This window comes from Gymnogyps californianus, chromosome 11 (assembly GCF_018139145.2).
Source record: "Gymnogyps californianus isolate 813 chromosome 11, ASM1813914v2, whole genome shotgun sequence".
NCBI classification, from domain to species: domain Eukaryota; kingdom Metazoa; phylum Chordata; class Aves; order Accipitriformes; family Cathartidae; genus Gymnogyps; species Gymnogyps californianus.
The window spans coordinates 8832760-9121117 of record NC_059481.1 but is presented as its reverse complement, the minus strand read 5'-3'; the positions used below and the strand labels follow the sequence as shown (position 1 = coordinate 9121117).

General features: G+C 37.3%; 2 protein-coding genes across 10 annotated transcripts; one reads left to right on the top strand and one right to left on the bottom strand.

The window, feature by feature from the left end:
• Positions 1–4247: 4247 nt before the first annotated feature.
• On the bottom strand, positions 4248–56695 carry ZNF280D (zinc finger protein 280D). 7 transcript variants are annotated; one of them, XM_050903140.1, is made up of 20 exons: positions 56574–56695; positions 51152–51297; positions 47256–47321; positions 46778–47148; positions 40621–40738; positions 35932–36099; positions 33241–33350; positions 31257–31486; positions 28625–28782; positions 28081–28181; positions 27838–27984; positions 27105–27239; positions 25620–25864; positions 24275–24415; positions 22512–22574; positions 21803–21921; positions 21575–21611; positions 12937–12982; positions 10279–10334; positions 4248–4982 (listed from the first exon to the last, which is right to left on the bottom strand). In XM_050903140.1, the coding sequence occupies exons 2-20, from the start codon at positions 51288–51290 to the stop codon at positions 4346–4348; spliced, it is 3087 nt and encodes a 1028-aa protein (XP_050759097.1). In that variant the 5' UTR covers positions 51291–51297; positions 56574–56695; the 3' UTR covers positions 4248–4345. The 7 variants fall into 7 exon arrangements, 5 of the variants coding, with proteins under 5 accessions (XP_050759097.1, XP_050759095.1, XP_050759092.1 ...); XM_050903138.1 differs by lacking the exon at positions 35932–36099 and having other exon boundaries at positions 56574–56633; XM_050903135.1 differs by lacking the exon at positions 47256–47321 and having other exon boundaries at positions 56574–56633.
• A 40612-nt stretch (positions 56696–97307) lies between these two features.
• Positions 97308–271776, top strand: TCF12 (transcription factor 12). 3 transcript variants are annotated; one of them, XM_050903709.1, is made up of 22 exons: positions 97308–97384; positions 98609–98708; positions 99512–99584; positions 144433–144506; positions 148223–148291; positions 160124–160226; positions 197282–197346; positions 215069–215204; positions 218332–218384; positions 240320–240425; positions 241376–241515; positions 241836–241980; positions 243515–243579; positions 247770–247848; positions 252498–252571; positions 253496–253567; positions 254292–254498; positions 261740–261854; positions 262682–262853; positions 264173–264405; positions 267647–267800; positions 269480–271776. In XM_050903709.1, the coding sequence occupies exons 2-21, from the start codon at positions 98634–98636 to the stop codon at positions 267787–267789; spliced, it is 2199 nt and encodes a 732-aa protein (XP_050759666.1). In that variant the 5' UTR covers positions 97308–97384; positions 98609–98633; the 3' UTR covers positions 267790–267800; positions 269480–271776. The 3 variants fall into 3 exon arrangements, with proteins under 3 accessions (XP_050759666.1, XP_050759668.1, XP_050759667.1); XM_050903711.1 differs by lacking the exon at positions 253496–253567 and having other exon boundaries at positions 254295–254498; XM_050903710.1 differs by lacking the exon at positions 253496–253567.
• The last annotated feature ends 16582 nt before the right edge of the window (positions 271777–288358 follow it).

Sequence of the window (288358 nt, the reverse complement as noted above, 5' to 3'; positions counted from 1 at the left end):
ACAAAAACCTCAGCCTCTCTGAAGTAACAGTTTGAACAGTAAAAACACCTCAACAAAACCAGCATATTTTTACATCAATGAACACATTAGCTTTATAGCACCTTGCAGGCATAACAACTACATTAATCTCGCTCAAAATGAAGTGTTTCACAGCTGAACATTTTCCACATTTTCTTTTTTTTAAATCTGGTGCAATACAGGAAGCATCAACTTAACATGGTTAATGTGGGTCAATGAAATGACTGAATACAAAATTTTAATTAAGTGTCTTAGAGCTAGAACAGTGATCCAAAACTCAAAGGAACATAGCAAAGAACTTTCTGCATAGTGTCTGTAAACTAGCATGAAATACCAGTCAACATACTTTCCCTTTTAGCACTGAATTAATTGGGAAAAATTAGAGAGTCAAAATTATGTGTAATGTAATATTCAAAGGAGATAACATGGTGGGCTTCATCTAAGAACTAAGAACTGTCCTTCTGAGCTACATTAAGACTGGAGTGAAGGTTTTATTAAAAGCAAAAATCATTCAAGTAATCATAAAACATACTTACCAATTTTTTTTATTAGAGGCATATTAAGCATACATCAAAAAAATACAGGATGCAACTAAACAAAATAAGCTCATGAGCCTCAAAAAAATCAAACACTAGTGAAAACAAAGAGAACAATCAGGTATAAAATTTGCCCCACACAAAAATTTCTAAACAGTCTCCAACAAAACTCTACTGTGACAGCCTACGGCCAGTCTTTGGTGGAATATTAATATATCCTACCACATAAAAAAATAACTGCTTTCTACATGCCAGCATATAAATAACAATGCTTAATGCCTGCAGAAAAGCTTCGAGATCTTTAAGGTTTTCCAGAATACCAAGTGTTGCTCAAGATTCTTTACCCTGACCTTCAGTTTCTAATGCCTTCTGGCAGTAAAGCACCACAGAACGTGATTTAACACCCATTGCCCAGGGTTCTTCTCTCTCTCTGCCCATTTCCAGGAAAAGAAAAGTGGACATGGTTTTGTTATAAAAAATTTTCTTGTTTAAAATACATCACCCAATACTTAGAACTCAGTATGTGCTACGATTTGATCTGACTTTTTTTTCCTGGGTTTACTCATCCATTCTGTTAAAGAAAAACTGAACTGCAGTTAAGCCAAAGTTACTTTCCCAAACTGCACAAGGCAAACCGGGATGTCGGCAGCACTTGAGGAAGCTCCACGTAACTGAACGCTCACTGGCCATAAGCTAATAATGACAACAGTTTTCCATTAAATGCAAATAATGAAGACAGCATATGCATGGCATGTGATTTCCTTAAAAATAAATGTTATATAAACAATCTGCAATGGTTATTCAAGCAAATATGGTGAATCTCTTGAGATGAGGGGAAATGGTGATTCTAGTATGGATACCAAGAATTAACTTTAAGTTACTGTTTTTTGGTAAGGCAATGAAACTTGAGGTAAAATATCTTCCCAAATACAAAAAGAGAGGTGGCACAGAAGAATTACTGACAGCTGGATGAAAAAAAAAAAAAACCCAAAACTTTTAAATGACTCAGAAACAAACAAGAAACTGAATTACGTGCAGATACGTTCAAATAACTCAAAAGGCATTCAATGTAACTTGATCCTCCGGAGTGACTTCAGCAGAAAGTACCAATGCAACTTATCTCTAGGAAACCTCCCAAATAACATGATAGAGATTAATCTTCATAATTATGCAGTCTCCTACAGTGTCTAGTCAGCAAATGAATTACTTTATATAGGAAAAATTGTAATGAATTTTAGTTTTCCTCCTTCACAAAAATACCATGTCACCGTTTTCACGATACACCTTACTTGCCTATTCAAAGCTACCTAATGGTCTTGCTAGAACAATCTAGTTCTCTCTCACCCCTTCCTTTGGAAGGGCTACTAGATATTTGGGTGTTTTATACCTAACATTACCTTTTGTGTAAGCATTCTCTACATGGTTTGAAACAAACAATGCTTTCCATATGAAGTATTGGAGAATATATATATACTTCTGCCAAATATGCAGATTTTTCAATATTAGTTTTATTTTCCAACTTCTCTCAACAGTACGTGGCCAAATTCTTCCAAATGCTTACTATTAAAATGATAAATGTTTTAAAAATTTAATTGCATAATAAAAAACAAATGTGAGGAATTTACAAGCAAGTATCATACAACTGGTTCCAGTTGAACTTAATCTTTTCCAACACCACATATCAGAGTGTTATTCAAAATATATCATTTGCATGGAAGATCATCAATCAGATTAAAAATACTACAGATATTTCTCTGGGTTTAAATGCAGATGCATTCAGGAACTCATTCAGTAACATACACATCAAGTTCCATAACTGATTAAGTCCTTTAAACTGTCCTCATTGTGATGCTGTATTTTATAATCTTCCACATGTACATGCATGAAAACATCAGACCGGTTAATCATACCTCAAGTTAACGATTTCACTAAAATCACTAAAAAATACAGCAACTTATTGCTCTCAGCTTTGTCATGTGTCTTGTTATTTGAAGTTCTTAAAGTGCCAGATCTTGAAGAGCTGTGACTATGTTCCACTTTTCTTTTTAAAAGTCTTCTAAACCTGCATGGATGAAAATTAAGATGCAATTCAAAATTTAAGTCATATAACTCTTTAGAGTTTGAAGCAATTTTTGAGATGTTGAGATTGATGCGGTTTATTTAGAGATTCCAACAATAAGCTGGACAGTCTCTAAATTTTAATACTGTTGCTGATTAGACTCATTGAACAGCTGAGCCCAGTTAACTTAGGACAGAGTAGGCTTCAGTTGCATGCTGATGGCCCAGAAAAATATATAATCTGGAAAAGTCAGCACATCTTACAACAATACACAGCTACAAAAATATGTTTACGCATAGGCACTTGCTCATCTAATTCTAAAAAAAAAACAAAAACAAAAAAACAAACAAAAAACCAACCACCGAAACCCCAAACCCAACCAAACAAAAAACCCCACATAAGTCTCAAATTCACATTTTTTAAATGAAATAGTTTTTAGGAACTGTCACTAAATCTTTTTAAAAAATGTGGGAAGACTATGCCTAAAGTTTCAAGCAGAGCATAAAATTATGCACAAAGACAAAATTTTGTTGCAAATATTTACTCAAAAAGTAATAATTTACAGCAGTGCTTTAACAGCTGTTCAAAACATTTAACATTCATTAGAAACAAAACTGTAAGTCAAAAGCACATTCTGAATGTTTCAAATGGAGCAATGAAGTCATAAGAGCAAGCTACCATTAATCATATGCATTCTTACATCTAGCTGCTAACTAGAAGACAAAAAAAACCCAAACAAAAAAACCAAACCAAAACCAGCAGCCATCTTTCTGTACACAATTTAGACTACAAAAAGTCCTGAAATTGAACTGTACAATTCTACTTTATATGCCCTTGTGTCCTTTTTGTAACAGTTAGCCAGTAGCAGCTGCAAAATGGCAGAACACATGACAGTTGGTGTTTCCAGTTTGGGGTTTTCCTTCTTTTTGCTTAAAACAGTTTTTACATTAAACCGTACTTTGGTGTGACTTACAGACCATTCCTACGGGTCTACGGCTAAGAGTAATTAAAACAATGGTAAAAGCCTAACAGCTACAGTATTTTCAGCAGTATGTTCTACTTTATACAATTATGTTCGGTATTTCCGCACAGCCTGCACACTGAAAACCCCACAAATATATATTTTTATTGTAATAATTCCACTTTCACTGAAAGTTTATTAAGGTAAGCTCACAGCCTGGCAGGATTACACCTGTACAGAGGTGCATAGATTCATATAATTCTGTTTACATGCTTTTACAGACAGGAATGTGACACCAAGTTCAAAGGTTTATGTTTACCCAAATTATCAACAGACCAATAACCATCATTACAAGTGTGCTCCATTTCAGCATCAGAAGTGAATTCATTCTAAATTCCACTGTTTAATGATATTCACACTGAAGGATTTAAAAAAATATTTTCTTGGCAAACAAATCACCTTATCCCAGGCTAGTTAACTATAAAAATTAGAATTTATTCCTCCTTTCAAATGTCAATCTAATAAGATATATCACATCCAAGAGACAGGAAGATATATTTGAACATGTTACCTTTTGTAAATCTAGTTAATTCAGTTGTACGTACACATACATGCTATCTTCATATGCAAAAATTCCCTTTAGTGTCTTTCTCTCTCCTCCCTCTCCCCCCCTTTTTTTTTTTAATAATTAGCATCAATGAGCACACTCATCAGGAATGGTCCATGGTGTTCTTACCATTGTTTACAACAAACAATAAAATTAACATAATTTCAGCTTGCTTCATTTTCGTCTGTCTTGTTTACAGTTGTTTCCATTCTGTTGGGACTGCTTTCTTTAGAAGTATCATCTGTTTGTTCAGAGAGTTGTCCAGCTTTCTTTGACGAAGATGCAACATTACCTTTTTGAAGAATTTCAGTAGCTTCATGCTCTAGTACCTCTGATGGAGTCAAAGGCTCCAAATGAATGCTGCCTTGTTCACTAATGTCTGAACTAACGGATTCAGGTTCATCTCTCTTTCTCAAGAACTGCTCAAAACTAACATCTTCACCCAATGTTAGTTTTAAGTCCCTTGCGTTCATTGCTGAAAGGGTAGTTTCATCCAAGCTACGTACTTTAGTCTGCTCATTCAAGATAACATTATCTGAACTTTGGCAAGTTTTCAACTCAATTTCATCATGAAAACATTTTTGTTTCTCATCTACTAATTGTTTGTTATTATCTGAATCACAACATGCTCCTTTCTCATGCAAAGAATTCTTTGAGCTGTTGTCAGGGAGTTCCAAACTAGGAACATTTTCTGTATTTGACAATGATGAGTTTTCTTCATTCTTTTCAACTGATGCAACTTTTTTAGCTTGATTTCTATTGCATTCTTTTGTTTCGTCTGAAGAGTCATGCTCTTGTTTGCTGAAAAAAACAAAACAAGTTATTTTTATATCAAATGAAATAAAGCAACACATGGCTGTGCTCTGCAAAGTGACACTCAAAGTGGTATTGTAGATTTCCTATTTGGTATTTCTCACAAATCTGCATAGCAAGATGGGCTGAATTTAATTAACAGCTGCATTTTTCTTACCTATTTACAAACTCAGCTTTGTATTTAGCAGTCAATTAGTACTCTTTAGTTCTTGCATTTCATCTCCAGAAAGGAAGGTTAAGTTGTCCCCTTTGTGTGACACACGGAATTTTCCAAAATAGAATGTTAAGTTCCTCTACCTGCACAGCCTCTTTGACACAGATGCAGATACAACTACTTGGAAACTTTTGTTGATGATGTGCAAAAAAAAGAAGCCAGTTCATACCTTTATATCGACCAATTGACTCCACAATACTAATGAGAGTAAAGCGAGGAAAAAAGCTAACAGTTGGAAATCTAAATTAACTTAAATCTAAAATTTAGTTGAGCAACTACAAATTTGGATTCACTGAAAAAGTGAACCTGTGAAGTAGCATTTTCATTCACTTTTCAGAGTAAAACTGTATGTTTATAAAAAAGGAAATACAGATCAGTACTGAATTATGCAAGTAAAAATGGGAATCTTACTGTATAATAAAATCTAAAACACAGTGTATGAACTTTGCAGACAAACCGATTGTTTAAACCTTGTATTATTTCAATAAAGCCACATGTATGCAGTGCTTTAGGGTGAGCTGGGGGGGGGGGGGAGGGGATCAATCAGAACGCTCCAAAGAAAGACTGAACTGTATACTTCAAATGCCATCTGTACCCACAAAAATACAAAATAGTCTGGTCTTATTGCTATATACAATTTGCTCATATGTTCATATTCCAACCATCAAAATCCTAAATACCAGTTTCTAATATTTCTCTTCATTTGTTATAAAAACACCAGCTTCTCCCATCCTTTCAATGATGCAGCTCAATTTTTGCTGTAAAGATTTAAATTTGTTAAAAGTTTAGTATAATTTCTAACCCATTCAAAATTTTTCAGAATGATAAGTAGCTCAAATTACCTAAAATGATGATGGTGACAGACAAAAGAAAGCGGGGGGGAAGATGGAAGAACAACGGTTGGTCTGATTTCAGATATAAATTCTATATAGGAAGTGAAATAGGAACAAAGTCTCCCAAATTAACTTTTAAAATTTAAAACTTAAATTGAAAATAGTCTCTGAACAGTGACATGCAGACAAAAAATGCGAGATACACAATATCACCAGATATCTCACTAATCAAAATGCATTTGTACTTTATTTCTTCAAATAATTTAAAAAATGGTTTGAAGTAATTTTTGGCTAAAACCACTTTTAACATTACCTAAGCAACAGACAGTGCCAGGGCTCTTAAAAGGAATAACTAATTTCCTGCTACTATGTTTTTATGAAAGTCTAGACATGTTGTTCTACTAATCCAGGAATTTAAAATAATTCATGTGATTCGCCTATATGCTAAATGATACTGAGTTCTACAGAAAATGGTTATTCTGGAAGAGGTGCTACATACTATAAACATTCAGAAATCTGTTTTCAAGTTTTACTTTCACTTAAATAAACTAATCCAAGAATATTCCATTTCCTACTTCGAATTTAAGTCAGATGAATATTTTGAGCAGGGATAAGAGACTGCTGAGATATCCTTGAGTGTTGAATTCTTACTGGTCACTGAGGTAGTCATGAGAATCTTTTCATCCTGTTACACTGATTTTTTCATTCATAATAAGGAATTAACTCAGGAGACAGGCAAACCTCTATCAAATTACAACCTATATTTGCTACTTGTGTCAAACAAAGTTTTTTTTTCATTTATTGGACTATCTAAACCAGTAAACGACATTCTCAAATATACAAACAATTTTTCTATCCAAAGTTGTTCTCCTCTCTCTCAAACTTGTAGAAAAAAGGGGAAAAATGGTAATAGTCGAGGGAAAACTCAAGACTAAGTTCCAGCACAAAAGCCAACACTCAGAACCACCCATCAGCTATGGCTGACATAACTGGTCTTGCCATCACTGTTCCTAATTACCTCATCTACTCCAGAGAAACACTTAGGCTATACAGAGCCGTATAAATGCTAGTAAATATTTAGAATTGTTTTCATATGAAAATCCAGTCAACTCTTCATGAAACAGTGTATATACACATGACCTTTAGCTACTACTTTTCAACAAGCAGCTTGAGGGTGAGGTGTAGTTGCAGAGTTAACAAGCACAGTATTATGCTTTATGTGGGAAGTTTTGAACACATATATGCAAAAAAAAAAAAAAAGGATTTAAATAAAAGGATGACTAATGCCTCATTAGCACACAGCGAGCAGTGTTTCCACACCGGAAATCCCGGATGGTTTACACGTATGTACACCCCCCCCGCCAAGATTCACACCAAGAAACTCTTCAAAGGACAAATCTGCCCTGAACATATAAAAGGAATCCATCACAATCTCCCTCACCTTCTAGTAACCAAAATCCAAGCTTCATCCAAACCCAGCCTCTCATTCTCACTCATTTTTGGCAAAACACAGGAAGGGAGGGAGAGGAAGTGGGCAGGAAGAAAATAAAAATATATATTCATTTCTCATGCAGAAAAAAGCTGTCTCATCAGCATACCTTCCCATGAGTCATTTATACCAATAAAACAGAGTATAAAAATAAAATTGAACAAGTTTTTGCACAACAATCACCATCACAAAAACAATTATCCACAAAGAACAGTGATCTTTTCGATTGCTAAGCACAACAGTACGTTTGTTGAGATAGAACAGTTCTCAAATGAAATAATTTACCTCTGCTGAGAACTGCAGAAGAATAAGCAAAACCTAGCAACTGTGATGCACTAAAATCCCGCAATAAAAAGAAAAATCATATAGGTTTTCAAGAAATCATTCTGTAAGTCAGTAGCTGAAAAAGAATAGCCTTCCATCCAATATTAGGAATGAAACGTACTCTTACTACTCTATGTGCAAACAATAGTGGTTACAGTGTAAGAAAACTAAAAATTCAGACATCAAAAAAGAGTGCAAAACGCGAGAATGATAATAACTGCATTATATAGAAAGGAGGATTTCAGTGAACAGTTAGAATGTAAAATCTGACTTTTGTTTAATGAAAAAAACGAACCCATTTTCTAAAGCATGATACAAAACACGGCCAGACTATCAAATATGGGCTATACTAATGAACTAGCTGCCGTATTGTCTATATGAAATCAGGTTTTAGAATAAGAGTAGCATAAGACATAATTCTGAATCTAAGAGATGAATCTACCAGGTGCAAAAATACACTCACCCCAAGCTACAGAAGCCTAGAAATTAAAGGTTTTTTTTGTTTTTGTTTTCTCATTGTATAGAAAATATAAGATTTGGGTGCCAAGTGAGGCTGAGGAAAGCTAGGCTCTGAATATTTGTTGTTTTAAAATCCTGCTAGCTCAAGTTTTTTTGCTGCTCTTTGCTATACATATTCACTTAACTTTAAAGAGTATTTTATTATTTTATATTGGTATTTTATATTAAGATTTAAAAAAATAATTCAGGGAAAAATTCTACAGCAAGAAAGAAAAAATCATACAACTTCAGAACAGAACTATAAACAAGTGACATTTACACATCTGCATACAGAGCAGCTGCAAAGTTTGTGCAAACACACCTTCAGTCTGTCGAAAAGTATTTCCAGGTAACAAAACCTGTATTACAGCTGCATTTACATTAACAGCGTGGTGTGAAACAACACTATGGTTTTGAGGCACATTCCTTGATTGTTCCCACATACTGGTTTGGTTTACAGAGCAGTCCTAGGGCATGCAAACTAGATTTCTTTTTGAGGAAAACGAACTGGAAGGTCTGATCCACAAGTGCTCCAACTCCTAACGGAACTGGGTCCTCGAGAGTCCCAACCAACAACGGATGTTCCACACAGCTCTGAATATGTGCACACTATGAGCATTCTGTCCAGCGAACACAAATCTGGTCTAAAAAAACCACCTCCGAACCACAGTCCGGTGAAGATGCAGGATTCTCAGAATCAACTGCTTTCATCTACTGATCTGCTCCTGCAGCACTAATTACTTGCTAATATCAACATGGCTTAATAACAGAGAAAAGTGTTTGAGGATTGAGAATCTCTGGTGCTAGAGCTACAATACTCCAGATGTCTGTCTTAAAGCCCATAAAGTAGTATCAAACAAAGTTTTAACAGAAAACACAGAACAGATTTATGTATTAAAATTATTTTTGTCTACTTAAACACAAGGATAGGAGAAAGTAGTACATCATATTCAATTAGAATTGAATTAGTGACTGTTTACTAATCTGTAGCTTAAAGACAGAGTTAGCTTCTAATACCTGAACCATTTAGTCTCAATTCTTAAGCAAGCATTTTAAGTGAAAGTAAAATTTCAAATTATTTGGCCCACACTGCATATGACTAGAATACAGAAAGATAAAGCAGAACCTTTTCTAAGAAGAAAAGTAACCTACAGAGAGACTCTGAAAGCAGTTTGCTTTTTTTTTTTAAGGCACTATAAATGCACATATAACAAATAACTACAATTATGTTTTGACTAAGCTTTTAAAGGTTAAATTTGTACCAACAATTGTGAAAGATCACTAACTGGAATAAGACGTTTCAGGCTGTGGGATCCGGAGTAATAATTTAGATGATTTATATGAAGTATAAGTCTGCCCACAATATGCACTAAAAGAAGTGTGTAAGACTTCAATTATTTCCCCAGACTGACATAAAAAATTCCACAATTTTGCATATTTTTTTAAGTGTAGAGCTATCATTGTTAGTTACCCAACAATTTCACATATTTGCTCTGCTAAGAATTTGGTTGAGGATGCTTTCCACAAATGATACAGGTTTTTAAAAACTTAAATGCATAGCCAAGAATTAACATTTTATACTGTATTTTAAAATTGTTTCCCGTTTGTCCCAGTAATACTTTTAACTCATGCAATATTATAAAAAAATGCTTCTTCTAGCAATCTGTACAACTTATTTAATGTCTTATGAATCTTGACTAATTCACAGTTTAAGCCTTACTAAGAATGTGTTTTGACACTTGGAACCTAAATTCTACATGTCTTGTTGAGTAAGTACATTATGACCGCCATTAAAAATTTTCTACCATAGAAAACACACATTATGAAAATACTAATTAAATACTTTTGCCCAATTACCTGAGAAATAACACAGCATGTGTTATTTTATGTACCTGATTTCAAGATGCAGCTGATCATTGTATTTACCTTTCAAAAGTTGGTGTTTCTGTTTTTCCTTCAGATAAACTAGGTCTTGAAATTTTCTGTAATAATTAATGATATTTCTTTTATTTTACATTCATGAGCAACTGATTACAATATAAAGTTGTAGAAATAATTTCACAGTGACATTCCCATAAATCTGGTATGTAGCAGAGATTGAGTATGGATCTTAGTACAGATGTTTGCAAACAGTCTTCCAAGTTTAAAAAAACAAAACAAAACAAAACCCAGAAACAAAGCAAAACTTTAAAGCAACTCTTGCAGCCTTTTTCATATACATAATTTCAATGACGCCTTATTGAATAGGATACAAACTAAGTCTGGACAGCTTTTTACTTAGAAGGGGGGAAAAAAAATCTGAACTAAACTTGTGTTTTGCTAGCAAAAAAAGGCAAAAAAAGCAGAGGAAAAGCAAGAAAGACATAGTTGAGGTTAGTGTATTTTTAAAGCATTACACAGTGTTTTAGCCCTACAGATGCTATTATATTAAGTGTAAGTATAGGGAAGATTCTTAACAAAATTCTTGTCACAGAAAAAACTTTTGAGTCTCTATTAAAACTTACCCAATGAAATAAGTTTTTAACTCTAAACAACATGAACAAAAGGCAATTCCCCCCCCTCCCATTTTTAGAACAGTAGAAAAGCAAGTGACTGAAAACAGTCATTTGGAAACAGCCATACCAGTCTTCTAAAAGCATCTCCTATGCTACAGGGCATCTTGCCCATATAATCTTATTCTCATTTAGGAAATTGTAAGTGCCTAAGTGACAAAATTAAGAAATTAAACTTCTTTTTTGTCTGAATACAACTATAAGTTAATTTTGGTTTTAAAATTGAAAAGATCACTGTACATAAAGACAAACATTTTAAATTATTATTTGTATCACAACGTCTTAAATATTTAAAACTGTGTAAACAATGATACATACTCTTAGCATAGTTTCCCCCCCCCCCCCCCCCCGAGGTGGTATATTCTGTTTCAATGAGGCCAAATGATGCAGCAAATATTTTAAAATTGTATGGTAAAATTAAGCTTATTCTATCTTCTAAAATACCCTTTCCTATACTTCTATCATACTTTGTTATATTTCTGTCATACAAAACCCGTACATATATGACCCACGCTAATGAACAGTTTCTGATTTAAAATTACTGCACTCTACTTCCTACTAGCGAACCTCCTTCCCTATCCACCATCCTCCTCTGCCCTGGCTGACCATACTCCCCCCTGGGAACTACCAGGAAAGGAAGATTTCTTGACTTATCTCTGAATTTTAAATACCATGTTTTTAAACAACCTGATTCATCAATTTATATTTTTGGTTCTTCAGCACCCTAGGGGTCTGTCCTTTGACCTCCTGCTGTGTATTTCAACAGCCAGAATGTCAAGCATCTGGCCGCAGTGAAATAACAGGCATTCCATGGCACCTTGAAAAAAACAACCAGAGGTTCCACATGGCCCAGACCACACTGAATGGCAGCTCACTGTTCTGAAAGGTCTTGGTTCAGATGTCCTGTAAGCTCAGACAGCTAACACCAAACCAACCTATTCTGTCTGTATTCTCCATCTTTTCCAACCGTAAGGGCTAGGGTGTGTGAGTTTGTTTTGTTTTGTCTTTGTTTGGGGGGGATGCTGCATTTTTTGTTTTATTTTTAAATGAAAGCCAATATTATTGAACACAATTTCGTGGAGCAAAAAAATGCAAATTTGACATCTTCTGTAATGCTGAAACACAATACAGGATGAAAAAAAAAAAAAAAGAAAAACTAAGAGAAAACACACCTGAAGTGGTAATGGAGTCTATGGAAAGAAAAGGTGTTACTGTTTGAGAATCTTGCTTAATGCTGCTGAATGAAGATGAACAGTCTTCTCGCATTTCTACAAAATCATTGCTTCTGTTATAAAACCCTCACCAACCCCTTTGCATTTTGGTAAGTAGGCAAGTAGTGTTACAAGAAAAATCTTTACTACGTCTGAGGACTCTCCCACTCTCTTACCGGCTGGGATTTCTGTAATAGATTGCCCTTTTTGAAGGGCAACAGAAAGACAACTTCTGACAGAAAAAAATTCTGTAAAATCAGAATCCAAAGATGGTATTTTTGAAAAAATTAAGATGTACTGTGAGATCATTTAGCTTCCTGATAGGCAGAAAGGAGGGGAAAATTTGTACACACGCCTAGGAAAAAAAAAAACAACAATTCAGGCCTGAAGAGGCATTTCCAAAGATTTTCCTCTTTAAAGAAGTACAAATAAAAAAACCTCAAAAAGTTACAGTTCAGAGTCAATATTTACCCAGATCTCAGGTTATATTTCAGGTTAATTTCCAGGTTCCCTGAAGATGAAGATACATAAGGCAACTAAACCATTCCTTCATTGGAGCCTGCCATACAAATCAACCAGAATGGACTGACTGCAAACTGGAAATCTTTGGGTGTGGCAGACATACTAAAGGTGTCCCTCCACCACTGCAATATCTTTCTGTAGTAAAACACAGAAAGCTAGATTTTTGCACTATGCATATCTTCTGAACACCATGACCCAGTAGTATATGTGTAGTTAAAAAAGAATTGTCTTGGATCTTCAAACTAGTTATGAAGTTCAGAGGTATTGTTAGACTGTGTGGAGAAAAGAAAAGACATTACCTCCAACTTAGCTTCTCTCTCTCTAATGGAGATTTCAGTCTTTAACCTAGTGGATAATGAATTAAGATTCAATGTTTTAAAATACTGTATGGTTAACATAGAGATAAGGATGAAGATACTTACAGTAAGAAAGCAACTTGGTAATCTGAAATCAATTTTTAAAGTTGATACTTATTTTGAGCTTAAACATACTTCAGAGTTCCAGAAGAGCATTTCAAAATTTTAAAATGTTTTATTAGGTATACAGAAATTACAAGATAAACTTGTTTCATGTAACCTGTTCCAGTTATCTCACCTCATGAAAACCAGGAAGCAACAGTCTTAAGATGGTCAGCAATACTTTTATTCTAGTGCTTACTGCAATTCTACATGAGGAATCATCTCCTCACCACAAAGGCCTTTTAAACCATGACTGAAGTATTTAAGATCCGAAATGCTAAATTAAGTGCATAAAGTTACATTATGACCCAACAAAAATATTCTGCAAAACAAGCTCAGTTTTCTTTTAATTGTCTACTATAACCCAAATGCCCTAAAGTAAACTACAGCTGTGTTCTGGGCAACTGTACAACATTGCAGCTGACCTCCAACTACTATTTGGAGGAGATACTTCCCTCAAAATACCTTCACAGGCACAGTCCATACATTAGATAAGCTATAAATTATTTAAATTTATTGACTTTTAAAACCACATTAATTAAACAGCTTATCAACATCACTAAAATTGATTTTCTGTGTTTATATAAGAAAATGCTATCACAGAGACAGCAAGTATGTCTCCTACAAAACCTTGTTAAGTCATCATTTCTAATATAAAATCTAACCTTTCAAAGGTTTCCTATAAAAAAAAAAGAAAAACTGGACAAAACGCTCAAAATTGCTTATGCCTGTATCTTCTTTGTTGATGCTGCATTAAAGGCAAATTTAATCTGCTGAAGTATGGTGCTGTCTCTGTTATATTTAAATAATGTTATTAATCATAAATTAAATGATTCATGACCTCAGCGAGTCTTAATGGTTGTCTACAGGTACAAAATACTTGACAGAAGAAACAGCTTTACCAACTTAAATTTTATGAAAAATGTATACTAATATTAGATTGATATCTACCACACGTATTTTCCTAACTTAATCCAAGAAAGCAGTGCTAAACCCAGGCCTTTTAAAGAATTTTAGCACGTACTTTCAGCACACCATAAACACCTTCTAACACTGATGTTCTAGCAGCTAACAACTTGGACTGTAGTATAAAAAACCCCATTTATAACTATTTTAATTATTACATCTTAATTTGCAATAAAAGATGGCAAAAATAACTACAAAAAACGATTGTTTTAAAACAGCATTGCTATAATAGCACTGTAACAATGCTCATCTAATTAACAGTAAGAAAAATGGTCTGGGTAAATCAAATGACAACACATTTTTTGGGTCAGGGACTTGAAATACTCTAAGTATTTAATCACGAGTAGCAACACCAGTAAAAGATGATGCAACAACAGAAATTTAGCTTAGCTTCACAGCTTTAATGATTTCTATGCACGAACTTAAACAAATATGTTGGAAATAGTAATTTGTCTAAAAACAGTCACTCTTGAAAGAGCAGAACAATTCAGACACAAATAAATCAGATATTGTATATCCAAGGAGAAAACATACTGTTCTTTTTATCTGAATAAATGTAAGTTTTGCCACCATAAATGGGTATGAATTGGATCCAGTACCTGTAGATTGTTTTAAATACACTACAAACATTATTTTACATGATTAAATTCTGATAGATTTCTGTGGTCATGTTTTATAGCTTATAAAACAGATTCAAACTGGCTAGTTTATGCTGTTTTGGAAGTGAACAGGATTTATAACATTTCGTGATAACCACACCTTTGTTAATATGGTTTACCTTGGATTCCTGACATATATTCTCAACCTAGGAATAGGTTTTAGAAACTAGTTCCTTCTAAATTGTAACTAGCAGAAGTTTCATAAATGGATACTAAACCATAGAAAGCTATCACCTTGTGATGTTCCCAACACTTATGATATAAGAAATCTTAAATTCCATAGTTCTCGAACAGCAACAAAGGCAATGTATTTTCTTACATCTGTGGAGCTACAGTGTTTCTGGAAAGAACATTATGAAAATAAAACAAAGATTGTGACCATCTCCGGTAAGCACAGCCTGCTGGTCCACAATTTCAAGCAATTTTGAAACCTCTAGAACTCTCTAAAGATTCTTTATTCTACATAAAAGCAAGCTTCTAGTTAAGAACAATGAAAAAATGCCCCTTAATTGTCAATCTCTTAAAAAAAAAATGCCCCCAAAATGTAGCAGCTGAGCACAAAATTTCAGCTTGAGACACTCAATAGAATGGATTGGCCATAAAACCAAAGAGACTCAGAATAAAAGCCAGGTAAGTAAGAACATTAATTTAGACACCTTAAAGTCTGAATTCAGGTTGATCTGAAACTTTATTTGATACATGAGGAGTCACCTAGGACTAATGGAAGAGATTTGGAGTCAGTGAAACAAGTGGACTCTCAAATGCACAGTCCAAGCATGGACGGGAGTATTCTCATTGCTGAAATTCATACAGTCTCATTGCTTCCCCTGCTCTCACGTAATAAAGTTATGTATATTTGCACACACACACAGAGCTCAAATCATGAGCAACTGTCTTCCCAGCGAGCTGTCATGTTTTCTTACAACCAAAGAGTTACGCCCACAGCTTCTTTGGGTAAGCAGTACTGAAACTCAGCTGGAATCTTTTGCGAAACATCCCTTTTTTGTCCACCCCTAACCAAAAGTAACCTTTTCTACGATGACTGTCGCTTCAAGAATTTTTAGAAAACAACTTTATGTTATTTAAGTGGTTCAAGGTACCTTCCAGCCACTCAATTGAACCATACCCAGCATTATAAATATAAATCTATTTTACAACCAAAAGAATAGAAAGGTCTTCGGGTTTTTTTGTTTGTTTGGGGTTTTTTGTTTGTTTGGGTTTTTTTTGTTTGTTTTGTTTTTTTTAAGAACTCCAGCTTTTAGCAGAAAATCCTCATTTTGAAAGTTATAGCTCTAAGCAGAACCCATGAGTCATAAAGCACAATTCTCCCCCAAACATCTGATTGTATGAGCACTTACTGGGAAGGTACATGTGAATACATAGTTAGAAGAAAAAGCTGCCTCTACGCTATGGTGTTTTACACTGTTAACAACTGAATGGGAAAGGAAAGGTGGTGACATTCATGTTACTTGACACTGTCTTCAGTTTCTCACCTGTAAAATGGGGTTAGCAATGAAGACAGCTACATAATACCTTACTATTATTATCATGAGTAGTAAAGTGTTATTACGCACAAAGCTGCACAGTTACAAACATTAAACAGAATAACAGAAACAAACATTTACTTTCTTGTCAGAAAGACTTTCAAAACAAAGGTAATGTAGAATTTGCTAATCAAGCAAGGTTGCTCTGCAACTACACGTCTTTTAAGAACCCATAATGCAGTGACACTCAACATCCTAAAAATAACAAAAAAGATACAGGTTAAGGTACATACAAATGAAATCTTAATTCTTCGACCATAAGCTAAACTGGTTATACCATGCATATTCATGCTCTGCCATTGCAGATGTGGTCCAATATGTTGCATTATTCATGTAACTTTGTAGTTGTTGGGACCATCAGGGATATTTAATATCAAGTCAGGCAGGTTTACTTGCATCCTTTAGTACTGGTTTTATGTTATGAGTTTTCCACATGAGTAACTTTTCTGAGATCCTCACACAAATGGAAACAGGATGCCACGATGCCAATTGTTTCTACATGAACTATTTACACAAAGCTGGCAAATTTGTATGTAGCTTACAAGTGTTTTAACTGCAAGTCTGAAACTTACAAAGTTTCTGTAGCAAAGCTGTAAAAAGAACCAAATGATAATATTCCAAATGAGCATTCAAAAGAGGTATAATTCATATAACTTCAAATCAAAGTGTCAATCTAGTGTAGTTTCTGGGAAATTCTTAGAGAACATTTCTGAAAGCCATGAAAATCTGCAATCATATTCCAGTTTTGTTGTTGCTGGAAACCTGAATGAAAGTGAAATATCACAGATTCAACTTACTCTGAAATGCAACAGCATGTTCACAATGAAAACACAAACCCACTATGCTTTTTTGAATGCTGCTGTGTCAAAACAGAAATAAGTCCTGCAAGAAAAACCTGTAGTAGGTAACTGATGCTTGAAGTTGAACAGCAGCATTCAAGATGGAACATAGCTTCTGTCAGAAGAAAAAAAAGTAGCAAAAAGAACAACGAGACTTTAGGGTACTGAGTAAGCGTGCAGATGCTCAATCACAAAATACGCATAAGAGACAATGGATGACAGGATCCTTGCCATTATTAGCAATACCACAGTGGCTGCAGAAGCTCACTATCACCAAAACTGTTACTGTTTGAATACTAAAAGTGAAGAGGACAAAAATACCGGTAAAAATGGATTAATCTCAGAGAATGTGATTATGCAGAAAAAGAAAGTGCTGCAAATCAAGAACAGCTTGCATTCATCAAAAATAATCTCTTATAACTAGGGGGTTATAACAGTGATTGATCTCAGAGTAAGATTAGCTCTATTAGGTTGCTTGGAATGAGAGATTCAACCAAGACACATATCCACTGTAAGCAGGAGGTTGAGTTTGGAGGAACACTAGATGTTCATCATGACAAAAAGAAAGCTTATCACATATCCAGACAACCTGTTGATGGATAAACTTGCCATAGATAATCTAGAACTAAAGATGAAGTCAGAAGCAGTGAAATCAAAAGCAGCAGATGTCTCAGCAGCTTGAGTAGAGCATCCTTGAAGATGAGAGATGATACCAAAAGAACAAGGTGTGAATGAACTGTAGCTGCTCCACCCTCAGAATCAAGGCTCAATAAATGTATCTGCTTCCATCACATGCTCTCCTCCTACAGTATTTAGGAGCAAAAAGAAGCTTAGCTACCAGAGCAAAGCAGCTAATAAGTTCCTTTGGCCAAGATTCAGTTTATGCAGTTATATGCGACAGAAGTAATTCAAAGCATATTTTGCCACTATATACTGTAAAGTAATTGGCAGACAAAAATGCAACTTACTTGAATATTAAACAGATCAGGACTTGTATGTTTTAGTGAACACCCAAAGAGAATGACAAAGCCCTTTAGTTTCAGAAGCTAGGATCAAGTTCAGAACAAAACGGGCTTTGATGTCAACACATATATGTCATCATTTACACACTACTCTAGCTTGGGATGATATTGATAGACTTGAGCAGCAAAGAAACACTGCAAATGAGCAGCAAAGAAACACTGCATCACATAAGTGAAACTCCTGGTAAGCCTCTCTTCAAAGGAGTATAGCCCCCAAAAAGCTGCAAGTCAATGCTGCAAAGCAGAGAACATTATCACAGAAGAGCCTTTGCCAGACTACAATACTGGGAGAAAAGACCAGACCTGCTGCCTAAAAGATGGAAGAAGAGAATACCACAGCTTCAATGCATGAAGAAAAAGGAAAAGGTCTGGTCAGATCCTTGTTTGCTTACATACCAAAATAATCCCAAGCTGGACTGGGTTCAATTTTCTGGTCCACAATGATGTATCAGTGAGCCAAGGCAGTATAGGATACCTGCTCACTTTCAACTCCCCTGCAACAAAAATGTCTGCTGTCAGTTCATTTAAAAATATGTTAATTGTTGCGCAAAGCAGAGAGTTGAGCATTAGAAGAGTACTGGCATAGTTATTAAGCCTATTCCCTCAGCACAAGGTGGATCACTAAACAAACAAGGCGACTTTATGTAGAGCAACAATTTAAAAAGCAATTCCTGCTGGAACATCTCCAGCTATGTTATCTGTATTACTAGTGGCAGGATTCTGGTCCAAAGACAGTCTCATCAACACTACACAGAGCTCATGGAACATGTCTGGTCATTAGCAATAAAGATGGGTTTTACAACACATATAGACAGTCTGATATATAATAAAAGATACCAAAAGATACCATCTGAGAGATGCAAGAGAAGATCCAAAAGCGTTCAAGATTGTAACTGTGAGTCATTGTTTCCAACGATGAAGTGATTCTGAAGAGCCCCATAAACAAGTCATACCTCACTGAATTATAGGTCAAAGAATGGGAAGAAACATTCATAGATCATTGAGAAACTACACAGCAAGTTATGAATACTGTCTGCAAGTTCCTCTTCTTCCAAAGCAAACCACAGAGTACCATGAAGAACCATCCCGCAAAAAGATGAACATTTTTGTGTGTACTCTGTACTGCAAATAATGAATTAAAAAATCTGCTACACAGGTATGCTCATGCTCTTAGGTTTAGCAATGATATAGAATCATAGAATCGTTTAGGTTGGAAAAGACCTCTAAGATCATCGAGTCCAACCGTTAACCTAGCACTGGCAAGTCCACCACCAAACCATGTCCCTAAGCACCAGATCTACACATCTTTTAAACACCTCCAGGGATGGTGACTCCACCGCTTCCCTGGGCGGCCTGTTCCAATGCTTGACAACCCTTTCGGTGAAGAAATTTTTCCTAATATCCAATCTAAACCTCCCCTGGCGCAACTTGAGGCCATTTCCTCTTGTCCTATCGCTTGTCAGAGAATTAGTATATGGAACAGGACAAGATTTACTGAAATTAGTGAAGTCTATGAGCATGACAGTTTCAAAAAGCACCATCACAAATTATATCACCTCATGTAGTACCAGTAACTAATCTTATGCCAACATCAGAGCTCTCAGAAATAATGGCTATCTGCATCTGTCCTAATCTAACAGCTTGCAGAAACAAACCTGCACATATTCTTGACTCCACTTCAAATCTTTTCAGTGCTCACCCATCTGTTTCTAAGTAATACATACTTTGTACATCCAACATTCTTAAATATTTTCAGATGACATCTCTGTAATATATTCAAGACAGCAAGATCCTTGTGCAGTACTGACAACAGCCTGCCACAACTGTACCTCTTCCCCCACTGTTCAATACATCTACAACCTTTCCTTACATATAGTTCAGCAAGTATTAATTCCCAACACCTAACGCCAGCTCCAAGTAGAAAAGCTAAGGTTTTCACAGGTATCACAGCTCAATGCTTTATTTTTCCATTGTTTGAGTTTCACTGAAATCTAAACTGTTAAAGGACACAAGCCACCCTGGATTAATGAAGGGAATATAGCTCACCCTCCTAGCTGACTCTTTCCAATGTTTTGTCCAATTTCAATATTCTGTGCTCCAAAATCAGAAATTTCATTTTTTAAATGGCTTTTTGGAATGCTTTCCCAAATAAACTTCCTTCCTCAGTTCATTCCTGCCAGAATATCTTCAATTCTTTTTAATAATGTTTATTAGTCATCCCATCAGACCACCAGTTTTATTCAACTGTATCACATGGTAAACAGTTACTAGTAGAGGTTTGAAGTTTATAGCATATATTTTGCTCTACTATTACTCATAGCCAAAGAAAAGTATTTCTATGTTTGGGTCAGATGGCAGATTATTCCAGTACCCCCTCTTACTGGCCACTTTATGGAAACTAAGAAAAAAAAATACTTAATAGTTACAAAATAACCTATTAGGGATATTTCCAACACTCAGTGAAGGCTGATTTATGCTTAGAGGCCTGAAAACTTCTCATTCTGTTGGAGGAGTTCTAATCATGCATGAGAATATCTAATCCTTTTTAGAATCCTGCTATAGGCTAGATGGACTCAATGACACCTTGTTAAATCAGGGTTAAACTATCTTCTTCTATCTTTTAAAATATCTTTCTTTGCAGCCTAATTGACGTTTTTGTTCCTGCGTTCTGAAATGGTTTAGAGAGAACTCAAATGTTTGATTCAACTGACACACCTCTGAACCTTCAACTAAGGCATAAGTAGGCTCATAAGCTACACTGTAAAGCCTCAGATATTGTGCCAGGATAATCAGGGATGGCTTGGCACGTCTGATTCTTCTAAGGTTAAAAAAACCCCAAGCAAACCCTGCAACACAATCTGCAGGTTCTTTTTCAAATCTTTAAAAAACCTGAAAGCCAGAATCCTCATATTAATTTTTCTTTGAAGGTCAGAATTAAAAAGTTAATACAAAACAGTATACCTTTGTCATATAAATAACATCATTTTGAAAAGAATTTCTAAATATTTATAAAATATTAAGACTGAATTTGTCCTACTTCAATAAAGGTCACTTTTTTGTGTATTCATATTAATATTATATAAACAACATAAACCACTCATTTAATAAAGCTAGTATTAAAAGCAAGTTGAAGTAACAGTCTCCCTATGTCTAGACTTAGAATCAGGATTGAGAAGTTCTAATACTGCAAGAATTATTTATGTCTCTTTGGCCAAACTGAACAAAAATCTGGTTTTGATATTGGCTGCAGTAGGTAATAATTTTATCTCCTCATTCTTGTAATTGTGGACGTGGTAAGAGCAAAAAGCACTAGTAAAGTAAGGGTCTATGTTCATCCATACATTTCAAATTCTATGAAATTCAAAAGAAACCCAAGTTCAAAGTCCAAATTTTGGCCATCTGTCACTAAATTAACAGAAATAAACATTGAGCAGTAAAACAAAACTTACTCAGATACTTGTTCAGCAGTTGGGATATCTACAGAAACTGAAAATAAAAATAAAGGATTTAATTAAAAATATTTTAAAATGTGGAAATACATAAGTACTCACTTTCAAATCCAAGTACACAGAAATAATGATAATGCAACTGAAAAAAGGACTGCAATAACACAGAGACATCCACATGTAAGTATTTATATATGTATACTATATAAAAAAGACACTATACATACTCACCTTTCTCTATAATAACTTGACAAGTATGAGTGTGGCTTTCACTCAGATGTGTGGCCATGCTATCTAAGCCAGAAACATCAGTCAGGAAATCACAGTTAAGACACACTACAGTCACACCTCTAGAGAAGAGAAAGTAAAAAGAAAGTATAAATACAACATGGCTGTGAAAACAGTTTTCTTAACTTACAGCAACAGAACTGAACAAAAAAATACATAAAATTTCCTGCAACTTTAGATGAGATGACTCACAAAACCATATTCTTACTTTTTATACTGCAGCTAGCACCTGGAAATCCCTGTCAACGACCAGGGCACCTCCATGCTGGACGTAGTACAAATAACACCACTTTAGACAGAAATTTATCTGTAAAGCATAAGTTTCTCAGTTTTGGTGGGTTTTGTTTGGTTGGTTTTTTGTTTCCCTCACCCCCTCCCCATTTTGCACATTATGAATAATTGAAAAATAAAGAAATGGAAATATTTTTAAAAACTGCTCAGAGTTAAGAAAGAAGTTAATAAATGTGGACAAATAACAAATACTTGTCACTGAACAGAACACTGCTAGTGGAAGAGCTAATGTTTTTATTTCCCTGTTCTTTCTAAATTGTGGAAGCCTAGAAATTCAAGAGGCTCTAATCTCATTTAACTAATCAGTTCACTGTCAGAAAGCAAAAACATAATGATCTGTAACTGAAAAAAGCTGAATTACCGTAGCTCTTCTGAATGCTTCTTATAGATCCAAAATCTTTTACTTGGACGAGCACTGTGAAAACTAAATACAAGAAAACATTACCACTTAGACTGGTTTTCTCAAGTACATTACTCCATGTATCCCCTACACTGTACATGGTACTGCAATTTGCTTATGACAAGGCATGAAAATAGAAGGCTCAATTACTGACCTGTATTATTCTAAAACATTAAGTTGCTGAAAGTTTACAGGCTTGTGAATCTCAGCTCTAGTTTAAAACACTGGCTCTCTTGTAAATAACGAGTTTGGGAGGGGCAAGGCTTAACTTCGTCAGCACAGTCCTGCAAGAACATAGTTACATTGCTTCTATCAGCAGTTTAGCTCTTGAAGCACCATGGCTGTAGCTATACTATACAGTGCTCCACAAAAGAAGTGAAGCTTTGCTGAACTCACGCTTCCTAAAGAGATGGCTTTAAATGAGATAAATCAAATTTTCAGACAACCTGTAAGTTCTCATATGCAGGTTAAGTATGTGCCAACACTGTACTCCCATGTGAAACAAAAAGCGAGCAGCTGAGTACAGGAGCTGCTACTGCAGAAACACCCTCCCTCTAACAGCCTTCCTCCTCACCATCCCTTGTTCCTTACACTCACCAAAAAAGGTGATGATAGGTGCTGCAAGGGGTCAAAGTAGGGGGAGCATTACTGCATCAAGGAGACAAAGGACAAAAGATTGGCTATTTTACTGCATGATTGAATTTGCCAACACGCAGAACATGGGCAACAGTAGGAACAGTTTACCTTAGATTCCCCTCTCCCCTTCTGGAGTAAACTTTCTCTTGTACAATCAGAATTAAGCACATTAATTTTTATTATTTTTTTAAGCGTGCAACCAATAGGTTATATGCATAAAAGCATGTAAACTATTTCAGCCTAGGACTTACATGAGCATTGAAATTAATATGAATAGGTCAACATATAAAATATATATAAAAACTTGTAAAGACTTAGGTCATAAATTCAAGAATTCTAGCATTCAAAAATGCCAAGGCATTTTATACATACATGTATTTAAAAAGACAACTGTATTCTGTATTTTTTCGCAACACATTTGGCTTGTTCAGGGCACAGGATTAACAAGTAGGTTTTCAAAATTTTGTTTTACCGTCACTGCTACGTGATCTGTGTCTAATTATTGCATAGTATAATTCTATTGCTCTGAAAACTAATGCATTTGTTTTCTTAACAGGCTTTTTTACAGCTGTCATCACTAGTACCCTACACTGCCTCACAATCAGTGACACACCTCCTGCAAAATGAGACATTATTTTTACGGATGACCAGAAGTAGTACAAGAAAAAGCATCCACTTGAGTATGCTATTTGAGACATCCTTTACATGGTATTCTGAGCACAGATTTCTTTAGCAATAGCTGTGGCTGTATGCATTCAGCACTTCTAAAATCAGATGAGGTATTCAATCTGAAACCCAGAGAACACGCAACAATTAGTCATTATTTGCTAAGTCTGGCTGAAATGATTATGGAAGATCCCACAGAAACTCTGAAGCAAAGATAGAACACTGCCTGAACCACTGGATTTTTAAGGCAAAACAAGAACATGGGGTTTAGGCCCTCATTACAAAGTAAAAATCCAACCTTACACATTTCCCTGCCAGTCCTATGACCCAGTTCAAAATTCAGCTAATGGAAACACTTAACACACCTTACATGAATTTCGGAAGTATTTGATAACCCAATAAAAATTCTGAAGAGTTCTTACCTCATCATGTGATTCACATAGGCTTTGCTACAGCTAGTGTTGTATCTGCATAAGCTACAGTGGACATAAGCAGGAAAATGGCTTGCAAAGTCTTTTATTTCCGAGTAACACTCGATGCATTTGTGAGCTCCCAAACGATACCTAACAGTAATATGAAAAAGTTAATAGTTAATATCAACACTTTAAGACAAGATAGCTCTCAAATGTTTTGCTTTAAGTCAGTAGCAAGCTTGCCTACATTAGGGAAAAAATCAGGAACTTAAAAATGTATGTTAAATACTTATTATAGGTTATGTTAGCACACATGAAGAAAACTTTGTTTTTTCTTGAATTATACTGTCGTTATGATCGTAATAAAAAAGTGAAAGTTAATGTAAGCATCTGTTATTGGCCACTCCTGGAAACAAGATACTGCAGTAGATGAGAACCTCCAACTCCAGCTGCTGCTGTCGTCTCTATGTACTTGAGAAGGATTTCAAAGAAATTCTTGATCCACCAACAAGGCACAGAAAAAGCCTTTGGTTTTCCTGTCACCCCTGATATTCCCCACAAACTCTGAAATATCTACAAAGCAAGAATGTAATCCTGCTCTTCCCCAATTTTGCTGGCTATTTTTGGATGTCTCAGAGAGCTACACACTGTGAGTGTTAACACCTTATTGGAAGGGACACGTCTACAATCTTTGACAAAGAAAATTGCTAACTCATCTTAGCCAATGAAATTACATTCTAGTCCATAAAACACCCATTAAATTATTAATATAAGGATAGCAAAACCCAGTAAATTGTAAATATAAGGACAGCATTCTCCCAACAGCTTGCTTTTACTTTCTTGCTTTTTCTTTGTTTTTTGGTAGCTCCCCAAATTAAGGTATCTCCTAGGACAGACAAGACTTAACCTTTTAAATAACAGGTTCAAATAAAACCCTTAAAAAAGACTGAAGGAGGAAAATACTTTGCCCTCCATAAGAAAACTTGCAAAGAACACCCAGGTAGATATATTCCCCTCCACAGGTCACTTTTAAACATAAATCTGCCTAATAAGTCAGTACTTCCAGAGTCTGTGGCTCTGTGCAGACAAAAATTTTAAGTTTAGAACAGAAAAGTTTCCAGAACGTCTGTTCTTCCATCATAAAGCAGTCTATCGCCAACAATATTGGTGAATGAAGATTCAGAATTATGAACACAGTACCAGTATGTGGAAAGTTTATGCACCTGCTTTTTCTGCAAAACTGAAGTGTCAAATCTTCTGTACTGCAGTATGAGAAGTTATCAAAAGACAATTAAATGATCAGTTATTTATATTCAAAGTATACTTAAAGATACTTTTAATGCTAATATTTTACCTTAGATTATGCAATGCTGTATTTGTAACTTCTTTTTTTTTTTTGCTGTTGGTCCATGCACTTTGCTTCTTCGATGTAGTTGGTTTTGATTTTGCTTTTGACTTATTCGTATTAGATTTGTTATGATTTTTAGTGGTTGTACTTTTAGCTTTAGGTGATAACTGAAACGTGGAAGTGCTTGTACTAACAGAAGACGTAGCTGATGATCCTGATTGAAGAGATCCCACAGATGCTCGAATAGTCACCTACAAGTATGAAATTAAAAAAATTTTCTATTTAAATTTAAGCTAAGTTCCCATTTCCATTTGTCTCAAAATTTAAGCCACTTTAGGACAAAAATCATAGCATAAGAAACACTCCTCAGTAAAGACTGGTTTGAAAAATACGAAATACTGTTGACTAGAGTAAACCTAACCTCAATAGTCTACTGGATGCTTAAAAAGTTCTTGTTTTGGTGGAAATAGTTAGCCATGACAAAACACGCCGATCTCTTTTCAGACCTGCAACTGGCTACATTCTGCTTTCTTTAAACAAAAAAAATGTAGCTGTGGAAAAGAAACAGAAGGGTCAGGCCAATTACCCCTACTAAGAATATCAAACAATCCCATCAGTACCTGGATTTAACAAAAGCCCTGTGTCTTGTTGCCTCATGATTAGCCAATCTACTTCCTTCAGATATTTTTGCTCCTTATCCTAGACCCGCAAGGACTAGTTCTGGTTTCTGACCTCTCATCTGGCATTATTGCACTCCTTTGTCTTGCCCTTAAATTTGGTTCTCCAGTTTTCACTCGCAGCATGACTCCTAATTATACTTCTTGCCCATACTCATAATTTAGAAGCACCTCATCTTCTAAATCTGGTTCCAAGATCTTCAGTCTCATCATCTACATCCTGTCAAGGTCTACTAACACCAAAATTTTAACATCACCTAAGCTTTTATTAGATCATGAAGACCCTGAAATCTTTAGAAAATTGAGATATTGTCACAGAATAGAGAATCAGTGCTTTACATTCTGCCAAGCAACACAATCCACATCAACTTCAGTCATTTTCCCTTCCTGATTCTACAGTAAATGAACTGTGAAGAGCTGATCAAAATGTTAATTTTCTTCTTTCTTTCAACTGAAAGGACATGTATCTTCATACTTCATACTACAGGAAAATCCTAGTCCAAGTGGTTCCTTCTCGAGAAATGGAAGAATGATTTAAAGATAGCCTAAGTGTTCTGAGGGGACCCAAGTTTACTTCATAAAACACCTGGCAGAAAATTGTGGGGGTTTTTTCCCCTTCAAATGCTGGAGCTAAAAAAGACCTGGTGAACTCAGTTTTAAGCACATATTGTCTATGCACTCAATATGATTTTTTGCCTCCACCTTCCACAGGTTGAAAATCTTTCACAAGAAAAAGAGAAAAGCACTTCTTTCATTTCTCTACCGATACATTTTTTTCCTTTGTCCCCTCTAATTTTCCTGTATTAACACTTACCTTTGTTCCAGGAGGCAATCCTTCTAGCTGTTTGGGTTTCCTAAATGTTCGGTGATGCTGAGTCTTGTGATCCATTTTTTCTTTGCATGTCAAAAATTGCAGTCTGCACTTAGTGCAACGGTATATTCCTTTTTTCTTATAAAAATGAAAGACAATCTATAGTAAGCATGAATGTCATGATGAACAAAACTCCAACCCTAGCTTGTCTCAAGCAATGGTCATCCAGTTTCTAAAACATTAACTGGACAAACTCCTAATATTGTACAAAGCCAAGATACTGTGTAGGAATTAGAGAGAATATTTAAATACTTGAAAATGCAAGGTAGTATCATTACTAAGAGGAGGAGGAATCAGGTTACCACTTGCAAGAAGACACAGTACTTCATAATCTTTTTCTCTACTTGAACTAGTGAAAGGTTTGCTAGTAACCTCAAGAAAAGCAGAACATATCACTACAACTTAACGAAGAAACCAAACAGCAGAGATACTCTTTGAAGGATATTCAGAGATTTTTTTAAACAGAGAGATGCTGTCACACAAAAACATGACAAAGTCTAACAATTCCCTTAAAGACTTTTCAAAAGCAGCAGTCGTAATTCTTCTACCATATTTTATTAACTATTCTTATCCAGTAACAAGCATACAAATCAGTTATGCTTTTTTTTTCCAGAGAGAGATTCATTACATATATTTAGCATTTTTCTAGCATTAAGGATTGAAAATATCTGCTTACCTGATGCCTCATGTAATGATGCATATATGGTGCTCCGATTTTAATGACTTTGAGGCAAAACGGGCATAGCAGATGTTTCGTATTTTCGTGAACTGTTCTAAAATGTGTTTCTACATCTGAAAAAGCTGAGGATCTGTAGTTGCATACCTAAAACAAAAAGTTTGACTTTCTTGTTAAAAGTTTATTGACAGTAAAGACAGGGGGGTGGTGTAATCTAAATACAAAACAGTCACTCTGAGATACCTGGCAAACATACGGCATTTCACCTGGCTTATGATTGTCCTTCATATGTTGCAAAAGAACTTGCTCTGTTTCAAATGATAATTCACAGATTTTACAAATCGCTAGAAAAAGTGAAAAACAAGAAAAAAGTAAAAATTCCTTTGGGGTCATAAGTAGATAAAATATAATACACATGTATATGTGAACTGTATATATCTATAAAGGTAAAGCAATCTAACGATTATTCTACTCTTCAGAAGAAATTCCCGGTACAATTTCAGGAAGCCAGGAGTGCCAGGCCCTTAAGCAACATGAATTCTAGCAATCAAGCTTTCAATTAAAAAAAAACCAAACCAAACCAAAAAGCTTTTTAAAATATTTTTTTCCACACACATTGCTCTAACATAAATTGAATGAGTGCTCAGCTCCTATATTAAATCTCAAGATTACTGCTCTTAAAGTACAATAGCTTTATTCTGAAGTTACAAAGCAGCAAAACAAAAGTCGGAAAATATCTAAAAATTTTAGGTCACAAAAAGATTCAACGTGATACAATCCAACTTACTAGATGACTCGTAAGGCGTGTGTGTACTTTCAATGTGGCACTGCAGCTGGAATGGAGTGGGAAACTGACGGTAACAGTGCTGGCAGGTAGTGTGGCTTTCCCAGCTTTCACTGCTCTGCTTCTCAAGCTCCAAGTGATGTTTCATGTGGTTCATAAACCTTTAAATGATAGTGAACAGGTGCAAAACCCTACATTTTAACATTCACTATACAAGACATATCACATGCAAGACGTACAGGATTCTTTAGAAATTTTACTCTGTAAGGACTTCTCAATTTCAAAAAAATCTAAGGAATAAGTGTTCTTTAAAAAAAAAAAAATAAATAAAAAGGCAACAAAGTTAAGCAAGCTATGCCAGAAATCATCTTTCAAAGCTTAAAAAGAGATCTTGACTATTACAAGGAACATGCAACATATCTGAAACATGTTCTAAGACTAAGCAATTTATTGCATTTTTCATGTTTGCTGAGACAAAATTCCTGCCTTGAAATAAAGGGAAATTAGCAAAGGCAACAATGACAAAACATACCAGCTGTTCACACTTCACCACCACCAGAGTCTCAAAGCCACATTCTGAAACAAGTATAACTTTAGCTCTGCTGAAAACTATTAAGTAGCAAGAACATATCTACAATTAGGACATTATAGCTTTATCTGAAACCACCTCCATTCAAAACTGGTAGGGTTCCAGGAGCTTTCTTTGTATAAATCATTTAGGACTGAAGTTGAATTATGAAGGACAGTTATCAAAGAATGTCACTGTGCAGCTGACAATCAAAAGAGTATGAGAAACTTGGTGGTATGTTACTACTTCAAGTTACCACCTTTTCCTCATTAATATGTCCACCTATCTGCAGTAGGAACCTATTCTGGCTGAGAAGTCTAGGCACCCATGGCAATGTTGGCAGGTCACAATTACTGGTGGAGCAGCACAAGGACAGGTTAGTTGCACAACCCACTACTGTTAAACTTCAAAAACTGTTCTATTTTGAATGTGCTTCATTTCAGTACAGAGGAACTATTAAATGTAGGTCACACTCACAAAAGGAATGTAGTTCTCAAAATGGTGACCTTGGAATTGGAAAAAAACAAATGAGCACGGAGAATAGTCTCTTGAGCTCAAGCTTCTAATATCATGCAGTTGCTTAAAAAAAGAAAAGGAAAAAAGCAAAAAAAAAAAAAAAAAAAAAATCTAACTGAAGATATCCAGGTACCTAAGCAGAAGAAAGGAACTGACACTAGTACTACATATTACCTTAACAGAACATTATTTCAATGGTGTGTTCAACCACAGATCTTTTAAAGGAAGCAGGGGATTACCCTGATGAATCACTTTGTGCTTTTCTGAATTAAGGTCCAGAAAACTTCCACTACAAGTAGAGAGGTACTATGTATTTATTTTGTCTGCTATAAATGGTTAAAGGTGTAAAAGATACCTTGGAATAAAAATTCTGAAGTTATAGAACCATGCAATACAGCCACAAAGTTACAGCAAAAATTAATATGGCTGAAAGTTGACTCTAGAGAAATTCAAAAAGAAAGTTAAGTGCCCATTTTTAATGACTTGCTGTGGAACACATAGGCACCATAGCACCAATAGCTTACAATACAATGCTGAGTAGAAAATAGTGCCTGAAAAATATTTTTTTTTAAATGAACCCAGTATCTTAATAAAGTATTCTTTCTGTGGACTACTTCTCATGACACTGCAAAAAAGGCTTATTTGAAAAGTATTATGCATACAAAAACAGAAGAAAAACCTCTCGGCCCATATCAAACATTGTTTATTGCTCTTAAAAAGATAAATGGCAAGGGAAGAAACACCCTAATTAACAGGAACTATAAAATCATGAGAGTAAACTCTTTTAAAGTCTAACAACACACAACATTTTCAAGCTGCTTAAGACAAATTACCGTCACGTCTACTTAGGATTTACACATACTTAATGATTAACAGCAAATTCAATGTTTGTAATTACATAAAACTTTTGTTCAATAATATGGGTCTAATGTTAGCATAAACCTGTTCATTTTAACTTGCAGACTGTGCCCTTTGAAGGAATAGTCCATTTTTCAGTTTTACATTCTGCTACTTCAGCTTCCCTTGAAGGACGCATGTAAAAAAGTTCAATGACCTTAACTTCCAAAGGAACAATGACACGAACTCATCTACCTATTAAAACAGCTTACTGAAGTTTTTTACAGCATTTGGAAGTAAAATTATTCCATCAAAATAACAGATGTTACATAAGTAAACCACCAACTACTAGTCATTGTGCACCCCTAAAGGGAATTAACACTCCCATCTACTGATATCACCATCAATTCAGACAGAAAATTGTGAAGTACTTTGTGTTGCCTTTTCTAACCCCAAAGTCCTACAGCTGCTCTCATTAAAACTCTACTGTTTATGTTAGACACCATTAAAATTTGTACTCTGATCTGTAAAAAGTTTAAGTTATGGCCACACATGCATAGTAAAAATTAATTCAATTTCTGTTCAGTCACCCAATATTATCAGTTTTCAATAAGAAAAAAACTTCTATTCCAGAGAGACAAATTTTTATGCATGAGGCTAAATGCTATGGGCTGTAAGTGATTAACAAACAATTAAGGAAGTGAGTTCAAATACCTTATGTTATTTTTAAGAACTTTCAGACAACTGAAGCACTTAAATGTTGTATGAGTCTTCTGCTCCTGTTGTACCTGCTGGCTGTCACCTTCATGTTTCCCATAATAAAAGTCATTAACTAACATAATCAATTTTCCTTTCTCAGATTCAGCAGTCTTGCTTGTTGTGCTCGAACATTCTGTTTTGGCCATTCCCAGGAAAAAGCTATTTACCATATCTGGACAACAATACTGGATGGAAAGGGGGAGGAGAAGAGACAGACAGAGACAAAGGTATCACTCTTACCAAACTGCACTGATGACAACAACATTTTAAAAACTGAAGCCACTCACTAACTAGAGTTAAAGGCAAAGCTCAATTCTCTGACACATCAACTTTATTCATATTCACATATGGATTTTGAACAGTAACTGATCTTTAGGTAGTGTTTAGGTAATAAAACACTATATATTATAAAAACTGAAAAGGGATTATTCTCATAGGTTCACATAAGATAAATTTAGGCTAGAAATCAGAATACCAGTGTTGCCTTACTCATTAGAAAAATGTCTACTTCACTTAAATTTAACAATGAGGAAGAGAAAAGCAGCTTTTATGCAAGTATTTTGCTGACAAGCATAAGTTTACTGAGAACTTAATGGAAAGTTTTATCTTTTATTTCCCTGGGGAGGACGTATGTTGAAACCTGCAAAAGTTCTTTCCAGCATTACTGAAAAATTCAGAAATTCTAAGTCACACAACACACATTGTTCAAGCTTCTTTATGTCAAAGTGTACATAATGAATGGTTAACCCAATAGCTATACTATGAAACTTAATGCTTAAAAAGTATGAAGTACTTCATACAGAAGATGCTATGAAGTTTCCAACAGTGAACAAAATTAGAATGTTTCAGAGGACAGATCTTTCTCCTGCTGAATAATGGTTCTTATAGTGCAGGACTACTTTCTATAAGCCTACTAGTAAGGAGTTCATTTCCTACTGTGGAAGTGTAACTCAGTATATTTACCCCATACATTTTAACTAAAAATTTAATTAAATAATACTAAGTAAACCCACTTCTTCAATGGTTCTTTCATTTGGTTGACGTACTTAGTGCAAAAGCTATTCTCTACAAATAATGATTAGAGAAAGATAAAACCCTTGACTTTTTTTCCACTGTTATGTATGTTTCTTAATTGTGTTTTGAAGCTGAAGAGGACAGTAGCTACCGTTTAGGCTATCTTAAGCCCAGGAAATCAGAACGATCTGTGTTAACAGTAACTCAGAGCCTCACATATTTCTATTACACAGTAGTTCATACTCCTTTTTGCATGGGTTATTCACATTGTATATAGAGTGCAAAGCCATTTCTCTGCCCCCTGAAATGGAATACATATGCCAGAGAATTGCATGAATCTTTGCCAAATAATAATAAATATTTTCCAGGAAACAGTGTTTCCAGAAACAATAACAAGTAGTTTCATAAGCAGACTAAGTGATGCTTACTTTCTGAAAGCTTTGTTTCTCACAGTGTTTAAGTATGAACTACAAATTAAGTTTTTCCCCTCAGCTTAACAACTTTTTTAGCTACCAAGTGATAATATCAAGATAAAAAGGTAAGTTTACATTGTCATCTTTGTCTCAGTAGCAATCTAACACAGATGTGGGTCAACTGGCTGCCTATTATCATAGGCACTTACCTTCATCAACTTCACCTGAATCTGGCCAATCGTTCAAAAAGTCACAGCTGTGGCAGAGAGAAATCATACAGAGACAGCAAATATGCCTCAATTCATTGGAAAAACAAGGCAAAAAGTGGCAAGATTTAGTGCTCCCCTACTCCATTCTTCCTCTCCATGACTGCAAGACATTGAGCATTTAGGCTCTGGTTGATCATAGCCAGAACCCAGACTATCTTCATATCAAAACATGGCACTCTTTCATAACCAAACAGAAGCCCACATCACTTTTTTATAATGTTTACCAGCCCCAAAATATTTTACCTTCATATGATTTTTTAGAGGATCCATAAGATTGAAATGAATATTGCACTTTGGACAAGCTCGTGGAAAAGGTCCTCCATTTTTAATGGTGCTTGATGCAGCATTTGTACCTGTGAAATTTAAAATATTCTAAGATTGAGAATTCACAAGCGGAACACTCAATTTATTATTATTTCCTATTCTAGCAAAATACGCTATTTCAAATGGAAACTATTACAATTGATGTAGCTGTAGTAACCACAAGCAAGGTTTTACAACCATCTTTTAACTACCCTTCCTTTTTTCCAAACTGAGTTTGAATTTGTTCTGTTTGATATAGACCTATAAACAACTTTCACAAAATCTTAGCAACAAATAAGGAAAAAATGGGAGGGGGTGAAGGTAGCATGATAGAGGAAAAGCATTAATTCTGTGCACCACCACCCCACCCCACCCCCAGACAGGACAGATTTTTGATGTTTTTGTTTTAAGAACTTTAATTCTCAAATGAACATGTAAAACTTGTTTTACGCCATGACCTGATCATCATCACAATACGGTTCAGATAATTGGTTTTGGGAAGGAATTTCACCACCTGGTTCTCAATGATGAGAATATTTCTCTCCGGACAGTTGTTGGAACCTAGGCCTATTCAGATGCATCATTCCTGTTGAGCAAAGGTGTCTTTGGAGAACCTGGAGAATAAATCCTCTAAATAATTACTCCCAGTAATGAAAGGAAATAGTATTTCTCTTATCAACATAAAATGATTAATACCTTTTAAGCAAAAACAAAAAAGCTTTGCGTTAGCTTAAACTTTAATGAATAAACCCAGGCTTCCAGTTTTCTCCAAAGTGCCAAAAAACATCACAGCGAGAGCTACTTTTCCAGATGAAGTTCTCTTGCATTCTCAAGTCATTCACAGATCTGGAGGACTCCATGCTGAGTAAGTAGTTTAGAAGAAGAGGTTAAACACAGGAAGAGTTTTAAGTAACATCTCAACTGTAGAGTCAACTGTACCCTGCCAGGGCTACGAAAAAAAGTAATAAAAATAAGCACATAAACACATCCACCTTATAACAAGGGAATGAGTAAGTGTATGAGTTAAGAGATGACCATGCAACACTGTTACACATTTTTCCACAAAAATAGTCTTGCATAATCCATGAGGTAGACATGGATTAAATAGTATTTTTCCTTGAAGATAACAGTATTGCTAAGAATCATAATTAAGCAGAAAGTCCTTCACATGAGTGGATGGCCATGCAAGAGATGTACTGCAAAACAGTGCTGCAAGTCTTCACTATTACAGTCTGTAAAACATTTTGACATGTCATAGCTAAGTGCAAGCTCAGTTGGAAGAAAACAGGTTCTACAGTAAGATCTCATGTTCTGCAGTGCCTCAGTGTTGGATTCTGTGACAGATTAGAAATTGCTATGCTAGCATGGGACGGCTTAGAGACAAACTCATAAAAATAAGGTTCTCAGTGAATATGATCTACTTCGTTACTGCATTTACTAAGATCCCCCCGTTATCTTTTGTATATTATAGGCTGCAGCACAATATCTGTTCTACCCCACACAGGGTGGAGGAAAATTTTTTGCTGCAATATTCCCTGTTATAGCCACTTCCTTCTGGTTGCTGGGGAAGAGTCTGATAGCAAACTAGCTGCAAACAAGACATGCAAAAAACCCAAATATGAAATGATTCCAAACAACAGAATCACACTGTAGGTAGCTCCTCATTTTAACATAATAGGAGAGAGTATGTGGTTGGAAATATCTCCAAGTCAAGAATAAATCCTCGTCTATTATAATGAGCTGGAAAGCACCTTTTGGCTCAGGAGGAAAATGCACCTAATTACCAATACGCTGAAACAGCTAGACCACCTCTCTTGTAGGGAAGGAAGGGTCTTTCAAAGAACATCCTCTCTTTGAAACTTAAATCCCTCTCCTCCCTTCCCACTACTATTTTAAACTGTATCAAAAACACTGCTGCAAAAGAAAGGGGGGAACTGCAAAACACACTTTGCAATAGTTAGTCAAAGTACAGAATCACATAATAATTTAGGTTGGACCTGTGGAGGTGGTTTTGTCCAACCTCCCACTCAAAGCAAGTCCAACCTTATCAGGATGCTCAGAGCCATGTCCAGTCAACTTCTGAATATCTCCAATGATGGACATTCCACAATCTGAGTCCTTGCTGCCTTGCCTGACAGTCCTAAAATGATTTTTTTTCCCCCCCTTCCTTTTATCTAATCAGAATTTCTTGATAAATTGAGCAGTCACAGAATTCTTTCAATCTTGATTTTCTGGTTGGTTGTTTTTTAAAGTTTCAACTCTCTATTCAGTTCTTTGACATAGAAAATCTGAACTAAGAATATGAGGTCAGGGGCATTTATTTTGATCATCTGTCTTCACACCCACTAAACAACTTAACTAATCATTGCTTCACAGAATTCAAACATACCTACTAAACAATAAAGGTCTAAAATTTGAATAGGTAATAACCTAGGGTGTATTAATTTGTAAAGGTATGTAAATCCTCGCATAGAAAGGTTTTTCTTATTTTAAGGCATAAGAACAGAGTTACTTATTTACATTGCCTTAATAGCATTAATAATACCGGTCAACTTAAACATTACAAGAGTGCTAGCTTTTTCCATGAAACAGATGCATGGATTGACAGCTAGACCATTGGATCTACCCTACCTTTTGAAGATACATTTTGTGATGGTGTTACTGTTGGAGGGTTAACTGTAGGTGAAACAGCTGAATTGCTTCCAGCACCAACCTCATTAGGCTTGGCCTTTTTTGGAGTTACACTGTTGCCTTCAGAAGTAGCAGGACGCTTAGATACAAAACCACTCTCATTCAGACCTACAGTGGTTTAAATTAAAGAACCTCAGTTTTTTTCCATAGTATATTACGAACACAGTAGTGATGCCTATACTTTAAAGGATGGACAAGTCTACGTAAAGCAGTTAAGATCTCCCTAAAATAATAAGCCATACAGAAGTTAAGAAAACAATATCCAACTCAGACTGAATATTCTAAGGCCACTGGAGAAGGAAAGGGTAAATGCAAAGAGATACAGACCTGTTCCTGAAACCCAGTAAATCCATGACCACCTGAATTTATTTGGCCTACCTTTCACATCTTGACCCACACTAATCTGAGACAAGGTGAGTTCACAGTAATAAAGTTAAGCTAAGCAGCTGGTTTCTGCAATGCCCACTATTTGGAACAACCTCTGCCCTTCTGATGAAAAACATCTCTCCTTTTTTCTGGACCTATGTTAATGCTGGTTTAGTTTGTTATTTAACGCTGTAAAACATTTGAGACTTCAGTTTGTATGCAAAATGAAAACAGTGTTGTAACTTCTAATGACCAATCACAGCACACTTACTTGCTCTCTTCTGAAAGAACAGTTGATTCACTTATTGTTTTAGTATTTCTTCTAAAAAAAGAAAATCACTAAAAAAATAACTCAGAAATTCAGAGGTTCAGTGCCTGATTAACATGCCCATCAATACTTGGCTCCATCTTGTCCTGAAACCCATGTCTCTGTCACTGTAAGATCACCATTAACAATGTAATCTCAATACAGAGATCAGTCCTTAAGTAGACCTGAAGGAGCACAGCTACGTACCAAGAAGTCTGAAGTGCCAGCACAGGCCTTGTAAATCTCTCAGAATCACAGACTGCAAATAGCCTTAAGACTATCATAAACTATGACAAGGACCGGACTTTAGTTCCAGACACAATGATCTGAACTAAGGACATTCTTGTATATTCCCCTCCCAACGGTCTAGCTGCTCCAGTGATTTCTTTTGGTATAATAAGAAACTGAATTAGTATCTTTAAAAGTCTTCTCAACAAGCAGAGATAACTTGTGTCACAAAATTATTCAAACTTCTTCTGAGAAGAAGCAAACCAACACCCTCCCACCCCCAAGTTGTGTTTACTCAGTGGTAACTATCTACACCTAGCAAACAGTCTGGATAGTCTCCCCATTCAATCCACAGAGGCAAAGACTCCCAGCAGGGAATGCTGATATTTGAGCATCTTGGAGAATTTACCACACTATGCCTCATATACAGGAAAACATAATTCACTTGTCATATACGTATTTAATCATCCTAATGTTCTCCTTTGTAGCACACCTTTCCTTCTTTCTGACATAAAGGAACATATTAAGCTGAAACGTCTCACTCAATGCATTGCTTGCCTAAGGCAATTAACACATTCACAAAATAAACAGGTTTTTCATTAGATACTACTACTTCCTAGGGTTTTTTAATTTACTTATACTTGCACTGTTAGGTATATGAGCTGGTTACATTGACATACGTGTCTTGATCAGCAAAGGCTTCCATAGAGCTGGTATGAATTTAGTACTCTTCTGTATCCCTAAGGCTATTCAAGCATCAGGCCATCAATCTACAGCAGGAACTGCTGCTATATATTTAATTATGTGTAGTTGTGTAATGGGGGCCAGGGAAAAGACAGAAGGACTGACTGATTTTACAAGAATCTTCAGTGAAGTATTTTATTTTACTGTAGAAAACCTGATTTGGAAAAAAAGATTATTTTTACATGTTAACAAAACTGGTAATCATTTCAATTAAAAAAGCTTGACGCATCTGTGACAAAAAATTTGAAGACTATTTTATATATTTATAAAGGTGAGCATTCTTAACTCAGTTTACACATCTCTGATCTAATAAATTCCCTCTTTCAGAAGAATTATAATAATACTAGGAGAATATACATAGATTTGCATTTGAATTCTGTTGTTTGTTCATTAAAAAAAATTTTAAGCCTATTTTGAAAAATAATCAAACCAATTCCAAGTATTATTTAATATCTAGCTGGTATAAATCAGATTGAATCCTCTTTTCCTCAAAGTGCCTCTCTCAGCTGGCGCATGGACACAGAATTCCTTGGATCACCCATGTTCCAGACTAGTTTGTCCAATCCTCTACCAGCAGATCACACAGCAGAAACTGTCAGGGACTGCAAGTACCCAAGAGAGCAGAGAAAAGCAGCAGCCAAACAATTCTTCTTTGGTTTTCAGGCTGCTCTGGAGTCTATTACCTTCACTTCATGCTATTAGTGAATACTTCTGTAAATATTTTGTAGCTATTAGGAAAAAGTTGGCTATACTCATACACAGAGTATTACTGTGTACAATACCTAAAATGATTGTAGGAAGGAGCAAAGTATACTGGATGCAGTACCACCTTGCCGACAGGTTTCTAAACACACATTACAACACTACTGTAAAATCCTTAACACTGTTATGTGCATCTGTGCTGGCTGGGCCTGATTTTATGAATGATGGCAAAAGACATTAGAAATGGTAACCTAGAATAAAAGCATCAAATGTACTGTGGTAACAGTCGGATCAAATTAACAGAATAGGGACATGAAAGCCAAATTGTTCCAGGCCTCTAGTGCGTTGTCTCTCACCAACATCTCCCATTAATCTAGTCCTATGAATGCATGTATACAGTCCAGTCAACTTCTAAATACCACAGAACAGTTCTTCTATTGGTTATGCCATTTTCTGGTTCTGCCAAGTGGGTAAAGTTTGTGAGAGAATAATCTCTAAATATTCTCAGAAAGCAAGCTACAGTTTTACATACATCCCCAGTGCCCATCCAACCTGCAGATAAGAGTTACCAATGCTGTTTAACTTACCACCACCACCTATTTAGCAACCTAACAAAATGGTTGGTTAGTGTCCGTTAGCAGCTTCTCATTTCCCTGCTTAGACGTCAGAAATAAATATTTATGCTATATTGAGCTAAAAAATGTCTTTAATGATCCATGTACAGAAGTTAAATTGTCCTGTAGAGTATCACAGGCCAGTTCCCAAAAGGATTCTGCTCTTAAATACTATATTCCAGAATGTCTTGTGCCCACAGTGCTGCACAAGAATTAGAGGAAGCATAACACCAACACAGGCAAGTAGGCATCAGCACATACGAACAACATGAACATAATTGTGTTATGTGACCTCACCATGCAAGCCAAACCACAAAATACACAGACACTTCCTTGTTGTGAAATGTATCTTAAATTTGCCTTCCGTGTCATATTTGTGTTTCAACCCACAATTATAAGCCATTTAATTTCTAAATCCCATTGCCATCTTACAGAAACAAACACAGACTAAGTATGGTATATTTAAGACACTTTGAATTACAATCCTTGATGCTTTTAAGTATTTCATCTTTCTCAATCAGAGACTAATACAAGTAATTTTTAAATATGCAATCAGGTCTCCTAAATTAAAAAAAAAAAAAACCCAAACCCACAAACAATTAAGCTTTAATACCTGTTCTTTGGAGAACAAGGGCTGGAATACTGAACCATTTGCAAGAAATAAAATCTTTGCTTACTTTACAAAAAGCTATTTAACCCAGTCAGACAAGAATGAGATCACAGAATAGTTGGACACATGCATGGAAATAAACTACCAAACCTTCATTGATAAGTATCTGGAGTGAATGCCTAGAGATGCAAAATCATCACATCAAGCAGAATAAACTAGCAATCACTCTGTTCTACATAACTTGTTAGTATGACCGGTTAGGCCACTGTTACCTCATGGAAGAATCAGAAGTGATTGTCATCTGTCACTTATAGACTGAATGACAGGATTCTGGTCAGTTATTACAAAAGTACAATCCTTCACAAAAGAGAAGGGAAGTCCCAAGTTATAGCCTGTTTAAGACTGAATGCATTGCATGCTTCAAATCTACTTCATCTGCTGTGACACAAAAAAGGTGCTTTTTTGTTTACGTAGGTTAAATAGTTTCTGCTGAAACATAATTTTGCTAATTGAAAAAAAAATATTTTAGTTGTCAAACTATGTACTCTTTCCATTCCCTTCCTTTTCAGACAGGATCCTTTTGATCCCATCTACTCCAACTCCTATATATAGCAGTCAGGAAACCAAGATCGTCATCACAGGGAATCCACTCAGCAGACTCAGAAAGTTCTTCTGGTACTGTTCACAGCCCCTCTCTTGCTAACAGTCATTCCTATTCATGCTAGTCAAAGAGCACTGGATATACTGAAAAAGAGCCTTTATTGGTCAAAAAAATTACAGTGGACCTGGCAATACCTTTTTCCATCTACATCAGCATTATAAGAAGACATCAGTTGATACTACAGTCAGTCTACTGCGCTGCAAAGCAAAGTCTGACAACACAAGGCTCCAAAGTTTATTTCATTAAACATTATACAGCGTTATGTACAGGGGGAAGAAAAAAGTAGCTATACTATGTTCTAGAAATCCTATTTAAAGTTATAACCCAAAGATCTGCACTACAGTTAAATGACATTAGGCTGTTTCTTTCTCTTATCAACTACTACAGTTATACCCACCTGTTACATTCACTGCTGGCCCAGTCTCGTACTGTGGAACTCCCGAGTTCTGTCTCACACCAAACAGTATACCAGATGTATTATCTGGTGCAGCTGGTGGAGAATCCATAATATAATCCTAATAAGATATTTTCAAGAGGGAAAAGAAATTGGAGGTTTAACATTTTTTTACTTGCAGGCTTCAAAGGGTTTATTTTAAAAACATATGATTGCTTAAAAGTACTCATAAGTACTCAGCTGTAAATCGAGTTAATTACAATCTCCCCAAAATAGTTTCTTTTGACATTTTAGTAAGTTTGCAACTCTCATCAGTGGTTGTTAATTTATTCATAGCTGTTTATCAGAATAGTAAAAACAACCATAAGACCTGGGAAAGTTCATTTTATGAAATATTACTAAACCTGTTTGAATTGCTAATTGTAACTGCTTTTGTTCAAAAGTCTGATGATGTTTCAAATTATACGGGAATTGTTTTACAAAAAACCTGTAATACTTTCTTCCTTCAACCCAAGCTCAGGCATTTGCCTGTTACTCTTGCGTAACAGCTAGCTGCATTTTAAAAGATCAGAAAACAGAACTCAAAGTAGCACAAACTTGCAGCAAGTAGAAGCTTCTCAAAGCAAGATGACATTAAATCAATCAAATTCTACTAAGTGGTCAAGCTTTAATGAAAGTAACAGCATATCTATAGCATGTTGACTGGGAACGGCACTCATTCATGATTTCACTAAGGGTTTTTTTTTCTTTTATATAGAGTAATTTCATACGGACTTCTGGAAATAATATAATCAAATCCTCTTTTCAAAGCACAGCTAACCTAAAAGTTGGTTCATGTTTCTCAGCGCCTGGTTACATTAAGTTTTGAGCATCTCCAAGTACAGGTATCCTCCTACCCTTCAGTTTAAAAGGTTTACCCTTTAGTACTACATATGATCTAAAACATGAAATAGTCCACATTTCTTGGCTCCAACACTGAAAACTGTTAAACCTAAACATCTTCACTGATCACTCAATAGGTAACATTTGGAGGGAAAAGAAACATGAAATTTAGTTCTCTTTACAGATAGTCAAGGTTGGGGGACGAGGTAGGAGAAACACACTTTCCAAGATTCATCAATACTGCTCGCATCTTAATAGGCCATTCACCCTAACACAAACAATCTGAAACATGAAATATTTTCAGCAATAGAAGTAAGGAGTTAAGAAAGACCTTATAATAGAGTTAGGTTTAACTTCCACATTAAGGTATGAAGGGCAAAATATTGGCACTTGATCTTTCTACTCTGAAATAACTCAATTGGTTACACTTCATCAAGCTGTACTGTGAAACAAAAAACTTGACAAAAGTAGCTCCATTTTCCTAAAAAAAAAAAAAGGGGGAAAAAAAAGATCACCCAATACACATACACAGACTTCGTCATCAGTGTATCCATGAGACAAAGGCCAAAACACTTTTTGCTGTAAAGATCAATCTCACAAAATGCTTCCCATTCACAATTGCGCTACTTACTTGAAAACATCCCTGTGGAAGTTACCACATTTTTAACTACCACCATATTGACTAAACTTGACGGAAAGAAGTCTAAAGGAGTGCATAAGTACACATACTAGTATGATAATCTATTTTAAGACTCCTAAGTACCAGAAAAGATTTGAACAAAAAGGAAGACGGTTCTCCCCACCCTGCCTTTTTGTTGTACATCTCTTAAATGAAGACCCTGCAGGACCTTAACAATAATGAAGAGCCATTCTTTCTTGTGGTGAGTGACCTAATCCAATCTAACCAAATTAAACATAAATATTCAAGAGTAGTTGTGGAAATAGTTACTAAATTTCTCTGCTCTATGTTATGAGTAACAGCTACATGAGCTGCAGTCACAACACAGCAGGTGTTACTGTAGCCACAATGGTTTCAAGACTAGCCAGCGAAATCACAAGCAAAGCAGCTTAGACTGCAAACCCCACTTCAAGCACAACTAATGCTCAGGTGGTAAGCCTGTGGCAGGGTCTTAGTGTGGAGGACTACGCACACCACCTACATTTGAAATATGACCAATACAATAGCTACACACAAAATCTGCTTCTCTTACTACTCTGTGGTTTGTTTGTTTTTTCGTGCTGCTAACATTTGAACTTTCTTCAAAATAATAGCCTGGGTATTTTCATGGCATGTGTACATCTCCCTAGTTTATACTAAACATATCTGGCAAGCAAAAAAGTAAAAACAGACATCCTGGAAATTCAAAGTCTCGTAATTTTCAAAATGTCCTTTTCTGTTTACAATTATTCATTTCATGCAATTTGGCTCTGTCATTTTACATACAGAAAAAACCAATACCTTCCCATGCTTTAGAAGGCAAAAACGTTCTAAAGAAAGAAACAAAACAGCTTTACCACATCAATGAAAAAAAAAAATAGCAAACTAACATGTACAGGTGCTCTCACATGCAGAAAGACAAAACCCAACACCTTTATAAATTACGTTCCTAGGGCTCAAGTGAGGAAAAATAAATCCACCACCACTCTTAGTTTTCCAAGAGACTAGTGAAAATACTGCATTCATACTGTGCATCCTAGATTTCCTAGCTGTGGAAACCAACATGATAATTAGTAACCAAATCCACACAGAGAAATTACAATGCATGGTATCACACCTTTCCTCTCCCAAAATTAACTAGGAACAACTGGAACCTGAATCACACTCAGACTGAGGAAAGTGCCTATTAAGTAGGGGAAAGATATGGACAGAATTGGCTGGGGCTTACTGGAGAGCATTCTGAGTGCTGAATTATAGAAAAACTTCACTGCTAAGAACAAATTTTTCTTAAAGAAGAGGATAGCCCTATGCTATCATAGTGTCCTGGTTAAACCACGACACACATACAACAGCAGTAGCTCTGAATTAGAATTGCTGTAAACAGTACAACTGAAGCCAAATCCAACACAGAATTCTGGAAGTGTATTAGCATAGTGCAGTAACAAGAACACAAAAACTAGACTTTTACAGGAAGTCAGCGAATCAAGCCTGTGACTGGAGAGGCATATTTCAATGATAAAACTAGAATACCAAACATTGACAAAAGGTAAATCATAGACCTACATGTTATGAAATTGAGGAAACGTGTTTCAACCCAGTTGGTGATCAAAACCAATCAGTTCCCACAGAAAAAACTTTGACATCCTGAGATTAAAAAATATTGCACCATATTAAGAATGCAAAGGCACTCTGAAGGATGTTCAGCTAAAAAGGGGTCCTGCCACAGTGTCTAGTCATACCTCACCGTCATCTTCACATCACAATATTTTAATTTCAAGGGTAAGTTTCAACATCTGGAAGCTGAAGATCCAAACGTCAAATATTTCCCAGAAAAACTTATTTGAAGCCCTTGCCACTTAGGAAGAATCAAGTGGGGGAGAAACAGAAAATGCGTGAACAAAAATATCACAGAAAGCCCAAGAGAGAGAATCATCAATATAAAACAGTGGTCCCAAGTGAAATAAAGACTAGATAAGGGGCGGGGGGGGGAATCCAAAAAACCTAAGGAGCTCTTGAATGAAGACAATTCAAACCAAGGAGATGAACCAAAATACAGGTAGTATACACATGACACTAAGAACAGCAAATGACATAATGTGGCAGGAGTGATACTGAAAATCACAGAACTTTGCCCAAGAAGCTGAACTATAGTACCTCCCTAAAAAAAAAACAACCCCAAAACAAAACTAAAAAAACCCCACCAAACAAGCCTCTTTCCCCATAAAAAGTATAACAATCAAGTGGCAGGAACAATATAAAAACAAGAAAACAAATTATTCTAGATAAGGCTGAAATTGGAAATACAATTCTGAATCTAGAAAAGTTAAGCTGAAAAGACAGAAGATTCACTTTCAGCATGTCTTAAACACCAAAAAAAACCCAGAAAAATCTTCCTAAAGGTACTCAAGAATTTCTTAGCATCCAAACAATAGGATGTTACATTTAGGATAACTTAAAAAAATTAAGAGCTCATGAAAGCCATGATCAAAATGTCAACACTGTAAAGAAACCATATAACATACGATAATTTCAAAAGTGGAACTTTTAAGAGGCCACAGAATATGTATGCACTGGATATCCCAGAAAAGGATGCATTACTTTCTAAAGCATGTCAGTCTAACTTGGAATAGACAGAACTGACATGGTTAGAGATTCTGTTCCATGCCATGTACCTTGAAAGTCATATTTCAGGCTGCAACTTCTTCAAATAGGTGTTTCTCTACTCTCCCAGGGAAGAACAAGCACCTGCAGATTTTGGCAAAGTAAGACTATAAAACTTAACTAAAGTCTCATCTGTGACATTCCTGTTGAAAGTAAACTCGATGAATGAGAAAGAATTCTCACAAAAAGAAGTGCTGTGTGCATAGTGTCTTTAAAGGAAATCACTGTCTTGATGAGTTATGTCCAGCTTACGTATACCTTTTGGAGAAGTTCAGCTTTCCTACGTCTGTTTGCTCTAAGGTTTTCTAATAAAAACAATGTAAAGGCCGCTAGCAGCTTTATCTATTAGAATAAAAACATGAGCATGTATGTGCGAAGGAAGTAAAGGAGGGGGCTTTCTTTTGCAGTAAAGATTCTGCAAGACATCCTAGCACTCCTCTGAAGGATTTAATAAAGCATACTGTGTCATAAGTAAACATTTATAAAAATAAAATTCAGACTTGAAATACACGTATACATCATGTGAAGTAGCAGACCTTTCTGTATTAATCTGTCCTGCTTTATAAAGATAGATTTAAGAGGACTCCAGAGGCAACCTAGATATCCTACTGATATCTGGACTTCTGATTACATCATTTTTTAGGCCTTCTTAGAAACAGTGACAGACTGATTTAGCTAACCCGCTTCACTAGACATGTCCACAATTTCTCTCCGCAAACTATCGATCAACTGCTGAAGACTCAAAATTGGAAACTATGAGTTCTTTCCTAATGAATCTGCCAGAGATTCAGTTACCCACTTGATAGGCAATGATTACATTGCATTGTTTTTCTTAAAATACAACCCCCCCATTGGCAATGATTTAGCCATAAGTCTTAAGAAGAACACCTAATTCTCACGTTTTAATGGCCCTATTAACTATGTTCATTCAGACTGATTGCCTTGTTCAGCAAATGCAGAATAGGCTGCATGATTTTTATTTATACCAAAAGACTGACAGCTGGGACAACCGCAGGTGTGTGTATTTGCATGGATGGTGGAGATGGTGCCTACTGTCAGGCTTCATTTTAACCTGACAGTAGTAGCTAATATTATAGGCACATTGTCTGAACAGTTTCAGCTTAAATTATTTTCAATAAAAGTATCACATCACAGTTTACCTCATACAAATACGAAATTTTCATCTTCATTCTTTCTCTCACAAAAGTCCAACGGCTACGGCAATAAAAACAGCATCTAACTTGACTCCCCAAAGTTATCATTCTGAGGTTCTGTGGCAATCCAGGAAGATCTATGATACATGATCTATGTGCATAATTCCCTTGGGCTTTTCAAACAAAACAAGTATGTTGTCAAATTGTTTCATCTACCGACCCTGTAACTTTTGGTTGCTTAAGTCCTCCTTACCATAATACTCTTCCACTACAACTGCCACGTGAACCAAAAAGCAAAAACACCTAAGGAGCTACCACTACAGTATTCTCTTAAGAAACAAAAGTCCCAAGAGAGGCACTGTAAAAATCAGGTTGGAAAACCACAAATTACTTTAAACATCAAATGCAAGCTATTTAAAAATGAAATTAATTTATCAATACGGAGTATCAGGCTCTGAGCAGAGAAATCTGCAAAATCTAGAAAATGAGAATTTCTATTATTTCTCCACACAACAAACAAAGTAACCTAAACAGTACTGATTTCTCTTATGCCTAAGACTTTCATTTAATGTAATTCCACTGTTACTAACACTATCATCTTGGAGTCTTGCAAATCAGTATTTTCAAACATATATTTTAATTCACCAGTGCAAGGTTATGGTCCTAGAATCTTTACAGTTTATGTAATGCTAGTCTATAACCTAGTCCAGGTCTTAAAATTACTAGATTGAGTCAGTATGTTCCTCAATTTATTCAAAAGTAATTGCATCTGAGTATTTTACAGTTTAAGGGAATAAAAATTTACCTGATTGAGTATCACAGGCTGTGCTGTTACAGTAGTCACTGGCCTGGATACAGGTTGAGCCACTACAGGAACTGTGATACTTCTTGATACTGGCTGTGTCGTCACTGGAATGGTTACAGGTCTGCTAACAGGCTGTGATGTTCCAGAACTTGACCCAGGCATCTGCTGTGTTGATAAACATCCAGCAACTGGTCTCTGCAGTGTTTGTGAAGTTCCTGAAACATTCACTGGTATAGACAATGGCTGAACTGCTACAGAGCTAGTTGTAGGTCTGGATACAGACTGAAAGACTGATGAAACAGGCATGGCACTGGGGCTGGAGGCAGGTGTCGCATAATGGTGACTGTCAGGCTTGAATGTAGTAACTGTACCTGTTGCAAAGGATTCCAAAGTTATCTTTATATAATTTTGCAGTCAAGTGTTTCATAAGTGTTGTGGATTTTTTGTTTTTAATTACCATATTAGGACAATAAAGTACCTCTACTGGGTGCACCATTCTGTATCCCCCTTCGTGATGAGCTGAGGTTGACTCTGTTCAATATATCTGTCAAAAGTTACATTTATCTTAATTGCAGTTAAATTAATAACTTAATTGCTTTTCAAATTAAAAGTAGCATTCATGTCCACTAATTAAGCCAATTAGGATTTAACTTATAAATTAGAATATTATTTCTAAAATAAATACCTGGCAAAACAAAGTGTTATTTGTACAAATTAAGATATGTTCTTCTACTCCCCTTCTCTTAGGCTAAGCTAGTTCACCTAAGAATCTCAGGTTTTATTTTTTTGGAGATAGATTAACACACAAATAAGAGTGCAAACAAAAAAAGAACATTTCATAAATATTTAGCTTTACTGATTATAATGCATTTATTCACTTCTGTTTCTCATATACATAATAAGTTCCCCAAATACTAGAACTGCTCTACACTAAAGGAAGCATTTTCTCTAAACCAGTAACTACACAATTTGCTTCTGTATTACAGGAAAATACAGCACTGACAAACTTGTTTTTAGACTTCATGATCTCCATTTTCCAATGTGAAGGAAAAAATCAACAGACCAGCAATCAAAGGAGTTGTGTTGGAATTGCATTACAAGAGGACTGATTTTCCTACATATCCTACATGGTATTCTATGACCAGAGTTCTAGGCCATCAGAAACACAGGAAATTTCTTAGATTTGATGTTTACTCCCTAACTAATGCCACCAATATTCCCCGACTTTTTATGTCTTAGTCTGGAGTTTCTAATCATTCCAGAATGTTACAAAAATATTCATCAAATCAAAATATGTTTCTACCGCCAGATTCTCAATTCCATCAGTGTTGCTGTTAAGTTTCTTGCTCTGACATGTGAAAATATGCATATGAAATTAGACTGATCCTCCAATATCTAACCAACAAGGTTTAAAGTACCTTCTCAAATCAGGGTCAAATTACACCAGGATCTCAAACAATAGATCTTAGAGTATCTGCACATTGTCTTTAACAACCTTAAGGCTGTTTCCACCAGCCACGGCTCATTAGTATAGACTACTCAGGTTGATAAATAAATCTAATAGCAGTAGAGCTCAGAAGATCACAGCTTTCAACCTGTCACCTGCATTTAGATCATACTAATAAAAAAGCAGCTGCAATCAACAGATCCAAACAGGTTTGCATTTTTTAAGATACGACAAAATTTTGTCCTGTAATAGTAATACCATTTTTACTTCAACACAACACTAACTACAAGCAAGGATTAACTTAATTCAGGATTTAGCTGAACACATACTTTTTTTGTATTTGTTAATAATCTGTACCTCACATTTGAATTCCAGAGTGAAAAGGAACTAAAGCCTTCATCTACCTACAAAAAAAAAGCTATCCTAAAAGTTATGTCTCACAAAGCTTACTCAGCTTCAGACAGTCTGATGTGCACACAATTCACATCCTAAAATACAAAGGTAGATTTTACTGTTTTTAAAAAGAACATTTCAGGAAGTCAGTGAAATTATAAACTAGATTTACATGACCCAACTGATTTATCATAGGCTTGATGTGCCCTTTCCCCTCCCCATCAAAGTTTTATTTGTCCTGTTTAGGTAAAACAGCACTGAAGTATAAGAAAGCTAACATGCAGAACAACATTTTAAAGTAGCAACACATTACAGGTTTGTATCATTATGAAAAAGGAAGCAAGAAAAATGAGCATTAACTGTAGGAAAAATGAGCAGCTGCAGGAAAAGGTAAAGGGAACAAAGTGTGAATTACTTTTCATCCCAAACTAATCCTCCAGTACATCAGAAGAGGCACTTTATTGTACATGACACTGTGCCAGCAGGTCAAAGTTGGGTTTTTAACTATTTCCTTCAAGTTTTCCACACCAGTCTGTATAAAAACTGATAACTGCATTGTCAGGAAAAGGTTAAAAAAAATTGCTATGTATTGCAGAAAATATACCTTTCAGAAAAATCAAGAACTACATGCAAGTCTCCATTTGTCATCTAATCTTTCATCTGATCAGACAGGAATTTTCTCAGGTAAAAACTAAACAACAGTGATAAGCAAAGTTGAATTCACTGTGTCTTGCCTATCACCAATAACAAACTGAAGCCTGACTACTGCCAGGTAGTACTACTTACAAGCCAGAGAAGAACTGAGGTCATTCTTCCATAGCTGTTTTTGATAGTGAAGTAGAAGATTACAAAGAGAAAAGTTGAGGAAAGGGAAGGAAAAGAGATAAAGTAAAAAGTTATACCATAAGTGATTTTACTTGTGTCAGGACCGAGTATGGACAGCACTAGAATAAGAGGTATACATTGTAAGAGTCTATCTTTTACCAAAGTTCTTGAAGTTGCTGAATCATGTCAAAATTATAGTTTTCACCTGAACTATTTCTACCCTTTATGACTACAAAAAAATCTTGAGACAACGACTGCAACAAAACTTGGCGTATTTGTTGTTCCAACACGTGCCTAGTGCCTTAATAGTTGTTCTATGCCATGACCTACTGCCAATGACCAACAGCAATCCAGAGGTCTCTGGACCTTCCAGAAAACAGTAAGGGTATTTTTCAGTCCTTCTAGAAGTTCATAACTGCAGAAAACTTTTTAGAGTAACTTTAAAATATTCTTCAAATTTTCAAGAGGATCTAGTATATTTTTAAAATATTCAAAAAGATTAACACTTAAGAACTATTTTCAGGTGAGAGAACTTTAACATCAGCTTCAGTATTTCTTTAATATTTAAACCACTTTTTTAAGCTAGTGTAAGAAGCATTAGACTTATTATCCCAGTGAGTAACAAAGTAAAATAGAGTTCAGATGCAAGATGAAAGTATGGTGAACTAAAATGACTGAACAGCTAATAACAACTCCAAAGTCCACGCAGCGGAGTGTGACAGAGAGCCCAGTTTAACGTTTTGTCGTGAGAGTCTTCACTGCAAACTATGCACCTTCAGAAAATGACTACAGAAATCTTGAATACAAGCATAGCAGAGATGAGGCAGAAACTGAAAGAAGTAAACCTCACCAGGCAAAGTCTCGTGTACTTGATAGCTAGAGAAACCTTAGGTCAAACCTCTTAACAACTGACTACAAGATAGCCACATACAGAAATCAAAAAGTTTCATTACTAAAATTAAGTAACAAAAATAACATTCTCCTTTACTTACCTGCCAAAGCCCAAGCACAGGACAAACATGGAATCCTGACACATCTGCTGTCATCACAACCACCTAACCTCACTCCCTGCACTAGGAGAAAACTACAGAACTTGATGAAAAAAACTCTTTATTTTACAGGGGATGAATTAATTTATTAACAATAAAAATCCCTTACTTGAGAGGCTTCTACTATTTTCACATTAATCACTTTTCCTGATTGTGCTTTTATTATAGACACTTAAGACAGTTACCTTGGTTTTGTCAGAATTATGTCCACCCATTCAGACTGTCTACCAACACATGAAATGTGAGGTGGAGAAAAAAGAGGGACTGTAACATGAAGACTTAAATTCATGCACATTCCTTTAGTAGGGAGACACTTCCAAGTATCTAACTAAATATCAACCATATTGAGAGCAATTGCATGCATGGTTTCAGCACTGTATACGTTGGATTTTTAACCATATTGTTAATGCTAAAACCTTCAAACATCCTTGTTTTGACTTCAGAGATTTAAGGTTAGAGGTAGACAGAGCTGGGCATAACCTGGGTTTTAGGACAGAATTTCTTCAGAATTCCAATTTTCAGTACGACAGCGACCTAGAGAACAGCTTTAAGATGTAGAATTTCTTAAGTCTTATTGTTAAAAATTCTGTATTTTCAAAGTAAGTTTAAAGTTTTACACCTTGAAACATCTGTTTTAAGTTATGGAAAATGTTATCTTACATGTACTAGCTGGCTTCGAGCTTGAGATTTCCCCAACAAAGATTGGCTCATCATCATCATCATCCTCCTCCACTTCTTTCACTCTCTTTTGCCATGGTTCTAGCTCCTCTTCTTCACATTCCATAAATAATTCTGCCATCTTGAGACTAGACAGTAAAAAACAAAACATACATACCAAAACATTCAGTACTTCCATGAAACAAATGTTTCACTGTTCAGTAAAGATTACCGCACTTGACAATAATTCCCATAGAACGGTATTCCTTCCTCTCCCCACCCCCGCTATGTTCTATACAGGTTGAACCTGATCCAATATAGAAGATCTTCAAAGACTGACACCACATCACCTTTCTGATAATTACTTGAATTCTCATCTTTGCTATCAAAGATGAGAAAAGACCAAAGATATCCTCCACATAATTTAAACTATTTTTGTATAATCCACCAGTAACTATCAGAGGAAGCCTCTGACACCACACTGAAAGGTATCTTTTAAAAAAATACTCCTATTTCAGGTAAGTGATTCACAAGAAATGTGAAGACCCTACTATGAAGCATGTAATATACCCGGCACAACTGAGTTACTGAAACACTAGTTACAGCTTTATTCTCTTCACGTCTAAAAAAACCCCAACCCAAACCCAACAAAACCCAAACCCAAACCCACAACCTACCACAGCCCCACAAGTTTTGTAAGATTTTGCCAGGGCTACCCATATAGTCACATCTTCTTTAAAACTCAACAAAAACAAAACAAAATTCCCCAAAACCCACACAACAAAAACCAAACAAACCACCCACAAAAAAAATTCAAACAAAAAACCCCACAACACCAACAAAAACCCCAAACCATACCCACAATGCATTGCATAGTGTTTTCATTATCAATTAGGACTTGATAAAAATTTTGCATAGATCTCATTAGACTGAGTCCCTCATGCTTGGAGACTTGCTCTTGCAGCAAGGAAAACAAGTCATGTATGAAAATAGTAATGAAAATATGTACCTTTTGGAATTAACCAAATTAACGTTAGCACCTCCAATCACAACTGGTTTTATTTGTTTTTTAAATAAACGGTGATGGCCAATGAAGTTTTCCACTTTCTTTTCATATCCTCTAACATAATCTTGAAAGTATTTCTGAACAATACAGGAAATAAGAAACTTGTATATTTCTTTACACACACTACCAATAATCTGATTTGTAATAAGACCAGTAATTTTATAAAACCACAGGGCTGTCTCAGCAATAACCAGGATCAGGATCCCAATACAACAGCATTTGCTTCGCCTAAGACACAGAGCTTCACAAAATTCAATGTCTCCATTTTTTTGGTAAATCGGAGGGGAAACAATACAGTTTTGCATGAGGAACTCAATAGTAACTCCAGCCAATATAGGAATTCCTTGAAATTAATGAGCAGTTAAGCACATGAAATTCAATTCATCATTGGACTGCCTTGACAAAAAGTGAAGAATATCCAAGCAACAGTTCCTTTCATGAAGGCCACAATCAATATATTTCTAGTCTTATTACCAGGCTACTGCCAACAAAATACATTACCAATACTTCTCTCATTTTTGTGCTGATGCAACACTTACCTGACAAAGCAAACTAGTTAAGGAAGCTTGACTTCCCACTATTATGCAGCAATAGCTCTCTGACAGTTCAGCTCCCTAAATCTTACAGCCAAGGCAACAGATCAGCACTAATGTATATGATTATGTCACTAAAGACTATCAAACCTTCTACACAAGGTGACAAAAATCAAGATTACATTCATAATCATAAACTGGTATTTCTTAAACTAAATTATTTATCTTGTAAGATGAAGAGGATGTTTATTCAACACATTTTTCTGTACAATTTCCCATGATTTTCTCATTTCCAAAAATATTTTGAGAGCAACATATATATTAAACATTGGGTCAAGTTTCTTTTTTGAAAGTATAATTATGCAAAACTAAGAATACCTATCAACAGTGTTTGAAATGGAAGTCTTCAGCACAGACACAGTGAGAAACTGTCTAATATCTAATAAGAGAAGACAATTTCAGGATAGGAGTAATGAGCTGCTAGATTTGGTGATGGATTGTAGAAATAATTAGTCTGTAATAGCTTTTCACAGGTGAGCAGACAGAATCATGCCCCTACTTGCATTAAAGTGCATGAGAATGGGGCTGCTGGTGTTACATGCTAAGTCTTCGGGATAATATAAAGTAGCAAAGCTATACTCCTTCCTTCCTCCCTCCCTCCAGCAGCTGAGGGTGCTGAAGTTAAACATGGTGCTAGGAAAGAAGAGAATAAGACACTAAACTAGATTCTTGTCATAGGAAAAGATGAAGAGTGTGAAGCCAATTTCCACTTGACAGAGACAACAGAGGCCACGTGCCAGGTCTTGGAAAGAGAATCAAGCCTGACTCTCCTCTGTAGCAGGACGTTCTTTAGAATGCCTTTTCTTTACTAACACACAGGCAAAATTTATTAGACTTCAAGGCAAAATGAAAGACTATTTTCAAAGACTTTTTTCATGGAACTGACAACATAAATGAGTTGTGGTTTTTTTTATTAAAAAAAATTAGTTTTATTTGACCTCAAGGGAAAAAGGTAGTCCATTATAAAATGTGCTCAGAGAATGCAAATGACAGCACATGTAATTTATATTAAAAACACAAAATAGGCAAAAGCAATCTATATGTTAGCAGAATTCTAAGAAGATACACGTCATAACCTCAACTACACTATAATGCAGCTGATTTTTTTTTTTTTTAAATACAGTTAAAAGTAATTTGGTAACATAAGCATGGACTTTTAGAAAGTTACACCAACTTATGCACCTCTTATGGATGTTTCATTTTATGAATCGGGATGTACATATTAAGGTATTCTCAAAAGGTGACTCAAAACGTATGGCAGCTTTTAAAAGGCAAGCATCAAGATTATTTCAGATCTTTCAATCTGATTTTTTTATTTCAATGCTATGATTTGAAGCCAAGCTTTCACTGACTTTTTTCCTGGCAACAAAGCCAGCCTAAAGAGTTCCTGCCCTGCTCCTGCACTGCTCCCTCAGTTGTGCTAGTATGACTTTTCACGGGACTATGACGTGAACCAGCGCAGGTTAAAAATAATCTGGCCCACTAACAGTTTTACTGGCACGACTGAGAAGTCAAAAAATCTGTGGCCTGAGCAATCAAAGTTGCAGTAAGGGGGAACGGATTTGATTACAGGAGGTGTGCAGGAACTGCTCAAATGGTCTCCATTGCCAAAGGAAACATCTACATCCATTTTTAGAGTACAACTAGCTTCCAAGATTTCAGCTTCTTTAACTACATTAACGCAGAAAATGCATTCCAGGAATCCTGCTAGTGGTTGCTCTCAAAGCCAAAACCAACAGTGAATCCTTCCCCCGACTCTCCCCATATATTTCCCAGTGGAGGTACAGATGCCAGTACAAGAAAGGTAAACCTACTGACAGTAGTCTTTATTTTCCTCATTTTTAAATATGTATAAACATATATACACATTCATACACACATCTCCTTAAAGATAGTCCATGGATGTGAGAGGTCCAAAACTCCAATGAAATGCTTTATGTATATAATCAAAGAAAGTGTTTAAACCATTGTTCAAGGCTAAAAAGTGTCAAAATTGTGAACAAGTTCTTTAAAACATTTTAAAAATATCACTAGACTATATGAAGATATTGCTTTAAAAGGCAACTGCCCAGCAAAAACTATAGCTAGTCCTAAAAGTTCATTAGGCAGGCACAGATAATCAACAACCTGCAAAAACACAAGTCCGTGGAACGCTATTATAGTAACTAGACCAGCAATGAACTAAAAACCTGATACAAGACAGAAAAAAATTTGAACTCGTTGCACAAAAGAGCAATAAGCTTCTGATGAAATAAGTGTTTTAAAAGCACTAGTTTGGACATCTTTATTTATCATGGCGACTACATTTAAAGATACCTAACTTTATTAAAGGCCAGTTGTATTTATAACCTGGTTTTTTTACTATTAGGATTTAAAAGCACTCACATAGAAACAACAAAAATGATACAAATATTAGTAAATGTAACAAAAGTGTAACAGCTGTAGTGAAAACAGCAGAAAGTGATCTGCAGAAGTGCACCTTAAAGATGCACAGAAATCAATACTATAGAAAATCATGGCAAAGGCAGCTGCATTAAGATTTAGAGTTACTGAAAACCCATTTATTACTTCAGATGCAATTCACCTGTTCCACTCTGAAGGTCAAGTAACATTTCCAATACTCATTACTTCTTTGGATTGGCTTAAAATAACTGAAACCAATCACTAGTATGAAATTGGTAGTGAGCTTAAAGAGTGAGGACATCTACATTAACCAGAAAGTTCTCAGACTAGCCTTGTTTGTCATCCTTCCATAATAGTATTTATCAGTGAACTATTGAAACATTTTTTGTCTCCAGTTTAATAGCTGCACTTCAAATGAACGGGGAAGTTATATTATTTACAACACAGATCATACAGTGAGCACCCACGTTGTATTTTTCAGATGACTTCCCATACAGGCACATAACTTTGCATCATGTTAGTTGTAGAAGAGTGTGCAATCCACAGCTTCATCCGGACTGTGAGCAACTGTATTTTTATTGAGTGCTGCATTTGTTTCAGCAGCGAAAAAACGATGACCAAGCTGAAACTGAACCTGAAAGTTTTAAAAAGCCAAAGCATAAACCAACTTCCCTCAAAACCAAACCTAAACAGCCAACACTACCCTCTCTGCCATGAGACGGTATAAGCTCCGCCTAGGGAAGGGCAACGCTGCCTTTGCAAACCAGTCAGAAGTTCACACCCCCGAGCTGCGATGGGTGCGAGGCCGCGGGAGGAAGCCAAGTCCCCGAGGGCAGCCGAGCAGCTGCCGCTCCGCCCGCAGCGCCCCTGGCGCCGCCGCCTCTGGCACAGCCTGACCGCCCTGCGTCCCGCCTCCCCGGTGCCGGCTGACCACAAGGACTCGACTGAGGCTGCAGGTTCGGGTTTGGACGAGGCCCGCATACCACAGCCGCGGCGGGAGGGGAGGAGGCCCGGCGGCAAGCCCGGCATCCACTGCCAATGGCCGGGGGCCCTGGCCGCAGCCGGCCCCCGGACGGCGAAGGCAGGGCGGAGCGAGCCCTATCCGGGACACCTCTGCGGGCAAACCCCCCCGGTTCCCAGCGGGACCCCGCGGGCGGCCCGAGGAAGCCCCCACGACCCGGGGTCCCCGCTCCACAGACGCGAGGGGGGTGCAAGGCCGCGCTCCGACCTAAGATGGCGTCGGTCTCGCAAGCGACAATCCCCCCCGCGGCCCGCCCGCCGCCGTGCAGCGGCTCCCTCCGCCCGGGGAGGCGGCAGGCCGCCCCGGCAGGGAGGGCCGAGGAGAAGGAGCGGGCTGGCTTACCGTGCTGCGCGTCCGGAGAGGCCGCGGCAGGCCGCCCCGCTCCCTTCCTCCCGGGCTGGCGGGGGGATGGGAGGCAGCCGCGCTGGCGGAGACGCCTCACATCGCCGAACCGGGGCGCCCCACCTCAGCCGCCGCCGGGGGAGGGAGGGCGGGCGAGGGAGGCGGGGGTGGCCGCGCGGCGCCCGGCGCGCTGCCTGACGGGTAGAGCGCGGGTCAGCCCCACAGCGGCGCCTGCTTTCCGGCAGCCGCGGGGCGGGGCCGGGCCGGGGCCGCGCGGGGGCGGGGCCGCGCGCCATGTGCCGGGCCTCACACCCCGCGGCCGGCGGTGGGCCGCGGCCTGGCGCGTGCCGCCCGCCTCGCGCCCCCTAGCCGGCCGGCCCGGCCCGGCCCGCCCTCCACCGCCTTGGCGAGGGCTGACAGGGCCAGCCGCGACGCGGCCAGATCCACGGCGGGCCCCGCGGGCGGGGAGAGGACCCGCGAGCAACATTCACCTCAGCGGTGCCCCGTAAGTAGGCCCCGCTTGCCGGGACGGCGGGCGCGCCCCTCGGTAGGCCGTGACGGGCGGTCAGGCCTTTCCCTTGCGGTACAGTCTATCACAAGCACCAGTAACTCCACACAGCCGTATGGCCAAACAAAAGCTGGGGTAAGCTGTACCCAGAGTTAACATTAAGTACAAACAACTGAGAATATAACACAGAGTATGTTGCTGGAATCGGTAGAGCGTAAGATCCTAAACAGTGCTCTTCAGACTGGAGGTTCATTGTGCATCTGTGTTTTCATTGTGGTTTTTCATAGCCATTTACACAGTGAGTTAAATAATCAAATACATGATTAACTGTTCCAAAACTTTACTGAATAAAACATTGCTGTTTACTTTCAGTGGGACATCACAAAGCTGGTAGACAAGGCCTTAACTGGGCACCGAAGCCATGGTCGCTAGAGAAAACAGTTCTGGAGCACAGTACCGCAAAGAGCTACGTTTTCACTCACCTCTGAATTTGCATGTGGAAATATCTGAATCAAATGGTGACTAAGAAATTCAGGTTTTCTCATGCCTTTTTGTCTATAGTGCGCTCTCACCCAGGCCAACATCTGTCTAAGAATGCTCCCGAGTTTAAATTTTCTTTTTTTCCTCAGTTTGGCTGTGCATTCCTCCCTAATCAAACAAAAAAAAAAGGAAGTGTGATTCTTCCTTTAGTAAAATACGAAAATATTTCTGGTGAATTTTGAAGATAAAAAATGGGAAACTACTTAACCAAATGTAATCTGTATCTCTCAACTTTTTCAGCCCATACTTCTCACAACTTACTGTTGGTGACATCTGCCATAGCTGCCTTCAGGCATCCTCAGTTTATTTAGTGTAAATTTTCTCTCGAATACGGGTATTTTTCAGAAGAAAAAGGGAAATGTCCTTCTCTTTGTGAACTTAAGCTCTAAAGATTTGACTGCTGTGTTTAGCCTGGAAAATATTCTGTTCATTTTCACTATTACCTTTAGCCTTGAGATGTTTCCAAAGTACTTTGGAACCTCAGAGAAGTGAAGAAAATAATTAAACAACGTTAGTAATTAAATAATTGCTGCTTAGTGATTATGCCATTAAATCATTTGGTTATTACAGTTTAGTAATTAAACAATTATTAAACTATACCATTCTGGCAAAGTAGGAGGAAAAAAGAGAGAAAGACATATTCTTCATATTTGGCCAAAAATGGAGAAAAAGAATGGGAACTAGAGAGGGGAACTTATTTTAGACAGAAGTGACTGGGAAGAGAGAGGTATAGTCCACTTATTTGAAACACATATTTTCAACTACTCATTTACCTACTGAGAAATCATTACAGGTGTTTGTGTTCTTTCTAAAGCAAGATAAATATAAAGATAATATTAAGATTACAGGGTAAAACATTGGAAAAGTGAGAAATAACAGAACTAAGATCAACTCTGCACATTTAATTTATTAAATTTGTGCATTCTGAAGATGAAATTGCATAGTGTCTGTTCTGCAAGTCCCCTACCTAAGTCCTTGGGCAAATTTGCTTGAATATCATGTTTTTGCATCATCCTACAAAGCCATAGGAGCAAAACAAGTTTTCCAAGTGAGCATTAATAAGCGTTCACAACTTTGAAACTCACAAATTAATGAAGGATCGTAAATAGCCCCCATAATTACAAAAAAATAGTTCTTTCCAAGGCTCCCTTGGTTTATAGATGAGCATCTTGGCTAAGCTTAGTAGGTAGTTAATGAGAAAGCCCTAAAACTTTGTGTTGCAATAAATAATTGGTGACTAACTGAAGAAAAAAGTAAAAAGTTGAATGAGATCTGAAAAAGCTCTTTATAAAGAAGAGACTGAAAACTCAGTGTACTGTGATATAGGTGAGCTGTGTCTCCTTGATGTTAAGATGTGAGACTTCATAGCCTGCATCAACAATGAAGGTGGCCTTCTGATGTTCCTCATCAGCCATGGAAATGACATGGGAGATGCTGGGGTGGGGGAAAATAAAAACAGGGATTCCTACCCTCCACATTCAGTAATAGTCCTTGCCAGTTATCATTGCAGTGAGCCAGCAGATCCAGGCAATTAAAGAACCTACTCCTCTGTGGTGTCCTTGCAATAAGAAAGGCATAGGCAGATGCACCACACAGGAAGATTTATAGCTTCTATAGGAGAAGCCAGTATGATGGAAGACATGCAGTACTTTCAAATGCAGTCTAAAAAACTGCAAGTTTTGGAGATGCCAGCTAGAATTAAGTACCATGAAGGAAGGCTGCATTATATGTAAGAGGAGGTACTGATAACGTAACGAGATTTTAGCAGGACCATGCCTGAAAACTTGCAGAGAAAACTGCAAACACATGATATACTCTAAAAGAGAAACTTAGCAGAAGCTGATTACACACAACAATTTTATTTCATGCAGTTGGGCAGCATGCATACACTGTTGGCTATAGTAGTAAAGCTGAGCTTGAAAGCTAACTAGTCTTGATTACTTCATCTTAGATCTACTGGCCTGTGACTTAATTACTAAAGAGACATTCCTTTCCCTTCTGAGAGTTATTGACAGTAATCTCTCATCAGTTTCTGTTTTTTGTCTCAAAAGCATTGTCTGTGCCAGAGAAATCAATTGATTGCAATATCCCTCAATGGTCCGAAATGCTTCTATTGCTTGCTGCAGGTTAAAAAAATCCCACAAATAAAAGCGAGTTGCATTTGTAAACTAAAGACGCTTGCTAACATGGGCTAACATGGATGCATGGATGTAGGCAAGTAGACACATTGATACTGTCAACTCTGGCAGCTGTTAGACCTGCCAGTCCAATCAAAACCCAAAATCTGTTAGCTATTTGTATTTTGCTTCTCCACTGCCATTCTTTTGCTTTCCCCCCAGCAAAAAAAAATTGCAATGATAGGTTCATAGATTCATTCTAAGTGTAGATTCTCTGTGTTGTTACTGTGTTCTGCCCCTTCTGCTCTGCAGGTCTTTTACTTCTGTTTTCTCGGTTGTAAATTGCCCGCTAAACTATCCTTTTTTCTATCCCAGGGGTCTGTTCCCCATCATCACCCTGTATCAACCACTGATGAATTAGCAGACCATAGTCTCATTTTGACAAGGCATACAGAAGTTTGTTAAGAAATAGCAGATGCTGGTAGCTGTATTGCTCACAACACCGGAGGGTATAACTTACTTCCTGTCTTGACTCCTCTGACTTTATGCTGGTAGAGGGACGAGTGCAATAAGTGAGAAATTATGAATACAAATATCAACTTTATTCTGCATATCAACAAGCAGTTGTTCATATTGTTCTTATTTTGTTTATCATGTTCAGGCATTTTGAGGCAAGAGTGTCGGTCAGCTAAGCATGAGGATTTTGCAGTTGAGATAGGCAAAGAGGGGGCAAATTGGAAACCAAAGCATGTCTTCTCAAGTAGTAATTAATAACTAGAGACAAGCAAGTTGCAAGAAAGCAGTTGCTCTCGATTGCTTCAGCTCAAATGTTAACAAAAAAAAAATCCTCGTATTGATTCATAGAGACTAGAAAAGAATTGGGCAAGCAAATGTCTATCTGTCATTGATTTCTGTAACCAAAAGGCCCAGTATAAGAATTCTCAAGATGGTCACCCATTTTTCTTTTACGGAAAAAAAGCTTGGGGCTGGGGAAAAAAAAAATCCCCATACTCTTTATATCAGTTAGCAGTCTTTAAAAAATGCATCGATGTCTGCAAAAGCTGGATGATTACTTTTCACCCTGGCACCATACTTTTTAACTTGTTGATCATTTTGATTTTTAACCACAACCATCCCATCCATATGTAGCTAAAAGACAAAAATTCCATCAAGGTTTTTAGCAACACGAATAGTTTGGTTGAAATGCTTTGTATTTCCAGATCAAGACCGAAGAGCTAGATAGTGGTTAACCAGGAAATGTAGCTGATACTTTAGAAACATTGCTATGTAAGAAGAGCAAAATGTGTGCTTAAAGCATATAAACCACCTTACCTCTTACCATGAAATCATAAGACAAGCTAGTGTTTTATTCATCTGTAGTTATAGGCTGATTCAGAAAACCTTTAACCATTAAAGATTCACAAAATCACATATACATTACAAATTACTTTATCTTTGAATTAAGAATTTATAAAGAAATTCTTAGAACTATTGCTATTGACATTCATCTTAGGAAATCCATTTTGTTACTATGATGACCTAACCAATTTCACTAGATTGAAAGAGTCTTCACTTCCCCAACTCTCTCCACAAACAACAGAGGTGGATGGGAGATAGTATCCAAAAAAAGCGAATTCACATTTCTTAACTGAAGCAGTGACAGATGTCACCATAAGCTATTTGTGCAAGCCTCTTACAAGTTTATAGGTTTATAGATACATAAACATGGGGATCAATTAAGCTACCATCAGCATGCAGATACTTCTGTCATAGACATGGGAGGTCAATGTAACAGTGCCAGCAGTGCTCCAGTTGAAGGTAAGTGCCATATACAGAGAAAGTGACAGGGAATTTAAATAGGGATCATGAATTTACCTACGCAGAAATACAAGCAGAATACTAGGAGAACATAAAGTTATCAAACTTTTTAGGAAAACAGAACTTTTACAGATTAAAACTTTACAGTACATTACATCAGACATCCCCTTCTCTGCTGATACTAGAATATCTCTTATGTAATCTTCAGTTTCAGGTTGATATTTAAAAATGAACTTTGAGTGTTTTCTTCACTATTGATTTAGTAAACAAAATTAATATTTAGTGAGAGTGGTTGAAGAGTAAAGAAGTTTATAGTATGTTCTGAAAAGTCTTGACCAGAATCCTGAAAAAAAATTGTAGATGTGGCTTGACTTTAACATAATGCTGCCTTATTAACATCAAGTTTAGTTCGTCAGAGTTACCTAGGGAGAATGTGAGGTCCCCATCACTGAAGATTTCTAGAGCAGGTTAAAACGTGTCAGAAGCAGACTTGGTACATTTGGTGCTACTAAGCTACTGGGGGAAGTGCTACTCAACTACTGCGACAAATATACCTAATGATGATTTTTTTTTTGAACCCCTGCTGAGTGAGGGCTCTGTGTTATGTCTGGTCACTATTTGAATGTAATCTGGAAATCAGAGTGCAATTGTCTGGTTCTGATTTTGTATGTCAGTAAAAAACCTACAGCAGAGTGAGGAAGTATTGCTTATTAGCATTGAAGTTACAGGTTTGTTTAATATTATGTTATTCTTAGAGGCACTACACACATACAGCAAGTACCAACCCGCATGACATTGCAATTGGAGCTGCTGCCAAAATTTTATTAGAATGGGTATGTTCAGATGGGAAACCTGTAACTATGAATGCACAAACAGATACTAAATGAACATCTGCAAAAAAACCCACTATTCAACACATGTATGGTTTACTCAAGTATTCAAGTATTCCATAAGGTATGCTTGTAAAATTGATTGCATTTAGTCTGCTGTGGTTTGTTGTTACAGTATCATACCTTCAGGAATTTGGCACAAATATAAACACTAAGGGGTGATCTAATCTGTTTATAACATTATTTTATAATGTTTGTTAGGCATAATGTGTTTATACTTTCCTTTTTGAGACAATATGAAAAGTCTAACACGCAACCCTGAAGAAAGCATAAGCTTCCAGTCTTTTAAACTTTAAAAGTATGCTTCTGTAAACTAAGGAAAAAACCCAACCCAAACCATAAATTGTCTTTTTAAACACTTCCACCATACCATCATGCAGAATAATAACAACAAAAAAATTTAACATCTAGGAGAGTCAGTGTCTCTTCAGTGTGCATGTTTTCTCCTGTCAACATTACTCAAACTTATCAGATGAGAACGCATTCTAAACTGCTTGAAGTTACAAGAAATGTTTGAATTGGATGAGCTCTATCAGAGTGAAAATGGCTACAAACAGAGCCATTGCTATTACAAATCTAGTTTGTTTATTTGGATGCAAAATATTTCTTAAAAAAAAAATTTGTTTCCAGAAGCTTTTCATGGTGACTTTAGGTTAAAATGAAGTTAGTAGATTAACATTAAGAAATAAGCCTTGAAATAATTTAGTTTTCATTTAAGAAATTGATTTTAGAAAAATGATACTATGTACATCCATTTATCTATTGCAACTGCTCGTCCAGTTCTCAGATCAGAGACACAGGGCATACACCTTGTCTATTGGATTAATTTTTATCGTTCACCTTAGAACAAATTCAATCCTAGATGTCTACTACAGTGTGTACTCCATATAGTAAAGAAGATGCAAGCAAATAACTACTTGGTTTAGCCTTTGCGTCCACTTCTACTAAATTAAGTAATTGAGTAGTAAAAAACATTGTTCTACTGGGTTGATGCCAGACATTGTTGTAATACTTGGCAGAAGCCTTAAATAGTATGAAAAGTGACATAATACCAACTCAACATATGCCCCAGAGACTCTTGTTGAAAAATGACACTGCTGGGTAAAGTTTACGGTCATATTTTCTGCTTTTAAAAAAAAGGGAGTAATGTATATTTATTGGAGAAGTTGTCTTATTGACAGCAATTGCCAGGTCATACTGACAACTGCTATACTGCAAGAATCCTACTGCTAGATTGGTTTCTCTCTCTCACAAGCCTTGTCAGAGGAAGAAAGGCTGTTGTACGTTACTTTGCCAAGATACTCTAGTTAGAATATTGTGAGCAGATATTCAGCAGTATGTGCCCTTGTTAACAGGAAGTGAAAATTTCTCCTATGATGCTTCCTTTTGTTGTGATTTGTAAAAATTGATTTACTCGTTATGCAAAATATTAACCATTCTTCATATAGGATCCCACAAGCAAACCACATTGTGTTGGGCAGACAAAGAGAGGATAATTCCTTCCAAAAAAGAAAAGACCAAAAAGTGAGTTAAAACTTGTAGAAGTACAATGCTCCAATGCAGCTTTTAAACTATTGCAGGTAGTACTGAAAGTGATAAATGATGCATCTGCTTTGAAATCATAAAATAACTTACGTTGCATCACAATGAGTTGCTATTAGGAAGCTTTAAAAAATACCTGAAGAATAAGCATCGAAACATATCAGCTCCTAAGCAATAAATATTTTCTCATCGTCCAAATGAAATGAACTAATAATACAGAACTAAAGAAAGAAAATCTGTTAAATGTAATATTCCTTTTAGTAGAATATTATTCAGAATTTCTGCTGAGGTATCAGCAACTCTGGGCAAATCACTGTAAGGAGAAAGTGACACACTTCTAGATTGTTAGGTTTCTTTATATTCTTTACAAGTAATCATGTATTTGCCTAGCAGTTTATCTTCATAAAACTAGAACTGAAACTGATTTCTTAGCATTATCATCACATCTGTAAAATGTCCATGAATTCTGAGAAAGTCTGTGCCAATAAGTGATTTTTATTTATCTGATTGGCTGCCAAACTGAAAGGAAAGGAAGTATTAGGGTAACAAAACAGAAAACAATGGGGATTGCAGTCTTATCCACTGGCCAATTAGTTTACCGTCTGTAAGAGGAGACTCCTTATTAGTCCTAGAATCAATACTTCCCACAGGTCTGATCTAATCAGAGTTTTGCAGGGTATTTGGAGTGCTCTTCTCTGATTTAGCTGTACCACTTTAAGAAAGTTAAATGTCTGTCTGAACAGGGATTAAAAGCCCAGGGTGTCCCACCTCCTCAGTTCCTGGTTTACACATCAGGGTTGAGTCATTCTGACTCAGTGAACACTTACGTGAAACAAAACGAGGAGGTTTATTCCAAAATCCCTACTAGTCTGAGTGAGCAGATCTCCTCAAACAGGAGAGGGAACTAGGCAGAGGTGTTCTCTGCCTAGTGCATTCTCCCAGCTGAATACACTAGTGCCTGGTCTTTTGGATGAAAGGCAGCATCACTTCCACCTTCTTTTTCTTGCTTATGAATCTAGCCGGTCATGTCCTAGGGTTTTGCATTCACACTGCTTTATGAAGTTTAGGAACCATCAAAAGAACGTGTTGGCCTCTAAAACATTCTATTTATTTCACATGAATACTGTATCATTGCCTTCCCTTAAACTGCATTTTTTGCCAGGTTCTATTGAGAACAGTCTCTAGAAGATTACCATTTTCTCTTCAGTGTTAGAAAGTTCCTCTGTAGCATATGAATGATAACTTTAAAATGGTAGAATTATGTATTTTTAAAAACCTTGTTTAAAAAAAATTATTGTGCTGGGGTTTTTTTTGTGGTAAGTTTTCTGATCCACTGACTGCTATTTATAAAGTCTGAAACTGTCAAACAGCCCTCATATCTACACAGCTATTTCCTTTTTGCTCCAATATTCAGCAGAGTTGACTTGTTTATCTTTCCTTCAGGCTCCCTCATGTTGGGCATATAGTGTTCTTAGCAGGAATTATTGTACGCCTTGAAGAAAATTTAAGAAACGAAGTTGTGAGCAGCAGCTCTAAAACAGAGTTAATATTGTCAAGGTTCTCCATCATGTCTAGATTCTTGAATATTTGGTCCTTGACTAAAATTTAGCCACTTTGTAGTTCCCTTGCCGAATTGCAGAACAGAATGCATTCTTCCTACCTGGATTACATGTGTCTGGCAGCCTGAATATGTTTGTACTTCAATCAAAATGCAAAGTCCATCTGAATACCATGGTGATGCATACTTCATTGGTGTTAATATTGACTTAGCTCTGAAGCAGACAAGGGAATCATTTGCTGTGCAACATCTCGGGTGTCCTAAACAGCTTGACAAAATCATATTTTTCATGTAGAAATGTGGAGGAGGGATCAAAAATTCATATAAAGAATATAATTTCTTACTTATTCCTGTACATTTGAATAGTTGTATTAACATGACATTAAATTTGGTAGGAACATCTGTAAGAAATGGATTTTTTTAAAAATGTCATTTCTTAAAGATTAAACTCATTTGGCTTCTTAGAGGTATTTAGCCTAGTTTACTAAGGAAAGGAGATTTGTGCAATCATAGCACATATGTGCCCCGTTAATAGATTTATGAGCACATAGGCTGATTTGAGACAATTTGATAAAAGTGTAGGTACACCTTTAAAGTAATTAAGAGCTTCAAATTTTTGTAAAAATAACTGCTGGGTAGAGAGTACCCATACTGAGAGTTAGAACGAAGAGACGCTCATTCTATCCAGGAGAGAGATCTGAGAAATGCTACAACTATGGCTTCCATCAGATTGCAAGCAAGAGCCAGGTTTCATTTGTTGTGATTCTCACAGACCTGAGTTAACAAAGGGAAAGCATCATTATTATCCCAGTAACTCCTGAACTCTGAGGGCAAGGATGGCACATAAGCAATTGGAGTCTGAGTTGGCTCCCAAAGCACAGCTAGAGTCCAAGTGACAGTCTGTGTCATTCTGTCACCTCTAACATTTATTAGCCGTTTATCACAAACAGAATTATTCTGCTGACTTGTGTATTACTTTTCTGCATCCAACAAGTATTCTTAAAACAATAAGTCTTACTTAAGTCTCAAACTAGAACTTACAGCTTTTTTTGCATTACACAGCATATGAAAGAGGGAGGGAAGACACCATTTCTGTGCTAACCTCACTTCAAGTTGATTATCTTTGTTCTCTTTCCTTTTTCTCAATGCCCCATAGTGGTCCATTTCCTCTCAATATGCCCTATTATTATCCCAGCTTCCAGTGTTGCATAAGTGCCTAAAACTAGTGAAAATATCCTTTAATTTCTCTGTTCAAATTCAGTGTCTGGGCAATGTTACATTTCATGCCAACTGCAGTAGAGATGATAGTTCTGTATAATGGGCTGGTAGCAATGGAGACCAAAGTAGCATCAGAGCCTGTAGCAATGAAGGATTGTACAGCTAAACCTTAAACAACAGAGAGAGTTATAGGAGAGTGAAGTTTGACAGATGCTTTTTTGATCTTTGAGTGATGCTTTACAGAGAGAAATTGGAATTCTCATATGACATTGCGATTAATAGTATTGCATTGGTACCAGCTGAAAATTCTTGTGGCCTAGGACAACAGAAATGCCATTCTGGTGTTAAAACAGCTAAAAAATAACTTTTAATTATATGAACAAGCAGTATTAAATCACAAATAATTGCTATGGCAATAAAATCCATCCTAACAAACAATACAGGTAAGCAGAGGCTGCACAGAATTCTTTAAGGGATCTTGATCATAACATTCTGCAGCCCACAGATTTCTAACAAGTTTTTTTTATGTACCTGCAGCAGACATTTGCAGAGTGATTTCCTTAATTGTGCTAATATATTAGTACAAATCTATGTGCAGTAAAAAATCCACTGCCAGGATCGGGACCTTTGCCAGCTCCTTGGGATAGGATCCATTCTCTTGGGCATTTTTACAGTTTCCAGAACTTTGAAAGCCATTATGATGAACTGATCAGCTATAGGTACCCTTTTGCACTAATCAGTTATCTTTCAGTATAAAGCTGAATATTAGTGGAATATACAATATTTACAGAAACAGTAATAGTGTCAGTACTCATTAATATCTGTGGCACTCATCAGGATCTTCATAATTTTGTACTTTTCAGGAGCCGTGGAACATGTTTTAGAAATGAAATAGACTACAGCTATGAAAGTGCAATATATGTGTGTCCAGACCTAGGAAAAAATCAAAGATAATGTAAAAGTACAAGGGAAACATTTGCATTCCTTTCCTTTTTCAGTTGTGGTTTTTTTTCTGGGGTGGGCAGGTTGGTAAGGCTCTGATTGACTGAACGCAGCCCTCAGAGTGGACTAGAATAGGCTTCAATTCTTTTTAAGTTAGCTATTTAGAACTATAGAAATCCTAGTTTGCTAGAATGCAGTCCTGGTTCTTTTTATGGGAAAACTGGGAGCTAGAATGGGAGACAAATGTAAAGAGTGACTAATTATTTCTGAGAAGATAAGAATCTGGGGGTTTGGCCAAAGAGTAGATCAGTTCTGTTCCAGTTACATAGTTTCAGGGGATATTAAAGGCTGAACAAACATAGGTTGAAAGAAAAAAAAGTATTGACACTGATAATAATCCCTATTTTAATAGCTTCTGTCTCAACAATTAAAAAAACCTAAAGTGAAAGATTGTATAGTATTAATAAAAACCTACACTTGACAATAAAAGATAATTTTTTTTTTTAAAAAACAGATCTTAATCTGATTGAAAACTGTTCTAAGCCTAACCCTCTGTGGTTAGGCATCTCCTTACCATAGAGCTTCTGACTGGAATGTTTTCCAGGCGGAGGGACAGACTCTTTGCCTATGTCTGGTTTCCTAATACTGAGTTAAAAAAATGACAGTCCTACATATTCACAGATTGAAATTTATGTTCCTGGTACCTGCAAATTTAAGAGCCACATGATAACATAAAATCTATTTGTGCTCTTATTAGAGGAGATTTATTGTAGAAATCTTTGTTTTCCAAATCAGCAACCTCATTTTTTCTCTGAACTTGAATTTTAGAGGAAAACTATATCAGATGCCATAAATTAAAATCCTGTCTGAAGAGAAGTGAAGCAACTAAATTAAGCAACTAGAAATTAAGGCAGATTCAGAATAGCAATAGTTCTGATGACATCAATCGTGAGTTATGGTTTTCTTTTATGAACTATTCCATATACATGTAGGACAAAGCATCTTCAGAATTTTTTCATAGTGAAAAAACCCAATTTATTTAGTACTCTTTCTGGCTAACTGCTTTTTTCTCTTCATCAGTCTGGACAAAGTCAATCATCCGTATGTAGCATATTGCAACTTAATTCCATCTCCTAATTCCCAGTAGTTACAATCGACACTAAGAACAACCTGCACCTGATTTCCATGTTTTTGTGAAAAACAAGGTCTTAGACTTCATGCTTACCATTTGAGAAATACTTTAATTCTTTCACCATTTTCAAGGAAACCACCTCTCCAATGCAAATATTATGCTTGGTTTCTGATTACTCTTGTTAGACTTTTTTATAAGGTTTATTGAGAAAGTGTACATTATGAGAATTTTAAGGAATACTCTTTGAAATAAATCTTTTTGACTAGTGGAAGGCTTAGATGCTGTCCTGGCTGTATAGCTGTCGGCTAGACACAACCTCAAAATGAGGCTGAAGAACACAGTGACGAAGAAGGGCCTCAGTTAATGAGGAAAAAAAGCTTTAAAAATGCCCTTGATGTGCTTTATATCTGCAGTGGTCAAGATACAGACGAATAAGAGATGGCTGAATGGAAGCTAGAGCACAGCAGATAGCTGGTCTGTGACAGAGCCTAACAGAGGTGAGAGAAGATACATGTGAGATGAAAATCAGCTTCTGCAGCAGCAGTCCCCGATGAACTGTTGTGATTTACAGAGCAATCAAGACTGTAGGAACCAGTGACTGACACCCTACCACTGGCCTGATCTTTGTCTCTGGTGGAGCTGAGAACAACTGGCAGCAGAAAAGGAGGTGGGTAGTTTATTGTTGATTAGGCAGTGCACTTGCTTTTACTACACAAGATAAACCATGTATTTCACTTCACACCAGCCACTCACAAATAATTTCATTTCATGTTCTTTTTGACCACTATATAATAAATTTTTCTTATTCTTAATGCAGCCTACCTCCATGGTTGCTGCTAATTTATTTCTCTGTCCTATGAGTAACTTTGTTGGTCTCACTAGCTGTTCTATAAAGAAAAACTGACTTTGTCATGATCTTCCCCTTCCCACAGCTGGTCTAACATTGGTAGAGCTTGATCTGTAACACAGCCCTAAGTACGTTGCAGGCTTTTCTCTGCATATCTGCCTATGAGCAGTGAATGTTTTGGGCTGCTGTTCTGTTTTTATATCTTGCTTATATCAAAATCCCACACTGATTTGCTACATTTTTTAAGTGGCCAATAAAATTTTAATTTCAACCATTGCAAATATAGTACCAACCTAGAATTAGCTTTCAGTGGAAAAAGCTTACCTTAGGAGCCATAAAGTACTTCTCCTCCTTTTTCCTTCCATCACCTTGTAAACAACAAAAAAAAAAAAAATCTATGTTTTGCTTACACCATGGATTTCTCTTTTCAAAACCTCCAGTGCCAAGTGAATAATCTAGGAGGCTTTCCATCCCCATGTTCTTGCACGGACGACCAGATATTATAATAATCTTCATTCAGTGGCTTAACACATGAACAAAAGATCTCACTACATGATTCTCAAAGTCTTAAACCGTAATGTTTTGTACTAGTCCATTTCAAATTAGAATATTTTTCTATACACCTTTGGCAGAGTCTGACCTTTTGCTAAGAATATTAGAAAAATTTATTTTAAATCATGAGCAAAGAACCCAGAATACTTTGAGGGGCATTATAATCCACAAGAAAAATATCCCGTGCAGTAAAATATTAAATCATAAACTTACTTTGTGTTGATGAACACCAACCAAAACCTAAATGGTCTTTTCAATTTTAGGGTGTAATCAAACTGATCGTTTTCTACCAGTATGTCTTTGAATAATATGTGGACTTACTGTATTAAAAAGAAGATGGAGAAAGACTTTTTTCACTGGTGTTCATGTATAATAATCTAAAAAGACTGTATTGAGATCTTGAGAATAACACTTGCAGACCTATGACTGCTTTAGGAATTCAGTTCCATCTGTATACTCTGCTAAGGTCTCTTTGCTACGGGTACATTGTATATTTTATGATACTAAAGAGGATAACAATGCAGCGTGCAACAAGGGCATGTTGCTAATAATCCCATTCCCATTAAATATTTAGAATTCTGTCATATTTCATAATTGGAACATAGAAGTAACAAATTAGAACAACTCCATGCTGATGAAAATGACTAATTAAGTATTAAAAACTGTGAGAGGAAGCCATTGCTTGAAAACAAAATCAAAGGGAGAGAAAAGATGCAGTTGCAATCATTTCTAAATGTTTTTTCCCCTTGATTTTTTGTTTTCCTATTGCAGTATTAGGACAAGAGCAGAAATTCCTGAATGCTAAACTGTCTGTAATATTAAAATAAATAATTTGATCTCTCTCATGTTCTCTCATCTATAAAATTGAAATATTACTGCTTATATAGGCTCAGGGCAGTTCTCATCAGAAGTGGTAAACCTTAGTACTACCCCTTAGTTTGCAGTGATGCCCCCTAGGTTTTGCACTGAGTCAGACTCTGACATAAATAATAGCAGCTCTAATGCTATTCCAGTTGAAGCAATGAATACAACTCTTTGGCTCTGTAGCTGTTACCACATCATGAGATTGGAACTATTCATGACAAATTGGGTAGTACTGACAGTGAGAGCTACAGCCCCAGCAGGCTCCAACAAGGAATGTATTTGGGCTTTCCTCAGCTCTCAGTTTTTAAAGGTTTAGCCAGAGATCTTGACAAGCAATACAGAGCTACAAAGCTATGTCCACTGTTCGGCAGCACCTACATGGGAGAAGGAGAGAGGAATCTGAAAGGCGTGGGAGTGCCAGTGAACTCCCCGCCATTTAAGCCACCCAGGTTTCTGTTTGCTCTGTGCAGTCAGATCAGAGCAAAGCAGACAGGCTAAGGCTGGGCTTCACAAGTGTTCAATAATACTGGTTATAACTTTGGATGACAAAACATTGTCCATTTTCCTTTTTTGAAGGAAATAGATATAGAAGCACTAGCAATTAAACATTGTAACTACTTTCTAGGTCATCTTTCTACTAACAGATCAGTTATCAGTAATAAAATTAGAACTATTTTCTTACATAGCCCATATATGCCTTTGTAGGGATCTACAAAGTAGATAAAAGTAAAATATCCCCAAATATAGTATAGTAGTTGAATATTCCAGAAGTTTAGGAATATTCTTGCACCTATATTTTAAATCTTATGACAGAAAATGCATAGGTATTTCCAAAAGACGAACACAATTTTTATTATCAGATAGCCAATGGGTTTTACATTGTATGAACAAGTTGTGGACAGTTGACAAAATTATTCTATACTTTACTTCTTTTGACTTCAGACTTTAGCCTTCCTCAATCTGGAATACCAGTATTTTCAGATTAGTATTTTGTATCTGAACTTTAGCAATAGAACTAAAACCAGTTAAGATCCTTTATATAAAATCACGCATCATACCCAGTGTTAATTTGATATGGTGCAGCACAGAGATGTCTACAAGTAGTGACTGATTCAACACTATCCATAACACATTTTTCTATCATATGCTTCCTTAGTCTGCATATGTAGATGGTGTGGATTTCCTGGAATTTTGATGTACACATTAAGATTTCTATTTAGAGTATTTTTTTACATGTTTACTTGCTTTGCTTAATATGGGAGGAACTATTTTTAAATTTAAGAAGTACTGAGATAGGCTCCAAATCTCTTACACTCTTAACCAAAAAAGCTGATAGTCTTAGACACTCATGGCATGTTAAACAGCTATTAGATGATGGTCCTCAGGGACAATCCAAGACATCCTCTCCTTAGCAATATGTTAATGTCCCACAAGCTTTTTGAGTAGTGTAAGAATTTCAAATACTGACTCTCAGCATTTGATCTATTGGTTGATCTGGTTATGCCTGTGAATGGCATCAGATAGGTCAAATATAATGATGGAAGATTTATAAATGCTTGTGTAACATAGCAAAAAGACTTCCTAAGAAACAGGGTAAATCTCTGGGCCAGCATAGGCAAAGCTCCAATAACATGGCCAAGAAACTGCCAGTTGTAGTTACTAATCAACAGTATGCTATTACTTGTAGGTGCTAAAAACAGAACTCTTGCTAGAAAAATCTAGATGAGAAACAATAATGCAGCATAAAGCCTGTTTTCAAAGTAGATGTTTCAAAATATCTGCAAGATATGTTGTATCTTCCTTTATCACCTGCTCAATGCAAGAAAGAAATTGAGTGTTTCATGCTGGGATTTATAATCTCTGTGGACTGTACCATGGTATCAAAGATTAAGTCAGCTACCATCTGCTCCATTTTATGCAAAATAGATGTGGCCCTTGAACTTCTGGCAATTTTCCAATTCAATCCTCCATGCAGATTTCCAACACTCCTGCTTTACAGGATATCCTATTATTCGGCTCAGACAGTAAATTTTACTATTCATGGTCAACTATTTGTTGACCACATGGACTGTGACACAGTGGCAGGGCAGAAAGGTATCTACTCTTGTTTTTTTTAAAAACCTTAGGAGAATGTTCTGAAACAGTATTTATATACACACACTTTGCATTACAATGAAACAAATTCATTCTGTACCACCAGGTTTCTGCAAGTGTTACAGGAGTGCTTCATTACTAGGTTTTACTCTTTTAACCTTTGATTTTTTTTTAAATACAGAAATCCTGTTGCACTGTTAACTTAAAGACTGAAGGCTTAAAAAGATGATTAACATACAGTTCAAGCAAGAAGCCTGATGCAAACAAACATTTTAGCAAACTCAGCCATATTGCAGTGAACTAATTTTGATTTTATAGAGAACTTGCAGAATTTGAGTTCTTTCTCAAGATATCATTCAACTTCAATAACGTAAAAGGATAATTTGTCTGAATTGTCAGTATGTCTTAAAAATCTTAGTTAGGCAGTTATATTTTTCCATTTATCTTCATGCTGGCATTTTATTACCTGAGGCTGAGGTAATACTTTGTAGTTACTCTTAGAAAGAAACTTGTAATGTATATATCTCTTCAAAGGTTCCAGATGTGGTGGAATGCTGTGGCTCTCTGTTCAGAATGTACTGCAAATTAAAATTGTGTTTTTTCCATTTCAAGTACGTGAAACATGCTATTGACATGTGATTGCATATAAAAAAATCACTTGTGCTTGGTTTTGCATTTATTAAAAATGAGCAATAGATTATTTTTCCAGAAGTCACACTCTGATCTGCCTGTAAAATATTTTTATTTTAAAATGTTGGAGCAGAACATGAAGTATAACTCCAAAAAGTCATAAATTTTTTAAATTACATTTTTAAATTTTACTACTTATTATCAGGAAAGATAGGAATCAAGAATAGCAAGCATACAAAGGTGAAATTAATTCACCTTTTGAACTCTCAATGTGCACATATTTAGGATTTGATCCTAGTAGTCCTAAACAGTTTATCAAATCCAGGGACCCATTCGTATTCAGATAAAGTCTGTGATAGCAGGGGTTTCTTATCTTCAAAGGAGGAGAGAATTCAGAATCTCAATACAAAGAAAAACCCTATACTCCTGATAAGAACTGTAAATCTTTCCTTTGAAGACTGACACTATGAAGGATTCCTGGTCAGAGAAGCCAGAGCAAATTTTTAAGTAACAATGTCTGGACTTAGATGTCATACCCTACAAAATGCAAATATTTTGATGAGGGAGTATGCTGAAGGTGGAACTTACAGGAACTAAAGCCATTGCTATAGCAGAGTCAGCTAGAACAGTAGCAATGCTGGAAGTGGCAGTCTAAACAGAACTCTCATGGTTACTGGCATTTTCAATTTGTTGTCATTTCACTCTCATCATAGAGACCTTTATGTCACAGTGACTACTGATAAAGCAGCCCACAGCACTCCGGCAATAGTGACTTCTGGTTTGAAGGACTGATGGCTTTTCAGAGACATTCATAGTTTAGCTCCTTATGACGGATTTCAGCATGATGCCAGGATTTTAATTTTGTGGAGCAAAGTATTAGCTATACTACAGATAATGCCCCTCTTCTCTGTGCAATTTTTTTGGACAATGTTTACTTTTCAGACTATTATGCTGACTGACAACAGAAGTTCTAAGGCTCAAGTAGGTCCAGGTGCGTATTTACTGTCACATCTCTCAAATGCTGTTAGTCTATTGTCCCTTCGTTAAATGTTAAGAAGTCTGTAAATGCTATGGGACATGGAATGTGTGTAATTTGTCTGCAGGACAAGTAAGAGACTATGTGCTTCCTTTTCTATATACTTGTTAGATCCTGGAACTGAAAGGGATGCAACAGAAAGCGTTTGGGAAGATTCCAAGGAGACTGTATACTTTTCCTCTAATGTTATCCTCCTGCTATCTCATTCACTTCCAAATTGTGCAGTTTTGTCCTTTAAATTTTCCCCAACTTCCTTCCAAGAAATGTTTGAGCCCACAGGACAATTTTGAAAATGTTTATCTTCAAAAGTTACTAACTGAACTTACTTTAAAGAGGAACATGGCTGGCAAACACAACAGAGAAGTTATTTTTCCCTTGTAATGATTTAGCCTTTGATGCATAGACAGATGGTCATGATCTCCTCCTCCACCCATGGATTTTTCTAAAATGACACCCAAGTTTTTCTTGGCAGCAGTTAGAAAGTCTGGCAAACAGCTCACTTCAGCTCCAATTATATTGACCACATTAATGCAAAAGATCAGCAAATGAAATGTTCCATATTCATTTGGAAGAGACGAATTAAAATTTGCAATGAAATAAGATAAACACAAATTAGAAACAAATGCCAGCTACTTACGTCCACCCTTATATCTAAGGATTTATTGTGGCCCTTTTTTTTTTTCTCGCTGAGAGCGAATGCTTCTTGAAGGCATAGGGTGTTAACTCTCTTATAGTACTTCCTAAGGCAGTAGCACTTAATAGAATTAGATTTCTGAGAATGTCTTCATAGGCAGAATAATATCCATTTGCTTTGAGTATTTTAAGGAATACTAGAGAATAACACTTTCCCTCCATGCTCCAGGGACACCAACTCTTCAGATGAACGTTATCTCTAGAATTATTATCAAAGCTTTTCACACTTGTCTCTGCTTGTCACAAACTCTCTTGGACACAGGAAAAGCAACCAGGAATGTGACTAATTCCCTATTCAAGGGCTTCTAGCTGAATATTTTTTCCAAGGCAGTACCTACCATCCAAGGTACATTTCTTTTACAAGGCAAAAATAAGGAAATCTTGCTGGCAATTCTTTTTCCACCCAGTTACAGGCTAAATTCTTGCTGGTACTGTGTGCTGTGGCAACTGCACGTTAGCTCCTGTCTGCTAGTTGGTCCTGTCCTGCTGGGCCAGTTAGTACTTCTCTGCCAGTATATGGGCCATCGCAAATAGCTTTACCTGTGGCAGCTAAATAATGTCTTCTAGGGAAAGGTATATCTTTAGATAGTTATATTAAAATTATTTATTCACCATCTCTGTAGAAGGGGCAGTAGGTAGAATGTGTTTAACATCTGCTGTATATATATTTATGTAAATGTAAAAAAGTCACATTAAAAAAATCATATTTTTTCTACTGAAGTATAAATACCAGCAAGTTACATCAGTGAAGATGTCTTGTGATGACAATTTGTTGTTCTACCCAAACACCCAGATCATCTCTAATTCTGAGTCTGATTCATTGGCATGAATAATGTAAAATGAATTGTGCCCAAGGTGTTCACAGTTCCAAGCTATCTAAAAGAAATTCCTACTTCTTAGGTACGAAACTGTCAAACCAAAGATCGTTCTGCTTGGCAGAAAAATTCTGTGCTTGTATAACTATGTTTAGAACAATTGGACCTGGGCAACTGTATACTAATTCCTAGCATTTGTATTTATGCACACTACAGCGAAGTTATGAATCAAATCTCTTATTTCAGGTCTCTAAATATTTTAAGGAGATGTCCAGCATTGAATCATAGACAACAGGATTTGAAATGACATCTTAAACCTAAAGCATGTCCAGTCCTACTTTTTCATCAATTCTTATCTTTGCCATAAATATCACACTCTCCTATGCTGTATATATTCATTACACAGCTGCAGCTCCTCCTCTAAGCTAGCTAACACAGCTGTAGCTATAGAGTGCAGACCAGATGGCCAGTCAAAACCCTGCTTCCTATTGTCTGCAAAACACAATAACTATTGCCAATAATCTCTGCTTCTGGGCCCACACCTTGTGTGTTTTAACTAACACGACCATTCTTTCCTCAGTCAAAAACTGGCCTCTATCACACATTCAACACCATCCTACTTCCTTAAGGACTTTTTCTACTGTTTGATTAGCATCCTCAACTCATTTTTTCCTCCTTTTTTTGTAGTAGAAAAGTTTACTTTTAAAACATAGTCCTTTTCACCTGTTTTAGCCATGCTGTGCAAAGGAGTTCTGCTGTGCATTAAATCCTAAAGATTTGACTATTTCAGCAAAAAAGAAAACAAAGCTTTTTTTTCTCTCCACTCTTTACACATGTATCATTTCCACAATAACATATACATAATGAAATGATGTACATATTAGGAGCAAATTCAGAAATGAGGAGTTACAGATAGCACCAGTCTTATAGCATGAAACAGGTTTGGCAGTTACTCTGCAGCAGTCAGTGGAAGTGTGGCCATCAACTTGAGTCAGCTGTCAAGACTCATGAAGGGGAATAGTGGCAACAGCAGCTTGTAAAAGAAATGGATAAAAGAGCTTGCTATACTGAAAAGATAAGGGGATCATTTTTTCTGGTGGTATAGGGAAGGGGGGGTGTCTTGGTGTATTAATGCCTTATGTAACTTTATCCTGATAGGGCTAGCTAAAGACATACTCATTTTTTATTAAGGCTTTAACATTTGAAATAGGTAATACATACAATTAGTTCCAAGGTCATAGGAATGACATTAAAAATTACCGATCAATTATTTGCTTAAAAATTGTTTGTTTGTTTGTTTTTTTTAAAGAACTGCTATCCACTGAAAGGAGTTTGAAAAGCATATTTAAAAGTTTAAAAAAAAATCACATTCTGTTCACATTTGGAAGCATAACATCAAAATCTCTAGTTTTCTGCATCTACCTTTTTAAGTGAGCTATTTTGTTTGCAAATTCTTTGTTAAACAAGTGCACTCCTCCAAGCCAGTACAGCTGAGGCCTCTCTGTACAAATAAGTTTAACTCCATGATCTGTGCAAGTTTTATTGCTAATAGTCTAATCACATTTCATGAGTCCAGCCAGTCATAGTATAAACCTGATTTTCATGGCCTCTCTGCTGTACCTGTTGTTCCATTTTCACAAGTATAAACTCAGTCCCCTAGTCATTATCAAGTATCAATCATTTTAAAGTGCAACTGTTGCTAACCCCTGTGCTCAGCAGTTCTTTCTTTTTATACTGTTCCATTTGAAGGGAAGCCGAACATTTCTGTATGGATAGCTTTTGAAAAGGGGGGAAATATTCCAACACATCTGAATGACACTTAATCTCTAACATCTGGGGGGAGAAAACAGAGTCTAAGGAAGCTAAATTTTAAACTGTGTTTATTTGGAATGTACAAAGACAAAGAATGTTTTCAACCAGAATACTTGTGATCTTTCTCATTCTTTAAAATTACCCTTTTGTAAACCAGTAATGCCTGCAAACGCTAGGCAGCAAGCAGCAGATAGTGCTTGTCCTCAGAACATTTGAAAGAGTAAAACCACCCTGCTAATCCCAAAGAGAATCTTCTCAGCAACATCTCTCTCTTGTGAAACTCCTGCAGCTTTATGGACTAGCTTGAGTTAACAACACCTGCCTGTTCAAGACCAGAGGGGAAGATGTGCCAGTGGGGAGAGACGCTGGCAGACAGTTCTGCCAGTGGCAAGGCAGCTAGCTCAGTCACCTTTGCTGCTCACTGTGTGGAACAGAGGGGGAGAGATGTGGTCTCTCATTTAGGGCAATTCCAAGTTGGTAACATGTAGTCAGCCCAACTCTTTTAGATTCCTCCTCAAACACACCCAAGTCAGGATAGACATGAAACACTAATGTGATTTGTTTGATTTTAGGTATCTCATTTTCACCATTAGGCTATGAATCTCTAACAGCTTCATACTCTCAGTGGTCATGAAGCCTTGCCCTGTTGAATCAATTACAGTTATCCAATCTCAAAGTAAAAGGCATAAATCATATGATGGCTGCATTTAAGAAGGTGGCCTAATTACAGAATCACAGAATAGTTGTGAGTGGAAGACACCTAAATTGTACATAGTCCAACGCCCCTGCTCAAGGAGGGTCAGATAGAGCAGGTTGCCCAGGGCCATGTCTCCAAGAATGGAGACTCCACAATCACTCTCAACAACCTATTTCAGCACCTGGGAATACAGTCTACCTCCAAAATGACATAAACATGGGTAAGAAATGATGGGGTAAACCTTCAGTCATGATTACAGGAAGAATCTTCATGCTGACCATCCTAAGCACTGCTTAGCAGTGCCTATAGTAAATCAACAACTGATGAAGAGTAGCAGGAAAGACAGCAATCAGCCCAGACAGTAACCTTCCTTGTGGCCAGGAGAAAGGCATTCCTTAGTGCAAGAACTGCAAGAAATCTTGTTAAAATGGGTACATAATTCTTTGCTGTAGCGAATTTCTGCTGGGTAGGGAGGCAAAAGAAATTGGAAGAGTACTACAAATTATCTGCTGTTGTAGTTATGCATTGGCTGTAACAGATGTCAGCAACCTGGGGAATGCTCTAATCCTTCCTACTTAGCAGTGACCCAGAGGACTAGGGTCACCCTCACCACCCTACCCTAGAGTGCTGTAATCTCTTCCCCCATTAAGACTGGCAGTTATAGGTGGTGAGCTGTTGCATCCTGTTTCACTGATTTTATGCTTGCTGCCAGCCCTGTTTCTGGTCTTTCCTTACTGGCTGAGGAGCACAAAGAATTCACAAGCCTAGAGAATCTGTCCCTTCGAAATTATTACCTATACTCAATGGAACACTATGAAGAACTGTGTAATGCAGCTAAAGTGGCATCTAGTGATCTTGCTCTGACTATTCTCATTGAAAATTTCCCTTTTTATTCCAAGAAGGTTTTATTATCCAACAAAGGTAAATTAAACAGCTGCCAGGTTTAAATGGTGCAAAACTTAGATACCTGATACCACCCATAGTTTTGATACTGAAATGTAAGCCATTAAAAAAACCTGGCAGACTTCACAATCATAAAGCCACTGCTCAAAACACTTAGAAAAGATCTGCAATTTTATATTAACTCTTGCTTGTATCCAAGAAATTATCAGATTTTTCTAACTGTCAGGAAGCCCAGCAGTTTTTTTATGTGAAAAGGCCTGACTAAAAGTGATATTTTTTATAATTTATTGAAAAAATTGATAGATAATCTTAACTTCATGAAAATAAGGATTGCCAACACTTGCTTAAATCAAATGGAATTCAGGAAGATACTGTGCAAGCTTCCCCCATGCAGTGCTGCCAATTGATTTCAATCCTAGCTTGAAAAACACCTGCTATTTTAGCCTTGGGCCTCTCCTTCCATAGTATTTTTATGGTTTAGACAAATATACACCACATTTAGAATCAAGTCCTCTTTTCTAGAAAGCACATATTGAACTTATATTGATTCTCATAAATCACAATTGGGGAGGGCTGCAGAAGGGTGCACAAAAAGATTGTAGTTGATTTTCAGTTGTCAATAATATTCACATACAGACTCTCACGATCTTTCAGTGTGATCTGGGTAATGTGTAATTTCAAATTAACCCTGGAAAAGTAACGGTTACTTTTTAAAACTCTGCATACTCCAGAGCATGAAGGTCAAAACTAAAGGAATGCCTTATAGTATTATCACCACTTTTATGAATTAGAGGCTCCTTGTGTTCTTGTACTGCTTATTTAGGCTATTCTCTGTATGCAAGAGTTTGAATTGTACAGTAGGATCTTAATGATGCATACAGCCTCACAGAGACTTCTGGACTAAAGTAACTGAAACCAAACACAGATTAGTTGTATTTTCGTGCCCATGTTAGTTGCTGTGATTTTTTTTTCCCAGGAACAGTTCAGTAAGCGACTCATTCTATATACAACCATGCATATGTGAGATATAGCACTCACTGGCCTAATGCAAAGCATATGTACCTGGAATAGGCTACAAATTCAGGTAGACATCTAAACCTTTTAGCCTGTAGAAGAGAATGTAGTTGCTTTAATGTACAGTAAATGAGAGACTGAGACTAGGGCCACAAGAGAAGGGCCAACTATGTAGCATCGTCATTCATTGATCTTGCATTAGGGATAAAGGTATAGTGGCAAAGAAACTCCACAGTTGCTCAAGGTATAGTTGCAAATTAGCACCGCTAATGTTTGTAGTGTAGTTGAATGCTGACACCATTGCTGCTTATGGCAGAGAATTGAGGCAGGGAAAGAATTTTTTTCTCCTGTTGACTGCAGCAAAGAAGGTCATTTAATTTAGACTTCAAGCTATATGAGATACAGCAAACATTGTTTTGAACAAAATGCTTTCAGCAGACTTAACACTAAACCTTAGTGGCAATGTTTGACATGCTTTTGCATTTAATATACTATAGAAAAATGGCACCTGATAAAATTATGACTCATTCCTAACATGTTGCTGATAAATGACTCAGTGAGACTGACTTTGTATAGATGCAAAAATTTTGATTAGTACTTAACTCTTTAAAACATGTTTTAGAAGTTGAAATTGAGCAATGGATGGACAAGGTAAGCTGCCATCCTGCTTAAAAATCTCTGAAAGGTAGTACAGAGCACTTCATGTTTTATAAAAAACCACAATGTTTGTTCTGTTCTCTCGCAACACAATGGGAATGTAATGGTCAAGACTTAGTTAATGGCCAAGATGGGTCTCAGTCATGAAACACATTTCTTGCAGTAATTGGTTTCCAGTAATTGTCCCATTGCTTATATTCTAATATAAAAGACATGTGTATTTATTGTAACAGTTCCCTCTCATATAAAAGTCATATCTCACTATTTACTACAACAGTAACTACCTGGGTGGTAACACATACTGTGTACTTTTGCACTGGTCTGTGTAGACTCCAAAGCTATCTTGAGTTCCCGACGAACAGGGTACAAACTGCAAGCCCAGAAAGGGCCCATCAGTCCAGCTGCAGCTTACCCTTCCATCATAGGATGAGTGAAGACTTCAGTTATTTAATTACAGGCTTTCCACATTCCTAACACTACAGGAATTCTTTTCACAGTGCCTCTCTTTAGGAATGCAGTTTAAGCACAATGTCAGGGAAGAGCAAGAACAGGTTACTCCCTAAGGGAAGTTGAGCTGACAGCTAAGGGGTGGCCACAGTGCAGACTGGGCAAGGACCTTACCAACAGGACACAGTCCCGCAGCACCGGAGACAGGCAACCAGAGCAGGATGGCAACAGCAACAGGTCCTATTGGTGGTCCAGTGATCATCAGGCAAAACAGGGTCCAAGGTCCATCAAGGAATACACTACAGCACTTCAGGAACAGAGTCAGCAGCAGACACACCTAAGACATAGCTCAGGAAGAGACTGAAAGGCCCAAACTGAGCTTAAATGGAGTCCCTGGTCAAAGGTGGGAGGAGACCTCAGGTGCGGCTGGTCAGCACAATTACTGAGAGCGCTTATTACTGCACTCAGGGCCCTGACACAGAACATGCAGATTTTGTGACATGGCTTATAAGCCAGTGTCTTTTTACTGTTAGCAACATAACAAAAAATACACATGTAGAGAAAACAGGAGAACATTTACATATGTTTTCCATTCCCCCGATTTCTTGTTACTGTGGAATGGCCTTTGGACATATATCACTGTTCTCTAAGACACCCAGGATCATTCTTCTCCTCCTGATATTTGATGAGTCATTTATGAACTTGACTTCCTTTCTGATACATGGTTCCCCAAATACTGACGAGCTTTTGAAGTTCCTTCATAAGTGATAAATTGCCTTATAACTACCTCCAGAATGTGACAGAATTGATTTTCCTGATTTCTCTTGCTTTTGTGTCCATGGATGTTTTTAGGAAGCTCATTTAACTAGAACTAAATCTATATTAAAGAGACTCTATACTCAAGTAAGTACCTGGGACATCTGCTAAAAACAAATTTTGATTTAATAATTAATGTTTTTAACAATTACTTTGTAATATGTCTTTTCAAGTACCTTGTGCTATAGTTAACATATATATGTATAAATATGTACGTAGAAATATACATATATAACTGCACAAGTGCAGTTACATTCTCATGCATAAGTGGTCTGCCACAAAAATTTGCATTTAATGATAAAGACAAAACAATTCTAAGAACAAAGAGTCTACCCTAATCACAACACACTATGAGACAGGAAGGAAGAAAAAAGGAATATAGAAGTATGAAAAGATGACAATAGTTATCTACATATACACAAGATTGAATGAACTTATAATCTTCAAAATTCATGATATACTTTTTATTTAGAAGTAGATACTTGCTTTACATATAAAGTGGAAACATGGATTATTTTCATGTCCTCTCATGCAGAGGAGTGAAACCTTCTATATTGCCTAAAGCTTTAAACATATTCAGGTTGTATCTGACAAAGTGAGCACAGTTCAGAGTTGAGCCCTTCAGCGTGGATATCAGCCATATTCAACAGCCAAGTCTAGTCCTAGAAGGTTTTAGCAAAAGAGAATTCTGACAGTCTTCCTACACACAGTGATAGTTTTCCCAGACAGCAATGACTAAAAGTACAGGGAGTACTGTCTACATCAAAATCAGCACCTGTTAGAAACACATGTACTCCAGCGGAGACTTCATAGCTACAGTCAGAACCAAGAAGGTCATCAGTGCAGGCTCTAGAGGCCATTCATTAAATGCTTTCTGATGCTGAAATAGATAGGCTGCGCACTTCTTAAAGCTTCTGTACTGCACCGCACAGAAAAATACTCTTAGTTATTATAGAAACTCACATAGTTAGTAGTCCTGTATCAACTGTAGTATGACCTTCAGTACGGATTATTAGAAAGACACAAAACCCACTGGAAATAATGGGTTTGAGATAATCATAGTCTTGTTTAATGTGGGCTGAAATTACAGATTCTTCTGAAGCTGGTGCCTCTACAGGCAATTGACAGAGTGGCAACCTCTTTAAAAAAAGTGGGCAACAGTGGGAACAACTTTGTAAGTTCTTGAAAGGCTAACAGATACAATTAAGAAAATTAAATGCTACAATACAGGAAATATGTCTCTCAGTATATTGCTTCAAAATTGGAAAAGATTTTTGCTCATTGCCTCATCTGTTTCATTTTTCACTTCATTGGCTTTTAAAAATGTATTCAGCCTTGTGAATTGTTCTGTGATGGAATTTGTATACAATATTTATTCTATTATACTGATTTATGTTCAGTGAGTGGGATCTTTTATTTTACAAAATTAAACTATAACATTATGGTGATTCTTAATGTAGTATCTCAAAAGAAACAACTCCTTTTAATCTTCACAGAATACATACATAATGCCCATAGGAATAATTCATAGAAATAAATCACATTGACACATTCCATGATATCTTGTAAGGCCCTGCAGGGTGGCAGTGGCAGCAGCCACTTTTATTTAGCATGTGTCTATTCCCCCAAAAGCTTTCTGTCCTAATTCTAATTTGGCTGTACATCATGCTAAACAAATTGTTTTGGTTTTTTTTCTACATTTGAGAGACTATCTGATATTTCATTGCTAATCTTTCTAAAGGCTGACTGTAGGTCAGAGGCATCATCATTCCGTCCTCTGTGAGAAAGTTCTATGTACCTATAGCAGTTTTTCATGTGCAATTTCTCTGCTGGTGTGAGGGCTTAAAAGAAATGTTAAACCAACTAATATGAAGAATCATAGGATCACAAGATCATAGGATAATTCATGTTGGAAGGGACCTCAGGAGGTCAACAAATCAAATTATATATGGGCATGACCAGTTATCCTAGGTACAGCAGAGCTGAGTCAGACTAAGAAGGCGGCACTGAGCAGGTCACAAGACCAGTATCATGAATATCATGATATAAAGGTAACAGTTCTGATATTCTTTTGTGTCATGGCAGTTAGAGTTGCTTACATACCAAAGTATCAATGTTTATCATTAACTGGCAGTCTGAAAAGCAATCCCACAGGAATCTTTTCTTGTCTCAAGAAAGCTCTTACAGGCTTCTTAAAGCTGTGTTCTTATCAATCAAAATAAAGCCTCTCCTATGGAAAATAAAAGCTGGAGACCTCATTTTCAAAATTAAGCTTTAGCTATTCTGTGGCCTTCTTCCCAGACATGCATCTACGCTAGATATTACAGTTCTGGACCTCTTAACCCTCTACTGTCCTGTTTGGGTATTGTGTATCCTATGATGGAGAGGTGAAAAATATGTTCTGAAAATGTGAAATGCAAAGCAGTAATAACTCATAGTAAACAATCTATAATGTTTTATTTTATTTATAAGCCACAAATGCCCAAATAGCTGTAAAATTTACTATGAAGAAATTTTCTTGCTTGTTTGGAGTTGTCCAAGAAATGGCCTTGTCTCACAGACTAAGGAATAAAACAATTTTATTTTTAGATATACTTACCTCATGCTACTTTACCATTCCAGTTTAACCACCATAAATGCAATATACAAATACACAGCTGCAGCATAAAACCAAAAGTACCCAACAAACAACACCTCCCCCCCAACAAGCAGGTCTCACTTAACTGATATTCTAATAGTTCCTCTTTTGTTATTTGATTTAAGGAGAGTTTAAAGGCTGTATTGATACTGAGTTGAAACATATGTTTTACAGTGTTTTTCTAGTATCAGGTAGAAGGTGTAACCATAGAAACTGTTTTCTATTGAAATTAATACATATTTTAAAACATCAGAGAAGCAGAAATTGGGTGAGTGGAATTTTACATAGAAAAAGAAAGTTAAATTTATGGTCTCTGCATACAAAAAAATTTAGAAAATCCTTGCTTTCACAGGTAATAGAATCTTAAGGTATTTTTTAGGTATTGTACAGCTGTTAGGAAATGCAGGTCATGTATATATTCTAGCAATACTTCTACAGGCAGTAATTTTTATGTATATTTCTCATAAAGTTTGAAAAGATATTTAAAGAAGTTGTAGGACAGTGTCTCTATGTCTTTGTGTATGAAATAGCAATAATGAGGTTTTTTTAGATGAACATTATTAGCTTTTTTTTTAAAAGAAGGTAGTGTATCCCTAGTGGTAACTTGTATAAATTACCTAATGTTTTTTTCTATGTACATCTATCCTATAATCCAAAATTAAAATACAGTCATATAGGTATGCAGAATATTACCCACTTCTAGTTTTAAATGTTAAATTACTTAAAACCTTTTTTTACTATGTGTTTCATTTGAAGATCTTATAGCTTAGTTCTTCTTGGCAACCCTTTAAGAGAGGTTATTGTCTACTCTCATTTTACATGTGAGGCAACTGAGATAAAGAAAATTAAACTGACCTATACAAAGTTACTCAATTATTGGCAGAGTTGAAAGCCCAGAGAGAAAATCATGGCTCCACTGAAGAGAAACCTAAAACTTTGAGATGGTTCAGGAGGGCAAGATTCTGCTGCAAGTCTTCTATTTGTGCTGCTAAAATATTTTCCTTAACATGAAAAATAAGAACAGGGATTGTAATATTTAAAGCTATGAAGTGGAAGGCAGTATTCAAACTTATTTATGCAACAGTAGCCTTTCAAATACCTTAAACTGAGTCTGACATTGAAAAAAATTTGCAAACTGTACCATAATTCTTGCCTCCCAGAGATAAAAGTATGTTCTGAACTTCAGCTTGGGCTCAGCAACCCCTCAATTTTCAGTTCTGAGCCAGGACCCTGATGGCAATGCAGCTGCTCAGGTCTCTAATAACCATCACTTCAATCACCATCAACAATGAATGTAAACTTTGGAATTGCCTTGAGCTATACAACTAATTTGAATTTTTTGTGCAGTTTGGAAAAGAGGAGTTTAATACAAAACAATGTTAGAAAGAAAAATCTCTCTACTTTGAAATAACAATTTTTCTTATGGTACTTAATGAAAAATTTCCACACGTAATATGAATTATTTTGACAGGCTGTGACATTTGTGCTGGAAATATTACTGAAGGGACACTAGATGGGCTATACTTTAGCCCTCCTTTGAAGCCAATAGCTTCGTATCCATCGACTTTAATCAGAACAATATTATGACAAGTATCTTTTATAACTGCTTTTACTCTGTTCTTTATGGAAGATATGTTTATGCGGTTGCACTACCAGTTCATCTGTTTGTCTGTCTTTCCAGTAACTTTTAAATGTATTTTCAATTTTAATCCAATTTAACAGAGGGTACTTGACTCAAAGATACTAAATCCCTACAAGTTTCATGAAAATAAGAATCTGGGTAGAGGACCCCGAGTCCTACTAAGGCAAATGCAGAGAGAGACTGACCTTTAACCATTCTGCTTGGTCTGCCCAGCAACCAAGAGGCAACAGCTTGCATATAGTAGCAAACTAACCATGAAACCCTGGGCGAATCACAGTATGTTCCATATTGTAAAACCCTAATTTTACAACTAGAGATAGGGTGATGTAGGGAATGTAAAATGACTGACTAAAATCTCAGATTTTACCAGAAATCAGACTTGGCCCTTAGAGCTTTCAATGGCAATATATTTATCCTGTATTTGATGGAGAACAAATGCAAGTCTTCCCCGTCAAGACTTGGGTCTCCTTTACTGACTTTCAAAGAGTTGGCCTCATGGAATATATTTGCCTCATTGACAGTATTAAAAAGTTTAATTACTTGCTGACTCTTTTTCCAAGATCTCTACATGTACAGCTGCTGAGTAGTTAAAATAGTTCAATATGAACCAAAGAAATTCATAAAGGATAAGCCCTCAATAGCCATTAAGAACAATAATCAAATGCAACTTCTTGCTTGAGGAATTCTTAATTTTCTTATTGGCAGAAGGGGGAATACGCCAGATACAAGATGTGTCTGCTCATGCCCGGTTCTTACATACTTCCCTGAGCATCCCGTACTGGCTAATGATTGTTCTTTCTCATTACTCCGGAAATAATGCAATACCAGGAACGGGCACAGGGCCAAAGCCATCTCCACTCTCCAGAATCCCACTGAATAGTCACTACATTGAGAACATAAGAGAGATTAAACTGAAAAGAATAGAGACTATACTGGGTTGTTATTTTGGAGATAGGCTACTGGGCTAGGTGGGCCTTTGGTCTGAGCAGCATGGCCTTTCTTACGTTCTCTGTTCTTATAAGCTGTTGAAACTTGATTAAAGGTCATATTTCATTCAGAAGTCTCTGTTTGACACATGCCAGCTCTCCAGGACCTGCAGCTAGGGTAGGATTACCTGTGATTTATGATGGCTCTGGAAGTTATAACTAGTGCTGTATAAGCACAGAAGAACTGAAAGCATAAATATGCTGTTTAGAAAGTAAACCCCTCCCAAAAAAAGAAAGGTGAAACTAAAACCTAAAAAATTTACTTTCTTTGAAGTGTACTTTAGCTCTAGATTTGAGACCTGTATGAAACTACCTAGTATGTGGTATAACATGCATAATTTTCTATGTTAGTTTCTAGTTTGAGTGCAAACATAAAATACCTGTTGGGCACATTCTTGAATAGGATGCTTTACTATTCTGTAGCATCTGGAAACTATGTAGTTGCAGTAAGTATCTGCATGTGACAAGGTCAAAACCATGTGAATGCATAAGATGTCTCATCTGCCTATGATAAAAGGGGGGATCAGATGAGATAATGCAAACTAGTTCGTCAAAAGCATGGGTACCATTGTTGAAGTCATCTGGCCTTGAATATTTGCATGTCTGTCACGGAAACACTTTATGGTCAAAATAGCGATATGCTATACACAGTAATCCTATCACATTATTATTTCTGAAACTGTTTTTTTTTCCACTCTGAGACAGATAACCAGGATTTTCTGGATCTTGGATAATCAAGTATCTTCAATAATTGAGTCAACTCCCCCAGATTTTACTATGTTAAGAGCCACATAAGGGCAAATTATGGGGGGCAGGATGTATTTTGTGGAGTGCAATCCTAAATGATTTATGTAAAAAGAACATTAAATGTAGTCAGTGAACACTTCTAGGAACTTGCAAGACTGTCCCTTATTTCTAACAGAAATATTTCTATTAATTAGAATGAAACTGTAAATACATATGACAAGGAGACTACCCACAATTGTATTTGCAAATGAACATTAATCTGATGTGCTCTGCAGATATTGTTGGACAAAATAGTCATTATAATATATGAGGAGGGAAATAGTTGAATATTCACAATTTTCTTCATATGAGAGTCCACCTAAGACGAGGCTGCAGCAGTCTTCAAAACAGAACTTAAACTTTAAGATTTTTTTCCTTCCTAAAACCTTAAAAAAATCCCAAACAAATGACAGAAAACAATATTAGCCCCAATGTATTATCACTCCACTGATTTAAGAAATGAAACTTTTCTCAGTGTAATTTAAAGTGTAGTTCTATATGTGCTTGGTATAAAGAGTTCCTACTGTTCTTCAAAGCTGTGATTTTTCCTCTGTAAATTTGGTCTTCTCTGTCATCCCTTAGTTCCCCAGAATGCATCATCTGACGGTCCATTAGTTGTGTGAGGGGCAGAACCTGTTCCCTTCAGTGCCAAGGAGGGAATTAGTGTTCAGTGGGAATCCCATGCATGAGAGGCCCATCTGGGACTGGCTGATGAATGACTCTAGTCAAACTTCAGTTACATTCTTTCAAGCAATTTTAGAATGGAAAACATTATCTGTGGGTTATATGGCTTTTGATTACATTAAAGCAATTATTTCCTGGCTCCTGTGAAACTTGGGAGATGGGGAAATGTTCAAAAAGGTCTGTGTAAAACAGATGGCTGGTTCCAGCTCCCGGTGGCAGACAGAACACCAGAAATTCTTCTGCCAGAAGGGAAACTACCTAAAGTTACCTTCCCCTGGCTTTGCATCCTGTGTCTGGGTTCTTTGGTCGCTGACAAGGATTGACCGGAACTAGTCTTTTCTTCAGTGGGTGCACCAACACAGTCTCCTTTTTTTCTGCTTTAATCCCTGTTTCCATTAAATGCGTGTGAATGTGATCTCCTCATTTTCTGTGGCTGCAATTGGCAAATAAGTTTACGATGTATTAAGGAAACGCATCCATCCACATGAACACAGTGTAGTTGTCTGCAAGTGATTTCCCTAGGAAACCAGGCTAAAAATGGTGATACTCATGCTGCATCCTCTCTGCAAATTAACTCCATTCTGACTATTCAGCCAACGTCTTTCAGTGTGAGACACCTTTTTGGTGAAAGATGCTCTGCCCCAGTTGCTTTCAGCAGTAATGCTTATCCTAGGGATATTTCAAAATGGCTTACATTGAACTACAATCATAAAAATTTGTAGCGAAGGGCATATAGTTTACATAGGAAACTTAAAACTTTGTATTAATTTCCTCACCGAAAATAACTCCCTTTTATAATCTCACTTACATGATTCTTTGTTGTAATCTGTGTCTTCTGAGTTTATAAATGAGCTTTCTTAAAATGAAGTACTTCAAAGTGGTGCAGCAGCACAGCACCTGCACTGTTTTTGCCAGCAGTCTCTGTCCCTTGAGCAGCCGAGCCGTGCAGCATCCCGCAGCCTGCCTGCTCAGCTCTGCTAGCTCTCTCCAATACCACTTCATCGCCGTGGTGGTATTCGCCTTGTAGAAAAAATTGGTGTGGCTATGCTGAGGGCTCTCGAACAGAAAGGTTGAGATACACCAAAGAGGAACTTTTTTCTACAGGGATATCCATCTGCTTTTGATTTTATGAACGCTTTACTTAGGAATATGTTTAGGTGTTTATTTAAATTAAGCTTTATATCATACTGATTTGTTTGTAAGTCACCTTTGAAGACAGTATAATTTTAGATTAATTTTATTAAGCTAGCATAAATCTCCTGTGACTACTTATTTAAGTAGCAAGGTACTGTAAAAGCAAGAAAACATTATGTTGCTTTTAGCTTAAACTTGTTAGTTGTTTTTAGTTAATTTAAAAAGGCTGGCTTAAACAAAATAAGTACCCAAACCACCTCCTGTGTCAATTTAAAGTCAGTGTTTGATTTAAACTGTTACTGTACGCTGATGATGTTCAGGTTTAGTTCTTGAACTACAAGCAGGAAGACCAGAAGTTTTCCAGGGCGCACATGGCCCACGAGCTGTGCTGCGCTCCCACGGAGACCTTATACTCGTGTTGAACTCCTGGCAGAGAGCGGGGAGCCGGACGGGGAGCAGGGCTTGCCTCTTGAGGCGGCGGCGGCGGCGGCAGGACGGCACCAGGCAGAACGGGAGATCAGACTTTTCCCCCCGTGCCGGGACGGGGCGTTTCGCGCGCTGCCGCCCTGCCAGCCCCACGGCGGGAGCCCAGCCGCGAGGCGCAGGGCGGCGGTGCCGGGACGGGACGCGGCGCTGCTCCGCGCCTGAAGGCGGTTCCCGCAAGGGCGCTCGGCGCGTCCCGGGACGGGACGGCGGCTGGGAAGGCGCAGCGCCTGCTACCGCTCCCCACCTCCCCCCGGGCCTCGACGGGACGGGACTAGGCTGGGCGGCGCTCCCTCGGCTTTCATAACCGGCCCCGGGGAGGGGTCAGCCGCCACGCCACGCCCCGGCAGCCTGAGGCGAGGAGCGGCCCGCGGCCCCCCGCGCCTCCCGCCCGCTCGGCGGTGGGCCGCACCCACCCCCTCCGCCGCCGCTCCCCTCCTCCTCCTCCCGTCACAGCCGGCCGGCGGAAGGAGAAATAGTCCGTCCGCATTGTTCGGCCCCGCACAACTTTCGGCCGCTGTGCCGGGGCCGCCCTCGGCCGACGGGTGGAGCGTGCCGGCCCCGTTGAGGGCTGGCGGGGCCGCGGAGCCGGGCAGGGGAGGGGGCCGAGCGGGCACGGCCAACTTCAGTTCCCCCGCCTCGCTTTCCCCGCGCCTGCCGACCCCGGGGAAGCGCGACTCCGCGCGTCCGGGGCGGTGCGGGGGGCGGGCCGCAATCTGCGCGCCCCCAGGCGCCGCCGCGTTGCCCGCGGGGCTCCGCCGCGGCGCCGGGGCGGCGCGGGGTTCGCGGAGCCGTGCGGCGCTGGGGCGGCGCCGCCCGAGGGACCCGCCGGCGGGGCGGGGGCGGCGCGGGCGCAACTTCCCGCTCCTCTCAGCGGCCCTTGCCCCGCCGCCCGCATTGGTGCGCCCGGCGGGCGCCGGCCCCAGCAGCCCGCCGAGCGGCGTTGCCGGCGGCGGGGTCTGGCCGCGGTCACAGCCGGCGGGAGGCCCCGGTCCTGCTGCGGTGAGCGGGGACGGGAGAGGCCACCTCCCATGGGGCCCTCCCGCCGCGATTTCTCCTTTTAATCGCCTTTCCCCCGCCCCCCGTCAACTCTCTGCTTTTGTGAGAATTCCTCCTGGGAAGATCGTCCCTTACGGCGAGCTAAAGCTTTTGCCCATTTCCTGCTTCGCCAGAAGTACTTGTCGGCGAGCATTTTGTCAGCAGCAGTAACAAATTAAGTGTAGCTGTTAGTGCCCCCACAGAAACGGGTTTTGACTTTACAGTAGTCAACCTGCATGCTTTCTCTGGTCCGCTCATAAGTAATACTGTTTGGTGAGAGGTTTCGCCATTACAGCCTCCTGCAAATGTTCCAAATCTTTCCTGTTGTAGAATATGTTACATAATATATATGTTATATAATTTTAATTACCGTGAGGTAAATATAGCAGGCAGCAAGTGAGGCAGCAAATTCAGTTATCTGTAAGATGGGCTGTACTGATAACAGCAAGCACTGCGCAATCATGAGGCTTGGTCATAGGAATATATCTGTAAGCTCATTTGTGGGATACTTTTCCAAAGTCTGCTTTGGAAGAAAGAGCTGTAGGAAGAACACAGTGCCTCCCCAAGAGCTTCATCCAAAACTTTCATGGATGACAACAAAAATATTTTAGTTTATTTTTATTGGCTTGAGTCAGATTCCAGGTGACCCCAGGAACAAGTCAGTGAGAAAATGCAATTGCTTTGTCCATGCTAGTTGCAGGAAACAAGGTTGTGTTCTCCTTATTGCTGACTCCAAATGAGCATTGCTGTGTGTACTGGGAAGTCTACTGGAAGCAGTAGAAAGGATTCAGTGGTTTAGGTGAGGGTGGGAATTTGTAAAAAAAAAACCAAACAACAAAAAAACCCCAACCAAACCAAAACTGGAGCAGGAAAGGAGGTTTGCTGACTTCTCTCCAGGGCTATGGATTTGCTAAGCAATAGCGATATTGCAATATCATGGATAAATTGCTAGCTGCGGATGCAGGCTGAGCACATACGTGTTGATTTAAAGGAGCCATTCCAGTGAAAACTCCATCCTGGGTCAAATGCTCTGTTGGGGAACGCCCTAGGAGCTCGTACAGTTTGGGGGTGCTGGTGAATTAATTCAGCATGTGTAAATTTAAGAATAAATAAACCAAAAGGAGACATGCAAGCTTAATGATTTTATTCACACAGGCATGATACATTAAATAGTAATACAGAATACATTTTCTCACATCCCTAAATGCACAACAGCTGTCTCCTGTATCAAATATTTTTCCTTTAAGGAGTGGGTGGAAAGCAATTCATGAAGGCTGTGGAAACAGTGTATGAGTGTGATTATTTTCAGGGGGTTGTGCTCAAGTCATTTGGTTTTTATATTCCTCTTAATTTTTTAATGTCCTGTATGTAATTCTTCATTTTCATGGTCATGTTGAAGCATGTGGAAGAATGTTGCCATCGCCATCTGGCAACTAGCAATTCCCTGATTGCTCTGCTTGGTGGCTGACCGTATTGATGTTGGTGGATCAGCTGTCAGGGCTGTTACCATAAAGATTTACAGTTGTGTTGTGTGGTCTGTCAGAGTCTGGAGTTCACTGATGACTTTGTGTGCATGGGTTTACCTGCCTATTACTTGCACTACTCCACAACAGACCTAAGACTTCTCTAAGGAAAGGGTATTTATCCACAAGACTAATAAATCCATTTATCTTGATATAAAATTAACCGATGACAATATGATTGTGAAAGCATCTTCAAGAATTCAGCCCTGGTTGCTGGAGTCCTTGCTTACAAAATCACTAGCAAAATGATTGGTGTTTATGATTGCTCCTATATTTCTGTGCTATCCATCTGATCCATTGCTCCCCAGGTAGTGAAGACCTTTTATTTTTAAAGAAGTGAAAGAAAAAAGGGTGTAACAGTTGCAGAAGACAGTAGCATTTCAGCCTTCTATGTAATGTACGAGGAAGGTACTGTTGTGTCACAGCAAAGCTGGAAGTTTTTCATTTTTGTATGATTTGTGTAGTATGTTTGCACATGTGTAAGGAAAGAACCATAACTAGGGATTGAAGCAGGAATGAAACTGGAAGTATTTTCTTTGTTGCAAATGGAAAACTGTTGTAATTGTCCAAACCAGGTTTCAGATACCTATTTCTTCAAATGTTTTAAAATGTTTATAAAGTCTTAGTCATATTTTCTCATAAAGATCTCTAAATAGCTAAAAGCAGAGAGTTTGTTTGGTTTGGGTTTCTTGTTGGTGGCATTTTTTTTAATGTTGACCACTTTGTTTTCTGTTTCATTTTCTGTGTATGACTATGACAGGATAAGGATATGCAATGCTTTTTTTTTTTTTTTTTTAAACTCCTATCTTTGCAGTAAACAGGAAGAATTTATAGGGAGTGGCAGAGATGAAAGGATACTAAGTAAGTAGCAGCTTGAGAAAGGGGTTGGAGATTCTGAGAACAGGTGAAAGACAATGTTGCGTGGACATAGAATATCGTGGCTTGATGTTTCAAGTGTACATGTTAATTCTCATCAGTGTTACATGAAGAGGGGTTAAAAACTGAATAGGTGAAAGATTCCAACTCTCACCAATGTGGCAGATGTTCAGTACCCAGGAAACATTAGGTTAAATCTCCTTTTAGAATTTTATTGTAATACAGGATGTGATAGTTACTGATCTTTCACAAGAGTTTTAGTCAAGCTACCTGCATGAGTTTCTTTTGAAATTTCTGAATTGGCAAACTCATTACAATTTTGTCTCCCCGGAGCAATCTCCTTTAGGTCAGACTCACGGTATATTTTGGGCCAAGGCATACCTTCCCTGAGGCCTTGGGTACTTGCTAAGTTGTCTGGCATAATTTCTGAAAACTTCATTTATGTTCTGGTCATTTTTCTACAGGTGCCTGGAAATGAAGTTTTTCAAAGAAGACAGTCAACCCATAGGGAAGTAATGCGGAAGAATGGCCGCTATGATGTGACTTTTGGTAATGAGCGTGTTTACTGCCAGCATCTGCATGAGAAAGTGACGTGTCATTGTGGACCAAATGGAATACCTTACAGTATTTGGTGTATCTTTAAACCCTATGTCATGGATTATGTGGATATATCATCTTCCACTCAAAGTTTCTAGCTGCAAATAAAAGCCTGCGAATGTGAACCTTAAAACCTTAGGTCAGAGGGCAAATAAAAAGTATTGTATTTGAAATTAAGTTTTAATTTTAATACAATGACACATCAGTACAAATAATTGTTAGCATTATTGCTTCCACCTTCTTTACATTTAGTCAGTTTTCTAATCAATGCTTATCAGTGTTGCAGCTGTACTAACTGGTGCTGAGTACCAGTACTGGTTAAAAAGTAATGCTTCAAGAGAAACAACAATATTTTCACAGTATGTAAATAGGGCGTCTTCCTTGTGACTAAAATATGTTAAAGGGCATTCCTCATGAAATGCATAATGATCTCTGTCACTGGGTGCTTTCCTCTCAAGTGAAGTATTATTTATACATCAAAGGGGAAAAGTACATATTTATGTCCCTCAGGGGCACGGAGAATGGAAGTCATTGTGTTGATATTTTAATACAAATTGCTTCCTGCATTTCTAAGTGGCAAATATATGAATATTCATAGAATCACAAGGCCAGATGATCATCCAGTACACAGCATATATGGGAGAAAACTGGAGGAGAATGTTTTAAGGCTCCAGAATCTCCAGTTTGTCTTTGCCTGGGGGTGGTAAGTTTGTTATCACCCTCCCCTTCCTCCGGAAGATGTCACAGTCGGGATCTGAGGGTGGGAAGAGTTGAGTTGGAAGGAGCGGGCGTGGGGCTGGAGAGCCCTCTGTACAGCCTGCTGCTTTCCAGGCCTGGGGGGCTGCCAAGCAGCAGCCTGTGAGGGATGAACGCTCCTCCACACAGCGTGCCTTTCCTCACTGCGCTTACTATCTCCCTGGAGCGTTTCAGGTTCTCCAGGATTTTAAGTATCCTTTTTCATTCTCCTTGTGTTTTGTAAGTCCTCTTGCTCCAAAATAATATGCCAGTAGCTGCAGAGATTATTATTTTTTAATTCTCACTTCCAGAGGGAGGGGTAGGTAGCCCTCGGTAGCTAGGGTCAGAGAAGAGCAGGCCGAGCCCCAGGTGGTGGCAAGTAGGTGCCACCTGGGGGCTCTGCAGGCTTGGGAGCCGTGCGTGCAGCTGAGCGTCGGGCTTGCACCGGGATCACGCTCCTTGGCGCTAGGAAAAGCCGTGCCCTTTCATTAGGCCGTTACGCCTGGGTGTCTGAGTAGCTTGCAAACATGAAATAAACTTCCCGGCGGGACAGGCTGGCAGTGCTGTTTTATGAGAAGGAGACGGAGCGCAAACGAGTGATTTGTCCGTAGCAGTGGCAGGACCCAAATGAGGGTGCAGGTTCTTCACGTGCCGGTTCCCATTCCTGAACGGAAGCCGTTGGGCTGATTCACCTTTAGCATCACCCGTTTCAGAGGACCGCAGAGTTTGTTTGAAAGTGCGTTCTTGCATTAACATACATATTTTTATGCTTTGACATGTTATGGTTTTAATTGTATGTATTTAAGAGGAAGCTGCTAATGAATGTTTAAAGCTTGATGTAATTCATATGCAATTTTATTTGGCAAAGTAAGACTGTATATTGCTATATTAAAAGTATTTAGGCATAGTTTAGGGTACGTGGATTCAGGGTGAATGTGGTAATGTATTTTGGGGCACGTGCGTTGCTGTCAGTGCTACGTGGCGAGGTTTGTGCTGGCGGTTTGGATGAGTTGGGGAGCGGTGGGGAGGGGTCTGTTCCCCTGCGGTGCGTGTTTTTGTGGGTGCCCGTTGCGGTATCCCTAAGCGGGCCAGGGGCCGATGGGTGCCGCTTGCTCCTCGCGCCGCCGACACCCACCCGCCGGGCTCCTGCGCGGCGGTGCGGGCGGCCCCCGGGCCCCGCCGCCATCCCCCCCGCTGCTGGGGCGTCCCGGCGCTGCGCCCGGGGGTGAGGCGGGTGCCGGGGCGGCTCCAAGGCGTGCTCGTGGGGCCGCCGCCAGCGCGGCGGCGCCTCCCAGCCGCCCCCGGCCGGTAGCGGCGCGGCGCGTCAAGGGTTAAGGCCGTGGCGGCGCTCGGCGCGGAGGGATACGGAGCCGGAGCCGTGAACGTGGTGCTGAGGCTCTGTAAGCAAAAAAATGTCTGCCTGAGGGAAACCCACAAGTTCTTTCCAGTGGGGGGGGAGCGCTCGGCTCGTCGCCTCCCACCCAGCCTGCGGCCCGCCCGCCGCCGCCGGCCCGGCCCTGGTCACCGGAGCGTACGGGGGGCAGCGGGTAAGTGCGGACGGCGAGGGGCCGGGAGAAGTTGGGAGAGAGAGGCGGGGGGAGGGAAGCGGTGGCCGGGCGCTCGCTGGGGCAGAGGCGGCGGCAAGGGGCAGCGGCCGGGCGGGAGCCGGGCTGCTGGGGGGCCGCCGCGGGGGCGGCGGGGAGGCCGCGGAGGACGAGGAGGAGGCGCCGCTGGGGAGCCCGAGGGGCGGCAGCCGGGGCCGGCCGCCCAGGCGGCGGGGCGTGCGTGCGGCGTGCCGGGGTCTCCGCCGGTGGCGGGGCGGGCCGCGCCGCGGACCCCGGGCGGGCTGCGGCGCCCGGCCCCGGGCAGGAGCGGGTCCCCGCGGGCGGCGTTCGGGGCGCGCGTTACCCGCCGCGCGGCTCCCCGCGCTCATAAAGGATCGCGGCGGCCGCAGCCCGGCCCCGGCGCGCCGGGCGGCTCCGAAACTTGGAGGGGAGCGGGGCTGCGGCAGCGTCCCCGCCGCTCCCCCACGGCGCCCGCCGGGCACAAGGGAAGGCGCGGACCCCGCCGCCCCTCCTTCCCCCCCCTCCGCCTCCACCCCGCCGCGCGCGCGCGCACGCCCCCCGCCGCACGCGCATTCCACTCCCCCCCCGCCCGGTGGCGGCGCGCGCGCGCCCGGCCCCGCGCCGCGTGTGCGCGTGCGGTGCGCGGGGGCGGCTCCCACCCCGCCGCGGTCCCGAGCGCGGAGCGGCGGTGGCGGCCCGCGGGTGGGTGGGGAGAGCCGCCAGCGCCGGGGAAGGCGGTCGGCGATAATGCCGGGGCAGAGATGGCTCTGCTGAGGCACATCCAGCCCCGCTTGTCAGCCCCATTGTTGCAGAGACAGTGAGTCACTTAATCTCTGGCTAATTCTCCGGACTTCGCTGGGCTGCGGCTGTTTGTTTGCTTTCGCTTGCCTGGGGGGGACCTAATTCCTGGCGGCGGCGGCCCCGCTGCGGCGTGTCTGTGCCTTGCTCGAGGTGGGGGAGAAGTGGAATGAGGGAGAAAAGGGAGCCTGAGGAAACTTAAGGAGAGTTGGTTAGTTTGGGGAGGCTGCTGCTGCTGATTCCGTCAGTCCGCCCGGTAAAGCGAGCCTGCCCTGGGATTCCCCCACCCCCGCCTCAGGGGTGCAGGTGCCAGAGGCCCTTCTTAGCTAGGGGCCGGTTTCCCAGCGTCGGGGGTCGGCACCAGCCCCGTGGTGAAGTACTGCCTGTGCCTCTCTCCCTGTGTCCTAGAAGGTGATCGGAGGAGCGGAGGAAGATGAATTCCCAGCAGCAGAGGATGGCCGCTATAGGAACTGACAAGGAACTGAGCGACTTGCTGGACTTCAGTGCGGTAGGATATTTTCTGAGGTCTTCTCATGACTTCTGCGTGGTAAAGCGAACCGAGGAGTAGGGGCAGCAGCACGCTGGGTCTGTCTCAGCCAAGTTGGACACCTGAACTTTGATGTAATGTCTAGACTTCCAGAGTTAATACTGTAATACCAGCTGGGTCAATTGGTTTAACTGGTTAAAATCAGGCTGACCCAGTGGTGGCATAATCGAATAATTAACGTTTGTTAAGCTGGTGTGTGGCACTGGTACTTTGGCTTTTTTTTGCCTTTCCTTTTTTTTTTTTTTTTAAAAAACCAAAAGCAAATTTAATGCCCGTAAATAACAGAGGTTATTAATTGATAATTTTGGCTTAGAAAACTATAGGTATTTTCTGTGTGATACTTTTAGCAGATTTCAAAAAGGTGCTTGATTTATAAATGTAATAGGAAACTACTGCCTCTCAAAAGCTGTCTTTATCCAGTGACTTTAAACTCACAGATCAGTAAGAAATATATTTTGAGTAGCAAAATTTAACATATATAACTATTTTAAATTGCTGTAGCACAAAGTCTTCTTTAAAATTTTTTTTAAGTTGTTTGTGTTCATGTAGAAAACAGATTTTAGTGGTATTAATAAATTGCAAGGAGTACTTTAGCTTATTGGTTTTATGGGTCTAAACATGCATCTTACATTTTGTTTATTTTCTAGCAGAAAAATGAATCAAATAATTGTTTCCTGTTAACTTTTTTTTTAAGTTTACATTAGTAATTTAGCACAGAGTTTCAAAGCCAATTCAAACACATCTTTTTTTTCCTTGTTTTGCAGATGTTTTCCCCACCTGTTAATAGTGGGAAAACCAGACCAACTACGCTAGGAAGCAGCCAGTTCAGTGGATCAGGTAGGATGCATCTGAGATACATGAAGTTCATGTAACTAGGTCTTGATGTTTTAGCTTAGTCTTCATGTGCTCCAAGTATGGTAATTTTTCATTTGTACATATTCTCATAAGACATTCAGATTAATTAGAGATGTGCTGTTTTGCTCTGACTTTGTAACACATTTTGTTAACTTTAACCACAGTTTTCCTCTACATGCCTCATACTACTTGTCCCAGTACAGTGAAGTGTTAAGTATCTCCAGTCATACTGACATGCAAGTTGTCTGTTTATCTGTTATGTTAGAAATGAATGGCTTCTTTGTTTTTGTTTGTTTGATAAAATCAAACCTACCTGTTTGACTGAAGTATTTCCTAGCCTCTGTATGAAAGGGGAAAACACTTAAGTAAAATGCCAAATAATGAAATATTCCTGACTCAAGGATATATTTTAAAATGCAGTTCTTCAGGAAAATGTAAGGCTAATACAATTTTCTAGTACTGTGTAGTTCTCAAAGTCTTGACGAATAGAATTCTCTCATGTTGAACCTTCAATGCACCTATCAGTGCATCTGGAAAACAAGTAACTGTATTTACATGTTGCATGTATTTTGTGGCTTCAGTGTCTTTTCATTGAGGTCCACCTAATGGCTCTTTTCAGAGACTTTTAAGCTCAGCCTGTAATAGGAAATAGGTGCAATTTTTTAACAGATACTTTGTATCATTCTTGTAATGGGTATATTTATTACTACTTACAAAAGAGAAACTGAAGTAACTTTTTGATAAGGTGTTTTGTTCTTTTTTATGTATGCTTATTTTCTGTGAATACAGTGAAGTGATATTTTTGTTTTTATGAATACAACAAAGTGATTTTTGTGGTTTTAGTTAAGGTTAATGAAAATAAAGTTTTAGAATGCCAGTCGAGGAGTGAAGTAGTTGCTTGAAGTTGTGCAGTTAACATCGCCTGTTTGCCTCTTACATTGTCAGAGCTGTTAGTCTGAGAGTCCAAATGACACCTTGCATTTTAGTGACACTTCAGAATTTTTGCTTTTAAAAGCATCTTAAAACTTCCGAATTGTGTAATTTTGCAAACTCTTCAGAGACTATCTCCCATATTTAGTTTAATGAAAATATGTAGCAAATGTTGTAATTGTAACATACTTGAATAAGCATTTTACTTTTTCTCTCCTAAAATATATGTGGTTTTGTCTTGCTCTTTGAAAGTACGTCAGGTTTAAATTATTGGCAACAGTGAGACAGCAAATCCGTATACGATGTAGTTAATATTTTAAAATACAAATATTCAAGACAGTTGTTTCTCAAAAGCTTGTTTTAAAAGACATTTAGGCAGCTAAAACTTATTGTGAGGAGCACAATCTAAGCATCTCATCCTCCTTTCCCCTTGCTTTTCCTAAATGAGTAGAATAATTTTCTGTTGAATAATACAGCTTTCATTTTTAATTTAGCTCTTAAATCAGTCTTAGGTAATGTGGCTTGCTCTATTTGTAGGTAATGTTTCCCCTTCTTTCCTTGGATGGCTCAGAAAAAGAGAGAATGCCAGAATACTTAGCTTTTTGGGAGAAACAGTATTGTTGACTCCTTGAATTTCTTTACCAATATGGTATATTATCACATAGATACTAATCATGAGCAATACACTGCAGCTGTCCAAACAAGCTACAATTTCAACTAAATGCCCCTTGGAAAAGAATGATATATAGTGTGCGTTTTAATTCAAAACATTTCTGATTGTAGAGATTTACTGGTTAGTGGGATTATATGCCCTAATTCTTGTAATGTTATGACCTAAACCTTGACTTAGGGGGATTACTCTGCAGGAGTGAGAGGTGACAAACTTCTGTTAGTTGTGTTCTAAGTCAGTGTTAAGTGTTGGAGAAAGACTATGTTAAGATCATTGACGAAGTATAGGCATTTAATTTCTAGCACTCTGATTTAATTGTGATCTTGCTTTAGTTTCAAGTGTTATGTAACTTCTGTAACTTCAAACAATGTTTGCAAACTTTTTTTTTTTACTGCTAGAGGCCACTTTTCAAAGAGAAACATGAAAGGAGGAGGTATTTATTCCTTTGAGCTATCTAGTACCAAAAAGTACAGTATGCACAGATTCCTAAAAAGTACTTTTTAATTTTTTCTTTGAATACGGAATGATGCTGCCTCTTATAGAGACTTTCTGTGATTTTGATGGTAATTACAGAAGTGAAGCTCACTTCAGTATCTTTCCCATTAAACTCAGTTTTATTTTTTTGATGTCTTTACAAGCATACTAAAATAAAGTGTTTTCCTTTTCTTAGTTGGAATAAGAATGTGTTGATTGTTATTATAGAGCCCCCTTTTTCTCATTTAAACTTAAAATAAACAAATCTTAAAACACCTTCTCTGCCCTCCTTCAACCTATCAGTGATTCGAGATGCAGCCTAATGGCCCCCATTAAGTAGGTGAAAATCAATTGCTTGTCTTCATGGCTCTCAAGACTATATTTCTGGGAAATCTGATTTAGAAGGAAGGAATGCTCATGATGCATTTTCCTTACTGCCCCTCAGGCCCCCAGTTTAAAAGGACAAATTAGCTGCTGTTCAAGGATGGTTAAGTTCTGTTTGTTTTTCAGGTGTGGCTTTGTGATGTGTTGGAAATACTAGGGTGTATGTTTATTAATTCTGATGTAACAAGCTTGATCTGGTATAATTCTGCAATATTTCTGTTGATTATGCTGTAAAAATATATGTGTAATTGGATTGCATAAATAAAACAGCTAATATGACTGATATCTATAATTTGTAAGAAAATAGTGTAATGGATTAACAAATGAACATTACGTTTTGATTAAAAGATAGCTGAAGTCTGGTGTTGGGCAGGCTTGCTTTGTACAGGTCAATCAGTTATGAATGAAAGCTGCAGATGAAATAAGTGAACTAATCTGATATAGTATCTTATGACAGTAAGTCGTGTAAGCTGCTGATAAAGTCAAGTAACTTGGTCAGACTAGTGGTGAAAATAAACGTATTGGAAAAGTAACCTGATATGTAAGTCAGTGAGTTAAGCCACAAAATATTCCTTGTCATACGTGTTGTAATTACCTCTTGTTTAAAACAGAACTTCCCATTCTTTTCCCCTCCAAAACCAACTTGTGAAGATAAAGCCATTTCTGTCTTAGAAATCGTAGGATAAGGCAAAGGTCAGAGATATGCTCTATCGGGCTTTTTAATCAGGCTTTTTTGCAGATTTTATTTAAAACTTTCTGTGTTGCTACTATGGTTACTAGCAGTGTTTATGATTTACAGTGAAATTTTGCTTTGTTTTGCTTTTGTCAAAACCACAAAATGTATGCCAATACAAACCTGGATGGTTACCGATTTTGCCAAATGCCCTTTATTTATTACATTAACTCCGTTAAAATCCAGTCACAATATTCGGATGCCTGCCATAGGCAATAGTAGTGCAATTTTCCTAAGGTTCCCAGCAGGTTTGATGTCAATTTCAATTTTTTCCTGTGATTGAAATTTTTTAATCTCAGGTGTGGTACCCTAAAATAAAACCTTTTTTTTTTTTTTCCTTTTGCAAAGAACTTCTTAGATGTTAAAGAAGAATATATCTGAGACAATATTTTCCTATGTGGCGTACTGTCTTCAGTTTTTGTAGCCTCCTCATTATACCAGTAGCATTATTTTTGCATGTGGCTGTGCAGGTGCGTATGCGGGGTATCCGTCAAAAAGCTGATGTAAGATAATGTGGATGTCTAACAGAAAACAAAGTGGTAAGAGTTTAAAGTAATAGGTACGGTTCAAGAGCTAAGTTGTCAAAATAGGACACTTCTCTTGCCTGTAAGATTCTTCTGAAGTTCATGAAAAATGAGTACACACATTTGTGTGTGGACAGCTTTGGGCACAAATCTTGTGTGTACTCAGACGTTCCTCATACCAGACCTACATGCAAAAAAACTTCTGAATATGTCTGCTTAGATATCCATTTGTATCAGTTTGGTCCCCTTTTGTGCAAATTCAAGAGGCTGCCCTTTCCACTTCTCTCTACTAATGTACTGAGTTTGTAAGGAATGGATTGGGGTAGGCCACTAATTAGTGGCTTGATGCAAAGACCATTTAAGTTGATAGCCTGCCATTAACCTGAGTATCCCTAAATTAGGGCCACGTGTCTTGAGACTGGACACAATGGCAGTTCTTTAACAGGTCTATTAAGTTACCAAACAGTGTTTCCAAAACTAGCAAAACCTGACTTGATTACTCTTTGTCAGTCCCTTAAACTCTTACTTCCTTTTTAGTTTTGCATCAGCAGTTCCTTGTAAAACAAACAAAAAAACCCCAACAAAAAAACTTGGGAGAGTTACCTGGATGGGCAATGTTTTAAATACTGTGTTCATTAATCTACAGCAAGTGTTGAAGAGAAAAGGCACTCTGACAGCCAAATCACAGCCTTGGAGAAAACTGCAGAAAGATGAGACTTTTTATGTATGCAAATCAGTGCTCCTAACCTTTCAAAATACATTATTTTTTCTTCTTTTTATCAGAACTGTGATTCCTAAGAAAAATCAGTTCTCTGATACCATTCTATGTGTGTTTCTGGTGCAGTCTCCCATTGAGGTATAGGAAATTCCTAGTGCCTGCTCCTAATCTCTGAATTAAGGAGTTGATGAGAGGTTTCATGTAGTCACATAGTCTGGTCCTATAATATGTTAGGTCATGACAGACTCTTTTTAAATAAAAAAAAAGTGCAAGGGCTATATTTCAGCAATTTGATCTGTATTTCTGGTTTTGTCATCCAAAATATGTTATGGTCTCGTGTGTTTTTGTTTGCTGTTCAAAAGTAGATAAGCTTATTTTGTGTTAAATGCCAGAAATCTAGGGTGGCCTGTTAAAATAAACATTAGGTCATGCAGCTATGTGGCTTTTTTATTATTTTTATTTTTAATATCTAATTTGTCCTCTAGCTCCATTAAAAGTGAACCAGCAGATCTGGTCACCTGGTATTTCATCTTGGGTCTGAGAGGTGCTAAATTCTGTCCTCTTCTGAAGAGCCTGGGAAGACTTGTAAAAGCCTTGTGCTTGAAAGCAAAAAGGTATCTGTAGCTTCTTTCCCCTCTAGTTGTTTGTAGGGGAGGCCCATGGATTACCCTTCAAATGGGCCAAACGCAAGTGAGATGAAGATTTCAGTCTGGATCCCTCACCTATTGCATTTAGAAACCCAGAAGGGTGATACAGTGCTAGTAAATATGTGACTCTGCAGCTTGCCTGTTGGCAGCCTCTGTCTCAGTATTGCTGTCTCTTTTCCTCCTCTCCTTCCCTTGCCTTTGGGAAGATAAATTGTCAGACACTTACTCCATGAACAGTCTTGAAAAGTACAGCATATAAAAGGGCTAAGTAACTGCTTCTGTATTCCTCTTTAAGAAAGAAGAGGGGAAAAAAAATGTTGGACAAATGGAGGGAACTGATAAGCCAACTTTAAAGCAGACAGTCTCTCACAAGGTGTTTGTGGTCATGTGGATATTGAGTTTTTTGGTGATGTAAAAAAAAAAAGGAGGAAAAAAGGAAAAATTACTGGAACAGCTAGGTGTTCTGAATCTAGCTTGGTGAGCAGATAAGTGGTGTTTGTCCATCATTATTGCCATTGGCTATGGTTTTGAAATGGCTGTTATCACTTAAGGTGATGGTATGAACCTCATGTCAATTGGTCAGAAATTCCTTGCTGTCTTCCAAATAGCTAATTTTAGAATTTCTAGTAGTGTTTGGCCTGTCTTCTGTTTAGAGATACACTTGACACTGTTAGTAAAGGAAACTTTAAGTTTTGCTGTATTGGCATGTAGAAAGCGTTCTTTCAAAAAGTTAATCTTGTATTTCCAGCAATTGGTTTTCCCTGGGTGAAAGCAGCGATGTGATCACTGTGTTTACAAGCACAGCATCTAACCTCCAATCCCTATATAAATGTTACTGTCTCACAATGCAAGGAAGATCTTTGCAATGTTATTTCTGGGTGGCTTCAGAAGATCTGGGGTTGTAGTAGTGCCTTGTCCTTTCCTGGTGTAGAACTACTCAGGATGGGGCACCTCCCACCATCACCCTCCACCCCAGCCAGTAGCTCTCTGATCCGCCAAATTTTTCTGATCTACTCTAAGTGATGAAGAGTATCCAGATGCTTTGGAGAGTGGTCTTAATGGCATGTGGGAAGGAATATGATTTGAAATTGCCTGTTGCTATATTTTTTTATTTTCCCAGAGAGCAGTGTTGATACAAATGTAATCACAAGGACTAAAGGTTTGGGTGGAGGAAGAATCCTGAAAAGAGATTGAGGAGAAATTGTGTGTTATCTGAGGAATCCGTTTTCTTTAAAGAGAAGTATAAATGAGATTCCTACGTATTTGTGTGTCCTTTAATGGCAGCTGAACTTGTACTCAGTCCCTTAATTACTGTAGAACTTTTATTATGTCTGTAGCTTTTGCTAAGGCTTGGGTTTTTTTGGTTTTATTTGTTTGTGGTCTTTTTTTGGTCTTTGGCAAGGGAATTTCATGTTAAAAGCTTGTCATTGATATATACATGCCAAAGTTCCCTTTCCCCCCACTTCTTTCCAGCTGTCACACAAAGAGGACTTAACCCCTTAGTCATTTTGCTGTCAAGTTGGTATGACAGCTGTTTCTCTCAGATAATTCTATTTTATCCATAGTTGAGCATATAGATACTGTTATATGAATTTCTGTTAATCTGCTATATACTGTACTATAAACTTGGTAAACTATTTACTTTAAGTTGCTAAAGATATAGTATAATTTTTTCATGGTTGAAAATTGTGTGTATTTATGAACAGAAGGATGTTTAAGGCACTAATATAACACCATATCACTTAGTAAGATTGGAGTTTGTGGAGACTATTTTTAAAATTGAAAGATGTGCGTAAACTTGAGTAGTTTAGTAGACCTCTTGAGCTGACTTCTCTTGACTGCAGAGATGCAGTTCTTTTTTTTGGTACTCTAATGTTGAAGGATTATGTTTTTGGGGAATAGCATTGAGCATTTTTAGAAGGTTTACAAAATTTCTTAAATTACCTGTAGAGCCAGATGTGATCTATGTGATATAATAAATAAGTCTTCTATCTTAAACTAATATTTACTTTGAAGGAAATTTATCATATTTGAAAATTCACTTACAATAAATGACTTCACTGAATAAAGTATGTTCTCTAAAATGCTTTTTTTAGAGGCATAGTCTAATTTAATGTGTTAGCACTTCTTCAGAAGTATATAGCAAAACTTGTTTAGTTTTGTATGTCCTCCTATAAGGAAGTAACTAAATTTAAATAGTAAATAAAGAAATAAGAAAAGGCACTGTTTTCTTCTGCATGTGAATTATTTGATGGAGATTGTTATTGAATACTCATAACTAGTTTTAAATTGTGTATATACCTTAATCACTTTTTTGGTTATTAAGCATTGTAAGAAAAGGGGGAAAAGTATTATTTCAGTGCATAATTATCATTCTAAGGACAGGAAATGTATTTTTAATGTCTATTTTTTTCTGTCTTAAGTAGTGATGGCCACTCCTTCAATTTGTTGGGTTTTTTATTAATGTGAAAGTGTAGAATTCCCCAGTTTTATCGTATACCTCAGCCTGATGATTTGGAAGTACTTGTGGACTTTTTAAATACTACAATCCATTATTTACTAGTGATTGTAGGGGTAAGGTTTTTTTCTATTATGAGTCTAAGATGAGATAATGATAATTTTTTTTAATGTCTTGAATGAATGCTTTGTTTTTTTCATTTGTAAAACAAAGCTGTGTTTGTAAACATAACATTCAAAAAAATAAAGGACATACTTTTTTGGTGAAGATGTTAACTGAATACCAAGAATGATCAGAAAGAGCAGCTTTTGTTATATTTAATAATATCTCACTGTCTTCAGAGGATAATCGGCTAAAATGTACCCAATCAATCTTCAGGACTTTGTTAGATTCTTCTTGTATGCTAGGGATGTGGTTTTTTGTTGGTGTTTTTTTTTTTTTTTTTTTTTTTGAAAGAGGGAGCTGAAGTTGCTTTAAATGAAACCAACGTCATGTTCTTACTGATGTAATGCAGAAAAATCTCGCTTGATCACATCAAAATAATTGTTGCTGGTGTTTTAAAGAAATACTTGGAATGGGGGGTGGAAGAGGAAGAGACTTGATAAAAAGAGTTTACTTTACAGCCCTGGTAGTAGGGTAATGCTCTCTAGGAATGCTAGTAAAACCTTAGCATAAAACTAAGTAAGGTTTGTCTTGGACAGGAAAGTTGTACACTTCTGTATTAGTGCTATGGAAAACTTCAAAACCTGCTCATGCTATAGAATTGCATTTAAAAAAGAAGATAAAAAGTATACATTTCTGGTATTACACATAATTTATTGGTAAGTGGAAAATAGGTAGATTTTTTTTACATACAGCTGTCAGTTTTGAATTAATTTTTTTCTGAAGTAAATCTTGTTTATTGCAGTGGACCTGATTTCTTGCTCCTGATCTTCTACAGAGATTGCCTATATTGGTTTTTTGTAAGCATATGACATATTTATGTTACGCTTTTCAAGTCTGCTTTTTTTGGTATTGCAGACTTTTTTTTTTTTTTTCTGTACCAGTTGTAGCTGCAGAAATGGTGATATCTCCGTGTCTTTATCAGATTGTTAGTTACGTGGAGTTAGTAATAAGTTGAACCACTTGCTTTCACTGTTCTACTTTCCTTTGCATGAACAAAACTGCAGGAAACGTTTTGTTTGTGCCTTGCCTCTGAAAGAGCTCTTTACTGCTGATGAAGATGAAGCAGCAGTAACACAGAGAAACTTAAGTTAGGCTGGGTTGGAGTTTTATATAGAAGTGTATTCTGAGCCTTGATTTGTGAAAATTACATTTTAGACACAGTATTTTTTCCCCTTTTTAAGTACAAAGATGAATAGGCAGAACTAATTGTTAGAAAAACATACCTAGTAAAACAAAACCCAAATTTGGTAATTTCTAGTTGTGTACATTTTGTGGGTAAAATACCAATGAATATTAGACCATGAATGTGCATGTTCTGTGTGTTAAATGAAATTGAGTTTAAACCAAAGTTTACCCTTAATTCAATATAAACAAGAACTTGGTCTGTATCATTACCTGGTGTCTGTATTTATTCTGTTTAGAGTATGACCAAAATATATTGCTAATTTTAATACGTATGTCATTGTCTTTGGAGAGTGAATTGATTTATAGTCCTCCTGTCTTCTTCCATGTTCAGGTTTTACAGACAAAATCTTTAGTGTATTGAGTGGTTCCAAGTCTTACCTAAAATAAAAACTAAATGCACATTTGTGGTTTTTTTATGTACTGTCTGCATTTTTAACACCTGTCTAAAAGTCCAAAATAAACTGTTTTTTTACTTGAATGAGGCAGTAAGAAGGGAACCAGACAGAATATTTAGCGAAACAGAAAACTTACTGAGTGTCACTCATACCTATTAGCATATAACGTGTGAGAAAAAATGTAGAGAGTTTAATTTAAAATAACATTTCTTTGCAAACTTGGTTTCTCTGTTTCTGTTGGAAAACATGTTTGAAGCCTAGAAGATGTGGATAAATCCATGATAAAGTAATTGAATTTTGCATTTTGCATGCTGCAGGGATGTCTTGTAACCAGACATCTCTTGAATTTTCTACTGTGTTGCATTAGTGTTAGTAGGATGCTGTGGAGATAAATATACTTTAGAATTTTCTGAAGTATTTTTAGTCTTGTGTAGGAGAATGGAATTCACCGTTTATATTTTTATTTTTTGTTTATTTGAATGCAAGATACTATTGTCTTGGTGTTATCCCAAGAGCTATTGTGGCTACTTTGTGAAATGATTAAACCAGACAGCTTTGCTTGTAGGACAAACATTTTTTATATTGCGATGTTTTGATGATTTTCAATGCGACACCTATCCCGTTCCAGTTTCTTTATGCAGCAACTTCATGAGTCATAATCCTTGGAAAAGAACACAGCTTAAAATAATCACTGATTGTTTCTTTGCAGTTCTGTTCACTGCCCACTGCAAATAAACAAGAGCAGAAATGACAATATCATTTAATCCTTTAATGTTTGCTTTTGACGTGCAAAACATTCTCTTGTAATAGAGAAGTAATCCATAAGGAGGGTAGCTGCTCTTTCATCTTCCTGAACGCTAAATGAAGCCAAGGCTTTTATGAAGAGATGGTGATTTAATGAAGATGACCGAGTTTTGGAGTAATGAAAAGCTTTTGTATATTTCTGAAAATGATGCGTGGTGCTTACTACTGCAGAGTTCAAATGGCTGTATTTTGTAGTATGTCTTTGCAAGATTAGTGCTTGTGATGCTTAGATGCAAAGTGATTGAATGGTACGGTAAATCAAAAATTTTTCCCTTAGTTTGATTTTGTAAAAGATATGCAAATCTCTGCCACTTTATGTGTATAAATGCATGTAATGTCTGACGTGTTCCCTGCTCTGACATGTGTAATGCTTTTATTTTGGTAACCTTGAAAATATCTCTGATATCTTATTCCCTTGTCAGAGGACAATAATAAGCACACAAAAAAACGCAACATGAATTTTGTCAATATTACTTATGACAGGAACATCTGAATTAGATATTTTTCTTGCAAGTACTTGTAAGATGCTGAATTTAAAAAGCTCCTCAACTAAAAAAAAAAAACAAAACAACCCAAACCAAAAAACACCACACAAAAAACCCCCAAACCCTCCCAAAACCCCAAACCCCAATTAAACCCAAACAAAGCAAAACTCCCATCTTTTTTCCCTTTCAGTTGTTCATTTAATTAGTTTCCCATCTTTTTTCCCTTTCAGTTGTTCATTTAATTAGTTTATTTGGAATATTTTTTTAATAATCTGTAATATTGCTACTTGCAACACAAGCTAGATAACACCTGATACTTCAGAAGGAAGCAGAGAGAGGCTTTAAAGGATGGGAGACCATATCCTCTCCAGAACATACTCTCCCAACAGTCTTTCAAGCCTTCATGAATCAGCGAAAAGGCCTTTTATTTTTCTGTCTTTGTAAGTCAGCCCCTTTAAAGTGGGAAGTAGTTAATTTCTATAAAAGTTAATTTGATCTTATTTTCTTCCACCAAGATTTTAAAAAAGGTTGTGATTCTTTACAAAAAATTTCTACTTCTATGTTAGTCTGCAGTATATGAGCATTGTACAGTACAACCAGAAGTAATCTTAAAGGTTGCTAAACTATTTTAGGGTTGCCAGGAACTTAAAGAATGCAACCACGTTGTTACATTTCTCATTGTGTTACAGGAAAGATATATCTGACCATCTGGGGTGAATGAACCTAGGTGAGCAACAACAGACTGGTTTTTGTCTACTTTTTGAAAACTGTCATGTAATAGAAGTGCAGAAATGGATATGTAACTGAAATTTCTTTCTTATCCTTTTTAATGGTTTGAATTACTGGCTGGTCACTATGTAGTAGTATACAAACTCTTGCAAGTATGAGAGTGATATATATGGCATGGATGCTTAAAACTCTACATGTTAGATGAATAAATTTCAAGACATGTCAAGACTGTGCATTTGTGAATACGTTTCTGGGTAGAAGGTGAAACATTATAAGAGGTTGCTTTTTTTTTTTGAGTGATGCAGTAAAACCAGAGTTTATATTTATGCATGTCCGTTATACTCATTACACCCACTTTATTTTCACGATACTTGTTGAGTACTGAATAATGGTTTCAATCATCTGCTTATTTACTATGTACTAACACTTCCTTTTTCCTTTTCCCCCATCCTGTTAGGGGAAATTGGCATCAGAGAAGAGGTAAATGCCTGCATAGGGGAGATGCTGTGTAATGCAATTTATATTCTATGCTAACAGTTATATTCCTTTTGGCCTTTGAATAGTCTATATTTGCTTTATAAAGTGAATGGCATTTTTTCTCCTAGATGCAGCTGTTTATTGGTGGGTAACCTAAATGCCCTGTGAACTATCATCAAAAAAACCTGTTTTGTACCTTATATTTCTGCAAGTGAAAACTGGTATGTATATGACAATGCGACTTGCGCTGTAGTGAGGAATCAGTTGGAGTTTGGCCATCTCTCATGTATGTGTCATAGGTTGTCTCCGAATTGGATACTGGAGAACATGCTGTTGCCATAGCAATGAAAGTCCTTTTGAAGGCAGGATTCTTGGCAGAGCTGTTGCATCTCCTGAAGTGCTTGGTGCATTGATCTGATAGTACCTTGTCAGTATTAGCACATAGCTGTAGTGAAAAGAGCGGGAAGTCTAGATTTCTTTAAAATACATGATTTTCTTTTTTTCACAGCTAATTGTTGGTTGAGCCCCCTGTTCATAAAGCTACAGCTTTTTAAAATCTTACACTGTGAACAATTCTTATATTTAACATACTTAGCTTGAATGCACGTATAGATTGAGCTGTTGTAAGAGCTAACTAGTGTTTATTGCAAAAATATTCCTGTATGACTTTTCATAGTTTCCTACAGTACTTGTCCGTTTTAGTACTTGGAAAATACATTTTTCGAGCGTTTCCTTCATGATTTTGATTACCGCAAAACAGTTGTGAAAATACATGGCTTTATTCATAATGCTTTTCAACTTGATGTTTTCCTTTTTTCTAAGTAAAATAAGTTGCCTTGTTCCCATATTATTTATATTACAGAACCCTCAATGTGACACTAATGAGGGAGAGTCATTTGTAGAGATGTCTAGTTCTGTATGTATTTGGAAAGTATACCTTATGTAGGATCCCTTTTTCAGCAAACACAGCTAGATCTTTGTGTATAAATATTTCCTCCTCAGAGTGTGGTTTTGTTACCAAGTTAAGAAAAGGCTGTGAATTTCTTGTGTCCCATCAGAGATATAATTTTTTTGGTAAGTGAGGTTTTCTTCCCCAAGATGAAGTGTGGGAGTTCAGAGACAACTTGTATAGTACAGATACTCTAGACAGCAGTAACATCCATTTCTACATGTGCTGTGAGGATGGAGTTGATTAACTTTTTCCTTATTTAAAAAGATCAAACAATTTTTAAACTGAGGAATATAAAGAAAAAGTGAAAACTTTTCTAAGTCAGGAGACAATTAGTGTGATTAACGCTGTACAGCATATTCTTTCATGTGGACTGAGATTTCCATGTTTAATTGTTCCTTTATTACTGAAAGAGCCTCTAGAAGAGAAGAATTTTGAAGTTACCCATATAGCTTGCTCCATCCTTTGCAGCTTTTGATGTAACGTAGTCTTTAGCTTTATCACTTTCTCTGAAATAGTAGAGATGAGAATTAAACAAACACTTCATTCTTCTTTTTTCTCCTTCCAAGTGAAATTAAGGAAGAATGAAATAATACTTTATTTGTACTTGAAAAGAACTTTCTGCCTGCTGTGGCAGATGTGTGCATGTGCCATACTAGTGATCTTTAGCTTGGGTTTTGTTTTTCAATCCCTGCCCCCTCTTGCCCCTTTCTCAGAGTAGAAAAGAAGCATAGCTTCAGGTTGGCTTGGCCTTGGGAAGCGTTACTGAGCTGCTGTTCTAAGCAGTTTAGACAGGACTTGTTACTTACAGTTTCTACATGTGTTGGTCTAACCTGGATAGACAAGTCGTGGTGTAAGTGACCTTGGCATGGTGACCAGATCCTGTACCAAGGAGAGGTCAGTATTGATTACACTGAGAGTGTGAACCAAGGGGATTACACTCTGCAAGGTGTCTGCTTGTTGTTGTTTTCCCTTTTGAAGCAAATTTAATGCTGCGTCAGCAGACGTGTACTGAAGCTCTCCAGCTATCCTTGGGAACGAACGCAACATTAATAACCCCAGTTTCCTCTGACTGTTCTGCCAGTTGGTCTCAAGTCACCTTTGGGGAGAAAAGGTCTTTCATGGCTCCAACGAAAGTTCTATTTATATGTCCTTTTAGCCTTTGAGTCAATTGATACTGATTGAGTAGGCACTGTTTTTGGGATTGTGGCAATAGGTTCCCTGAAATACATTGAGATAAGCTCTTTGTGTTCTATGTAAGTATGTATTAATACTGGCCTGATTTCGTGAGGCTTAGCAAAGATAGCATTTAAAATGAGTTTAGTAGGAGAAGTTAGGTATTTATCTTTTGAAATTGTAATTCTGAAGGAATTTTATACTTGGATGACTGATTCTAAAATGAAATGAGCAGCTTATGTAATTCGTGTAACAAGCTTCTGTCTTGAGATATTAAATACTTTTCAGTATCCTCTGGTTTTGTTTCCATCTATGCTACTGTTTTATCAGATCTGTTAAATTATAGGGATATGGAATACTGAATTATGAACAAAATACAAAATTCTCAAACTGTGAAATTTTTTTGTCTTGACCTTTTTCATGAACATTCATATCTAAAAATTCACTAGGAATAGCAAATTCCTAGGAAATATTATTACTTGCTTGATACTTAGTGCTGTTATTTTTGTAATTTAAATAAGCTAAAGCAGGCGTTAATATCTCCATCAAAAACTGTTGCCAAGATTGTATTATTGCATAATGAAGAGAGGATAATCTTGAGTTTTAACGGACATAGCGAAGAGGCAAAATTTCTATTCATATCTTGCTGCATAGTTCCTATGTCCCTTTGAGGAGCTGCTTTTTTTTTCCTTTTCTATTTTCCGGTTTCCTCAGCTGTATAATGAGGGCTAGTGTTCACACTGTGGAAGAGACAGTGTTTTTTAACTTCCTCAGTTCAGGGAAATGGTCGACTTGGAATGGGTTAATAGGAATAACTTCATATGACCTAAGCAGAGTTAAATTAGCTTGCACATATTTTCAGTGTTAATATCCACTCCCTCCTTTTGTATATAATTTCTGTGTCTCTGCTTGTTTAATTCAGTCTTTTACTTACGTTGATAAAGTTTTGGGGTTTTTCTTTTTCAATTCAGTTCTTACTGTATCTACTATACAGCTTTTTAAATGCAAGTTCTGTTGTTTAAAAATCTGGAAATGCAAATTTCAGTCTAGGACTCACAGCAACTTTCTAGAAACTGTTTCAGCACACCTTCACAGGTTACATATGCTTCTAATTTCTGTAAATTTTATTTGAATCGAGTCCAAATAAGAAAGCGCAGATAATACATTTGCCTAAATTTCTTCAAGGAAGAAAATTACCAGTCTAAAAAGGTTTCATGATACATAAACAGAAAACAGCCCTGTCCATAGCTATCCTTTGTATTTAATGGATTAAATTCACTTTGACAGCTGGATATATGTACCGGTGTCTAGCCTATGGCCATGATCTAATAATCATGGATATGGTAACAAGTCGTCTAAAAAGATTCAGTAATCAAGTGGGTTTTTTTGACAAAACCTATTCTGACTGAAACAAGAAATGAGGCTGTGTTAAATGTGACTGCATTTGCTACTGTGCCTGTATTCTGAATACTTAATAAATACCCTTTGGGGTGTCGTAGACAGAACCTGTGCTTTAAAAGAGATGGAAAAGCGAATTGTGCCACAACAGCGTGTTTTGAAGTTATGAAACAAATTTGATCTAACCTAACGATCATGAAGAACTTAGTTTCAAAACATTAATTTCTTCTTCCCCTGAAGTGCTTTTTAACTTGTTTGTTTCTTCTGTCATAAAAATAGTTGTATACCGTTAAATAGAGCCTTTTGTGAAATACATGATTCTTATATCATAATTCTGGTATGCGAGGGGAGGTTTAAGAAGTAATGATGAGTAAATACATGTCAAAGGGGGAGACTTCAAGCACTACAGATATTTTGAAAACAAATACTTTCCACAAATACTAACAGTGTGCTTTGGTCTCAGTTATGTTTGACTAGTAAAAGCTACATTGTACATAAATATCCTTTAAGAGAAAAACAATGCCTTGGCCCTCGAACAATCCTTTGTAATGCAAAATTAAACTAGTGTATTTTGCCAAACTAGCATGTTATGACTGTTGGTTTATATTTGGTTCTAGCTTTTGGGGAAAAAAAGCTGCTTTACATTCTATAAACCTCAGTAAAATCAACCAGTTTGGGATAAAAAGTGTTTCCAAAAATTGTAACTTTGTTCTCTCTTCTTTTACTTTAAATAGAATTTCTGATATAGCTAGCAGGAACAATGTTTTAAAAAACACTGAAGGGGGAGAGAGTATGAACCAATTTAAGGAATTAAACATTCTTTTAGGAAGATGAATTAACTGTTCACCCCAATTTATAGGTTACATTTCAGAAACTTCTGAATGTGATACTTGTTGTGAGGCGCCCTTTTTTTTTTTAATCATGTCTACTTTCTCATCTTTTTGTAGCTCAAGTGATTTGAGGTACTTATTTTTTTAAACTTCACAGCAGCTTTTATGAGAAGTGGGATGTTTGCACTAAGGCTAGTATTTGGGGAGACACAGAAAGCTGGGGAAATCAGGAGGTAGAAATGTCTTCCAGGGGAGCCCAGAAGATTGATCCAGTTGAAACTGTTAGTGTGGGAAGGTTATTCGCTTTTCCACATGCCTGATGTGCAAGAAACTTTAGGGATTATTACCACTTTATTTGTTGTTAATGTGCAAGTTATACGTTTGATCCTTTGCTGTTTTGTTATTGTAGATAGATGTCTTCTCCAACTTGTTCTTGAATATTTGTCTGAGTGAAGTGGTAATGAAACAGAATATGAAAGCGACTTTCATATTTATTTTGGCAGGATTGTGTTATCCAAAAACTTAGAACAAAGCTTAAGAGCATCAACATTTATAAAGAGTAGTGTTCAACTTTGAAGCTAGGGAATAAAGAACTGTAGTACTCTGCCCTTGGCATTCTTCATGCAGGTGGCCACGTCCATTCCCATGTGCTTACTACTGTCCACTACCAGGTTTCTGTTACTAGTTTTGGTAGTTGGGGATGTCTTTGTTCTGGCCTTGATGTGGAGTACTTCTCAATTTCTGAATTAATTCTTTTTAATATGAAGTTAGTTCTCAATTCCAAGGAAAAACAAAAATGAGCTGTTCTTTGAATGATTGTTCTTTGTAACAGTTTGTTAGTCGTGCTGCTTCTAATAGTAACTATTAATGTAATAATTAAGACTTTCTTAATATAATTGCCATTGGGTAGCAAGAAAAACAGTAAAGTTAACTTCTTTTGCACAGGGTAGATTTGAATTTGTCTGGATGTTCAGCTGATGTTTAATAATTTTTTAAATTTTATTTGGTCATTTGCATTGTCCTAGACTTGCTTTTCTCCATGTCATTAATGTAGTTAACTGCTGCTAGGTGCATGTGATTCCTCCAGGCATTTGTACAATATGAACCAAATGAATGCCAGTCCTGAAAGCTGTATTCTGTGTTTGTGTTTTTCACTTTCAGTTAATCTTTCTAACATGTCTTGATGGACAAAATGCCCAGGGACAATTCAGTAACTTTCTCTTTCATTGCTGTTCCTGGTGCTATGATTTTTTTGATAGTGGTGTCTTGCAGAAGTGATATTTTTTTGTGTGTGTGTACAAGAAAAGAATACGTGATACATGGAGTGGTGTGGACATAAATATTAAGAATAGTGACTGTGTCCTGAAATATATTTTGATTCACTTTTACTGTATGTGTATTCTTCCAGAATGCCTCAAAAGAAGATTGTCATAATCACCTTTGAGCAGTTTAAAATCTTTTTCCTTTTAAAAATCACTTGTCTTAAAGTTTCTTCTCACATGTATATTTCTGGAAATGTACAACTGAAAATGTGATTGGGAGGCACAGCGGTGTCTGCAATCACCCCTGAACCAGTGACAGATTTAGTGTTTTGAGACTGCATTCTCATGGGGCTAGGAAGAGGCTTTTAAATATGTTTTTAGCCTGCTTTTCCCTCTGAAGCCTCATGACTTTAAATGCAGACAGATAAAAAAAAAAAAAAAGTCATTTGTTTCCAGCCCCTTTGGGAAATGATCTTTGAAATATACACACAATATAGAGAACTAATTGATATGCATCCAGAATTATACTGCTGAGAATGATATTATTATTTCTTCTTAGGAAGTTTGTTGAACTTATTCATATAAAATTTAACAAGATAGGGAATGACTTCATTTCTCAGAAGTCTGATACCTTGTCTTTGAAAATCCTGGGCACCTTTATGATGAAGTGCAAATTTGGTATCTGTATCTGTTTTGTGAGGACTGTGCCTTTTTTGTTTTCCTTTAAAAAAAAAAAAACTTAAAATGTGAAACATGCTTACACTTGTGAAACATCGTGTTGTGTTCTGTAACAGTAGTAGTAATGAACACACTGGAAGTGAAAAAGCACTAGAGGTATCTGGTGTCCTGCTTCTGTCAGCACTGAAATACTGTCCGCCTTTCCTCCTTGATCCTGCTCTATCACAGTACGCAAATGGGCTGAGGCTGTGATGCAGGTTGCTGAATCTTTAATTCTGGTATAATCTCATTTCTCAGGGAAAGGAATCTCTCTTTTTCCTTTATCCAAAACATTTTTAGTCTTTGTGTTTTGTTATCTCTAAACACATGTGGAATTTCAGTGAGCATTTGCTAATTCAGTGAAATTTGTTAATTTTTGTCAACTTTGTCACTTTCCACCCATGTAATTTTTGGGGCTTTTATCTTAAGTTCTGCCAGGTAATCTAGTGTTAGTATTTTGTTTCTACATAAATTTATTCCAATTTCTCACAGCTTCTTAGAATACCTTATCCTTCTTAATCACCTTAGAAGCTTGCTTTTTTTCTTGCTGGTCAATTTTACTTTGATAGTCTTCTGACATTATTCTTAAGCACTTTTTTAATTCTTTATTCTTGATGATTTTTATTCCCTGACCTAAAATGAATTGATTGAGTATGTCCAGTTAGTATTTCCTTTGTTCGTTTTCCCAGACTTCAGGTTAATTTACATTTATCTCAGTTCAGTAAAAGATGTAACTTTAGACCAGTGAACGTGTCAGTGATATTATCTGTATGGCTAAAAGTCAAGCACTTATTTCTATACCTGGTTTAGTTGGTGGGTTTCATTTGAATCATGTAAAGACTGCAAAAGAAGTATTGATATTGTAAAGTTCCTACAAGACTAAGAATTTTATACCTAATATAATATACTTTACACACTTTGCATCTAAATTCACATGGTCTCAGCCATTTTGGGACTATTGCTGTGTGTTCTAATTATCTCTGTGCTGTAACTTTTTCCTTTGAGGAAAGGTAACCATGTGGATTTCTGTAAAGGGTGTCAGTGAAGAGAAGTTATTGGCATAATGGCTCCAATTGTGCAAATAAATCTTCTGTTGCTGTCCCACAGTGAACAAGCCTTTGCTTAAGTGGCCTGTCTGGTTTTCTTCTTGCCTGCGACTGATAGGAGTCAAGCTGGCTGAAAGTCATTTGCTTGTACAGCTAGCATTGCACACGTGGTGGAGCTTGGTTGTGTTTTACTTAGCTTTCATAGCCTGTAAATTGTTCTCTGTTGCTTTTTGGACATGCATGTGGCCTGATACTGGAAGTGCCTTGCCGATGCCTGTGTATGCGGTAGTGCGCGAGGAGAGAGCTGGCTCTGTTCTTAAAGTACACTCTTCTCAATATGCCTCTAACGTACTTCTTCAAGTTGGAGCTCTGTTTTAATATGACTGTTCAAGTGTTCCTGTGCTGGATATAACACACTTTGGCCTTTTTGTCTTTGGCCTATTTTGACTTTCTGTTTGGGGATTTTGATGACTTCTCTTAGCACTTCCCTCTAGCGCTCCTTAGCATTAGAGTTAGTGAAAGTAGTCCTAGGAAAGCTTTTGTGCTCATTTGTTTCAAATAAAATTTAATAATATTGCATGTCCATAAAAAATACTTTCTGTAAAATGTGGTTGGAGCCGGCAATGGAAAACTTTAAATGTCATGGTAACACAGGGTGCACTACAGTGAAGGAAGTAGCTTGGTAAGTGTAGATACTGTAAAGTAGAAGCTTGCTGAATGTGCCTATATATCTGTGAATGTGACTTCCCTTCTGTGTTGCCAGTGCTGACTGTGAAGGTACTTACATGTAATAAGTTGCTGCGTATTATTAAGAAACAACAAAAAAACCTTTTTTGGTATGCAACTTCTGATTCAGCTATATGTATTTGGATGTCTGTAGTTAGATCTGTGCTTTTTAGGAGTGACAAGTTGATTAAGAAGTTTGCCCTTTGGTTTTATATTGTGGCCTGTGACAAGTTGTTAGTGTTTAAGAAAAAATATCCTCTGTCAGAAAGGAGCTGTACTTAAAACTCTGCTTTTATTATGAGGATTATAAGAAATGGACACTTGGCTGTAGGTTTATAATCTCCTGAAAGGCCTGCATGTCTCTTGAATTAAAATTTAAAAAATTAGTATATTTTTTGCAGAATTGAGTTTTCCTTTTAATTGAACAAACAGAAAAAACCTTTTAGGTACTCCAGTTTATAGAAGGGAATTTAAAAAAAAAAATTTTTTTTAGTAGATGGTGGCAAGAATGGTGACTAGCTTGTGCAAGAGTATCCTTATTTTAGTTCTTCCTCCTCAGCACGCTATTTCCATTGTACATGCACAGTGACCTCCTGGTAACTCTTACAAGTAAAATGGCATTTATCTGTGTGTCTATGGTTTGAGATGTCATTTAGAGAAATAAAGACCTCAATGGTGTTGACTTAATTGATGTTTTGATTGGACAGACAACCAGGTGTGAAGTCAAAAGATGTTGGGTTTTGTTTTATGCTTTTTAAACCCCCCACCCCCCCCGCCTGGGGATGATTCATGCTGAAATATTAAGGAACACAGTATTTATTGTATGCTGAAGTACAGTTGTACAATTATTTTAATGTAAATCTAGTTACTGAATCTAGCTAAGAGTAATAAGTAAGTCGGATGTCAGTAGAACAGTCTATATGCTGTTTCTCATTGCTGACAAATTTGTTTTTGAAAATTAGTGTCATTACTAGTCTAGATTATCTTCTGTAGGATTGTTTTCTCTTCTGGAGGGATGCAGATGATGATATAAGAATAGCTGTGTATGTATGTGGTGAGCGTGGGGTTAAACATGCTCAAAATTGCAAAGTGAGGAAACAAAACCAAATTTTCCTCATACTTACTGATTTACTGTAGTACTTACTGCTGTGTACTGGTAGAGGGCATGTGTGATTGGAGTGCAGGGGTGTTGCGTTTTGGTTTTCCCCCTCTTTTTACTGCCACTACTTAATGAATTAATGGATATAGTTCTTGATATTTATTTAGTCTGCCAGTTTGCTTTTCCTGTAGAAGATCATAATATCCCTTTTTCATTGCATTCGAGAAAAACTGTTTTGTACGGAGTTAAATATGTATTATTACTGATTAAATCAGTATTATTACTGATTTCTTCAAGAGTACTTGACACGTGGCTTAAATTTTCCAGCCATGTGCTATTACACTGTAAAAATGCTGTCATTTTGAGAAGTGAGATTTGCAGGAAGGAATAATATTATTTAGTAGATAAGCTTAGTATTATCTGCCTTATAACTGTTACATGGATCATAGAAACTAGAACACTACTACCCTAAAACTAGTCACTTGAACATGGCTGTTTTATAATCGGTGTAAAATTTTCAACTACATCAAAAATACACCATTCTGTTGGTGTTTTAGGTACTAAGCTTTGTCACAATACCTTCATTATGAGCTTAGGTTGGTCTTCCGGATTGTATGTAGTCATCAGGCTTTACATTTCATTTATAGAAAATGCTTATGAGCACCTTTTAATGTACTGTAATCTTATTAAGCCAAGTTGCTGGTGTTTTGCGTTAGGTTTGTTCTTTGTATCCCTTCATGCTGAAGGATATAGTTGATCATAAATATAGTCTTGACTGTTTTTGATTTAAAAAAAAGGTAACTTTATAAGTACTTCGAATATATACTGGTGTTATATTTGGCTATGTACAAAAAGTGGTGCTCTGCTATGTATTTACAGTTCTTCAGCATCAGACTAAGTTGTATTTACTTTTGAATTAAATGTTTTGGGGAATGTTTCATTTCCATCTAAAAATGTTTTGTAGAGTAATATCAATGTATGTTCTTCAAAAGTACAAACAAAGTAGTTTGATTTTCGTTAGAATGCTTTTCACTTGCATCCTTGAGACTTTTCTGTAAATCCTTCTTTAACAGTTCTTGACATTGCTGCCTCAAGGCGTTGAGCCAGCATGTGCAGTCTCAAGCGAGCAGACCCGAGTTCGAATCCCAGGCTGCTTGCTCGAGGAGGCATTTTGCTCAAATCCTTAGGGGAATGTTGACCTTGTCTTCTTAAAAAAGTGGCACCTGCTGGCTAAGCAGGAGGGGCTTTGAGGGAATTTGGAAGAGGGTACTTTGGTCTTGGTAGGCTGTGATACAAAACTTTGGGTTGTGAGGGCTAAAGTAGTACTTGCCTCAAGGAGTGGATGGATAGAAAACAAATAGAAACTAAGATTCTTGGGAGAGACGCACTGTTTTGATCCATACCTGATGCTCTTTATTTAGGTCTTGGCACTCATAGTATGATTTTCCTTGGTATTCCCTGTTTCTCGTTTCTTTGGGTTGTGCTGCAGAACATTTGGACCGCTTGTGTGCAGAAGTAGTGCCTCACATAGGTGATGTTAATTAAAACAAAACAATGTTAACTTGATTATTTTGAAGTAAATAATTACTTTCTTATAAAGCAGCTTAATGCGGAGGGATCTCAGCAATTCTCTGAGTTGTTAATTTTTAGTTTGGTAGAATGAAAATAGACCATGGAAGAACTCTGATTTCTATTTGCAAGGTCAGTATATAAAATGCTATTCACAGCTTTTTATCTCATTTTGTAGTTTTATGGTCTGTGTATCTAATGAAAAGTAATATATTTGGTAGGGAGCGATGAGATTTCATGCTGTTATTTCCAGAAGATTGCTAATACAATACAAAACCAATGTTTGTCTTTTTTGTTAGATTTACACAGACTTAATCACAGCTATTGTGCAGTTTTGAGCCGAGAGTTAAAATGCACAGGATTGTGTTTAAGCAGAGTTCCTTTCTCTTCATCCCTTCACTAAAAAAAATAAAAATCTAAATCTTCAGATGCGGGAGAGCGGGTTGTATAGAAAGGACAGGAAATACAAATTATATTATATACAGGTCCAAATCAGCATTTTTAAAAAATGAGCTATTGAGTTATTGAGTGTTAAATTCTAGACTGCATTTAGTAGGGTAAATTGCTTATAATTCTGGAAGCACTGATCCTGATAGGAAAGGGTGATAATTAGTTTCTAATATGGACAGAATTGCTGTTATTAGCTGTGCTCCACATGTTTGCTTCCCCTGTGGCATTCCTTGGGGTGCAGCAGATGGATGAACAAGGGGCAGAGGTAATGTGTGCCATGATCGGCTGCTGCTTTCCCCCAGGGATACTTCTAGAATGCTGATCTCTTCTTTTTTCTTTTTTTTTTTTTTTTCTTTCTCTCTTCTTTTTCAGCAACTTTGCTGAGACGTATCAGAATTGATTTATGGTATTGCTCCTTTATAATCCATTAATCCAACCATTTAATATCAATATGTTAATGTCTTAAAGGACGGGCTGTTGCATGTGTGCTGGTATCTTAAATCTTACAAAGTCAAGATCATGCTTAAATACTTCTCCGTTCTATGAGGTTGTGGCATTAATAGTCTCATGTTGCCTGTTACTGTTACCTGATTGTTTGTAACATGATTAACTCTTTTAAGTTGGAAAATGGATATTATTGTGGCACCTGGATGATAGAATGGAGCCTGCTATTGAAAAGGATTGTCCTTTTTATTTAAATCTATCCAAGTAATGTCTGCTCTAATTTTCCTTTCTTTCTGCTCTTGATTAAAATGTAGGCAGAGGTTGTGTGTGGGTTTGTGGTTTTGTTTTTTTTATTTTTAAAGCCAAATGTATTCAAGGTAACAATGTAGACCACCTTCCCTGTTTGCCATCCAAAAAAGTAGGGTCTTGCTTAGGTAAGAACAAAAAGAGGCTGACTTTCCCATACTCTAGCTAGGAGGAAGCCCAGCACTGATGCAGCAGCTCTTAGCTGGTGGCACAGCTGAAGGCTCAGAGGGTGCAGGGAGCCCTGCATACTACATTGTTTGTGGGCCACATGCCTGCATGCTCAAAGGCAGGGGTGTTCATCTGAGAGGTTACCATGGAGTGCTTACTGAAATGATCAGGAGGAGGAGGAAAGGGCAGGGAGCTGTGTGCATGTGTGTGAACATGTGCTGATCATTAGAAAATATTTTCATTGGTGCTTTTCAAATGTTTCCACTTTGTTTATATCTGTCTCTTATTTTTCCTTGTCCTTTACTTGTTTACTCTCCCTCCCAACCCATCTCACTCCCCGAGTCCCTAGAACTCCTCTTGCTTGTTTTGCAGCCATCCTTTTTTTCTGCCTCCTTTTATTCTCATTTTTATTCCAGCAGTCATTAATAAAAACTGATGTTTTTTCTGTTTGAATCTAGTTGGGACCTTTTTTAATAAGAAAAATCATCTGGTGAAGTAATTCTTACCTTTTCCCATCTTTGCTTCCAAAGACAGACGTAGTAGATGTAAAAGAGAACTATAAACTTAATATCTCAATTGAAAATGTTTTCCATGCAAATGCTGCATGTAATAGACCATAGGGTCTGTTCTGTTCACTGTTGTAGGTATTATTTTGTGGAAGATTATAATTCTTATTTGCTATTAAATAGTGCTTGCGGTTTGGTTTTTTTCAGGCAGTTGAGTGAAATGGTTGCCTCTAAGTAGTAAAGTCTGGGCTTTATGACTTGAATGTAAACTTGTGAAGCAGATTACAGCTTCTTTACCTTTCGGAGTGCACAGTGTGCAGTGGTTTGGGGCACTGAGATCTGTCTGTAGAGTGCTGTGGTACTACCTAGTCGTCTTGGTATGCACTGAAAGCTGTCAATCTCTCTCCTAGATTTCAGATTGTTTTGAAATGGGGTGTGGAACTGACCATGTTTTGCTGACTTATTTCTGCCCCAAAAGGCTGCTTTGGAGTGTTAAAGTAAGAAAAACTACATTTAACTAGAACTACTAGAAAAGATTATACTGGTCTGAAATTTAATAATAAAAAAAAAGTTGAATGTTTAGACTCCTTGAATTGTCACACAGGAAAAGTAGAGAGTAAAAGCCAAGCCACTGCTGGTAGTGTTACCATTTTGGCAACTGGTTGTGTATGTGCTAGCGCCATAGAAAATTGCAAAGTGAAGAGAGCAGAGGCATCTTAAAAAAAAAAAAGGGGGGGGGGGGCATGATAAGAAACTGAAAGCAATTGGTTCTGGATTAAATAAAGTGGAATAGCTAATTAAATAAAATGGAAGTCTACACATTAAAAACAGTCCTGGTTTTGGACTTTGTAAGTTTTAAATGAAGGTAGGAATCTCCATCAAATTTGCTTTCCATCTGAATAGATAGGGTAGTGATGGCTTAGTATACATGAATGAAACTGCAGTTCATCTAAGTTTACCAGATAAGAGAGAATGAAATCAGATGGTGTGATGACAGGCTATAGCATATGAAAGCAGTTGAACTTCGTATGTTTAATTAAAAGGAATGTAAAACCTTGCTAGTAACTAATGATTCTTCCTTAAATCTGTATTGAAATTCCAGCCAGAATTTTGTTCAGAGTGCCTTAAATATACATGTCAAATACCTAAACTGAACTCATGACAGATATCTGCCTGGCTAAACTTGAATTTCATTGTGGTTGCCAGACAAGCAGTAGTCTATACTGTTGATCAGGGGAGAAGAGATGAATGGCAGTGAAATACTGGATTGACCCAACCCAGTGCTGGGTGCATCGTTAAGCTGTGGGGGGAAAAAAAACCCCAAACCCAAAAACCCGTCATGAGTGATGGCAGTGAATGCCTTCTAAGAGACTGCTTCCAGACAAAGTGGCTGTCCTCATATCCATTTGGTTTTAATTTTTTTTTTTTTTTTAATTTTCCTTTCTGATACAGACAGTAGAGAATATCAAATACAGTGCTCAAGAAAATCTTTAGGCTTGCGGAACAACTGTAACTGAAGGCACTTACCTGTGATAATGAAGTAAGTGTAGTGTTCAGCACAGAGAATTAATGAGTTTGCATCTTCGGCTGAATCTTAAGTAGTACCATTGTTTTAAATTAAACCATTTCTGTAATAAATTTCAAATTCCTCTATGTATGAGTTGTCACAGATACAAACAGGTCAAACTTGAAGTAAAAACAAAGTTGTACTTTCCCTGTGGCTCCTTTTAAAAATTTGGATGTTGGTGTCTGGCATCTAATGTTGGATGAATTCCTCTTCTGTTTTATCTCCCTTATGCTTACACCTCTTCAACATTCTACCATAGTATTTTGTGTGTATATATTATAAAAAATCATTCAGTAGAACATTTGCAATATTGTGCTTAATTAAACACTAATATGCTGCTGTAGCGGATCATGAAAATTTACAATTCTGTTTTGTATACCTAAATTATGGATAGCTTTATTTATCTGGACAGTCATTTTATGAACACTTACTTTGCTGATTCTGTTGCCCATATGCTAACATATGGAGAGAATAATTCTAAAGAAATATTGCTCTTTTCTGGAATTAATGTCTGCCTCTTGCATTCTCAAATCACTCATTAGAGAAGAGCAGTCCTGTTGCAGGGTTCTTTTTCTTCTTTTCTTTTCACTTTGTTAAAGTGTCTCTCTCTTTTTTAAAAAGTTTGCTAAAATCTTCTAACTTTTGATGACTGGGCTAGTTTCTGACTTCTGCTGTGGTTAAATTGCTTCTTCTGAAACTGACTTTTTACTAAGAAGTCAGAAGAAATGCTGTTTGCAGTGATGCAGCTATTGAGTTCTCCAGTGAGGTTTTTAGCAGTGTGCCAGATAACGACGTCTGATTCAAAAATTCTACAGGTGCTTTGAGGTGTGGGTATTTGTTTGTTTGTTTGTTTTAATTTTTTTCAGGTTCATCTTTGGCCTGCAGCTTAAGAAACTTTGCTTAAATGGTGAGATGCAGTCTTATGAGAAAGAGGAAGGACACTTCTGTATTACAGCTCAAGTATTTGAAACCGTTTCAAAGATTCTGGGTCATCTTTATGATTAGTGAACTTTCTCCAGCTCTAGATCAAATTGTTTTTACTCTTAATTCCTTTCAGGTGGTTTTTGTTTACAACTGAGTCAGAAAAGCTTTTGCTGAATTCTTCATATGCATTTGGGAACTTGAGATAAAACAGCCTAATAGAAAATTTTACTTTATTGGGAAGAGTGCGAACTTTTCTAGAGCCTTTTCTAGACAAGGATGCACCGTCAATTTGGAGAAGTTTCTGCAAAATTTTACTTTTTGTATCAATATATAGCTGCTTAACTTCTGTAAAGAAGCTGCTTGGTCAGGTTCACTCTTTTCAAGTGCTAAGACAGACATAGCATTGGAAGTTTCCTGTTGGCACTTTGGAATCCACGGTATTCTCAGAGAAATTCATGACTTCAAACTAAGATGAATCTCCATGGTTAGCTCTGCAAGTTTGTCACCAGGGACATCAAATTTGCTGAAACTCTCTCTGTATGGCTTATATTTTTTTTTTTTACATTTTTGCTGTGTAATTGCAATAGAAAAATACCACCTTCTGCAGTTTTAAAATGACTTGTGAAGTTCAGGGATTGTTTCTGGTTTTAACCTGGATTCTTGAACTGGAATGACTATAGGAAATAGTGATTTATTTGGATGATAGTTTTCATATATATATATTTTTTTTTATACACACACAATTTTATTTTCTGGACTGTGGAACCATTTCAGTCTTTTTATATTTTCTTTCAATGTTTTTTCTTGTCTGCTTTTCCTACCACATATTACAGATGTAGGTATGCAGTGGAAATCTGTTGACAAGGAAGTTGCACCTTCTGTCTGAGGTCTGTGGTGTTTCTAGCACAGTGACTGCAAGTATTTTTCAGTTGAAGACTTACAGAAGACATCCTTTATGAGATAGGATTTCAAGTAAGTTTTTTAATAAATGCTAGTCCACTTAAGGCTCTCAGAAATGGCAGAGGACTTCAGTGTTTCCTGAAACAAGGTGATACTGAAGTTGTAGGGAGACAGTCTCTGTCACCGCATGCAGCGGTTCTGGCAATGATAGTGAAAGATCATGTTTGCCATCTATAACAGTGTTTTTTCCAAACTCTGGTAGACAATTCAGACTAGTGTAGCCTGGCACGAAACTGAGGATGCTGCTGTTATTTGTACTACTGATGGTGGTAGACAGCAAAAAAGTTTTGCTCTGAAGTAGTTACTCTGTTATTTGATAGCTTCACCGTGAATCTGGACAGTGTAAGATATTTAATATTCTGATCATGCACTCAAGTAATTCCTTCACACTCTGGTTGCTTAAATAGGCTGAAGAGTGCAGAGCTCCTTGATGCAGGGAGTTCTGCTGCTAGGATTTCTCAAAGGTCGTGTTATTCAAAGAACTTTTTGCTTGCTTTGTCCGCATAGTTGGATAACGTGAGTGTTCTGGATTAGTAGATGGATTCCTTGGTTTTAATGCAAAAGATTTCAAACAGTCAAGACTATGACTTGGCAGAAGCAGGTTCCTAAACAAATGCTTTCTCAGATCAACCTGTTGACCATTGCTGTTAGCCTCTGTCGCATAAGTGATTGTCTAGAGGCTGAATTGTTTGTGTAACTGACAGCCAGACCCAAATGCAGTAACTGGATGTGTACTGAAGAGGATGGAAACTTGGAGAACCTTGGAGAAAAACTGTTTCCCAAAGGGAAGGATTGGCAATCAGGAAATAAATAATCACATGTAGCGTGTCCTAAAGACCAAATACAATGGTAAACAAACGTAAGAGAATGAGGTTAAAGTATTTAAAAAACAGTGAATTAGCGCTCCAGGGTGAAACACAATTTTGTTTAAATCTGCTCTGATCATATGGACCCATTTCAGAGCAAAAATATGGCTTGTGTGTCCTACTTGCTAAGTAGATATGGTAACTTTCTCCTGCCTCATAGTGTTGATGCCTAACTGACTATTTTTTGAAAACTTTTGAATTCCAAACCAAAGTTTTGTAGATGAATTAGGCATTAATGTTATTGCTGGAGGCTCATTAGATTTATTTTATTTTTGCAACTAACTGTTTTTGTGGAAAAGACTATAATAACTGTGAGCCTTTCCTTTTCACTTTCATAACTTAAAATCAAGTTGCTTCTCTCTCCTTCATGCAAGGAGCAACTGCATCTGAAATGCCTGGGTCTACATAGAAGAATTACATGTAACCAAAAGAAACAAATCAGATTTTATGTAGCAGATGTTGTCTGTGCCAGTTTCCTGCTGAAATCAATAGAAAGTTTTGATTAAACTTGGTATCTTCCCTGGTGTGTGTCTCATACACTTTCAGAGAAAAGATGAAATGATCAGAATTCTCATGATCCTTTTCACCTTATAGCGTATTAATAACAACGTGTATTCTTTTTTATCTAACTTATTTTCATGATCTAGTAAAAGAGATTTTAATTGTTGTATAGTATGTATTTTACATTTTTGAACTGTGTTTGAGCATGTATTTCTCAATCTTCCAGAAGGACCTTTTACTATAGCATATACATTTTGTGATATGAGTTGAGCAAAACTCTGTGGTCTGGGAAGTAATTTTACCATTTGATTTAATATGGAAAACTTTGTATGTAAATTTGAAAGTAGGCTATGCCATCTATGTATTCATTTTCCTAAGCAATTCTCTATAGGAATTCTTGACATTACATTCATTAAACAGTTAATCACAGTGGTGGCTCTTTTCTGCCATAGGAAGCTGGTTTTTTTTGAAGTATTACTCCTGTGATGAACCAGTTCAGGAATTTTGTTTGTTTTCATCTGCCTCCACCTTGTATTAATTAGAGCAAAATTATTCCTGTGCTATTTGTCAGAAGGACAGAGAAGAATACGTACATGTGTATAGATGTGTTAGATTATCATTATTCAACACACATAGCATAATGTTCTTCCTAAATAGAGAATTTGACATATTTTGCTTCTTTTTTTACTGATACGCTTTTAGAATACTGACCTCTACAGGTGGTTTGTTCTTCCTCTTTAGACTGCTGGTGGCCTTGAATTACTTCTATTGCATTTGAAAAGTAAACAAATCCTACAGAGAGATTTTTCCTTTCCAATGAGGCTGACAACATCAAGGGACAAAGAAAAAGCTAGTAAAAACCTAGCTAGAGCAGTTAGCTCTTATTTTCCCCTATCTCTCATCAATAGCATATTGCCTCCCACCCCCCATAACTTTTTTTGGTGCTATAACCATATTTGCAATCACTAAGTTCAGACAGAACATTAAACTTAAAAGTATTCCATAATTTAAGGGCGTTCATGAAGTTGATTTCTAGACTTGTTCTAAATACTTTTTTTTTGTTGTTGAAAAATGTGCTGTCTGTGGAAACATTATGTATCATAGGTTTTTAATTAAACTCACAAACTTCTGTAGGTTATCCATCCTGTTTTATTATAGTATCCTTTATGCTTTGAGGATAAAGTACTTTTGCCTGTGCTTTGAGTTGCTTGATGTGATTTAGATTCAGTTTGGAGCTCTCAGCTGCTGTTAACAAGGTGCTGTGATTGAGCTAATCAGCCCTGCTATGAACTGGCTGTGGTCTGGAAGCTTAACAGCCTTAAGATTGCTGCAGTTATAGACTTCTAATTTTGGAGCTGTTTTAAAAATGGCTTTGAGTGGATTTTCTTGTGTAAAAGATGGCATGCACATAATAATGACGCTATTGTAATTGCAGTCAGTATTTTTCTTAGGCCAAATGTCGAGTCTGATAGACCTGTTTGAAATACAGATGTTCCCTTCTATAATTTTTATATTTTCTGTTCAGCAGAAAATTTATTATTATGATTTAACAAAATCTTGTAAACCTTGTGTTAAAATGAGGGATGTGGGTGTGAAGGAGATGTAATTGACTCTCAATAGAAAAAGTGTTAAGTGCAGCAGTAGATCAATACAGGTGCCACATCAGATTCTTCTATTACTTGTCTGTAACTAGCATTATAGATGGCATTACTCTGGATTTAATCAAGTGCACCGAGTATAGAATTTTGGCTTCAAATGTACTTCATTCTTAAAGGAAAATAAGATGAAGTGGCTTAGCTTCATCTGTATTTTTAGAATCTTTTGTAAACTATTAAACTCTGGTTTTACAATGAAAGAGTTAAGAACCTAAATTCAATTGAAATTCTGTACAAATAGGGTGTATTAGATTTTTTTAAGACTTCTTAAAAACCTAATTAGTCCTCAGATAACTTAGAGGCTTCACAGATCTTAAGAGGTCCCACCATGTGTGAAGTTTTTGTTCACTTTGAACCTTTTTTTAATAAAAGCAGGTATAGATTGTTTCTCCATGGTTTTTTTTGTCTGTTATTCTGTCTTCTTTTTAGTGTAATATTTCATAGTATTTTTTTAGTTTTCTCTTGTTTCTCCCATAATAGACTCAGCATTAAGATAATGATACACTCTGAGTCATTTAGGAAGATGAAAACTAGTCTAAAGCGATCTTAGGGGCTGAAGCGTATACAATGATACGGTTTGTTGATAATTGCTTAAGAATATATATCTTACTCAAGGCAAGTTATGCCCCTGGTGTTTAAAAAATCAACGGTGAACTTGAAAATGTAAAAGGAAGTGGCTTCATATTTAGTTCTTTCTTTTTTAAAAGAAAAGTCAAGCAAGGAATAAAATCCCAACGACCATCCATTTACATTCCTTAATGTAAAGTTGATGATATAATCGGTGATGTACACAGAATTTTTTAAAGTCCAAATTGCATACATATACCTGAGTGATGTGCATGTTTACTTCCTTTGTGTGACCTTTTAAATAAAAGCTTCACATCTTAAGATATGTGCAAGGAAGTAGAACAGAATTGCCACTGGAGCTCTTTGTACTTGAATTTTTATATTTGTTTCACATGCATCCTGCCAAGTGCCTTAATGTGTGTTTGTTTAATTCACTGGGCTTTCATACCACTTGTGAAAATTCAATAAAGTACTTGCGTTGGTTTGGCTGTCAGGTAAATCCCATGTGAATCTGTGGGACACAAAAGGACACAAATGTTGTCTAGTATAGCCCTTCAGTTATGAGAGTGTATCACATTTGTTTGAATTCAGGTGAAGGGTATTTAGTTATGAATTCACTTCAATTTACAAGTATTTCTTAATTTTCTTAAAAGTATGTGGGCCAGCCTTTTCTAAAGGAATACGCTGTGCATTTTTAGTCCACGTGAACATGCGTTGTGGGGCTGTGTGGCGTTTTTGTTCTGAATTGCCCTATTACACATGTGAATCTTCAGAATGCTCTCTTACATCTGGGAGGGAAGGTCGATGTTTTTCTTCTGAACCTATGTCAGTAATCCTTCACATGTAAATTGGGATGTGAAGGATTTGATGCGATATTACCCTTTCACAAAGTGTGATCTGGAAAACACTTAAGTGATAGTATGCTGAGGGGTAATAGTATTCTTTGTGATTGGAATATAAGAAATTCTTTCCCAAATACTGAGTCATGGTTGTCTCTTTCAAAAAGGCAGAAACTGTTTTTTCAATTTTGTCATTTTACATATTGAACAGAATGTGAAGAGTCTGTCTTCTGTTAAAATTATTTGATAATCCTTAAAAATGGTAGCATTTTATTTTTAGTGGCTGAGCAAAGCTGGGCACTTACACAAATTTCATCGTATTGGAGTGTTGGAGTATGAAAAAGTAAAGTACAAAGTGAGGCAAAGTCTGAAAGCTGTTGCCAGAGCTAAAAGCAGTAACATAAAGAGAACTGAATGCAGGATTTAAGGCCAACAAAATTTAAACTTAGTCACGACCCAGAGAGGCGATGTGTTTAAATTGGCTTGTTTTGGCAATGCTTAAGATTCTAAAATACAAAAGAGAAAATGGGCTATAGTAATTTATAGAAGCAACTTATTTGGCACATGGAACCCAAGACTTGTTTTGGCTAAAATTCAAAGTGTACTTAAAAATTTTTAAATAAAGATTCTTACTTTTTGTCTCTTTAATTACAGAAGAAACAGAGGGAAGGAAAATTCTTCGGTTTTGTTGCCATTTACTTTGAAGTAATTTACTCTTCCTCTAAATTTTGGCTAATATTCTAGCAAATGAACGATAAAGTATGTGTGTGAGTGTTCTGGCAGCGTTGAACTTCCTGGTAACCTGTTTCTACCCTAACACTCAGCAGATTCAATATTTTTAAGATTTTGTGAAGTTTATTGGTGTTTGATGTAATTCAAACATGCGTTTATTCAGTTATTTTTCTCACACATTGGCATACTATCAACAGTCCAATAAAGGCAGTAGTTCCAAAGTAGACTGCAGGATTTTATGCATCACCGCACAGAGATGTCTTTTTCTTTTCTTTTTTTTCCCCTGAAGAAATCACTATGTTTTTAAAATATAGCCAGTCTCAGAGCTAGCGAATGCCCGAAAAGTCATGGGCTGCCTTCCCTGGCCCTTCACGCAACCCTGACTTTGGCCTTGTCTGATTCTCATGCTCTCCCCTTCCTTTCTGCCAACGCTGGTGGTGTTCTGGCCTGGTAGTGAAATACTTCTGTGAGCTAATCTGGCCAGAAACCAACAAGGGTTTTTTTTGTTGTTGTTGTTCCGTTTTCTACTAGTTTCTTCCTGAACTGGTTTACTGCAGGACCTTACAAAACACTGGTGCTAGTATGAGGGAGGAAGACATAAAGGCCGGGCTATGGGCAGTGGGGACAGCGAAGTGTTAAGGGAAGCAGGATGGCCTCCTTTGGGTGGCAGCCAGCCCTTAGTTGTTAATAAGATAGGCTTGTGTTTGCATACATAAAACTTGACTCATAAGCTGTTGTCTGGCAATGGTTCCTGCATCAAAATCCCTTGTGAGGAGTTGGTAAATGTTGCTTGCGTGTTTGAAGGCTTACTTTGCATGAGGAGATTTTGTACTGCTGTAGCTTGCACATTGGCTAACAGGTCTGCTGGATGCTGTGCTGGCAGGACTGGTAGTGACCGACTCTCTGCAGTGCTAGGGAATTGAAGGTTTTTAGTATCCTTCCACTTCTTATTCTTACTCACCTGTAATATTAAACTTAGAGTATTTGTCCTAATTTTAATGTAAAATCACTAGCTTCTGTGTTCTGATTAAATATCCCTAGAGATCTATTCTTAATTTTAAGGTGTAAGTTTTATAGGAATGAAGTTGTGAGACTATTTGATGCTTTTGTAGAAGGAGAGACTTTTAAAACATCCTCGGAGGAGGAATTTAAAAAAAATAATTAGTTATTGATTGCTACTTGCTTTTTGACTATAGACTATTCAAGTTAATGTTTGGAAGTGTTTAATACCATATTGTAGGAAGGATAATTACCAGGTAAGGGTGCTTTTCACCACAGAAAGACTGTCTAGTGCATTTCATTGGCTTTCAGCATTTTCTAGCTATAACCTACAGAACTGCTGTAACAGCATACTTTGAGAAGGAGCAGCAAATTTTTTTGTTTATTCAAAGTGCAACTTGTCCTCTTAAAAAAGGAAAAAAAAAAAAGGCTTGAGTACACTTTAACAGCAACAGGTATGTCAGTTCCAGCTGTAATGTTAGAGAACGAAGGCAATTTAAAATGGGGTTACTTGAATATAAATTCCAGTTCTAACTTTTCCATCAAAGTTCTGCTTCTGAAGTGTGTATGGTTTCTAAGAGCATTTTATTAAGAGTGTTTTAGCTCATGTAGCACTTGTTACAAGAAAAGCATTGAAAACTCACATTTCTATAAAAAGTGTGATATTTAGGATTTAAGCCAAGGAGAAATGTTATGTAGTCCAACGAGACTGTGGAGTATTAAATGAAAAGCTAGCAGAAGAAATAGAAGGAAGAGCAGTGAAGTCTTCAAACAGGAAAAAAAAGTCTTTCTTTTGGTTAAGAAGTAAAGTTGGAGAAATCTCGACGTCTTCGCTAGCAAATGTAGATATTTCTGGACTCATTTCCACCAGACCCAGATCCTGCTGGATTTAGTAGTTCTTTTCTGGAATAGAAAAATAAGTTATTTTTTAGTTAGTGTGATACTACTTTAAGTTCTTTTCAGAATAGTTGGATGTTTCTGCTAAATTAGCAATGTTAAACTGTTGTAATTATTCTTCAGCATTTAAATACCATAGTGCTGAACAGGGAGCCTTGACTACTCTAGAGTTCTTACTTCTGTGTTACTGATCCTCTAAAGGTGTAATTTTGTTGTTGGAAGGTAATCTTTCCAGATTTATAAGCTGTAACAACATGGATATACTGGCAGAAGAATGTTAAAATGTGGATGATCCTGAAGTGCAGCAGAAATTAGTAGGTCAGCTAATACCTTTTGCTTATGAAGGAAGAAACTAGTGAATACAGGCATCAGGCAACTTATTACTTCAGTGAGCTATGGTGAGACATTTTGATTCAATGGGAGGAACAGCCTTTCTTTTAAATAAAGGGAAAGAGTGGAAACACCTAATGAACAGAAACAAATGTGTTTGGGGATTGAAGGTAAACTAGGCTCTCTCGGCCATCTCAGTTGCTGCAGTACTGCTATGTATTAGTGCAAGGCCTGTTAACATCAGGCAGTGGTCTTCCTTCCACCTCGTTTGTTGATGTAGGAGACTGAACTGTATCATATCAGCTTTCCAGCATTGTGGGCACACCATCATTTACTGCCACTCACACTAAGGGAGCTGTCAACACAAAGCCTGCCTGCCTGACTCAGCAGGCAGCTAACAGCCCCGGCAGCAAGGAGCTAGATTCAGCAAATATTTGGGCAGATATAATGATATCTGGAAAAGTTAAAGACAGATTTCTCTCCTTTGACAGAGAATGTCACGTTTTCTAACTTTGAGAATGAGGCTCAAAAATACCAATAAAATCTCTGTCAAAGAAGTGGTTGGAAGAAATGTGGTTTTTTTTTGTTTATTTGGGTTTGTTGGGTTTTTTTAAGGTGTCTGAAGGCCCTGCTGGCAGCACAGACTGTGCCAGATATCCATCGTTTGTTCAGACTGGATTCTGGCTATGACTTTTGGAAGTAATGGAATTATTGAAAACTGTTGGTTTTGGGCCTCCGCAAAAGAACATCTGGCAAGAGCTTTACTACATTCCAGCTAGCTTATGGAGGGGGAAGCACTAGTTAGTTCAAAATGCATACTGGAAAAAGTAATCCTTGATACTGCAGGCTAATGCTAACTTCCATCAACTCAAATTCTTGACTGTGTAACTGCAGGTAGAGATGCTTCTTGAAAGTTTTTAATAGTTTACTTTAAACTTTTTTTTTTCCTCCTTGTCTAAAATAATAGAAGAAAACAGATTTTGCTCTAGGCAGCTTTTTTACTGAGGGAATAGGTGCTATCTTTCCCTTGGACAAACCAGCAGGGCACTTGATTGTGCTGCAGGGCAAATGGTGAAGCCCTAACCTTGCAAAAGCTTTCTTGGATGAAAATGAAGAAGTATGGAGGGTTTGTTCTTGATTTTTGGCAAAAGAGGAGAGAGATTAAGCGAGCCAGGTTGTAATAATTACCTAAGTCAACATTTGCTAAATTTATTCTATTGTTTTTTCACATGTAACTTAGAGCTAGCCTACCACATCTCTGGCTTAGATGAACAGATGTGCAGTGCTTGCATTTATCCATTAAGCATTCTTCCCTGTTTAAATACTGAACAGATAAACTTTGTTTTTAGAGTTAAAAGATGATGTTTAATGCTGACATGTTCATATAATAGACACTTTCGCCAGCTGAATTGAAAGAGCCAGAATTCTCTTATGAAGAACTTAGGTTCACACAACCCCTGATGTGTAACTTCTGCTTTGTTCAGTAATGAGAGTTCAATCCTGTGGGTGAGTCTGTTAAATGTGCTCTTTACAACATGTAATCGTAAGAAATCCTTTTAAAAATATGCCTGTCTAGAGGTAAACCTGAAAACCTTTCAAACTTCTTTGTATTCTGCATGCTTTGTTTTATGGAAAACATGAGATGTTAGTGTATTGTTGTTTTAATGTGAGATGCCATGCTGCTGTTAATAGATACACTTTAGATTTCAGTAGTGTAGGGTAGCCAAAATCTGATACAGAGATACTATGTACGTTAGCAAAGTATAGGTTTTCTTCCACATGCTTTTAGGAAATGGCTTGGTCTAGATCTTCTGAAGATCAGACTCAGACATCTGTGATCTTGACTGCATATTTACAAATTTCTTTATTTCCAGTCATAGAAATGTAAACGTGGAATTGCATTGGCATTTCCTTGGCTATACTGTATATTGTACTTCCCATTTTACTTAAAGCTCAAAATCCTGGCTCACTAAGACGCAAGGTTTTTGTCTGATACTTTATTTCTCCGCTGGTGCACGTACATGAACTTGGGAATTCCAAATATATGGTGTTTCTCACAAATGTGTTTTTTCAGCTCTTTTTTTTTTTTTTTTTTCCCCTTTGCTCTTAAACTGCTTGGTATGTCAGAGGGTCTCTTTTTCCTTAAAAGGTTTGAGTATTAATTAATGCATTAATGATCTTCTAAATATCAGCAAAGTACTTTTAATTTGTTGCAATTGGATAATTTTAATTGTACGTGCATAAAGATCAATCATCAACACCATGAAAGGATACTGACCTCAGGTCGATCGTGGAGTTTGTTTTCAAGACGGTCAAAGTTTGCTGGACACTTTGCAATACAGTAAATGACTGAAAGCACTTTATCTTAACATTTTTAGACATGTTGTTAGAAAAGCTGTCACACTTGCAGTGTTTTCTTTGCTCATGACAGCGCCTCAGTTACACACTGTGTAACTCAGATTGTATTGTGTTCTGGTGCCTGAATTGGCAGTTTTCTGTACTGTTGTAATACAGTCGGTAACAGTAGCTGTTGACTGTGAGGCTATATTTGAATATTTTTGGCCTGGTGTGTGCAGTCTTGTGACACTGGCCTGATTTGGTGTATATATAAATATATATATATATTTTAAAGTGTATGGCTATATAAAGCTGTTGAGTCATAACTGAAGTAACCACAGGAAAATTTGCCAGTAGAATGGATTATTATGATAGCTAATATCATAGGGCTGAGACTTGCTTGTTAGAGCTGTTCAATCTGATACTTCATGGTTCAATACAGAGAAGAGAATAAGCAGCATGATGCAATTTAATAGCAGTTTAACTGTGTGTGTTTGCATGTGAATAAAAGCTCTAGGTTGTATCCCTGCTAAAGGCTTGATCTCTAAGCTGGTTTGCTCTGTTCACATTTGTAAACAGGGAGGTTTCAAAATGTACGTGTGTGTGTACACATGTAAATATTATTGGATGGAAGAATAATATTAAAGCTTGTATTAATAAAGGGAAGTATTTTTTTTCAGGGGAAAGAATAGCTTTACTGTGTAATGCTCTGAGCACTTCTGTGGATTTGTAAGGAAATTCCTTTTTTTTTTTAAACTAGTTTAAAAGCTAATTTTTATAGTTTTCATCATTAGCTTATGCTTGAACTGTCTGAATAAACATACACAAATAAAAAATATATTGCATACAGCATATTACATATGGTATTGTAAATATGCTCTCCTCTTTGAACTGTACCTGATGTACTTTTTCTGGCAATATAGGTGTAGCAATGTGCAGTTTTCTGGTTTAGTACAGTTTGGGTGGGAAATACCAGTTCCAATTTTATTTTGAGCAGGTTGTATTGTATTTAAAGTGTCCAGGTCATGCCAGGTCACTTGGTGTGCTCAGTAATGTGATTTAGAGTCTAGGAAGCAGAGAATACGAGGAAAGAGAAGCAGGTGACTTTTGGCATTTCTGTAAGAGTGCTGCTCTTACAGGAATTAATAACCTAATGTTCTTCGTAGGGAATACATGGGCCTTATTACAAGAAATGAATAGAATTGTTTGTGAAATTAAGTTAAAAGTAGTAATTGCCTTTTTTTTTGCAGCAAATTGTATTTAGGTAATGAGTGGAAACAAATCTAAAACATATTTGATAGTTATACAGGAACTGTATTACTGGTACTGACTTGTGATGTTAATAGACACTGTTAAATTAAAGCTTTTCATCAATTTTGCTGAACCAGCATAACTTTTCTTCCATTTTCTTCTGACTTTATACAATGTGAGTATTTTGTTGTATTAGAAAAAGTTCTTCAAGTGTACACCCTGAAGTTGTATTCTGACCTGAGAAAATACTGTTCTTGCAAATAATTTTCTGTATGAAAGTGTAGGTTTCAAACAGCTTTCCATAAAGAGCGAATTCAATTTGCTGCTACGTTTTTAGGTTACAACTAACTTTTAACACCTGTCAATGCTAGCTTTGGTTATTGCCCAGGCAAGTTGTGTACTTGCTGTACATTCCTCCCATTTGAATAATTTTATTCTACTGAAGTTTTAATTGTGATTACTTATTCTGGGGATAGAAATGAACTTTGTATAGCATATCTTACTGCCTATTCTTAAAATAATTTCCACAATAACTGGCATAGTGAGTGTTTATTCTTTGCTATGTCAGATAATTGTGCTCTGGGATTCTCCAGGATAAACAATGTTTCAAAAATGCAAATTAATTTACTTGCTACTATTAATAATCATTGTTGATATTTCAAACAGATCTTACAAACTGATCTTTGCAAAGAAAAATATTCAAATGGAAGCTAGTGTTTTATGGGTAATAATAGAGATAACCAATGCCTCCTCAGGGTGACTTCAATCCCTGCAGCGCTTTGTTGTGCTTTTATATATCTGCCATTAGAGGTTGGTAGTTAACAACCTCAACTCTCATGGCTATAAACCTGACTGGGCAAGTGGGGAAGGATATTGAAACCAACAGTTAAGCCCAGGAGAAATCTCACTTGTAGACCACACGATGGATTAAGTGTTCAATCTGTGAATCCGTGGTTCAATACAGGGAGGAGAGTGAGCAGCATCATGCAATTTAATAAAATTATTGCTGGAAGTTTCCTGAAGGAATTGTGGAGTCCAGAGTTTGTACCGGACAACTCTGACTCAAGATAGTGTTTCTGTGACATATCCATAGCACTTCCATTAATCTTCTCTGGAGCAAAAGGATACAAAAAAGGATACTGCTCTGCTACTCCCACTGGTGCCTCTAATAAGCAATTCTGTTACTGGAGAAGAACTTTCCTTTTTGATCTGGAGGGATAGGGGAGAACTTCATATCCATATGCTGTAAGGCAATTGGTACGTTCTCCAAGAAACAGTATGGATCGAGATTTGAAGTTTCTCATGATCCCCACCCCCGTTGAAGTACTTCCCCTTGCCTTTCCTTTGGTGTGAGGGGTGGGTGGAGAGAAAGCCCTCTATTTATATAGTTTGAAATGAAAGTGGTTTGTCTTTTACCTAATTATAATGTTGGATCTGAATTTATCCCAATGGCACTTAAGTGGTTAGACTGTTGATAGGTTGCCTGGGTTTAATTTCTCTTCTCAATTTAATTAATGCCCTTAGCTTTGTATATTTTAAGCCCACCACATGACATATATTGTCAAAGCCACTTTTGGTTTTGAGTGTTTCACACCCGTACACCCCCCGCCCCAGTAATAAATGTGTGGAACTATATCTTGACTTGTTTATCTGACTTGCAAATTTCAGGTACTTTGTTAGAATATAAATGATTTTATTATGTTATTAAAAATATTAAGTCTACTATAAAATGAGAAATATTTTCTATTTGGAATCAACAAGAAGAGGCTGAGAACTAGTCTTAACCTGTTGAAATTTAAAATTTTTAATTGAGGTAGTAGTTCTCCATCAAATAATATTTCTCTTTGCATCCCCTTACTAGAAAGTCTAGACCTAAAATACAATTTTAGGTAATAATTTGTATCATACTTCACAATAGACCTTTGCAATATAGGGTCTAATGGTAGATTGATTTGTTTGGGTGTCTAAGATGCAAAATACAATCAATGCTGTTATGGTTTGTGCTCTAGGTTTTTTTGCAATTGATTTAAGTTGTTGAATCTTATCTGAAGGAATATCATTACCCTGAAACAAAATTGGATAAAGAAGCTATAAAAGATAGAAACTCATACCTTGAGTACCTAGTATAACAATCTACAATGTGATTTTTTTGTGGTCAAATCATTTATTTGATCAACATCATAGCAGATGGTAACCCTATAAAGTATGTTATCTTGTTTATACGAACATTAGAGCCTGTGTCTCTTGAAATAAGTTTTAAATATGGTCGTCTTTGTCTTCTACCAGCAAGAACAACAACTTTCATTTCAGTTTGATTGTAAGATCCAATTTTTTTATTAGATGAATGTTTGGACCTGTTTCTTCAGAATGAATAAATGTGTTGAAGTAATGAGGCAACAGGTTTCTTCAGCTTTTGTTCTAAAAGAGCTTGAAATGCTCACAGCGCCATCTTAAAAGTGACATTAAGCAAAGCCTTTTTAGAATTCAATGCATAAAGCCAGAAAGAGTCCTCGTGAGTGCTTGGACTGATCTTCCTGAGGTGAGTGAGGAACACTCAGCCTCTCCTGCAGCCTGGCCAAGGTCCTGGATTTGGGCTGTGCTCTGTCTGCACGGCTGGCCGAGGACAGGGGTGACGTCCTGCTGGTCCTCCCTGGGACAGTGGTAGTGAGTGCAGTGGAGGTTCTGTGTGAGCCAGACCAGCCACAAACTGCCAGCTGAATCCGCTCGAACAAAGATCAAACTTACCCTGTAGTTTCACTAGGGAGTAATTCAGTATCTGCTGTAGAAGTAGCCGATTTTGATTGAGAACTATGAAATCAACTCATGGGTCATTTCAGTTACTTTCTGTCCTCAATGTCTACTAAAAAAAGGAAGTGAGGGTAGAACCTCATTATACTTCTGTCTGCCTAACTGCATGTATCTGTTATTTGACCTTTATAACACGCAGTTGTTGATTTCCCCCCTTTTTTGCATTGCCTAAACAGATTGAGATACTGCAGCCTTTCCCTGTGCAGCATGTTTTTCAGTGCTCTGCTGTCACAGCTTTCCTGTGCCCTTTAACATCTGTGATGAATTAGTGGGTACTGGAATTGGACACTGCTTTTCCTTGTGGAAGGGGTTATACGAAGGTGGTGATCCCACTAGTTCCTCCATTCTGTTTTGCATTTCCCAGGAAAACACTTGAACCCTTTTGATAACACTTTGGCTTTGAGACTTTATTGAATTTATTACCGTAGATGACTCCTGTGTTCTTTCTTACTGCGTGTTCCCCGTTCCAGGCTCTCCTGCCATCTGGAAGGTGTATCTTATGCTCCTGGCTCATTCACGTAGAGCTACCTTTGGCTGTATTAAAGTATGCATTGTTTGTTTGTGCCCAGCCTGCTAGAGTTTGTCTGGGTCTATCTCTTGCAGCATTTGGTTGTTTTTGTCTGTCATCAGTGGAAAAAACATTAGTGTACAGACCAGAACAGATTCCTTGAGCACCATCATAGACACGTATCTGATTTCCTGGCTGAGCGTTGTTGGCTAGCCAGTTCCCTGGTCGTTTGGTGTGTACTATGTTGATGGGGACCGAGGGCAGCAGGGGTGTTGTTCCCAGTCAAATCCAGATGTCAAGCAGCAGTAAGTCAAGAGTGCTGGTGTTCTGTATGCAGCGTATGAAATTCTTCCTCGTAGCCTTCAAGGAGCTTCTGAAGTGTGAATGCATGTGCCTCGTGTGCAAACTCTGATGAAAGGGCAGGTCTAGATGCAAGCCTGTTTTGGGCTTGTAAGAAAAGAAAAAATGCTGCATGAAAAGGAGGAAAAAGACACCTGGCAGAAAAAAGGAAGCATGTTGATACTCCTGACTACTCTAGCTAACTGTACTGGGCTTTTTTAGAAGAATTAATTCTGGGAACTATTTAGAAATTAGTTTTCCTCCCCATCTTAAACTGTTACACTTTGGTTTAGAGCGGTTTCTTTAAACAATTTATTTGCATAATTCAAATGGTAGAATTAAAATATGAGAATTTTTAGCTATACATGTGCTGATTTAGCAGAACCTTAACATAAGTCCTTATGTCCCACTGACTCAAATTTTTAAATGAGTAACATGTTTTACTGATTAGGGGTCATGCATCTAAACACTCTGTGCATAACCATTATCTAGTGACATATTTCCTAAATGGGTTGATATAATGTACTGTGTCTTAGACTTTCCTAAAGACTTTGTCTTGCAGTAAGATATTTTTCTTTTCTCCCCCCGCCCCCCCCATGTCTCTTTCAAAACTAAAGCAATGGAAGACTTGTTATGATAATCACTGGATTACTAGCGCTGTTGTTTCTGGTAGAAAAGAGTCAATTGTGCCAAAAGATTACTTTTGCCTTTGTCAGTGCCAGCCACGACTTCTTACTCAGCTCCTGGACCAGTTACAATGAAACAACAACAATGCTGTCAGCTGCAAAATGCAGCAAACTTCCACAAACTGCTGGCTCAATATAGTGGTGGTTTTGCATTTTCAAAGAGCGTTCTCCAGCCTTGGGGATCTTTCCTGCAGTACACAAAAGGTGTCTATAGTTTTTATCTGGGTGATTGTACTGTACTTTCAGTTTAACATGCCTTGTGCAGGCTGTCTTTGTCAAAACAGTATTTCGTAGCTTCATAAAACATATTTCTTAAGGAAATAATGATTAGAATACTATTACTCCATAGGTAGTTATTTATAGTATTTCCTTGCATTTTATTTTGTAGTGTGGCCAGTATGAGAGATATGCATGAAAATTTTATAGTTGCAATATAAAGTTAGGGTTTAGGGATGATTGTATGGAGTAACTTGCACTCAGCTCTTATTTATAAATTGTGACACTTAGTTCTTATTTATAAATTATGACATTATAAAGCTTCATAAATAGTTTATGCTATACATCACATAAAGAATTTATGCTCTCTATTAAAACTCTGAGAGAAGTATGGGTGACAGGGAACTAATGAGTTGTGTTTTGTAGGCCAAAGTGCATGGAAGTCTGCAATTTAGGATGGAAGTGTTCCACCTGTTAAAATATCTTGTGATACAGATAATCAGGAACCTAATTACTAGAATAGTAACCTTATCCTGTATGAATGAATTGGCTATAGACATTCAGGTACTTTTGCAATTAGTTGTTTTGGAATGTGGTTTAAAGATGGTTTGACCAATTAACTTTGAATGGAAAGTAATTGGAGAAAGTGTTGGCAACAGCATTTCTAATTTTTGGCTAGATTATATATGGAATATATATTCTGATACTGAGTTTAAAGATCTCCCTATTTTTTCCTTCCCCTTTCTCTTTTGAGCTGTAGCCTGGATTTGCATAAAGGGAACCGATTCTAAAAGAACCGTTACAGAGTTGAAAAAAATTCCTGTTTTAGTAGGGCAGACACCATGAGTGTCTGTGTGGTTTTTTTAAGCCACTGAAATATAACCAGTCTGTCTTGCCTTTTTCCCCCCTTATGCTAAAATATCTTGCATGTCATGTAAAGACCAAGTAGGGGAAATAATTTTGCACATTTTACAATACTTAAGCAAGACATGAGAGCAAAGAGTACATAACAAGTATACATTTTGCAGTATGTGCTGCAATATTCAGTGCTTAAGATGCAGGATAAATCAGGCTGTGCAAAAAGCCAGGCTAACATCGTTGTGCTTGTTTTGTTACTCATGCTAATTTCTTACGGATTGGGTAGGGCAGATGCTGCAGATTGGCAAATCTTCTTTACTTTTTATGCTCCTGTTTTCAGCAGCTGCAGGTGTCCAAATGAGTAGGTTGCTTTGTAGCTAGCTTCATTAACAGGGAAACTTTTCATCTTAAGTTTTGTTTTCAGAAATACTGCTTTAAGTATATGGGAGTGGATGAATTTGCTTTAAGTGTATGGAAGTGGATGAATTTGCTTTCAGGTTGCATCAGAGAACATTATGCTTTTGCTATCTTTTCTTACAGGTCTGTATTTTTCTTTTTATTGCTAGGTATGGATGAGCGAACAGGTGCCACATCCTGGGGAACAAGCAGTCAGCCAAGTCCTTCATATGAATCTTCAAGGGTAAGGTTCCCACATAATAATTCATAGTGAAAGTTTATGGGAAAGTACAATGAAAATCAGCAGATAATTTGAGAGTGTTTTTGAAGGGTAAGCTCCTTTAAATACACAGATTAGCATCTTTTAGAGACTTTAATGACTTTGATATGCTGCAGTATGATTCAGATTTCTGAGACTAAAAAATATGTAGTTTAAGAATTTATGAAAATAAACAGTACATAACTGTATACTTGAATGATGAGCATGCGTTTTATTTACCTTATGGTCAGAAAATGAAAATAGAAGTCATGTTAGTTATTCAGGAGCAGATTTATTGGCAAAGTGTAGGGGACGCCTGCCTCTCCGTTAACATTAGCCAGCTATAGTATGTGCTGTGTCATGATGTTGGAGAGGCTTGTCTTCTTAAATACTTTCCTCCTGTTCCTGTTGCAGCTTCATCTATCCTGCTTATTGAGCTAAAGGTTTTTGATAGTATCTAATATCCTAAAATAACATTGCCTTTTTAAAACCCAACTCAATGGTCAAAAGCAAGGTTGCCCCTTAGTAAATCACATTCCCTTTTCATCTACTCAATGTTCTTTTTATGAACATCTACTCCCTAAAAAGCCAGTGAGCTAAGTACCTAATGAATTAATTAGGTACTAGAAATGCACAGCATAACTGATGGGCCTAGTCTAAATAAGCTGTTCTGATTTCAGTACCCTTGAGCCAGAGAGCTGTGTTAGCTGTTGCACCTTTGCAGCTTTCTCTTGCTGTGGAATGAAGTGGGTAGGCTGCAAGGTCTTGTCCAGCTCACTGGATATTGTTAGAGCCTCTGTCTGACTTTGGAAGAGAGCATTAGAAAGATTTATCATGCAGTCCTAATTTTTCCATTGATCTTTGGTAAATAAATTATAATAAAAAGATAGAACAACTTTATGGGTTGCGGAAGTGTTCCTGTACAACATAAAAATTAGGCATTCTTTTAAAACATCCTGCATAATTTCAGGCATGAAGCCCAGCCTTTAGATGCCTTTTGTACATTTGAAATGGAATCTTATTACACAGCTTTAAGTAACTCGTATTCTTACTGTGTTTGGTGTTTTGACACTCATTTATGATGTTGCTGATCAATTTTAATCAATCATGAGTTAAGCTGACCTAACTGGAATCTGAGCTTGTAATTCATTGGCTGTGTGGCTATATTAATCACATATTTTTTAATGTTAGAGGATCAGCCAGCTAACATTCCAGTAATGTAAAGTCAGGGTGCCTGGTGTGTTGGGCTCTTTTTTTTGGTTTGTTGTTTAGGTGTTTTGTGGTTTTTTTGTTTTGTGGTGGTTTTCTTGTTTTGTTTTGGTTTTTATTATAACTGAAGATCATGACTAGGAAATTTAAACACTGGTCAAGAATCAAACCCTCCACAAATTATACCATTATACCCTAAAATTAGTAATAAAGGCAGATGTTAGTGCTCTAACAGAGATATACCGGAAGTTACAATCACAGGAAGAGGTCGGTGCTATCTGGGTGTATCATTAAGAAAAGCAAATGTAAACGTAGGTTTGTGTTGAGCCCTATGGAAGGCTTCAGGAAAAAGAGGGATATTAAATTCTTATACATCAGGTGTCCCTCTGCCCCCAGCAATTGTAAGCTGGACTTAAAATAGTTTAGATTTAAAAAAAAAAAAAAAAAAAAAGTGAGACAGAAAAAAGAAATTGATCCTCCCAGCAAACAATTCTTGCTGAATCATAACTTATGTTAGGACAGTTTCAGCTAAAGCCAGTTGGACTCTAGCCAAACTGAATATATTGTTAAGAGTTGATGGAATCGATCCCCAGAATGTTATTGAAGTATTTCTTCCTCTGCTGGCTAAGTGCAGAGGATTTTTCTCTTGCATGCTAGTAATTTGAGATGATACTGAGAGTTCATTCTGAAGCACCAATTATTTACAGCTTCTGATTTTTGTTGTTGTTCTGTGTTTTTAAAAAGAAAATATGTTCATTTTCTTTCAACAGTATGCTACTGGAGCATACTGTTTTAATAGGTCTTTCTTAATTCAAGCTAAATATGTTATAAAGTATGTTTAACTTCAGAGAATTGGCAGTTAATGCTATCTGATGTTTTCAGAAAGTTAGAGACTGAAAATAGTGACATGTAGTTTTATTTCCCTACTTGCATTTGTGGCTGAATTTAATGATTTTATGGTATGGCTTTGTGTGCATCAGTATAAAATTTAGAACAGGGGAAGACCGGATACTTGCATACAAACTTTCTTGTCTATAAACTAAAAATGAAATAATCAGGTTCACCTCTTCCCTCTATCTCCCAAAACAATGTTTTGTATGTTTTGCCTTCTCTTTTAAAAAAAAAAATTCATTTGTTCCTGTAGTGTTGAGGTGGTAAAGTTTTCTTCATTTCGGTAGGGAATTTTTTTTGTCTAAAGGCAGCAGAAATCATGGGGGGGGGGCAGGCAACCCCCAGTAGTCCTAAATTCTAGTGAAAGATTATTATAAATTGAATATTTTTACAAATGTCTTCCTACACTAACTTTCTTTTTGGAAAACCTGCTAAATGATATAAATTTAAGACTAAGTCTTATGTTAGCACAGAATGTGGCATTAGACTGTCCATAAAATATCTCCATGGAGTCAGCTTAGCTGTGAGCTGTTGGCTCCACAGTCCTGAAGTGTTGGTATGGCAGCAGTTCCTGACAGGATCACTGACCAGGTAGTGGATGCTGGTAAGTCTAGATTTTCCTGAGAGCCCGGTGTGGTTGGGTTGTCTTAGGAGGCATCAGCCTCTGGTGCTAGGCTTTGAAAGATTACAAAACATGTGCATCTCCTTGGTTTTGTGTAGTATATCATCTTCATGCACTGAGGAATAAGGAAGGCCTGTCCCACAGGGTCAGGATAGATATTATACAGCATCAATGTGAAGTGGCTATCCAAAGGAATTCAGAGGGTTTGGCCCATGAATATAGGTCTTTGCCCAGGCCTTCAGTACACCTAAAAATTTGATGGGGGGGGTGGGGGTGGAACCAATGTTACTGTAGAGACCCTGCATGAAGCAATAAAGAATGTCTGGGATGTCATTTAAATGACAATAGTTTTCTTTTAAAGCAAACTGGATTGCTTTTACAGGAAAACTCCATTCCTGTGTTTTCTCCGAAAAAGTGATGAACACTAGAAATATATACTGTCTGTATATAGAATTGGTAATGGTTAAGAGGCACAAATTAATTCATCCCATGGCCATGTTCTTGTGCAGAAAAGTAGGACAAAGCAAGTTCTCTTCTGCATTGAAATAACTTAAAAAGCACTGGACTTCATTTACCAGTCTAAATGAAGTTTGCATGCATAAATTTTGGGTAAGATGTATGGTCTTTATTTTTTGGCTTTCTTTCAAATAATGAGACACATTACACTACTGGTTCAGAATTTTGAATAAAGTTCTGACTACTACTTCATATGCTGCCAGATCAGATGACTGAGGAAGAGCTAAAATGAGTGTGTGGGTCTGTACTGTAAGATCAGAGTTTCTCAGGAGGCAGGGCAAATGTACACTTAGCCTTTTGCATTCCTAGGTTGTTCTTTGTGGTGATCAACATACGGAGCTTAAATAAGTTATAATTGTCTTACATGTTCAACTTTAACTTCAAAATCCAGTGCTTTTTCCCATAATTTCAATATAGAATGTTATTCTTGTCCTAATTGTTCTTACTACTTGCCTGTTTACAGGAAAATGGCAGTCTTCATGGAAAAAGCTCAGACCTCTCCACAGACATAGAAAAGTTGAAACCTCAAGAGGTACCACTTATTCTTTTTATCTTGTGTGTGATCTTTTTGTAAAAAAAAAATTTTTTTTTTTTTTTTTTAAATCTACGTGCAGACTGCTACTGGAGTTTTTCTTTAAAGGTCACAATACAGTGACCAAATTATTTAAGAATTTAAATTGTTGGCCCAGTATTGGCTGGAATTTCCAAAGGCACATAAAGATAAGCAGTTTTCAATTAAATAGGATTGGAATTTGGTGATAGTTAAGTACATACCTGTTAAAGGCTAATTAAGTAAGATGGTGGAAGACTGGCTAAAGGAGATCTTCCTTTCCTGTCCTTTCCCAACTCCTGCTGAAGGTCTGTTCAGGTCAGTATAGATGGTCTGATTGTGTCCAGCAATGATGCTTAAGGAAAGAGTGTAAGTATAGGGCAAATATTTTGCCACCTTTACTGTCGTACCCTCCTGGCAAAGCCCAGCACTTAGGGGCTTAGGAGATTTCCTGGACAGAGCCTACTTTTTGGACATTGTTCTTTTAGCTATTGGTGGACTCGTTCTCTGTGAGCTGTGAATTTTTCTGACTTTGATTACAGTTTTGGCAACAATCACAAGCATTTTGTGGCAAAAATATTGATGTTTTTGTCTTAAGTGTGCTGACCAGTGATTTAACTGATTGCCACCATGTTCCTGTGTTCTGAATAGTAATGATTGGTTGTTACTGATGTACTTCATAATTCTTTTTTTTTTTCCCCCACAAACATCTTTATTTTATATGCCACTTTTATGTCTCTCCTCAACCAAATTGAAGAATTGTAATCCATTAGTCTCTGCTTGTGTAGTAACTTCTCCTAACCTGTGGTTAGTTCTTGGTGCCATTCTCTCAATCTTTCTGATTCTTCTGTATAACTTGAGTTAGGGTGATTACGGCTGCATGCATTAGTCAAGATGAGGGTACACCATCAATTTCTGCATGACATAATGATACTTTCATTCTCTGTTTCTTTCTTGCTTGTTACTAAGTCTTGCATTTTTTGACTGTCATTGAGCTCTGAAGTGATATTGTTTCAAAAACTGAGGAAAAATAAGATTTTTTTTCTTACATTGTACAGTAGTTACCACATTGTTATGACGTTGTTGGTTGTTATTTTTTAACATGTTTCTTTTGTATTTATTTACACCAAATTTCATCTGCTGTTTTATTGCCAATTTCATGGAGAACTTGCTTTGCAACTCTGCACTAACATTTAGTTAGGATTATTGCTAGTGGTTTTTGTTATCAGCTTTACTTTAGTATGTCTTTGTTCACCCACTCTATTTGATTTATTCATGGAATTGTTGAAGAACGTTGGTCTGAGTAAAGTTTTTTGGGGAGGTGGGGAAAACACATTGGTAACTTGTTTTCACTGTGAAAACTGGACGTATATTCCTGTGCTTGGGGCGGGGTGTTTGTTTATGTATTTTAATCTTTTGATCAATAATTAATTCACAAAAGATCCTTCTCTCATATCCCATAGTGGTTTAATTTATTTTAAGAGTCTCTGGTAATACCTTATTAAAAGCTAAAATATTCTTATTTCAATAGTGTTTTGAACTAACATTGAAGACTGAGAATCACTGCAGGCTTGAGAAAAATCTTATAAGAGCCTTGTTTTTTTTCATTACCTAATAATGTTAAATAGTGTTCTAACACTGAAAGAGCACTGGGTGTTTGTATAAGAATTGGCTGTGATGATCTCAAATTTGTGAAAAGGTACAAATTGAGACATTAGTGACTTCTGTGTGCAAAATCTCTTTTGCATAGGCCAAATGTTTTGTTAGAAAAATGAATAATTTGAAAATATATGGGGGGGAAGTAGGAAAGCTTTATTTTTTAGAGGAATAACTCGGGAATGGTAATTAGGAAGTCAGTGGAATTCTACAAAGTGCTGATGGTCTCCCTTATTCTTGAATGATTATACTGAAGTCCATATACAATACTGTGTCAAAATTTTCTGTCTCTTGTGGTGCTTGTTTTTCTTCCAACTCTCCAATCTTGCTTTTACTTCTACATGTGCAACAGTGGTGGTTTTTCAGTGAATATCTTCTGGTTAATGTATGCAAGTCCCTCCCTTATCTGAGTGATATAGAGCTAGAGATATTTTTGCATGTGTTTATAATCTCTTACATTGGAAGGGTAGCTGGCTCTTAGTGTACGTTGCAGAGGACTGTAAAGCTGCTTTTTGAAAGCCTGGCTCTACTGAGCTCTTTGAAGCAAATGCTGAGGTACTTGAACCAAGTAGCATGTTTGCTGCATAATACTATATTGCCCTGTAGCACTTGAAAGTTTTGTCCTCCTGTTGTGAGATGATGCCGAACTTTTTAGCTTTCCCACTTTATTTGGGAGTTTTAATTTATACTCATAACCTAGCAACAAAATGTTATGATCACCTTTTTTGGGATAAACATTGTCCTTTAATTAAACATTTTTCTACCATAGTTTTTATTGTGGTGTGGCTAATGATTGCTTTTATTTCATGAAGAATAATGCTCTGTGAAGTTTTCTTTCATTGATTAGATTTTTTGTAACATGTCTTTGCAATAAAATGAGCAAGTTAGGTTTTCATCTGTTTAGATTGCTGTCTCCAAATCAAGCAAATCTAAAAATATTTTTTCGTAAGACGATTCCTTGCTGGATAGCCTTTTTATATGTACACAGATAATAATTTTAACTGTTAAAAATTTAGCATAAATTAGCTGAGGTATTTTTCTTCCAAAATCTGAACTGTGGGTGTTGTAAGTATCTTCCAGCATGTATATTGCACTAAAAGCTGTGAGTGTACATTTTGACCTGATTTAACATAGAATCTAGCTTCAGTACTGAGTATGCAGTTTATCCTCCTTTTCATTTACGTAACTCTGCTATATATCTACTTGAAACCAGAGTTGAACTAATCAAGATACCACTGCTAGATTTAGATGGTTTTGTAGCATCAGTCAACAGGTTGTCAACAGGTTATGCCCTGTATTGTATGTAAAATACTCAGACATGAATTGGAACCCGAAATACTGTATGCCCAAACTATTCTCACCCCCCCCCCCCCCCCCCGTAGTAGTTTTAATTTGCAAAGAAGTCAAAAAAACAGTAATAGCAGGTTTTGAAATAGTATTTTATACCTCTTAATCTCAGGTACATAACAAGAAAGGAAGCTGTTAAATAGCAAAACAAGACAAGAGGGACACAGAAATACAGTAAGTGTTATCAAGTCTGTTGTATTTGTGTCCTTTTTGTCCTCTGTTGTTTTTTTTTTGCGGGGGAGGGTTGTTGTTTGGTGGTTCTTCTGCTGGTTATTTGCTTTTCCTGATGTATTCTATAAGTAAGCAGATGATTCAGTGTGAAATCAAAGCCAAAATTAAATATCCCATACTCAGTGCACAGGACACTTTCGCACATGCAGCTTACTTTGTAATTTGATTTATGGGCAGCACTTTTCAAAGCAAATTCTGATATTTAAGTTCTGAATGCTTTAGTTAGGTTTTTTAAGTATTGTCTTTAAGCATTTATTGTTAGTATGTTGGCTATACTTGTATTATTTTATTTCCTGGTTTACAGCTTGGATAAGAGCTAGAAAAATCTGGTTTCAGTCATATGAGCTATATTGGAGAAGTATTTTTGGGGTTTTTTTGTTGTTGTTTTTTGTTTGTTTTTATTGCAACTACATATCATATTGAAATTAGTATTGGAATCTGTTCACAAATTAGTTTTCCATGTGGCCAGGGAATTGTCCCATTACATATCATGTTGATATTTGTCTCACAAGAGTTTAGAGAGGTATAATTGGCCATTGGGTTTAGCTATTTAAAATCAGATTCATCATTCACTAAGTTAACTTACTGGAAATGGATTTAGAACTGGAGAAAATGGTGATCATTTCAAAGTAGATTCCTTGTTCAATGTGTCATGTCCCCCTTCCCCTTCCAAAGCTCTACCAGGTTAAAAATAAACAAACCAACCATGTTTTCAGTTATTCTCATATTCTATTCCTGCACACATAGTTTTCATCTATTTCAACTTGATATGTGGAAATAAGCTGATGACTATTTTTAGATGTCTCTTAGAAAGCACGTAACTTGTGGTGACACTTGGAGGGTACTTGTGAAAGCTCTCTTGACTTTTCCCAATAATACCTGAAATCTGGGGTAGTGATATCTGCTTTTCCCCCCCAGTGTAGCAGGTGACCAAGCAACGTATAAAGCTACATTTCTGTCTTTAGGATATTGTAGTGGAATGTTAAAATTTGTTGATAGTGAAAGGGAATCAGAATTAAAACTAGAAAGTGTACAGCTCCTTGTTTCTGGTGCAGTTGGATGATCTCAATCAGCTAACTGCATTCTGTTCAATAAGTATTATACAAGTTTCTTGCATAATAAAGCGCGATGGGGTTGAAGTACTACCTGTTCTCAGCAGGCTGGGAGATGGCACACAGGGAGCCTGCGGAGGGGAGAGGTGTTTGTTTCCTGGCACATGAGATGGGTCTTCAGCTCGGTTTCTTAGCTTTTGAATTGTAGCAGGCAACTGATAGTAATATGGATGAAATGGTCTAAGGAGTGTGGAGAGTCTCCCATCATTGTCCGTCTGCTCTGTTCCCCCCCGGCATTTTTCCTTGTTTAGAAAGTTAAGGTAATTTTCTGCTTGACCTGTGACAGATCTGTGTGTTGTCCTTATGGAGGATGTTGGTAGTGTTACACCAGAGAAAAGCAGGTTGCTGGATGCATTCATTATCGGTTGTGTTAGAAATCATTTGGTTATTGAAGAAGCTGCTTTCCATTTTAGTTTTTGATCATAATGCCAGTTAGTTGGATTTTTTTTTTTGGTTGAATAGGAGGTTTATACATTGTTGATCAATTATGTTCAGCCACAAACTGACTTATCCCGTAATTCCCAGTTCCCTCACAGAAAAGTCTCTGCACATCTCTCTGGTCCATTGAATTACAAAATATGGTCAAGTATAGTTGCAATTGCAACATCCGAGCTAATAGCCTACGTATAAATAACTGGAAAGTAAGTTTTCAGACTTAAATTGTTTTGTTCTTGTAGAGTTGATGGCAAGTTCTGTATTTTCAGACTTAAAATTATTCAAATTTTATGAAGTACTATTTAAAAATGATAGGCTGAATTCTTAAAATACAGCCGTGTGGATCTCTGCGCTTCTTTAGTACTTTTTTGTCAGAAGTATACTTGGGAACGTACACATTTTGCTGTCTTGCTGTGTCTTTCCCTATTCTTCTCAGGTGAATACTTTGTAAAATCATTTTGGTCACCGTTTGGAAACAACTTTGTTCCCAACTAATAGTTTGCTGCAAGACTGTTAGTGATTTAAATGGAGTGTCGTGGTTTAACCCCAGCTAGCAACTAAGCACCACACAGCCGCTTGCTCACTCCCCCTCCGGTGGAATGGGGGAGAGAATCAGAAGAGTAAAAGTGAGAAAACTCGTGGGTTGAGATAAAGACAGTTTAATAGGCAAAGCAAAAGCCATGCATGCAAGCAAAGCAAAACAAGGAATTCATTCACCACTTCCCATCGGCAGGCAGGTGTTCAGCCATCTCCAGGAAAGCGGGGCTCCATCACACGTAACCGTTACTTGGGAAGACAAACGCCATCACTCTGAATGTCCCCCCCTTCCTTCTTCTTCCCCCAGCTTTATATGCTGAGCGTGACATCCTATGGTATGGGATATCCCTTTGGTCAGCTGGGGTCAGCTGTCCCGGCTGTGTCCCCTCCCAACTTCTTGTGCACCCCCAGCCTCCTCGCTGGTGGGGTGGGGTGAGAAGCAGAAAAGGCCTTGACTCTGTGTAAGCACTGCTCAGCAGTAACGAAAACATCCCTGTGTTATCAACACTGTTTCCAGCACAAATCCAAAACTTAGCCCCATACTAGCTGCTGTGAAGAAAATTAACTCTATCCCAGCCAAAACCAGTACACGGAGTTGTACCCACGAGCCAGGTTTTGGCTCTGTAGTCTTTCCTTCAGCAGCCATTGACAAATATGTAGATTCAATGACTGAAAATACTCTTTCCAAAACAAAATGGTTGTTTATTTCTGGAAACATACATGATCATCACATAATCCATAATCTTTTAAATTAGCTGGGACACCTTGGTATGGCTATTGCGCAGAGATTCTTGTCTAATCTTCAATCAGTGACTCACTACAATGTTTCTAGGTGTAGTCAGTCTCTCTGGGTCGGTCGGTCTGTCTCTCGCTGTCTGTGTGTCTTGCTTTCTCTCCCCACTTCCCCCACCCCCCTTGTGTTTTTTCCCTCTTGTTTGTCTTTAGAACTCTCAGATTAGTTTGGAGAGGCAGATAATCCAAAATAAAGTGGATTTCAGCAGTAAATTCACTGTCATTCATTTACACATTAGTCATTTAGATTACTGTTGCCTCATTCATGTGATCATAGCCAAATTTAGCTTGGAAGGGACCTCAGTATTCCTGAGTTTTAAACAATTAATATTTGTTAGTTAAGGTCAGCCAAACTATAAAACTCAAGGAATCGGAAGTAGCATTCATTAAATTTAATCTTTTGGTCTGTAACCATGTCAAACTGTCAACCATTCATTTTAGTGTCTTAAGTTTAAAGGTGATAGTTGAGCTACATTCTAAGTTGCTGAAATGCAAATACCCACTTACTGATCTGGTAGCTTGGTTGTGAGCCACAACTGGGTCTGATTTTGGTCTATTCCCAGGAACTTGTGTAGGAGAGGGCTTGGGGATAAGGGAGGAGAAACAAAGAAAAAAAGCCTGTTTTCTCTGGTTTAGTGGACTTGAGCAAATAAAATGCTGTGGAGTAGTTAACCGTAAGGAAGAAGTTATTCCATGAAGTCAATAAATGCATGGGAAAATTGTGTGCGATATACTTACAGTGTCGTGTTCACTTTTCAAATTTTACCCTGAAGTGGAAGTAGGATGTCGTGCTTATTTAAAAACAAAACCAAAAACCCCACAACTTGAGTTAGGGTTAGGAGTACAGGTTTTGCTTATGCATGGACAAATCCTGGTGTGATTTCAGAAAATAATTACTAAGGGGCAATAGTTTTATGTTTTTGAAGTGGAAGCAAAAGGGAGAGGATGAATCCTACAGAAGTCCTGGAACCAGTGCAATGAAAAGGGGTAGGAACAGTGAGCCGAGGAGGCTTTTTGGCTTGTTCTTAGGCGAGTTCTGTGACTGACTTAAACCAAAATGTCAGAACTTTAACGGTCATTGAAAGACTTTGAGTTTTAGGAGGTTAATTACAATTTTATTTTGTAAAATGGAGCATAGACTCATTGTGTTCAGGCCTTCCCTTATGGTTTGGTAGGATAAATAAGCCTAGTAAGGAGTGTGTTTTCTCTGGTTTTTTTCCATTTCCTCTTCTGGAATAACACATTCTGCAAGATAATTTTCAGGTGTCCTGTATACAATTATTTATGATTTTGTAAATAGTCTCAGATTTTTAATTGGTTTGCCTGTGTTAGCGTACCTGTGCCTGGAAAATCCTCCTGATGCAGATAAAGCCTAAATCACTTGGACGCTTGGGGCATCTTACCCAGAAGAGGTGGGAATGAAAACTGTTGCAACTGTTGATTTTTTTTAATTGATGGATTTAATTTATTGGAATGATTAGAGAACATCACTCTAATACAATGAAATACCTGAAAAATGAATAAAATGTTAGAGTATTCAATGTTGCGAGTGCCTTTGCTACTCAGTTAATTGCAGTGCTAATTAGTAGTAGTCTTTCAGCTGTATTTCATGACAGGTATTATTAGTAGACAATACTTGTTGCTTTTATTTGTAGATGTATCTGACTGTCTTTCTGATCACAGATATGCAGTGAAACTGAAATCCAGGGAGAGGCCTGTTGCAAAATGCATGATGACAACAGTACAAAATGCTGTAAGGGAACAGTTAGCCCTCATTAGACTTTATTGGGGCTATAGCAATACAGAAGAAAAAGGTTTGTCTTCCTTTGGGAAGGTTAAAGCTTGCTTTTGTAGTAGCTGTGTAAGAGGTTGGAACAAACAAGATGGTTTTGAGTTTACAGCTATGGCATCTAATCATATTCAAAACCAGTTTTCTTTCTGTACACAGAAAAAGGCCCTCAGCTGTCTGCTGTCCCTTCAGAATAGGGTGCTCAGAACAGAAAATAAATTTGTCCAGTGACTCCTATTTTGCAGACTTTTTGCCAGTGATTTGCTAAATACTCAAACTGTGCGCTCTGTTGCATGCTAATCCATTGGTACATTTGCTGGGGAGCAAAGGTGGCAGAAATGGGGATGTGTACTCAGCATGGAGTGTCTCCTTCCAGCCTTTCTATGTCAAACTTGCCTCGCAGGTAACAGTAGCTAGTAATCCTCCAAAGGGCTTTGGAAGTCCCCCTGTGGTCCAAAGAATGACATCACCAGCCTGTTCAGGAGAGGAAGGTCGGAGTATATATCATCGAATAGTTCTTCCCAAGAGGGAGAATAGCTGTTGGCATAACTAATTAGCTCCTGTTTCTGCTTGCAGCCTGTATCCATCTAGCTATGATCAAGTGAGTCCCCTTTCAGAGAGTAGTCTTCAAAATTGCTGTGGACTGCAGTTTCCTTCCTTTCCTAGAAAGAAGGAATGAAATTTGGTAGTATATATTATTAAGTCTTCTTTAAAACATAGATTTGAAAAGGGGCTCTGATAGAAATTTTTATATATATCCTGCCCCCTTCTGTTGCTTTTGCCCTGAGGGATGAGTTCAGATGCCAGCTGATGGTGTTTTCTCTTTGTTACTCGGTCACACAGGTGGGATGTACCTTTTAATAAACCACTATCCTTTATTGGTGTTGCAGACAGACTTTTTAAGGCTCTCAACTGCATTCTTCTTTAAGCAGTAAACATATGTTGTAAATTTGCACTATCATATTTGTTAAATACATTTTTTTTTTTAAAGCCTTGATTGTATGACTAGAAGCTTCCAGTAGCTTTTCAGAAGCTATTGGAAGCTTCTTAAGTTTTCATCTATGATTTATTACAGCTCTTCCCAGTAGAACTTTATGCTGTTTATTATGTAAGTTAACAATACAGATGTAAAAGCAAGGAATGGTATCAGGAATGCAATTTTATTTGAAGTACGGCTTAAATGTGAAGAATGCTCTGAAATAACTCTGTGTAATTTAAATCATCGTCCTTAGAGCTCTTCTGATTTTGCTTAATTTGCTTTTGTGAAGTGCAAAAGAAGTTTTGTTAAATCAAAACTGCATGCGTTTGTGGTTATTTTGTATTCATTTAGTGTGGGTGAGTTATATGTGGGAATCAGCCCAGGGTTTCTAATCCCCAAAAAAACTCTGCTGCTTGAGCTGATAATCCATAACTCATTACTAAGACTCTGAATAACTAGTGTCAAGGATGGTGGCCAAGTTAAGACCTCTTTACATAGGTCCACTGTAGATGAAGGCTGAGAGAGGTTACACTTTGCACAAGTGTAAATTCTGTAATGCATGACAAAGAATGAAATGCCTGACAATTAATTTTAGTTAGGAATTGAACTAAAGTACAGAAAAAACAATTCTATTTGGAGTGCTTGCATATGCATTAGTACATTTTCCCCCTGTGTAGTAAATGTTCTGTTTTCTGTGTCTTCAGTGTTGTGAAGGACTTCTTGGAGCATTTTTCAGGTAGATAAAGTAGATGATTTGTCTAGTGTAGAAATATAACTTTGATGCTATGGTAATTGGATGCAAGTGCATTCTGGGAAACTGAGAGGGTATATGAAAAGAACACGATGTAAAGTATTATTTGAAGGAATTCTGACAGTAGAAGGGAGAACATTCCTTTCTGTGTAAACTACCCACCCAGTTCTCCAATTAGTCTATTTTGGGGGGGAATATGCAATATTAACTTGGGGAGGAGCATTATTAATCCTGTGCATTAGGTAGACTGTGTTGCATGATGTGTAACAGTGTATGAAATGAGTCTTAGTCTTGTTATATTTTCAGCAGTTTTATTATTTACTTTGTAAATAAAGATCTCTTGAAGATTTCAGTTTCTGGGGCTTATCTAGGCACCACTTTCTGAATGTCTGAGATATAGATTCTCTTTTATCGCTGATAATGTCCTTCCTACTTCTTTCTTTTAAAAATGAAATATAGTTGAAGTATTGTCTTAGGGAAAAAGGTTTTAAAAAAACACAATAACGAGTACAAACAGAGAGCCAAATAGGAAGCTATGTACTTGGGAGCTTTTTTGTTATTGTTGTTGTTCTCTATTTGCAGATTTTTGTTTCTTTATTCAGCAGATTTAATTTCTTTTTTGTTTCATTTCAGCATAAAAATAAACCACATGTGGTGACCTTAGCTAGGAGCCACTCCATTTCCTCGGCAGCTGCTGCTACACGCTGCTTGTCTGACAGACGGGGCTAGGTCATGGTTACCAGAGGACACCCTTGTGGTCATAACCAAGTTGTAAATGTCACTAAGATTGTTTCTGAATGCCTATCACATGCATATCGCCAATTCTGAAGTAGATAAAGTCAGCCAAAGATTCATTTGGGAGTTGGGACTCCCAGAAGATTACTTTTAAAGCCGAATAGCAGCAAGAGTTGTGACACGCATCCATAAGCAGTGGTAGTGATTTGACAGTTGTTTAGCCCTCAGTTACTAGCCCTTTGGTAGAACTGACAGCACGCCTGCAAAGATAGTGAGGCCTGTTTCAGCCCCATTAATGTTGTCTTGAATGTGAGCCTGCGGACTGAAAAAATGATAAATGTTCAGTGACTGATGATTTTATAGTCCCAGGGCACTTGGGATGGTTTCTGGTAGCTGTGAACAATTTCCCCCCCTCCCTTAATTAGGCCTGAGCTTTAGGTTTCTCTCTACCAGGCTTAGAGAAGTAAGTGGGAATTGTAAGATAAGGTTTACAAAATGTTTTTCAAAACTTTGGCTACAAAGGAGGTGCGATTTTGAGTGCCAGGTCTGTCATATTGTGGTATAGCATAAGTGATTCAGTGCACGTCTGATCAGTGTGAATGGCAAATACTATATTTATACCTTTGTATGGAAAAGCAGAAAACATTCGGAAATGTACAAAAGAGAATTTTAAGTAAATTGATTAATTAAATAATATGTGCATCCTAGGGCTTCTGTGTTTTCTGTCTCTATACCTTTGGTGCAAGCTTTCAATAAGCTAGTGTTTCCTGACTGCATAAGGGTCACTCCAAGCCTGCTAAGTTGGCTATACTAATGCTAGAAAAGTGCAAAACAGTATTTCAGTTTGAGTGCTTGTTTGCAAATCGGGTGACAAAGTTGTTTTTTTAATCGCTATTTGGAAGTAGACCTTTTGTCAGTGAGCTATGCTGTTTAGTAATGTGATAGTGTCAAAATGCCTATTAATCTGTAACGTTAATAGCAGGCTGCAAGGGGAAATGGAATTTCTTCTCCTCATTTGCACTAACATTTTTTCCTAATGTCAGTGACTCGTCCTGACCTTTTTACTGTGTTGTTTTATTAATGCAAACAGAAACCTTAGGGGGGAAAAAAAAAAAGAATCAGTTGTGAGTTCTTCAGACTAATTTTACTCTCTCAGTGGTTAGCAACTTAACACTAAGAGAATTCAAATATCAAAATATCTCCATATTATTCAATTTTTAGAAATACTGTCCATGGGGACACAGCTTATTAAGAAATTATGTGGTTTCTTTTTGATGGGGGAGAAAGTAAAATGTGGGCAGGGAGTAATTTCTGTGAGAGAGACCCGAAAGCCAACTTTTGTGATTAATGACCAATTGTGACTGCACATTTAATTAGGAAAGTGTCATTACACTCAATTAGCAGGGCTGCCAAATAATCTGTTTAATACTCTGGTCTTTTTTTTCTCTAGGGTTTTGCAGACAGTCCTCATTACAGTGATCACTTGAATGACAGTCGATTAGGGCCCCATGAAGGATTGTCCCCGACACCTTTCATGAACTCAAATCTGATGGGTAAGTAGGTAATTCTTTACGAGTATCCCCTCAAAGCCTCTTTGGTCAGAAGGAGGCATTTTTCATTCCCTTGTCTAGGCCTGACATGTCAAGCATCTGGAAGTTGCTCTGTTTCTCATAGCAACGCTGACTTTCCTATTGAAATCTTTTTATGTTGGGCAAATTCCTCATAAAGGCCATTGTCCAGGACTTTTCAGAAGAAGGAACCACCTAGATTTTACTTAAGTTGATCTAGAAAGCTGAAATATTTCTATTTGATTTTTACATTTTTCTTGTAAATTCTAAATTATTTTAAAGCTGCATTTTCCTTAACTTTTGCTGAGAAGACATCTATAGCAATTATAAATTTGTGCATTTAAAATAATTATTTTTCTAACACTATCGATTCCTGAACTACCTACCAGTTTACTTTAGGCTTTTCTTCAGTTAATAATTTGAGGGCTTGCCTCTTATTTTTAATTTTCTAATGTCTTTGATATCTGTTGTATTAGAAATGTCACTTCTAAGAAACAGGTGCAAACTTCTGTTTTGCTAGGCAAATGTTGTTACTGCCTGGGACTGTGGGTGTGCAACATTTTCTGCTTTTGAAACTGGAAAAACAAGCAAGCAAAATGTGTATTATATTGTGGGCTTAGGTATTGAAAGCTTTTTCTTCATTGCCTGCACTTTTGTGTTAGCTGAAACGTATTAATGTATTGATGGCATTGTTTGAAACTCTTCTCCCTATTCCAGTTTGGAGCATAAAAATGTTGATTTCAAAATATTTATTGTTTGGCAATACATGGTCTTGGGACAAATTTTTTTTTTCTTGTCTCTTAAACTTAGGGATGACTCTGTTTGTTTTGAATTTGTGCATTTGACATTGTTTCACTTATATATTCTGCTTCTTGTAGACATGACCTATTTTGTGATCTCAGTATTGTCCTTTTAAGACATAGCCGTGGTAATCTAAGTGGATTACCTAAATCCAAATCCTGGTGGTCTGCAATTTCTTGTGGAAATCTTTCTACTTTGCTCGGTCTTTGTTTACTACTTTAATTTTCTCTGAAATAGAGGCAGACAAAGCACAGCTATTGCTGAAAACAGAATTTCATTTAAACCTTCATACATGAACCTGAAAATATGTAACTTTAAGATGACTGTCTCTGGAGTCTTTGTTTAGAGAGAGTGCGTGTCAATTGGTCAATGATACTTATATCTGAAGACAGTAAAGCTAAAACGTAGTTTCCCTTAGTTATTTTGATAAAGCAGAGTAGAGCTTCCCCCCAATACTGTTTCAAATACGTTGTCTTTTTTTAAATACAGGAGACTAAAAAGACAAGTTACTTCAATTGCTTCTCCAGTATTTTGATCAGTAGCATGTATGGAATGGCTCTAGGCTTTGTAGCTGATACTGATTTTATAGCAAAGTTTGATTTTTTTATTTTTTTTTTTAAATTTGTGTTACCAAAGGCAAACTATTTGCTCATGCTTTTATTTTGAGCCATCCAATTTCTAAACAATATATGCCTTTAAATATATAAAGAAAGTAATTGGTGCAACTATATCTTCTTAGTTTTTTAGTTTTAATGAAGAGATGACTAGGTGATTCCATTAGACATAATAGAATTACGTCATTAATACAGATTTGAGAAGAAGCCTCCATTGAGATTGTTTTGTGGAGGGAATTAATGAATTGCAAGATGTGTGTGTGTCAGTCACCCAAAGCAGCTGTGAACTGAAATAGTTTTGTAATGCTTTATGGCTAACAGTTCTTAGGGATTTTATTTTGTTGGAGGAGTACTTCTTCATTTCATTCTATATGCAACAAAGAATTATAGAAAGCTTTCAGTATATATCTCTATGAAATGTACACCTCAAAACTCTAAAAGTATGCTTTTAAAAGTATTACACTTGTGGTTTTTGGCTTGTTATAAGAAAATTATATTCATTTTACTTATGTTACAGTATAGGATGCAGCTTTGTATATCATACTTTCACATCATGAATTTTTGCAGCGTATCTTAAGTTGATGCTGAAAGTTTGGAGAGAGGAATGATAAAAGCTACATAAAAACATTGAGTAGTAGTTTTCTATGTAGTACCACTATCTGTGTTTATGGTTTTTTGTCTATTATTGAAAAGAAAAATGAGATTTCTTCTTAATTTTTTTAGACAAAAAAAATGTTACAGAGTTTGTTAATATCAAATTGTAGACATGTTTCCATAAACAGAATGAAAACATCCATTTTATTAGTTACTGTAGATGATATTTAATGCATTGATTGATTATTCTGTGATCTTCAGAGGTTAAAAGGAGATGGAGGCTAAGAACATGAACTTGATGAGCTTATAGGAAATATCTCACTAGGCTAATAGGAGTGATGGAGCGTCTGGGGTTCCATGCTGAAGATCTAAGAAACACATCCCTTCCCAACATTTTATCATGGCTGGAATATGTCTCTGAAATAGTTAAAAACTATTAAAAAAAAAAAAGGCAACAACATATTTCACCATTGCTGTCAACACTTAAGAGCACCATTAAAAGAAAGAATTGTGTGTCAAGGGGATGTTGTTATTTTGTGTATTATGTTCAGCTGTAAGCATATTTGCCTGAAGAGATAGCGGATTATAAAGTGCCACTGTCTTTCATGATGGAGCTCTCAAACATTTTAATGATCTTGTACGTTGCAAAAGAGAGAAATTTTGTCTAACAAGAGTTGATAATGATTCAATAATGAACAATTTGCCACAGAAAGATGCATTTCCATATTCATTTAGATATTTTCTTGAAGTGTTTTGCAGAGGAAGTAAAGCTATTATGTTGGATTGGTTAGTGTTCTTCACTAATGAATTCCAGAATTATCCTGTTGATTTGTTAGTATAAAAAAAGAAGGACCGTTGCTTGTATTTTAAGTAAAACCACTGAATCCTCTTGGCACCAGCATAGTCTGTTGGTATCCATAGAGATATGTAGAAAATCAGGCTAAGATATATCGGTGGTATTGTAGCTGCATTTAGACTTGATAATCTTTGCTTATTCAACACTTTCTGTTTTAATTACATTCTAGAAAACTATTCACAAGGATACGAGATTCTTTTCTCTGTAATTAATGCTGCCTTTTAGTACTCTGCACTTGCAAGGAGAGGTCAGTTTTTGCTAGGACCCTTCAAGCTTGTGGTATTGTATCTTCTGTTGTACTGTTCTCTGGACTTTATTCTACTGAGCTTTTCTACTTCTACTTACCAAGAAGAAAGCAAGCAGATCATTCTTGAATATAGCTTAAAGGGGTTTTTGTTGGTCCGTCTTGAAAATTTGTGGGTGACTTCATTTCTTTCGTGCATCTGTCTGTCCACCAGAGGTAGAAAGGATAAAGGCAAAACGTTTGTGCTCCTTGTTCATCATCTGTGTACTACACAGTTCCACAAGCTTGTACATGATAAAAAGTAATTAAAAAAATTAGTCAATAGTGAGTGAAAAGATGATGGTTGAATATAAGCTTGCCACGTTGAAACCGGTCCCTTGAAGTAGAAGGAGAGATCATTCTTCCAAGTTTTCTTTCAAGTATACTTCCTTGTTTTCTCATTATTTCTTTAACTAGTTGCTTTACAGTTTAATTGGGTTAAATTTGAGAGCTCTGGGTGTTCCTGAGCTAGCCACAGGGTTTGAAGACCTGTCAACCAAGATAACTGGAAACTGTCATAATCGGAAACTCTGAATGTGTGGGAATGGAGGATTTTAGATCATTTGCATCTTCCCGACCTCAGCTACTCACTGACTCTACTAGACTAGCTGCAGGGTTGTATTTACTAGTTTATTTCATATCATCTGTTGGTGTTGTAACACTCACCTCTGTTAGTATCCTACTGAGGTGATGACTGTGCTCCTCTTCCTAACAAACTAACTTCTGCTTCATGCTAGGTATGGCCATGATATTTTCTTATGGCTAGCATTAAGAGTATGGAGGACCTGACAATGCAGGGAAGTCAAGACACATATCAGTCAGTATTTCTGAGGGAGTGAGTAGAAGCTTGTTAGAGTAATTACAGCTATAAATGATTCAGATTGTTAATCAAAATATAGTTTGTTGTACTCTAACTCTTTCTTACTGTGAATATAAAGGGTAAGCCTGATTCTTGTCCTGATTGAAATAAATAGGTGAAAGAACCAAACATAGTACTCTCTAATGGAAGCAGAGTAATACATTTTGGGTTTTTTGCAGTGTGGCTTCCTTTAGTGTTGGTTGTACTTAATGCGCTTGAATCACTCGGGTGGTTTGTCATTAGGCTTGACAAAACAGAGTTTGCAAGTAAATTAGATATATATACCCCATTTATTTTACCCTCTGTTAGTGTTTAACTGTCTTGTGCCAGTGTAGCAGGTGGTTAATAGGTACGTGCTGGGCAGAAACTGCCGTATGGAGCAAAGGGTGGCAGGAGCGGAGAGGTGCTTGATGGGTTACAGCCAAACTCCGTGAATTTTCAAAGGTAGTCTTTCGAGTTACTAGGAAACTATAGACTCATTTTGTGGATTAATCATATAAATGAGTGATCAATATCTGGATTGGGATGCCTTCTGATTTTAGAGTTAGTGTTCACTTAATTGACTTGATTGCCTGATTGTGTAGATTTGTAAGAATGGCTGTGCTTCTGCCAGTGCGTCTTTCACACTAGTGACATTACTATGTCTAGTTTTTATTGTAAAAATCTATTGTTTGACTTGTAAGTTAAGCACTCCAGTTGGCTTGGATAGAGTGGTAAGTATTTTTAAAGGTGAACATTAGGGGCATTTTTTGAAGCAACGTGGTAAATAGCTGAAGCCTCTGTAAGCTTTCCAGTATTGATACTGTTCTTGAACAGGTGATGTTTAAACCTTGATTTGGGAAAGGTTATTCTCAGTAAAAGGGAGAGGCTTTTGAACTTTAAAATACAATTAAAAGAAGGCATGCATCTGAATTCTTTCTTGGTTAAGAATCTGACTAATCTTCAGGAAAACTGCTAGTTTTCATCCTCAGTAGCCCTTCAATAAAAGAATTTTGGAATCAAAGAGATAGAGCTTATTATCAAATGACTTTATGATGGTGAAGGCAATAGTAGGAAGCAAGCAAGGGTAAATAGTTACTAAAATGGCAAATGTTAAGAACGATGCCATTAGTTTTTGCTAGGAATCTTGTTTTAATTACCTTTTAGGAAGGGAGAGGGCAGAGGTAGTGAGTTGGCAGACTTTGTATTTGTCCAAAATAATAGTTAGATTTCCTTCAATTGGCTTCTATAGTCATTACTAATTTAACACGTGGAATAAAATAGACGTCGCCAGACACATGAGTAATGGCAAGATTGATCTGAAATAATTTGTACACAGTTACTGTGTATAATACATTGGTATTAACTTGGAGAACGGTGGGGACAGAATATTTTGTATCCTTCAGAGAATTCATCAGGAAGAAGAGGAAAATGTTAAGAAAATGACAAAATAGGGGCACAACAAAGATTACGACAAGTGCTTCAGTTCATCTCATTTTACAGGAGTAGGGCAGAAAGTTAAAAGAAAATTGTAAAAGGATAGCTAATAAGCTTCACAGTGCATAATTTTCTGTCACATATTACTGTAGGCTAAGAGTTCAGAAAAACTTTTCTTAGTAAAAAAAGACGCAAGTATAAGATCATCCGCAGTTACAATACTTAGGGGTACTGGTCTCCTCCTCTAAGACATGGGTCCACCACAAGCCGTAGATTGTAAACTTCCCATGCTGGAAAAGCTCCTTGAAATTCACTTTACAGTAACTGGCATCATGCAGTTTCACAGCATTATGTTTACATTTTATCAAATCACTTATTGTTTTGATTATTAAAGCTAAAAATATCAAGATGCTGACTCATCTATATGTAATATATCATGGCTACTTTTCCCGAAGTAAGTGTTGCCATTGCTTCACCCTAGTAAAGCTTCACGTTTTGTTGCTTCAGATAGACTTATGTTTTTTTAAAAATTAGTTTTTCCCAAATCATTGCATATAATGAATCTGGCAAATGGAAGATTTACATTTAAATTTCCTTCTAAGAATGTTTGTTTTCCTTTTGGGGCATGTCACTGTGCTTGATTGCTTGATTGACACTGTTTTGATATGATATCATAGATTGGCTAAAAGCCTAATGTGAATTTTGTAGTATTTTGGTTTTTATAATGAAAATTTTAAACCCAGAGTAATGTTTTAAGTTAAATTTCAATGATTTCTTCCTCTCTTCCAGATAATCATACATATAATTTGCTTCATATATGAATATATAAAATCTCCATAAATAAGTTGAGGTCTTCCCCCCCCCCGATTTTAAATGCTAGCAATCCTTTTGTTCTGGGGTGTTTCTTCATGTGGCTATATCCCGGCTCTGGCGTGGCATGTTGGGCAGAGGCAGGCTCTCATCAGTCGTACCTGTAAAACCTTGCACCTGACATGCTGGTTACTGCCGGCGCAGAGCCGCTGATCTGCAGGCTGAAGCTTTCTAGAGTTGTGATGTTTTGTATCTGTTGGTACAGTTTCAGATTTATCTTTTTTTTTTCCCCCCAGGTATTACATTAAATAAATTCCACTCACACCAAAGAATTGCTCTCATCTGCTCTTCATTTTCCTTTTGTGAAAGCTAATGGGTTTCTGGGAAATTAAATTACACAGTCATTTAGTGACAGTGCTCAGTGCAGGGCATTTTTACCCTTGGGTTTTTGCTCACAAGAGCGTGTGTTAAGCTTAGTTTCCCCTTCTGTTTACAGTACTGTTTCAATCAAATAGCTTTCTTAACATTTCTTTAAATACAGTAATACCTCAAGGCTTTCTACAAATGTAGCAGAGGGCTCGCATCCTTTGCAGTGTTGTGCTGTAGCAGGTGTCCGCTCATGCTCTCTCCCCCTTGAGACTTTCATCTTCTTCCTAGTTCGCAGCTGTGGCAGAGGGGCCCTAACAACCCTCCTCAGGTGGTGCTCAGGTGTGGGTCTGCCAGGTAGGTGCGTGGTCGCAGCTGCCTGCCAGCCTGCTCCCTTGCCTCCCCTCGCTGCCGCTGCTGGCAGGAGGCCTCGTGCCCGGCCAGCTCCCTGCCTTCGGCAGCTCCCAGCGCAGGAAGGTGAAGAGCGGGGTAAGCAAGTGCACAGCAGTCGGCTTTCCCCCCTCCCTGTTGGTGATCCGCTCGCTATGTCAGTATGCCAGAGTGTTGAGGCAGTTTATCCTTAACGTGTAGTATTGTGCAAGTTTAGATTTTTGTAATCTCCAAATCAGTGTTGGAGTTGTTTTCAGACTTGGTCTGCAGTGCTGTGGTTCAAGGAAGAAAAAAAAAGAAAGGTTTTCTTTCTGGCAAGTAAGAAAGTGAAGACATCTGTCCATGAAAATCCGTCAAACTATATGATTTAACGGTGTACTAGAAAGAACTGCTGATACCTTTTCACTGGGTGCTACTAGTGCCATAGGTACCTTCACAGGACTCGTAGGACTCTGCAAATCCACAGCATGTCCCACAAGCAGAACTTGCAGTTCTGGTGGCCCGCAGGCAGTAGTGTTGCTTGCACTGTGTGCTAACGGGAGAAGAAGTGGGATCTAGTGTTAGTCATGTTGGAGGAAGATGAAATGTTGCCTTCTTCAAAAAGGTTTCACAGTTAAACCCAGAATTTTTGTCATACGAAGTACTTCTGAATTGCCAGTCTGGGAATTTAAACATGGAAGTCGGTGGCTTTATAAATTTTGAAATATTTTAGTTCTGATAAAATTCGTTCTGCAAAGCTTGGTTTTTAGTTAATGCAGTCTGATACATTTGAGTGTTGATTTATTCACAGTGTACTCTGCCTCTGAAAAGGGGAATAAATAGTAATCTGATGAAATTTTTAAGTCTTGCATTTCCTCTTTGTTATAACATGTCAGTTTAGCTGCTGTAGGGTATGTTTATCTGTTACAAGGCTCATCAGTGCATGAAATGCTGAAAGGGCATATTTCTCTCCTGTGGTTCCTGCCATCCCTGGGCACTTGTAGATGTGTTCCAGTGGATGGGATCAGCTGGGTGAAGCTGTAGGATTTTAAATTTCAGTCTGTCTGAAGGCGCCAAGCTCCTTTCCAGGGAGAAGGGAGGAGGGGATGATTCTTTCCCATACTGGTGATGTAACTTCCCCATGAGGCAGTTGCTTAGGGATCTACATAATAACTCTTATCCTGTTCAAATAGGAGACTGTAGAAAGCTCACTGGTGATTAAAAGATAATTTTGTAATTTTTCATGGCTTGTCTTTGTTTTGCAATAAAGATGTTTGCTTATCGCCAGGTGCATAAAAATAATTTACTTAATCTCTATTTCATTCCATTAATTTTTTTTTCATTCTTGTGTGCATGTAGCTGTAGCCTGTCAGTTGCTAGCAGTCCAGTTTTTAATAAATGTAGCAGCCTGTATCCAGTGATTAAATTCTGAACTGATCAACTAAAATGGTGTAACTAGGCTGCTCGTGCCAAAACAAGTGGCTTTTGTGATTTCGGGCATTATAGTATTTGCATTAATATGATTTGAAGTTGTTAAATAGTTTTCTTTAGAGACTGGGTTTTACTAAGTCAAATGTTTGTTGCTGCTGGAAACCTGACTGTTTAGATACACAGACACCTCCGAGGGGAAAGCAAAACAGATGAAATTGAATGAGTGAACATATAAAAGACGTAATTTTATTTTTTTAGGTGCATGAAGGTGTTGGACCTCTAATACTATTGTTTTTGTGAGTTGCCTGAGTGGCCACTGCATTTTCCCTAGAGTTGTAAGCTGCTGTAGGTATGCAATGCTTCAGCTATATAGTAGATTAATGGAACAAGTATCATCAAAAGAAAACAAATTTTTTTAATTTGATTTTGAAAATAATGTCTGGATGCTTTCACTTCTGTCCAATATTGCACCAAAGTTTTGTTTCTGAAACATGGGTGAAAGATTTTCACGTAACAGAAATGTGCAGAAGACCAGAGAAACTGCAACTCATTCTGTTAAGTAATGGTAATATCTTTCTTTATTTGTGAGGCTTTCTTGGTTGCTGTCTTTTTACGCTTTTCTAAGGCTAACCGCACTGTGGCTTTCAGATGAGTGTTCAGCTTCTGTCACTCTAACGCATATATGTATATTGGGAAGTCAGCTGAAAATTCTGCAGAGTTATTTCTTAGACATCCAGATGGAGGGTCACTTTGAGAAATAGAAACCTTGTTATCCTTATGCGTGGAAGCTTCACCAGGATGGCATTTGGTGGAGGGGGAGTGCTGTTTGGTTGGGGTTTTTTTTTTTGGAAGATGCTCACAGGGGTCCCCCAACTGAAGATGAAATAGGAGAGCGAGTTGATACATCATTTTATGTGATGTTGTGTTATATACAGGATTAAAGAAACTGACAGTATTTGGGATTACTGCTACTGATTCCTTTAAAGAAAGCAGTAGCCTTAAGTTCAGTGATGAAGTAAAAAAGGTTCATTGAAGATGGGAATGGGGAAGAAACACAGCAATTACTATTGAAATAAGTTGAAATTGATTTTACAGTTTTTCCAAAAACTGCTGAGGTCTGGCCATGAGCCTTAAAGGTAGTTGGAAACCAAGCGCGCTAAAATATGTAATGTGTAAATGTAAAATGTGTAAATTCTAATTGGGATTGTACAGACTGTGTGCAAAACCAGTACTATCATCACAATAACTGTAAGAAAATTTTAGTTTACTTCCCAGTGTAATAGGGACCTCTAAAATAAGCCTGGCACTTTAGGCACAAATGCAATACAAATAAGGCATCTTGCAATTTCTTCCTCTTATACTATGGGACATAGAAAGCGCAAGTCTTGAGAGTAATGTGTGACTTGTTAACAGTCTTATAAGTTTGAAGGTTGATCACTGAGGTCTGCATTCAATACCTATGTGCATGACTATCATAAATAAATTCGTATCATGTTTAAAACATGTTCTGCAGATATAGGAAAGAGTGTACTTGTACACTCTTTATCAGGGTACTGCAGTTTTAAGTACATTTTCTGCATCATAGCAGCAAAGTGAAGTTTGGCTTACTATTTTGCTGTGATAAGTAACACTTCTGTTTGACTGGATTAATTTCTTTCCTATGACATCATTTATTTGTTTCACATATTGCTAGTCCATTACAAGCTGTCACCTCAGATTTAATTTATTTATATATTTATTCAGAGTCTTGAGGTACTTTCCAACTTAAACTACAGGCTGATTGACCTGCTTGAATATTTACAAAAATTAATTCCTTACAGAACAATATTTCTTAAATATGCCTTACCTATCTTAAAAGCCACATTGCCTTATGAAATATTGTAGAGAATCTTCTGATCATGTCACCCTAACTTCAGAGGAGTTTGCAGAAGCTCATATGTGTGTTATACTATAGAAAGCATTTAGTACACCTTAATATTCTACCTATGAGTCAAAAAATGAGAAAATTTTTTTTGCGTATTTATTAAGTTCTTTTTTCTTTAATTTTAGAGGAGATTTTGTTTCCATCTAGATATGTTGCATTATTATACAGCTTCAAGTTAGAAAGATACTGAAATTGGTACAGATATGCAGGGTCAGAAACTGAGCTCTTGCTTATTTTCCAGGATACAATTCTGTCTTACTTTGTACTTAGAGAAATGTCATCCTTTCACCTGATGTGAATTAAATCTTTCTTCTCAATGGTAGGTAGGGTGATATTTTTTCAGCAGTGCTATGTTCTGTGGCGAAAGATCTGCTAATATATTTTACCATCACAGAAACAATTTTTCTTTACATCTTCTGGGATTGATATTTTTAAGCTTAAGATAAATGTCACTAGCATTACTAGTGTTTAAAATATTACTTTATAAATAACAAAGCTGAGAAAGCCACATGCCATTTTTTCCAGGTGTCTGAATCTATCACTTTTCTGGGTACTTTGGGTTGAGCTATGAGAGCACAATCTGAAGTCACTTGTTCATGCAATGCTCAGTTTACCTTGCACCGCTACGTTGTTCTTGCCCAGCATACTGGGGGCTTGGGGGTTATTTTGTTTTGTTTGATTACTGAGAGTGGTGGGAGGAGGAGTGATGATTGGCTTGTCTTTCTGGTGCTTGGCTGCATTTCCTTTAATTTTTCTGTTCACTGCTTTTATTCATCAGTGACAATTTATAAACAGTACATGTTTTACAATGGTTTCAGCCTTGAGTGCCAAACAACTGTATGATTTTGTTCCTTTGTTTGAAAGCTATCTGGCACTAGGCCCTGTGCACAATTGCAATGAATATATTTGTCCAGTACATGTGTATATTCTTTATTTCGTTTATACTTTTGTTATTACATTAGAAATGTATCTTCCTAGAAATGTGGTTCAAAAGGTACATGGTAAAAAAAACCCAACAACTTTGTAAAGCTGTTAAACGAATTGAGTATAAACCTGTTCCTTCAGTGTTTTGGAGCGAGGGGTAAAGGGAGAGGGGCCAGAAGAGAGATACTGCTGGTTTTTGTTGGTTCAGTGGCACAGTTGCAAGCTGTGAAAAGGAATATGGTTTGTTGGCAGAAGGAAAAAGCCCATGTGCTTCTGCAGTTGGTAACCATTTTATATAGTATAGTTTGCTTATGTATACACAATGAACAGTGGGCTTTCAGCAATATATTTAGAACAGAGTAAAGGTAAAGAACAATTTTTTAAATGTAGAAGATTTTCTGTATTGATTTATCTCACTTTACCTACATAGAAGAGAATTTGGAGCACAAATGTCTTGAACTCAAGATACTTTAGCTGGCCCTTTAGTGCTTGGTTGACATTCTGCAGTACGAAGGAGGCAAGCTTCCTGTTGATTGTACTCCTCCGAGTTTCTGTTTTGTGTGCCTCCCTCTCTTCCCCCAGCATAGACACAGCTTGGTCTCATGATAGAGACATAGTGCAAATGCCAGTAAACCAATGTGAAATAAAACACCAAATTGAAAGGCAGTGATTCATCGGGAGAAAATGTTATCCAGGCCTCAGTAACTTTTTTTTCTTCTTTTAACCTGTGCTCTAAAGCATTGTTATTCCCTTGATAATCAATTTCAGCACCACTATTGAACTGAAAGCTATGTTTTTAAAGTTGCCACTGCCTTTCTATCTGATCTCTCCTATTTTCTTGATGGTACTTTTATGTTGCTTTCTTGTTTGATAATGCAACACAATTATGTGTCATTGGTCCAATTTATTTCCTTCAAAAAATGCCAAAACATCAGAGGTAGAAAATAGTATAAACTTTAATTTACACTAAAATCGTCAACAGAATCATCTGTCCTCAAATCGATAGAGTATAATTTTACTGTAGTTTTACTGTGCTATTAAACTTGTATTTTTGTCCCTTGAATGCACCCATCTGGATCAGTACACTGTTCCACCTGAGCACTTCCATCAGGCTCGCACTCAGCTGCACTTCGGGATTTTTCCTGTCTTTACCTGGCTTGTTTGTCTTCCTTGGTCTGTTGACTTTTTTGACTGTTTTAAGAAAGGCCACTTTTTGTGGTTTTGTGCAGATATGTTGCTCTTTGTAGATATATTTTCTTTTTCTTTCCTTCATCTTAAATGTAAAGAAAAAGTTTTAAATCTGATTATGCCCTGTTGTTACTTACAGTATGGTACTTGGCTATAACACCTGACTTGAAATTTAGAGCATATCATTCTTCACTCTCACTCTGGGTTTTTTTTGTGTTTTTTTTTCTCTGTGCATCTGTTAACTGGCCAGTGCTATTGGTGGGATGCCATGGTAGAGGAGTCTTTTTTTCTGTTCCAGTGTGGGTCTTTTTGCTTGCTTGTGAGACATTTGTACATTCAAAATCAGTATCTTCTAAGTGGTCTTTAAGTGCAGATTCTGAACAGGGGTGTTGTGTAGTACAGTAAGTATTCTCCTTCACAGGACAGATTACTGTGCACTAGATTTGGAAGATCAAAACTGTTTGTTCTCATATTGCACTGGAGGTGTCGTAATGCATTCTCTGATCCTCTGTTAGAAGAGCTAGAAGTTGTGGTGAATGGACAAGAGGACAATAAAAGCCACTGTAGTAAAATATGTTTTAACGTGGAGAAATAATCATTTATTGATGGCCAACTTCTAAACAAACCTGCAAGGCTATGGCTTAGTTACACTGGAGGAAGGAATATGAGCTAGATGTTAAAACATTCTTCGGTTAGACTCTGAAAGAGTGTGTTTGAATGCAAAATTAGTAAAAATTTGCTTATTTCTATGTTAGGTCAACAGAATGGGTTCAGACATACTGAAAAAAACAAATTCACATACACGTTTTTAGTGTCCAGTATTTTGTTATTTAAAACATGTCCTTTTTACTGAAGCTTCTGAGATGTGCGTGGATGCTTTTCAGAATGTTTGATCCCTTGTAGCGTGTACCATGCTGCTCAAGGCAAGAATCTTTAGGTGTCACAGTCATCTTGCCACACATGATGAATCACTTTGCCTAAAGATTTTCTGCCCACAAAGCCTCTGGGGTGGCTCTGTCTCCCTAAGGATGTTCTGTTCGACTAGCCATCTGAGCTTACTCTGCTGTGACCAGTTCAGAAAGTACTAAATCCGAACTTTTTCACATTTTATTTCTGCTTGTAAATAACAAAAAGGGGTCATATCGTATAAGTACATATGCAGAGGACACTACTGACCAAAATCGGAAATAAGGCACAAAAAGAACTAGTTGGGTTTTAAAAAGACAATATCACTTTAAACTTGTTTTGTTTGAAGTTTTTTTTTTTTATTTAATTTGTTAGAAGAATCATGTCAAGTGATTGTAACTGCAAGATACTGTCCAAAATACGTTTTCCTCGGGTTTTTTCCTTCTTTTTTTTTCTTTATTGCTAATAAACCAGTGTGTGTAATGAGTTTCATAGCTTTCCTGATTGTGTCTCTCTTTGGATACATTCTTTGGTTGTATTGGCCTGTAAGACAGGATTAATGGCAGCTGGTAATAAAACCTGAAGTTTCAAGATACTAAATAGATATCTGGGCAACTGTCTCCTTTCAGGGGTCCATAAATTTGCTATGGAGAGCCTGGGGGACCACCCTACAAAGAACATTTTAAAAATATATCTTAAAGCTTTAATGCAATTCATGCTTTTTAAATAGTTCAAAATTTGTAGCAGGTAAACTTAAATTCATATCTGGTTGTTCAGTTTTCAAATTCAGAGGTCTAAAATGATATGCATTGACCATTTTGTTGTGGCAAGATGCATCTTTCCCTTTTTTGCAAATTTATAGAAGTAGTATTTCAACAATAAGACATAGGAAGTGACAAACTACAGCAAGTAAATTTTATTTTGAGCTTTCTTTTGTTTTTTCCCTTCTTAATTATTTATATTCTTACCCTTCCTGCCTTTTTGCTTTTGACTGTCTTTTTGACAATATGTGTTCCTGTGTTCTCCCCTTCCCGTGTGATCAGTGGAGTCCCTAACTCTCCCTTTGTAGCCTGTTCAAGGTCTGTTGTCGTGAGGAGGAGGAGGTGGCCCTTCGCCTTCTGTACTCCCTCCCCCTGAGAAAATCTACCAGTTCTTCACAAGCAGGCTCTTGCAGTGATTTAAAAAGGGAGTGGAAATGTGATTGTGAATTACTAGATGGCCATATTTCATCTTTTGCATTTGTACGCAGAACCACCTTTTCTAACTTATGCTGCCTTTCTCCTTTCTGTCCTGTTGACCCTTTTCAAATATTTGCTTAAATAAGCATTGTTGGGAGAGCTGCTCATCTATTTTCTGTTTTGGAAGACAAATCTAAATAAAAAATTTTCCACAGACTTCCCTTTTTTCCCCCGAGGATATTGATTTTCTTTTTCCTTTTTTTAGAATAACTATCCATCTTGCAGAAATTATTTTCATTATCAACAATAGCCTTTAAATATAAAATAGCTCTAAGTAGTGTAGTGTAGGCATTCTCTCTGTCGTAACTTAAAAATCCTTCCTTTTGTAGAGAATGTAGAAGATATCAGCTCCTTAAGAATGAACTCAGTGACTATCCAAAACATTCCTCATACCTTTTAAAATAAATAAATAAAAACCCTCTCAGCCTCAATGTAATTCTAGCTCTTCTTTGCAATGAAACTTTTACTGATACAAGGTAATTTCTTGGTCCGTTTCCTGATTTTTTTTTTTTTTTTTTTTTTTTTATTATTTCTCATTAAAAATGTTGGTTTTGTTAGCTTTTTTACACTTGCAACTTTGACAGCTACTGGAAATTCTTAAATATATGCAGTCTGTGTCACATTGAAAAAATTGTATTGGAATGAAAATTTTACTTAATACCTGAAAGTATAGCACGATTAGTTATAAAAATGTTTATTTTGAAGTCAAAGCCAGTTATGCCTGCCCAAGGTTTAATATTCCTTTTTTTATAATGAATCCAGCTGTGAAGCCTGAATGGAAATCAGACAGCTTGATGCTAACAGCTGATCATAAGGAATCCAGTTAGGCAAAAGTTAAAATTAATAGTTTTTGTTGACCCTGGATAAAGCTGAGTAACGTCAGTATAGATGATTAGATAAAAGGGACCAGTTAAGCAGTAGCTTGTATCTAAACTTTAAAGCATTCAGGTTAGCTGGGTTTGTATGTTTCTATAGTAGTTAGAGAACGTTCTTAGTAGTGTTACAGATTTTCTTTGGATTTGAATGCTTAAAAGAATTGCATTTACTCAGGGAAGTATATACCTAATTTCAGCTATGTTTTCAGTTTGCAGTTTTATTGAATGAATTTTGTAGAGCTTTTTTTAATATTGAGCAAATACGTGTATTTTGCTTGTTAGGGTGATGTTTGAATTGACTGCATCTCATTTAACCATTTTTACTCAAGAAGTCACAAAACCCTTTCAGTCTTAGCTATCAACTGTCGTAAGTTCCAACACATTTTTACCTCTGTTTATTGTAAATACTAATTTTGCTATATTTGTGATACTGTGAGTACTTCTTGCAGAAATCCATTTCAGGTTAACCTTGTGACCAGTTACCATTGTGCTGACAAGATGAGTTATTTTTTTTAACTGTTTAGTTCATTGACTTCTAGCTCTCTCTTTCCAAACAGTGGTGCTTGTCTAATTTTTAGTGAATGAATAAATCAAAGCTGCTTCTTACAAGATAAATTTTACTAATTTATACACTATATACTTATGAATTATATATAAAATTTTATTAATAACTTTGCTGTATATTTTAGGGGTAAGAATCATGGTATAAGCAAATCTTCACTGGAGTCCTTTGCTGTAGGAAATTTCTCAGGAGTTATGTATTGTTTTGTTTATGGATTAAAATTTGTGCTACTGTTGTCATGACTCCTTCCCTGATTTGAACAAACTGATTAAAATCTGTTCCTGTTCTCTTGATGTCCTTTTAGCCTGTGTAATTTATGTAATAATTGGATCCCTGATATCTGTGCCATGCACTTTTAAAAAATTGTTTTCAGAAGTTCACTAAAATTTGTCTCTGCATTTCATGCTGTCTTTGTAGAAATCCCCTTGCTCACAAGCAGTACCACCTTTTGCCATTTTGGAATACCATTTCTTTTGAAGTTTCTCTGATGAATCTTATCCTTTTGTGCTCTTGTTTCCATGTGTTGAACTGAACCCTCACTTTCTATGTCTTAGATTTTTTTTTTTAGGTATAACTATGTCACAAGCAAGCAAATCCCTGCTCCTTTCCCACCTTAGTCAATGAGAAGAGAGGCTCAGTTTTGTCTGAGGACCAGCAGAGGTTTAGTGTCTGGGGTGTGCCTCCTACCAGAGACAAGTGTGTCCTTGGCTTCACTCATGGAGCGTTTTAGCGCAGGGAAGGCAGGTGAGGTGCTCAGACTGGCCTGGACACTTGTGCTAGCTTGTTCCCTTGTTCTCCCTCTTGCTTAACACTACCAGGTAAGGGTAAGCTTTACTGAGGCTTTTTCATTTTGGATGAGATATTTTGTCAAACTCCTCCCAGCCCTTTCCATTGTGAATGTCACCAACTGTTAGTTTTTTGCTTCTTAAGAGATGTCAAGTCTGTAGCATAGCCATCAGCTATCCCTGTGTTGCATATGAAGTGTGACTAGTATTAGTACTTAATTCATTATATGACATTTTTCATTTCTTTTCAAGAGCTTTCAAAATAAAATAAGCTGAATTTAATCTAAAAAACTAATCTTATTAAAGAAGATATTTTGATTTTAACACTATAGGTTCCCTACATACTACATTAATTAGCATTCTGCAAGTGCCCAGAATAGAACTGGTCATCAGGTCCTTAATTTAACGATTTATGGATTAATGATTTTTGTGTTCTAGTGAGAGAGAACACTTCCTCATCTGCTGCTGGTCAACATAATTCTGCAAAAGGATGTGAATATTCCTTTGACGTTACTCGCGTTTGTTCTTTAACCATTCTGTGCTCCTCTAACAACACCAAGTCTGCCACCTTTTTATCGTGTGGAGTTTTTGGATTACAGGACTCAGATTTGGCCCTGTGAAAAGGTGAATCACACCAAGACTCTGAATTGACAGCAAAATGCAAATGCTTTTGTGCATTTTTGTGAGATCTTTGAGATAGGGAAGGGAGGAAGCCAAGGAAAGAAGATAAAAGGGCCTGCAGCAGTACAAATCACCAAATGATCTGGATTTTAACTATAAAAAATCGTGCTTTCTGCTTCTGGCATGATTTTTTCCCCCTCTTTGTATTAATGAATTGAAGTATGCTCTAGTCCCTTTGTGTAGCCTCCTGGATGGGAAAGGAGGAATTGCCATTGACCTAAAGGCACATGTAGTGCTATAGAGTGCAACCGAACAACTATACTCTTAATCATGCCTACTATACTTTTTTCTGCAAGTAGTTCTCAGCAATTTATGCCCCAAAGCAAAGCTGAGGTGGTTCACTAGATGCTAGACTTGCCTGATTTAACTGTATAATTCAGAGGTGTCTGCTCTTCATATAATAAAGTTAAGAAAAACAAAAGTAAAACTAAGCTCTTTGCTTTGATACCAAATGGTGGAGTCCTACCTACCTGGGCACTTACAGCATTCTAAACGTGCATCAGTCTTTTACATTTCAGTTGCAACTCATTTGACTTTTAGCCCCAAGGCATAATGTAATTTCAAGAGGAGATGCGCTCCTTGTCACGTTTGTTTCCTGAGTATCTTTTTAACAGTGCGAATACTTAACAGTATAGTGTGATAAGCTCTGGCCAAAATATCTCCATATCCTTATGCCCATAATGTTTATTATACTCCTAAGTCATCAATAACACAAACATAAATTAACGTTTGTAATTGGCCTTTTTTACAAACTGTAGTGAAAAGCAGCTAGTGCTCTGATTCAAGTCTTGGTGTGGCGTGATCACATCATGTTGCGTAATTTTTTATCTGCTTGTTTTAAAACTGATCTGTGATATTTGCTTTAAAAGAAATAGTTTCTTTCACTGAGAGCATTGGCAAGCATACAGATAATTTTTTTTTTTTAGAGCTTAAACTTTGGGTTTTTTTCATTACTGGTGGTCCTGTTTGTTTCAGAATTTTGTCTAACATCACCAAGTACAGAAGCACATTCTTCCATTGATTTTCATCCCGCTTTGTCCTTTATCTCTGATTGCTTGCTATTGTTCCAGGGTTGCTTTGTGAAAGGTGTGAGCATCATGCACAGTTTATTTTGGCAAAATGAGTAATGTTGCCATGCTCTGGGTCTGAGCTGACTATCCTTCCTCAAGCAGAAGTTCTTAGCTTCAGGTTGTTTCCTTCTTGCAGGCTCTGCTCAGATTGCAGCGTGGAGCCGGTGGTTCAGCTATACCCGGCACTCTATTAATATGCACGACATGACCGGTTTCGGGGGAAGGTTATTAGAATGCTGGTTTGTATCCTCCAGTGAATGAAATGATGTGTGATTATGAAGTCATCAGGCATGGACCAGTAAGGCTCGAGAGAGCCTCCCCCCCAGGTCCTGGGGGTGCCATTGATTGGTGACCATGTGTTTGTGCCCGATAGACTGTGAAATGGTGTGTTGCTACACGGCTGTGTTGCACCTGCGCCCCACCGAGGTGATTGATTGGTTTGGTCATGTGGAATGTTCCCATCTGGTCTGCAGTAATGTGGTTTTTTTGTTGGTTGTTTTTTTTTTTTTTCCCTTCCTTCCTCCTCTCCCATTTCCCCTTCATCTGCAAGTAGCAAGCACTGGCTGGGTAGTTAGAGCAGGCAGTTGCAAAAGGCAGCATGAGTCTTTGCCTTGAGAACAAAGTGGGGCTGCTGCAAGTGCAGTAAGCGCTGTTTTCATTTCTGCTAAAAGGTCAGATAGTCTGTGGTGTGTTCATGAGCGGCTTTGGGATAGACGTAATTTTTTTAAAAAACTGGGGGAGAGATGGGATACGGCAACCAAACCCCAAAACCTACGTGTTACTCTGCAGATTTCGTACTGTTTTTACAAAAGCACTCTGCTATTGTAATTAAATTACCCAAGTAGCAGTGCATGTGGAAGATCTTATTTAACCTCAGAAAAGTAGTAGTTTATTTATTGAAAACTACTGATCTTGCACTTTAAATGCCAAGAAATTATTTTAGTTCCTTTAAAAAAAATTCTATAGTTACATTGGGCGGTCTTGTTTGATATTTCTTAATCTCACTCCTTTTTCATAATTGATCTATTCATTCCACTTAATGACTAATTACATATCAGAGCACATCATCAGCAGCATTCATCATTGTAGAATGTAATAATCAATGACATTTCAACAAAGGAAAAAATAAATATGCAAATAAGGACTCATTAACATTTGCATGAGCTGTTTGAATAATCACGTTGCTGACAAGGCTGTAATTAACAGAAATTGATGCTGAGTTCAGTATTTGATAGTGTGTTTTCTCAGCGTTTTATTGTTGTCACTGCGGGGGCTGGAATGAAGTTCTGCTCTACTTGTACCTTGACTTAGGCTTGATGTGATGGGTTGTGCCAGGTAGCAGAGGCTTCTGGGAGTCCTTAATTCATCTGTGACCTACACTTAATGCATAGAAAGCTATTTTACTTAAATTACAGTATTGTTAATGAAGGACTGTTAAATTCTTGGTAATTATACAACAACTGAAGGCAAACCTCTCCAAAGTCAGGAAAACTAAAAATGATTCTTTTTTTTTTAATTGAGAATCTTTTACATGAGTCAGGCACTTTGAAACTATAGGATTTCTTATTTGCATTGAAAATGAGGTATTGGTGTCAGGTTTTTTGGTGGTTTTTTTGTTTCTTGTTAATCTGGCACAGTGTATCAGTGTCAGGAGGCTTGAGCTTTATTGTAATTGAAAATCACTTGCTAAGGAAAATGTTGTGTAATTATGAAATGTACAGTCTCTGTCTCCCCTCCTCCCTTTTTATTATCGCAACTTTACTCCCCCCCTCTCTTTTTTTTTTTTTTGTCCCCCCCCTGAAGCTTCCTCTTTTTGTCATGGATATCAACTGAAATGCACAAAACACAATAAAGCTGTTTATGTCAGTTTTTTTGGATGACTGTAAGTGCTGATTATAACAAGTTTAAGGAATTTCCTTTGTTGAGTGTGTACCCACGCCATATGGCTCAACATGGAACATTAACTTGACAGGGATAATGGATTGTGGTATATGGAGACAATTTTGCCTGCAGCTTCACTATAACTCATTCTGGTTGGGGATCACAAGTTTATAATATAGGATGCAGCAAACATCCAGATGGATTTACTTTACATAAAAGAGTTGCATTTCTTTTTATTTCCTGCCTGTAATTGGAAAAAAAAGACTTTTAAAAAAAGAATTAAAAAGTAGTAAACAAAGAGTGGGTCTTATTCAGGGAAGAAAAATCTCAGTGAAACTGTGTATATATGTGGCTGAACTGGTTTGGATACACTGAAACATAGGTGAGGTGTTGTTACATATACACATACAAGATTTTTCACATATCTCAAGTGGTTTCGCTTTCAAAATATTTCAGTATAGCTCCAGTTCTAGAAATAAATTGTGTTATAGGATAGTGTGAAAAAAGCTATTTGAAACAAATCTCTGATTTTTTTACTTAATTGTAATGACTTTTTTATCATAAGGAAACTGACCACTTAATTAGCATTCTGATGCTTTGGTAATACTCTGATGGTACCCTGTTTTCTTTTAGGAAAAAAATAATCCTTATAAGCTTTTTGTAATATAAGGAAGTAAAATACTGCTGAAATAGTTTAATTTGTGTACTTCAGTGGTTGCCTGATATAATGGGAAGTGTCCAAATGTCTTAGAGTGTAACAAGTCAGTATAAATCTAATGCATCCTACTGAATGATCTGTGTGCCCAAGGTAAGTCCTAATTTTACAAATACTTCTACATCTAAGAGACTTTAAGCATGCATAATCCCGTTAAGCACGTATGTAGCTGTTTGAAGGATCAGGGCCATAAATGCATATTTAGGATTTCAAATAGAGCTACATGAGATGGCTTCAGTATTCCTGTGCACTTGTTGATTGAGTTATACTCTAAATAAAATTGAGTGCTTTGCTATCTGAAGAGTAGACATCTTTTAGATATCAGTTTTGGATATTCTTTTAAAACACTAGTTTTTTGAGACTCTGGAAATCTTAACCTTCCTTATCCAAAACAGCTGCCGTAATTTTTTGTTTGTTTGTTTGAACCACTATCACATGGATATGAATTTGTTAATTTTTTTAATTAGCTCTTGAGGTAAGTACCTGAGCAGATGGAGAAGACATGGTTCATGGTTGGAGAAGAGGGATACTGGTTGTGATTATAATAGATACTGTTTGTCCAGTCTCCCTCCCCCATTGCTGACTTCATAGGTTGACATCCCAATTTAGCATCTCTAATCATTATCCAAAGTTTCAGAAAGTAAACAGCTAGAAAGAATCTGCTTTTGAGAAGGGAGCAATAAAAAGGATCACTAACTATTGACCTATGAAGAATCTGTGTTAGCTTAAGATACGGGATTTCTTTCAGGTTTTCATCCTGCAAATTATACTTAAAAAGTTTCTCTGGGTTCATTCATCTTCCCCCTGCATACCAGGCTGTATGTGTGGTAATCACAGCCAGGTGGGAATTTACTATGGACTTAAGGACATTGTTGCTTATATTCTTACTATGAAGTCCCTTATTTGCTACTGCCACTGCAGTTGCAAAAAGGCAGTCTCAGGAAAACACATGATATATCTTTAACATTTGTAATAAAACTTGCTCTGTATTTGAAGTAGAGGAAGAACAACATCATATCTAGTATGCCAGTCAGCTGGTGGATCTCTCTAATTTATCATACACTGTTTGGGAAACACTAGGATAGGAAAATGTGCACCAGTGTTGCAATAAACTTGAAGAATTTACATCTGTAGATAAGAAAATTCTTTCCAGGAACTGTAAGGGGAGTTGACTATTTCTACCAGCTTCTGGACTTCTTGTCTCCTTTTTGGCTTCAGAAGGAAAATAAGAGTCAAAACCTCAGCAAACACTTAATAAAATTGAAATTTTGAAGATAGCATTTGTGTCCTATATCAGCATTTACTGACCCACCAAGGAACTTTGGCAGGATTGTGTTTGCAAAATAACATGAATGTTCTTCCTAGGTTACAGTGATGACTACCTGCAACATTGATTACTCTCCAGTTAATAGTATTCTGTGAATGTGTAAGTGCTGTGTTGGCAATAAGAAAGCTTCTTTTCTTGTGTGTGTGTGTGTGTGGCTTTTATTCAGCTCGTGGAAAAGCTACAAAAGCAGGCTTCACTTTTTTCTGATCTTGTAATCTGCAGTGGCCTGTGGGGAGCACACTGATGATCCAGTCTTGTTAATGGCTTAGTGTAAGGATGTTATAAAAGTCCAGTAAGTTGTCAGTAGAAAGGCCATCAATAGAAATTTATTAAGAGTAATGCTTGAAAGCAAATCCACTGGCTTCTGACAGTAAGCTGCTGTAACACTCTTTGATCCTGAAGGGTCTGCTGAATCTCAAGTTGAAGTCAGTGGTTTGGGTATAAAGAGCAATTAATTTTTTATTTTTGTTTTGCTAATGATTTATTAATAAATATTGCTGCAGTCTTTGGATTAATGTTTTTCTGTATTGAGCTGTATTTTAAAGGAACTTGGTTGGAAGGGGAGCCTTGTTCCATTAGGGTATAAGAAAATGCCTTTAGGTTGTGTTTCCCATCTGATTATTTTTTGTAATGATGTAGACATTTCTTACAACGCCATAGATACGTTTGATTGCTATATATCTGGGTAGCTCGATCTTCAGTGTGATTAGAGCACATTAAAACAGGAGGGGGAGCTCTCACCACAGAAGCAGCTGGACAGAGTGGGGAGTAGTGCAGTACTTGGTAACAGCAGAGGCAGGAGGGGCTGCAATAGCTACAGAGTAAGAGGAGCACCCTGAGAGAGCTGAAAATGTGCCACCAACTCCCCTCCATTTCAAACTCTTATTGGAAAGTTATTTTCGTAATATTTCAGTAGTTAAATGTGGATGTTTGTCTGCTTTCTTGTCCTTAAACATGTGCGTGCTGTGAGCCAGGACTTCATTTCTTTGCTTGGAAAGGGTGTATTATTACTATATTTTACGGCAAAAATGGAAATGGATTTTAGTCTGTATAATTTAAAGAAATTAGTTTCTAGCTTAAAATAGCACTTCCCTTAAGTTGCAAATTGGTTATTATTGACGTGTTACGTTTTCAATATTTGCAGAAATTTTGAATGAATTTCTTAAAAACTACATTAAGAGTAGACTGAGATGACCTATCCTTCTTTGTCAGATTTCTCTGTAATCAGTCTGCAGTTCACCAATATTCTCCTAAGTGTATAGCTTAAATGATATGAGCAGTCCCTGCTGAATTTAGTTCATTCGTATACTTGTAAGTACATATGTGCTTAGTTGCTTTACTGAATTGGTGCCTAAAAATGCTTCTAATAAATGTGGAGTATTGTTTAGGTTCTGTTTTCAACGTGGCTTTTAGCATCAGACCAATGTGATTAAGTCAAGGTGTGTGTAACAGTGATGTGCTGACCAGTGTGAAAAGGTGAGTGACCATGTACTTAAACTGAATCTCAAACAGATGAAAAGCTAGCTAATATGGGGCAGGATTAAATTATTAGCTAATAGGAGTCTTGCATCTTCCCCTAAAGCAGAAGACTCTCTCTCATGATACCTTTCGTTCTAGAGAGAGGTGTGGGCTTTAATGCTCCTTTTGGGGAGAGAAGCAGCACTGAAAGGTGAGTGCTGTTCCTTGTCTCTGAATTGCCATGTGACTTTCTCCATTTACCGGTTTTAAAATGGTCCCCATGATATTTTTCTTCAACAACTCACTTGAAGCAAGTGAGTTGGAATTGTAACAGGGAGCCAAGTTTGAAATTCTGTGGCCAAAAATTTCTTCATAACTGTGGGGGCAAATGCTACTGTTACCAAAATCTTGTTTCTGGTTATGTACTTTGTTCAGTAATTTGGAAGACTTCGCATTAGTATCATTACTTGCAGAATTGAATAACTTTTCATTTCAAGACAGAACACCAGCAGGGTTTGAAATGTTTGAGTTTGGCAAGAAAGGGCTTGTCTGTAAAACAATGAAATTGCATTGGGGAAATATAGTGCCTCTGTTCAGCTGAGGCGGGCTGAGGTACACTGCGAGCTGTTGTGAGCTGCAGCTGCATTTACCATCAAACACTGAGTTGGTGCCGATGAATGTTTTGTTTTTAGTGTCATGGAAACTGTGAGCCAAAGAATGGATATTCTATTCATCTGGGAAAATAGCAGTTCACTGCATAAAACATCAGTTGCTTCCAAAGCAGTTCTTAAAATAGACTTTGTGAATATAACCCTAAAAGTGCAACAATTTAAATCACCTCAGTACTACTTTGTTTTTCTGTTAGAATATACATGTGAATTAAATTAACAGAGAAGTAGGGAGAGTTTTAAGATACAACTGTAGCATGGAACTCCTACAATGATTCAATGTTTTACTTTACTGTGCAATTTTTAATCTAAAAATGGAGAGGTCCAGACATTTCAATAGCAGTCTTAATCCTTTTTATTACCTTTCTTCAAATGGTTTACTCAAAGCAGAATAGTTTTGGTCATCATTCAGTATCATTTACTGTTTCACACAGCATAGCGAAAATCGTAAAACTCACTGCAGAGACCAGGTATCCAAGAGAGTGATCTCACGGGCAGAGAAGGAAAGATGGTATGGAACAAATAGTGTGGGGGTTTTTTTAAATGCATGAGAATTTTGCAGAGTGAGTATGTAAAGAATAATTAATTAAGGGAGTTAATTCAGTTGAATTGGAAAACTTAAATTTGTTTGTTTCACTTAAATTTTGATGTTGGGGGAAAAAATAAGTATGAGATCTGAGTGTAAGAGGTAAAGAGAAACCAATACAGAAATAGATATATAAAGTCGTTGCCCCGCTGTGGAAAAAAGTAAGCTGAGAAAAGAAACTGGAGGAGCAGAAGTGATTTGATCTGAGTGATAGGAAGTTGGAGGGAAAACTGCGAGTTGCAGGATTTCAGAATCCAGGATTCTGGAATGGATGTGATCCAATTAAAAGGGATGCATCATTGTGAGGCCTCCTTCAATGTCCGTGAAAGTGGCGGGAATCTTCCTGTTGACTGTATTGCTCTCTAGCTTAGTTTTGTTTGTTTGGTGTTTGTTTGTGAGGGTGGTTTGTTTGTTTGTTTGTTTTTTAATTGGGGCATCCAAAATTGGATGCAATATTTTAGATACGGTGTAATGAGTGCTGAGTAGAGGTGGATAAGCACTCCCCTCCACCTGCTGTCTCACGTGCAGCTTGCCTTTCAAAACCACCGGTCCTTCTCACCAGACTTGGTCCCCAACCTGCACCGTTGCAAGGGGTTAGTCTGTCCCAGGTGCAGGACTTTACATTTGTTGTGATTGAATTTTATGGAGTTCCTGTTGGCCTATCCTCTAGATTGTCTACGTTCCTCTGAATGGTGATTCTGCCTTCAAGCATACTAAGTGCATCTCCCAAATTGAGGTCTTTTGCAAACTTTTTTAGAGTGCGCTCTGTCTTCTCCTCCAGGCTACTGATAAAGACATTAAGCAGGACAGGTTCCGTATACACTGTATAGTTGGATAAAAATATAAATTTAGGTTGAAAAGCAACTGCATGAGAAGTAAAATAGGTGCTTGACATGCTGAGACTTAGAGGAGTAACTCGGGAGAGAGCAGGATCAAGACAAGCCTTTTTTGTAAGTGTTTATGACTGTTTAATATCAAGGAGTAATGTATAGGTGAGACCTTACAGCAGAGATAAAGGCTAGATATGAAATGGGAAAGTGTCTTTGAAATTAATCCTAGTTTGTGTATAAAAGGCTTCCATAATAACATGCAAGCTCCACAGTTCCCATTCTGTAGCGCAGGGAATTGAAGTACAAGCAGGTAAAACAGATAAAAAGATACAAAACCCACATGGTTTTTGCTTTCACTCTTTAATACCATTTAGGCTTAGAAGGAAGATTTTCACTTTGCAACACTTTAAGGTACCGTAACCACATGTTCCTAACCCCAAGGCAGACATTTGGGCTTTCCTATTCAATGCCTGGGAAGATTCCCTGTGGCATTTGCAAAGGCCGGTGTGCCTCTTGCAAAGCTGCTGAGGCTGGCCAACACGAAAGGTTAAGATAATGGTGGACCACAGAAAGTTTCCATAACTGCCACTCTCCTCCCCAGGGTAAATCTAGTTAAAGAACAGGAGACTGTAGGGCCTTGTCTCAATCCTGCAGGCATCTTTTTGCACTTGGTTGAATGAAAAGGCAGCTTGCTTCCTTACATGCAGTTCAGAGTGCTCCAGATCAGTGACCTGTCTTCAGTTGTTTCAATCTGCCAACAAGCTCTGAATTTCCAGTCACACATTTAGATTGTCAAGTTGATGATTTAAAAAGAAAAAAAAAGACTAAATCTAGGGGCAAGGTTTGAGTCACGTTGTTGTCACTGAAAAATATTCAATGATGATCCTCTGTGTACAGTTGCATTTTAAAACCTTGTCTGGTGCCTGGCTTTTACTCCTTTAATGCATTATTATTTTAAAAGAGTAATTAGATTATTCCTTTAAATTATTCTTTTAAAAGTCATCCAGTTTTTTGTCAAAATATTTTACTGTATCAAGGCACGTACCTTACAAAAATTGGCTACGTTGATAGTGTACTCTGCCAACTTACAGTGTAAAAAGACACCTTTCCCACAAATTCAGGTTGACTAGTATTATCATCAACCTACCTAATCCTTTATTAGTAAAATTCCACTTTGGTGATTTCATTATTTATGATTTCCTATCAGAGGAATAAATTATTTGGGTAATCCTATTTGCTTATTTTAAATATTGTACGAAATGAACTTTCTTCCAGAGATCTTGCACTTCCTGAGTATTCTAAGACTAAGTAAAACCCAGTGTTAATATTTGAGAGAGCTCCTTGGTTTATATATATTTAAAAAAAATTTTTTTTAATCCTTTTGGAGTCAGGTTATCTAGACCTGCTGATACAAAACTGCAGAATGTTAGCAATTGCTTTTACATCTTCCTTGCTGTTGAAATAGAAAATATTTCATCATTCTTATTCATGTTATCATTTCTATAAAATAATTGCCAGTATTGCCATGAGTATTCCTTTTGTTCCTAACATGCTGAGGAAAAGTGTTTTCCTTATCTGCTTTAGGTCATTTAAAGCAGCATGGTGATACCTCTGGAAAGCATGGGTAGCCAAGCAGAGAAGTGTAGTATTTATTGATATATGAAGTTTTATTCTTTAGTTCATTGAACAGCACACCATGTTCCTTGGTGTTTTTAAATCCGAGACTTATGTTCACCTTGACTGTGTCTGGACCTGGGATATTATTGTTAACGTTTCTTCAGTCATGTTCCCACGACTGTTAACAGTCTCTTATGAAGACTTTTTTTCTTTCTCTATCAAGAATGCCACTTGTCTCACCTCCCAAAATAAACAGCGAACACATGTTTTCCTTTGCAACTGGGTTTGTTTTTTGGTGTGGGGTTTGTTTTTTGGATATGACTTAAAAAAACCAGTATTCATCTTTCAGGTGCCTTGGCAGTAAGGCATCAGTGTTTTCATAAATGTATGGAGAAGTGGGGTGCCTACAGGTGAGGGGATGGTTTAGAGAGATCTATATTTTTTGAGTAGTTTTTTAGTAGATAGTTAAAAGTTCATTCTCTGTGTAGCTCCAATACCAGTTTGCCTTTCTGCAACACAGTGATGTTCTCTTGTTCAGTTATCTTCAATGTTTCGGGGCTTGGTAGGATTGCTTTCAATTTCTGGACTATCTAAAGTCCCTTACTGTAAATACTGGTTTTGTACTGAAATAAGAGCACCTATTTTAAGCTCTTAGCATTTTGGGTGCTTTGTATTAATTTAGACTATCTAACTATTCTTTATGGGGTTTTTGTTTCATCTTCTTTTGGCTCGGTGTGCTTGCATTTAGCGCATGTGAATAGTTAGGAGTTTTCAGCCCCCAAACAGGAGATGGCTCCTTTCAGGCACTGTCTTGTGAGGATTTCCCCTCCTGTTTTAACACATGATTTGGTTACTCTGCGGTGCCTGCAGAAATTGTTCTCTTGAAGCAGCAATACTGGGAAAACACTTAACATGTTGTTTTGTTTTCTTTGAAATCTGTTTTAGCATCTAATGGGTGTTTGGGGTTTGGTTTTCTTTGGTTTGGTTTGGTTTTTTGCAGTCTAGCAGCTACTGCTAGTCTGGAGACCGCAGTTTGGGAATACCTGATTTACAAACTTATATCTCTGTGCAATTGAGATGGCTGTATTGCCTGTGAAGGGTGAAGCTTGAGTAAGTTATGCAAGTCATCCAAATAACTATCAAAACTTTTGTACAACAGAGTCCTATTGTATGTGTTTGCCAGTTGCCTTATGGAAGATGGTTATAAATACTTGCCGTGTTTGTACCTGTGTTTATATAGAGAATGGGTGAGGGGGTAATCTTTCTTTGTTGACAAAGCTGGCTTTTCAAGTTTAATGAGAATTAATAAATCTTGGATGGTGAGAGGAGCTGTAGATACCTACAGAAGTAACTGTTTTTTAATTCTTATATGATTTTTTTAATATATATATATATATACACACAGTAATTTAGCAATTTGTAGTAAGTAGTGTCACCAAAATAATCTTTTAATTGGCAATAGGTGTAGCATTTTGTTGTTAAGTGTGGATTCTCTATTCATTTCCAATTATAAAGTCCTCTTGACTTTAGACTTAAGAATGTACTTGGTGTTCGAAGTCACTGATAGAAGCTGAGTAATTTTTGTCCTTACATCTGGGACAAATTCCACACCAGGTGAGCAAGGGATGCTTTTCAAGTTAGTTGTAAGTAGCAACTTCATTAGTTGCTTGAAAATGTTAACTAAATCCCTTGGGCATGAGATGAGGAAGATGGCAAAGGGAGAAATATTTTAATAGACTAAGTGAAGACACTTGGATACTCTAGAAATTCATAGGGTGGATAGGTGAGGTGGGTAAATGCATGTGATAAAATGTCTTCTTGTCACCAGCATGGAATGTGTATGTATTCATATGCATACTCAATTTGGTTATTGTCTTCTAGATATTGTACATCCCTGATTTCCCTCATATTCAGTATATTTTTAGTGTAGTAATTTTTAGTGTGTTTCTACCACTGGATGTTCTGTCTATGCATAACACAGATTAACGGGTTAATAGAGCGGTAACATTATTTATGGTAAGGTTAGCCTAGGGTAGACATAGTAGTGAATAATCGAAACTAAATGCACTGAACAGCTATTCAAGAATTATTTGCTCACATATGCTTGGGGGAGGAGGAGAAGAAAGTTCTTTCTTCATTTAAGAGGTTTGTACTCCCTCTTTTCCCCTTGCCTTCAGGTACTCGTGCATCTTCCTGCCAGAGACTTAAGTCCCTTTTAGCCTTGCAAACATTTGATTTGTTATTTAGCGCAGTATAAGCCTGTGCGTGGAGGGACAGGAATAGTACTGAGGAAGGAGCCTTCATGGATCAGCCACTGATGGAATAGAAATGTTCTCAGTTTGACGTGAGCATATAAATTAGAAGTTCATAGGGTCAATCCAAATATAATGTGGAATTTAGTCCACCCCTACCTCCTGTGTATTTGAAGTACATAAGAGCATTAATAAATTGTTTTTATAGCACAAGATCTGTGCAGTGCTCTGCAAACTGACAAAATATTCCATCTTTTCTTAGAAATACTTACAAATCAATGGGATGAAAGTGTCAAAGGCATGTCTTTGGTAAGCGGGTTCTTTAATACCACTTCACACGCTGACATTATTTCTTTTTAAAATATTGCGTTAAAGAAGTTGTGAGAAATCCCTTGACTTCTGTGCTTAGTGTCTTAATAAATGTACTCTGAGATTTATTGCCTGGTCAGTTCAATCAGTAGAATTCTTACAGTGAAAGACATCTGCAAATACCCACACAACTATAAATATAAAAGAACTTCTGAACTTTTCTAATCTTTGGGAAGCACAATGAAAAAAAAAGTTTTCTTCCAGATGATCCTGTCCAAATGCAATAATTTAGTATTTGTTGTTTAAAGCATTGTTCCTAAATTGCAACAGTTATAATGGGAAGTTGATTCCAGGTAATTCCAGCTTCAGAATTTCCACATTTTGGATCATTTAGATATGAAAACCACTTCTTGCTCCAAATAAGTAATAGGACTGGATAGCAGAAGTCTAATGCTATCTTACAAATGAGAGTTTATGGCATGGAGAATTGTAGGAGAATTGTGGCAGACCTGAGACTGGACAGTTAAATCCCATAAATCTCATTCAAAATCATAATCTTTTACTTCTTGCAGATTAATAGAGTTGTTCTGTAGGATCATGGTCCTTCAAAATTTTGACCAAAGAGAGGAGTAGGGGGGAAATCTGTAGTATTAAAACCAAGCTTTGCTAAACCTTTTCTTCTTCTGCTTGGGAAAATTGGTTTTAGAAGTCATCACAGCATGGGGGGCGGGGGGGGGGAAGTAGTTTTTCCACTAGTCACAGTCTGTACATACCATTTCCTTATCCATTCTTCAAGAACACATAGGCCAACATTCTTATGATTACCTGTATAGACTGCATTGCTGATCATCACTGGGGCACGGCATTCCTGGTTAAATATGTTTGAATTTTTTCTTCTGTTACTTTATTACAAAATTTTCCAGTAATGTGATTTTATTATGTATGAATTACTTATTAATCTTAAGGTTCAAAATCTATATTAGGAGTTTGCAGACAATTCGTATTATGTAGGTTTGACTGCTTTATTAAAAGGTAAGACAGTGTGGATAAGTTTGCAAGACTTCAAGGGTTATTGATTGGGAAGCTGCTCGCAGTCAGAAGAAGACTGAGCTAAGATGGAGTGTATGATGAGATAAAGGCTCGGTTAGGAAAGTGATTACAACTGGGGACCTGCTAATCACTGACCTCTGTAGGGATCCTGTAGTTTATCACTAGTCTCACTTGCGCTTGGCATTTTCCTGTGTTGCAGCTTCATTGTTCATAGCCGAGTGAGTAATTTGGCTTGAGATGAACAGGAGGAGGGTGCTGCAAGTCCAGCAGCTGCACTTGTTGGCACTGGCTTGTTAAACATCCTCAGTGTAGCCAGCAGTGTGCTTGGCACACATTAGCCAATAATAGTTAAACAAATTGTTGTGAAGAGAATAGGAGGTCATTTGTTTTAAGCACTTTCTTCAAATTGCGTTGCTTCAGATCTGTTTCACTTCCATGAATTTTGGTCACAAGTATTATAAAGAAAAATGTGTGTAATATTTTCATATGTATACACAATATATTCACATGTGTATTTTGTACCTTTAAAAATATTGGAGATAAGATTGTAGGTATAAGACAGATATTAAAACTGTGACAGCCTCTCTTAATGAGTAGGCCTATATAGCAGTAGAAGAGGAAGAAATTATTCCTCTGGTGCTGTGGCAAAAGTCTAGATATGTAGTGAAACTTTTATGGCTGCATGTGTCAGTCAGTCTTGCCTCTAAGAAGAAGGCAGCACACCAAATCCTAGGAGCAGGGCTGGTTTTGTGTTTTAATCAAATGTAAATTTTTTTCACCATACTGAATAATTGCTGAATAAGAATTAACACCAACAAAATTTAAAAAAATAAAAATGGACCTGTACTGGAGGCAGCAAGGATGTTATTCTGTAAACTTTGCGTACTTTCTTTCTACTTTGTTGTAAGTTGGAAAGTGATATTAAGAGTTGTAGAAAAATGTTTACTTTGTTGAATGTTTTTCTTGCATCATCCGTGTGCTCCTGTCAGTATAGCTTTTGCAGCTTGTTCCTTGTTATATTGGATCTGCAAATGAAAAATTATTTGAATGTATTAATTCTGTGGGTAACAAAGACACGTACTTTGTTGCTGGATACTTTGTTACTGGATGTGGAGGGGGAGAAAGCAGTATAAAAATTGATTTCTAGCCAAATCTACCAACACCAGTTTAATAACTTTAAAAAGCCCAAAAATCCTCAAAGGTATCAACAATGTTTTGTTATAAACTGACTTTTGGGTAGGCTATCTGTTGTAACTGGTTAACAGTGTTATCAATGATGAAATGATGATTAGGAACTGTAAAAACATGCTTCAAGATTCACTGAAAGATGATTCTCTGTACAAGTAGGGCAGACGTACTTCATGTCTGACAAACAGAGCAGCTGCCAGCTGTGGTCACTATGGTATTCATACTGGATGATAAACATTGCTTCATTAAAAAATGTTGGTGCTTTCCACATTGCCAACCAAATAAATTCTTAGCAATGTGTAGAAAGATCCTTAGTCTGTAAAGGGTTAATTCTGTGGGAATTTAAGTAATTTTTTGCAGAGTTATGTTCTGTCATCTTCTCATAAACCAAGCATTATCTAGAAGCAGTGGGGAAAGGCTGTTTTACTACTGGCAGGCATTTACAGCACATTCACTGAAGTAGTCCTCAACTGAGTTAATGTAGCGCTGTTTTCAGCTCACTATCACTTTGCATCTTGCTGTTTCAGTTCATTCTGTGTTAAGAGTATTTAGGCTGCACAGCTGTTACACAGATAGATTTATTATGGAATACAATTCCTTGTGCGGTATTCAAAAGCTGTATTAAGTTGTGAGCATATCACATTTAGACAAGCGATTGCAAGAGAAAAATAGTTATTTACTAAATGCCTATTAATGTTTGAATTGGTACAGAATATGTCAAGGTTTTAAGTTTATGGAGTTAGGAAATACTTATGGTTCAAAATGCTTAGTGGGATTTTCTTGGTTGGGTTTCTTTTAACTCCATAGTCCTTGGGCTTTAAGCCTGTTAGGTAGCGATTAGGTCATTGAAGTTTTTGTTGATGAAAACACATGAAACTTACTAAAATAAAATAAAATACAAACTCATTCCAAGTTATTAAAAGATTCAAATGCCTTGTGAGTTGATCTATGCAGATTTAAGATTTCTGTATATAACCAACTCTATTTTTAAATGTCCATTGCTTTAGTTCAAATCTGGTTGGAAGACAAAACTCTGGGATATAGAGCCACCGATATGTAACCTGAAGAAAAGTTTACCATAATGCTACTTTGTAAGCAAGGCATAGATTTTGCTTCTAAAATGACAGCACATAACTTTTGAAACATGTGAGTTAGGAGGTATGTGATAAAGGTGATCAAGGAGCTGATGATTCACAATAGCCTTGTGTAGGAAGCCCTACTGCACAGGTCTGATGGGAAGTGTTGGGGTTGAGAAAACTCACCAAAGTTGCTTTACCTCTCATTAATATTTTGTGAAAATAAAATATGATTTGAAGAGGAAATAAATTTCATTTGGGCATTACTTTACCTTCTCAGCTGGTATGTCTACACACTATCTTACAGCCATGTTTACACAAACCTGTGCAAATGAAAACATTCAATGAAGATTTTGTCATTTAATAGAGTTTTTGCATACCCCTCTCCTTCTTCGAATTAATGTCAGGTACCGTAGAGAGTTTCCTCATGTCCCCTTAATGCTAAGCATTAATGTTTCTGAACTTCCAGCTATAATAAAAAAGATACTATTGCCATCTGTGTAGTGAGCACTGACGGAAACAAGACCCTCTTGAGAGAGAGTGGAGAGGACATGATCAGACAGAGGGTATAACATACTCAGCAGCAAATCTTGTGGGGTAAACCTGCAAGATATTTCAGGGTCTGTTTTGGCTTCCAGTGTCACTGTATTTTTAAAGTTTGCGTGCTCATAAACATGGGTACTCCACTAAGTTTGGTTTTTATGGTAACCTCTACATTTTTATGCTCTTCTGTCAATCTGTAGAGAATCTGAATAATTAAGAAAGGTATTTGATAAGCTAAAAACCACCAAAGGGATTCTGCTTTGATATATTTGGCTATGTGTTTGAACTTTATTGGATGCCAGAGACTGCCCATGCATTGATCAGACATTATGTATGGGACCTATCTGTTTGTTAAACCAATGGGGAAGTGTCATCTTCTCAAACTCGACACTACCCACCTTTCAAGTACTTGACTCGCTATGTGGAGTAGTTGATAAGTATTTTCTCTTTCTGTTGATAAGTAAACACTATCTGTGACATTTGCTTACAAGGCTTTAAATAGTGAGAATAGCATCATGCCTAGACTGGAGCAGCTGAAGTGTGTTGAAATGACAACAGGCAATTTGTAGTCAATACTCTTTCACTTTTCCATTGTGTTGATAGTGAAACCATCCTGTGATACTGACAGACAGCACGATGCTGGGAAGCCTTTTCGATGTAGTATCCTTCTGCTATGCGAACGCGAAGATCATGCTGCTAGCACAGTGCTCCAGTCCTGCAAAAGGGACAACAGGGTGCGGTTCCACAAGAGAGAACCAAGATCAGGACTTGAGTGTGGGCTCAACATGTGTTTCTGTAGTGTGTGCCTGTTGATTTTTGTTGTTGTTGTTGTTTAAAAATGTGTACCTTTAACGTTGTGACACTATTGCAGGTTTGAGAGTCATATCTAAGTGCTTGCACTCGGAATGTGTTTGGGAGACACTATACGAAAGGCACTGTCTTGTTACTTGATCCTAGGTCACTTTCCAAACCCTTTGTTGAAAAGCTTAGCCATTTGAACACAGGTTAAATGTTAATTTGCTCCAGCTCTAATTCTTGATAAATATTTAGGCAGTGCAGCATCAGGCAGCCTTGACTTTTCTCGATCATTTCTTAGAACCAAATTAGTATAGATTGGGCTATTCTAGTCAGCTTTTTTCCTCTAGTATGAACCTGCCAAACTTTTTAAGTGATAACATTTAAATAACATGATTTTATGCATTCTTATCTAACAATTTCTTGCTTGCTACACAAACCATAATTTAAATCATAATTCTTGTAGCCTCTGTAATTGACTCTTGTACAAATATTTGCTTTAAAGCCTGCCTGAAATACTGCATACTTCAGTCGAAGTTGTTTATCATGTGGTATAAGATTCTCATTTTCTGGAAAGAAAACGCTGAGTCTGGTTTAATATGAACAGCATGATTCATCCTACTTCATATAATTTTGCATGCTAGGTATTTTATTTGCTTGGTGCCCGATAGTTGTTAGAGGCAAATTGCTTCAGCAGAAAAATGTTAACTTTTTTCCTCCCTCTGTTACAGCAGAGCTGCCATTTTTCAAGCAAACTACTGTTGACCAGACTACCTGTAGTTAGCAAGATGATAATCTTGCAGAGATGTTGTTCCAAGAGATTCAAACTTCCTCTTCCTCTCTGCTTACACAAGATGCACTTTTAAAATGAACAATAAGCATACTTTAGTTTTTCCTCTTACGAAATGACATTTAGGGATTTTTGGTAGTAAGAGAGAAAATCAGAAAAAGCAAAGGAATTCCTGTTCTAGAAGTGCAATCGCAATAGCATGGAGCTATTTATCACTGAAATGGGAATGTGTAAGAAAGGCTACTTTTTCTTTTTATGAGGACTGGATGACACACGCATTGTTTAGAAAAGGGAATGCCTAGTTGGGTAAGATGACATTCATTTTCAAATAGACAGGTATCATGGTTTATTAATGCTTACCTTTGGGTAAGACTCTGAGTGGTGTTATGGGGTGTTTCTTAGTTCTAACTGTGTCATAATTAGGGCAGGCATATGCACTTGGTGTTTTGTTATGCACATACTTGATGACTCTGATTCTTGACATTGTTCAGCAGAGACTTCAAGATTTTTTTAAAAAGTGTTGATTGATAAACTTCTGAGCCCTACTGGAGAACTTTCACACTGAGTTTTAATACACAAACATGCCAGTTTGGTTGCATAACCAACAAATACAGCACTAAGTAGTTTTTCTGGAATTGACAAATATATTGCTAATGTCTTGCGACCTCAGATAGCAACATCAGAGGGTAGCCACTCTGCGCAAGGCACTATACTCAGTATGTGCTACCTACAGGCAAATATTGCATATATGGTAGAAGAGAAGAGTCTGTTTTGCTGTCTTGACCATTTGTATTGCTTGAGTTTTGTACCCGACTGGAATGTACATGAAACGAAAATATTTTTAAGGATTTAAGGGATGAGTGTCAAGAGCTGAATGATTCAGCCATGGTTTAAGTTCGGTGTGGGTTTTCTTGTTGTTCTGAATTGAAGTTTTTGTTCACTTTTCATGTGGTTTTATTGGTTTTATTTTACTGCTTAGTATATTTATACCTAAGATGATACCAGCTATGTGTTAGTTTCATGTGGGAAGGAGAAATGTCTAAAAGTGTCTCTACCTTTGCTCATTGATAATGGACCTTTGATAATGGTCCAGTGAAGCTGGACCTTTGCCCTTTTTATTTAAACATACTGATAGGGATATTTTATAACAAAAAAATGCAGTGGTTCTTTTTTACTAGTCAGTTACGTAAGAAACGGAATTAGGTAAGTATGTCATCTATTACAGTAGTGCTGTTTGAGTGTGTTAAATGCAGTTGTATAAAAGCCTACTTTTATTCATGCAACTTAATTTTTGTAAATTTACTATGATGCTAACAGATTTTCTGAATTGCATATATAAAGACTGATACAGATATCTAGCAGATTTTAAAAAGAACCTAATTTCAAATGTCTTTCTTTTATAGGAAAAACCTCAGATAGAGGTCCATTTCCATTGTATGGTAGAGATACGGGGTTACCAGGCTGTCAAGTAAGTATAGTGATGATTGAAAGCAAATGGAATAATCTGAACTAAAATGTAGTTAAGTTACTTGAATGTGTCAGGCTACCAAACATAACAAACAAGAATGTGTTCCACAATTTGCAGAATAAATTTTCTGGGTTCTGTGTGGTCAAAGTGCCTTGCACTTTCATACATCCACTTAGAGGAGATACTTTTGCTGTGTGGAAGTGGTTCTGTAGCTCATAAGCGTGAAGTCCTATGTTTTTAGTAAAATTGAGATTGTTACTAGTCTGAACATACTGAGCAACGTGCTTCAGTTGTGTGTATCACATCTTTGCTATAGATCATCATGAAATGAGTTTTCTTACCCTCTCGTTCCTCTCTCCAAGTCTGCAAACGGAATTGCAGACCAGTACTGATTGCACATCGCGATTAGTCTGTGATACTTGGATTTTTCACATATAATTTGTCAAAAAATACCACTAATTGCTGAATATAGTTCATTAGTTAACTGTTACTCCTAGTGGAGATCATGTGCATTTTTTAAGGAAAACAGTGTTACTAGGCTTTCAATTTTTAACAATTAGGTTATCCAATATAATACTCTATTATTTTTTGATGATGTGTTTTTTAATTAAGAAAACTTCATGTGTCTAATGTTATTAGAGACATGTTATTTCTTCCATGTTATTTCTAATGAGCCACATTAAGAATACTCTGATGATTGTTTAAAAGTCTGTTTTGAATGTACAGGAAGTTTGAATGTTTAAAAAGTATAATTAACATCTGATTACACTCAGTATTTGTTGACAAAGATTTAAATAACTGATCTATTATGGTTTTAATTCTAAGAAGTTAATTTGTTATGCTTGTTTTCTCAAAGAGAAATCTTTTTTAATTTTACTGTAAGTAGACTATTTGCTTTGAACTGATATTTTCAGGAGCATCTTTCTTCTGGAGGATAAAACTTAGCATACGAGTTTTACATCTTAGTTTTGAGTCTTTTAATTAGTAGTTTGGGAAGTGTGAATGGGCAGCACCATGTGGCAATGCAGTATTAACATCGCTTCCCCTATTAAGAAAGGATCATTTTTACAGCCTTTACTACTTCTCTGCAACACATATGTGACGAACAAAGACCTATTTGTAACTGTATGGGTGAGCTTTCAGTAACATTCTCACAAAAAGCAGTATACCTCTTTAAGTTCAAGTTATGGGCTTCACATCATTGCCAGTCTAGACAGTAAAACATTGTATTAGTGTTATTACTATTGTTCAAATAACTCTGTATGTACTATATTTAAGTATAATAACTTAAACTTGACAGTAGTTTGGAAGCAAATTAATTTCCATGTTACTCTCTCATTAAGTTAATGTTCTGTATTGGAAAATGGGTTTATGTTAACTTTGCATAAAATTCTATTTTGCTTTGCGATAATGAGTATAATTTCTGGTTTTTGGCTTCTCACTGAGGAGGATGCTTTTATATCTCCTAATTATTTATATCTGGTACCATTTAATATTAATTTTTCACATGTAGCTATTTTAAAGCCAGAATCTTATACATATTTGTTTCTATTAACATCACTTCTAATTTGGTTTATTCCTTTGATATGCTTCCTACTATTTCCTCTCCCACAGTTTCTTCTTTCTTAAACATTTTTAGTATATGGGAAAAATGTTATTGTAAGTAAATCTGATTTGTTTTTATATTCAAGGTAATAGAAAATGATCATAGAGTTAACTTTCAATTAAATTTTAATTCAGTTTAAATTTCTGTGGTAAGTTACAGTTTGTACTTTAATTTGGTCTTATCAGTTAAATCTGACAGTGTTTGAAATTATTTGCTAACTTGGAACATGGTGGGATTTCTGAATCTTTTGGGGTTTTTTTATATTTTTCATAAATCCATGGCAGTGCCTGAAATACAGCTCTCATTGTAGCTACAATGTTTGAAAACTATCATAGAGAAGGTTGAAAGCGATCCTGAGAGGTCATTTTGACTATCTGAATGAAGAATCAGCTGCATTTTCCCTGACATGCTCATACAGACAGTTCTTAAAAACCTTTAGAGGTAGAGGAGACTGCATGACCACACTGGGTTTTGTTTTCCATTACTTAAACGTACTTTTAAAAAGTTTCCCTGATGCCTTATCTAAGTATCGTTGTAATTAAAGCATCTAACTCTTGTCTTACAGACAGTGGACACGGAGAAGAATCTATAATCTTAAGTCTGTAGAGGCTGGAAATCCAGTAGATGATTAAGATGATAAGGAGTCCTTAGACAAGATAAGACATAAACGGAATTAGTTTTTACATTGGTGTGTATAGTGCAGAATATAATGCAGGTAAATTTTTAATAGCAGATATGTAACAGAGTCTATCTCAGATTGCAGTATTGGTAGAAAAGCTTATGTTCCGCTCTAGATGTTCTCCAGTAGATTCACAACCCTAGGGAATTCCACTGTTTTAAACTAGGTAAAGTGCCTCATCTAAGGCCTTATCATTATGGCAAAAAGAAATTTCGTAACTCCTTCTTACAATACTGTTAAGTTTTTGCTGTGTGGTATTTGTCTTTTGCATAACAAATATCCAGTCTTTGATATTTGTTTGATTGGTGATGGTCTAAAATTTCCCAGTACCTCCTTATGGTAATGCTGGCCAGCTTGTCATTCCTCAGCCTATATTTTTCAGTTTACAGGTTCCATATGCAAAAATGTGTTTACTTTTTAATACATTGCTTCTACCTTCTCTAAATTTGTCAGTGCAATTTTGAATTCCAGGCTTGCACTGCATTTGTAGATCCTTCTGGGTTATTTGCTTTGTGAATTTAGTAAATGTGGTCTTCGTTTTTCATCCAAGTCACTAATTAAGAGGTGGAATGATGCCCAAAACAGATGCCTGCAAAGTCTCAGTTAATACATTCACCCAGTGTTGATGATGAACTCCTAGCTACTGTTTTTTAAACAGCTACATTCTGTATTCTGCAGTAGTTTTAGTTGTCCTTGGTTCATCAGTTCACCTGTGAAATGTGAAAGTAGTAAAAGCCTTATTAAAACACCTCTTATGCTATCTGAGAAGGAAGTGAGATTGATTTTACATAGTTTATTCCAGCTGAATCCATATCACGTCTTCATTATCTTCTGGCATTTGCAGTCTATTTCTTCCAGTATTCGTCCAAAAAATGAAATTTAAATTGTTGAGGAATTACAAGCCACTGCTTTTGTTCCTCCCTGAAACAAACCAACCAACCCCATTCTTTTTTAGTCTCTGCACTCTCTCCAAACCATGAGTTTTCAAAGACAGTGGCTAAGGCTTCTGAAATAGCAAAAATGGCAAGAGCCAGTCTGAGTATCTTATTGGGTACAGATGAATTGAAAATACCTAACTTCTCCAAATACTCTCTAACCTGTTCTTTTACCAAAGTTCTTTCCATATGTTATTGGTGTAAATGGTATTAATAATAACCTGGTGTGGATGTGTGGTGAGTTTTAATTTTTACTTCTCATTAATCTTACAGAGGGCTGGAATGAAGATTTTCAAGACCACTGTAAACTGAAATGTTCAAGATTCTTACTATCACTTCTCACCCTTTACTGAAAATGATCTAAGCAGTGATTTGTATGGACTGTTAGCTACCTACAGGCTTTATATTTAGGCTGTAGGAGTTTAAGTGTGATTGATTTTCAATGTAGCTTAAAAATCTAAGCATCTTAGGTAAAGACATGTGATTCAGGTATAACATTTAGTCACAAGAATGTAAATATGGCTAATTTATGAATATTTTACCAAACAGGAAGTGCATACTTTCAGGTTTTATTTCCATCAGGTGTTTTAAGCAAGCCAAAAAGGAGCATTGTAGAGTATAGCACTTTGCACTGGGCTCATTCATGCAAATAACAGTGTTGAACAAGGTAGTTGCATTTGTCTTAAGCTGTGTTTTGTATGTGGTTTAGTGTTAATAAGGTTAACGGTAGATGTTTGTGTGCTATGTTAAAACCTGTGCTTGTCTAGTGCTTTGCAATCAAGTTCTGCATCCTCTTCCTTTTTTGGCTTTATTTGTACTTTACTGCATACTCTTTCTCCTTCTGACAGGTCTTCACTATATTCTGCACCTTTCCAACTCTTACTGCCATTTTTTTTCTCTCCAATGTTTCATAGAGTATATAGCCTCTAAGTGGATGGGTAAGATGACAAATCGAGGCTTATGCAGAGCTGGTTTAGATGAATATCAAAGACTTTTACCTGGACAAAGAATTGACAGCTTTTAGAAGAAAAATAAAAACTGTATTTTGCTATCAGAGTGAAATGCAGTGCTACATGGCTTGACACAATGTCTCTATTTGTGTCTTCACATTGCGGGGGGGGGGGGGGGGGGGGGGTGTTTGTGATTTTTGCGTGGGATTCCACCATTCCTGTTGGCTGTGTAATTGCAGATTTGGGAAGGGCATCTTTTCACAAATCTTAAATCGGATATAGATTAAGTTTTCAGAAAGCTTCTTGTAATAAAAAGGGTTTTCTTTACATTTGTGTAATTTAATACTGAAAACTGTAGCTTATGTAAAAGAAATGAGATTAGACTTCAGATACTGAATGCATGACTCCCATTTCCAATATCATCAAAAAGGTACCCAGCTGTCACTGCACATTTCTTTGACAGGTCTGAGCTCTAAGAAAGCCACGAACCTGCACTATTTTCAAAGTGAAATTGAGATAAATGTGCAGTACATATGTAACCGTTAGACTAATTCTTCTAATTGTTTCTGTGGGTCTTCACAGCAGCTAACTTTATCCCCATGAGCCTGTAAGTGCCCTGGCTAATTGGCACAGAGAGGAGGGGATGCTCCTTTAGCCTAACACTGCCTGTTCTCATGTGCCTGGCAAAGTCTGCCTCTCCCCACTGGCATCACTAGGCTGAAGATAGTAAATTATTTGTGACTATCCCCTGAATGGTCTGTTTTAATTCTAAAGAATCATGCATGAAAAACAGACATTATGGATTTTTTGACATGTGGAGATAACACATTTACCCTCCCTTCATAATAATTTCAAGTCCACATGCTATCCCCTATGCGAGAAAGGAGATAAAATTGAGCGCTAAATGTAATGGATGTTAGGCAAGATCTAAAGAGGCATTCACTAGTTTTTGTTTAAACTGTAACCTTTCTATAGAGAGACATATCTTCATTTATTTTTCTAACTCTCTAATCTATATGCTGTATATGATGATGGGACACTTTAATGTTTTAAAACCCATTTAGAAAAAGGTTTAATTGATGATAAATCTGTAGAATACATGAATGCTGGAAGGAGCTATGGATTATATTTACTAAATACGTTTCACTTAGTCTATGGAAAATTGCTGCATAAAATATATACTACTCTATATAGTACATGGTATATATACATATGCTACTATATATTTCATGCAGTATGAAATACATAGTACTACATAGAGAGCATATGAAGAATTTATATGATACTGTGTATACTATATTTTATTTAGTAGTGGCAGATGCATTTTTAACTCATTTCTGCTGCTATTATCATATAAGTTTTGTGCATATTGGTAATAAATAAGGCTGCTTCAGAATCTTTATTTTTTGGATGAAGAAAAAAATCCAATAGAAAGCTGGTCCATCAATGTTTCCAGTAATATTACTACACCATTTGCCCTTCAATAGCCATCAGCTCTGCTATTGCTGTGAAGCTAATGTGAGGTGACTCATTTGGCAGCATATTATTGCATCATTGCAACATGATGTAAGGCACATCGAGCGTTATTAAATTAGCCTGAATTTTGCAGTGTGACAGTAACATTTTATGCACATTAGCACCGTACTTAGTGCTCCTTATGGGAATATACTTAAAGTAAACATATTAAGACATAATTTCAGACAACTTTTCAGGATTTACCAATTTCTTCTTTATCAGGAAAAATATATGTGCTTCACTGGAATATTAAGACAGATGTAGTGGCTTTTGTGCATCTTCAGGGCATGTTTTGTGTTTCTTAAATTACTTTAAAAGTGTGCTGTTACTTGGGTAGTACCTTGGAGAAAAAATTAGCTGATTGTTAAAGTTGGAACTAACTCATCCATCTTCCACCTTTGCTGTGATTCAACACAGAAACATTCTCCTCATCTGGGTGCCAGTCAGAGAGCTAGATTTGTATGTGCCTGACTCACTTGTGCTGAAAAGTATTATGGAATTAATACAGTATAGGTATTGAGCAACTGGAATTCATACTGTTGGCTTTTTAGAAAAACATTGTGACCTTTCTTTTGTTTGTTGACTTAAGAACAACTTTCTTCTTTTTCACAATTTAATGTGGAGCTTTAAAGGTTTGCATCTTGTTGTCTGCAAATTTAGCAATGTATTAAAGAATAAATTTACAAGCATGAAAAACTGTATTAGCTGTTACATCCTTCACAGACTAAAAAGTTTGTTTTATTTTTGTGCAAAAAAAATTTAAGTTGCTTCTTAACAAACACACTAAGAACTTTGAGATAAACCTAAAAAATGCCTTTAGCACCAATTTCTTGGGCAATTTAACAGATGATCGCTTTGGCAAAAGAAGTGTTTGCAAGTGTATGTTACTTTGCCTTTACATAGTCAGTAATTTGCCTCTTTCCAATTTAAAAAGACTTCAAAGCAGTTTGAGCAGAATGCAAATCTAAAGAATAACCCTGCAATGCTGGGGAAAGTAGTATCTCAGAGCACACTCTCTAACAGCTATCTCACAGGTTGAAGTGTAGTAGGAGTAGAACTCCAGAAATTTGTGTTGTCTAGGGAGAACATAAAAGCTTACTCATATTGTGCATAGGCAAAAATGGTAGCTTTTTTGTCTTACTGGTGAGGTGGTGAGGAATATGCAAGCAAGAGTGAAAACAAGTATCCATAGTAGGATGGTAGATACCAGCTTGCTGCATAGAGAAAAATTAATAGAACTGAATAGCACCAACTTAAAACTATTTTTAATATGTTCATAAACTATATAATTGTAAGATGTGTATGTAGTATAATGGAGAAGATCAACTGATTTTATTTTTTTAGTAAAGCATCAGGTAACATTAAACAGCTGGAACAATAAGCATACAGACAAAAATGTGAATGTTAGGAGGTAAGGGTGTATAAAAATGTATGTGGGAAGCAGAAATAAGATTTACTGACAAAAATGGAAAAGCAAAGAACAGTATGAAAAATGTAATTTGAAATACATGCTGTGTAAGAACAAAAAACTTAGAAGTGGCGGGAGTGAAAGAAATGAATGATTGTGAAGAGTGGGATAGAGTAGTGTTTTAGTGGTATCTGACAGCTGAGATGTTACTTAAAATGTGTGAGTCAGAGAAGAAAAAGGTATTTGTAGCACATCGCATTTTAAAAACGTGGTTGTTCTTTAAATGTGTATGAAAGCTTCCAAACAAGTCTTTCTCCATCTGCAGGTGCAGCCACCAAATGGCAGCATGGCAGCACGTCTCTGCAGTTGCTCCTAGGATGCTTTGCTAAGTTTTTAACAATTCATTACTTTAATACAAGGGCCATTGTACTAGACCACTACTAACATGCTTTACTGTAGCACTATATGTCAAAGAATAGTGAGCACTAGATGTCTTGCTGGAAGATGAAAGAAGTAATGGACAACTATGTAGAACAAATATATTAGGTATTTCTTTGTAGGGCCGGTGAGTACTTCGTAGTTTCTTCTTGGGTAACCTGATGTATGTCTGAAGTTTGCATATGCAAGCCCTCTCGCACACAGTCAGAGTTCTGCAGTTTTCATTTCTTCCTGTAGGAATTCTGTTCATATCCTGAAACTTTTTTATTGCTTGTTTCTAAGACTTCTATCCCTACTTGGCTTCCTTGAGAGAAATAATTAGACAGTTATTCTGTGTTGAGGATGTGCCATCTGCTCCTATGATACTATAGTGTTATTGAAAAGATTTAAAAAAAAAAAAGGAACTAATGAAAGGGTTTAAATTAATAGAAAAATGTAAATAGCTTGTCTCAGGAATGATTGGAAATAGGCATATTTAGACTACACCTAGGTGGTAGACAGTAGAGGAAGTAATACTGTGGCAAAAGGGATGCTAGAGTGTGGATAATTCTCTCTGGAGAATGTTAGGCTAAATCTTGTAGCTAGTGCATCTCAGATCCCTTCAGGCTTTTTTTTTTTAAAAAAAAAAAAACTTTCAGGTTTTGAAATTAGATCTTTTAAAAAAAATAATAATACATACATATAGAATATACACATCAAATGTAATTGTAAGGAAAATGTAAGGAAAAATATGCATACTTTAAACATGCTAATTATAAAAAAGCATTGGTGTTATAGAGGGGCTACCATTCTGTAGTTTTAAAAAAAATTTTAGAATTTACTTTGGTGCTAATAAAAGATGTCAGATTGCATCAGCTATGGACCCACAAGGTGGCGGTTTTTTGTTTGTTTTTTTTTTTTAAACTAATGTATCTATTAAACAGCAACAAGAAAGCTCTTCCTGCTCACTGCTGGCAATATGTTTGAGGATGCTTTAGATGGATCTTTCCAATGAGGCAGAAAAATACATGATATTCTGGACCTTTATCTGTGGGGCCTTAGAAAAGACTACAAGCAGTGGCACCAGTTGCTTTTCTCCCTTCCTTGCATAGTTTTAGAAACAGTATAGAGAACATAATGCCTATTTAAATCCAAGTAATACTGAGTTATGGAAGTATAAAAAATTTTAAAGCTTGTACATCTGTGGGGTTTTTAATACCAATATAACTTTAAAGCTGACAAACTGATTTTATTTTGTAAATTTTCTCTTTTTAATCTCCTCTTCTCTGACACCTTTGATATCAGGTGTCTCCCCAAAGCAGATTTTTACAGCTGAGCTATCAATCTCTAAGAAATGTGGCTTCTGAAGGAAAGGCTGACACAATGTTAACTGAAGCAGCGACTCTGGATTCTGCCAGCTGATACCATCTTAAAAGGTTGGGATGGGGAGAGGGATATATAGTTTAAGGGCAGCTGGAATGTCCAAACTTGGGTTTATTTTGCTTCATTTTACTTCTCAAGTAAAATTAAGCAATATTAACTTTCTCTTGATTATGATTTATTCCAAGTGAATTACTTACTGTGCTATTGGGAAAATATCTCCTGTCTCTCGGCAGATAAGGAGCCTGCAGAACCTTTTTAGAAAGTAAAAACGTACTGGGCAGAGGCTAGATTTCTTTTTCCAGAGCTGGAGGTGACCACCTGAAGTTAATCAGGGAAGACATCCCCCTGGAATGAAGCGGGTAGCAGGTGTGAGGAATTAGTTATTGTTGGGGGAGGGATGCTATTTATAAAAGAGGAGCAGTTCTGCAAGGAATCATTTTGAATGTCTGAAGCAGAAAAACTGTTACTTGTCTTTGTCCTTCTCTTTCTCACACCATTTAAGGTTGGCAAATTTTCTTGCCTCCTTTTAATTTTTGATTGTGTTTGATTGTATTTAAGGTAATGAATATCCTGTAAATCAACATATATAGAATCTTACACATTGCATAAGGAAGTAAAAAGCATGCTACACCGTGGAGTGTAGATACAATTTCCTTGGCCAATTACCGTTTGTCTCCAGCTGATCTTACTGCCTCAGAGCTGAGTGCTTCTCAATTACAAATTTATGGTATTATTGGAGGATGGGGAAAAGATTAGCTCAGTTCTCTTCTCCCAGCCATACCTGTCTGAGCTGGATTGCCCTTTGGATTTTCTTGAAGTGTTTATTCCTTTTGTCTGTAACTACTCTAGTATGTTGAGCCCCCATTTACCTTCCTTTCTTACTTCACAGGGAGATAAAGTCCCTTCCCAAACTTTGCATCTGCACAGGTTACTGCTCTCGAGATGAATACAGGCCCTGAGTAGAATTGGGAAGGGGGAGATAAGAGTGGTGTAAGCAACCTGTTACTTAGCATTTGCTGCCTGGGATGGGCTAGGAGAGACTGTAGCTTGAGCAGGTAGTCAGTGGATGGAAAGAAGCACAAGACAGATTTGCCATTTTGATTCCTCTTCTGTGGAACTAAACCATCCAACTTGCATTGGTTTCAGTTGTGTTGTGGAGTGCTTTTCAAGATGATAGTGCTCCTGATGGCACAGATTTCTAAAGAGCAGGGAGAGAAGGATAACTTTCATTAAGGGGAGGGGATTGTAGCCTAAGATATTTACTGGGCTTGTCTATCCATTTACTAGCACCCTAATATTGGACTTGGCTTTCACTTGATCGTATGTGAAAACATACGGGTCCTAACAATTATCTGGTTGCTATATTAATGATAGTTTTTGAACCTTCATTGTGTTACGCATTTTCTGACTTGGTGCTTAGAGTGAGTGAGATTTTTCTCTTGGCTGTGTGGGAGCGGAGATGCACAGCTTCCATACCATATACATGAAACATTCTACTAATGGTATGAAGTCTTTTGAAACCATTTTGCTGAAGATGCAGAGGGAGAAACAGATGCAAGGATAGTTTGAGCTTTATAATATCCTTTACAGCCTGACTTCTGTAAATAAGATTCAGCATAAAATCTTTTATTATAACGTTGACTTCTCATGCTTGTATCTTGTAATCATAGAGAAAAGCAGGAAGGCTGGTACCAAAAAATTAAAAAGTAGATGAATAATCCCTCAGCTGCTTCTCCTCTGACATTTTGCAGTTCTCCACAAACCTTCTGCTTTTGTGTAATCACAGTAAGGAGGCTGTTCAAATTACTGTTTCCATAATGTAGCAAAAAGATTCAGAAGCAAAGGGAGGGGAGCCTGACCTGTAATCACAATGCTTAGTAATGCCTTCCTAGAATTCAGTCAGCAACACAAAAATACCTTGCCCGAGGGGATAAGCGAAGACGAGCTGAGCCAGCATAACCTCAGGGATTGGACACCAACATCAGCAGGGTGCCACTTTTAGAAGCGTAAGACAGAATTTGTAGTCTTGCCAATATGCGGTATCAGTGCAGGGAAGCCACTATTGCAAAAGAGAAGGAAGGGACTCATTCAAAATATTTGTATTAATCAGGTGCTTTAAAGCCATTTAGATGCAGAAGGAATACAAAATGTTTCCTTCCCTTCGTGTTTAATCTTTACTCCTCCCACTGCTGAAAAAAACATATATGGAATTCTGAATAAACTTCTTCCTTCTCCCTCCTCTGTCCGTGTGCTCAGTCTCAGTATATTTACACATAAACAGAATTATCCATAGTAGCAGATTCTGCTTAGGTATACACATTGAATAAGCAGCTCATGGTGATCCGGAAAAGCTTTGGTGTAAAAAGAGAATCTATTGATACCTTGATATTTTTCAATGTTAACATTAATTGGGAAGACAGTAAAACTAAATGTCTGTTACTTTGTTTATGATGTTGCATCACTTCAGTATTTAGTACCCTAGGTAGCTGTTTTTTACTCCAGTGAGCTAGATTAGCCTGATTACACTGGCAGGATGCAGTTGATGGATGACTGTCATTATCTTCTCAAACCTGCATGATACTTTAGGTATAGGAGATGATAATTAAATTTTCAAGAGACTACATTGAGATTATAAGATCTGAGTATTTTTTTAAAATGAGGAATATGTTTGCAATTATCAGCATGTTGTTAGAGGATCCTCTCCTGAGATGTTTTATTAGCAACCCCTGATTTCCTTTAAATTGATCAAGAAAAAATGCTCAAGTTATCATATAACACTTTAGATGTTGTTTTGGTTTTTTAATTCTGATATTTTCTTCCTCCTGAAACGGACCAAAAATGTATCTGATCAAATCTATTGGTAATGGCTTGAAGATGTACAGGTTAGCACAATATATTTAATGAAACCTTGTTTGAGACAAAACACTGGAGAGGATCATAATTAATGCCTCATTTTCTGCCAGTTGCTATTGATTACTCATTCAGTGTCCCTTTGTTCTCAAAATGGTAACACTGTATTTTACATTACTATTTGATGATATTCTCAGGATGAGATTCTTTAACAACATGCTGATAATTGCAAACATATCTCTGAATTTAAATTTAAAATGAATTTACATCACATGTCAGTGTTTTTCCAAATTCAGCTCGTATTTTGGAGTGCATATTCATTACAGTTTCCAAAGGTTGGAGACTTGAGTAAAGTGAAATTCAACACTTTATGTATCTTGGTTATATTTTTGGCTTAAACTGCATGACGTGGAACTCAGGTGAATGGTCTTTTTGCAGCCCAAACCTCTGTACTGTAGTACTATTTCTCAGAGCAATTATTTGTTAATGTTTTAATTTTGTGCTAGGTTTTCCTTTGGAATCACAGTAACAACATACACAACTTAGCTGGGGGATTTTGCAAGTTTAGCAGAGTTTGATTTCTCCATTTTGTTACATTCTTTTGAACTAGCTGATGCAAATTGTCAGGTTTATCTCTAAGGCAAGACGTAAAATATTAACACACATTATACATGCTTTAAGTCATCCAAATGGCTCACTGAATAAAAGGACATGTACGTGAAACTTTTGTTCTACCCAGTGCAGCATTTCAAGTTTACAGTAAGGGAAGGAATGCACATACTATCTGCTCTACGTAATTCTGAGAAATAGAGAAATGCCAAGTGAGTTTGTCTATGACTATGTGGTGGGATAATGGAGGGATTTGACTGAGATGAGCACTGTTGCGTTACTTTACTTTTACAAAATAATGTATCTAAGCTCGCAATTTTTAACTAAACACTTAAGTACCTTTTTTTTAAACTGTAGACAGTTTTCCTGCCTTAAATAGGGACAGCCTGATTACTGGGACTCAAAGCATAAACTTTTTGAAAAGGAAGCTAATGCAAAAAAACCTAGGAAAAATAAAATCTAGTTGACTAGTTTATTGGGGAGGGCAGTTTCAAGATCTAAGTTTGCAGTTGGGAAGTTGCAGCTCTTATTTCACTGCCAAAGCAGCCTGCCTTATGCTAACACAATGGCCCTGTCATAATCACTTGCATATAATGGGCTAATGCTTTTTTCTCAAACATATTATTCTTTTGATAGAAAATAATGAATAATGTAAAGGCACACAGTTGTATTTGGATGAAACTGTTGCCTAGTTTGGCTATGGCTCCACTATGAAAATCTGAGTTCTTAAAGTGTTTGCTAATACATTTGCATTTAAAAAATGTGAACAAGGTTTAGACCAAGAAGGACAAAGCTAACTGCCTATAACAAAAACATTTTTGAAAAGGTAAAACCTTTTATACGGTAGTGTAGTGTGTGGAGTGTTAAAAATGTTCGTGTATTTTGCAGAATAGCTTGGCTTTCCTATCTACATATAGCCTAAATGCTGGAGAGCTGCAAGGAATATTATATAAGGACATCTGTAGGCCTTTACTTGTCTACATTTCTTTTTTTATATCAAAGTAAGAAAATCAAAGAAGTGTTTACCAACATATTAGAATTCTGCTGGCTGGTGTCCTAGACGTTCATTGAAGGCAGAGCAGTATTTTGGCATCAAATTGTATCTTTGGGATTCTAAAGATTGATAGAGTTGGGCTGGGGAAAAGAAAACTTCCAAAGTAGTCAAACTCTTTCTTACTTTTATGCCCAAATTCTTTGAAAGAATCAATTTAAAAATCATTTTAAAATATGTTGAGTAAAGAACTTTTTTTATCTCAGGCATACCATTTTGATATAAGCATATGGTTGATTAGCTTGTTAGTTTGAATGGAAGCTAACTGCGTGCACTTAAGTGCAGCTACAATACAAAGTTACTTGTTTTCTGTGACAAAGGTGCATAAATACACACCCCCCCATATGTAGATATGATTCTTTTCCCCCCACCTCACCCTTGCAATGTTTGAATAGATGACTCCCCTGCATTTCATTTTTATTAGAATACTTTTTTAGGAAAAGGACCCCTTTAAAGCATTTGTCTAGATAGTGGCCTTTGTAAAAACCTTTATTTTTTGGGTCAGGCCATGCCATTTCCCCCGAGGCTGTCAAAACTGTTTCTTGGTTTTGGTGAAAGGGATAAATTTGAAAAGTAAAGCAGTCATGTTTACCTCTTTTTCTCTGTTCTCTGGAATCAGGCTTGCTGTGTTCTTGGTTGATTGTAATAAAAGCCTTTTTTATTTTGTTTTTTTTTTCTTTCTTTTTTTAAGGTTGGTTATTGAACACACATTCCTTAGGGAAAATATTGCTTTAAATAAGTTCTTGTTTATCTTGAAGCTGGAAATATGCCTTATAAAATCCAAAGAGGCAAATCTTTAAGGGTAGTGCCTGTTTATTTATAATGGTAATGCAGACAGGACTCGGCAGCGTTCAGGAGAATAACCAGTCATTGATTGTTCTTTAGTAATTGGATCCGTGCTTGGCAGATGAGGTTCGGAGCGAGCGTGAACGTTCTCTGTGGAGAATGCTGCAAACTATATATGTAAGCTATCCGCCTCTGTGCAGAGACCTTGGGCACTTAGTCAGGAGAAGCTTGGTGCTGATAATACAAAGCTTTTTTTGCTATCCTCAGTGGTATTTTTGTATTCCTTTCTTTATCAGATGCCCTTAGGAAAGGATCAGTCCTAATCAATATTGCTTCTCAATTGGTTCAGACAGGCAGAAAAATCAATAAGCTGAACTAATGACATCTATTTTTATTTTCTTTTGGAAGACTGAGGAACAATTACAAAATTTTAAACAGATGCTTCATTTGATTGTGGGAATGGTAGAAGAGGGTTGTGTGTTTTGGTGGGGGTTGTCGTGTCCCCCCCCCTTTTTTTTAAATAAAAAATTCTTACCCAAACACCATATAGATCAGGAAACTTCTTTAGAGTGTGTTGCATAGCTTGAGATTTACTGGGTATGTATTATATTACTTATCCACTTACTTTATGTTGTTGTAGTAGCCACGCTGCTTTGAAATTCAGGGTCCGATAAAAATGTCAAGAACTGGAATGCTTAGGACAAAAGCAAGAGTGGCAAATGTCATGAGGTTAAGTCTGGAAAAGATACAGACACATGCCTTTTGGAATGGCTTGGTAGAAGTGAATTTAAGAGTTTTTACTGTTCTGTTTTGGTTTTGGGGTTTTGGTTTTTTTTTTTTTTTTGGTCATCTCCCCCCCTCCCCTTTAATGACTAGAGGAACAGAGGAACTAAGAACCCTCCCATCCCTTTTTTTGGAGGCATCTGTATGGATCCCATTGCATTTCCAAAATCACTTCCAATGATGAGAAGGAGATGCTGGGGGGGAGTGGGGAGGGTTGTCTTTAATGTGAATGGGACGTAGTTCCTAATTGTGTTTGACAGCTGCTCTGAGTGAGCAGAGGCTGGACTAGGTGACCTCCAGAGGTCCCTGCCAGCCTCAGCGGTTCTGGGATTCTGTGAGTGGGACCTTGCTTCAGCTACTTGAAAAGACAACTATCGCAACACTTCCTCCCCTTCCCCACAGGCTACGTAAAGAAGTTTTCCTTCAGTCCTGGGTGTTCTTGGGCTGAAGGTCAAGTCTTGGGCTAAGTGCAGAACTGGTTTTATTTCTTCTTTTGAACAGTGTTGGTTTGAAGGAACTGCTTTTCACAAAATGTTGCCCAGGTTTCCTGCACGGTGTTCACCACTAAAACTCTAATAAATGTTTAGAATAGCATCTTTGCTACATTCAGACTTACACTATGTAAGCCAGATATTCTGATAATCATAATGTTTTCTGCAAAACAATAAACTCTTAACTGTTTGTCAAAGGCAAAATTAGCAAATCTTGAAACAGTGTACAAGCAGATTTCCCCCCCCACGTATTTTCCGTATACTTTGTTTAAAGATCACCTCACTCCTTATAAGGGTATCTCATTTCAAGATGAGTTTTATATTAACAATTCTGATTTAAAGACTATTTTATTATAAGAATAAGAATGAAGAAATTGAGTTGAGGGGAAACTTTATTTTTATGCCTTAACATTTTTAATCATTATTAACTCTGTTCTTCAAACTGTGTGCTAGATTTGTAAGAAATAGTTAACACTTCTGGGCCCTCCTTTAGTTTGTAACAGGGTGACTCTTTCACAGCCCACCCTTTTCAATTAAAATATAAGATTTTCATGCTCAAATTAGTCCTCAGACAAGTAAAAGATAGAAACTTCAATAGTGATATGATGCAAAGCCATTTCTCTGGAAGAACACGCTTGAGGTTATTGCTTATTTTATATGTGGTCTGTAATTTTATATGAACTGTGGATGTTCTGCTAATCGCAGTGCACTGCAAATTAAAAGGGATTTAGTACCTTACTGAGAGCCACTTGAGTTAGCCTCACCTTTCATAAGTCATCACACCAAAAGAACCATCTTGAATGATACAATGTAATAAAAAAAAATACATTTGTTTATGAATGAGGGTATTCAGGCCTTAGAAGGAAAGGTGAGCAGAGCTGGGAGCAATGGCCTCTGCACATATTCCGGTGGGCTGCTGTAGCCCTAGAAGGCAACAGCGCTGATCCAGTCTGCAAGTGTGCTTGTTTGACGACCTCTGGAACCCACGGGTGCGCGTGGACTTCATCGTTGAGAGCGGTTTGAGGGGAGGAGGAAAGTTGGCTTGGGAGCGGTGGGGCTGAAGGAGAAATTTTAACTAGGGGGCACCACAAGCTTGTTTTGGCATAAAAATTAATCCAGTCAGCAGTTTCTGTCTTAGCATCATCTGACAATTGAAATGTTAGCACAGTTTGAACATAGGCAAAACATAACTGTTGTCCTGCCGTCCGACAGCCGTGCTTTACCCTCTTTATAATGGGAAGACTGCGCTACGTAATGACCAAGTATGAAGAAATCAAATCACCTGTTTCTGAAGGCTGGTTCCATGGTGACCTTAAAACACTGTCTGATTTTGCAAATATTAAAAGCGAAGTGTCTTTAGCAGTGTGTAACACAGAATGGATGCTGCTGTATGAGGAAAGCTGTATGCAACAGCCGGCAGTGAATGCATTTTTACTGTCTGGTAGCATTATGTTTTCTGTACAAACAGTTCTGTGGGTTTCACTCCAAGTCTGGGGATTTTCAAACTAAAACAAGGCTAAGCATAGTATCAACCATGGAAAAACTATGTTCTCATAAATCACCAACATTCATTTCAGTTTCACAGAAGAAATCTAAGTAACATGAGGCCAAACAATATATAATGCACTTGTTAAGTGTTTAGAATGTTTGTGTATTTACTGCATGAAAAGGGAACAAAAAGGGTAGGGTTCAACTACATTGTTGGTTTGAAGTTTTTAAAATGTCATAATTTTTTATATTCTGTGCATTAATCTAATCTGTTATCTCTTTTGTCTGCGTTTGATTTTTTTTTTTGGACAATTATTCCATGTTTTTATGAATGTAATATAAGTCTGGATTTCTAAGTACGTGCTAAAACCTAATGTCACACTATAAACTCTTAGCAGTTTTTATCAATCGTGTTTATATTGTGTAATAGAAGAGGCGTTACATTGCAAACTAAACAAAGTATTATGATTTTTGTTTAGAATTTAAGTATGAATTGATTCTTTCAGATGTTTTAAACTGAAAAATTTTTTTTTTGGAGGCTCACAGCCAAACTTGCTCTGCCTTTCTGAATTATGCTATAGTATATTCTCTGAATACTAATTTTAAAAAGTCAACTTTTTTTTTTTTTGAACCCTAAGACCTTCACTGAAAGCCCAGTAAATTCTTACAAATGCCAAGAGCAGTATGTGTGGTTAATCGTTTATTAGCCTGGTGTATTAACAGCTAAGTTGTTATAGAGCTTAATTTTTCTTTTCTCTGTATATTTTGCAGTCAAGTCTGCTTCGGTCAGATATGGGGCTTGGAAGTCCAGGTCAGCTCTCATCCTCGGGAAAACCTGGAACACCCTACTACCCGTTTTCTGGCGCAAATCAACGCCGAAGACCACTTCATGACTCACCAGCTCTTGGTGAGTAATGTAGACGGTTTCTAAACTTTTGTTCATGTTGCATTTCTGCAGACTTTATTTTCTTTGACAATTCATTTTATATATTGGAGATTGCTCTGTACTGAGCAATTCAAATTGCTGCAAACTGCGATACAAGAGAGAAACCAGAATTATTAACATTTTCTTTGAGATGCTAGTTTGGATTCAACACTGGTCAGTATTGCTTATAAAACAAACAAGAAACTCCAATAAAACCCTTAATTGCAAAAGCAATAATGACAGATGGATAGGAGCTGATGACCAGCTGAGTGCCCTTAACCCATGCCATCATTAACTCCTGGAAATGCCTGACCTTGAGGTCATTACCATTATTTAGTAGGGGAAAGACACAAAGGGGAAACAATTATCCTTTTATATGCTAAAAGTAACTTTATTCAGGGCAATATATAGTTCATTGTAATTGGTTCAATATGCCTTTAAAGTTCTTAGCAACTGGAGACTAGTAGTTTATCCTGAAATCAAACTACCTTGCAAAATATGCAGGCAGGAACTTGCTTAAAAATTGTTATAATCCTATGGTAGTATTAGTATGTTATTCTGGAGATACTTAGAGATAAATGGAATTTTTGTACTCTGTCATAGTCAGTGGTAATATTTCATAGCTCTAAAGACTTTCTATTGAATTAGGGAATCAAGAGTGACCCAGCTGTTCTGTCATTTCTGCTATAAGACTATTGCGAATAATTGGGTGTGCAAGTTTTAAAAAATTCTTTCTGGTATAAAAAGAGAGACTGTAACCTGATATTCTAGTTTAAAAGCTACCATATTTCAATGTTAGCATGTTATGTCATTAGGATTACTCTAGTTATATGTTTGGTTTTTTAATGCCCCTCATGCTGTATAGCACTTCTATTCCATAATAAAATCTTGTTTGTTGGAACCATATAACTTAAACCATACTTTACCCAAAATAAGATTTCATCAAATGCAAATTGTTTCTTGAAGTAACTTTAGTATTAACTAGAACTGCAAACTCCTTGGGCATTAAAATAGTCCTGAACATGCTTGAAATTGGTTTTTAAGTCTTTAATTATAAAAATACTACTTTGGAACTTTACCTGTATATATGTGTGTATATATATGTGTGTATTTTAAAATACCATTTTTGTATAACTTTTTAACTTGTTGTCAAGACAACTGCCATTTAATCTGGGGTTGTCATTCTTTACAAATATTTTTCTAAGTATTCCTGTTCCTCAGAATATGACAATCAAATGCAGCAGTTCTTCAGACCTGTTTCAGAAGAGGAACAGTCTGAGGAAAGTTCAGTGAAATTTTTTGCTGCTTGGAAGGGTATTTAAACTTTAATAGAAAAGAGTTGGGTTTTAAAATAGTAATAATAATTGTTGTTGTTGTTATTAAGTTTTAGCCCCCATTGAATTGGTTTTAGTGAGAAACTACTATAATAGTAACCTGCTATGGTTTTGACTAACGGGGGGCTGTTAGAGCATAACTTTTGAGTGCTGGACAGAGTGATACTGATGTGGGCAGAAGGGTTATGGTATGAAGCAGTCATTGAGGGAGAGTCCTAAATGAGATTATCTGATTTTTATTATATACTTGAATATGTAATTAATTTAGTTTCTTGTGCAATCTATATAGAGTTTGGTAAGTTCCAGATACTATTAAATTAAACAAAATGAAGCTAAGTGTGGTGTTTTCTGAGTAGTACTCCTATTTATTTTTTTTTTCTTTGAAAGAGAAGCTCAAGGGGTATAAACCTGTTCAAACTGGTAACAGCATGATATTCCTCTTTCTATTATGGCTGAATCTGAGGGACTGTAACCTGGGATATGGCAGATGGTGGTTACAAATTTATGGAAATGTTTTTCCAGAAATGCCAGGAAAAGGAAGTGCACTTTTATCTCAAGTCTTGTTTCCAATGGCTTGAGAAAGTATGTCTGAAATATTTATTTTTTTTTTTAATGGACTAGTTAAATGTTACAAAACTGCTGCCTGAGAATTTAAAGCAAAGTTGAATTATGGCCATTTTATCCCTGAGAAGGAGTTGCCTGACTGGGATTTTAACAAACTCTCTTTAAATTTGCTACTAAAGTTCATTGAAACCAACCAGTGTTCCTTTCCAGGTGACGCTTTGAGTGCAGCGTAAATATCTCTTCCAGAAGTCCTTTTATTTTCTTTTCAAACATGCTCTATGAATGATCAGAGTAAAGATATCCAGCAGATATTCTCACCTTATCTCACCTTTATCTTGTCATATCATACAATAAAATTGTAATTGAATGTTCTGAATGAAAACAGAAAAATAGGAATTTTGTATTTTAATTGAAGACTCAATTGGTCAACTGTAGAAGTGGTAATCTTGCCAGATACTCATCTTCAGAACATCAGTTAACTTCTAATTTGCATGCATACTGTTCAGATTAATTTTTTTTTAGCAGCTGACTAAACTGGTTCAGATTCTTGATTTAGGTAGTGAAATTGCTGGGTACTTTTGTGATTTTACAATAATTATTGGTAGAAGGAAGCAGGTATCATACTTCCAACTTTACTGTTACATGCGAATTTGAGTTGTATTGCCTTTATTACTTAAGAAAAGTAATTAGGTCATTAGATTTGCTGTTTATTTACAACCTTGGTATAGTCTAAAAGCTGTAGAAATTTACATCATGTTAGTGTTTTTAGAGTATAAGTCATATTTCAACATGTCATAAATTCCTTTTTGATAGTTCTGTCTTTACTCTGAAGTGCAGAAAGGGAAAGCATTTCTGTCGCTAATCAGTCCCATTTTCCTCCTTATATATCTCAAAATCTTACTCTGTTTCTTAGCAAGTGTATGGGGGCATCAGTGTACCCTTCAGTGTTAGTGTTCTTAGGAATAACTGCTTTCCTTATGGAAAGAATTGGAAGTAATTACTTAGCGAAGCTTTATTTTAGAGAAGAACATCAGTAGGTTACATTTTTGTATTGATGTGAAAGACCAATTTCATTGGCACAGAATAAAAAAATGCATGAAATTGCAAAATAAGAAATCCATCGTGGAAAGAAAAAACTATATAGCATAGCTATTTATTCTTTTTCATCTGTAATGTAGACGCTTGATGAAACGTTGTTTTTCTGTGTACAGATCCTCTACAGACAAAGAAAGTAAGAAAGGTGCCCCCTGGTTTACCTTCTTCTGTAAGTACTACATTTTTTACTTATAGTAAGCAAATTGGGCTCAAATTGCACTCTCTTTACCTGACATACATACAAATTACTTCACTTTAGCGTTAGGAAGGCTATCTGCTGGACATGAACAGCTAGGCTAGGTAATTGGGAGTGGTTCTGGAGGACTAAATACACATTTGATGTGGAATTTTTAGATTTCATAGCAGTGATTTGTAGCTTGCTCATATGCTCCTACCCACTTGTCCCTGTCATTTGAATTCCTCTCTTGGGAAGAGAGCTGGGCCAGGAGCTGTCAAAGAAGATCTCCTGTACAGGTCTTTTGATGTTTAATTAGTCATTATGTTGCTGAACAGGAGGACAGACAGAGATTAATAGCTGAGAATCTTAGAAATTTACATTTGTAATAATCCCAGTGGAGCTGAAGACATTAAGATTCGGAGGACATGTACAGCTCAGCTTGCCTCAGTAGGACTGAGGTTATTAATATGCATAAATCACCGAGTCAGATGTTCATTGTGAAGCCCTGGTGGATTTTAAAGCCTTCATTAAGCCTTTCCTAACTTCAGCCTAGCATCAGGAAAGCTTTCAAGCAACTAGTTTGTTGATCCCTCTTTGCTTGAAAATTTATCCTTCGAGAATAAAGGGCTTTGATGAAAAAGGTTGGAAGGGTTTTGGTGGAAAAATCATTAATGGCTGTGATAATCTGATGCTATAGGGGTGTTTTGTGGTATTAAATATGCTTTATTCTTAAAAGGAAGAAAATTGTTTATAAATGAATCTGCATTTAAAAATCCACGTGAAGTGAAAAATCCTCAGTGAAGTGAAGGACAGAATTATTTTTTTTCCCCTGCTCAGAACAAACAGGAGGGGAGGGGGAAGCTCCGCTGCCTTGCGGGGTACATCTCTTTGTTGTGTAAATGGATGTTGGGCTTTTATTTGGCAGTACTTAACACATGGGCGCAGGTGCACTTGGATGAGTCATAACTCAAAGCCGGATAGGCTGAATAGAACATACTGCACAGGCAACAGTAATATAGTGGGAGCAAAATGGGTCTGATCTTTTTATTTTGTATTGAGTCTGAAGTATGGATGGTGTCTTCCAGTCCTTGCATCTCCCCTCTTCTCCCTTCCCTCTCGTTCCCTTCTCCCTCCCCCTGCTCACGGTGATATATTCAGAAACCGGGATCCGAAATCCTATTTTAAGCGTACTTCCAGATGGAGCTGAGATAGTATAGATAGCCTGGGGCAGCTGTGCTCTGAACCTGCAGCCTACCTGGAAGCCAGGATTGCAGCTGCAGGCACTCTTAAAAGCTTTTGCTTGCATAAGCACTTGGGCCCCACTAGAGGCTGAATAGCTGCTTGATAAACAAAATGAACACAATGCCTCAAATCATTATTCCCGAGGCCAGGAATATTCTTCTTCTTCCTCCCCCCCCCCCCCTTTTTTTCCCTTCAGCAGCAGCTAAAAATAGTTTGGCAATTTACATTTTAACAGTTGTGTGTTATGTAGGGTGGCTTTACAGTCTGCAGATGATTTCTGCTAGATTAACAAAAATATATTTAAAATGTCAGAGAAGCTAAAACACATAGCAGTGCAATTTTCATGTAATTTATTACTGTAATTTTAGGCAAGTAATAAAGCTTACATTACATGTTTAATATTTAGTAGCATTAGCCAGGTAAAGAGATCATTTTAGCGAATGAAAAATTTCTCTCATTTCTCTTACCAGGCTTTAATTTTAAGAAGCAGTATTTTTCAAATGGTTTTCATTTAATTCTTCTTCTGTGAGAAGAGTGGAGACAACAAAATGCTGATAAATTTTATTTGTATTAACATTGTACCAATCTGCACAACAAAGTGCAGTTACTGTGAATAATCAATGATTGCGATGCTGCAATTTTTAAGTACTGTTTCTCTATATTTCAATGCTTTCAATGCTAAATAGAGCCTTGAAGTAAAATGACATAAAAAAAAAGGTGGTATGAGATATTATGTGTTTGGAAGATGACACAAAACTAAATTTCACTGAGCATCATAGGAAATTTAAATCGAGTAGATAATTATGTGTTGTCTTTATTTTAAATATACCTTGGTAAGAAGTCAGAATGTATTGTGGGAAAGATAAAAATTGATTTAGGTAATAGGTAGTGCAGAGAAGTTTAATTATAATATGGAAAGTCACAAGAAAGATGATACTTAATGTTATTATACAAATCTGTATTTTTTAATTTTTCAGTTTCTAAAAGATTGTTTTCTGCAATGTTTTTGTGTTGGTATGGGGCTACCATGTCAACAGATACTCAACAGTGATTTCATTTCCTAGATAACTGTAATTTAATAACAATCTTTTAAGAAATAATGATTTTAAAAAAAAAAATCTTCCTCTAGTATGTTTCTTTTTCTCTTGGATTTGTATGGTATTTTCTGAAATTACTTGCTTTGAGGTTTATCTTTCATCAGGTGTTCTTATCAGGGCCTAAAGTAAAAATAGTTACAGAGAAAAGTGCTAATGAATTGTTTAGTTACTGTCTGGAATGCAACTCAATCTGAACTTGTCCTTTTACTGTAAAAATTAAATGCACCAGGCAAATGCATTTTTAAGTTTTCCTGTCATAAGTTGCTAAGTGGTGAGTCATTGCCCAAAACATTTTGAATGTTGACATGCAAGCATTTATGATAAACTACAACTACTAAATTTAAAGCCTTGTGGGGAGGATAGAAACTAAAAAATCAGTGGTTTATTTTTTCTCACTGTTAGCTCAAGCCAGGCTTGAGTGAACAGAAAGATTATGATGTGCCATTTATATTGTAGCAGGGGGAAAAATACTGTTCAGTGAGTTACATTATCCTTAGAGATTCAAAACTGTTGTATTTCTGTAGAATTTTTCTGATTGTAGGAGTTACCTTAACTAAGCCAAGAAACTAACATCATCATGTGACTTGAAACCAGTTTTAACTAATCGGCGGGGCTGAGTTAGGAAGAGCAGAGTGTCAGGGTTTTCAAAGAGATGTTCAGTCTGCAGAGGGAGAAGAAAGAAAAGTAAGGCTCACTTGGAAATGCACAGGGAGATTGCCATCTAATTATGGATGGGCTATGAGCAGAAACATACTATTTACGTGTGTAGTCAGAAAATATTTCATGCTAATATTTATGATTAGTACCATAATCAGTAGCTATCATGAGGTCATAATTCTAAGAAAAATCGTGTGAATATCTATCATTATTCTTTTGCCATTTAATTAGTCTCATATCAGAGAAATAACCTGAAATACATCATGTTTGTTGATTTTTGTTACAGAAAATCAGCTGTGACACACAGGCACAAATGTCTGGTTGTCTTCTGTGTAGTGCCATTTCTAATAACTACTTTGAGTATTTTAGACTTTCCACAGTACCTGAGACTATCAGTTAATATTAAACTTTAGATTCCCACCTATTTAATAAGAGATTGTCAAATGAATATTTTCTAATACCAAGATCTCTTTCGAAATTCAAACTCATTACATTTTTCAATACACGTAAGACAATTTATAGCTTGATTATAGGGGTTCCTCATGTATCACCCTCTACAGTATGCGTATAGTCCATGGGTGCTAATTTATTGCAAGAATTCTTTATGAAGCAAAGCTAGAGAAAACTTGGTTTGCGTGCATAGAACTACCTCCCAAACATTTAAGGCACTTTTCTTTTTGGTATCACGCTAGTCTTTTAAGACTGAGCTTGAGAAATATATTTCAAGAGTTGTCTCATAAAGATACCAGTGGTACCAGAAGAAAAATAATAGATCTTACTCCCTTCTGTGCTCCCTTCTTTCTCCACCCCTCCCGAAAGGTAGAAGGAGATATTTGAAATGGTGGAGTGGAAAGGATCCAGTCCTCTGAATGTTTATCTGAAACCCAGTTTTTGAGACTTTAACGTTTAGATTGTATTAAAAATAATATAACATTCACCACACTGAGTGGACTTTCTTTAGAGAATTATCCTCAATATTAGCAAGTTCAGTGTGTATTGAAGTAGCCTAGTGTAAAGCAACATCCTTGGAATACTTTTATGAAGTCTATGGCTCTAAATAAAAACGTTGGAGCATCCTGGGTAGATACTTTGTGTGATGCTTAACTGACTGTGATGTGTTTAACTGACTTTCTAGTGGGACTTTTTTTGTAAGATTTGTTCCCACTGGCCAGAAATGGTGTCAAAATGTAAAAAGCAGCATTTAGTTTGTTCAGAGGCATTTTGAATTGCCTTGCGCAGTCAAGTGATGCATTCAACTGTCACTTGTCTTTAGTATCTAACACTCTCAAAGACAGCAGTAACTCACCTGATCCTTGCCTCTGATGCTGTGCTGTGTTTTAGAAGGCAATTTTAAATAACAAAACTGAGCAAATAAATCCTTATGGATAATGCAACATAGAACTTGCGATTTCTTCCGTGTGACTTACGTAGTCTTCCATCTTCCCTTCTTCTGCTTTATTCTCGTGCTTTGGTCCCCTGATTCAAGGGATAAAGTTTTTAGGGACTTGCTCTATACTCCTTTTTAAGCACCACGTTCATCTGTGATCTTGAACAAAAAGCAAATATATAAAACATCCAGCTCCTAAATTATGTTACAAACAAAGTAAAAGTGTTTCTTTGAGATTTTATGTTTATTAAAAAAAAGACCTGGTTTTCTGGTTAGATTATTGTAGTTTTTTTCAACATGGCCTTTATTTGAAATCTATCTGAAAACAGCAGTAACTTCAGATTATAGCATCCCACCCGCTCTTTGCCATAAGAGAACATTTAGCTATCATTAAACAACTAAGCAGTCCATTGCGTAGTCCTGCTGTGAGAGTTCAGATCGTGTTCTCGCTGAATTAGGGTGAAGGTCCTTAAGTAACCCTCTCTTAACAGCATTTTTTTTTTATTGCAATCAGATCATTTTTCCAAACTATCTTGTCATCTGACTGTGGTGAACTATTGTGAGGTTGCTTAATTGAGAGATCTTCTCTGTGAAAATCCTGCATGTACATATATGAGGGATATATAACAATGTCAAATTATTTCTCTGTGTTTGGATTTACTGGAGATACTTTATTTTTGAAGTTTTCACAACATACCAAAATGAGCATATTAGATGCTCTTAAATTAGAGTGTAGATCTGCATAAAAGAACCTTAAATCTGTGCATAGTTCTAAAACTGTTATCTGAAAAAATAACATGACTGAATTGCAGCTCGTGTAATTTAGGGAGAAGTTATATGGAATTGCTGCAACTTCTGCTTTACCTCAAAGATTAATGTGTCCATTACCATAAATTAGTGTGGTGTTTTATAACAATAGATAAGGATAAAAGCTTTTCTGAAGACTATTTCTTAATATCTTTTGCTTGATAATACTTGTGGTTTTGGTGGGAAGGCTTTTATAATCCCTGAAGTCAGCTGGGAAAGTAGCGAGCAACGTTGCGTTGCTAGACTTTTACGTGTTGTTGAACCGAGATGTTTCTTTTCAGTTGCTTGCTCAGCCCAAATGTTGGGCAGATTGCTTTGCCTGCGACTGTGCCGTTTGTCAGAAATGGGCAATACAAAAATGATTACTTTTTCAAAAGAATGGTACTGAAATTAAAGCACTGCATAATCTTTAAATGAAAATTCAGATGAAGATGTGTCTTTACGCACTGAAGTGAAGAAATTGAATTAAGTTACCTCTTGTTTTAGTGCCACAGAGTTTCTTGTGATGTCAAGACTTACAAAGAAAGCAAGTTGTACAGTCTTGGAGATTTAGTTATGGGATTTCGTACCATTTGCACTGATAGCTAGGATTAGTTGCTAGCGTTTTTTCTTTCTGTAGGGAAATAGTAGGCGGATTCCTAACTGTGGATGACAGAAGGATTGCTCTTTGGCTTTTGATAGCTCACTCAGCTTCATTTGCAAAACAATTTTTCCAAGCAGCAAGTTGGAGTACAGAAGAAGGGGCGAGATGCAAGGAAATAGATGCTGAGGCACAGTTAGCTCTCTGCATTTTGACATGCAATCTTCTAAAGCTTCTCTGACACTGAATTATTTAATAAATTCAAAAAGTGTGTGTGTATTGATATATTAGGCTGGGCTGAGGTTTTGACTATGGAGCCACCTGCAGGGAGATCACACAAGTGCAGGTGTAGCTGCATGGTTTTGGTGAGGGGAGAAAGTGAAAAATACACTGTACTTCAGTCATGAAATAAAAGTTAAATGATGCTAAGGTTGGACCAGCAGAGGGACCCCTTAATCACTTTTTAATTTTTCAAATAAATTTTCTTGGCCATATTGAGGTGATGTGAAAAGATTTGTAATTCAGGTAGTCTTCTGCAAGTTCCAGTAACACAGCCTTGCTAATCCATTTTGGGTTTTAAAATTCTTTTAAGGTCTATACACATTTCTAGACTGGGCAGGTTTTTAGTACATTTTGGCATGATGATTAGCTGGCTTCTGATGGGATAACTTATTGCCTCAGGATAATAAACATGTTTGTTTACTTTTTAATGCAGATATGGGTAAAGACCTTCATATAGAGGCTTTCAAATGTTAAGTGCCTAATATTTTCAGTAAAATAAAACTTTCTGAATTTGAGCAATATCCTATCAAAGTTGTATTTGAAAGTTTTAAAACCTCCTCAAATAAATTGTTTTGTGTTTGATTCTGAAGAATGTGACATATAGCACTTTTTCCCTCATTCTTTCCATTACAGTAAAATATTTATGTAAAAACTTAAACATCTGAAATTTGGTATTACTTGGAAAACTACTGAAAGAGAAACTTTCTAGCTGTAGCTTCCAATTAAAAAAAAAATATCTTTAACCCATATCTGTCATAGGCAACTGGAGTTTTTTGCAAACCAAAAAAAACCCCCAGCCAACAACAAAAAAACCCAACAACCATCCCCCAGACCCCCCCAAAACCTTGTAATATTGCTAGGTAAAAGTAATGGATAGCAATTAATATCAATTTCATTAGTATTTGTTGTCTATTCTCTATCCCTTCAAACTGTTCCTTCTTCCCTGGTTATAGTAACATGAATGTTAAATGTGAAGTTAAAGACAAACCTTTTGAACAGGAAAACTACCAAACTATTTTAGCTTTTGCATAGATGAGTAAATTGATTTTCCTAAAATATCCTCCTGTGGATATTGTGGGGGTTTTGCCTATGAAATTTAGTCCACTGGGTTATTTTAAATTGTCTTCCATACAGTTAGTCTGCTCTGTCTCTGCTGAACAGTATACGTAGTGGTTGGTTAACAACAGAAGGCTTAACATTTACTTAACTGGTGAATTAAATAGAGGACAGTATAATAAGTGATGTGTTTTCCTCTTAAAACAGCCAGGTTTGTTTCTTAAGGCTTGAGATCTTGTCTATTCTAACAGCTACATTATGCACGATGTTCAGTGCATTCTTTATCAATGAACCTCACTCTGGCCTTGCTATAGTTAATCATCATAAATGTTTGGTTTTAAAATAAGTTATATTGGGAGTCCTAAGATACCTAGAATTTTTTCTGAATTGTTGCAGGAGAAGCAGCTCAAAGTTACTATGCGTATTTTAATTAGCAACAGATTGTTCAGTATCGGACTAATTTTCTGTGAATTTGTCTTTTATCCTTTATTCCTCATTCCTTGCCTTTGTTTCAATGGGGCATCAGTTGAAGTCTTGTCTCTCCTGTTCAGGTTCTAGTTTTCTTAGAACTGGTAGAACTTAATTGCTTGTGAAACTTATGTTCCTCTGTCGAATGTGGTTGAAATTGATAAGAAGTTCCAACCTTGGACAGAGTGGGGAGGAAAGGAGAGACTTCTAGGGCAGTTGCCTTCACCTTATTTCCAGAGATAGCAGGTTAACCCAGCCTGTAAGAAACGAAATGGAAATTGGTAAGAACAATAGAATTGGTATCGCCATCAGAAGCAGGTTTGGGCTCTTACGTTGTTACCATTTTTGCAGCAGGATTGAAGCCAACTCTCTGCGAGGAAACTCGTGATACCTTCACAGTGAAACACGGTGTACAACCTCGGTGAGGTTTACACACAATTGCTTTTGTTGGTGAAAAAGGAACTTTAATTTCTAATTGCACATAATTCATTGTAAAAGTTTTTGCTGCTTGTTGTGTTTTAATAGACCCATTTAAAATAATAAAACTGTGATAAAAAGCAATAACCTTTTAAAAGTATTTTGATATTTCAGTCTTGTTGTGGAGTATGTTTGACCAGAGGATGGCTCTTGTCCATTGAGACAGTTACATAATTATCTTTCATATGGTATAATTTTCAGTGATCTGGAGAAATTATGTTTATTTTTTTTTATAAATTCAAATGATGGGTTACATATGCTTATTGTGTATTTGCTTTGTGGCTCTGACAAGTTGGACAAAAATGTATTTCACATAAAAGTTTGTTTTTAGGGAGAACATGTAGTTCATTCACAAAATCTCTTAGTGTTAAAACAATCTTTGAAAATATTCTCCTACAGGTAGCTTGGTTCATTAGGTCAGTATTTCACTCTGCATCAGCTTTCATAATCTCTTTACATACTTTAGAAACAGGCAGTTTATTGTTTTTGACACACAGTACAGGGTCATGAGTGGAAACAATTCAGGCTACAAAGTGCATGTCAGTTCAGTGCTCCTCTGCTGACGGCATGTCTGTCTGAAATCAAGTTTAAAAAATTGGCCCTGTCTCCAGCTGACTTGTTTTGTCAGGCTGAGTCATAAGATTAACCCTTGACTTGTCACCAAGGAAAAATGGAGTAAACAACTGTACCCAGTACAGTATCGCTGATCCAGCTATGATTCATTTCACTGTAACATGATTCTCTTAAGAAAACACATTTTGGAGCAGCTGTTGCCTGGCTTAAATACGGATTATAAAAATTGCAACCACAAAACAAAAACTTACTTTGGACTTCAGGAGCTTTTGGAATAGTTATGTGGCAAATACAGAGTTATAGGTAACAACATTGCAAATTTTTGAGCAGTCTTTCAAGTTCTGCCATTTTAGGCTTATTTTTCATCTATTCTGGTGAAAGTAAACTTCTCTGGGTTAAAGTTTGATATGCTTGATGGAATTATGGTTTGATCCTGTAAGGTGAATCGATGTAGCAAATGTCCTGTGAGAAACAATATTTTTGTACAGTAAATGTAGAGCAGATGCAGTGATAAATTTTAAGTATTGTACACTAAGATTTTATTTCCACCGATGTAACTGAGGGTAGGACAACTAATTCCCTTTTTGGTAAAATGAAATTGTTATCCTTTTGATTTGTGGGGAAGTAACTCAGGAGCAAATTCATTTATTGACTCATTATGGAGGTACCAGTCTTTAAACTAGTTTGTCTACAAACAGACAGCATTTGCAGTGGCGTTACTCAGTTTCATTGATCATATTGTTGCTGTTGTCTTACCCATGTGATGGTGAATGCCAATGATTTCCTTCTACTGATAAATGTTAATTGTGTTAGTAAATATTGCCCGTTAATATTACCTATATATTTTTCTTTATAATTGCTCTGTACAAGTATAGGGCAGTTGCAATGCGGAGAAGCCCCCCTCCCAATGCTACGTAGTAAAGTTATTTTTTTTCTGCTGTATGTTTAACATTTTCCAATTGCTTGTAATACAGGTGGATAATGCTTATTATTTGAGGGGGGGCTTGAGCATGCTCTTCATCTCAGATACAACTATTTTGAAAATTGAGCGTGCGTGCATGGAGGCGCAGTAGCAATTACAACTATGTTGATGATAGGCTTTACTTCAAAGAACCAACTCCAGTTACCCTGGAAGTATTTTTAATGATTTAAAAGTTTGCGTGCTTGAACTATTTCAGAAAAAAAGGGTTCTCTTACTTCTTAAACTCTTGCAAGCTGAAAGTGCCTTTTCCAGTATTTAGGGTTTTGTCTAAGTTGTACACTAGTCTGAATTAGTGATTTTAATCTAGTGTGCTATGAGAAGTAGCACGTGCAAAGATCTGAAGATCTTTTAGTATATCTCATCTGTAGAGTCCTGAACATTAGTGAGCAGCTTTAAGGAATGGCATTGTTAGCTGCAAATCAAAGCTTCTTATGGACTCTCTGGGGACTGAAATGGGTCTTTGTGGTCTCTAGGGGAAGAAGGAAGCCGCAAGTCACTCTGCGGGCCTGGCGATTTAATAGTCTGAAGTATAGTGATGTTCTTTTTTGCAGCTGCTGCTGCTGCTATGCCTTTTGTATTGGAGAAGAGTTCAGTTCAGATATCATTAGCTTTACTGCATAGTTAAATAGTTCTGGTTGTGTAGTTTGACTTGCAGTAAAAATGCAAGTGTTCTTCAGCTGATGTAAACTTCAGGATGTATTTGCCAACATACTCTGAGCACAGTAGTCTCCTAATTGGAAGAGTTCACTGAAAAAGCATTTGAAGCTGGAGGTGTGAATATTTTTTTGTCAGCATGGGTATATTCTGTATATTTACAGACACTACAGTAGTTATGTCCTGAGATAATGGACATTATACAGAAGACCCACTAGGATTTTTATCTGACCATAGTATTCTGCTGTAGTCAATTTGTCACCCTTGTGGATCTTTTCAGTTCAGAAGATTTCACTGACACACAAGGTGCTTGGCAGAATGAACCAAATTTCTGCAGCTTGCTTTCTTTCCCTGAAAATTGCTGAATTGAACTTTGCCCATTTTTTTCCTTATCCTGAAGTATTTTCCTGCTTTTGTCAGGAGGGAGGCAGGGAGAATTCACAGCATTGGCAGTTGACACAGTTAGAGGTGGAGAAATGTGGTTTTGCTTTAACCTTTTTTTTCCTGGATTGAAATCCGTATCTGACTTATCAGGAGCTCAGTTAATAACCAACTGTATTCATATGTGGAAAATAAAAAAATGTACACCTTATCAAGAGTTGATGTTAGTTAATGCCATTCAGTGAAGAAAGCAAAAAGACTTACCAGGCATAGATAATGTGCAAATATTGAGGGATTTTTGTGCTGGAAATTGCAGTCTGTTTGCTGTATTCTATAATTCACATTTTTGCGATGTGCCAAAGTTGTTGGGGTCTTCCTCACTTCTCTTTTCTTCCCTTTCTTATATGGGCACAGAATTGCTTTTTTTCATACAAAAATGTATTATACAATGTAAAGGGAGTCTGGGCTCATGTTTCAAGAGAACCATCATACTTTGTATACTCTATCTTAAAAATGGATTTTGGATGATTCCATTAAAAAAAAAATTATGTAAATATTTTTATTTTAAGCCAAGCATCTTGTGCATGTGTTGTCTTTGTGTTAGGGTCATATCATCATGTAGGCTTCCCTGTTAAGAAGGCAGCCTGTGGCCTGGGTAGTGCGCTGGGGCAGGTTGAGGGCCAGGAAGCGCTGGCTGCGTGTGGGGTTTCGCTGCCTGGGTGCTCCGGCTTTCCCATGGGACTCACTCCCAGCAGCTCCCCGTGGCTTTGGGAAGCGTTTGCCAAAGTTGGAAGCAACTTTAGGCAGAGCCAGATGGCCGTGTGGCTGGATCTGCATCAAGCAGCGTCTCCACTGCCGCAAGTGCTCTAATTTAATTAAAACAAAAAGCAGAAGATCAACTCGCTCAGGACGTATCCATTTGGTGTTGCCTCGTAGCTCGCCATTTATTCGGATGGGCACGCTGATCTCTCGGTGGCTGCAGACCCACGCGTGCGGACCAGTGTGCGCGCCCCCTCCCTTTGCTGCGTGGCGAAGAGTGGGGCGCGGGCCGCGGCGGAGGAGCGGAGGGCTGGCGGGGGCCTCGCGCCCGGCCCTACCCCCGCGCCCGGCCGGAGATGGTTCAGTCCTGCTTTGCATAAGTCGCCTTTGAGGCGCTCCATGTGCGCGGGCGGCGCGGAGAGGCGCGCGGCCGGGCGGGTGGATGTCGTGGAGAGAGGCGGTGCACTTCAGCCCGGCCCGCCGCCAGCCTCGCCATGTACTGCGCGTACCCCGTCCCCGGGGTGGGCAGCAACTCCCTCATGTACTACTACAACGGGAAGACGGTAAGGGCGGCCGCCTTTGTTCGGGAGCTGCCGAGCGCCGGGCAGCCGCGCCGGGCCGGCGGCCCGTCGTCGGGCAAGTACAAGTTCACAGCGCGGGGGTTCCCCCCGCGAGTCCGGCGCTGAGCCACGCGCGGCTCCCCTGAGGGCGCGGGGGGTGCTTTCCAGAAGGCAACCTGTTCCCGTGCCGGCGGTGCCGGAGCGAACGGGGGGGGGGGGGGGCGAGCGGTCTCTGAAGGAAAACTGTGCTGGGGTTTGTGGGCTGCTTTGTGTAACGGGGGGCAGGTGAAAGTCTCCTCAGTTACGTGCAGAAACACCGAGTCCGGCTCCGCGGTCGTGCGGAGGGCAGCAGCCCGCAGCCAGGCGGCGCTCCCTGACGGGGCCGGCGCCGCGCTGCCCGCGCCGCTCCCGCCCTGCCGGCTCCGGACCCCGGTCCCGCTCGCGCCGGCCGCGCGCGGAGGTGCTGGCAGCGCGGCGCGCGCGCGCTGCAGAGTGCGGCGAAGTTCGGGTTCCTGCGCGCCTGCGGCTTTTCGTTGGGGTGTGTTGGGTTTGTTTGGGGTTTTTTTGTGGTTGGTTTTTTTTTTTTTTTTGTTGGTTTTTTTTTTTACCTCTCCTCTCCCAAGCGACTGCAGAGCAGCCCTCTTGAGTGCGCTTCAGTAATTGCTGCTCTGGCTGACTGATCGCCAGGTCCCGAGCCCTGGCCATCGCAGCGGTAACGCGCCCTGCTGCTGGGCACCGTGCGGTCTGAGTAACGTTAGCATCCGCTAGCCAGCCATTAACGTTGCCTTGCCCAGAGCTGGTCGTTTCACTTGTATGATTTCGAAATAATCAAAATATTGCTACGACCACTGGAGGGAAAAAAAAAAAAGCAGATTCTGAAAAAATTAAATCTCTCTTTTTTAACTTTCTGGAAATTGAATGGGATATTTCTGTTTCGTGGTTGATACTTGCAATTTTTAAGTTCATATGACAACAGTTATGATTTTTGTGTGTAAAAATTAGCATACAATGGTCAATTTAACAGTGTGTTTTTTCCAGTCTGTTTATGTTGTATGTGGTTTTGCCTTTCTTCTGTTATAAAAATAACATTAAATAAGAAAAAGGGAGATGCTGATACTGATCTTTTTTGTGGTGGTTTTGGGTTTTTTTACTGGTGTTTCTCCTCTCGTGGGCCTCTGTGAGCTTTGCCTTCATCAGTAAACTTTTTGCCACGATTTTTGTTCAATGATAATTGAAGTATGGATCTTTATATTCATTAAAGGCACTGTGTATGAGCTTCGTGAATAACAGAAAAGATACTGGAGGAGAGGTTAGGGGAATGAGTAAAATTGCTTGGTCTCTATTTCATTTCCTTTGGTATAAATGCCAGCTGTCTTTCAAATATGAAATTATTTTTCTTTCATGTCTGCTCCTAGGCTAAAGCAATCTGTTTGAAGTTTTATGTGAAGATATATATAAGACTTAAGTAAAATTAACTATACAATACCCCTGAAGCAAAGGGAATATAACTTGCATGGAGTTTTGATTTTATTCTTTCTAGAGCACAGATCACTCTATTACAACATTTCTCTTTGTTCTTGTAGCAGGAAAAAAGGCTTTGATCTTATTAAGTATTTCCAGGCATATAGTAGATGGAAGTGCTGGTACTGTAGGAGAGCATGGCTTGAAAATTGATAGCATGTGCCTCTTATGGGTCAGAGGTGACCTTTATGAGCTTGAAGAGTTAGTAAATAGATGACAAATCATATCATGATCCTATATCATGTTGCCCAAGGTTTTATTTAATTATTTTTTTTTAACATCTCACTAGCTTTTAGCATTTTCTCTCCTAGGAATTCTGCGAGTTGGACTAAATTACTAATTTAAATATATAGAAGGAGGATATGTGAAGTTGGGGGGTTGGTTTTTGTGTTACAGTTTTTGAAGCACACATCTTGGTGTGTGTGCCAAATCTTTGTGTGAACCTCTCCGTAACGAGAGAACAGTACATACCCTAATTTTGATATCTTACTGCTTTTATTTGTATGGTTTGATCAATTAGTAGTTGATAGTATGTACCTCATTGTTTGAGTTTGAGATTTTTATTTAGATTATTGTGTTAGATTTTGGATATTGACATTCTGTGATACCTGCTGATGTATATAAAATCTGATTTATTTACACACAGAGCAAGTGGGAAATTATGTAGAAAATGTGTGTTAAACTTTTTGTTAAATGTTTTGTTCTTTTCAGCTTCTTAAATTTGTAAGCCAGAAGAAAGTTTAATATTAAGCTAAAAAACAAGTATCTGAGCACCCCAATAGATGGTCATGTGTGCGCTGGCACATAAATTAAAAGTTTAAAAATTAAGTCAGGGGTTTTTTTAGTATTGGAAGAGGTTCAATTTCTGTAATTTCTGTATGTTTTAGGAGGGACACATGAAAGTGAAAAGTAGTGTTTTAATACAAATCCCTTGCTAAGGAGTGAAATTTTACTGTTATGTGTAATAGGTGTGATAAAAAAATATATTTCAAGAATCCTCACCAAATTAAAAAGAAAAAAGATGTTTATCTGTTTCGTAAAGAAAATAAAGCACTTGCACTGAGCTAGAAGATTTAGCCTGTTTTTTCTTGTCCTTCACCTGTTGATATATAGAAGATACTCTCAGTTTATGGAAGGCTTACAAAATTTAAATATAGAGCTTTTGGGGAAAAAAAATTAAATTATAGTTAAAAATTGCATCTATCTTTAAAGTTTTACCCTTTCTTCTCTTTCATTCAAGAGCTATGCTACAGACCCCAAAAAAACAAAACACGTAACCCCCATTTAAAAAAAAAAAGCTGCAAAAACATTTAGGTAGAAATAATAGCACAAATTTAAATGATACTTTTTAAATGTTTTGATTTTATTCTTTTTTTAAATAATTAAGCAAACTTCTTTATTCGCTGGGGCCTTTTAATTTAAATTTTATAAAATGCAATAGCACCAAAATAATACTTCAGTAATAGAAGTTTTATATCTTCTTTGTGCATAAAGAATAAAATACAGACTTGAAAGATTTCCCCTTTTTTAGTTCACCTACAAGTTTAGAAATAAATTGGTTATTTTCTAAATGTACTGTAGAATTATTTTTATATAGATCGCAATAGAGTAATCTGTCAGTTACCACCAAAACAAATCATTTTAAGGAACGATATTGATTATATTTTATTTTATATAACCTATGACTACTATTTCATATGAGAATAAATTTGTGAATATATTACACATTATTGTTGTATTCTGCGCATTGTATGGGTTAATTTGATATACCAATCTATGTATGAGTATTTTTTATTATTGAATAAATATTTGTTTTTCTCAGCATAGGCTGAGATTTTATTGAGCCCTTTTCCAAGGTGGAGTTACTGCCTCTTTCACAGTAGATTTCTACAATGCCTATTTAAAAAGGGAGGAAAAAAATCAGCATATATATATATATTTTTTTTTTTTTACATATATGTAACGCTTTGTGATTTGGTTTTTTGTAAACTAGCTTGTATGGGGATTTTTTTGAGAAAATTATTTTTCTCTTGAGAATTTTGGGAGTGTAAAAGGCTATTTCTAAACGTATCCCTGTGTGTGCATACATACATATGTATGGGCACATGTGTATGGATGAATAAATACACACAGGTGTGAGCATATATGTGTATATTTGGGTATTTTTTTAGTGGAGAAAATGCCTGTCTTGCAGCCGTCGCTCTCAGAGTTATAGCAGAGACAAACGTGTTAATAATACTGCATGATGCTTAGATGACATGACAGCATGCCTTTCTGTAGCTGTTAGACAATAAATAATGTACTAAGTCTTTTAACATCAATGTAAAATGTTTTCAGTTTGTAAATTTTGGAGCAACCAAGTGCTAAAAAGAACGATTCAATTCTGCTTTTATTAGTATTGGGCCAGTTAGTATACAGGGAGAAAAGTACAATTAAAGCTGTTCCGTACCATATGCTGCCCACAGCAACTTAGACAAGGTCAAAGCTAACATTTGTAAGTCAGGACAAATACAAGATCATCTGGAAAATCTCTAGGGGTACACGGCTGTGGACATTGAATAAAGAGAGGTAGTAAACACTGGTCAGCTGAATTTTTTTTTGCCTCGCCCTTGTCTTTCCCCTCCCCATCCCACTAAAAACCAATGAGTTACAATGCATCAGCCCAAGAGAGTTTTCCCTGCTCCACTCCATTGGGTTGAACTGCCAGTCTACTGAGCAGTGGTCCCCTGCCAGAAGGGTGTCTTGTCTGCAACAAGCTTTATTGATGCTTTGAAGTGAAGGTTACGTCCATTTCCTTGGGCAAATGAAAGCAGCTAAGGATGGGATCAGGTGCTGTGTTGGACGGATCTATATTTCTCAAAATGTGAGCACCAAAGAGTAACGCACCCTCGTTTGCTCAGTGCACTTGCTTTCATAATCACGTGCATGTTGAAGTCTGTTTGTAGAAATACAATAGTCTGTTGGAGGTACAGAAACTGAGAATACTAGTGAGTTCAGAGAAGAGATAAACAAATGCAAAAGATAGCGTTATATCTACTACTGCATATTTGTGTCGTCAATACTGGTGATGGGGATTCCTACCACAGCTAGAATAGCCTTCTGAAATATGGGGAACAGGTTAAGAAACAGGCTGATTAGTTTAAAATTTTCCATTTTTTGTTTCCTTAAAATCTGAATTTAATCAGGAATTTTTGAAGACTTAGTTGTATGCATCCTTTGGTAACAGCGTAGTTTGAAGAGTGTGGGGAAGAGATTTTGCTTAGCAAATAAAATACAAAAAGAATCTTCAAGCACTATATATGTATATTTATTTTTGATGTTGTTCCTGCTGCCTTACCTTCTTTTTCCTCCCCTCTCTGCCTCACACTACAATTTAAAAACTAAAATCAAAAGAACAGATCAAAAGGTTTCCATATACTGAATTTGGGATTTTTGGTAAGTTTGCTTATCACTGTTTAACATGACTTTAAAATTGTCATTTACTGGGGAAGAGGCTAGGAAGTATTTGTGCTATGTATCATTACAGTGGGATTCTGCGTTTCAAAAATACCCAAATAGGCATGTATAGCATGCCTAAACGGCATAAACATTTATTTAAGATGGAATTCAGTTTAGCTACGTCAAGGAGTTTGAATTTTATACCATCCTTAAAAATTATGGTTGGATTTGCAGACAAGACTGATGCTCTGTTCTTTTAAAGGAGTGTTTTATTTTCATTCTGGGTGGTGAGAAGAGGTTTTTAAATGTATGAACCTTTACACCTGGTATTGGAAACAAAAAGTGTGATTGAGGATATGGTATACTGATCTTGTATGCTAGGGCTCTTAATTTTATCATCTTGCTTAAATATCAAATAAACAAGAATTTAGGGTGGAGGGTTTTTTTGGCAGCTTCTGTCTTGCTGTAAAGAGGAGCATGGAGAACTATAGGTACTATTCTACATTCCTGAAGTTTTAGTACATGATTTTGTCAGAAATATAATAAACATGAAAACAAGTTTCCTTTTCCCAGAGCTGCCTTTCAGCAGAATTAGCTTTTGCCACAAAACTTGCAGATAATACACTGTAAAATTTTGCCACATGTACAAATCATTCATCAGTGCTCACTTGCTTAGTGCATGACTGATGCTGATGGAATGTAGATAGGCTACTTAGCAGAGTTTACAAACTACAGAATAGGTTATCCATCTCTACTGGTTTCAAAAAATTCTCTGTCTCCAGCAGCTTGATAAATATTTTCCTGAACTTCCAAGAATTGTTAATAACTAGGCTTAAATGAGTAACATAATTCATAATTCCATAAACAGTATGCATGATGGGAACCTTGGTCTTGAGGTAGCGTGAGCTCATCGGAAGTAAGGTTTGGTTGCTTTGTTGCTATTTTTTAATCTGCTTTTAACATTAATATTAAACATTGATAAATATTTAAGAATTTGAAGTAGATTACAGGAAGACTGCCTGAGAGAAAGTATGCCAACAGGAGCACTCTGTTATATCTATTAAATGCATTTATAGAATGAGACTTGGAAGTTTTACTTAGCGTAAAATTTGGTAAACCCAGATCTTCAAATTAATGTTCCTGTTATTGGCACTTGTATTAGTAAACAGAAGCACGCTGTGTAATCCTTTCATATGTTTTAGATATATTAGGTCTGTGTAACTATCATGATAGTGTTCATTATGTATGTTAATCACCAGGGCAGATTTCAGAGCTGGATGATGTGTTTGTTTTGCTTAAACCTGATGTAGTACAGATAATGTCTTCTCAGCTCTGTTCTGAAGTCACTCACCACTACCCCTCAAAAAAATACCTTAGTTGTCATCCTGCCTTTCCCACTGGAGAAACATAAACAGGTTTGGGGTGCGGAAGAGACTGACGTGGATCTCTGACTTCATGTCCTTTGCAACTCATTTGTCCTACTTCCCTCTGCGGAGGCTATCTACCCTTCAGAAGCACTGCGGTGTTAGGATTGATTCTAGCACAGCTCCAAAAAAGTACAGTCCTCCACTTGATAAGTCATGTAAAAAAACTGGTTTTGGCGTGCGTTTATCGGAAGGGAATTTCCCATTCATAATCGGAGAGTGTTTTGCTTGTCAGCATGGAGACACATCCGATGCCTTCGGGCGCAGTGTATTTAAGGGAATTAGAAGATGGGCTCCTCTTCTACCTGCTGGAGACAACCCTCTTCAAGGAGACTCTGCAGACAGGCTGACCTTTTAACAGTATTCCTTGTCTTAGTGGGAATGTCAGCCAGGAAAAACTGGTTTGATGCCTCCTGGATGTCACTGTTATCAGTTTAATAGCTAAAAGAGGCCGTCTTGAGCAGCCACGTCATATTTATAACTGCCTTACTCAGCTGTTGCAGAAGAGAAAGCACTTTAACTGGGACACAGAGTGGGGAGCTGCTGCGCAGCCATGCAAGCCTCCTGTGGGCCAGCAGCCATAGAGGCTACATTTTGCTGGATAGGGGTCCTAGTGCATGCGGGGCTTTCAGAGTGAACAAACTAGTCGCCCTGATACATCACTTCCTGACTTAAAAATAAAATTCCATCTTTTTTTACCAACTTTTTTATTTAAAACTTTTGTATTTTACATCTCATGGACTTCAGGTTAATCTTAGTAAATTTTCTCCTTTGCTTTTAAATTTTGTTTGTAGTAACACAACATAAAAATTATGATTAGGTCATTAACCAGAAAAAAAACCTGGCACTCATCTGCAGGTGATCAGATGACATCAGAGGCCTGGTTTTAATTTGTGGGTAGTTCTGATTGTAACTAAAAGAGACTTGCTCCTTTTGTGGAATTGGCTGGCTGTTTCCCCACATCTGGAGTTAATGAAGTCTTTGAGACCACATCAGTTGTGTTTTGCCGCAAGAACCCTTTGATCTGAAAAATCTAGACTGGCACAAGTGCAGCTTCATAACATTGCAGCTATGTTTTTGCAAGCTATAGTTAAGATACCAAAACAAGCAGAAACTATATAAAGTTATGTGTCTGTGCTAGGACTTTCATGTAGCTGTTTGGAAGGGCCTTTTTTACGTTAATATAATTCATAACATTCTTATTATGTTAATGGTTTGTACGTATGTATCTGTAAATGATACATTTGTAGGAGTTTTCTGGTTTAATTTCCCTTTTGAGATAGTGTTTAATCAGTTTTTATAAATCACCCAATTATGTAAAATGTTAAAATTCTAGTCTGAAGCTTGTATTTTCAAATCTCATTGATAACGTTACGGTTTAAAAGAAGTATCATTCGTCATTGTAGGTGATTTCGCATTAATCAGTGTACATCTCCATGGCAGTGCTAAATGTCATAAAGCTTTGTTTCCACTGCTGTCCTGTGACAGTGATAGATTATCCATCAGCTATAGCATATGCTGCGTTATTCTGCACAACAGAGAACTTGTAAATTAAGCCCAGTTTTGCCTAATATGTTTGCAGTCTTATGAGTGCGAGTGTTTACAATTTGACAGAGTGACATTCCTGTTAAAATATGTCTGAGGCATGGAATATACATGCATTCATCATATATAGTAAATACATATGTACTGTTAATATTGCTTTTAATGTATTGTCATTCTGTCACTCAGGTTTGGTAAGCATCTCTATTTTACATTTATTTCATAAACTGAAAATTTGCAAGTAAAATATTGAACAAAAGCTCCCCGAAAGGCTTTCTTTCCTAGAAATTTTTCATTTATTTTGATAAAAAAATAATGTTAAAACAAGCATGCAACCAGAAGTTGTAAGTTTTCTGCTTGACTCCTTTTTACCAGGTGTCTCTCTACCTGCTGCCGTTTTCATTACATGGCTCGTATTGACAGCTATGCCCTGGCTTAATTCCTTGTGCCCTTGTCCTAATTCCATCATTATGTAGTTTGATAGATTTTATTGAAATTCTGTTGATGTAAAACGAGTCTAAGAGAGTGGTAAATCAGTCCCTCTGATATAAAAGAGTGCTGTCTGCAGGCACATGCCCAGCCATTTGGTCTGACAACAGCAGGCTAGAAAAGCATTTGGGAGTGGGGAGGAGGGGTATTGGTATGCAAATGGAAGCAGGACTTGCCCACTTCACTTTCTAAATATCCGTATCAGAACAGTCACCCTCCGGGAGAACAATGGTTCTCTTCTAGGGAATGTACGCTTTTTTGTTGGCCGGCTTGGTTTTCCTGGCCCCTCTCTTGCTTGGTAAACAACATCCCAGAAAGACAAGGGAGAGATGGGAATGTTGTAGAAACATGCGTGTGCCTGTATTTGCATAGGAAGGGATAAAAATATTCGCTTTTGAATTTTAGGGCATAATGCACTTTGTAAGTTGCATTATGTAAGCTTTAAAGTTTTAAAATTATTCTGAATATATGCGTTTATGAAGCCTTATGTATTTACAAGTAAGGTGAACAATCATTAAAATTATTAAAAAATAAAAATACCACATTTTTTACTTTGTAGCAAGAAGATGCTCGGGTTTCAATGTTACATTTTTATATTCTTTGCTGCCATATTTGTTAATTTGCCCTTTTTTTTTTTTTTTTTAAGATTTTTCTTTTAACATACACTGGTCATACTGCAATATTCAGTATATTGACCAAAATACTGGTATGAAGAAAGCATTGCTTAGAACAACTAATGTTATGGAAGAGTCCTTGAGTCTGTGAATACTGGCTTTGTTGATTTGACTTACTTATTTCTGAGTATGCTTTATATTTCTTCTTAGAGTCACTGCAGTGAAAGACTTCTAATCATTATGTTTATTTGGCATCTCACAATTTTTAACTTGGTTAGAAAATTCGTTGTTTGCAACTTGAGAATGGTCATTCCAGTGTGGTGTTACACTGAAAAAAGAACGATGCTGGTTTTCTTTAATGCTAGGCCAGTGTGAAAATAATTTGCTCGGTGTTGCAGTTTTAAGATTATTCCTCAGGACTTGCATTACATATATTTTTGATGACTGTACAAAGGTGTGCAAGTTTCTGAATGGGTGATACAATGGTTGCATTAAAATCTTTCCATTTGTCACTGGATGTTCTTTTTCTTTCTGATTGTTGGGATGCCAGCTAATTAAATATTCAAACAGGCATACAGTTGTTTTAAATGAAATTTGTTTGGGGCCCAGTTGTTTTATCTTGCTTTTTTTATCTTGAGCAACAAGTCTGTGCGAGTCATGCACTTAGAAAGCAAAATCAGCATTCAAGCTTTTATCAGGCCACCTGGCTGAGTTGGCACACCAGAAAGTGTGTTGTTAGGATCATTCTACTGTAGTTCCTCTGTACTGTGGCAACTTGCTAAAAAGCAGATAAAACAAGGGCAACAAATGCTGCAGCTTGCTACACTGTTCTTTTTTTATTTGTGCTTTCTATCTGTGTCTGTATGCTGTTACGGGTTTTTTAATGCATGACACCCAAATATTACTAACCTGCTTTTATTGCTCTCCAATATTTAGGTGTATGCACCATCCCCGAGTTCTGATGATTTCAACAGAGAATCTCCAAGTTACCCGTCTCCTAAGCCACCAAGCAGTATGTTTGCTAGCACTTTCTTTATGCAAGGTGGGTAAAATGACCTTAAATATATGGGTAGATGTCACTTGTCCTTTACGTAGAAATCAGCAGTCAGCCACTGCTGTACGGAATGAATGAGGAAGCGTAAAGGTAACATATTGTGCTAGAGCCTGTGATTAAGTTTTATATACTTTTAAAACAGTTAGATTAAGGGAGCTGTCTGTTGATTTAAAGTTTTTCTCATGACATTAATTGCTGACTGAAGTTTAAGGGGATTATACACCAGGCCAGATGGACAGAATCCCCCATCCTTTGATTTGTGGGGGCTTCAGAGCAGCACACTGAAGTGATAGAGAAAAATGAGGTGAGGGCTTCTTGACTGTTCTGGAATTCGGCTGTACAATATCAGCTAACAGTCTTAAGTTCTCAAATGCTTGCATATCCAGCATGCCAAAAAAAAGGGTTTTGCATTGAACAGAACGAGAGCAGAATTAAAAATCTGCTATTATGAAATGTTTTTATATTTTTATGGTACTAAGGTATTTTAGACTATAAATTGCTTATTTTAGGTTAATAGATGTTTTGCGCTGTGTGTTTATGATGAGCTCTGCTTAGCCAAACTTCTCTCCCCTCCACCCCCCTTTTTTATTATTTCTTTCAGTCTGGAATTTTTATCAACCCTCTTGATATAAATCTGGCCTTACTGAAGGTCTGTGTAATTAGCAGAAGTACTTGGTATTTTCTCAGCTGTGGTTGGATTGTATTTCAGCTATAAAGCCTCTGTTGGTTTTTTGGGTTTTTTTTATAAATATAGCAACAGTGCGGTGGCATGAAAATAGAAGACACAGAATAAACTGGTCACCATTTCCCTGCTGATGTTAGTCTGAGTAGCTGAATTCTGTATTCTTTTAAAATAATTTTGTAAAGGGAAGTAGAACTCGGTACTCTATTAAAGCGTATTTTTCTTGTTTTCTTTTTTATTAAAAAATAAAAAAAAGATGGGACCCACAATTCTTCTGACCTCTGGAGTTCATCCAATGGTATGAGCCAGCCCAGCTACGGTGGGATGCTGGGAGGCTCCTCTTCCCACATGTCCCAGTCCGGCAGTTACAGCGGCCTGCATACACACGACCGTTTGGTAAGATATGCAGCACAGATTAATGTATTTGTACTTGTATATGGAGATCTGACTTAAAAGAATTAATTTCTTGTTTGCTGCTCATGTATGTCAGTTAAAAACCCAGTTGTCAGAAATCACAAACTTACTGTATTAGATTTATGTCCTTTTTTTATGTCTGTTGTGTAAATAAAAACCTGTGGCTGTATAGTGGTCTGTTCAGAGGATGGATGAGTCCCTTTCTTTAATAAAGAGCTGGGTATTGTATATTTGGTATCTTAAAATATCAGCATTTATTTAAAGACTACTTAATGTCTTATCTCTGTCTCTCTTCTCTCTAGAGCTATCCCCCGCATTCAGTCTCACCTACAGATATAAATGCCAGTCTTCCTCCAATGTCTAGCTTCCATCGTGGCAGTACCAGCAGTTCACCTTATGTAGCTGCCTCACACACTCCACCTGTCAATGGATCAGATAATATTCTGGGTAAAAAGTTCTTCCTGCCTTTTTTTAATTTTACAAGAAAATGAAATTTAGGGCTGCATGACGCACAAAATTAGTAAGATTTAATTTATGGGATGCTCGTAGATCAGGGATACCGCACCACTGTGACGTTTCTGTCCTCAGTATGGCTAAGATGAGGCAAATTGTTTTGCAGTCAGCTTAAGACTTACTGGTTTATTTGCTTTCACAGCCAAGCGTATGCTCAGGAGATTGTATCCATCTAACTTAACGGCAATTGTGCTTCCATAGTTTGGTGTATGTTCATGTTCATATAGGTAGTTCTCATGTTGCAGTTTTCAGAGATGCAGTATCACCAAGGTACTGTGCCGGAGAAAGGCAGGAAGACTGTTTCTTTGCGAAGCTTGATAAACTGCATCGTAAATTCCTCTCTTAACTGATTTAGAGATTACTGAGTAGCCAGTATGGTGGTTGGTTTAGTCTCTTCCATGTTTACCTAGAAAGCATGAAATACAGGATGGTCATCTGTTCCTTGTACGTATTTGCACGTCTTAAGATACAGACGTAGAAATTAAATGCTTGTAGATTCCCCGTGTCAGTTTGATATGATTTGTACTTATCTTCATTTTAAATAAGTGGAATTTAGTTAGAGTGACTATATTGGCTTTGATTTGGGAACATGTTTTACACTTAGATCTTTAAACAAAACCCAGGTAATGAATCTGCATGGGAAATTCAGGCTGGAAAATCCAAGTTTGCCCCAAACTTGAAACACCTAGTGTTGCATGATTTGGATTTCTGATGTGAATGGCTTACATTCACATTAATTACATTTTTTTGGCATTAGAAGTTGATAATTGGAGAAAGGAGGTTTGCTTTTAAAGAGTATGTCTTCTACAGTAAAGCAGATATTTCAGAGGATTCAGGTCCTTTCTGTGTTTCCAATTGGCAGGGCTTCAGACCTCCTCTTGGCTTGATGGTGTGTGGAGCAAAAGGGCACGCAAAGCTGCTGACATGCAACTAAGAGCAGGGGTGACAGAAAGCTTGGTGGATAAGAGCTTTTCAGGGATTTTCTAAAAGAAAGATGAGAGTACAACACGGGGAATTAGAGCAGGGGGAGCAAGGAGACACACAAGGAACTGTGCAGTGAATTTGGCTTTAAGAATTAATGAAATGTGCAGCACTTTAGTGATAACAGTTTAGAAATAAGCTACAATAATATAATTTTCTGATTTTGATTTTCTTTTCACGTTTCATTAAAATTAGCCTGTGATCCTAGAAAATAATTTCAGTCTTTTTTCTAACTGTTTTCACTTGTTGGCCCTTAAGTTATCACGGTGATACTGTGTTTGACTTTAAAGAGGAGAGCATCTAAATTTAAATCTAATTGTTTTAATTAAATTTTTAAGTATAATGAGAACTGATTCTGTTGACACTGACTTCCTCAGAATATCTGTTTAAAAAGTGGTTGTGCAACTGTACATGATGAATAAAATAATAAAAGTAAATAAAACTTCAGCTTTAAAAATAAGTGTTGGGTTTGCTTTCCACGTTACAGGAAACAGAGGAAATGGTGCTGGAAGCTCACAGACAGGTGATGCACTTGGAAAGGCATTGGCATCTGTAAGTAGCAGTTGGAATATTCAGATCTGAAAGATGTATTTTGATCATTGCATCCATTATTTATGTGTTCATTCATTTTATAATATCAAATCAGGAGTTTTCCTGTATGAATTTAAAATAATGTACTGTGATACAATGCCATATACTAGACAGATGTCCATTAAAAAGCAAGTGGAAAATGCTTTGATTTGTAGAAGACTCATTCTGACTTCCTCTTTTTCAGGTGATCGAAAAATTTAGGGCAGATATCGTTTAGACAGTTGTTTAGACAAAAGATAATCATAAAAAGTTTAGGGTGTGTGGGTTTTTTTTTTCCTGTAGTGTTCTAGTTAAAGTCAAATATTTTTAACATTACTCTTAGAGCAGATCCTGCCTCAAGGTTTAAAATGTTTTCTCAGCAGCCTTATAAAACTGAGAGGTTTTGAATGCTGTGTTGTATAGCTGCAATTTATGGAACAGCCTTTAAAATGCTGTATATGCATAAAGTTTGAACTCTTAACTCTTGTTGGAATAATGTAGATAATGTAAAACATAGCAGGTATCTTCAGTCTACTATAAGCTCTGTTTGCATATGCACGCATACAGCAATTATTTTTGCATTAATACAATCAGATGTACTTTTTATAAAATAGTAATTGATACAGTATAGCAGAAATTTCAGAGTTTGGAGTGGTGGTTGGGGAAGCACTTTGTATTTCTTGTACGTAGCAAATAGGGAGACTAAGTCTGATTTAAAAGCTAGAAATGACTACTTTGCAGCCCGAAAAGACCATGCCTGGGTTGGATTCTGCATCCCTCACCTCATACCAGTGAATGCAAATGTGCGTATTCGTGCAGGTCCTGTTACCCTTGCATCCCTCAGAGGGTCATATGTTAAAAGAGTACCAGATCTGATAATGTCTGTAATGTCCATATTGGGTAGGAGAACTCTGACCTACTGGCTTTGAGGAGAAAAATGTTGTTCCTGTTGCTTTTGGAGATTCAGCAAGTAGATAACAATTCACAAGTCCAGAGGGCAGTTAACACTCCCTTTTTGTCTGTTTGAGACCTGTCAGAAAAGAACTGGGATCGTTTTGACTGCTAGAAATAGCAACGCTTACATACTTCAGGCTGTTCATTACTTTGCAGATGTATTAGGATGTCTGCTGTTCTGCAGTCTCACCAAAATTTCTGTTCTAAGTCTGACATGCTGGCCAGTTAGACCTGCAGGACTTCGTAACGTTTTTCACTGCTCTCCTTTTTTAAATTATTTTCTCATCCTTTCAGGTGTTTTTGCCCAAGTCACTAGCTGAGAAAACCAGGCTGATGTTTTGAGGAAAAACTCTAAATATATTGCGAGTGGAAGTCAGGGCAGAAATGTTTAATCTAACTGGTGGGTGGGCTCTGGTTGTCATAGAAACTTGTTTCTGTCATCCCGTGTTGTTGCTTGGCAGGAGCAGCCAGGTCATTCCATAAATCATTTCTGTCATAGCTGATGGTGATGCATTCCATCTGCTCTATCAGTGCATGCCATAGTCTGCACACTTCAAATCCCTCGCCTCATCCATCTGCTTCCCCTGCACCCCGCAACACGCGCACCCAGCACACTTCTTGCGCTTGTTCGGCAAGGAGCACCGCTCACAGTTGTGGAGACAAGGGACATGGTCTCTCCTGCAGGTGAAGCTAGCGCGCATGAATTTTGATGGCTAGTAACCAAGAATATTTTTCTGTTTGAACAAAGTCTTTTTTTAAGTAGTGCGATTGTCTTGACTTTTTTTTCGCTAAGATGACGCTATATGCCTTTCTGTTAGGATTTTAAATGCTACCGCTGCAACTGTTGAGAGGAATTTCTAGTTCTAAAATTCTGTTGATGTACATCTCACAATAGGCCTTTCATGTGCGAAACATCAGAGGATACGACATTTGTTCTTCAGTTTAGGTATTAAAGACCATACAGAATAGTATGTGATTAAACATGTAAGGCCAGATAATACATTTGCAAAGGTTCTTTTATTTTAGGTTTAAGCCTGGATAATTGTGGTCTTAATCTCAGGGTAGGCAAGAAAGAGAATTGTACATGAAAGTATTTACACAAAGTTCCCAAAGCCCTGTGGATTATGCATTAGTTTGGATAATGAACTAGTATAGATAGAAAGAAAAGAAAATCTGGGTATTCGTGCCATTTCTAATGTGTTTCCCTGAACATTTGCCAAACAATAACCCTTTAAGATTGTGCCCATGGAGGGTTATATGGCAGGAGAAACATCTGGTTTATTTCATTGCCTAATGCCAAATCAAAACACTTGGTCTTTAATTTAGAGGAGATCAAACAGGAGGACTGTTTAACTTTGTTGATTATATCAGACCTCTTTGTGATAACTTATGTTTTGATTCCTACCTCAGAACTAGGGTAAAGGCCTTTGTACGGTCTCGGTAGTTAAATAGCCACTGGTCCCCTCACAAAAGAAAAGAAAATGTAGGGAAGTTGACTTCTAAAAGTAATTCATGAATTAAGTTTCTTTGTTGCTTTAGACTCAATAACATTAACATAACAAAGCCTAACTGAAATGTACACTGTAGTGTTTAAAAAATTGGACTAACAGCTCCGAGGTTTGGCTCTGCGGGCTCTCAATTGTGCAGCTTTTGTCTAAGAGCCTTTTCATTAGACCCTGGCATATTGGCACCCCGCTGATTGGAATGGACCATGACTGATAGGAGGAGGAGTCTCATTTGTTGCAGTAAAATGAGTCATGTTACCGTTTAAGCCTGGCAGAAGGTGTCAGGATTGTTCATCATTGGTCATTTAACAGCACAGCGGCCAGGGACTGCATGCAGAATGAATTCTGACCTCGTATTTTAGTTTTGGCTTTGGTATAATGTAGGGTTTGCCTCTTATAAAATTTAGCAAAATAAAATTGGCAGGTGGAGCGGTGGAAAATGACCAGTTTCAAAGGAAACTTCATGGCCTTTGTTCTAATATCATTTTAATTTTCTGGATCTTATCTGTCCGGAACTCTCTACAGTTCCCATACTGACACCTAAGATTTATTTTTATACTGATGTACAATGCATGAATTTCCTACAATGGTCTGAGGTAGTTTGTTCTTTTAAATATATTTTCTTTCTAGCATGTGTGAAAAGGAATAGGTATTTCTATTAGGGAACTGATGGTCTTTTCTAATGAAAAAGTGTGATAGACCAGGAAGGAACACGTGGTCTATCGGGTCCTGGTTTTGTCAGTTCAAAAAATACAACATGCAACTTAACTAAGTCCCAGTTTATTGCCAGCTAAATGCTGAAATGTCATATTGTTTGTGTGAAGAGACATCAGCCACAGTGCCAGTGAAGATTTTTTTAACTGCCATCTGATGACTAACAAATCCTGATCTCTGCTCAAGTAAAACAGGTTTGAACTGATGACCTATAAAAATATGTTCTAAAGTCCATAGTCAGCCTCTAAACCTATTCAATTCCCTTCACAAAATGAATTTTCCAAGAATCTTGAAATTTTAAGTTTTAATTAAAGCTTTAAGGATTATGTCTTCTGTTTTTATCAAGACTTTTTAATTACATTACTAGCAAGGAATGAATTGTTGCAAGTTGAGGTTTAGTATCTCAAGGGAGCAATTGATATAGAAATAAGAGAGAAAAATTGTATGTGCTGCAATACATAGGAAGAGCAACAAAATTTCTGATGGTTTTTGTTTGGTAGGTACCAATAATAATTAGAGTTGAATGCTTTCTTGGTATTTTCTCTTGTGAAGGATTAATTTTTAGAAGATAACGTGTTGACTGCTAAAATCTTTTCTCTTTCTAAAGTTTGGGAAGTCATTATTCCTCCGCATTTTCCTTAAGTTTTGTTTGTTATAATTATCTGTGTACTGTTAACTCTTACGTATATTGTTCCCCTTCGATGATAAAAAGGCTGTAATTTCTGCCACTGTTAAAGTAGAAGGAAGATCAGTTATACTTGTGTTGCTATCAAATACAGGCTGTGCTTATTTTGACAGCTGCTTGAAAATGAAAGTTCTCTGGACATTTTTAGAGCCTTGAGTGTAATAAAGCAGAGCTGTGATTGAAGGATCAAATTGGTTTTTTTAATCAATCCAACATCAAGAGTGACAATTAAAAGCATGAAAAGGAATCCTAATAGCTATTTTTTTTACTGTGTATCATGACATGTATTGATGTACAATCTCTTTTGTTGTTAGATTTATTCTCCTGATCATACCAGCAGTAGTTTTCCATCAAATCCATCAACACCAGTTGGATCACCATCGCCTCTTACAGGTATGAGACTAGCCATTTGTCAATAACTTGTTTGTTGTTTTGAAAACATCAGTGAAATCAGCAGTAGCTTCCTTGCATAATTACTTCTATATTTTGTTTATTTTTCCATTGTACTAAAGCCAGATTTAGAAATCCAGATTCTTAAATATTTTGTTATGAGCATTCACTTAAATCCTGGCAACTGGCTTTGAAAATTAGCTTATTAAAATAATCTTTGAAAACATTGACTAAACGTATACTATCACAGCTATAAAGATATCTGTACAGACCTGTACAGTTGGAGAGAAATAAGAGTAATTTGGTTGGGTTTTTTTTAAAGCTGTATGTTAAAACTGTGGCAGCTTTTAGTGACAAACACAGCAGATGTGTGTTCCCTCTAATGAAAATATAGTAGGCTATGAGACTATCCAATTTTTACACAGGATAGCTTTTCATTCATATCTTTCATGAATGCTTTCATTCTATGGGAGAAGAATTTCTGGCATTTTTCAAAATAAATGCGCTGTATTGCAGCCACCTCTGTCACCTGTGCTTTGTGTGTTTGTAGTGTGAATGTGGGAAGAAGCATTCCAGTGTGGAGAAGAACTGTGGGCAGCTGCCTACAGCTATTAGTGGGTAGTACAGCTTTCACAGACACTGTGGCCTCAGCTGTCTAGTAAAAGTTGAACAGCTGTTCTCCATACAGAGAGGACTGTGAAAGCTCCATTGACTTAAATTTGTTGTTTAACAAAGAACTAGAATTACAAGCAAGATGATGTAACTTTAACCCTGTTCTTTCCTATAGTGCAATTTGTTAAATTATTTAACATTTATACAACCGTCTGTTTTCCCATTCTCTGTTGTTTAATATATCCCTGCAGGCTCCTGGCCATTGGTCACTTTTTTGCAAGAGTGTTTTACTTTTTATAAAAAAATAAAATTAACTTGTAGTGAAAGGTGTACAGAATGAGCTTAGCTGAACACTTTTGTAATCTAGATGAATAAATTAGTAAAGTTATTGCATGCAAAATGCAGGCATATACATATGTATGGGAATATGCATATCTATATATGCAATGTCACTCATAAAACTTTCATCATTTATACTTCACTCATGTTTAATGGACACTGTTCTGGTTTTCTGTGGATTTAATAGATTAATGAATATCTGACATGGCATACCTGAGCAAGTGCTTTGGGCATTTTTTTTCTATAACTGAAAAATCCATGTTGCATTGAGTAATGATGGGATTAATGGGATTTTTGATTTAGTGATTACAGTTGACAAAAAAATTTTTTGTGTATCCTTGTTGTACTGAAAAGGCAGATCAGACTAGAAAATAATTATTATTTTCTTTTTAACATCAAAGCAAATACTGAAAATATTTTGTGGCTGGAAGAAAGAAGTTCTGACATTTCAAAGTATTTAAAATTTTAAAGATCCCAGTTGGAGTTCCTTGATTAGATACAACGCCTAATTTTGTAAGCATGAAAGTGCTAGCTAATTTCTGGTTTTAGAATACAAATTTGAGGTCCCTAAAATCTGGGTTTTCCCTTTGCTGTTGATGCCTTTGTCTGTTGGAACCTGTATCAAATGTAAAATTCTCCCAGATTTGCACTTTGATTTGTGTTCCTTATTCTGGATTCTGATGGCGAAGACAGTAGTAGACATAAGCAAATAATATTGAAATCCTTCTCAGGTGCAAACCTAGCATCTGCTTTACAATTGTACCCTCCCACCCCACCCCCTTTAATTCCAGTGATACAGAATTTATCAAGCCTTTGGTAAATTGCTCCAGTAGTTAATTACCTTCATTTATGAATCTGGACTTTTATCTTTATTCCCAGATGAGTCACTAAGAACACAGTGAAGCACTATGTAAAGTAATTACTACTATATTTATTGCTATTTATACTCCTGGTAGCCATTTTCTGTCCTGACCCAAAAAGTTATTGCAGATAAAACAAATGTTCTGTGTATACTAAAATAATATATTTTGGAGCATTTTAGCCTTCATTGTGACTTTCCTCTTTTGCAGTTAGTTCTTTGTTTATTTAGCATTCTTATTGTTATAGATTTGACTAAGTCATAATTTACCTATCCTTTAATTGTAAATTACAGTAGGAGCACTCTATTTGCCATTTAAAGCATTGAGAGATAGTAACTTCATAAGACACTTAAGTATATAAGCTCATGTTTGACTATTTGGCTGTTATGTTACTAACGACTTTTTTTAGTAATTTAAGTAAAAGCTTCGAGAACAACATGATGAAAACCCCCAAGTATTATGAGACAATAGTGGGTGTCTCATTTTCCCTGCCCTCATTTAATTTCTAATTTTACATAAACATGCCCAGAGCTTAACTTCTTGCATAGTTTTAATGATTGTGTATATGTATGTGAAGTTTATATATGGATCTGAATGGTGGTAGCCTTGGTATTTTAAGAATCCTTCTCCCAGGATCAGAGGTATTCGGAAGGGTTCGGTCAGTTCTGAGGATGCGAAACCAGCCCTCTGCCGGCTCCGATGGGAGTGTGTGTTTGAAAGGGGAGCCAGAGGATTAGTGTTGGGGAGACTCTGAGAGTAAGAACAATACTACAGTGATTACTATTGATGACCCCTGTAAATCCTAACACTTGCCTGGCTTATTTGTTTTTTCATGCTGCTATGTTGGTGCTGCACTAAAAGCTGCAGTTGTTAATTGCAGGGCTTGTGGTGCCAGGATGCTTTTTAACATAATTGGTGGATTTCATGCACAAACTTCTAGGAGGGGGAGTGGAATGAGGAGAGCAGGAAATCAGTGCCATCTGGCAACCTGCGCAGACGTGGAGACAGAGTATGCCACCGCTCAGAAAGAGCGCTAGCGTTACTAGAGGTGTGATTAAAAACTGCAGGTTGCAGTTGGGTTGTTCGTTTGAGAGGAAGAGGGAGTTGAGTATTCTCTCCCCCCTTTTCTTTTTGTTTCCTTTGTGAGAAGTCCCACTCAGAGTTTTGTTCTGGGCTTACATTAAGGAAATAGTACCTTTTTCCATTAAAAAAAAAAAAAGCCCAGACTCATCAGACTTGATGCACAGGCGTTGAGTCTATTTGCTTTCTTAACTGGTTGCCTTTCTGCTTAATATTCAGCCGATGGTTTATAGTAGGAAGTAGTACACTCAATCCTGTTAGTAGTGAGCACTCATTAAAGCCTTGACTAGGGTCTTGTCTCTAAAAATGGAGTTTTGACCAGATAAAAATTTGACCGTTGCACTGAGCCAAAATATTCTAAAGTTGTTTCATTGATGCTTTGCAAAAATAAATGGGACTCTCAGCATTATTCCCAAGTTCAGGAATGACAATAATGCGGAGGGAAACTACAGATCCAGACCCAGAGTGGCTGTGTGAAGTGAAAATTGGTAATTATAAACTTACTTACTGATGTCGTGTATTTTAAAAGAGAATTCCAGCACAGTTACGGCAGCTCTGGGCTTTTATGAAATTGGAGATTTTTTTTTTTTTTTTTAATTAGAAAGGAAATATTTAGGTATTTTAATAGCTATGCAAGCTGTACTCTTTTTGTTAAATAAAACCCTTTCTTTAAAAGGTAACTACTTGCAGCTCTCTGAACAAAGGAACTGTAATGTTATTAAACCTTTTCCCAGTTTTCCAGACGTACAGCTCTGGCTGTTATTGAAAGAACAAGCCCACAGGCTCTTCCTTTAATGAGCTGCTTTGGATTGTATGTCCATAATTTATTAATGTAATTGCTTTATTATTACGTTTGTATGGCTGAAAGGAAGCTGTCTCTAATGGCCATAGAATTTCATGTAGTATCTTTATAAAAGATGCATTATTAGTTGGTGAGGAAAATACATGTTGTACTACTTCAGGCTTTGTTTTAAAAGTACTGCTTTATTAGTTATTGCATTTCACATCTAATTATTTTGAAATTTTACATGGTAATTAGGTATATATATGTCAGATTAGAAGGGATGTGTATTTGAATTTGCAGTGTATAAGTAATATGGATATAATTGTCCATTTGTTGCACAGTCAACGATTCTTTAGCTGCCAATTTACCTTAAATATATCTGAAATACCAAATAGGAATAACTTAGGTGTATTTTTACTCCTCTAAACTTGGAATGCATTATAATCTAAAATGGTATAGTGTAGAACTAGACAAGATAAAGCTTTTAGATCTAGTTTTAAGTTTTCTCACTTAGTAGAGAGGTGTCATAAAAATGGTTTTCCAGTTATCCTTAATTCAGTGTCTATTTGATTTCTTTAAATATTTTTGTTGTATATTTCAACACTATTAAAGATACACCTACATATACTGAACATAACCTGAAGAAGAAAGTATTCAGCAATCTTTTTATGGTGACACTAGCAGAAAGCAGGTATTTCAGATACTGTGTGTGTGTGTTTAGTCCACTTTTTTAATGTTGAAGTACTTTGAAGATGTCACTGCTTTGTCATCGATAATGTGTGTAACTCTACAGATGCCAGGATATAAAAATTATCCCTCGGTAAGGCAGAATGAAGGAATTTGTCCTCCTTTGTATACCCATATGTTAGCTTACCTTTATGCAGAATATATTGATTTTAATTATGTTGAGAAATATTGTGTCTCTGCTTCCACTTACGCTGCATAAATCCGTGCGTTAACCTAGACAATTTTGACAGGTGCCAGTCAGTGGTCTAGGAGTGGAGGACAAGCCCCCTCATCTCCAAACTATGAAAACTCTCTACACTCCCTGGTAAGAATTGTTGAAAGCAACATAGTACTTTTTACTTAAGAGCTGAAGGCTTGGTTTTGTGTAAATCCTGCATATCATTAAAGGAAACAGTAGGATAGCATTACGAATGAATTCTTTGCTAACAAATGGCCTGTTCAGTTGAACAATATAAGACGTGCAGGGTGTGTCTTTCACCATCTGTTCCTTGGGCATCAGGCTTCTGTGCTGAGGACAGCTGGTGCTAAAGCGCTGTTATGAGATTCTGGTACCTTTTCACAAATCCATAGCTAATTCTTATCTAAAGTTCAGTCTGGAGAAAAGATAAAGACTTCATGCCTTTGCATTTACTTGTCCTTCCCCCTCTCTCCCTGAAATGGTAGTCTCTTGGGCTTGTTTTCATTACACACTCATTAAAGTATTAATATATTTTATTCATAATTATAGTTTGTTATTGGGGAATGTTCATTTATTAATTAATGAAACATTTTACAGAAAAACACAGGAAATAATCTACAGCCTTGTAAATTTTCTTCTTTTGAAGATTCAGCAGAGGATTTAAGTTACTGACTTCTTTCTTAAATTTCTGATACAGCATTGGGAAGGAAAGGGAAAAATTTGAGGGAAGGTTTTGATTACCTGTTAATATTTCTAGTTTCTACAGATGTAATTTCTTTTTTTCTGTCTAACAAGAATAAATATAAGCTAAATCAGTTTTCTTTTCTTCAATATTTTTGCAATTAAATATAATCAATATGTACATCTTAGAAACCTAACATAACTGCAGTGTTAAATATTAGCCTTTTCTTATCTTAATATAATCAGATCTCTGTTGCATTAACTTGACTAACAATTTATTGCTGACATGCACATCAGCTGTTTCCTCACCTCTTTTTTGAATTAATCTTAACCTGTGCTTTGCTTCCTGTTCTGTCTTGACTTTGCCAGAAAAATCGAGTTGAACAGCAACTTCACGAGCATTTGCAAGATGCAATGTCCTTCTTAAAGGATGTCTGTGAGGTACTATTTCACTTTAGATGGTGCCTTTTTGTGTTTCAATTAATGCTTCCTTCGGATTCCCCATTAAAAACTTAAATTAGTGTAGCATATGACCCATCTTTTGACTCCAACATTCTGCTGTTTCAGTTTCTAGAGAGCTGCAATGTCAGAATTGGTTTTGCTTTGGGGTTTTTTTTTGGTCTTTTTTTTTTTAAAGGAAAGTAATTTTAAGACAGACTTTTCTGCAGTAGCATACAGAACTCGCTTTTATCTCTGAAATATCTAATCTGTTTAAAGATCCATTTTAGAAAATGATAACTTAGTTTTGTCCAGGTTTTTCGTAATACAGGTTCTCAAAAAGCCACTGCCTCTCTTAATTGTTACCAACGTGGTGAGGCTGATTTTATGATCGTTCTTTCTCGTCCTGTGTTAGATAGCTTATTTTGTAGCACTTTCTTTTCTCTTGTTCATGCCATGTAATAGAAGCTGAGTAACATTAACCTTATAATAAGTTTCACTTTAAAAGCTGCCACCTATTTGTGGAATGAATGCTATCTCGAGCAAAATCTCCAGATATCTTTTCTTTTTCCTGTTTGTTTGTAGTGCTGGTAGGTGCTTTCAAAGTCTCTTGATACAGCATTTCATCTTCTATCTGTAGTATCGCCGAGGTAGAAACTGTTACAGTATAATGAGTCTGCAGATTTATTCAGTAATGGCTGTTGCTGTCCCTCTTAAATCCCAACAGCAGTCTCGAATGGAGGATCGCTTGGACAGACTCGATGATGCTATTCATGTACTACGAAATCACGCTGTGGGGCCTTCAACAAGCCTGTCAGGTGGCCATGGAGATATACATAGTTTACTGGGACCATCCCACAATGGGCCAATTGGAAGCCTGAATTCAAATTACGGAGCATCTAGCCTTGTAACAACCAACAGACAAGCATCAATGGTAATGCTCTTTTTAAACATGTATCTATTTACGCAAAGCAATTACAGCTGATGCATTTAAATCATCACAGAGCCTAGTGAGTTAAAACTGGACTGTAAGACTAATATTTATCAGGAAGAAACTACTCGAGATTCTCGTGGAGGAAAAGATGGCAGACAACTTGCACCTGCTATGGGTTTCTGATTAGAGGGTCGGGGTGGGGGTGGGCAGAAATGAGGGGGAGGAGAAAGATGGGAAAACTTAGACTTTGGCCTGGTCAGTGGCCCATAAAATCCTGCTGTGACCATATGCAGAAAGCTGAAACTTTCTGCTGAGAGCGTTTCAGCTTATACATGCATTTTTTCCAGATGTGTAATAATTGGCAGAACAGTTTTCTCCTTGAAATGGTGAATAGGGAGATTGAATGGGAAAAGCAGTCGAGAAGGACTGGATTTCAAGTGTTCTGGTCTGGAAAAGCTGTTTATTGTAAATTGGAACTAGTCTTCAATAGCAGATGCTGGCAGAGGACTGGGAGGAAGCTGTTGGAATGTGGAACCATAGTGTGCGCAGGCTCAAAATTTAAACTTTTTTTTCTAAATGAAAAGGAGTTCAAGCACAGCTGTAGTGTGAGTAATAATGAAGAGGAAACAACTTTTAGGTTAATCCCCAAGAAGAGTGAAATAATTCAATCCATCTCTTCTAGTTGCTTTAAAAACGTGAACTGTTCTGAAAAAATGTAGTCGAGCTTTTCATAGATCAGAAATATGTTAAAAGCATTATACAGTACATGAAATCTATTTGTAGCATTGCTCACTTCCCTTTTTCTTCCTTTTCATTCCTCCCTTCTCAAAAATGCTTGAAGGAAACAGAGCTTTTTAAAACATGCTTATTTTAGTGGTGCCATGTGTTTGCATGTTTACAGCGTAATTTTAAAGACCAGTTACATGCTGTGAAAGTTTCTGTTATAAAACAGATTCACAGCTGGGTACTGTGTGATCAAGGCAGAATTTCACCTATCATCAAAATAATTAGGTACCCCAATTGCTGAAGGGTTTGTATTCTATAAAACAGAATTAGTTCCAGGCTCTCCCATTCGCACGTCATACATCCATTTATATTAATTTCAGAACCACTGCGGTAAACATCAAAAAGAACTAGTTACTTTCTATAAGCTGCGTGTGTTTGGGGGCTTTTGGGGAGGGGGGTACTTTCCAAACGCATATCCAACTTTAGGTTTCTATACAAGTTCACGGTTACCTTTAGTAATGAAGTGATGCATAAATACTTTAGAATTTTTTCTTAATACTGCCTCATCGTTAACATTTAAAGAATGTTGTTAAAGGGAAGGTTCTACAGTGTTCTGGGGTAGACTGAAATTTAGTCATACAAAAGAAAACTTTTTCTTCCTAGGTCTTAATGATGTGGGGTAAAGTGAGTGACTGAAATTGCAGTGACAAAATTGTTCTCTATCTGACTTGTGGAACCTTCTGATACTGCTAAGCCAGATACAGTCAAATGCAGATAGTGCTGAAATGTACATAAAAATCTCTGTTTCTCTTTTAAACTAAGCTATGATAAATATTTTATCAACTCAGGGTTGATTAAAATAGAGTGGAAAATGACTCTCCAGAATGAATAAAGGTGCCTTGGTCTGCTGTAGTTTAATGTAGTTGTGTAACTTAAATGTAATACTGATTTGATTTATCACCTAATGATTGATCTGCAGTTTTGATTGAAGGATGCTTGCTGTCTGTTAGAAATAAACCTAGATTAGGAAAATGAAAAAAAGATTTGCTTTTATATTTCATCCTCACAGGGTGAAAAAAGCTTGCAGATCAGTTTTGGCTTGAAAAGTGAGTCAGCTAAAGAATTTCTTGGATTAACCTTTAATTTTGTTACATCAGAATAATTGGCTCCAACAGAAGGCATCCTGTCGTGGCCTTGCCCAGTCCCCAAAGAGTGCCCTTTGACATCATTTGCAATTGCAGGAACTCAGCATGACTTAGGATGGAGTCCTGAAATATGTACAGAGCAGAGCTGGCTGTAGTGGAAACCAAGTGGTTTATTAGCGATGACTGCATTTCAGTAATGCCCCCCAAGTATGAGGTGTAGTTCTTACAGTATTCAATAATCAATTAGTTTCAAATTATACTACTTTGCTGGTTTTTTTTCTTGAAATAGTAAATGTAGGAGAGCAGAGAATTTGACACACAACCTGAACTATAAGAGCTAGACTTTGTTCAGGAATTAAATACTACTTTACTTTAGAAGACCTCCAATAAATTTTAAGCAAATAATGAGTATTGGCTAACGTAGTGAGAAATGTCAACATTGATAAGGGTGTTTACCTGTTTTTGTTTGATGTGCTCGTAGGGTTTTTTGGTCAAGAAATGTTCATTGGGATTCAGCACTAAATGAAACTTCCTTGTCGAGGGGTGGGGGGATCTTTATACAAAACATTTTTGTTATTTAGGAAAAAAAAAGGAAAAAAATTAAATTTAATTTCCCTTGAAGAAGATGATCTTGGCAGAAGGAGCTAGGAAATGAGTAATTTAACTCCTTTTTATGTAATTAGTGTAACCAGACATGGTTTTATTTTAACATTTGCTTAATTTTTGAGCCAGATTTATTTTAAAACTAGTTGACTTCATTTCCTGCTCACTCTGAATGGTCTTGTTTTCTTTTGAGCTGGGCTGGCCATTAGACTTATTCAAATAGATTTTTAATATCTCAAACTCATCAAATATTTGCTAAGCGGCCTTTGAAGTTGATTTGTATTTTATTTCATGTATTATTGAAAAGTTAAGAAGTAATACTCTTTTTGTTCTTATTCAAGCTGCTTTCTATTTGTCATTGTAATACAATGGAAAAAGAACAGCCTGAATTGATTAAAAATAAATAAATAAAAGGCCTGGAAACTCAGTTAAGGATGAAACTCAATCCTTAAGTCACAGGGTTTTTTCCAGGTATAACAGGAATCTAAGAAAATTGGTGATCTCCCTCTTTCTGCCCTGTGTCTGCTGTAGTATAAAAGCATGAAAGGGCAGTTTAAGCTGCTTTGCCAACACCAACCTCTGCTCTTGCTCAAAGCCCTTCCAGTGTTAGTATTTCTCCAGAGAGATTATGCTCCCACTGAACAACTTTGAGCTGTCTGAAGTGTAAAAATCTTGATTCCAAAGCCCTTTTCATTGTCTTAATTATGCTCACCTTAGTTAAAATGATGTTAATGACCATGGCCAAATTGACGAGCTAGTATGGCTTGAAAAGCGTGTCTATTTTTAAATATGCTTAGATAAGTCCTATAGCAAATACGAACAAAGACTGATTTTTTTTTTTTTCTAGTTCTCAAAAGCTTTTATTGCTAAGAGTTCAAAACTAATAATCAAACTGAAGTGTGAGATGCAGAACCAATGTTAACAGGACAAAGGTGGTCCTTTCCCCACGTGTCACTCTCAGTTCTCCTACATGCAGTCATGTGTCGTCAGTTGCCATGATTTGTCTAGTTTTTATTTAGTTGCCAAAAATACTTAACTGGTTTTCTGGTTTCAGATCCCAAATGTTATCACTTAAATCAACTGAAATAAGTTCTGCACTCTTTTTTTTTTTTTTTTTTTAAACTTAGAAGTCTGAGTGTGGCTGGAGATTGTCCTATGTGCAAGTCTTTCTTGAAATGCGTGCAAATAAATACAGTTCACCTGGTAAATTACAACAACTTAAAGTCTTACATACAGGACTAGTGTTTTTCTCAGACTGTGATTTTACTGAGCCTATAACTTGTTTGATTTGCTGAGAATCCTCAATAAGTTTTAGATTGTCATTGTATAGAGAAAATACACGAAGGTGAGTGATTTAAGTATGTTTTTAACAAATGTGTCTATGCTCATTGCTTCTCAGATTTTTCTAAAATATTTTGTCCGTGCAACTGAAAACTTCAGTTTTATGCTGTGTGTGATGCGAATCCAGCCTTTCCGCTGGTCTTCCATTTTGCGTGCCTGAGGCGTGTTTCGGGTTTACTTAAGAGGGATCATGAAAACAAGGCTAAATTAGCTGATGAAAGAATGAATTAACTCCCCAGTTTGTTTGCTTATAAAATTAAATCCTGCGAGTCGTTGTCAGCGGAACGCTAGAATTGTAACGGACCAGGCTTTTAATAGCACCCGATAAAAGCACCGCCTGAGGACGGACGAGTAACGGCCAAGGTGCGAATGGTGGTGAGGTGGGGCGGGGGTTTGGAGGCGCCCAGCTGTATGCTAATGCGGGCAGCGCGCGCCGCCCCGCCCCGCCCCGCGCAGCTGGCGCGCCCCGGCCGCCGCCGCGGGTGCCCCGGGCGAGGGCGGGGGGGGAGCGGACAGCGGGGAAGCGGAATTCGCCAGGAAACGCGAGAGAAACATTTGTGGGAGGAATCGGGTTACAAAGGGAGTTCTGCTAACGTCATTATGCTGAAATAGTCCAGACCGCGGCTGCCAGCTCCTGCCCCCGCCCGGGCCGGGCGGCGGGGGCTGGGAGACGTGCGGGTGCGTTCAGTACCGCTTCTGCAAATATTCGGCAGATATTTCACAAGTATTTTTATAACGGGGATGTTTATAGCACCAGCGTTAGCAAAGAGCGCCCTGACGCCCGAGAGAGAGCCCGAGGAGAAGCTGCAGAGCCGCAAGGAGGTCCCTGCCCCTGGAGCTGGACGTGCACCGCCCCAGCCACCCTTAGTGCTGGGAAATCATTTGACTGAGAATTACTTATAAATAATAATAATAAAACATGTCGCAAGCTTGTTTGTTCTGAAGGCGTCGGAGCCGATGGTGTAAAATGCCTTTCAGAAGACTTAAAGGAAGCCCAGGATTGCACTCCATTGAAATGCAGATGGGGAGAGCCTCCTTTCCTGTGAAGTGGGAGTCAAGGGAAGGAAAAGCAAACTAAATTTTCTAAACTCGAAGTTTAAGATACTAAAGATCCAATTTGATATCTTGAAGCAGTCGCTGATAAGTTGTGCTTATAGGAAACAGAGCTCTTGGCCTTTGTATGGGATACAGTGACTTTCAGCACGTCTTTGGTTTGGGGTTTTTTTTTTGTTTGTTTGCCTGTTTGGATTTTCTAGTACATTGTAGATCAGAGATAAAAATCGATGTTGTGGTCAGTTTTGTAACGCTTCAGCTCTTAAGATTTCTGTATAAATCTTCTTAATCTAAATTGTGTGCTTTGAATTTGTAAGCCTGTTTCAAAGGACTGGAACACGGACTTGAATTCAGGTTTTACTTCTAATCTGTTTTCTGCCTTTATCAGAACTGATTTCCTAATCTATCACTTTTAGATTAGCTCTAGATTTGAAAGTTGCCAGGGTTCTGGCAGCTGCTACATTTGTACACAGCTTTAAGAAATTTTTGCCTTTTTTAAGAAGTAGATTTTGGAACAAACCTGGCCCTGAAGTGATTAATAGTCTGTAGCTTGAATAAAAGCACCCTCATGTGTTAGGAGTAAGCATGACCAGAAGAATAAAATAAAACACACAACCTGCAGGGCAGAATTAGGGAAAGACTCGTTTTTGGAAGTTCAGTGTGGAGAATGAGTTTCACGTTCCCTTTGTAAAGAATTTTGTCTCGTAGGCTGAAAGACCCAGGCTCTGCTCCTTACTCCCAGTGAATTCACGACACTCGTAAGAGCTGAGATGACTGTATCCGTAGTAGAGCTTCTCACAAACAAAGCCTATTACACACAAAGGAAGATAAAATATACTTTAAATAGCAACAGATATTCTGCAGTATACAAGAGGAGATTTTCTGCAGAACAATAGATACAAATAGCAGCCCGGAATGACCTGATACTAGTGGGTTGTTGGGGGGGGGGGTTCCCCCCCTTTCCTTTCTTGTTCCTGTGCGTTAGCTTACAGGAACGAGTGTATATTAAACAAAGGATAAACTTGCATAAGGGTATTTATCTCTCTCTGGGTAAAACCCATACTAAGACATGAAAGGTAAAAGCTGCATTAATTACTCAAGAGGGATTCAAAGCTCAGCAGTTTACTAGGATTGAAGGATTTATTGAAAAACAGTGGTTCTCATGTGTAACTCCAGGCAATAAACCTATTTAATTAAAGGCTTAATCTTCTAGTTGACATGTTTGCTACTGTTCCAATAAAAAGCTTCATCTGTAGCCAGTTTTTGTAACTATACAAATAATAGTAGAATCCCTCATCTTTGTTCAGGTTTTTTAACTGTTTAATTGTATTACGTTGGTTATATTATAAATATTTAAAGGACTTTTGTGTCTTTAGGAATCAAAAGCTTTAAATGGTCTGCGTTCCAAATTATTTAAGTACAGGCAGTGTGTCTTTACCTCTTCCTTTTTCAAACAAAAGAATATTCTTTTTTTATAGAGGTTTGCATTGATAACAGTATTCTGTATTGAGCAGCAGCTTTTTAAGAAATTTGCCTCTTCAAGCTAGGTATGCGCACTCGTAGCTATCTTACATAAGTATCATTAATTCAAGTTTATGCAAAATTAGAATTTTTTAAAGACTTCATCTCAGCGCTTGTTGCTTAGAAATTTAATCGTGACGTATTATGAAGCAGCAGATTAGAAAATACTGAGGTGGTAAGAATAGTTAGATGCCTGGATTATCTTCATACGATAATATCCTGTAATGGGACTAAAGTAAATGTATTTAGCTGAGAAAGGAGGAAAATGAGAGAGAACTATTAAAGTGAATAAAATAGTATTTTTATATTAGATCCAGTTCTTTCTTAATCCTGTTTAAGCAAACAAGTGAGGAGATGTTATTTATATGTTTTATAAATATATGTGTGTACGTATCTGTGTACATGAGTGTAAGGCAGTATACACACCTTTCATGTGTGGTGAAGACCATTATTCCCCATGATTTTCTTTTAAGGATCAAAATGTTATAAATACTAGAGTTGACAGTTGTATTAGTTTAAAGCAATCAAAGGTTAATCAAATCTTATACCCCTCAGGTATAAATCAAGGAGAAAATTGTGTAGTGTTCTGTGGGGAAATACTGAAAAAAATTTTTGCTAGGTTGCTATGTTATTCCAAACAGGTGTTGGTCACTGCTTGAAACGCAGCTTAATCCAGTAGAGTGTGATCAAGTGGTTTAGCGTAACAGCATCTTTCGGCTAAATCTTTCCTTTACTGAGCTAGAACTTTAACTCTGGTCTCTAATCCAGCAAATACTTTAAGTCTTTTAAACTTCTATTTTTAGACTATTTCTTTGAATCACATCTTTAATAGAAATGTTTGCTTTGCTTTAGGTTGGGACGCATCGGGAAGAAAGTGTCAGCCTCAACAGCAACCATTCAGTTCTTCCCAGTACAGTTTCTGCTCAGAGCACAGAACTAAATCATAAAACACAAGAAAGCTACAGAGGTAACTTTCCAGCAATATTAAATGCTGAACAGGGTCTGCAATAATCCAGAGCCAGTGAGGCTGTAGATCTTGGTAAACTTGCATCAACAACATAGATAACGTTGAGAAATAAAAATTAATTATAAGTCCTATAAACCACCACTGTTAGGGATTCCCGCAACAGTTTTGAGGGCATCCCTGTGTCAGACTTGTCCCAGTATAGTTTCAGCAGAAGACTCTGCATTACGGCCGCATTCTTCTGGCTTAAGGAGCCATAATGCCATTTGCAGTACTGCAGCCGTTTCCGAATGAGCCGGGAGGGTTGCGGAGTGAGCTGAGGCCAGACTTCAGTCTAGGCAATAAGAGGAAGTCGTTCCGCACAGGTGTTTACAGTTCCCTCAGTTTTTAGCCTGAAGTAGTAAGCTATAGAAAACACAAGTCAGCTTCTCGGTTAGCATGCTTGCACCTTTTAGGGAGGTGTGTGTTGCACATTTGGCCTAAGCCCAAGCCTCAATGTCAGGGCGGCTCTGCCTTTAAATTTGCAGCCCAGACATGAGGTGCAAGTTTCCTTACTTCGCTAAATGTCCTTTTGTCTTTAACAGTGTTTTTCTTAGATGAAGCTGTTACTGATCAAGCTGCTGTATGAATTGCAATCCCTTTACAAGCCATGACACATGTCCAAGTACAGCAGTGTTACCAGGATTTCTCTTGTTGTGTTGCCAGAGTGTAGCTCCTGTTGTCTTCCCAGACTTCTGCTCAGCTCTGGCCTCCCATCGACAGTATCTGCTTGAGATTCCCTTAAATGTTCCACTCCTGTGATACTCATACTGACCTCTGGTTGCTTGCAGCGTTGTCAGGTGGCTTACAGAGCCAGTCTGTGGCTATAGGTCCAACAGAAATCAAGTCTGAACATAAGGAGAAGGATGAAAATATACATGAACCCCCCTCATCGGATGACATGAAATCAGATGATGAGTCCTCCCAGAAGGATATCAAGGTCTCATCTAGAGGCAGAACAAGGTGGGTTGCTGACATGACCTAGAGAATTTGTGCTTCGTTAATGCTCTGTCGCATGTTGTCCATACGTTTGATAAGTTTATTTCAAGGCTTTTGTGTTCCCTCAGTGCATATATTAATAGGCAGCTGAAATAGATAAAGATTACAGTATTTGTATCTATTTAAATACAAGATAGAGGATTTTCTGGGAAAAATCACCTGAAAAGTGTGCATTCCTTTACGTTAGTGCCTTGCCTAGTATCTGCCTGTACATATAAGTAGTAGAAGATTCCAGGGCCCTGCCCAGCACAGAGGGTGGGAGAATGTTAGAAATTTGTGATACTTTGTACCTGGGCCAGGGCTGCGCTTCTGAATGTGAGCCAGTAGTGATGGAGAGCGGCAGCCTGATAACCCAGAGGCTGGGGTGAAGACAACAAGTAAATACCCTTTTTAAACACTTTGTCCCCTCCCAAGCCACGGACAAAAAACCTGGAGCTGACACCGGGTAAAATGCTTCTGGATCTGCCTGACAGGCCTGACACAGGCATTGAAATTTGAGGTAACAGTAAACAATCAGAATCTTGCAGCCACAGGCAGCGGAGTCTGTACCATCACGTGTGTCTAATGGCATTTTAGCATATTAATTTTAGTAGAGCAGAGGTTTTGCACAGTTTTAGACTGAATTGGACAGTCCTATATTAAAAAAAAAAAGGCTATGCAACTTGATATCATCATTTGAAGTGATACAAGAATTCTAAATAGAAGTTTAGCTCTACACTGGGTATTAGAAGAAAAAATAGTTCTAAAATTGGCCGGTAAGGTCTTTAACAAAACTGAAACTTTTTAATAAGCACATTAAATTGAAAATTACTTGAATGCCTTTTTATATAAGCTGGTATATTGGAAACTAGCAGAAACTATTGTTGAAAATGATTTATTCTTCACCTGACAAGATGGCTGAGTTCTCTCTTAACTATTTGAACATTCGTCAGTAATTGAGTGAAGTGGTGGTTTGGGTACATCTTTTGCTTCAAGGGGCAGCATGTTGCCACTACTTTTCCTAGAGATGTTTACCATCTGTAGACAATATTCTGTGGATATTCTTCAGGCAGAAACCATTTAACATTTATTTTCAGGAAAAGGCAGGAACAGCAAGAATTACCTTGAATACTTGAGCATTGATATCTAACGCTTTCTTAGTTGTCTAAATATACTTCAATATGAAGTAGATGAAGTGGGAAGAAGTTTAATTTCGTTAACTGAAAATTTTGAACCAGCAGCAGGATCACTTGTTTTAAACACCAGTGATATTTCAATATACTTTTATTTATACTTTCTTGCAGCAGTACTAATGAAGATGAGGATTTAAACCCAGAGCAGAAAATAGAAAGAGAAAAGGAGAGGAGAATGGCAAATAACGCTAGAGAACGTTTGCGTGTACGAGATATTAATGAGGCGTTTAAAGAACTTGGCCGTATGTGTCAGCTTCATCTGAAGAGTGAAAAACCACAGACGAAACTGCTTATTCTTCACCAGGCTGTGGCAGTCATCCTCAGTCTAGAGCAGCAAGTCAGAGGTCAGTAGCCTGTCATCGTGCTGTGGCAGTTTGCATGGTAGCTTTGCTCGGGGAACAGTGCAGCTAGATGCTCAAGTTACTAAAAGTATGTTTGCTGTTCTGTAACGATGTTGAAGTTCTTTAGGAAAAGCAAAGAATTACTTCTTTTTATTTTAAAGGGGGGGGAGAAGGTGGGTATGAGGTTTATACTTTGATCTTTCTTTTTTTCCCATGTGCAATTAGCCATCTCTTCACCTATGTTTACAAGGTAAATTGATTAATTAAAATATTGACACATCTTGCTTTAAATTGTAACAAGTACTTATTTAGTAGTACAAAAGCTTTAGCAAAAATAAGAGATCTGTTTTAAGATGAACCCCACATAATTGAAATACTAAAATGCAGTGAATTTAACTGCATTTACTTAGGTTTTTACATTAAACTGGGGAGGAGGGAGGAAACCTACTTCTACTTTAATTGAATCAGGGCTGGTTTTGCATGTATTTTCTTTCCCTGATTCCTTTAAATTTTTCCAGGAAAGAAATAATAGGCCTATTGGTAGGTGCAGAAGGAAGAATTCTTTGTGCAGTTTGCTCTCTTAAGGAAAGATAGTTCTAGGGATCACGTTTAGTTCTTCAGCTGTTCCGTTCTCGTGTGCTGGTGAAGCTACAGTTGACTTTTAATCTTCTTTTAAACTTGCGTCAAAGACATGTTAAAGTTCTGAGGCACCTTGCTTTAACTTTTGGTCAGGCGGTTGGACTAGATGATCATTGTAGGCGCCTTCCAACTGAAATATTCTATTCTGCGTAGCTGGCGCTTAAACGGGTGAGCGTCCTCATGTTTTGCTGTTTTGGACTAGCGAATAACCATCTTCCTTGGTGTCTCGCTGATGGAGGTGCATCAAGTGACTGGAAAAGTCCTTCAGACGTGGATGTTGTCAGTGCTTATGCACTGGATGTCGTATATGCTTAATGCGCTACGTCTTTGAATCACTGATGTCACTGAATGATGTCAGTGTTTTATTTTGGTGTACCTTGTTTTTACTTCCATTTCCTAATTCGTTGCTTGCATTTTGCACAGGAGATCAAAGCAATTGTTAAAAGTTTATTGAAAGTGACAAAGTGAATAACTTAACACGAGCTTATGTACTTTGTAGTAAGGATGAGATGCTATGTTTTCAGGCAGAGTTTTACTGACCCGGTTTTTAATAAAGAAATGCACTGTCTCCAGTCCGAGTTCTTCCAAGGCATATAGAGCAACTCGTTACTCGGCAGATGAGACACCAGCTAGTGCCGTGGTAAAGCCCTATGTTAGCATCTCTGAGACTTCGGTCTTGGGAGTTGTTTTGGTCTGAAAATGTTTGCCATAGTCTGGAAGATAAGGTTGAATATTATGAAGAAGTCAGGATAACATTAATCAAGCATGGTTTTTTAATGTTTAAAAACCATCAAGTCCATCTCCCTGCTCTCACAGATTCTGTAATCCACAGAAAGCTCTGTGTGAAAATTAGTAAAATCACTTTTGCCTTGGTCAGAGGTTGCTTCCGAACCTTCTGTTTCTGCTAGAAATCTTCTTCTAAATGTACTTACAGTTACATCGGACCTATTCTACAGGCAGTGTAAATTGAGAGCTTCTCCTTCCTCACGTTTACATCTCGCCTTCTACTCTCTGTGCATGTGAGGAAGCCTATCGCAAGCACACGGTGCCTCCTGTGAGAGAGGCTGTGCTCCCCATTTTCTCTCGCCCGTCTTTCTTTGCACCTGTTCTGGAAGTGAGTGACTGGAGCTTTGTGTGGCGCCCAGAGGAGCTTTCACCAGTGCATTATATAATTGCGTAAACAATTTCCTCTCTCTGCTGGTAATGAAGCTGCTCATTTTGTGATTGGTGCTATTCAAAATGAAACATTTCAGATTTTAAGCTCTAACTGTAGGCTAGCATTTTTGTCTCCATTTCCTAAGTCAGTATAAATTAACTTCCTCTCAAAGTTTCCACAGAATTAAATCTTCTTTAAAACTTGAAGGCAAGCCACATTTAAACAAAGAAAACTGTGATTAAGAAAAGTTAGCAGGTTTTTTCCCCAGTAGACTCTTTGGGAGTGCTCATCCTTCGGAAATGCAGTAGGAGGCTGTTGATAATGACTTGAGTGAAAGCAGAATTAGCGAGTCCATCCAAAATTGCCTCTGTCAGATTAGCTAGATTCTACCCCTTGTAAAATGCACAGGGGTCAGCAAACTGCAATTACTAGAGGGGCGCCTGTGCAGTTCAAGAGAAGGGCTTGTGCTGTCTGTTCAGTTTTGGCAGTCTCCTTACAGGTAAAATTGTATCTGCAGCCAGATAGAAATTCTGCAAAACAGAATTCACCGACAGCTAGAAAAATTATCTCAAAACGTTGATTGAACGTTGATTAAGTTCAGCGTGCGCTGGTAGAATATGCTACACGCTTTTTTTGTGTTTCTGGCCATTGTGATCTACATCTCTTATGTTTTGATTCATGAAAAGCCATTTTGAAGAACAGAAACAGATGACTTCTAGAAACTGTCATTATTTGAAAACTAGATCCAAATCTACATCTGTTGAAGCTAATTGGGGAAGTGGAAACATACTGATGGAAATATCTTGATAGCTAGTCCACAACTGGCGATTAGAAAGTACTGACTTTAATGTGAGAGGAAATATGGTTTGAAAAGAAGTAATCCTTCTGCTCTGTGTGACTGTCACCATATTCTTTCGATTTAAACAAGATGGGCACAAGGTGATTTCACAGACTTGAGGGTATGAAGAGAACTATCGACTTAGGACGTTCTACCTCTCCTGTTCTAACAGCAGGCTAATGCTTAAGGAGAAAAAAGAAGCAGTAACATTACTAAAACTAGTGTGATGTCAGTAAGGTTGGTATGACTTCAACATACCAAGAAAACACAGCAATCTCTGTTTTATTACACTGTAAATTACAAGCAGTTCTCATTTTGCACTTGAGCAACTTCTGGTGACAAGGGAGGCGCTTTCCTAAAATTTTTCGAAGGTGTATGTAGACAGCTAGTAAAGTTTGTTTGCTTGCTTGTTTTTAAATCCCAGCGTAGGAGATGCCTGGTAGGATTTTCAGTAGTGCTTGTCTGCCGCTTTAGACACCTGCATTTTAACACAGGGACGTAAGTAGATAGAAGAGGGAAGCTGCCTGGCTATTTTTACTACAGTGGTTAATGTATCGATATTCCCCTTGGTATCAGCGTATGGGATGTTAAGAACCATTTTTCTGTTACAGAACGAAACCTAAACCCTAAAGCAGCCTGCCTTAAGAGAAGGGAAGAAGAAAAAGTTTCTGCCGTATCGGCAGAGCCGCCAACACCACACCCAGGAAGCCACCCTGGCCTGAGTGAAACTACCAACCCTATGGGTCATATGTGAACACCAGCCAGGTACATCTCTTGTCTAGAGGGGAATGGCTCTTGTTGCTTGTTACTGGCTAAAATTTGGGAGATCTAGGTATGTGTATTCTTAGTTACTGAGCTGCCACTAGCACCACGCTGCTTTGTGCTGCTAAGTACTTTCGTATCTCTGAGCATAAGCAAAAGCATGCAGATTTGTTTAGTTTTATAACAAAACAAAACCCCAAGAAATTGTCGTTTAAAGTCTCTTCATTTCCATGCGTTGTTGCCAGTGGCTACATCTCTTGGCTCAGGTGGCCTTCTTGGCATGACATCAGAGGAATAGTTAACAGCTTGCTAGATAAGCCAAGCATAATAGAGATGAATTATACATCTTTAAATGGTCTAAATATCACATTAGTTCATTTAAAAATCCATGTCTTGTTGCCCAGTGCTGATACAAACACTTACAGAGACTTCTCATCTCAAAGAGATTTGCTGTCTGGCTTAAGGCCAGTCACGCTAACTCGTATCATTTGCCCAACAGAGATTGCTAACTCTCTTAAGTCACAGTCTGTATTAGTGAAGATAGTCAAGATTTAAAAAGTAATGTTTTCAGCTTGGCGAGATCAGTCAGTGTTTCCAAAAGCCCCTTGTAGTCCAATACGCAGTAGTTCATTTAAAACATGCTGATGGGGAGGCCTTACAGGAATATTACTCTTTTGGGCTTATTACGTGTTGTTGGGTGGGTGGCGTTTTTAAATACTTGAGAAAAACTTGATTTTGAGAAGAAAAAATTCTGAGTATTCCATGTCTTTTAAAACAGTAGAACTGTTGCCACTTTCAAAACGAGTAAGAGATTGGGTTCAATGCCCTTACTTGAATCCGTAACTTTACTAAATTTTATGTTTTGGGAGGTTTGTTGTTATTGTGTATGTAGACTGTTTTGCTTCTATTTTAGCTTAAGGTAAAGGCATGCATCTTGCCAGAATGTATCCTGTGGAAGTTTATTATTCCCTGGTGTTCCTTAGAAAGCAGCAAAATGGCATTCAGACCAAGCCTTATTCGAGTCAGTACTTTTCCCCATCCCTTACAGGCAGCTTCTTTCTTCATAAACGAAACGGGTTTTCTTTTTAGGAAAACGAGGTGCTTTGAATTTCTTTAATTTGTCTTATTTCATACCAGAGCAATAGGCTACTTCTAAATTGTCAGATTAATTCTTGATTTACAGCAGACTTTATAGTCTGTTCTTGCCATATTAATACAATGAACCACTTTCAAAAGTTTATTATATCTTTGCTTTTTTAATAGCAATAATTTTGTAAGATGACTAAAGCGTGAGGTAGACATGAGAAGGCTGTCACAGGCTCATTAGGTATGTGGCAATGCGTACCTTCAACAGTAGCGATTAAATTAGGTACTGTCTCGTGCTTCTTTTAGAGTACAAAGTCAAACACAAATCAAAGGTCTGAGATTTGCAGATTATTCTTTCTCCCAGATCCAGAGAGTCCTAATAGAATGTTTCTGAGAGTAAACCGCTCAATGTATCGTACTCGATGGGGATATCTCTGGGAAGAAGGATTTCAAGGCCTCTCGGTGTGATTTTCTTTTGCACTTAACTGACTGAAAATGCCATAAGATACAGTTTAAATTAGTTCTCTAGTGTTGATGATATGCTTCTTGCTGATTCTCTTCCTAATACCCCTTTCTTCTCCCAAATTTCTTTCTAGAATTCCAGAATTATTGGTAGGATACAGAGAAGGTGACCTTTCTTCACAAGGACACAGACAACTAACGTTATATGAAGACACAAACCTGACAGGAGAAAACACTTGAAGCAAGAAACCCAAATGCAATCTTATGATCAAAGCTACTGGTCAACACCTGCATCAGGATTGAAGATACAAGAACTTCAGACAGAATTTCAGCCCATGAAATACTCTGAACATATCATTCTGTTGCAAGCAGTGTGTCGCTTCTGCACAATCAGAGACTGTTGTGATCTCTCCACTCATTGTGGAAGTTGCCTTGTGCCTAAACTGAATTGACAAATGCATTGTAACTACAAATTTTATTTATTGTTATGGAACTGTAAAGGTCTACATATAAAGGGAAAAGTTAACATGTTAAAAGCTGATAAAATTTCAGCTGGATGCCAGCATTTACTGAAGCTGTTCACATTCAGAGAACAAAGCAGTGACAACCGTCGACCCGTAGCATTCCCAGCATACCTATTAGTGTCTTAAAAAAGGAAGGGAAAAGTCTCTTGTTGTCCTTTCCTCTCCTTTTGCCATACGACTAGTGTTTTCCATGCAATAGGAAACTCTTCCTTGGTATAGCTTTTTTTATGTTATTTTTGGTCTCCGGTAATCTGAACAGTTATGGTCATAGTTCCCCTTCCATACTGAGCTCCGTGCTTCAAGCCAGTAAGAGGCCTCCTGAAGGCTGCAGGCAGGAGCAATACTGTGACCATAACATTGCTTGGATTTAAAAAGTGATTTTTATTTTCCCTCAGACTTTCCTCAAACGTTGTTTGTTTGTTTTTTTTCCTAATTATAAACAAAACCTTTTTAGGCTTCTAGGCTTCATAGTAAAGCTTGTAACGTGAAGTGTAAATTGGGTGGGGAGAATCTACTTTGTTAGAGTTGCTTTGTTTTCCAAGCAGTAAGTACTACATATAGTACATGTAAAGTGTTAGCTGTACGTAAGCACAAAATGCATTAAAATACAAAGGAGATTTTTTCAGGCTGTAATTTTGGTGAATAGTAAAATCCTAAATTCACCGTGGCAGGTAGTGTGATGATATAACCACCAGCAAGGTGGGCTTACTTACGTAACGGAATATAAGAGCAATGGTCACCAATTTTTCCTTACTGTATACATTAATTATCTTGTCATTTTTGTATGGCTTGTCAGTGGAGAAAAAAAAAATAGTGTGAATCAAATGCAAACAAATGACCCCCTCCCAAGCCATATTAGCATTAAACCTTTAGCTGTTTCTCCACCAGAACGGTGTCCGTAAGTATTCCTTTGTCACAGATGTGTTGAAATGCTTAAAATCCCTTTGAACTTCCATGGAAACTGTCTTCCACTGCAATGACCATGGGAGGAAATTTCCTAAGCCAAGGTTGTCTGAGCTATTGTTTATATAGTGCATCTTTCATCACTGGCAATTGGTTCACACACAAAACAGGAACAAAACAATAATTTTTATGAAGTCATTTAATTTGAAAGAACAAAAGATGGATTGTTAAAATAAACTAATGAATTTAAGCTCATGTTTTGGATGGTTCCTAACAAAACAGTTTGTGGAATTACTGGACTCATTTCTCTTTAATTTGCATATATCATCAAATAATACCTGATTATATCTGTGGCCTTGTTCTTCATTTCAGTGTTTATCAGCTAAACAAATTTGTTGCTTATGACGTGTGAAAGTGATCACGTGCCACTGCCTGGCCTTTTTCCTTCTAAGCTTGTTGTCTTTTTGGCTATATTAGACTTTGCAGTATGCCCAGAAGCTTTCCTTCATAAAATAGAAAGAAAAAAACATTTGGCTTATTTTTCACTGTAGCTAGTCTTTTATACAATAATCTTGTAAGAAAATTTCTTGAATTCTAAATATTACTCTTTCTAGATTTTTGAAATCGAAAAAGTTTTCAGTAAAAAGTTTCTTACTTTATTTTACTATATTAGGTAGTAAAAATGTAGGGTTATTTACCATAACCTGTTCATTAATATCAGAAATTTACAATAGCATTGTAAGACCATAGTAGGGTTCTAGCATACCGTGTAGTACCTATGGAGTATTGTAAGAGCTAATTGTCCGAGATGAATTGCTTCTCATCTTGTTCTCCAGTTTCCATTGTTGGTTTATTGCAGATTTGTACCCTGTGTCAAATTTCAAGGTATTGCTGATAAACCTTTCCAACCAGCAGCAAGAAGTTCAAAAAAATTTCTGTCAATGTAACAGAAAACACTATGTATATAACATTTATGTAGCAATAAATGTGCCATCTTTTTTTAACATGGTAAATCAGTGAGTTTTTTAAATTTCTCTCTCCTCATAGGTGATGTGTTGCTTGAAAAACACCGGCAAAAACAGCTGCTGCCTTTATCTGAATAAAACTTAACGTTCTCAAGGTACACAGCATAAGTTGCCGGCACAAGAAGCGGTGTTGCTACTCCCTGTGAAGCCACTACAGAAATTCCCAGCGAGCTGAGGAGGAGCAGTACCTAACCTACGTTTGCTGCTGCGCAGAAAGGGGATTGCACAGGCAAATAGCAAAGCGGGCGCAGAAGTTGATCCCATAGGCATATGCCTCCTGCTACGTCTTGTTCCTTGACTTTGCCTGTCCTTAAGATAGGTTTCTAAGATCGAAGCCCCTTCTGTGCATTGAAGTTCAGTACTGAGTTACTTCTGAATTGATTGATGCATCGACAGAGGTTTTAGGAAAAAAAGAGGGGGGGAAAAGGTCTGTAGCTTAAGCTTGAAATTAAAATTTTCACATTTTCTACAATTTTTCCTTCTGCGAGTGCAAACAAAAGAAAATGGAAGTGTACCGTGTCCAAGGCATACACAGACAGTGGTGAAATCTTCGTGCAATTCCTAGTCCACAACTGTTTTAAGCCAAAAATCTCACCTAACAAGCAGACTTGGTAGAAGCTTGAGTTTTTTCAACTCTTCCCTAAATAAATATCCCTGGGAAAAGCACATCAAAAACAAAAGCAAATAGAGATACTATATATATATAAAGTTATGACTGAATGTGGTGTATGTCAGTCAGTATGGCTGCTGTGTACTGCATAGTTTCCAACTCTTGATACTGTCCTTTGTAACCTTAGAAAATCTAATGATTATGTTGAGATTTAGTTTCCATTGTGAAAGGCTTGTCAGCATGCCTATTATACAGCCAAGTTTTTCTAATATGCCAGCACTTTTACCACAGGCAAATCTCTAACGTGGTCTGGGCAAATGTGGGAGGCGAGACTCAGCCATGTAAGTATGTCTTTTAGTATGTCTTTAGTAGTAGCTGTGGAAGGGGTGCCCTGGTGCCTTCCCCAGCACACATTCTCAATTCTAATTTACTCCAGTAATAATTCTAAATCCAGCCTTTGAGCATCCATCATCACTCCTCTCCCCTTTCCTGAATGAGACCTACTACAAGTTTGTCACGTCTTTCAGAGAGACTAAAAATGGCATTTTCCCCTTCTTCATCTTTCCTTTACCATACTTCTGCCGTCCTGTTTGCATATACTTTCCGATCACAAGTTCTTAATCTTTTTTTTTTTTTTACATTTCCTTCTTTTTTCTCCATTTGCACTTTTTTTTCTTTGCGTGGAAGAGATGCATGTTGGGATACCTTTGTTAAATACAATTCTGCTAGAATGAGCAGTTGGACTATTGTAGGAAAGCTTTCCTGTAAATCTAAAGCATTGGGAAAGGCCTAAAATGGACTCCGTCTTTTTTCCTCCGGCACTGAGTAGATGCTGTTAGAAAGAAAATTCTGGATTCTTTATGTAAGCGTTAACATTTCCCCAGGAATTAATCAACATTACCGTTTTCCCCGTTAGCATCTGGAAATCATGGCAGAACAAAAATAAAATGCAACAGTCTGTAAAAGACAACCTCGATATTGGATGGTAAACTTTGCTTTTTGTTTGTAACACTAATACCTTATACTTTCTAATATACCTAACCTGTGGATACTAAAACGTCCTGTAAAAGGAAGAAATGATTTGTCCCAAGTTTAGAGCCTGGCAGCACTTCAAGAGTAAGGTTCAAGAAAGCCCAACAGGAATGAATAAGCAAGCTGACACCTTCCTGCCTCCGTGCAGACAAGATGTGGCCAGAGCTGAGCACCACAATGCGGCTGCCCTAGTCGCAGGGCATCGCTAACCCAGGGCTGGAGGGTTGCATCCCTGGGGAGAGGCGCAGCCCCGGCTCCTGCCTTCCTGCTGCTTGCCTGCCCAGTGCAGTGAGGGAGAAGTTTCCCAGAAAGTGGGAAAATGGTGCTAACAGGAGACAGCTACAATCCTTTCTTCTCTTCCCTTCAGGTCTCTGCTGTCAAAGAGCAGATAAGTCAGGTGCCATTTGCGGGGGGTGTTTTGTATTGTTTAACCATCATTTGTTTTACTGAAGTTAATCCCACTGTCAGCCTGGATGCCATTGCAAAATACTGCGAGTTTATTTCCTGGTTAAGACACAAATATACTGTTCAACTGATACTGCAAGCAACTGCATGTGCATGTTCAGTATGACTTCAGCTAGTTTAGCTGTTTGATTGCAGTCACCTGGGATTGTTTGTGTTGGTCATAAACTGCACAGACCAGGCCTTAGGCTCTGAAATTGCAAATCATCTGGGCTGTAAACAGAATCCCTTTCAATTCTCTCCTAATCCTGACTTTTCAAATGTTTTGAAGCAGTTAACATCTGGTACATAAAACTGATTTTAAGTGTCTTAAAATTATACCAAATACCAAGTGAGATAAAATCTCTCTCAAAATGTTGATCATAACTGATCCTGGAGGGCGGATCTGTTAGAAAGTCAGTGGCCGAGCTAAATATTTGGAATTCTGGTTATTTCAGGTAAACTAGAGAAACAATACCAAGGCTGTTTCAGGAGAGATCCACTGTGTTTTTAACAGTATCACCTAAATGTATAGAGACAAAAGGAATTAAATACAAACTATATTGGTCAGAACAGTGACTGCTGCCAACTGTGATTGAACAGATGAGAAAATAATTTACAGTATAACTCAAAATTCAGTCTGTCAGATGTAGACCCCCGCTAGTCCTGGACTTCAGAAAAGCATGAGAAACCTATGCAGATCCTATAGCTGGAGCTATCTCTTTCCATCAAAGCTCTGGATAACATACTAAGTTACATTTGTTTTGGAAAACTCAAAAATTCAGCTCTTAAAAAAAAAAACAAACCGAGGAAATTGTTCAAAGTAAATGGACATGACATTAAACTCTTGTACAAAATGAACAGAACAGTGTCTTGCTAACTTGGTAACGTGGATTTTTGGCCCTACTTTCTTATTTTTGTGCTAAGGCTTTTTCTGTCCCCCTTCACTGTATTTTAATGGCTAAGGAAGGCTCTTGGAAATGCCAGAACAGACTGATTTACTAGTTTGCTAGATTACTTACTTATATACAAGTAAATTAAGTGGGTCCGTATGCTCATGGAAGTTCGGACACACAATGTTGCATTAAATGCACATCCTCTCTCTCCGGGATGCAAAAAGGAAAAAGAAATACTTGTGGTGGAATTGTAGAAGGTTAGTCTTTTATATTCAAATACAACTAAAGAAATTTCATGAACATGAATGAGTCTGTAGCATTCATTATAAAACCAAGTTCTCCAAACGTGAGGTTATAAACTCATCTGTAGAATGAGATGTCTGAGGAGTAGAGTATTGCTCTGCATTTTACTCCCCAGCACCCATAAATGAGCAGAGATGAACAGTATCAGAAGCATTAGCTTATCACAGAAGCAGAATTAATCACTAGCCCTAGTTTGTGTGTTTGTTGGAAAGATACCAAATAGCCAATTGTTTGCTGCACAACCAGATTAGGTGCTCCAGACTACTCCCAAATGATTTTCTCTGACCACTGAAATAACTGCTTTCAAAATCAGATGAGTTCTTTGGGGCATTTGTGGGCTTGATATTTACTGTATCAGCCTCATTCACTCGGACTAGAACCTCGATGTGCTAGAACAAAAAAATCCCCATCTCAAAATACTGAAAACTCGCTCTATAGGAGAGAAGTCTCCTATATATAAATATAAAATGATAAGGCAGGGGAAATTTTTGGATCATGTTTTGAACTGTCATCAGAATGGTCAGTTCACACCTGCAAAAGCTGAAGAGGGTATCACAATATTTTCTTTTAAAGCTGACAAAGAAAGGAAGTAAGTCTTGCACATACACTTCAAGTTCCGTTTGTAGAGTACCTAGCAGAAGACAGCTCACACCTTAACTGATCTTCTGTATGCTACAAAGACATAAATGCTAATGTATCTGATTATGAATATAACAGCTAAAGTACATTAATCCCTAACACCACCTGACTAATTAAGATAAATGCACGCAATATCGGTTTTAAGTTGATGGGCTCTGCTTCCAGTTTACCCTTTTAAAAGGGTAACATTTAATTAAATGTCCATTTAATTTGTTTACATGACTAATTAATAGCTGAAAGTGTAATTAAACATAAAGCTTTTTAAATGCTCATTCGTTTCCTAGCATGCAAGAATAGTGAATGTGAGCATCATAAAATGCAAGTACAACAATAGAGCAAGAATGCTAAAAATGGGGGGAAAAAAAAAGTGACAGCCCACAGAATATGAAGGTAGTAACCCAATATAAATTAGTGCCTGTCATTATCTGTAGCCAGCTGGTCATTATCCTGTTATACAGAAGTATAACAAATGTGTCAATAAAGCTCTCATTATACAGTTTTTTGGATATAAATACAGATTCTGCATTTACAGGAGTATCAGGGGTATCAGGGAAAAGAGCGTGAACGAAACCAAAAATGACATGTGTCTGTTAAGCTTCGCTGTCTGTTTTTCTGGAGTGGCTATTTTGCATATCCAGGATAACTGATGAAAAATCACCACAACCACACACTGGTTAATTCTATGATTTCTATAACTGTTGACTTTTCAACTGGAAGGCTATGTAAACTGAGCTGTCTGTACGTGCTTCCACAGGTCTTCCCGGACTTCATTCCTCCCTTGCCCCTGACCTGCCCCACCCCACCCACAGTTTCTGTTGAATGAGAAATAGTCTCCAAACTATATTCGTTCTAAGCAAGCTTAAAACTCTTAATTTCCAGGTACATGCCTCTGCTAATTAACTAATGGAATGATTAGTGTGGTCCAGGTTTACTGCTCCAGCAAGAAGAGCAATGGTGAGGTTCAACAATGCTAGGTCCCTTCCAGCATCCACAGGTAAGTGTAAGACACACTTCTGCTTCCCTTACTCGTGCCACTTCTTGCCTGGCCCCTTGCCCATCCTTGAGGATTTGTCCCTTCAGGCTTACAGCTCCAGGTCCAGTCCTTCTCTTCCCTTCCAGCCTGATGCCTGCTGGCTTCTGTTCCTTCCAGGCCCAGTGTTGGGGCTGCCTCTTAGGTAAAGCGGCAGCTGACTCTTCCTCCTCAGCATGCAGAAGAGAGCAGCGGGAACAGGAGAACAGAGAGCGAGCCCTTCTCAGTTCCGGCATGCGGCATTACACTCACCTTGGGGGCTGGAAGGAGTAATTACATGGGAAGTCTCATTCAACGCAAATCTAATAAGCCTATACTGAACATATGCTTATTAAACCAGTAGCTTTTTCAGGCAATTTTCAATGAAAAGGAACATTCCTGATACAAGGACCTCCAAACACATATCAGACTCTGTTACCGTTCTAATTTGTGAGCAGTAAATTTATGGGCAGTAAAATTCCTCAGTAATAGTAACAAAAAAGGAACATGCACAAAACAGCAGTTCTTCTTAATCAATTTATTGGAAAGGCTGGATTATTTTTGCTGAAAACCTTAAAAGATTTCAGCCCAAATTCTCAGGATGGAAAACTTGTTCCCATGGTTAAAATCCGTACAGTAATAGGCACTAAAAATAGGAGCTGAAATTGGAAAGTAGCAGGCAACCTTACCCATGGGAAATGTAACCATCTCTAATTGTACAGACAAGGATGCCATGCCAAAACACAAATGAAATGGTTTGGGGTATTTGGGTTGTTCCACTGTTGAACTGTGCAAGTGCATGACAGCCTTCCTCTCACTCTTTCCTGCTCATGCTCACACTCAGTGAGCTTCATACACCCTGTCATAAATCAATTCCTAAACTCTTTGAGGTATCTGCTTCCTTCCTTTTCCCAAATACTGTTTTAAGGCAAAAGATTGACAATAATCTGTTCATTGGAAAAAACATAATTTAGCCCACATTTGTTTTAAATTTATTTCATATTATTTTGTAATATTTTAAGCTCCACATGGAATGAGAGGGACATCTGAAGGAATTTTCATCTCAGATCTGAATTGCTGCATTATAACCATATAATTCTTCTCTGCACATTTGCTAGAGTAATTTTTATGCCCCTCTAGCCTACTAAAATTCCCTCTGCCCAAGGGCCCTGGATCCCACAAGGACGTGCACAGTTTATGCATAAGATAGCCCTTCTCATTTCAGGTCAGAAGTCTGATGCTTACAGATCTTTCTGGGTTTTCTACAGTACCCAAGGTAGGGATACGTGCGACAGAAAGGTCAAATTGTTAAGCCTCACTGCTGCTTTTTTATTAGAGAACTGGAGACAAAAATACCAATATAAAGTCTTTCTTTACTTCTCTGTAAGTAAAGCAAAAACAGTGTTTTGAGAGCAGGAGGCTGGTTGTGGGAACGTAAGCACGTTGCATCTGTGACTTTATAAAGTGATTTGGAGACATCTATTTTGCAACAATTGAGAAGAAACTGGGTGGGTGGTGTAGAAGAGGGGGAACTGTGAAGACCAAATGTTTAGCTGTATTCAACTGTAAACAGAGTGATAGTCCGTAAACAGTCTCTCTGAAGAGAGTAATTAATAGGCACATGCGAAGAGATGGAAAAGAAGATGTATCCTTCTTCAGCAGACATCAAAGGGCAAGCTGGACAGTGAGAAATTAAGCATACCCCAAGGAGGCCACACAGCTGTATGTACATTCAGCTAGGAAATGTAATGAGCTAGGAAAAGGAGGAGTGAGGGGGTAAGATAGGCAGTGAAAAAGGAGTCCTAAAGTAACAAAGGAAGGAGCAACTTGCTCTGCGAGGAAAGGAGCAGGAGCAGAGAAGCAGGGAGGTCTAAGCAGGTCAGCTCTTTCTGCGGAGGGGTCAAGTTGCAGAGTTTTGCAGGAATAGAAAGAGTGATAAGATAGCACAGTAGGTAGCCTCAAAATAAGATAAGGAAACAGAGGAGGAGCCACTGAAATGAATGGTTCTTCATTGTGATTCTCCTGCCTCTTGCTACATCTGAAAGCAGAACCCTGTGGCAGTTGGCCAGTTTGACAGGGAAGGCGATAAAAATAAATTACATCCTCTGTTTCCAATACAGAGTGAGATGTTTCCAAAGAATGGGGGAAGGGAACCTATTTGCAGGGAGGAAAGGTACTTACGAGATCCAAAACTCATTGTCTGTTCTCTATAAAGTGGTGTCATGACTGACTCCATAACGTACGTACTTGGCTCCAAATGGGGTTTTGGAACATTCCACCTCTGAGACTAGCTGCTTTCGCAAATGTTCATCTGGAAGAGAAATCCAAGTTCAAAATGAAGGAAATGCTCTTTTTTGTCTCTCAAAGAGCACACATGAAGCTGAGAAGAACAAATCAGAGAAACTGAGGCCAAGCAGTTTGAGATTCCCAGTGTCCTGGGTGGTCTTCACTGTTAAATTCTATTAGTGTCATCTGTGGAGAATGTTTTCCTTCAAAACCTGACTGGGATAAGATAGATTTTCCCAACCAATTTGATTTACAGTTTAGCATGAGCAGAATACGTGTATGTTAGCAGTGTGTTTTTGGCCTACTGTTGCAAATCAGGTTTTGTGCCCCCAAGTTAAACAGAGTCTAAGGAAACAGTCAGGTCTTATTTGAGTTTCTTGGCACAAGTGGACATGCATTTTTGCTGTAAAAGCAGCTTTAGCAAGGACAACTAATCTCTCTCAGACACAGCACTAAATGAGTGTTTTTGCAAGAAGCGAAAGAGACCTATGAGAAGGCTGGAACCAGTAGTATCTAAGATGAAATGTTAGTAGGGCCTGTTGTGATAGGACAAGGGGTAATAGTTTTAAACTAAAAAAGGGTAGATTCAGACTAGATATAAGGAAGAAATTTTTTACAATGAGGGTGGTGAAACACTGGAACAGGTTGCCCAGAGAGGTGGTAGATGCCCCATGCCTGGAAACATTCAAGGTCAGGTTGGATGGGGCTTTGAGCAACCTGATCTAGTTGAAGATGTCCCTGCTTATTGCAGATGATTCTATGAAACATACCCTGTCCTCTTGCATGTGCTATCCTCTTGGGTTTGATATGTGCTCTGTGGATCTGTTGAAACTGAGGATTGCCATGCCTTCTCTAATAATTCTGGCTGATGTGTCAGGTGACACATGGAGGGAAAATGTGTCTTGTACCATGCAGGGACTATAACTGTGGGTCACACAAGGCAGGGAAGTACTTTGCATCCTAGCACTCCGTCCTGTGCCTAGGACCAGGCAATTGCCCTGTTCATTATCTACTATCACTCTCCCACTGAGAAAGCAGTCCAAGTTCTTTGTTTAACCACGTATTGTGGAGTAAGCCATCAGCTCCCCATGAACTGGAAATCAAAAGTAGATCTGTCCTTACGGATCCAGAACAAATATATTCATCTTACCTGGCTGATTTGTCCCATACCACTAGTGATTTTCCCAGAGAAAGATTCTGCATATGACTAATGGCATTTTTTGAGGGTTAGACATTCCAAAGTTGTCTACTCAAGGGAAGAAATTTCATGTTTCAGCAACTTAGAAATGTTGGCTGCAGTTACTGCAAAGAATGGAATTGTAGTTAGTCTTCTACGATCTTTATAGGCGTGCCTGAAAAAGAGAGATGTCAATATTGCAAGTCTGAGAGGTTAGGAAGGCAGTGTCCTTTGCTGACAGACAATAGACCATGCCTCAAAACTCCTACTTGCTGGGCTGGTGGAGATAACATTTACCATGAGGCAGAGCAGCTTCAGTTTTAGAGCAGGGGTGCTGCCTCTGTGGTTCTTTGGAATCCTCTTTGCCGGAAAACAACCCTGTATTACCCTCCAGAGATCAGCCAGGGCTGGTCTCCCATCTGTTCATGGATCTGCACCTGTTTTTCATTTCACCAATAGTGGCCACATGGCCTAAGACTGTGGGGGAATACAGAGAAAATGAATGTGTGGTTCAGGCACTGGGGTTGGATTCAGAAGTCCCGAGTTTAAATCCTGACTGTGTGGCATAACATTGGTGAGTCCTTTCATTTCTGTCTGCCTTAACCTCATCTGTAAACGAGAGGAAGAAGTGATTATTATTCTGGAGCCTTCTCCTTACCTTTTTTAACAAGGAATTAGAGAAAATCTGTTTTTTCCTCTTTGCTTGTATTTCACCCAGCACAGAAGTCTTTACAGAAGTGGATCTCTATAAAACACGTCACTGATGATTAGGAACACCAAACACGTCTCCCATCCATTTCCTTCGCACTCTGAAAAATAGAAGGGAAGTTCCTCAGAAAAGTTGCTCAATTTCTGCCTGTGTAAATGACAATGCTGCTTGGACATAGCTCCAGTAGCACAGAACTGGTGTACAGGTATTTTGAGTGTTTATCTGCAACTGGTGCATGTGAATCCAGTGTAGTCACTCTTTGTTGATCTGAGACTGAATCACATCCTAGCTGCAGCCAGCTTCAGAGACATACAGGGGCAGCATATATATCAATTCCCTGCCTCTCTCATGTCTTGCACTGGACATGGCATAGATTTGGCATTGTACATTTTGTAGTCCTTACGCGTGGTTAGAAAACAGAAGCAAAGTTGTTGCCCCCCCCTCTGCCTACTTATTTTATTTATCGCTTCATCAGCCACACTCTGTGTGTTTACACTCCAGTACAACCGTTTGGCTGCAGCTTGTGTTGACAGCCCATAGATAGCTTGAGGCTAAATAAAGAGGGTAACTGCTGTCAGGTTCCATGTGAGTTCTCAGCTGGGCATGGTAATGCCATGCTAACTGGGGACATGCTGACCTTGCCAAATGCTATTAGCTTCTCCAAGGGTCCCTTAAAGTGCTCAGTGTCAGAGATCCTTGCAAGTCACTCTTTGTGAACTCTCAACCCAGCCACCTCTCATAAAGAATCCTCTCACATTTTTTCTGTCCTAACTGGGGATTGACTTGATTATAACTGTTCTCAGAGTTGTTTTTCACCTTGAGCCTCACTCAACTTCTGTTGAAAGCTGCTGGGGTTTGTCATTGACTTCAATGGAATTAGGCTTAGGCCTTTATCAGAAAGTTTGTTTGCTGCAAGTTTGATTTCCATGTGATATATCTGGAAGCTTTCAATTATCATGCTGCCTTTGAAATGGGAAATTGACAAACTGTTATCTCTGGGAGCTTGTTGGGTTCAGATTGGTTCCGTCAGATCACAAGTAAATTTGTGCCAAGCAAGGTTGCTATTGAGTTCTTTATGTTAGATCCTCAAATTAAAATTTACCTGTCTGATTGTTTTGCACTTGAGACTATCACTCTTTGGTTTTGTCCGAATTGCAACAACAGAAAGGGCAGGTATTTTGCATGACCTTTTGATTAGGAGTTTTGTGTCAGCTTCAGAAAACCTCAAGAGGCTTGGGATACAATGTTATGCTGTACACTACAAATTCGCAGGTGCTGTGGCCAGAAGAGACAATTATGATCATTTATTTTGACCTTCTGCAAGCTACGAAGTACCTCCTGTAGTTTTTATAGAGGTCCATACTTCTCAATTTAACCAATACATAGTCATTAGAATCCTAGGTTGATTTAATTACCTCCAATTAGGGAAAGTTCACTGCAATCTAAGGTTACTTTTCCTCAGCGATTAAAATTTGTTCCTCATCTCTCATCTGAACTTTGTTTAACTTTTGGTTTATGTCACCGGATGTTGCTCTGCCTTCACCTGTGCCTACTGTTGGACTCTATAGCTCTATAGTATCCCCCTGCAGTCAATCAACTTTTTACTTTTTCTTCTTAACCATCTTCAGTCAGGTATATATTTCAGAACTCCATTCATTCATAACTCTAGTATTTATATTTTCAGAATTTGGATTATACCAATTAATCCAGCTTCTGGTGACCTGAATCACCATGCTATTTTTAAATGTTGGTGTCACATTAAATATTTCCGTTGAAACTCCTGTGGTTCACACTCACTCTACAGTTTTGTAAGGCCTACTTATAAAATCAGTTCTTTCACACTCTGATGTGTAATTCACATTGGACTCAATGGAAATATCCATTTTACCCAGGAATGGCAAGATCAGACCTTAAACTAGCAGGCAATGCCAATATAATGCTAACAATGAAGACATTAATCTTGAAAGAGCCACCTACTGAGATTTTTCTTCTATTTCATGACTCGGCCTTCTTTTATGGCCTATTTTTAAGTTAATTCCGTTAGATCAGTTTTTTCATAGTGTCCTGGTTTCGGCTGGGATAGAGTTAATTTTCTTCCTAGTAGCCGGTACAGTGCTGCATTTTGGATTTAGTGTGAGAATGATGTTGATAACACTCTGATGTTTTAGTTGTTGCTAAGTAGCACTTATCCTAAGTTAAGGACTTTTCAGTTTCCCATGCTCTGCCAGCAAGCAGGTGTGCAAGAAGCTGGGAGGGAGCAGAGCCAGGACAGCTGACCCAAACTAGCCAAAGGGATATTCCATACCATAGAACGTAATGTCACATTCAGTGTATAAACTGGGGGGAGCTGGCCGGGAGGGGCAGATCGCTGCTCGGGCATCGGTCAGCAGGTGGTGAGCAATTGCATTGTGCATCACTTGCCTTTTCTTGGGTTTTATTTGTCTCTTTTTTTTGTTATATTCCTTTTCATTACTACTACTTTTTTTTTAATTTTTTTTTTTAATTATTATTATTGTTAGTATTATACTTTGTAGTATTATACTTTATTTTACTTTAGTTATTAAACTGCTCTTATCTCAACCCATGAGTTTTACTTTTTTTTCCCCGATCCTCCTCCCCATCCTGGGAGGGGGAAGAGGTGTGCAGCTGCGTGGTGCTTAGTTGCCAGCTGGGGTTAAACCACAACACATAGAATGGTATAAATGAATTTGCTAAAAGGTAAACTAAATCTGGATCCAATGCTGTCAAGTCATACAGTAATTGAAGTCGGAAGGGACCTTTGCAGGTCATCTTGTGTAAATCCCCACTGAGAGCAAGGTGAAGTTTGAAGTTAGATCCAAGTGTACTGGTAAAGACAACCGTGACTACAGGAAAATGTTGAATGGTACTACATTCACCTTTTAAAATTAAGCATTCATAAAGGACATGACTTATGAATGTTATGACAGATTATTGCAATAGGGATGTAGCTATTATATTTTGCCAGGCATCTTCTCACTGTGCATCCTTAACATATATTTTGGAGCAAAACTATTAGTCAATCTCAAATCAACATAAACTCTCAAAGAAGTATACAAATGACTTTGAAGTCTTCTGTCTCATTAATGGCCCAAGAACTAACCCTTTTGTTCAAGCACATAATGTGCAACAAGTTGACTTAAAAACTTTTCTTCATCTATATGCATTTGTATTTTCCTTCTACTTTGTCAAAACGAATATGAAGAGTTAGTCTTCCCACTTTTGGAATGATCTTAGTAAAATTAGACATTTGTCAGAAATCTGTAAAGTGATTTTTTTTTTTTTTTTTTTTAATCTAAAATGCTGTTGTAACATTTGCTCTTCTGGTCTTATTCTTTAAAACTACAGTTTTTTGACATCTGTCCTTGTCTCTTTTCATCAAATATTTATCTGCAGCAGCTGAAAGAGCTTCATTTGTTTTAATTAAAAATAAGACCACCAAGCTGGGATCACTTCCTTGGCTCTTCCACAGCTTGCACAGACAGACAGTAGATCTTGTGAGGTTTTCCTGAGGGTGGCCCATTGACAGGTTTTCCCCCCTCCCTATATCCTTTTCTTTTGCACCATGTTTATTTTTGGATAGAGAAATGTAATCAGAGCCACATTCCGGACAAAGAAACTTTTTACAGTTAACACACATGAGAAAGGAGGAAGATCATGTTGTGTTTCGCTTGGTGTTTCATTGTAAGAAACCATTTTCTAATTTGTGGCTTCTGGAATGGAATTATCATTGCCACAGAAACATAAGAATTGTCATAGCAATAAGGCCTCTAGTTCAGCATGCTGATACTGACATAGGCAGCAAGCGCTTAAGGAAAAATTGTTGGAATTCAGCTGAGGAATATCCTACTGATTGAAAACATTTTTTGCACTTTTCCTCACTAGCTAATATCTGTCTTGTCTTTTTTTTGCCCAGTGTTGACTTAAGAAGAGGAAAAAACAAAGAAGAAAGAAGCAACCTAAAATAACTCCTTTGTGCAAAGCTAGTATTCTAAGGTCATGGCACAAGCTGATGCCTATTGCTACTAAAACTGTTCTAGAGGGTGTTTGGGACATGTTATTTTCAGTTTTACATGTCCTAGATAAATACTTTTGGAGTGCACAGACAGACTGCTCATGACTTCTAAAGATGGTGAGATGTCTTCTGGTCTTGGGATCCCAATTAAGTTGCATAGCATCACTGACCTTTCTCAGCCATCTTGATTATCTTAGTTCTTGTTAATGAGACAGATTTATAAATTAGGCTTTTACATTTATTTAAGATGGAGGAGACTAATAAGCAAACCTTTTTTTTTCATACCCCATTTTCACCTCATTCTTTATCTTACATGAAAACTAAAAATTAAAACAAGCTATACCTGTGAATCACCAAATTAAAACTGTTAAATCCTCACTTGGCAAAAATTACCTTCAAAAATGATCCTACTTCAATCTCCCCTGGCAGTAAGTTACAGTAGAGTCATCCAATGCTTAGACAGATATTTATTACAGTTGTCTGTTAGATACAAAACATTGATTAGCTTTAAAATGAAAAGATTTCTTTGTAGGTGTTTAAGACTTTACACTCTGGTAGCTGGAGTTTTCTAAATTCTGAAAAAACCTGTAAGACTCAAAGCCTGACAGTAACTTGTGCACCTCTTAGTTTATTTTGTAGACAAAGTAGAAAGAAAGGTTGAGGTGATCTCACATATCTAAAATTACCTCATTACAGCATCTACATAAGAAAATGGGTTCAGGTGAGTAACGAATATTTTTTTTTTTTCCTCCTAATACGCATATGCAACAGGCACACATATAGCATGTTTCAGAACATTTATATAAAAGTTGTTGACTTACCAAGAGGTCAAAGGAGATTTTATCTCAGCATCTTTTCCAATTTACAGTATTATCTCCTATTCCGCAGGACACAATAATGTGGCTGCATAATATCCTCATGTATATTGGTTCTGTATTTGAGACATATGGGTAAAACTGACACAGAATTTTAAGGGCAAAGTTTTCAAAAATAGACACATATATTAAGAGCACAAATTTAAATGAAAAGTTGACCCCTAAGTTGTCCTATACTGATACTTATTATTTAAGTAATTTTTACAGACAATAATTCATTATATTATAGTTACAATATTGTACTAGAACTTTCTATGATCTTGATATTGACATAAAGGAAAAGAATCAATTATGTAACTTGGAATCAGAATTTAATCCTTTCCTTGCAAGCTACTGAGACAGGAGACAACACCATTGCTTAATCAATTGAACATTAGAAGGGCATTCAGGAACCTAGATTTTCTTTCCAGCTCTGCCACTGGATTGAGGGTGACCTTCGTCAAATGCTGTTTCTACTCTGTAAAATGTAACTGTAAATTCTCTTTTTAAAAGCATTTTAAATGAGAAAGTACTGTAAAGTACCCTACATCTGATGCCGATTGCTTACAATGGTAAGTGAAATCAGAGTTAAACTAATTTAAGGGAGACTTTATTAACTAGAAAGATTATGAGCTTGTCAAAAAGATATTAATTAAAGTCTGGGGACTGCTTGCCAGTGTCGTTCTAAATTAATTGCTAATGGGTTACTCTTAAAAGTGGAGTGCAGCTGCAAGAACATCAGGCTCAAAGGAAACTTGATTTTGTTTATCATTCATTTTTACTTTGTTTAGCAAAGGATTTCTAAATACCAAAGAAACCTGAAACTGTTTCTGGCAAGGATATTTTTGATTACAAAAATCTTTCTATAATCTAAATGGCAGGATTCACACACTTACTATAACCTTCTACACTTTTCTCTCTTTCTGTAAATCTCTGAGAATAGAAAAACCTTTAGAACTATATCTTGTATATCTTTTAAGAGGCAAAGAAGCCAAAAAAACCCAACTGGCTTTTTAGAGCCAGTGGCACACAAAAAGGATTGATTGACATAAAGTTAGTAGTGGTTCTACTGACCCCCAAATCATGTGTGGTTGGTATCATGCTCTTTGGGAACAATATTACCTGTGAGAGCAATTCAGAACAGGCCAGAGATTTCTCCTGATTTCAAGGCCCCCAGTTTATAGTTATACTTAAGGGCACGGGGTGGGCGTGGGGGTGGGAAGTGATTCGTATCCACTTCTGTCCCTATTTACGGGCTATGTGTTCTATGTGAATTTTGCTGCAATGTCTCACAGAAATAAGTGCTTCAGGAGGATGTGTAGTTAAAGAAAGGCTATACTCTGATCAGACTTAAATTGGTGCACATGGGGAATATTCTTTGACAACAGTATAGTTACACTGGTGTAAAATGTGGGAAAATAGAACCTGAAGATTGCAGTCCTTGCTAGCAGGTTGAGAGGCCGTGCTGGCAAAAGGCTTGCCCTACATTAGAGCTCCCTTTCTTGTCAGTGATAGAGACTCCTCTCCTTCTGACTCTCAGACAAGGCTTAGTCAGACTGCCTTTTCAGTTTAAGCATGCAAGGGGCTTTTGCAGGTACTTTCTTTTCAGTTCAACAGTAGTGAGCAGGCACCCACAATAGAGAAAAAAATGTATCCCACTGAACATCTGTTAAGCTATTTATTTCCTTATTTTATGCCATCCGATAGTATAACCATTTTGTATCAGTTCCTGGGTTAAATAGAAACACAGATCGCTATTTTAAAGGAAGCTGGAGAGTTCTGTGCTACCTCAGACAGAATTTTTTGAAATAGTGGGAATTTAATGAAAACATTTATTTTTTATAGACCTCTGTCACCAAAGAAGGAAGCAATAAACTGCTATCTTTTTTATTCCTACAGTTTCAATTTGAAAATATGAAAGCTATCACTACATATAATTCTGCTAATTCAGGTATGTTAAATCCTGACAAGACTGTCAGACCCAAAAAGCACAGTTCTGGCCTTGTGGAAATCAGTGACAAAAATACCAGCTGATTTTAAAAGATGCCAAAATTGTACCAAAGTGGTTTTGGTTTTTTTACCCCAGAAAATAAGAATATGATTTACACCTTCCCATATTGATCCTTCTGTTCAGACAGTCATGATCTTCATCATACTGGGACACTTCAGTGTTTTGGCTTTTATTTTGGATGCTGTCATTTTAGCAGTGCAATACTAAGTGATATGGGAATATGGTGCTTTGAAGTGCTGATGACTATTTTGTTAACAGCTTGGGAATATGGCTAGCACAGCTGTCTCCATATTGCTTGTGAACAAAATTCCTCTTCTGTTTGCTTCACAAAACTTGATGACAGAGTATTAGTAACAACTTTTGAAACTCTTTAATATACTAATTAAAAGTCATCTTCCTCATACTTATGAAACCATCTCAGGAAAGAGCAACATAGTACTATTACATTAACTGTCCCATTTGAAACGTCTGGACTCTAAACCTATAGGATCAGAACCCCTAGCAGAATTTACCAGACATTTCTGCTCAATATTGACATGACCAACTTCATAGCATTTTTCT

Bases quoted from the DNA above. Each gene is read 5' to 3' on its own strand.
- ZNF280D (XM_050903140.1), bottom strand. From the start codon at position 51,290: ATGGCAGAATTATTTATGGAATGTGAAGAAGAGGAGCTAGAACCATGG. The intron at 27,240-27,837 runs GTAAGCAGATAT...CATTTTTATAAG, and splicing joins ATCATTACATGAGGCATCAG to AAAAAAGGAATATACCGTTG. The intron at 10,335-12,936 runs GTAATGTCTTTT...TAATTATTACAG, and splicing joins AGAGAGAAGCTAAGTTGGAG to AAAATTTCAAGACCTAGTTT.
- TCF12 (XM_050903709.1), top strand. From the start codon at position 98,634: ATGAATTCCCAGCAGCAGAGGATGGCCGCTATAGGAACTGACAAGGAA. The intron at 254,499-261,739 runs GTAATGCTCTTT...GCTTTGCTTTAG, and splicing joins CCAACAGACAAGCATCAATG to GTTGGGACGCATCGGGAAGA. The intron at 261,855-262,681 runs GTAACTTTCCAG...GGTTGCTTGCAG, and splicing joins AACACAAGAAAGCTACAGAG to CGTTGTCAGGTGGCTTACAG.